At 44.2% G+C, this 274,769-nt stretch overlaps 2 protein-coding genes across 7 annotated transcripts; both read left to right on the forward strand.

The window, feature by feature from the left end:
- The first annotated feature begins 25,704 nt into the window (after positions 1–25,704).
- MYT1 (myelin transcription factor 1) lies at positions 25,705–219,859 on the forward strand. 5 transcript variants are annotated; one of them, XM_060684370.2, is made up of 23 exons: positions 25,705–26,369; positions 90,665–90,765; positions 113,919–113,973; positions 117,439–117,469; positions 127,232–127,294; positions 129,624–129,877; positions 132,945–133,772; positions 139,193–139,327; positions 146,028–146,118; positions 148,637–148,750; positions 154,179–154,393; positions 155,185–155,393; positions 158,019–158,288; positions 165,785–165,939; positions 174,579–174,641; positions 175,028–175,096; positions 184,881–184,943; positions 190,746–190,829; positions 200,701–200,922; positions 205,333–205,424; positions 208,853–208,956; positions 211,889–212,032; positions 219,544–219,859. In XM_060684370.2, the coding sequence occupies exons 3-23, from the start codon at positions 113,919–113,921 to the stop codon at positions 219,682–219,684; spliced, it is 3,402 nt and encodes a 1,133-aa protein (XP_060540353.2). In that variant the 5' UTR covers positions 25,705–26,369; positions 90,665–90,765; the 3' UTR covers positions 219,685–219,859. The 5 variants fall into 5 exon arrangements, with proteins under 5 accessions (XP_060540353.2, XP_060540356.2, XP_060540355.2 ...); XM_060684373.2 differs by having other exon boundaries at positions 155,269–155,393; XM_060684372.2 differs by lacking the exon at positions 175,028–175,096.
- A 20,152-nt stretch (positions 219,860–240,011) lies between these two features.
- On the forward strand, positions 240,012–269,192 carry PCMTD2 (protein-L-isoaspartate (D-aspartate) O-methyltransferase domain containing 2). Of its 2 annotated transcripts, none has more exons than XM_087889003.1 (6): positions 240,012–240,180; positions 250,472–250,870; positions 259,192–259,294; positions 260,735–260,906; positions 261,185–261,308; positions 265,893–269,192. In XM_087889003.1, exons 2-6 carry the CDS (start codon positions 250,501–250,503, stop codon positions 266,270–266,272), a joined length of 1,149 nt encoding a protein of 382 aa, XP_087745129.1. In that variant the 5' UTR covers positions 240,012–240,180; positions 250,472–250,500; the 3' UTR covers positions 266,273–269,192. The 2 variants fall into 2 exon arrangements, with proteins under 2 accessions (XP_087745129.1, XP_060540345.2); XM_060684362.2 differs by having other exon boundaries at positions 250,472–250,807.
- Positions 269,193–274,769: the final 5,577 nt, after the last annotated feature.

Raw genomic sequence — 274,769 nt, forward strand, 5'->3', positions numbered from 1 at the left:
TCATTTAATCAAATTTAAATCTTATCTCTAATCTTGAAAATGTACCAATTTAACATTTAAACAAAGTTCTTAATTCGAATAGCACAACATAATACAATTCACAAGTATTTCCCTAAATTCTATCTATTTAACATCTATCTACCATTTATATAAAAGCCAATTTAGAGGAGATATGTGATAAGTGTTACGGCAAAAATAGAATATATAAAATTCTGTTAAAGATGAACAAAAAGTTGAACAAATTTATGACCGGATCAATGCTCTGTTCCGAAAAGATGTATTGTATGTTTATTTGTGTGTTTTAAATTTTTTTAAAAAAAAATTCTAAAAAACAAAACAAAACACAGCGATATCGGACGGGATTTCACCCGGGTGGATGGATGGGTCACCACTATCAGTCTGAACCGGCTGAATCCCACCTCTGCTCCCCACCCAGTAACATCACAAACATCCTTTCTGAGTTAGCAAGGCCTGAAATGGAAGTAAACATATCCCACGGCATGTCTTCGGCTGTACCATCCATTTGAAATCTCCTGCAGCATGGAGAAGCATCCTTAAAGGATAGGTGGTAGGTGACCTTGGATGACTGTAGGAGCAGGGAGGAGAAAACGGCTTCTTAGCTGCCCTCTATTAAGGTCCCAGGAGGTGGGAGATAGCAGAAGGACAAAAGTCACAATTGCCGGCAAAATAATGGTTAGAGTCATTTTCCAGGCATGGCGTCGTGTACAAAGTCGCCTCTCGCCTTCAGAAGGAGAAGAGAGAATAATTGCTTCTTGCTTCTACAAAGGACGTCCAGGGGTAGGACAGATGGCGCTTCTCAATACGGTGGCTCAAATATTGACTTTTGGAAAGGAATAGATTGTGTGTGTGTCCCCCACCTCCGGTAGGCACAGTAATAATAACCACAAACAATAACAGCAGAAGAGAAAGAGAAAGAACTGGAGAAAATAACAAAATTGCGAAGGCCTGCAAATAGATATAGAATGACTGTGGCAAAAGAAAGCCGAGGGGCTGCCCCAAAGAAGAAGGGGTCAAGCTATTCTCCAGAGCAGGGGTCTCCAACCTTAGCAACTTTAAGCCTGGAGGACTTCAACTCGCAGAATTCCCAGGAGCAACGGATGGAAACTAATCAAGGAGAGAAGCAACCTAGAAATAAGGGGGAGTTTCCTGATAGTTAGAACAATTCATCAGTGGTGTTAAGGATATTGTTGTTGTGTTACCAACCAGCAGAGTGTAGAGCACAGAGAAACATTGCTGAGAACAATGAATAAGAGATATGCAAACTGGTTTATCAAAAGCTTACTTTATAGTAGAAAAACAGTCTCATAGTCTTTAAACAAATTCCAAGTCTTTGCCAGTTAAATCAGTCCAGTAGTTACAGATATCTTCTTACCAAACAAACATTAATTGGTTAGAATAACAAACTCACTCTGGTTCACAAACCACAATGGTAGCAGATCCATCAAACGATGATAGCATATCATAGCAACTCCTCACACAATGGTAGCATATCATCAAACTGAATACGTTACAGTACCTTACTTAAATACATTCACAACCTGTGATTATCTAATTACAGCATGACTCAGCATTACAATGAATCAGCAGAAAAACTTTAAAGTCACACAATACATATTCACATTAAAGTCACAGAACACATATATTGCCTGGACAACTTGTTAGGCTCAAACCATATCCTAACAAGTGGAACAACTTGCCTCCAGAAGTTGTGGGTGCTCCAACATTGGAGGTTTTTAAGAAGGATAAGGATAAGGATAATTTTATTTCTATACCGCCCCTCTCCCGAGGGACTCGTGGCGGTGTACAGCCAGGTAAAACACAATACAAATATCACAATTTAAATTTAAAAAATTCTTAAAAGTAATACATTTAAGGCCAAAATTAGTTAAAAAACCCAAAAATTTAAGAACTCCGAATTTAAAACTCAATTTATGAAGCTAGCCCTGCCTGTTGGAAGAGCAGGGTCTTAAGAGCACAGCGGAAAACTCGGAGGTCAGAGATCTTGCGTATGTCCGGGGGCAGTTCATTCCAAAGGGCAAGGGCTCCCACAGAGAAGGCTCTCCCCCTGGGTGTCGCCAGCCGACATAATTTGGCCGATGGCACCCTGAGGAGACCCTCTCTGTGGGAGCGAACTGGTCGGTGGGAGGCTATCAGTGGCAGAAGGTGGACTCGTAAGTACCCAGGTCCTGAACCATAGAGCGCTTTAAAGGTGGTAACCAACACCTTGAATTGCACCTGGAAGACCACTGGGAGCCAGTGCAGCTCACGCAGGAGAGGTGTTACATGGGCGCAACGAGTTGGACCCATAATTACCCGCGCGGCCACATTCTGGACCAGTTGGAGCCTCCAAGTGCTCTTCAAGGGGAGCCCCATGTACAGAGCATTACAGTAGTCCAGCCGGGAGGTAACAAGGGCGTGAGTGACTGTGCGCAAGGCGTCCCGGTCCAGAAACTGGCGAATCAGGCGAACCTGATAGAAAGTCCCCCTGGCCACAGCCATCATATGCTCTTCTAAAGACAGCCATGCATCCAGGAGGACACCCAGATTGCGAGCCCTCTCTGTGGGGGTAGAGATTCACCCCCTATGGACAGCGATGGCGTCAGCTGACTATACCGGGATGCCGGTAGCCACAGCCACTCAGTCTTGGAAGGGTTGAGTCTGAGCCTATTTCTCCCCATCCAGACCCATACAGCCTCCAGGCAGCGGGACATCACGTCAAGGGCATCATTGGGGTGGTCTGGAGTGGAGATGTACAGCTGAGTGTCATCAGCGTACTGATGTACCCTCACCCCAAAATCACGGATGATCTCACCCAGCGGCTTCACATACATGTTGAACAGAAGGGGCGAGAGGACCGACCCTTGCGGCACCCCTCAAGCGAGGCGCCTCAAGGTCGACCTCTGCCCCCCTGCCAACACTAACTGCGAGTGGTCGGAGAGGAAGAAGGAGAACCACCGCAACACGGTGACTCCTATTCCTAACCCCCTCAACCGCTGCAGCATGATACCATGGTCGATGGTATCAAAAGCCGCTGAGAGATCTAATAGGACCAGAACAGAGGAAAAACCTCTGTCCCGAGCCCTCCAGAGATCATCCACCAATGCGACCAATGCCGTTTCCGTCTGTCTGAAGCCCGACTGGTAAGGGTCCAGATAGACAGCTTCATCCAGGTACTGGGGGAAGCTGTCATGCCACCACACTCTCAACAACCTTCACCACAAAGCGAAGGTTGGAGACCGGACGGTAATTTGCTAATACAGCCGGGTCCAGGGAAGGCTTCTTGAGAAGGGGCCTCACCACCGCCTCCTTCAAGGTGGCAGAAAAGGTCCCCTCACTCAGAGAAGCATTTATAATCCCCTGGAGCCAGCCTCATGTAACCTCCCGGGAGGCCAGTACCAACCAGGAGGGACACGGGTCCAATAAACATGTGGCAGCACTAAGCCTACCCAGAATCCTGTCCATGTCCTCGGGAGCTACAGGGTCAAACTCTTCCCAGATAATGTTCTCAAGACCTACCCCCGTCTCCTCCCCTGGACTCACCCAGTCGGAGTCCAAGCCTTCCCGAATCCGAGCGACTTTATCATGCAGGAACTGCACAAACTCCTCAGCACGACCCTGCAAGGGGTCTTCCTGAAGAGATTGGACAAGCATTTGTCTGAAACGGTATAGGGTTTCCTGCCTGAGCAGGGGGTTGGACTAGAAGACCTCCAAGGTTCCTTCCAACTCTGTTATTCTGTTATTCAAAGAAAGTCATAGGTGCCTTGGGTGCAATCCCGAAAGAATTGGAGCACCGTCGGCATTGACAAAATCCCCAATAGTCAATTGCAAAAGGCAGCTTTACTCGGAACAGCTGACATTCTATGAGGATATCTTTAACATCATCAAACATCAAACAATAACATCTGTCTAACTCAGGTCCTTTGGAAGGACTCAATAGGTGGATAAAAATATTAACTCTAGTCTGAACATCTGGCTGACTGTGATGATGATGATGATGATGATGATGATGATGATGATGATGATGATGATGATGATATCTGTTTAGTCATGCCCAAGTCTTGGTGATTCTGTGGGCTAAGGTGTCTCCACTTGTTCTGATCTTGCAGTACTTCTTTGAGTTGTTCTATGCTCTGGCTAGTGTCAGCTTTGACGCTGTCCAGCCATCATGTTCTTTGGCGACCTGGTTTCCTTTAACTGCTAACCTCAGGGTGCCATCAGCCAATCAATGTAGGCTGGTGACCCCCAGGGGGAGGGCCTTCTCTGTGGGGGCACCTACCTTCTGGAATCAGTTGCCCCCAGAGATAAGGAGAATCCAAGACCTCAGTGCCTTCCGCCGTGCCCTTAAAACTCACTTTTTCCAGCAAGCCGGGCTGGCTTAAGAAGAAATTTTAAATGTTTTAATGGGTTTGTACTTTTAATTTTGGGCCAAATTTATATATATTTTAATTGTTTTTTAATATTTGTATTTTATGTTTTTTAATTCTGGCTGTACACCGCCCTGAGTCCTCAGGGAGAAGGGCGGTATATAAATTTAAAATAAATAAATAAATAAATAAATAAATAAATAAATAAATAAATAAATAACTCTTCCCAACATAATTGCTAACTGGCTGCAGTGGTGGGTTTCAAAAACTTTTTACTACCGGTTCTGTGGGTGTGGCTTGGTGGGCGTGGCAGGGGAAGGATATTGTAAAATCTCCATTCCCGCCCCACTCCTGGGGGAAGAGCTGGTCTTCCATTATCCAGCGTGAGCAGGCGTGCCAGCCAGCTGATTGGCACATGTGCATGCATGGCAGTAACCAGAAGACTTGCTTGCCAGAAACCAAAAGTACTTTATCCGGTGTGCTCTTCTTCCTGGTTGCAGCCCTGCCGAGCACGCAAAGTGCTCCCTTTTCGGTACTTGGTGGCAAAAAGGTTCGCCGTCACTGCCCTACACCATTTCTGACAGATGGCAGTCCAGTCTCTTCTTGAAAGCCTGGTCGTTAAATGAACTGTTGTAAATCGAGGACTACCTGTACTGTTTGACTGGGAATAATGGTTTGGTTTTACTTGTTTTGTACATTGAGGATAATAACATTTTTTGGGTTAATTTTGCTTCATGAAGGATTGCTTTATTTCTATTGATCTGCATCTGTAGAACTTCTGAGTTTAGACACAGTTCGTTTGGTCGCCCTTCGAAGTTTTACAGATTACAGATTACAGATTAACGGAGTTGGAAGAGACCTTGTAGGTCATCTAGTCCAACCCCCTGCCCAAGCAGGAGACCCTACACCATTTCTGACAAATGGCAGTCCAGTCCCTTCTTGAGAGCTTCCAGTGATGAAGCTCCCACAACTTCTGAAGGCAAGCTGATGACTGCTCTCATGGTCAGAAAATTTCTCCTTATTGCTACGTTGAATCTCGCCTTGTTCAGTTTCCATCCATTATTCCTTGTCTGGCTTTCAGGTGCTTTGGAAAATAGGTTGACCCCCTCCTCTCTGTGGCAGCCCCTCCAATATTAGAAGACTGCTATCGTGTCTCCCCTGGTCCTTCTCTTCACTAGACTGGACATGCCCAGTTCCAGCAACCGTTCATCGTATGTTTTAGCCTCCAGTCCCCTAATCATCCTGGTTGCTCTTCTCTGCAATTCTTTCTAGAGTCTCAACATCTTTTTTATAGTGTGGTGACCAAAACCGGATGCAGTACTCTAGGTGTGGTCTTACTAAGGCTTTACAGAGTGGTATTAATACCTCCCTTGATCTTGATTGTATCCCTCTGTTAATGCAATTTAGGATTGCATTGGCTTTTTTGGCTGCCGCCACACACTGTTGGCTCATATTTAACTGGTTATCCACTAAGTCTCCAAGATCCCACTCCCAGTTACTGCTATTAAGCCTGGTTTTACCCAGTCCAGTGGTGGGTTGCCCCTGGTTCGCACCGGTTCTATAGAACCGGTAGTAAAACCGGTGGGAGACCCCGCCCACGCACCCTGACATTATCAAAACGCTTCTGTGTGTGCGCATGAGCAAAGCGAGCGCACGTACACGACCCCGCTGCGAATCGGTAGTAAAGGTAAGTAGAACCCACTATGTGTACTTTCGTTCGTCTTGATTCTTTCCAAAGGTCTTTTAATGTCTGGAAGGGCTGGAAATTACTTTCAGTGTATTTCCTTTCACCTGTTATTGGCTCCGTTTTGCAAGAGGAACTAGGAAATGAAAATCGGGACTTTCCATATGCAAAAGGTGCCTGTTATTTTCTGTTTTGCAAAATGGCTTTGTGAAAATATCTTTCATTTTTTGTTTTAAGGGGAACCTGGTGGCTACAGAGCAGAGCCTTACTTAAGTTTGAGTAATCTTTGAGGGAGATCTTGAAAATCCGGAAAACATCTCATGCAATTCAGTAGGGTGCTAGAGTAGTTCTGCTGGCCCAGAAACCAGGAGACTGTGAGTTCTAGTCCTGCCTTACGCATAAAAACTGGCTGACTTTGGGCCAATCTCCAGGAGACAGTCCCGTCTTAGCCATGAAAGCAAACTACTGGGTGATCTTGAGCCACTCAGTCTGCCTCAGCCCAACCGACTTCTCAGAGTTAAAATAGGAGAAAGAAGGAATATTATGTACCTACATCGTCTTGAGTTATTTCTAAAGAAATAAAGGTGGGACAAAAATCTAATGAACAAATATTTGCTTTGGAATTTCTGTCAAAGGAGTAGGCAACTTGGATGCAGGGGTGGGTTCTAATTTTTTTTACTACCGGTTCTGTGGGCGTGGCTTATTTTGTGGGTGTGGCTTGGAGGTCATGTGACTAGGTGGGCGTGGCTAGCTGGTCAGAGTCATTTCTGGAAGGTCCTCGCACTTATGACCACTCCTCGCACTTACAACCCGACTCATTTGTGTGCTTTTAACACTGATCAGCTGTAGGACGGCCCTTTGAAGCCCTGCTGGCAAGAGTTTAAACAGATTTTTTCCCTGTAGTCATCAGCTGCGACTCAGGAGGCAGCAATAGATTGGGGGTGGGACCAAATAAAAGGTAAGAATAACGTGGGGGGGTGGGGGGGGTGGGAGGGGGAGAACCGGTTCGGTGATGTCATATCGTCACTGCTACCGGCTCGGCCGAACCGGACCGAACCGGGAGGAACCCACCACTGCTTGGATGAGACACTAAAGTATGGCCTAGGCCAGGGGTCTCCAACCTTAGCAAAGCTGGCTGTGGAATTCTGGGAGTTGAAGTCCACAAGTCTTAAAGTTGCCAAGGTTGGAAACTCTTGGCCTAGGGTGTTGTTGCACATAGTTAGTCATAGGCGGTCAGATGGCCTGTGGGAATGAACATCCTGACCTTTATAGCAGCCCAATTCCTCACAGAGTTTGCAGCCTCCTGATCTTTCCTGGAGAGACATCAAATTCCTCCTATCCCCCCACCCCCCCAGGGCTTAGGCCTAGGAAGCCTGGAGAACAAAAGATGCTTCAAATATTAGAAAGAAGGCGTAACAGAACATCATCCATGGTCACACAACTTGAAATGTCACCTGATAAATGACCAGAAAAAAATATATGGAGAACTCCTCAAACTTTCCAAGAAGAAGATCTAGAGGAGAATGAGTTTCTTTTGTAACAAAAAAAAATGTTTTAAAGATATCATTGGGTAGATTTTAGTGCAGCATTATTCTTAATTCTTCCAAGTAAAAATATTGGGGGGTGGGTGGGGGGAGAGGGAGATGATAGATAGATAGATCAATAGATCGATAGATCGATCTCTGGTGATAGAGAGAGTGAGAGAGAGCTCCGATGGATGGATGGATGGATGGATGGATGGATGGATGGATGGATGGATGGAGAGATGTTTTTCAGCAGGTTCTGACCAGTTCTGGAGAACCGGTAGCGAAAATTTTGTGTAGTTCGGAGAACCAGTAAATACCACCTCTGACTGGCCCCGCCCCCATCTATTCTCTGCCTCCCGAGTCCCAGCTGATCGGGAGGAAATGGGGATTTTGCAGTATCCTTCCCATGGAGCAGGGAGAGAATGGAGATTTTGCAGTATCCTTCCCCTGCCACGCCCGCCACACCATGCTCCCACCAAGCCACGCCATGCCCATCAAACCATGCCCACAGAACCAATAGTAAAAAAAAATTGAGTCCCACCACTGGATGGATGAATGGATGGATGGACAGATAGCTTGACCTCTGGGGGGGGAAAGAGACAGAGAGAGAGGGAGAGAGAGCGAGCTCCTGTGGTGGATGGATGGATGGACAGATGGACAGATAGATTGATCTTTGGTGATAGAAAGACTTAGAGAGATCCTGTGGGTGGTGGGTGGGTGGGTGGGTGGATGGATGGATGGATGGATGGATGGATGGATGGATGGATGGACGGACAGACAGACAGACAGACAGTGAGTGAGTGAGTGAGTGAGTGAGTGAGCGAGCTCTGGTGTGTGTGTGTGAGAGAGGGAGGGAGGGAGAGAGGGAGGGAGGGAGGGGTGAGAGAGAGAGAGAGAACTCCTGTGGAGGATGGATGGACGGATGGACGGACAGATAGATTGATCTTTGGTCATAGAGAGAAAGACTGAGAGAGATCCTGTGGGTGGATGGATGGACGGATGGACGAATAGATTGATCTTTGGTCATAGAGAGAAAGACTGAGAGCTATCCTGTGGGTGGATGGATGGACGGATGGACGGATGGATGGATGGATGGATGGATGGATGGATGGATGGATGGACGGATGGACGGACGGACGGACGGATGGATGGATGGATGGATGGACGGACGGACGGACGGACGGATGGATGGATGGATGGATGGACGGATGGATGGACGGATGGACGGACGGACAGATAGATTGATCTTTGGTCATAGAGAGAAAGACTGAGAGCTATCCTGTGGGTGGATGGATGGACGAATGGACGGATGGACGGATGGATGGATGGATGGATGGACAGATGGATGGACAGATGGACGGACGGACGGACGGACGGACAGATAGATTGATCTTTGGTCATAGAGAGAAAGACTGAGAGAGATCCTGTAGGTGGATGGATGGACGGACGGATGGATGGACAGACGAATGGACAGATGGATGGATGGATGGACGGATGGATGGATAGATTGGTCATAGAGAGAAAGACTGAGAGAGATCCTGTGGGTGGATGGATGGACGGACGGATGGATGGATGGATGGATGGATGGACGGACGGACGGACGGACGGATAGATTGATCTTTGGTCATAGAGAGAAAGACTGAGAGAGATCCTGTAGGTGGATGGATGGACGGACGGATGGATGGACAGACGAATGGACAGATGGATGGATGGATGGACGGATGGATGGATAGATTGGTCATAGAGAGAAAGACTGAGAGAGATCCTGTGGGTGGATGGATGGACGGACGGATGGATGGATGGATGGATGGATGGACGGACGGACGGACGGACGGATAGATTGATCTTTGGTCATAGAGAGAAAGACTGAGAGAGATCCTGTAGGTGGATGGATGGATGAATGGATGGATAGATAGATAGTGCTCTGGTGTGGGTGTGGGTGTGAGGGTTTGTGTGTGTGTGTGAGAGAGAATAGTTTGAAGGGCCAAACTTTACTACAAGACCAGTTACAGAAAAGATTAGCCCAAGCCAAGCAAGCAGTTTCTGAAGTTTGCCAGAAAGCCGCCGCTGCCTGCTGCTGATTCCCAAGGCCGGTCCTCCTTTCCGTGTTCCCTTTCATTCAACAAAATCCTATTGTCTCCTGCAATTTGCCTTATGGAGATCCAGGAACTGCCCGGTCCCTGATTGGTGGCTCAGCCGGGCGGCCTTGATTTGCAATGAACAGCTTGAGCGGTTTTTATTGGCTGCCCTGCCCTCCTCTTGCCCGGGGCGGGGGGGGGGGAATTCTCCCTTGCATAAGTTTTTGCTCCGTCTGGAACTTTTTTCTCGCAATGAAGTCTGCTGTGTGACTTGATCTGTTGCACTTGATTTTCGTCATTATTGTACCTCAGGGGCAAAGCAAAGCAAAACACACATACACACCCACACACACAAAAGCAAGCAAGAATGAAGCTGTGTGGAACATTCCTAGGTGCGTTATTTGTTTGTTTGTTTGTTTGTTTGTGGGATTAGTTATGAATAACTCTGTTAACTTGATTGATTTCACTGGGGCTCGTTTGTTGTGCTGTCGGCATCACAGCCGAACCCTGAGAGTATCACAACCAAACACAGAGGAGCATTTGACCACTGGGCCTCTCTGACTTTGTGACTTGGAGTTGTTGGGGGGCGGTTGTGTGGGTGTGTTCTTTCTGTGCTTATGGGTCAAAAACTTGACAATTAGCCAAGGGAACTGAAACAAAGTGAAAAGTCTTATTTGTTTGTTTGGCTGGGGTGGGGGAGGAAGCATTCTGGGAGTGGGTTCCCCCACGTGATTATTTTAAAGGCAACCTAAAAGTCCACTTTGCATGAATGCCTTTTATAGAGGGGAGTATCGTTCTTTGAAAATAATGCTCTCTGCAAAAATAAGGAGGCTATGACTGTATAAAGTTAAAAGCTTGGGAGGAAAACAGTGGGAATGTAAATGCATTTTCACCTGGATGAAATTATATTTGTTTTCATTTATGTTCTGTTTGTAAACATGTAATCAGCAAAATCCTTCCTTCCTTCCTTCCTTCCTTCTTCCCTTTCTTTCTTTTTCACTTTATCAAGATGATCTTCTTTCCTTCCTTATCAAAATCTTCCTTCGTTGCTTCTTCCCTCCTTCCCTTCTTTTCCCCTTCCTTCCTTTCCTCTTTTTCTTTCCTCCCTCCCTCCCACCCTTTCTTTCCTTTCTCCCTCCTTCCCTTCCTCCCTTCCTTTCCCTATCTTTCTTTCTTTCTTTCTTTCTTCCCTCCCTCTCTTTCTTTCCTTTCTTCCTCCCTCCTTCCTTCCCTCCCTCCCTCCTTCCTTCCTTCCTTCTTTTCCCTATCTTTCTTTCTTTCTCTTTCTTCCTTCCTTCCTTCTCTTTTCTTCCTTCCTTCTTTCATCCCTTCCTTCCTTCCTTCCCCCCTTGCTGCGCCACAGCATGAATTTTTCACCCCCCCCCCACTTACAATGATTGTTTTGAACCAGGCCTTATGAAGACAAATGTCGATCGGATGGGAAGAGCTGGCCTATGACATCATAGGGACTAAGTAGCGATAGAAAAAAATAATTCGAAGTCAGAAGTTGCCAGTTTTGAAGCCGGAAAAGGGGGGCGGGGGGGGGAATCGGGACTGATCAGACTTTAAACAAAAGATCGACTTCCAACTGTAAATTTCTTGCAGACAAAGAACTTTTTTATTCCTCAGGGATGATTGTATAAATCTGGGAGAGAAGGGGGTTATTAAATGGGCTTTCCCCCCCCCTCTTCCCTTTGCCTCTTGTTGTTCCATCTGCTGGGAGGCTGAGTTGAGCAAAGTGTCTACTAGACCTTCAGCTGTTCGATATACAATATTAATGCAGGGCTATTTTTTTTCCACACACATCCCCTTTCTTAATTGCCGTCTGAGGCATTAAGGCAGATCTCTCCATCTGCACAGTGAGGGGATGGGGGTCCTTTCTCCCCCCCCCACTTACAAAGAAATAAGGAAAATCTTCCCTCTCTCTTCATCTAGTCCCTTTCTATTCCCTTCCCCCACCGCCCTTGTCTATTCTTCCAGCTGGCAAGCAGAGAAGTTGTACCCAATTTCAAATGCATTAAGTTTGAGGGCTATAAATGACAAAAGAGTTTTGAAGAAGTAGCAAAACAACTTCGCAGTGGTATGTCTGGCTTGGCAGAAAACCTTTGTTCGTTTAATTACAGTGATCTTCGAGAAGTGGAAAACATTTATTTCATTTTTTCCCCCCTTTAAAGAGCCTTCTAGTCCTAAATTATTCTTTCAATACAGATGAGAGGATAAACTGCAAGGAATAATTTCTTCCAAAGGTTCACCTTTTGTCTTTTTTTTTTCCCACTTTGCTTATATCCACTTTCCTTGAATTTAAGGATATGTTTATACTTGTCTATATCTAGGCACATACAGTATGTATGTCTCCTGGGTGCCTTTCTATGGGCATAGTGCTAAATTTAAACTCAGCTCATCAGAACTTATCCCACAGTTGAAACTGAAATATAATGAAATTCGGAAAATAAAAAACGAAGGGAGGGAGGGAGGGAAGGAAGGAGGGAAGGAGGGAAAGAGAAAGAAAGAGAAAGAGAAAGAAAGAGAGAGAAAGAGAAAGAGAAAGAAAGAGAAAGAGAAGGAGGGGGAGGAAGAAGAGAAAGAAAGAAAGAAAGAAAGAAAGAAAGAAAGAAAGAAAGAAAGAAAGAAAGAAAGAAAGAAAGAAAGAAAGAAAGAAGAGAGACGGAAGGAAGGAAGGAAGGAAGGAAGGAAGAAAGGAAGGAAGGAAGGAAGGAAGGAAGGAAAAAAGAAGGGTTAGCAGCAATTTTTCATACTGAACATTTTCTGAAGTTTATTATATACAGTAGCTTTTTTAAATTCCTGGAAGACATATATTAAGTATTTTAAAAGAAAATTCAGTTCTAATATCTCCTTTCACTTGTTTGAAATCAGCTGGCTGTTTTCTGCAAGCTTGGTTCAGGGGGTCCAAGGAGCTGTCCACCTCTTAGTGCTGAATCGATCGGTCTTAAGGGAAGAATATTTACATTTTGTGTGTAGAGATTCACCATGGAGATTAAGTAACATCCTCGGGATCACAACTCACTGGGCATCTCCAGACTAACGTAAAAGAAATTTGGGTGCCACATTCCTGAAGTTTAATTACTGTATTCATTGAGACTTTCTTGGTTGCAGTCATGATGTCATGGAAAGGCAAATGGTGCTGGGGTTGGACACATTTCATAACATTGTACGTACTACATCTTCTTCTTCTTTTTTCAGTGATTGCTACAGAGTCAATTAATATGTTAATTGTCATCAAGTATCAGTTTTTACTTTGGTCTTTATCATTTCTAGCTTCAGAAGTTTAAAGTTCATATAGAATGGAATGGAATGGAATGGAATGGAATGGAATGGAATGGAATGGAATAGAATAGAATAGAATGGAATGGAATGGAATGGAATGGAATGGAATGGAATGGAATAGAATAGAATAGAATAGAATAGAATAGAATAGAATAGAATAGAATAGAATAGAATAGAATAGAATAGAATAGGTCTAAGTGCTATTGCTAATACCTTTGCTAGAGACAAGTGGAAGAAGGTTTGAAAAGTTCAACAAAGTACCAATAGGATATAGTAAAAACTATTCCAGTTACAATCTTTGCAGCATCCCCATCATCGTGTGATCAAAATTCAGACGCTTGGCAACTGGTTCATACTTATGACTGTTGCAGCGGCCCTGGGTCACGCGATCCTCTTTTTGCGACCTTCTGACCAGCAAAGTCAAATGGGGAAGGCAGATTCACTTAAAAGCCGGGTTACTCACTTATCAACGGCAGTGATTGACTTAAACAACTGTGGTAAGAAATGTCGTAAAATGGGGCAAAACAAATTTCTCACTTAACAACATAAGTTTTGAGCTCACTTCTGGTCGTAAGTCGAGAATGACTTGTCTTTAACTTCCACTGGACTGGGACAATGTTGAATTTTATTATTATTTTTTTTAAAGAAAACTTTGAAAACTCTGCAAAGATGCGTTCTTTGAACCAGGCCTTGCCAAAATCTAAAGCAGAGGTTTTGCAACCAGACATCCCGGAACCAAAAAAAATAACAAACAGCAGCTATATGTGCGTTGTTGCGTTCTTGCACCATTAGCTCATGAAAGCTATCTGACAATTGCATCATCCTCTCGGTATTCATATCGAGAAACGATTTTAGGATAATAGTAAAAAACAAAAACAAAAACACCCTTTATCACTACAGCTCGCTGGAGAAGAGCAATAAACCTTGAAATTAGTTGCATCGTCGAGATAGGGCCGGTTGTGAACCTCTTAATATAATGGCGTAAACACACTTCCCTTGACGAGGGAACCCTGCCATTGTCCGAGGAGCTGGGCTGTAGGAAAAGCATAATAAAAACCGATGCCGCGCTTTAGATTCCAGCTCAAAGAAACAACGAGTGCGCTTTTTTTTTCCCAAAGTCCCTGGGTGTTTTGTCCTCGAACGCATTTCAATTAGCATAAACATGTGTGCCTCCGAACCTACAGGCCTGCGTGGCCACTCTGTGTGTGTGTGCGTGCGTGCGTGCACACACTCACAGAATTTTGCTTCCCCCCCACACTTTCCCCCCCCCAAGTTGGAGCATTACCGCTCTGAATTCAATAGCAGCTGAGTGGGGGGGGGACCCTCTCCCCATTGTTCCTCGGATAAAGTTGATCCTGCTTCCTCCCCTCCTTCCGATGCTATCTGGAACACGGAACAATGCGGGGCCGTTAAACGGGTGCAGCCTGCTGCCTGATGATAAGGCTTTAATAGAATTTCTGAATGCCGGAGGTTTAGGATGTAAAATATCCCTGTCTTTGCAGCGTGGGGAAAGGAGATAGAAATTTATTTATTTATTTATTTATTTGCTTACTTGCTTACTTGCTTATTTGCTTACTTACTTGTTTATTTGTTTATTTATTTATTTATTTGCTTATTTGCTTACTTACTTGTTTATTTGTTTGTTTGTTTGTTTATTTGCTTATTTGCTTGTTACTTACTTGTTTATTTATTTGTTTGTTTGTTTGTTTATTTATTTGCTTACTTGCTTACTTACTTGTTTATTTATTTGTTTGTTTATTTATTTATTTATCTGCTTACTTGCTTACTTACTTGTTTATTTATTTATTTAATTATTTATTTGCTTATTTGCTTACTTACTTACTTACTTACTTACTTACTTACTTACTTATTTATTTATTTATTTATTTATTTATTTATTTATTTGTTTGTTTATTTATTTATTTATTTATTTGGAGGACTCTCGGCTGAACACGTCCTTTGATGTGAACGGCTGAGTTTGTAAGGAAAGGAAGGTTGTCTGGGCTGTGGGAAGACTTTGCAGAGTTTCCTGCTACGCTGGAAGATCTAGACCCGTGATGGCGAACCTATGGCATGTGTGCCACAGCTGGCATGCAGAGCCATATCTGTGGGCACGTGACAGTTGCCCTAACTCAGCTCCAGCATGCATGCACGTGCCGGCCAGCTCGTTTTCGGCCTTCCAGGGCCACCGGAAATCAGGAAATGGGTTGTTTCCAGCCTCTGGGGTGGGTTGGGGAATTTTCGCCCTCCCCAGGCTCCAAGAAAGCCTCTGGAGCCTGGGAAGGGTGAAAAATGGGCCTACTGGGCCCATCCTGCCATTGCATGGCAAAAGCAAGCATAGGGGGAGCATGGACGATCGTGCACATATGCACAGAGGGGTGGGGCGCATTGAATTATATGTGTGGGCACGTGCACACTCAACCCCCCCCCCCGTGCTCCCCTCACTTTTGGTACACAATGGCACGAGGGCCTGGTGGCTCAGCAGACTGATAGCATAGTAATTAACACCAGCTGTCTGCAATTACTGTAAGTTCGAATCTCCCCAGGCTCAAGGTTGACTCAGCCTTCCATCCCTTTTAAGGTAGGTAAATTGAGGACCCAGTTTGTGGGGGCAATAAGCTGACTTTGTATAAATATACAAAAGTATGAAGGCTATTGCTTAACGCATTGTAAGCCGCCCTGAGTCTCCGGAGAAGGGCGGCATATAAAATCAAATTAAAAAAAAAAAAAGGGTTAGCCTTCACTGATCTAGACTTTCAGAGGAAGGCTGCGAAAGGTTTTTTTAAAAAAATGACACCTCCTGGCTTGAAAAAAAGAACCAAAGTGCTGGCTCTCCCCATCCTCGTGAAAGAAAAGAGAGGGGAAGCCCCCCCCCCCAAAAAAGAGGAAGACATCTGGCCTTCCTGGTTTCAATGGGCTAATTGTCCGTGGCCATCGGCAGCTAAGGAGGAAGCAGAGGATAACGTCACCTGCAAAAGGACTGTGTCTAATAACCCACATGTAATTCTGATTCACAGATTAAACAGAGTTGGAAGGGACCTTGTAGGTCATCTAGTCCAACCCCCCGCTCAAGCAGGAGACCCTACATCATTTCTGACAAAAGGCAGTCCAATCTCTTCTTGAAAACCTCCAGGGATGAAGCTCCCACTTCTGAAGACAACTTCTGTTCCATTGGTTGATGGTTCTCACAGTCAGAAAATTTCTCCTTTATTTCCAGGTTGAATCTCTCCTTGTTCAGTTTCCATCCATTATTCCTTGTCTGGCCTTCGGGTGCTTTGGAAAATAGCTTGACCCCCTCCTGTCTGTGGCAGCCCGTCAAATATTGGAACACTGCTTTTAATCAGGATAGAACTGGAAGGGACCTTGGAGGTCTTCTAGTCCAGCCCCCTACTCAAGCAGGACACCATATACTATTTCAGACAAATGACTGTCCAGAGTCTTCTTAAAAACTTCCAATGGAGCACCCATAACTTCTCGTGGCAAGCTGTTCCACTGGATCATTGTCCTCACTGTTAGGAAATTTCTCCTTAATTCCAGGTTGCTTCTCTCCTTGGTTAGTTTCCATCCGTTGTTTCTTGTCCTGACTTCTGGTGCTTTTTTTTTTTTTTTAATTTGATTTATATGCCGCCCTTCTCCAGAGACTCAGGGCGGCTTACAATGCGTTACGCAATAGCCTTCATACTTTTGTATATTTATACAAAGTCAGTTTATTGCCCCCACAAACTGGGTCCTCATTTCACCTACCTTAGAAAGGATGGAAGGCTGAGTCAACCTTGAGCCTTGGAGAGATTCAAACCAGCAGAAATTGCAGGCAGCTGTGTTAATAACAGGCTTTGGAGAATAGGTGGGCCCCCTCCTCTTTGTGGCAGCCCCTCAAATCCTGGAAGGCTTCTATTATGTCTCCCCTGGTTCTTCTCTTCACTAGACTAGCCATGTCCAGTTCCTGTAACCGATCTTCATATGTTTTAGTCTCCAGTCCCCTAATCATCCTGGTTACTTTCCTCTGCACTTTGTCTAGAGTTTCTTACTATCTCTAGTTAACTTGGTGAATGGTTGAAGCCAAACTGAAATTTTGAAACTCGTATGAACAATTGTGTCCAAGTAAGGAAGAGAGCTAGTTTGGTCAAACAGTTTCTAGCACAAGGCTAGAAAGCGGGAGACCGTGAGTTCTAGTACTGTCTTAGGTATGAAAGGTGGCTGGGTGACTTTGGGCCAATCACCAGGAGACAGTGAGTTCTAGTACTGTTTTAGGCATGAAAGATGACTGGGTGACTTTGGGCCAATCATCAGGAGACAGTGAGTTCTAGTACTGTCTTAGGCATGAAAGGTGACTGGGTGACTTTGGGCCAATCACCAGGAGACAGTGAGCTCTAGTACTGTCTTAGGCATGAAAGATGACTGGGTGACTTTGGGCCAATCACCAGGAGATAGTGAGTTCTAGTGCTGTTTTAGGCATGAAAGATGACTGGGTGACTTTGGGCCAATCACCAGGAGACAGCGAGTTCTAGTACTGTCTTAGGCATGAAAGATGACTGGGTGACTTTGGGCCAATCACCAGGAGACAGTGAGTTCTAGTACTGTTTTAGGCATGAAAGATGACTGGGTGACTTTGGGCCAATCACCAGGAGACAGTGAGTTCTAGTACTGTCGTAGGCATGAAAGGTGGCTGGGTGACTTTGGGCCAATGACATGGAGACTGTGAATTCTAGTCCCAACTTGGCATGAAAGTCGACTGGATGACTTTGGCCCAATCACCAGGAAATGGTGAGTTCTAGTTCCTACTTTAACCATGAAAACCTTCTGGTGATTTTAGGCCAATTCTCAGGAGAGTGAATGAATGAATGAATGAATGGAGAAAGAAAGAAATAAAAAATAAAAGAAAGAAAGAAAGAAGGAAGGAAGGAAGGAAGGAAGGAAGGAAGGAAGGAAGGAAGGAAAGAAAGAAAGAAAGAAAGAAAGAAGGAAGGAAGGAAGGAAGGAAGGAAGGAAGGAAGGAAGGAAGGAAGGAAAGAAAGAAAGAAAGAAAGAAAGAAAGAAAGAAAGAAAGAAAGAAAGAAAGAAAGAAAGAAAGAATAGAAATTAAACAAGCAAGCAAGCAAGCAAATGTGGGCCATGCAAGCTTTTATGACTCCAGCTGGGGAAAACAGAAAAATAAATTTCTAGATCGGCTAGCTGATTCGTACTTTTGCAGAACAAAGCATATTCTGCATGGCTTCTAAAAGTTAAACCCTTCTGCATTTCCCACAACACATCAAATTGCAGACCTATTTATGACACTCTGGGAACCATCTGGAGGCTAGGTAGCTCTTTGTGGATTAATTGGGTCAGTGGTTTGATTTCATCTAAGGCACAAACCGTATTCCAGCGTCTTCGTTGACTAGATTTGGTTGAATCACTATGAAAAAGGTTGCTTGGAATCGGAATGGGACAACTTGCCACGGCCAATTCTTTGCGGGACAACTCGCTGCAGGGCAAATGAACTGTTACGATTTCATTATTCAAAATAAATAAACCATTATTTTAATTATGGTCATTCACGTTTCATTCTGTCTCTCCTTTTGCATCCTTTCCTTGATTATTCTATTCCACCCTTTCTTTGATATTAGGGTAACTCCTGTCCTGCAGTGAATTATCCCATGGCAAGTTGGCCATGGCGTAGACCAGGTTGGGATATGTCTTTGGGACTTTGCACAGTTCATGGAGATAGTTTAGATTAACAGAGTTGGAAGGGAATTTGTAGGTCATCTAGTCCAACCTTCCGTCCATGCAGGAGACCCTACACCATTTCTGACAAATGGCAGTCCAGTCTCTTCTTGAAAGCTTCCAGGGATGAAGCTCCTACAACTTCTGAAGGCAATTTCTGTTACATTGGTTGATTGTTCTCACTGTCAGAAAGTTTCTTCTTATTTCTAGGTTGAATCTCTCCTTGGTCAGTTTCCATCCATTGTGCCTTGTCTGTCTTTCAGGTGCTTTGGAAAATAGCTTGACCCCTTCTTCTCAGTGGCAGCCCCTCAAGTATTGGAAGACTGCTATCATGTCTCCCCTGGTCCTTCTCTTCACTAGACTAGCCATGCCCAGTTCCTGCAACCGTTCATCGTATGTTTTAGCCTCCAGTCCCCTCATCCTCCTGGTTGCTCTTCTCTGCACTTTTTCTAGAGTCTCAACGTCTTTTTTATAGTGTGGTGACCAAAACTGGATGCAGTACTCTAGGTGTGGCCTTACTAAGGCTTTCTAGAGTGGCATCCCAAAGCTAGAAGTGATTATAGGTAGTCCTCAATTTACAAACTATTTGTTTAGTGACCATTCAACATTACAACGGCAATGAAAAAAGTGACTGGCAATCACATTTCACACTTAAAACTGTTGCAGCATCCTCATAGCCACGTGATCCAAATTCGGATGCTTGACCACTGACTCACATTTATGACGGTTGCAGTTTCCTGGGATCATGTGATCCTCTTTTGTGACCCTCTAACAGGCAAAGTCAATGGGGATTCACTTAACAACCATGTTACAAGTAGTTCCCCAACTTACAGGGGTTCATTTAGTGACTGTTTTGAAGTTACAACCACATTGAAAAAAAAGTGACTTATGACCATTTTTCACACTTATGACCATTGAAGCAGCATCCCAGGGTCATGTGATCAAAAAACCCCACACATTTGGCAACTGGCATGTATTTATGATGATTGCAGTGTCCCAGGGTCATCTGATCACCTTTTGCGACCTTCTGACAAGCAAAGTCAATGGGGAAGCCAGGTTCACTTAATAACCAAGTTAGTAACTCAACAATTGCAGTGATTCACTTAACAACTGTAGCAAGAAAGGTGATAAAATGGGGTACAACTCACTTAAGAAAGTTTGCATAAAGTTTGCATGCACAACTCACTTTGCAACGGAAATTCTGGACTCAATTGTGGTCATAAATCAAGGGCCACCTGTATAGATTAGCTCTATTATCTGTGGTTCAATTCCAAGACAGAAATAGATCCATTGAGTGACCATCAAGACGGTCACACATTTCCTGTCTATGGAGGTTCTCCATCATCCGGGCCATGGTTGTCCCAAAGGTGTTTTTTTCAAGAGGCAACTGGACTTTCTGGTTTTTCTTTGAAGACATTTTGCTTCTCATCCAAAAAGCTTCTTCAGCTCTGACCGTATGGTGGGGAATGGGAAGGATCCACTGAATTGGAAATCTTGATGTGTGGTAATGATGAGCATATTATTGCTAAAGTCGATCAAACATTATTGAATTTAAATCTGGAAAAGGAACAAGCGCTGTATGATTCAGTGGGCAAGGAACTTTGGATATCATGTAATGCTTGAACAATGGAAGGATATGTGGAAGAACAGGTTAAAATTGACATTAAATTATAACTTAAAATGAAGTCCTAGAGAACTTTTTTGTTTTTTCATTCTCTGTGACTTTCTCTGTTTTATGATCCCATCAATTCCTGCTTAATGGCAAATGGTTTTCTTGCAAATCTCCCAATGCACTATTGTTGCTACTTTGTCATGCTGTTGCTTGTAGTCAGTCTCTGCTGATTAGGTGATCCACTGTCTCTTCAGCTTCTTTGCAGAGACGGCATTTGCTGTCTGTCACATTATTGTTGTTGTTGTTGTTGTTGTTGTTATTCTTTTATTCATTAAATATGAAACTCAGTCAACTGAACATTTAAAAATGTATCACAAATATTATTGACTGGCACTGATGGTTGATACAGTTGCTGCCAGCATCCTAGGTATCGACCAAGTATCTTCTTAAAATGTATGATGTTCTGAATAGCGCAGTTTTTTGCTGTTCCGCTGGTGTTATTGCAGGAAGCTGTAATTTCTTGATGTATTTTGTAAAATTCTTGGACATGGTACCAAGTGCCCCAATGACAATCGGTATCACTGTCACATGCAATTCATCCATAATTGCATAGTTTCGATGGCCAGGTCGCAATATTTCGTGTTTTTTTTTCTAGTTCTTTTTCTTTGACTCTGGCGTCTCCCGGTACAGCGATATCAATAAATTGTACACTTCGGTTTTCGACAACTGTGATATCTGGCGTGTTGTGTTCTAAATGACGATCTGTCTGTATTGGAAACTCCCACAAGTTCTTCACCTTCTCATTTTCAACAACTTTTTCCACTTTATGGTCCCATGACTTTTCAGAAACAGGTAAGTCGTATTTTTAACATAATGACCAGTGGATTCATTTAGCAACTCGGTCATGTCTAGCTTTGTAATCAATTTTTGTAATCAACCTGGTTATCTACGGGACCGCCTGCTACCACCAATAGCCTCCCACCGGCCAGTACGCTCCCATAGAGAGGGGCTTCTCCGGGTGCCGTCGGCCAAGCAATGTCGACTGGCGGCCCCTAGTGGGAGAGTCTTCTCTGTGGGGGCACCTACGATCTGGAACGAGCTTCCCCCCCGGAGATACGGAGGATCCTGGATCTGCGCACCTTCCGTCGTGCACTTAAGACTTTCCTATTCCATCAAGCTGCCTGGCCTAAATCTTCTCCCCTTTTTAAACATAAATTTTTAAATGCAAATTTTAATTTGTTTTAAATTTTGGGGTATTTTAAATTCAGCCAAATTATTTAATTCGTTTTTAATTCATTTTAAATTTTTGTATTTATGTGTTTTATCTCATGGCCTGTTCACCGCCCTGAGTCCTTCGGGAGAAGGGCGGTATAGAAATTTAATAAAATAAATAAATAAATAAATAAATTTGCGCAATTTTGCTGCACTCACATATTAAGTGTGCAACAGTTTCCACTTTGCCATTGCAAAATCAGCAGTTTGGATTGTCGGTGGATTTTTGTATCTTTGCTTTCATGGCATTAGTTTGTAGTGCTTGTTCTTGAGCAGCCCGGTATTAAACCTCCCGTTTCTTTCTTGATGGTTCCCGTCTTAAGCCATGCCCAGGTCAAGTTGTTATCACATTTTCCTTCAATGTTTTTGTTGTTGTTATTATTATTATTTACTAAATTTGTATGCCACCCATCTCTCCATCACACAACTCTAGGTGGCTTACAATAAGATGAAAAGCAGATGCTAATGCACCCAGGATCAGTAGAAATTATTATCCATAGCACCAATATTCTGTTATCATGTGTTGGGAGCCTAGTCTTTAGAATTCTGGAATTTATAATTCCAGTATAGGTAGTCCTCGACTTACAACAGTTCATTTAGTGACCGTTCAAAGTTACAACAGCACTGAAAAAAGTTACAACCTTTGCAGCATCCCCATGATCATGGGATCAAAATTCAGATGCTTGGCAACTGACCCATATTTATGACCATTGCTGTGTCCTAAGGTCATGTAATCTCCTATTATGACCTTCTGACAAGGAAGAGTCAATGGGGAAGCCAGATTCACTTAACAACAGGGTTACTAACTTATCAACTGCAGTGATTCACTTAACAACGGTGGCAAGAAAGGTTGTAAAATGGGGCAAAACTCACTTAACAAATGTCTCACTTAACAACAGAAATTTTGGGCTCCATTGCGGTCATAAGTCGAGGACTACCTGTATCAAGGGTGAGAAAAATTACATCAGCCAGGTGATAAAATTGCTTCTGAGATATTTGGTTAATAGACTCGCCATCAACAGCTGGACTATCTTAACTGTGGGGTCCTTGGTGCTCTCTGAGCTTGGTTGTTTCCTTGCAGACATTTCATTGCCCAAGTAGGTAACATCACCCAAGAGCAGGTAATGTGCTAGAAGCAAATGGGGTCTGTAATGATGATGTTACCTAGTTGGGCAATGAAATGTTTGCAAGCAAACAACCAAGCTCAGAGAGCACCAAGGACCCCATAGTGCAGTGATGGCTAACCTTTTTGCCATCGCGTGCCAAAAGCGGGGTGAGAGCGGGGGAATCGTGCACGTGCGTGCCCACACTCATAATTCGATGCCCACCCGTGCCCCGCCCTCCCGCGCGCATGTTGCCCCCGCTTTTGGCATGCGATGGCACAGTGAGGACATTTTTCATTCTCCCCAGGCTCCAGAGGCTTTCTAGGAGCCTGGGGAGGGCAAAAACAGCCTTCCTCAACACCCCCTGAAGGGCCTCCGAAGGCCAGAAACAGCCCATTTCCCAACTTCCGGTGGGCCTGGAATCAGCTGGCCGGCAGGCGCATGTGTGCTGGAGCTGAGCTAGGGCAACGCTCATGTGCCCTCAGATATGGCTCCGCGTGCCACCGGTGGCACCCGTGCCATAGGTTCGCCATCACAGCCATAGTGCAATCCTGAGCTACAAATATTCTCTTCTATCAGTATCTTAGCTTTAATTGTAAGCTCAGCCTCCATCTGGAAAGCATCAAGCTGAAACAGGATTTCCTTTTTTTATATATTTTTTATTTTTTTAATTTTATTAACATACATAAATCATAATATATAATATATAACAATATGCACAATACAAACAATCAACGGGATCATTTGGGAACCTCGGGATCATTCCTGCTTCCAAAATCTTAAAAGCTTCTTCTGGTGGTGGCATCCCCTGGAAACCGTTCCTAATATATGTCGTTTCTGGAGGAAGGAGGATGCCACCACCTGAAACAGGATTTCCTCTTGTCTGGTCTCTCCTGAAATATTTAGGATGTTGAAGCTTGGAATGTATAGATCAAACCTCCTTGTCTATAAAGAGCCAGTGTGGTTGAGACATCAAGTTGGAAACTAGGGGACAGTGAGTTCTAGTGTCACTTTAGACATGAAAGCTGGCTGGGTGACTTTGGGCCAATCACCAGGAGACAGTGAGTTCTAGTCCCTCCCTAGGCATGAAAGCCAGCTGGGTGACTTTGAGCCAATCGCCAGGAGATAGTGAGTTCTAGTCCCGCCTGAAAACTGACTGGATAACTTTGAGTCAATCGCTAGGACAGTGTTGGCGAACCTTTTCGGCACCAAGTGCCAAAACGGGAGCACGCACGTGGGGGAGCACCGGAGACCAGAAAAGCAGCTCCCCGGCGTGCATGCGTGTGCCGGGAAGCTGAGCTTCCGGTTTCAGGCATGCGCATGTGTGCCGGTCACATGGTCTTCTGGTTTCTGGTGCGCATGTGCGCACATGAAGACCAGCTGACATGCGGGCCAGAACCCAGAAGAGCAATGGGCGACGGCTGGCGTGCTCAGAGAGTTGCCATTTCCTGCACATATACCATTCAGTTCACCATCATGGGACTAGGACAAGGGTCTGCAACCTTAAATACTCAGTGCCATTTGGACCCGTTTCCCACAGAAAAGAAAACACCGGGAGCCACTAAACCCTTCTTGTGCCTGACTATTTCCTAAGTGGCCACAAAACTAGCATATGTAGTTGAATTAAACATTCTGTTTTCTTCTGAATTGGATTTATCCATGGCTGGATTTATTGATTTATCCAAGCTCAATAAATCACATGCCGGTGGGTGTCGAACATTGGTGGTTGTGACGCATATTTTGAGCGACAGGGAGCCGCAGCAGAGGGGTGAAAGAGCCACATGCGGCTCCAGAGCCGCAGGTTGCTGACCCCTGGACTAGGAGATGGTGAGTTCTAGTCCTGCCTTAGGCAAGAAAACCAACTGGGTAACTTTGGGCCAGTCCCTCCCTCTCAGTCCAATCCAATTCGCAAAGTGATTGTTGTGGGGGGAAATAAGAGCCTTGGTAGTACAGAGGTCTAAAGCACCCTGTTATTAACGCAGCTGCCTGCAATTACTGCAGGTTCGAATCTCACCAGGCTCAAGGTTGACTCAGCCTTCCATCCTTTCTAAGGTAGGTTAAATGAGGACCCGGTTTGTGGGGGCAATAAGCTGACTTTGTATAAATATACAAAAGGATGAAGGCTATTGCTTAACGCATTGTAAGCCGCCCTGAGTCTCCGGAGAAGACATATAATCAATTTAAAAAAAAAAAAAAAAAAGAGCATATCAGACATGTGAATAATAAAATAATAAAGGCGGGGACATCGATAAATAAAAGAAATAAATAACATGCAGTGCCTTTGGGGGGTAAATTCACTTCTGAAGCCGGAAAGGTAGGTCTGCATTCATCTTCAGAAAATAGAAAAGGTTTTTTCTTAAAAGGAGGAGGAGGAGGAGGAGCTAACGGTAGTCAACTTCCATAACTGTGAAGTTGGAGAAAGTTTGCCAAAGATGCTGGAACTAACTTTTTTTTTTTTTTTTTTTTTTTTTGCAAATCGCGGCGAGCATCCTGGAAAAATAAAGAAATATAAATGAATAAATAAAAACCACGCGGGGGTCGTGTGGATGCGCCCAAGGGCTCCTCGGCTCTTTCCATATTCAAAATCGGCTCCGCCGTTCTGCTTCCTTTTTTTCTTTTTTTCTTCTCCGTAATGGCTCTAGGTCATAAAGACGGGGGGGGGGGCTACTTTGGCTGCTGGCGAGGCTACGCAAGGGCATCTGTCACTCCCTGCTTGTTGCTATTAGAAATTATGGGACTGTACCATAAGCAGGAAACGCGGAGGGGGGGGGAGAGAGGAAAGTGGGGGAGTCGGAAAGAGAGAGAGAGAAAAAAAATTAAGCCGGCCGTTCCAACCTTCCTTAATTCGTTTTATTTTTCCTTCTTTTTTTCTCTCTCTTTTGCATTAAAAAACAAACAAACTGGATATTAATGTCTCGAAGTGGATCGTGGCAAGCACGGGAGGCATTTCCTCCCCCCCTTCTCTTGAACTGGGAAGGAGAGCTAGTCCAGAGCTCCCGTTTTAAGGCACCCCCCTTAAAAAAAAAAAACAAATAAATAAGTCCGCACCTCCGTGTGTGTGTGTGTGTGTGTGTCCGTGTGTCCTACCCTCCCTTCCTTCCCTACTGTAGATTTATTTCACCTCCGAGAGTAAACAGATATATTGCCAGCCTAAAAGGTTGCTGGGTAGAGTACTGTATTTACAAAGGGAAGGGTGGGGGGGAAAGAGCGCCCCTCCACCTCCTTCTCCTCCTCCTCCTCTCTCTCTCTCTCTCTCTCTCTCTCTCTCCCTCCCCCCCCTTCCATCCCATTAATGCGACCGATCATTAAGTGAGACTGCCTTTAGCAGGCTTTAAAGAGTTCGCCCAGGAACGACTAAGAGGCGAAGACGGGGGAAAGCTTCCATCAATCTCTTATTTTTCGGGGGGTGAAGAAACAGGGCCCGTGTTTTTTTTTTTTTAGCAAGTCCTCCTCGGCTTAGTTCCTCCCCCCCCACCCCCAACATACACACAACACACACACACACACACAACACACACACACACACACAGAGGCTTTGCAGCCTCCGGTACCTTCCAACTCTCCCCGAGTCGCCTTTTCTCTCGCTCCCTCTCTCTCCCCCCTCTCCCCTTCCCCGCTCCCCACCGACCCCCCAACTCTGCCGTTCGCTCCGATACATTTCATGACTGCCTTCTGTGATGTCATTTTGCAAAAAGGAGAGACAATAGGACTGGCGGCCAAGGTAAGTCCAGGGGTGTTTGTGCGTGTACGTTGTTTGGGTTGGGTTGGGTTGGGTTGGGTTGAGGTTGAGGTTGAGGTTGGGTTGATTAAAGCCGCTTACACAGTATTTGTTTGCTGGCTGGCTGGCTTGTTGCGGTGGGGGGGTGGGGGGGACAAAAGAGGAGGCAGGGAACTCGGGAGCGATGGGCTGTTGTGCTGCTGCTGCTGTTAGGTTGTTGGTTGGTTGGTTGTTGTTGTTGTTGTTGTTGTGTTTCCGGGTGGGAAAAAGAACCGAGAACTCAGTAAGGATCACAAGAGGCGTGGAGCGAAGCCAGAAAGATGGGGAAAAGGGGGGGGGATGGATGGAGGACCTATAGATCTGTCGGTCTGTTTGTCTGTTTGTCTCTCTCTGTCTGTCTTTCTCCACCACCACCACCCCTCGGAAGAGGTTGTGTGGAGCAATCCCTGTGAAAGACCCCCCACTCACCCACCCATCCAGAGAATCTTTGTTGATCAAAGAGGTAGATGTTCTCCTTGGTTATTTGATATTTCTGCGTTTGGGAGTCTCTGGCACACTACGGATTGGATTAAGTAGAAATAAAGCCCATTGGGGACGGGGCGGGGGGGGGGAGAAAGTGTAGGAAGTGAAAATGCAGGACTCTTCTTTTTTTTCACTCAGTTCCCCCCACCCACCCACCCAGCTGGAAAACTTTCCCAGCGTTCTTCAAGAAAGCTGTACGGATGGACACGTTGGGAACTTGTGGGTGCTCCATCACTGGAGGTCTATAGAGATTCTCCATCACTGGAAGGGTTGTTTTTTTTAAGAGCCTGGCCTGCCATTTGTCTGAAAGGGGACAGGGTCTCCTGCTTGAGGGGGTGGGGGTTGGATTAGAAGACCTCCAAGGCCCCTTTCCAACTCTGTTATTTTATTCTATTCTATTCCAAGCAAAGTCTCTAGAGTTGACCATCCAACCTGAATTTTTTTTTTACCCAGGAAAATTTTCTTTTATCCGTTGGGTTCCTCTTGACGCTGTCCAGGGTCCTGAAAAGGTCCGGCGTCCGCTCTTGCTTTCCCGGCAGGCGTTTGAAAGACGGGTGGAGGGAAGGGAAGGGGTGGGAGTTCGTCTTGAAGCTGAATATTTTGCACCAGCCCCCACCACCACACACACAACACACACACACACACACACACATTCCCCCATGGAAAGGCAACGCAACCTCTTTCTCTTCGCTTCAATAGGGAAGCTTGCTGTTGTCCTACACTTTGGAATGAAAAGGAGTAGGGTCGAGAAACTCAAGTTTTTAAAGGGGCAAAGCCACCGTATAACCTGAAACGTTCCAAAATAATAATAATAATAATAATAATAATAATAATAATAATAATAATAATAATAATAACAACAACAACAACAATGAGGAGGCACGTCTTTGTCGGTTTTACTGATTCCTGGGGTTTTTAATCAGATAATTTAGGCTGCCTGCTCCTGCACGCTCAGCATTAGGAACAAAAAAGAGAGAGAGAGAAATCCTGGACTTTTGATAAATGTGCCGGAAGTCAGCTTTCTGCAATCTGGAGACTTTCCAATATGTTGGACTACAAAGACCATCACCAGCCATGGGCTGATGGGAGTTGTAGTCTGGCATAGCTGAGCACCCTCGGGTCAGGAAAGCCTACGATGAGGTTTATTGTTCTAATCTCATAAACTACCAATTTATCCTTCGGTTCTCTTTCTCTCTCTCTCTCTCTCTCTCTCTCTCTCTGTTTCTCCGCTGCTAACGATCCCTTTAACTTAAATATAACTCTCTCCGAATGCCATAATGAAGAGCTCGGTTGCACAATGTAACTTGATGTTTTATTTATGGAAATGCCAATAGGCAGAAATCATCCTCAAATTATTCGGCTAAAATTAGCAAGGGAGGCCTTTGTCTGTAGGGCAAACTGGGCACCACCGTTTGCCTGGTGAACCTTTATTGTCGAATCGGATACGAGGCAGGGATTGTTATGTTTAATCTCAATTCCTGGGTTTTTTTAAAAAAAATAATAATAATATATAAATAGAAGCTGGACCATTTGAGGCCTGGCTTAAAGTTTTCATGGCGACTATCACTATCACCCAACAGGGAAAAAGGGGCCTTTATAGGGCTGGGTGAATTGTGAACGCAACTCTCTCTTAGTTTTGTGTTTTGTTGCTGGTTGGCGTGCGTTTGTTGTGATCTGGGCAGAAACACTCCGGCTGAAGTTTTTTCCTGCTCTCCAATAATTGCATCCATCCTGGCTCGCATTGGCTCATCTGCTCTTATTATCAGCTCCTTCCATATGTCCACTTTAATTAAAGGCAGACAAAAGAAGAAGAGAAGTGGGGGGAAGGGGGTTATTATGGGAATTAAAGTTGAACAGTTGCTTTGATTGCAACAGGGGTGTTGCAACCGAGTAGTGGAGAAAGAGGGCGGGGTGGGTTTTTTTAATATGTATTTTATTTTATTGCTGGGGTGCCTGCCTGCATTTGATTTCAATGTTTGGCGACGTATCTATGACGGAAAAGGTAGACTATTAAAACCCAGAGGACAAGTCAAGTTATCAGACAGTTCAGAATTGCCCACTGTGCTTCTCGTCGCTGCAAGGCAAACAAAGAGGCAGAAAAACCATCGAATACAGATCTCATCTACATGGCAAAGTTTCCTAGCTTTTTTGTTGTTGTTGTTTTTAAGAAAAGAAACATCCAATAACAAAAGCGAGCGTTCTTTAAACCTCCTCCAGTTTTGAGTAGCATCTTTAAGACTGTTGGTTTACTTTAGTTGACTTTATTGTCATTGCACCTCATGCAACGAAGTTAAATGCCATCTTCGGCATACATCATACATAAGAAAAACTATAAAAATAAAACAAAAAGACACGTCCTTCGCATTCTGTACAATTGAATTGAAAACCCCTGATCCTGCATTAATATTATACTTATTAGCAGTGTGCGTATAGATCTATAGCTTGGATGCATGCACAGAAAATGGGGGAGCGGGGGTGGATCTGAAATCTAGTCCAGTTAGAGAAGGAACACTCAGATTCTCAAAAAAAACTGGCTTCTTCGCCTCGCCCCCAAAAAAGAAACCTTCTGAAAGTTGACTGATCGCTTGCAACTCTATATTTAGGCAAGTAAAAATAGAACGCCATGTGTATAAATAGAATATACTACAAGGAGCCATGATTTTGGGAGAATTGGGTCTTTATAGTTCTACTCTTCTTTTTTTTTTTTTAACCTGGCTTTTAATCAGCCCTGAACAGAAGCACATGCTTTGGAAACTTAAGGGAAAACTGTGCACACAGAGTTTATGGCTCCATTCAATGGGTTTTTTAAAAAATACCCAGCTGTATCTGCCACGGTTTATTTCATGGAATGCTCATCGCTGACCCCTGTGACTCAATTGGCCAACATTTTATGACCTTGGACTGAGTCCTAGAAATGGATCCTGCAGGGCCTGTGTGCTCAATGATTCCTACTGAGTTATGTAGGGCAGAAAAGGAAGAAAACATGACTTCTCTGTCTAGACTGTCTATCTATCGATCATCTATCTATATCTATATCTATCTATTATATATCATCTATCTATCTATTATATATCATCTATCTATCTATTATATATCATCTATCTATCTATTATATATTATCTATCTATCTATCAATCATCTATCTATATCTATCTATTATATATCATCTATCTATCTATTATATATCATCTATCTATCTATTATATATTATCTATCTATCGATCATCTATCTATATCTATCTATTATATATCATCTATCTATCTATCTATTATATATCATCTATCTATCTATTATATATTATCTATCTATCTATCATCTATCTATATCTATCTATTATATATCATCTATCTATCTATCTATCTATCTATCTATCTATCTATCTATCTATCTATAAGAGTCTGGACAGCCATTTGTATAGAATAGCAATAGCACTTAGACTTATATACCACTTCATAGAGCTTTAAAGCCCTCTCAAAGCGGTTTGCAGAGTCAGCATATTGCCCCAACAATCTGGGTCCTCATTTTATTGACCTTGGAAGGATGGAAGGCTGAATCAGCTTTGACCAGTCAGAATCAAACTCCTGGCAATGAGCAGTGTTAGCCTGCAATACTGCATTATAACCACTGTGGTAGATAGGTAGGTAGGCAGGCAGGCAGGCAGGCAGGTAGATAGGTAGGTAGGTAGGTAGGTAGAGGTAGGTAGCTAGCTAGCTAGCTAGCTAAGTAGGTAGAGATAGATAGATAGATGGTAGGTAGGTAGGTAGGTAGGTAGGTAGGTAGGTAGGTAGGTAGAGAGGCAGGCAGGCAGGCAGACAGACAGATAGATATAGATAAATATATAGGTAAGTAGGTAGGTAGGTAGATAGATGATAGGTAGGTAGGTAGGTAGACAGACAGACTGACAGACTAGATAAGTGGATGGGTGGGTGGATAGATAACAGACAGACTAGGTAGGTAGGTTGATAGATGATAGATAGATGATAGATAGACAGACAGACAGACAGACAGACAGACAGACAGACAGACAGACCCACTGACTAGATAAGTGGTTGGATGGATAAACTAGGTAGGTAGGCAGGCAGGCAGGCAGGCCGAGAAAGCAATCTTGGGATGATGTTCTTCATATGTTCTTCCACCTAAAAATGCAAGAGCTGGTAAAAGAAAATAAAGGTAGTCCTTGGCTTATGATCACGACTGAGCCTAAAGCTTCTGTTATTAAGTGAACTTTGCCAAACACTGCAGTTAAGTTAGTAACATGGTTGTTAAGGGAATCTGCCTTCCCCATTGACTGCGCTTGCCAAGAAGGCCGCAAAAGGGGATCACATGACCCCAGGACGCTGCAACCATCATAAAATACGAACCAGTTGCCAGGCGTTTGAATTTTGATCACCTGACCACAGGGGATGCCGCCAAGGTTGTTAAGTGTGAAAGAGGGTCCTAGCTACGTCACTTTTTTTCAGTGCCCTCATAACTTCGAACGGTCACTAAATGAATTGTTGTAAGTTGAGGGTCACCCGTACGGATCGTTCACCCCCTTTCCTCCTCTGTTAGAAACCTGCTTTCTAGGTTCAGAAAGGGAAATATTGTTTTCCTTTTTATCTTCAAGGGGCTGTTCCAGTTGGGGAGAATTTTGGAGCCAGTCTGCTCTGTGCCCAAAGCAAATTCTGTAGATAAGGAAGCGCCGAGGAAAGTTGATGTCTTTCTGATGATTAAATTTGATGTTATTAATACACAACTGTGCAGGAGAGACGAGAATTCAACCCACGTGACCAGCCCAGATATAAGCCAATTTCATCCCTAATGGGGGGGAAGAAGAAAAAAAATCCTTTATGCTGAAAGTTATTATTAATGAACGCAAGTACGAAAGCTCTTTAAAAACAACAACAACAAGCTAGGCCACCATAAATCCATGAAGGCAAATTCATTTTCATTTTCCAGGGACGATCTTTGGAGCTCAGAGTTGAAAAGGGGAACAGCGTTGTTGTTGTTGTTGAGTTTTATTTACAGGTCTCTGAAAAAAAAATAAACCAAAAAAGATTAGCCGTTGCAACGGAGAACTTGAGAACGGCAAACGAGACGTTTAATTATTAGAAAGGGTTTCTCCTTTTTCTCTCCCTCCCTCACCGTCTCCTGCACGAAAAACAAATGTCTTTCCCCCCCCTTTTTTTTTTTTGCTACATACGCTATTTATATGCTTAGTAATGAATATATCCTGATGTAACCTCATTCGCTCAGAGCAATGCGAGTCACGTTGTCGGCAGGGTGTGATCCACAAAGATCTATTCCAGCAGGCGGGGCAGGGGAGGGGATCTTTTGAGCTTGCGAAAGGGAAGAAAAGGAGGGGTGCATCTGTGAAGTAAGCCCCTTAATCCAGTAATCAAGAGGAAAGGCACTGATCAGGGTACCCGGCATGCAGCCTTATTATTTATGAATAATCAGGTGACAGGCAGTGGTGGGTTCCTCCCGGTTCGGTCCGGTTCGGCCGAGCTGGTAGCGGTGACGATATGATGTCACCAAACCGGTTCTCTCCCCCCCCGCCCTCCCACCCCCCCACGTTATTCTTACCTTTTATTTGGTCCCACCCCCAATCTATTGCTGCCTCCTGAGTCCCAGCTGATGACTAGAGGGGAAAAAAACTGTTTAAACTCTTGCCGCGGGGCTTCAAAGGGCCGCCCTACAGCTGATCAGTGTTAAAAGCAAACAAATGAGTCGGGTCGTAAGTGCGAGGAGTGGTCGTAAGTGCAAGGACCTTCCAGAAATGACTCTGGCCAGCTAGCCACGCCCACCTAGTCACATGACCTTCAAGCCACACCCACAAAATAAGCCACGCCCACAGAACCGGTAGTAAAACAATTTAGAACCCACCCCTGGTGACAGGTGATCGAGAGAAGGATGAGATCAGACTCAATGCAAAGGTTTCCCACTTAGTCAGATCGTGGAGGAAGCTAAAAAGGACAGACTGTAAAAGTCGTCTAAACGTAATTTCCGGGCTTCTTAGACGATCGTCTCCCCTCTTCGTAAAGAGGGGAACGTTGACTAGGGGTGGGTTTCACTTACCCGTGAGCCACGTCTGCGCACTCCCGAACCGGTAGCAACCCACAACTGGCGTTGACGTTTCCTTCAGCAAAGCGAAAAGTTTGGTCTAGTGGTTAAGATACTGGCCTAGAAACCAAGAGATAAAACTCAGTTTTATTTCTGCCTTAGGCATCAAAGCCGACTGAGTGACTTTGAGCCAATCACCAGGAGACTGCTTATTCCAGTCCCGCCTTAGGTGTGAAAACTGGTTGGGCGACTCTGCACCAATCACCAGGAGGTGGTACGTTTTTGTCCCGCCTTAGACAAGAAAGACAGCTGGGTGACTTTGGGCCAATCACTAGGAGACGGTGAGTACTAGTCCCGCCTTAGGCCAGAAAGACAGCTGGGTGACTTTGGGCCAATCACTAGGAGACGGTGAGTTCTAGTCCCGCCTTAGGCCAGAAAGACAGCTGCGTGACTTTGGGCCAATCACTAGGAGACAGTGAGTTCTAGTCCCGCCTTAGACAAGAAAGACAGTTGGGTGACTTTGGGCCAATCACTAGGAGACTGTGAGTTCTAGTCCCGCCTTAGAGAAGAAAGACAGTTGAGTGACTTTGGGCCAATCACTAGGAGACGGTGAGTTCTAGTCCCTCCTTAGGCAAGAAAGACATCTTGGTCACTTTGGGCCAATCACTAGGAGACAGTGAGTTCTAGTCCCGCCTTAGGCCAGAAAGACAGCTGGGTGACTTTTGGCCAACCACTAGGAGAGTTCTAGTCCTGCCTTAGGGATGAAAGCCAGTTGGCTGACTTTGGGACAATCACCAGGAGGCGGTGAGTTCTAATCCTGTCTTTGGGGTGAAAGTCAGATGGGTAACTTTGGGCCAATCACCAGGAGACTGTTTATTCCAGTCCCGCCTTAGGTGTGAAAACTGGTTGGGTGACCGTGGGCCAATCACCAGGTGGTGACTAGGCTAAAACCGGCTAAATTGGGAAATTTATGAAAACAGCTGTCTTTTGTATGCTATACCGATAGTCACTGACTTATAACCATTCATTTAGTGACCGTTCAAAGTTACTATGGCACTGAAAAAATGCGAACCGGTAGTAAAAAAAATGCTTTAAAAAGTATTTAAAGTAAAAAAAAGGTTCCGACAATCGCACGGCACAGCTGTGATGGTCGAAACCTTTTTTTACTTTTTTAAAGCATTTTTTTTACTACCTATTTGCCCGAACCGGTAGTAAAAAAAAATGCTTTAAAAAAATAAAAAAAAAATTGGCCATGCCCACCCAATCACATGACCCTCCCCCCCCACCAAGCCACGCCCACCAAGCCACACCCACAGAACTGGTAGCAAGAAAATTTAGATTTCATCACTGTGGCAACCTGCAGGCATTTTCAACAACTGCAGCATCCCTGGGTCATGTGATTGTCGTATGTGATCCTCCCAGCCAGTTTTGACAAGTCATTGGGCGAAGCTAGGTTCGCTTAATGACCACGATTCACTTAATGATGGCAATGATTTGCTTAACAACCACAGCAAAAAAAAATTGTAAAATTGGGTGCAACTCACTTAACCACTGCCTTGCTTCATGAAAGACGTTACGCTCCCAACTGTGGTGTCATAAGTTGAGGAATACCCTTATGCTAAACATGTACTAACAAACTGTGAAACTTGGCTTGAGGGTGACTTATGTCTGAACGGCAAGAAAGGGACCATCTTGTGACATGTTCAGACAAATCTACGCACACACCTATCACAAATTTTGGCTGAAGAAGCCAAGCAGGGGTCTCCAAACTTGGCAACTTTAAGACTTGTGGACTTCAACTTCCAGAATTCCTCAGCCAGCTGTGGAATTCTGGGAGTTGAAGTCCACAAGTCTTAAAAGTTGCCAGGTTTGGAGATGCTTAATCCATACAACCTCCCATCTAGCCACATAGGGTACAGGAGGCTAAAACATATGAAGAACGGTTGCAGGAACTGGGCATGTCTAGTTTGATGAAAAGAAGGACTAGGGGAGACATGATAGCAGTTGATCCAATATCTCAGGGGCTGCCACAAAGAAGAGGGAGTCAAGCTATTCTCCAAAGCACCTAAAGGCAGGACAAGAAGCAATGGGTGGAAACTCATCAAGGAGAGAAGCAATTTAGAACTAGGGAGAAATTTCCTGACAGTCAGAACAATTAATCAGTGGAACAACTTGCCTCCAGAAGTTGTGAATGTTTCAACACTGGACGTTTTTAAGAAGATGTTGGATAAAATTCAGACGCTTGGCAACTGACTCATATTTACGACAGTTGCAGTGTCCAGGGTCATGATTAAGTTAGTGGTACTAACACTTAACCACTGAGGCAAGAAAGGCTGTAAAAGGGGGCAAAACTCACTTAACAACTGCCTTGCTCAACTGTGGTTGTAAGTGGAAGACTACCTGTATTTAGGGGGCGGACAGTAGCAATTGTCCTTAGATAACATGCTGCTGAGGCTTCAGCTGTACACAGAACTGATTAACAAGCCGAACAGATGAGACAGGAAATGTAAAAAAAAAGGAAAAAAAAGTTTCTTTTTGACAAATTGTAGCAGCAAGTCAAAGATTCAGGCTGTGACATGTTTTGTCATTTCCCCCTCCCCGCTTCCGCCATTTGATCCCTGTAAACTGAGATGGCAGTAATTGAACTTGGGAGTTTATGCATGTGAAGCAGATTCTCTTATCGCCACGATGTGGCCCTGAAACTGAAGCAGACGAGGGGGAGGGAATCTGATCGCATTTTACTTTCGGCCGGGGAGGGGTGGTGGTGGGGAGAAGGATGCTTGGCTTGGCAGGCAGGGCGTAGTAGAGGATTCTTGCAAACTCTTCCATTTTTACCTTCCTTTTCCCAATATTAAATCGGACTATTATGAAGCCAGAATAGATCCTACTTCAGTGATGGCTAACCTTTTTGTTGTAGTGCGCTTAAAGCGCGTGCATGCCGGCACCCATAATGCAATGCGCGCACGACCTCCCATACTCCCCCTGCACATGCAAACCGGAGCCCCCCCGCTCCCTCCCCCCATGCATGTATCAGGGGTGGGTTCTAACCGGCTTTACTACCGGTTCTCTTTGTGCGCGCGCTTTGCACGCGATCACCTCGCTTCGCTCGCATGCGTGCCAAACTTGCGCTTTGCGCAAGCGCGTTGTGAATCTGCCCAGCTGAGGTGCGACAATCCGCTCTGCCGCACCTTTCAGCTGGGCGAAAAAAGAAATATAAGGTCGGAATAACGCGGGTATGGGCGGGAGGGCTTAGCTCCCAAAGAAAGAGAACCAGTTCGGTGATGTAATAGCGTCACCGTACCGGCTCGGCCGAACCGGGCCAAACTGGGAGCAACCCGCCACTGGCATATATGCACGATCCCCTCCACCCAGTTTTGGGCCTAGTAGGCCTCCCTGCAGCCTCCTGGAACCAAAAACGGGCCGCTCCCCCCACACCCCGAGCGCATGTGCGCATGCCCCACGCCCCCCCATGCATGCGGGCATGACCTCCGCATGTGCCACAACTCCTGCACATCTAGAAAATCAGCTGTCCGGCAGGAGGCACATGCGCACATGCGCAACAGATCTAAGCTAGGCCACGGCTTGCGTGCCCGCAGAGAGGGCTCTGCTTGCCACCTGTGGCACACGTGCCATAGGTTCCCCATCACAGTCCTAGTCAGTGGTGAAATCCAAATTTTTTTACTACTGGTTCTGTCGGCGTGGCTTGGTGGGCATGGCAGGGGAAGGATACTGCAAAATCCCCATTCCCACCCCACTCCAGGGGAAGAATATTGCAAAATCTCCATTCCTACCCACTCTGGGGCTAGCCAGAGGTGGTATTTCCCGGTTCTCTGAACTGCTCAAAATTTCCGCTACCGGTTCTCCAGAACCTATCAGAACCTGCTGGATTTCACATCTGGTCCTACTCCTTGTGAGCACTCCTCAGGACTGTGACGGAAGCCCTTCTTCTCTTTCAGCACCACCTTTTCTTTGCCTTCTTCTCCTTCTCAATTATACGTTTGCAACACTACCACCTCCTCTTCCTCCTCCGTCACCATCATCCCTTTTTTCTTCTCCTTCTCAATTACTAGTTTGCATACCACCTTCTTCCTTCCTTCCTTCCTTCCTTCCTTCCTTCCTTCCTTCCTTCCTTCCTTCCTTCCTTCCTTCTTCTTCTTCTCCTCCTCCTCTTCTTCTTTCTCCTCCTTCTTCCAGAAAGAGCCTTGTTGTAGACCAGGGGTTTCAAGCTTGAGGCCCTGGAGGCCGGATCAGGCCTGCAGGAGGCTTAGATCTGGCCTCCTGCAGCCCTCTGCTAGCAAAAAGGGAGTTCGGGAGGGCCGTCATGGCTGAAAACGGAGCCTCGATGACTGACATCAAGCTGGCCATGCCCACCCTGGCTAGGCCTCCCCACCCATCCAGGGGTGGGTTCTAAATTTTTTTACTACTGGGCGTGGCTTATTTTGTGGGTGTGGCTTGGAGGTCATGTGACTAGGTGGGCGTGGCTAGCTGGTCAGAGTCATTTCTGGAAGGTCCTTGCACTTACGACCAGTCCTCGCACTTACGACCCGACTCATTTGTTTGCTTTTACCACTGATCAGCTGTAGGGCGGCCCTTTGAAGCCCAGCGGCAAGAGTTTAAACAGTTTTTTTCCCTCTAGTCATCAGCTGGGACTCCGGAGGCAGCAACAGATTGAGGGTGGGACCAAATAAAAGGTAAGAATAACGTGGGAGGGTGGGGAGGTGGGTGGGCGGGGGGGAGAACCAGTTCGGTGACGTCATATTGTCACCACTACCGGCTCAGCCGAACCGGACCGAACCGGGAGGAACCCACCACTGCAGCCATCCAAGATCAAACCCAACCCTGATGCGGCCCTCAATGAAATTGAGTTTGACACCCCTGTTGTAGACCATGCCCTTTGCATGACAAATGTCCCACCTCATATTCTGATCATCTATTGATAAAAGGTTTCAAGAAATCTTAGAAATTTGGAAAGGACCGTCAAGTTACACAAGTCTAACCCCATGCTTTGGCGCAAAACCTAAAGCCTCCTAGACAAAGCAGGGGGTTGGACTAGAAGACCTCCAAGGTCCCTTCCAATTCTGTTATTCTAAAACAACTGAAATTCTAAAAATGGCCTCCTTTTAAAACTATCCAATGAAAAAAAAACATTCCATTGTCAAGCTCCTTTTCCTATTGTGATGTTCTCTTGCCCCTTCAAGCATTTGCTGGAGATTGGCCTTCCTGTAATTTAAATCCATTACTCTGTGTCCAAACCTCCTACTCTTCCCAAAACCAAAACCCAAATCTCTCTACGTTCTTGTTCGTTCCCTTCCTTCTCTGAGCATGGTCCAGTTTATTCGAACTCTTCATAAAGAGTTATTTATGAATATCTATGCATAGTGTGGGGATCAGAAGGAGAGCTGGGAAGATATCTCCAGACCCTTCCTATTCTGGACATAAACTGTTTCAAGTCCTTCCCTCGAGAAGGTGCTATAGGGCAAGTGTCATGGCCCCGTCGGAGCTTGGGTCAGCAGAGGAGGATAAACCAGAGCTGGGGCCGGCAGAGGTTGAGGGGGCGGCCTCATGGGCTTTGGAGGATTTCAGAAAGGAGCTGGATGAGTTATCCCCGGGTCCCTCAGGCTTGGGACGGCTTGCCAGCAGGGAAGAATGAGGGCAGGACGACCGGGGAAGAGAGGGAGAGGACAAGCAGTGGAGATGAAGAGTGATGAAGCTCAGGCAACAAGCAAGGACTGCCCCCTCCTGATCCCCGAGCATGGAGAGTGGAGAGGAGGCAGGAACAGTGCAGTCCGACCTGATGACTTGGGAGGAGAGCACCCCATCCTTCTTCACAAGCTACATCTGGAGATTGAGACTTAAGGAGATGCTGTGGGGAGAGGCGCTTGTTGGGAACAAACATTGAATTTGTGGAGTTTCCACAAACATTGAATTTGTGGAGTTGCCAATGTCTGGAGTTTGCTGGATTTGTTGCCTAGTTCGTTCATTGCCTTGTCCCTTTGCCTCGCTGGATTTCTTGCCTGGAAGCCGTTGTGCTAACAGCATTTTGCTGGACTACTCGCAGCCACAGGCTGCTGGAGGTGTGTGTGTGTGAGCGTTTTGCTCTAGGACTTGCCACAAACGTGGGAGCATTTGGGGGAAAGTTGGAGCAATAAAGGGGAGTTTGACCACATCACACATTTTTTGCCAAAACAACTACACACAGGGATAGTATTTTCCCCCATGCCATCACTCAACCGAACACCTAATTCTCACAGTTCTCTCTAATGTCTATCTACATTAACCCATGTAGGGTGGCTGCAGTATTATTATTTATCCTTATTATCTTATCCACTGGTGAAATCTAAAATTTGTTACTACCGGTTCTGTGGGCGTGGCTTTGGGGGGTAATGTGACTGGGTGGGCATGGCCTTTTTTTTTTTTTTTAACTTTTAAAACCATTTTTTCTCCAACCTCTTTGGCGAAAGAAAAATGCTTTCAAAAGGCTCTGTAAAAAAATGCTTTCAAAAGGCTTTGACGATCCCAGCTGAGTTGCCTGATCAGCAGAGGCTTTTTTTTCTTTTAAATGCCTCTGCCGATCAGGCAACTCAGCTTGGATCGTCAGAGGCATTTAAAAGAAAAAAAGCCTCTGCCAATCAGGCAACTCAGCTGGGATCTTTGATGATCCCAACTGAGCCATGCGATCATCAGAGGCTTTTTTTTTAAAGCATTTTTTCAGCCGAAGAGGTTGTAGAAAAAATGCTTTTAAAATTTTTTAAAAAAACCCTCTGATGATCGCGTGGCTCAGCTGGGCATGGGGGCAGGCAGGGATTTTTGCTATCGGTTCTCTGAACCACCCACCTCCATCGCTACCGGATTGGGCGACCCGGACCGAACCGGGGGCATTTCACCCCTGATTTTATCCCTGTCCCCCTTTTATTGCTTTATTAATATTTTCTCCGTTGCTTTGCAGTGAGAGTTTCTGCACCGGAGACAAATTCCTGCGTGTCTAATCACACTTGGCCAAATAAAGCATTCAATTCAATTCAATTATTCAATAAATTGTGGTGCGCAGCAAATACATGTATTCCACATGAATCAGATACAGATAATCCTCGAGGTACAACCACAATTGAGACCAGCATTCCTGTTGATGAGCAAAGCGGTTGTTATGTCACATCTGATTTTAACAACTATTTTCGCCGCAGTGGTTAAACATCTTTTAAGTGAATAGTGGTTGTTAAACAAACCCAAGCAAATGCTTGCCAAAAGCTGGCGGGAAGGTCCCGAATGGCGATGAAGTGAACCCGGGATAGAATAGAATAGAATAGAATAGAATAGAATAGAATAGAATAGAATAGAATAGAATAGAATAGAATAGAATAGAATAGAATAGAATAGAATTCTTTATTGGCCAAGTGTGGTTGGACACACAATAGGATAGGATAGGATGGGATGGGATGGAATGGAATGGAATAGAATAGAATAGAATAGAATAGAAAGAGATTAGAATAGAATAGAATAGAATAGAATAGAATAGAATAGAATAGAATAGAATGGAATGGAATGGAATGGAATGGAATGGAATGGAATGGAATGGAATGGAATAGAATAGAATAGAATAGAATAGAATAGAATAGAATAGAATAGAATAGAATAGAATAGAATAGAATAGAATAGAATAGAATAGAAAGAGATTGGAATAGAAAGAGATTAGAATAGAATAGAATGGAATGGAATGGAATGGAATAGAATAGAATAGAATAGAATAGAATAGAATAGAATAGAATAGAATAGAATAGAATAGAATAGAATAGAATAGAATAGAATAGAAAGAGATTAGAATAGAATAGAATAGAATGGAATGGAATGGAATGGAATGGAATGGAATAGAATAGAATAGAATAGAATAGAATAGAATAGAATAGAATAGAATAGAATAGAATAGAATAGAATAGAGAGTGGAATGGAATGGAATGGAATGGAATGGAATGGAATAGAATAGAATAGAATAGAATAGAATAGAATAGAATAGAATAGAATAGAAATAGAAAAGAGAATAGAATAGAATAGAAATAGAAAAAAGAATAGAATAGAATAGAATAGAAATAGAAATAGAAATAGAAATAGAAAAGAGAATAGAATAGAATAGAAATAGAAAAAAGAATAGAATAGAATAGAATAGAATAGAAATAGAAATAGAAATAGAAATAGAAAATAGAATAGAATAGAATAGAATAGAATAGAATAGAATAGAATAGAATAGAGAGTGGAATGGAATGGAATGGAATGGAATGGAATAGAATAGAATAGAATAGAATAGAATAGAATAGAATAAAATAGAATAGAATAGAATAGAATAGAATAGAAATAGAAAAGAGAATAGAATAGAATAGAAATAGAAAAAAGAATAGAATAGAATAGAATAGAATAGAAATAGAAATAGAAATAGAAATAGAAAATAGAATAGAATAGAATAGAATAGAATAGAATAGAATAGAATAGAGAGTGGAATGGAATGGAATGGAATGGAATGGAATAGAATAGAATAGAATAGAATAGAATAGAATAGAATAGAATAGAATAGAATAGAAATAGAAAAGAGAATAGAATAGAATAGAAATAGAAAAAAGAATAGAATAGAATAGAATAGAATAGAAATAGAAATAGAAATAGAAAATAGAAAATAGAATAGAATAGAATAGAATAGAATAGAATAGAATAGAATAGAATAGAATAGAATAGAATAGAATAGAATAGAATAGAATAGAGAGTGGAATGGAATGGAATGGAATGGAATGGAATGGAATAGAATAGAATAGAATAGAATAGAATAGAATAGAATAGAATAGAATAGAATAGAATAGAATAGAATAGAATAGAAATAGAAAAGAGAATAGAATAGAATAGAAATAGAAAAAAGAATAGAATAGAATAGAATAGAAATAGAAATAGAAATAGAAAAGAGAATAGAATAGAATAGAAATAGAAAAAAGAATAGAATAGAATAGAATAGAATAGAAATAGAAATAGAAATAGAAATAGAAAATAGAATAGAATAGAATAGAATAGAATAGAATAGAATAGAATAGAATAGAATAGAATAGAATAGAATAGAGAGTGGAATGGAATGGAATGGAATGGAATGGAATAGAATAGAATAGAATAGAATAGAATAGAATAGAATAGAATAGAATAGAAATAGAAAAGAGAATAGAATAGAATAGAAATAGAAAAAAGAATAGAATAGAATAGAATAGAAATAGAAATAGAAATAGAAATAGAAAATAGAATAGAATAGAATAGAATAGAATAGAATAGAATAGAATAGAATAGAATAGAATAGAATAGAATAGAATAGAATAGAATAGTTGGAGGGGACCTTGGAGGGTGCTGTGATAGTTCAATTTTAAGGCATTTTATTCAGTACAGGTAGTCCTCGAGCGACAACAGTTCACTTAGTGACCGTTCGAAGTTACAACAGCACTGAAAAAAGCGACTTAGGACCATTTTCAGACTTATGGCCATGGCAGCATCCCCGTGGTCACGTGATTTAGATTCGGATGCTTGGCAACTGACTCACATTTATGACGGTTGCAGTGTCCCGGGGTCATGTGATCAACGTTTGTGACCTTCTGACAAGCAAAGCCAATAAGGAGACCAGATTCACTTGAACAATTGTGGCAAGAAAAGTTGTAAAATGAGACAAACTCACTTAACGTTTCACTTAGCAACGTAGATTTTGGGCTCAACTGTGGTTGTAACTCGAGGATTACCTGTAATTACCATTGTAACTTCAAACAGTTTTTTTTTTTTAATTTGATTTATATGCCGCCTTTCTTCGGAGACTCAGGGCAGCTTACAATGCGTTAAGCAATAGCCTTCATCCTTTTGTATATTTATACAAAGTCAGCTTATTGCCCCCACAAACTGAGTCCTCAATTTACCTACCTTAGAAAGGATGGAAGGCTGAGTCAACCTTGAGCCTGGCGAGATTCGATCTTACTTTAATTGCAGACAGCTGGAGTTAAATTACAGAGCTCTGTCTGTTGAGCTATCCAGGCTCCATTTGCTAAACAAATAGTCGTAAGTCGAGGGGTACCTGTGCATATATTGAACATCAACCAAATCCATGTACTTAACATGAATCAGACGCATGTACTTCAGTCTGACTCATACAGAACAGGATGGACCAACAGGTTGTCCTTGACTTAAGACCATAACTGAGCCCCAAATTTCTGTTGCTAAGCGGGACAGTTGTTAAGTGAGTTTTGCCCCATTTTACAACCTTTCTTGCCACAGTTGCTAAGTGAATCAATGCAGTTGTTAAGTTAGTAGCCCAGTTAAGAGAATCAGGCTGCCCCACTGACTTTGCTTGTTAAGTCACAGAAGGGAATGGAGGGATGGATGGATAGATGAGCGAGCGAGTGAGCAAGCAAGCAAGCAAGCAAGGTTGGGATAATGTCCTTCATATGTTCTTCCACCTACAAATGCAAGAGCTGGTAAAAGAAATAAAAGTGGTCTTCGGCTTAAGACCACAACCAAGCCTAAAATTTCTCTCATTAAGTGAACCCAAAGGTGCTTTTTCAAGAGGCAACTGGACTTTCTTGTTTTTCTTTGAGGACGTTTCACTTGTCATCCAAGAAGCTTCTTCAGCTCTGACTGGATGGTGGGGAATGGAAGGATTTATACTCCTTGCAGACAGCTGGTCATTTGCATCCTTTTAGAGAGCCGTTGAGACCACTTGGAGGTGTATCTGTGTCTTCAGGGTCACCTGAGTGGTGCAAATGGGTGTGGAGCCTTCTTGGAACTGTTGAAAGGACTTGGTTGTAGACTGGAGATAGATGATGTCGTATCCCTCCCCCTCTATGTTCAATTTTGACATAGATGGCCTCTTTGACCTCTCTTTCAAACCAGCGGCCCTCTCTGTCCAAAATGTGGACTTTGCTGTCTTCAAAAGAGTGGCCTTTGTCTTTTAAATGCAGATGGACTGGTGAATCTTGTCCTGTTCGGTTTGTTCTCCTATGTTGTGCCATGCACTTGTGAAGTGGTTGTTTTGTTTCCCCAATGTACAGATCTGCACATGACTCCCTGCATTGTACTGCATATACCACGTTGCTCACTTTAGAAAAACCAGAAAGTCCAGTTGCCTCTTGAAAAAGCACCCTTTGGGACAATCATGACCTGGATGACTGAGAATCTCCATAGACATTATTAAGTGAAGTTTGCCATATTTTACGACCTTTCTTGCTACAGTTGTTAAGCGAAACACCGCAGTTGTTAAGTTAGTAACACGGTTGTTAAGTGAATCTGCCTTCCCCCTTGACTTTGCTTGTCAGAAGTTCGCAAAACGTGATCGCATGACCGCGGGACACTGCAACCGTCATAATAATAATAATAATAATAATAATAATAATAATAATAATAATAATAATAATAATAATAATAATAATTTTATTTCTATACCGCCCTTCTCCCGAAGGACTCAGGGCGGTGTACAGCCTATTTAAAAACACAAGACAAAACAACGATTAAAATTTAAAATGATTAAATAGATTTGGCTCAATTAAAACCCCAGAAATTTAAAATACCCCAATTTAAAATTGTTATGTTGATAGCCCGGCCTGGCGGAACAACAGGGTCTTCAGTGCGCAGCGAAATACCCGGAGGTCGGAGATCTTACGTATTTCCGGGGGCAGTTCATTCCACAGGGCTGGGGCTCCCACAGAGAAGGCCCTCCCCCTGGGTGTCGCCAGCCGACATAACTTGGCCGATGGCACCCTGAGGAGACCCTCTCTGTGGGAGCAGACTGGCCGGTGGGAGGCTATTGGTGGCAGAAGACGGTCTCGAAGGTACCCGGGTCCTATGCCATGTCATAAATATGAGTCAGTTGCCAAGAGTCTGAATTGTGGTCGTGTGACCATGGGGACGCTGCAACGGTGGTGGTCATGTCACTTTTTTTCAGTGCCATTGTAACTTTGACTGCTCACTAAACGAACTGTTGTAAATTGAGGACTACCTGTATTTACTCAATTGAATTGATAAGAAAGGCTGTAGAAAGACATTAGCAATCAAAACAGGCAGCAAATAGACAAATAATATGAAAGTTTGCCCTGTAGGGACCCTTTAACCAGTTTCTGAGATAATATCTTTTCTTCAACTGTTATGATACCAATCACAGCTGTCTTGCTTAGTGTTTGTTTTTGTCACAAGCTAGCCGGTAGAAAACAGTGTAAAAAAAAAGAAATAAATCTATAAGCAAATCCATAATTTATCTGCCTTCATTACTCCGATCATTCAGTGTATCCACATGGACCCATCAGAGGTAATAACCTTATGAAAAAACAAGATTGCTAGATAAAAAAGCAATCATAAGACAATGCATTTAAAATATATGAGTGCATATTTGAAAAACATATTGCCACAATAAAGTCTTATTTATCCCTGGCTCCTAAGTTTAGACATCATCTTTCATTGTCTCTCCAGAAATATTGAAGTTCAACTTGGCTATCATGTAATACGAATGTTATTATGGTTGGGGGCTGAGATAGCAGCTTATGCTGATGTATAGCTCAGTCAAATTAGATTTTTATTTGGTAGAAAGGGTGAATGGAGAAATAATGAGTTAGAGACCAAATTAAACATGTTGTGTGAACAGGCCAAAGTCAGGTGCTGTTACAATGCTGGCTAATAAATCTGCTTTTATATATATATATATATTTAATTAAAATCATCATAATATAAAATGCAAATGGTAGGAAAATAGGAAAGGGAAAGAAAGGAAAAAGAAAAGTGCGGGGTGGGGAAGCATCTACTTCCAACTTTTTTCAGGACAGTAAAAAATGCAGAATAAAATCAATTTTTACTTTATCAATTTAACAAATAAGGGCCATTTCTATACAAACTACAATAGTGGCCAAAATTGTGGAAACCTTTTGGGAAAAGTGTATTTTTGAGTTTTGACAGCTAATAACACAACTTTTTTTAAAATCATATTCCAGTGCTAGAATGGCCTAGGAATAGCCCAGACCTTAACACAATTGAAAATCTATGGAGCCGACTAAAGAAACTTATTAGTCAGAAGCGATCCAGCAATAAAACCCAGTTAATAGAAGCCATCATTCAATCTTGATTTCACATGATAACAGCTGCAAAACTCAAAGACTTGGTTCACTCCATGGGAAGACGTTGCAAGGCCGTAATTCATGCTAAAGGTTACCCAACTAAATATTAACTGACGTGATAATTTTTGTATATCTTGTTTTTTCTACGTGTTTCACTTTTCTTCTTTATACTGTAACTGCTATTCTAATAGCAAATCCTTCATAAAAGCATTATTCCAGCCATTTGCAATCGAGAATAAAAACACCAGGAAAACGGGCCCGCATTTATGAATTAATGAAGTGTTTTTCAACCTTGGAAGCTTGAAAATGTGTGGACTTCAACTCCCAGAATTCCCCAGACAGCATGGCTGCCTAGGGAATTCTGGGAGCTGAGGTCTGCACATCTCAAAAGTTTCCAAGGTTGAAAAACGCTGAGTTAGTGAACACCATAGAGGCATGTGTGATAGGCAAACTTTACTCAATAAAAACTCTGACCAGAGTTAAGCAGGGGAAAAGAAAATCAATAATAAAGAATATATATATAGCTCAAGTTTGAAATGATGGGTTCTTGGTGTTCTCAGTGCCTGGTTTTTTTTTGTTTGTTTGTTTGTGGTTTTTTTTAATTTGATTTATATGCCGCCCTTCTCCGGAGACTCAGGGCGGCTTACAATGCGCTAAGCAATAGCCTTCATTCTTTTGTATATTTATACAAAGTCAGCTTATTGCCCCCACAAACTGGGTCCTCAATTCACCTACCTTAGAAAGGATGGAAGGCTGAGTCAACCTTGAGCCTTGGCGAGATTCGAACCTGCAGTAATTGCAGGCAGCTGGTCTTAATAACCAGCTTAATAACAGGGTGCCTTAGACCACTGTACTACCAAGGCTCTTGTTTGATATCCTGCAGATGTTTCACTGCCACTCTAGAGAACCTCATTAATACAAATGAAACATCTGCAAGAAAACAACCAAGCACAGAGAACACCAAAACCTCCAAAAAGAAATCAAGCAGAGACTTATGATAATTTCATTTAAAATAACATTAAGGTGGGCTTCAATAATTTTTGTAGTATTTTTAAATTTCCTCTGGGGTACCGTTCTCTGGTGTGACTCCTAGAATCTAGAAAGAGTGCAGAGAAGAGCAACAAAGATGATTAGGCAACTAGAGCCCAAAATATTTGAAGAACGATTGCAGGAACTGGGTATGTCTAGTTTAATGAAAAGAAGGACTAGGGGTGACATGATAGCAGTCTTCCAATATTTGAGGGGCTGCCACAAAGAGGGGGGGGGGTCAGCCTATTCTCCAAAGCACCTGAAGCAGTGGTGAAATCTAATTTTTTTTTACTACCGGTTCAGTGGGCATGGCTTGGTGGGCATGGCAGGGGAAGGATACTGCAAAATCTCCATTCCCATCCCACTCCAGGGGAAGGATACTGTAAAATCCCCATTCCCTCCCCACTCCTGGGGCCAGCCTGAGGTGGTATTTGCCAGTTCTCCGAACTGCTCAAAATTTCCGCTACCGGTTCTCCCAAACCTGCTGGATTTCACCCCTGACCTGAAGGCAGGATAAGAAACAACAAATTAAGGAGAAATTTTCTGAGTGAGAACAATTAATCTATGGAATGACTTGCCTTCAGAAGTTGTGGATGCTTCATCACTGGAGGTTTTTAAGAAGAGATTGAACAGACATTTGTTTGCAATGGTATAGGGTCTCCTGCTTGAGGAGGGGGTTGGACTAGAAGAAGGGACTCCAAGGTCCCTTCCAATTCCACTATTCACATATTACTTTAGCTTTCGGGGATCAGGCGCTCACGGAGGAGCGTCTGTGACGCGCGCGGAGCCAACCGGAAGTCCTGCTTTCCATGTGATGTTTCATTCTTGATTTTCTTTTGTTTAATTTATGGGTGACTTTAAAAACCACCGATTTTGCGTGTTGGAGCCCTGGGCCTATCAATGCTTTGAGGGGGGGGGAATCATTCCGGCATCTTTCCATCTAAAAGCATCCTAAGACAGTTTGCAATCTGTCAGCAGTTCAGGATGGTGGGACAGTTAGCCCAGATGTTGCAGGAAAGGTGAGATGTTAGAGCTTGCCAATATTCCTGCTACTGCTGCATAAAATTTCAGTACACGCTGGAAGTCTTGCTTTATAAGGGTTTATTTCCTTGCGATTGTGTAACACTAAAATATTTGCAAATACAGGTAGTATTTGCTACTTACAACCATCTGTTTAGTGACGGTTCGAAGTTATAATAGCACTGAAAGTGACTTATCGTTTTTCACACGTATGACCATTGCAGCATCCCCATTGTCACGTGATAAAAATTCAGGGATCTTGGCAACTTGTATTTATGATGGTTGCAGTGTCCCAGGGCATATGATCATTTTCTGCAAGCTTCGGACAAGCAAAGGCAATGGGGGAGCCAGATTTACTTAACAACCGTGCAGTGACTCACTTAATAACTGTGGCAAGAAAGCTCATAAAATGAAGCAAAATTTACTTAACAACTGTCTCGCTTAGCTACAGAAATTTTGGGCTCACTTGTGGTTGTAACTTGAGGACTTGGGAACGATTCCGAGAGGTGGATTTAAAAAAAAAAAAAAAAAGCCCTCCTTTTGAAGGTTGGCCTCCATTCCTACAAAGCTGGCCTGGAAAGATTTCATTTCATTTCATTTCATTTATTAAATTTTTATACCGACCCTCTCCCGAAGGACTCGGGGCGGTGAACAGCCAGGATTAAAAAACATACAACATAAACATTAAAATACTTTAAAACATAATTAGATCTATTTTGGCTTCCCCCAATTTAAAACCCCTTACCCATAAAATTAACCAATTAAAAAATTTTAAGCCAGCCCGGTTTGCTGAAATAAAAAAGTCTTCAGAGCCCGGCGAAAGGTACGGAGGTCCAGGATCAGTCGTATCCCTGGGGGTAGCTCATTCCAGAGGACGGCTGCCCCCACAGAGAAGGCTCTTCTCCGGAGGGTCGCCAGCCGACATTGCCTGACCGACGGCACCCTGAGGAGACCCTCTCTGTGGGAGCGTATTGGCTGGTGGGAGGTTATCGGTGGCAGAAGGTGGTCTCGTAAATAACCGGGCCCTAAGCCATGGAGCGCTTTGAAGATGAGAACCAATACCTTGAAGCGCACCCGGAAGACCACCTGAAGCCATTGCAGCTCACGCAGGAGAGGTGTTACGTGGGAGCGCCATTTGGGAAGGGATGTGGAATCCAGCTGGCAAGAGCCTGATTGCAGAAGGCATGGCATCTCAAACTGTGGATGATGGGTGTTGTGGTCCGACATCTGGGGATATCAGGTTTTGAAGGGCAGCTGCTAGACAGCAACCGCATATCCACTTCCAGCCCCATCAAGCGCAGAAAAGTGCGAATCCCACTTCGAAAATCCAGAATGAGTGGGATTAAAACCTAATCTAGTCTTATTGAGAATGAGTTTTGTGACTTTGGTCTCACGTCCATTATCTTATTAACGGTGCATATTTCGTTAATTATTATTATCATACAGAATTTTACATTTACACTCATTTCTACGAATTATCCAATTATACCACCTATTCCATGCTATATAATCTTTTAAGTCACTTTTTCTTTTTATGGATTGCCGTTTGTATTAATATATGTATCTTGTATATATATGGTACAACATTTTGCTTTTTATATGTTTAATAAAGTTTTGTTTTTAAAATAAAAAAAAGAGAGAGAGAGAATGAATTTTGTGTAGTGATTAAGGCATCAGGCTCGAAACCTGGAGACTGTGAGTTCTAGTCCTGCCTCAGGTATAAAAGCCAGCGGGATGAGAGTTTTGAGTTTTAGTCTCATTTTAGGCATGAAAACTGGCTGGGTGGTTTTGGGCCAATCACTCTTTTTCAGCCCAACAATGCACCTCACAAGGTTGTTCTTGTGGGAAAAAATACAAGGAGGAGGAAATATTAGTTATGTTAGTTATTTATAACAAAAATAATAAAGGTGGGTTTTTTTAAAAAAAAAAAATAAGTAATTTTTCCCGAGTGGAGAAATACATGGCCAGCTACCATTTGGACTATTTACAAGAGGGAAAAATTTTTTTTGCTGGACTAGCAAAAGCGTTGCCTTCATTCCTCTCTGCCATTCAGATACATTGCTTTTACCCATGGAGGTTCCACACCACCTTCGTAGTTCAATCTCCTAGAGACACGCTTGGGGTTTTTTTGCTCTCGGATTTTCTGCAAGGTTTCAACGATGCCCAGGAATGGATCTGTTTTTAAACCTCCCTCCACCCCACTCCGTTGTTGCTGGCGTTGCATTTGCGCTGCAGTTGTAAAACTCCTTCGCGAGTTGCTGATTGCCAAGCCCCGATGCAGCGCCAGCCAAACGGGCAGATCAGGACACGGGGGAAGGAGGAGCATCGCATTCACACGTGCACGCCGGGAGGAGCTTTGTTCCATCCCACGTCTTGGCTCAGCTGAGCCGGCTGTGTCCTGGATTCAGCATCACCGCAGCTGCCATTTTACTTCCGACATTTTGAAAGCTTTATTATTATTATTATTATTATTATTATTATTATTATTATTATTATTATTATTATTATTATTATTATTATTATTATTATTATTATTAAAGCATCTGTGTTGTGGCGTTACACACGTACACATCTGGTTGGAGAGGAAGGGGTTAAAAACTAAACCATCATTTTATACAACCGACAGCGTTGCCTGCAGCAAGATTTGCTTTGTTTGTTTGCTTGTTTATGTTTATTTGGATTTATTTATTTACTTACTTACTTTTATTTATTTATTTATTTATTTATTTAAAAAATTGCACTAATTAAGCTGGTGGCTAGGAAGTGAGAGAGCCAAAAAACTGAGAATCTTGCAAGATTCAACTTTCCCCTTGTGTAGATTAAGAATAGAATAGAATAGAATAGAATAGAATAGAATAGAATAGAATAGAATAGAATAGAATAGAATAGAATAGAATAGAATAGGTCTAAGTGCTATTGCTAATACCTTTGCTACAGACAAGTGAAAGAAGAATAGGATTCTTTATTGGCCAAGTATGATTGGACACACAAGAAATTTGTCTTTGGTGCATATGCTCTCGGTGTACATAAAAAGACAACATACATTCGTCAAGAATCATAAGGTACAACACTTAATGATAGTCATAGGGTACAAATAAGCAATCAGGAAACAATATCAATATAAATCGTAAGGATACCAGCAACAAAATTACAGTCAAAAATTAAATTCCGAAATGCCCTGTTCCAGTATGATTTTGCTTTCACATTTCTTCCAGGACTCTTAAAAGTGTACAAAACAGATGCTGTTTATTTATTTTTTTTATCCAAAGCAAAATATTCCTTTTTTCCTATAGATTCATATCAATTAGAGGGAGATCTGGCGGAGTTTTGGTGAGTTTTTGACCTGAATCCGGAGGCCTTACAACCTTTCATTTAGTGACCGTTCAAAGTTATAACAGCACTGAAAAAAGTGACGGATTATCATTTTTCACACTTACGACCACTGCAAAATCTTTCATAGTCATGGGATCGAATCTCAGATGCTTGGCAACTGGTTCATGGACTGTTGGCATGTTCTGGGGTCATGTGATCCCCCTTTTTTAATCTTCTGACAAAGAAAGTCAACGGGGAAGCTGGATTCACTTAACAACCGTGTTACTATCTGAACAGCTGCAGTGATTCACTTAACAACTGTGGCAAAAAAAAGGTCATAAAATAGGCAAAACTCACTTAACAACTGTCTCAGCAACAGAAATTTGGGGCTCAGTTGTCATAAATGGAGGACTACATATTTTTGGTTTTGGCTTGGATGAAGGGAGAAAGGGAATGCTGATCAGATTTGCAGATTTAAAATTGGATTGGATAGTTTGCACCCTAGAATGCAGGAATAAAATTGCAAAGTAATCTCCACAGGTTGGAGAAATGGATAGATGCAGATAATTCATTTTTTTTTAACTTGGGAAACCAGCCAAAATGCATAGAGATAAGATGGTAACATCTGTCTTGGCAAAAGTATGTGCGAAAAGAGTCTTGAAATAGAAGTTGTGCAAATCAAACGTGTGGCTGCAAATTAAAAAATAAATAAACATGTAATTTTAGGTTGTATCAACAGTAGAGTTTCCAAAAGACAGGCAGTAACAGTTCTGGTTTATTTTGTGTTTTGTACAGCTTGGTATTGGTAAAAGGTCACAGGAAAAAAAGACAATACAACACAGGCTTTTTATGAAAAATAAATACATTATAGGGATTGAAATAAACCCAGTCTTAAGGAAATAAAAAAGGAATATACGCTAGTGCTAATCGGGGGCATTCTGGCAGTGGGATTTGTGTAGGAAAATCAAGATGACGATTTTCATCATTTTGATGAACAGGGCAAAACTAACTTACTTCCTTCCTTCCTTCCTTCCTTCCTTCCTTCCTTCCTTCCTTCCTTCCTTCCTTCCTTCTTTCCGTCCTTCCTTCCTTCCTTCCATCTCTTTTTTCTTCCTACTTCTTTTCTTCTTTCCTTCCTTCCATTCATTCTTTAATTCTTCCTTCCTTTTTCTTTCTTTCTTTCTTTCTTTCTTCTTGGTTCCTTCCTTCCTTTTCTTCCTCCTTCACTTTTTTCTTCCTCCTTCCTTTCTTCTCTCCTTCCTTCCATTCATTCTTTAATTCATGTTCCCTTCCTTCCTTTTTTTCTTGGTTCCTTCCTTCCTTCTTTTTTCTTCCTTTTTTCTATCTCTTTTTTCTTCCTCCCTCCTTCTTTTTTTCTTTCCTTCCATTCATTCTTTAATTCTTCCTTCCTTTCTTCCTTCCTTTCTTTCCATGTAAAAATGAGGATGGGTTTCAAGCATGCATTCGACAAAATTTCCCTGGAGGTTGAGCAACGGGTTGTAAGTCAAGGACTACCGGCCACACCTCTGCTCTGTGCGCTGCATTAGCTTCTATCAATAGCTTCTGGCTGCAGGTTGTCACCTACTGTCTCAAGTCCTTTATGGCATGGGGCCTGGCTATCTGAGGGACCATCTGCTCTAGTTTACAACAGTTGGCTTGCTCCGGGTGCCATCCATTAACAGAAAATAATAGGGTTGGAATGGAAATAAACAACATTTCTGTTGTGGTCCGCCAGCAGCCTGCGGAGCTGGCAGTGGAGTCAGACAGCGATGCGGCTGAGGAAGAACATGGGCCAGTCCTGGAGTCTGGGGAAGGCCCGGATGAGGGCTCTGCATCAGAAGCAGAGATGGGGCCAGGGCCATCGGGGAGTGAGGTGCGGACTCCGGAGCCTCCAGAGGCTGATAGGAGTGAGGCAGAGGAACAGGAGGAGCCTGTTCCTAGTGGACGCGTGAGAAGAGCTGCCAGAAGGCAAGAGCAGCTCAAGCAAAGAGGACAACTCGGGAGTAGGGCCAAGAGATGATTGGCCCCTCCCATAAGGCTTAAAACAGACCAGGAACGGTGTTTGGGCTTCGCCGGAATACAACATTGGTAGCTTCGTCGTCTTATTCGTCTTTGTCTACGTCTTGTGTTTATTTTTGCATCCGTGACTTCTGAACGTTTGCCAAGAAAGGCCTTTGGCACTATCACTTCCCTTGATGCTATCTTTTCTATTGATGCAACCAAGGGTTGCATTGGCTTTTTTTGGCTGCCGCCACACACTGCTGGCTCATGCTTAAATGGTTGTCCACTAGGATTCTTAGAGCCTTCTCACAGTTACTGCTGTTGAGCCTTCTTTTCCATATCTGTGCATTTGGTTTTTCTTGCTTAAGTGTAAACCTACGTTCAATCGTTTGCTCTTCAAAACCTATATATCTCTACCCAAAAAATAACAACAACACTTTGACCCAATTTGGAGTAATTTCTTTGGGAAGCACGATATATTGGAAGCACTGTTTCAGTATTAGAGGGGCTGCCACAAAGAAGAAGGGGTCAACCTATTTTCCAAAGCACCAGAAGAATAGAATGGAATGGAATGGAATGGAATGGAATGGAATAGAATAGAATAGAATAGAATAGAATAGAATAGAATAGAATAGAATAGAATAGAATAGAATAGAATAGAATAGAATAGAATAGAATAGAATAGAATAGAATATTCATCAACTGGAATAGGACATGGTAACAAGGTCAGCCAATGAATAGGCATAGCAACTAAGTCAGCCAATTGGGAGCTGAAACAGACGGAAGCCAGGGGGTGTCTTAGTCTGCAGCTTCTGAGTCTGAGAATTGAAAATAAAACTAGTCTCTCTGGTGTTCCCTCTCTCTCTCTCTCTGTCTCTGTCTCTGTCTCTCTGTCTCTCTCTCTCTCTCTCTCTCTCTGTGTGTGTGTGTGTGTGTGTGTGTGTGAACTTGTCTGCTGATCTGAACTAAAATGAAACTGATCTCTCCTGAAAGAACCACTGTTGGTATTGTAAATTTACTTTATGTGTTATTATGAATATAAAGAAGTTAATGAATCCAGCTGATTCAGTTATCTGGGTGTGCTTCTGGATTTGATTTTTGCAACAAATTCTGAGAATAGAATAGAATAGAATAGAATAGAATAGAATAGAATAGAATAGAATAGAATAGAATAGAATAAGAGTTAGAAGGGACCTTGGAGGTCTTCTAGTCCAACCCCCTGTTCAGGCAGGAAACAAGAAGCAATGGGTGGAAACTGAACAAAGAGAGAAGCAACCTAGAACTAAGGAGAAATTTCCTGACAGTTATAACAATCAACCAGTGGAACAACTTGCTTTCAGAAGTTATGGGTTCTTTCTCTTGGAATTTTCCCTTCCTGGCCCAAGCTCATGTTTTCTTCCTGTATATTTTCCTGAAGACCATTTCTGACCTTCTCTAGATGATCCCCTAACAAGACCATGTGTGTCGGGGGCTAATCTAACTCCCTCGTGAACAATTAACCCAGTTTCCTTGTTTGCATAACAGGCTAACATTCTCCTCTTCTTGCCCTACTTAAGTACCTTACGCAAACATGACTGTGCTGAATTATTGACTGCAAGCCCCACAGATTAATTTTGTACTTTATAAATAGTTCTGCAGAGTATTCACATAATATTAGTACAGTGGAACTGAAATAGACAGGATCCCCCCCACACACACACACAAAATTTTCTATATTTCGGTCCAGCCTAGATTCAGGAGCGAGAATTTGTGTAAAAAATGGAGAATTATGCGTGATCCTAAGTCGAGGACTACCTGTACAGATAATCTTTGATTTACCATCATAATTGGGAGCAGAGTTTCTGATGCTAAGCAAGATGACAGTTGAGTGAGTTTTGTCTGATTTTGCAACCTTTTTATGCCACAGTTGTTAATGGCATAACTGCAGTTGTTAAGTGAATCACCAGGTCGTAAAGCAAATCCACCTGCCACCCTTTATTTATTTATTTATTTATTTATTTATTTATTTATTTATTTATTTATTTATTTATTTATTTATTTATTTATTTATTTATTTATTTATTTATTTATTGGTTCGATTTATATGCCGCCCTTTTCCGGAGACTCAGGGCGGCTTACAATGCGTCAAGCAATAGCCTTCATACTTTTGTATATACCTGCTTAGTAGGGCTTTCGGGGGGCTCCTAAACGGTGTTCTTTTTTATACGAAGTCAGCTTATTGCCCCCACAAACCGGGTCCTCATTTTACCTACCTCGAAAGGATGGAAGGCTGAGTCAACCTTGAGCCTGGTGAGATTTGAACTCGCAGTAATTACAGGCAACTGGTGTTACTTAACAGTGCATTAGCCTGCTGCACCACCAAAGCTCTTGCTTATCGGAAGCCATTTGGGCAGGTTAGAAATGGAGATCAGAACAGTGCATCTGTTGTAAAAACATGCCAGTTGTCCAAATTTTGATCATGTGACTACAAGGATGCTGAAATAGTTGTTAGTGTGAGGGACAGATGTAACCAGTATTTCTCAACCTTGGAAGCTTGAAGATGGGTGGACTTCAACTCCCAGAATCCCCCAGCCATTGTAACTTCAAACGGTCACTAAATGAATGGTTGCAAGTCAAGAATTACCTGTCCTCTTGTAAATTCAGTCGCTAAACCAGTATTTCTCAACCTTGGAAGCTTGAAGATGGGTGGACTTCAACTCCCAGAATCCCCCAGCCATTGTAACTTCAAACGGTCACTAAATGAATGGTTGTAAGTCAAGAATTACCTGTCCTCTTGTAAATTCAGTCGCTAAACCAGTATTTCTCAACCTTGGAAGCTTGAAGATGGGTGGACTTCAACTCCCAGAATCCCCCAGCCAGCAGCGCTGGCTGGGGGATTCTGGGAGTTGAAGTCCACCCATCTTCAAGCTTCCAAGGTTGAGAAACACTGTGCTAAACGAATGGTTGTAAGTTGAGGACTGCATGAACTTCATAACTTCAAACAGTCACCAAACAAAGTGTTGTAACTTGAGGACTCCCCGCAGAGCCTTTTGCAGAATGGAACAGCACCACGGAGTCTGTGCAGCTTTTCAGTCCCTATTTTACCTTCAAATAATATGACGACAAGATCTCTCCTTGACCAAAATTCCTGGGAGCTCTGAAGAATGAATAAAAAAAAATAAATACAAAGCTTTTACTCTTGACTCAGTTGTTTCTGGCAGGTTTTTATAAATGTTCCATTTGGGGAAATTCAGCAGAGGCTTTCACCTGTTCAGGCTATTACTGGCAGCTGATGGATATCTTTTTTAAAGAGAATAATGAAACCACGGTCTTCCTTTTTTTTTTTTTTTCCCTAACCCAGAGGGGGAAAAATAATCATTTTCACCTGAATTAAAGTAACTTTGATCTTTGTGTTTGACTGAACTTTCTTCTCCTGGCTTCAGAGAGAATAGATTAATAAACACTTTCAAATGGAAAAAAAAATTGCATCGGGATAGAAAGAGGTTTCATTTCATCTCTTTAAGCAGCTCACTTTGTTGCTAACCTCGCTGTCTACCTGCTTTTCCACTTTTGCTCTCTCTACCTTTTTTAGGCTGTCGATCTTTTTTTTTTTTCCTTCTTCTTCTTCTTTTCCTTTTATTAAAAACCAGCTCATCCATTTGACCATTTCGTGCGAAGTTCTCCTTTTTTCTTTTTTTTTTTTTTTCTTTCCCCTTTGTTGCTATTCATCCCGAAATGGGCAGATGATCAAAACAACATCATCAACAACAGCAAAAAAAATCGCGATGTTATTTTTAATCAGGCTGAATGAAAGAGCAAATCAGAAAGAGGAGGGTTGTTGTTTTTTTTTTTAATCTCCCTCTCCCCTCCCAGCAAAACTGCGTCGTACATCTGTCGTGTTTGGGATTAACGGAAGACTTTGAAAGAGCTGAAGACTTGCTCAACAGACTATCAAGCACAAGTGACCTCATTTCTGTTCTTACAATATTCTCGTTAATAAAAGCAGAAGGGCTCCAGACATCTGTTAACTCGGTTTGTAGGTACATTGCACGTAATTTGCCGACAGGCAATATTACACTGCACCTAATTTGCCGACAGGATATACAGATAACAGATTAACAAAATTCGAAGGGATCTTGTAGGTCATCTAGTCCAACCCCCCGCCCAAGCAGGAGACCCTACACCATTTCTGACCGATGGCAATTCAATCCCATCTTGAAAGCCTCCAGTGATGAAGCTCCCGCAACTTCCGAAGGCAACTTCTGTTCCATGGGTTGATTGATACAGGTAGTCCTCAACTTACGAAGAGTTCATTTAGCAACCGTTCGAAGTTACAATGGCACTGGAAAAAAGTGACTTGCGACCATTTTTCACAGTTATGACCTTTGCAATGCTCCCGTGCTCATGCGATCAAAAGTTAAGATGCTTGGCAACTGATTCATATTTATGATCATGGCTGTGTCCCAAGGTCATGTGATCATGTGATCCCCTTTTTTGCGACCTTCTGACAAGCAAAGTCAACGGGGAGACCAGATTCACTTAAGAACCGGGTTACTAACTTATCAACTGCAGTGATTCACTTAACAACTGAGGCAAGAAAAGTCGTAAAATGCGGCAAAACTCACTTAACAAATGTCTCACTGAACAAACAAAAATGTTGGGCTCAATTGCGGTCGTAAGTCAAGGACTACCTGCAGGAAAACACTGCAGAGAGAGGCTCTCCAAATAATTGAAGGATGTTTTTGAGCTAAATGAATGAGTCCCATGTTTCCACTGCTGTAGGTCTCCAGCTTTCTTTGAGGGGTGCTACTTGACTGAGATAAGAAAGGCCATCTCTGTTGAGGCCCCATAGAATAGAATCAAAGAGCTGGAAGGGATGTTGTCAGACAGTGAGGAGGTTGGGGAGGAACATGGGCCAGTCCTGGAGTCTGCATCAGAGGCAGAGAGGGGGCCAGATCCGTATGTCAGTTATCAGTTGTCTTTGGAGGCAGACATCAGTGAGGCAGACAAACAGCTGGAGCCTGTTCCCAATGTGTGCATGTGCAGAGTTGCCAGACGAAGGGAACAGCTAAAGAACAAGGGTCGACTTGGGAGTAAGGCCACAGGTGGACGATGAATGGCCCCTCCCAGAGGGAATAAAAGAGGAGCGAAAAGGGGAGTGGAGTTTGCAGGAGACAATTACTTGACTTAATCGGTCCGTGACTCTCCGAGACTCCTTGCCAAGTTTTGAAGATATCGGCCTGGCAGCTCTCCAACCCAGATAAGGTCTGTGACCTTGAAAGACTTTGCTGGATGTGAATGAGAAGAATTCACAGTAACTTCATAAAAAGGGTTTTTTGTCAGGACAAGGAATCTGCTTCATGCTCTTGGGAAGCCTAGGTCAGAACATTTATATCATCCTGGACAAATGGTTGTCCAGTCTTTTCTGGAGAACTTCTAGGGATGGAGCACCTACAACCCCAGGAGGCAAACTCTTCCATTGGTTGATTGGTCTTACAGATTGTCCTTGGTTCCAAGTTAGCTTTTGCTCTGACCAGCTTCCACCCATTTCTTTTGGTCCTGCTCTTGGGAGCTTTGCGGAATAAATCAATGCCCTCTTCCCTGTAACAGCCCCTCAAGTACTGGAAGACAGATATCATCTCACACTCCTAGTCCTTCTCTTTGTGACGCTTGGCCTGGTTCATTTCACCATTCATTGTATGGTTTCACCTCCAGGCCCCTGATCATCTTTTGTTGCTCTTCTCTGCACTCTTTCTGGAGTCTTTTTTGCATGGTGGTGATCACAGTTGGACATCAGCAGGATCTTGGAGTCCTAGTGGACAACCATTTAGATATGAGGCAGCCGTGTGCAGCAGCTGCCAAAAAAGCCAACACAGTTCTGGGCTGCATAAACAGAGGGATAGAATCAAGATCAAGTGAAGTGTTAATACCGCTTTATAAGGCCTTGGTAAGGCTACACTTGGAATATTGCATCCAGTTTTGGTTGCCACGATGTAAAAAAGATGTGGAGACTCTGGAAAGAGTGCAGAGAAGAGCAACAAAGAGGATTAGGGGACTGGAGGCTAAAACATATGAAGAACGGTTTCAGGAACCAGGTATGTCTAGTTTGATGATGAGAAGGAGTAGGAGAGACATGATAGCGGTCTTCCAATATCTCAGGAGTTGCCACAAAGAAGAGGGAGTCAAACTACTCTCCAAAGCACCTGAGGGTAGAACAAGAAGCAATGGGTGGAAACTAATCAAGGAGAAAAGCAACTTAGAACTAAGGAGAAATTTCCTGACAGTGAGAACAATAAAGCAGTGGAACAACTTGCCTCCAGAAGTTGTGGTTTCTTCCACACTGGATGTTTTTAAGAAGAGATTGGGCAACCATTTGTCTGAAATGGTATAGGGATCTCCTGCTTTAGCAGGGGGTTGGACTAGAAGACCTCCAAAGTCCCTTCCAACTCTGTTATTCTGCCCTCCTGGTTGTCTGAAGTCAAGTTTGACCGTACGTTTTTGGGTTGGGGAAATGCCAGACAGATATTGTTGGCCGCGCAGATATGTGGGGTCGTGGCTGTGCGTGCAGATAATTTTGCCCCTCGTTGGCGACGCAGTGAACGTGAGTCACCCACAGGGCATAATTGAAGGCTTAGACCCTAGATGTCGACAAGCCAAAACAGCCCAGAAAAAGAACTGCAAAAAGACCTTGATTTGTATGGTTGCATTGTGGAGTTAATAGCCTGGGGTGGGGGACCCTGTGCACGGCATGGAGGGTCTCCCCCCCCCTCAAATAAGGAGCCCCAATGCGCAGAGCATTCTTTGAAGAGGCCATTTTCATTATTAACAGGGCTACCTCCATTGAAGAGAAAGGTTGTTGCTGAACACATTCCTCGCGTCTTGTTTAGGCATGCTGGGTAAAATATGAACAAATGGTGTGAAGGAAGAACACAGATGGTGTCAGAACACTGGCAGGATCCCAAATGCATTCAGTGTTTTTCCTCTTTTCTTTCTTTCTTTCTTTCTTTCTTTCTTTCTTTCTTTCTTTCTTTCTTTCTTTCTTCCTTTCTTTCTTCCTTCCTTCCTTTCTTTTTCTTTCTTTCTTTTCTTTCCTTTCTTTCTTCCTTTGCTTCTTTTTCTTTCTTTTTCTCTTTCTTTTCTTCCTTCCTTCCTTCTCTCCTTTCCTTCTTTCCTTCCTTCTTTCTTTCTATCTTTCCTTCCTTCCTCCTTCCTTCCTCCTTCCTTTGCTTCTTTCTCTTTTTTCCTTCCTTCCTTCTCCTTCCTTCCTTTTTTCTTTCCTTTCTTTTTCTCTTTTTTCTTTCTCTTTTCCTTCCTTCCTTTCTTCCTTTGCTTCTTTTTCTCTCTTTCTTTCTTTCCTTCCTTCCTTCCTTCTCTCCTTCTCTCTTCTTTCCTTCCTTCCTTCTTTCTATCTTTCTTTCCTTCCTTCCTTTGCTTTTTTCTCTTTCTTTCTTTCCTTCCTTCTCCTTTCTTCCTTTTTTTCTTTCCTTTCTTTTTCTTTTTTCTTTCTCTCTCTCTCTTTTCCTTCCTTCCTTCCTTCTTTCTTTTCTTTCTTTTCTTTTCTTTTCTTTTCTTTTTTCTTTTCTTCCTTCCACTGGAATAGAATTACGGAAAAATGCCTCCAGCATCCTCTGATCAGATCTTAGATCTCCAGGGATGGTGGGGGAGGGGGGAGAGAATTTCGCCAAGACCATGTAGCCAAAAAAGAGAGAGAGAGAGAGAGAGAATAAAATAAAATGTCCAGATCGAGTTGGGTAGTGCACGATTAAAAAATTGAGGTTCTGAACCGAGCGGTGCCTGAGCTTTTCTTGTTCTGTTTGCTCATTCTGGTAAAGGCCACTGTTGGGTGTATTTATAAAGTGTCAAGGTGAACGGATTGGCAGCGTGTAAATGGAGATATGGCGCACACCACTTTGAAGTGACAATTGTTGTACACCTTTCAACAAGGCTCATTATGTCCAATGGCGCTTTTACAGCAGAGAGAGAGAGGGATAGAAAGAGAAAAGCAAAAAACACCAAACTTTTTTTAGGAAGAATTTAATTGCTGGTGATTCCATGAACAAATTCATAGAATTAAGTTCGGAACACGGCAGAGGTGGGTTTCAGCAGGTTCTGACCAGTTCTGGAGAACCGGTAGCGGAAACTTTGAGTAGTTCGGAGAACCGGTCGTAAAAATTCTGACTGGCCCCGCCCCCATCTATTCTCTGCCTCCCGAGTCCCAGCTGATCGGGAGGAAATGGGGATTTTGCAGTAACCTTCCCCTGGAGTGGGGAGGGAATGGAGATTTTACAATATCCTTCCCCTGCCACACCCACCAAGCCATGCCCACAGAACCAGTAGTAAAAAATGTTGAATCCCACCACTGGAACACGGTTATTAAGTGAATCTACCGGTAGCTTGTGACCCCGGGACACTGTCATAAATATGTTTTAGTCTCCAGACCTTTGATCATCTTAGTTGCTCTTCTTTGCACTTTTTCCAAAGTCCCATCATCTTTTTTGTAATGTGGTGACCAAATACTGGATGCAGTATTCCAGGTGCGGCCTTACTAAGGCGGTACTAAACTTCCATGTGATTTTGATGGAACAGAAGTTGCCTTCGGAAGTTGTGGCAGCTTCATCCCTGGAGGCTTTCAAGAAGGAGACTGGACTGTCATCTGTCAGAAATGGTGTAGGGTCTCCTGCTTGGGCTGGGGGTTGGACTAGATGACCTCCAAGGTCCCTTCCAACTCTGTTTTATCTGTTAATATCTAAACTACAGATTTCAACCAATCAGAATAGAGCTGGAAGAGACCTTGGAGGTCTTCTCGTCCAGCTCGCTCAAGCAGGAGACCTTCTACCATTCCAATCTCCTCTTTAAAAAGGTTGAGTAGTGAGAAGTTGTGGGAGTACCCACAACTTCTAAGGACAAGCCATTCCACTCGTTAATTGTTCTCACTGTTAGGAAATTTCTCCTTAGTTCTAGCTTGCTTCTCTCCTCCTCCTCCTCCTCCTCCTCCTCCTCTCGGAAGCAGCGGGAGAACCTGCCCTGTAGCCCTTCCGCTAAGAAACGTGTCCAGTTGCAGATTTCATCAAATGCCTCTTGAAGAAAAGCTTCGGCGCTAAGAATAGAGGAGAGTAAATTGTCATCTCCTGCAGCCAGAATCTCATTACATAAGATGCACTGACGTAAAGAGAAAGTCAAGTATTTTAAGCAGGCAGGGACTTCTGACGCTGCCGAACAATGCACCTCCGGCGAATATTATTACGGGGGACAGGAAATATCTCCGGCTTAATCTGTAGGTGACTCAGAAGGAGGCCTTTGATTTGACAAGCAGAAGGAACAGCAGTGACATTTCTTAAAAGCCAGATTTTTGAGGCTGAATTGTTGCAAAGGCTTTTACTCCGCTCCTGCCTGAAGCATGCTTAAGTTTCCTTATCAAACTCTTTCCGGGTTTTACTTTATTGTCTTTTATTTCCCGCGTAGCGCATAGTTGTACGGGTAGTCCTCGACTTGCGACCACATTTGAGGCGAACATTTCTGTTGCTAAGCGAGGCAGCTGTTGAGTTTCACCCCCTTTTATTTATGCAGTTTAATATATTTCTTTGATTTCTAGAGCTGCCCATCTCAGCAAATCACTTTGGGCCGCTCACCATTCAGAAACACATATTACAGTTAAAATCTTTATTAAAAAAAACATTTTAAAACAATAAAAACAGGAAAAGCCATTAAAATACTAAAAAAAAACCAATTGGAGTACATACAAAGCAAGAGATCGGGCCTATTAAAAATGAGCTTTATGACCCTTTTTGCCACAGTTGTTAAGCGAATCGTTGCAGTTGTTAAATGAGTAACAGAGCAGTCGTTAAGTGAATCTGGCTTCCCCATTGACTTGGCTTGTCAGAAGGTCGCAAAAGGGACACTGCAACCGTCATAAATACGAGCCAGTTGCCTGAATTGTAATCACATGGCCATGAGGATGCTACGACGGTTGGAAGTGTGAAAAATAGTCATGTGACCTTTTTTCAGTGCCATTGTAACTTTGAACAGTCACTAAATGAACGGTTGTAAGTCGGGGACTACTTGTAGTCAAAGAACGGTTGTAAGTCGGGGACTACTTGTAGTCAAAGAGATTACACCTTAATTAACTCCCTAAAATAAGGCTGGGAAATTCCTCTTGAAAGCTTCAAGATTTTCTTTTTACTTATTTATTTTTTAAGAAAATTGATACGGCCGCCCAACTCACTCAATCTCGGTGACTCTGTGTAGCTTACAGATATTCATTTGTTCATTCTGTGTGAAAACTATGTACAGGTTGTCCTCGGTTTACGACCAGTCACTTTGAAGTTATGATGGGCTTGAAAAAAGTGACTTACGACCGACCTGTCCTCAATGTTTTTTTTTGTTTTTTTTTTAATTTGATTTACATGCCGCCCTTCTCCGGAGACTCAGGGCGGCTTACAATGCGTTAAGCAACAGCCTTCATACTTTTGTATATTTATACAAAGTCAGCTTATTGCCCCCCACAAACTGGGTCCTCAATTTACCTACCTTAGAAAGGATGGAAGGCTGAGTCAACCTTGAGCCTGGCGAGATTCGAACCTGCAGTAATTGCAGGCAGCTGGTCTTAATAACCAGCTTAATAACAGGGTGCCTTAGACCACTGTACTACCAAGGCTCTTACGACCGCCACATCGCTCCTTACAGTCACATGAGGTGTTTGTCAATGAGCTGGTATTTATGACCAGTGGCTGCATCCATCCCCATGACCACATTTTTGACTTTATTGCCATGTTCTGGCAAAAAATGCCCTTTAGGTAAGCTGGATTCAGACTTACGACCATGTGATTTGCTTGATGACAACCATAGTAATTGGCTTAAAGACCATCATAAAAATGGTCATGAAATCAAGTCTGGTAATGAGGTGACTTGACTTACGGTTAGAAACTGACAATTAAAAACATGGATATAGGTAGTCCTCGACTTACGTCCTCGGTTTTTTTTTTTTTTGTTGTTTTGTTTTTTAATTTGATTTCTATGCCGCCCTTCTCTGGAGACTCAGGGCGGCCTACAATGCGTTAAGCAATAGCCTTCATTCTTTTGTATATTTATACAAAGTCAGCTTATTGCCCCCACAAACTGGGTCCTCATTTCACCTACCTTAGAAAGGATGGAAGGCTGAGTCAACCTTGAGCCTTGGAGAGAGTCGAAACTGCAGTAATTGCAGGCAGCTGGTCTTAATAACCAGCTTAATAACAGGGTGCCTTAGGCCACTGTACTACCAAGGCTCTGGTTGAGCCCAAAATTTCTGTTGCTAAGCAAAATAGTTATTAATTGAGTTTTGCCCCACTTTACGACCTTCCTCGCCATGGTTGTTAAGTGCATCTGGCTTCCCTATTGATTTTGCTTGTCAGAAGTTTGCAAAAGGGGCTCATATGATCCCGGGACACTACAATCGTCATAAATATGAGTCAGTTGTCAGGCGTCTGAATTTTGATCACATGACGTTGGAGATCCTGCACCTGTCTTACGTTTGAAAAATAATCATAACTCACTTTTTTCAGTGCTTCTGTAACTTCGAACGGTCACTAAGTGAATTGTTGTAAGTCGAGGACCACCTATATAATTGTGGTCATTAATTCAAGGACTAGCTATAGTTTGCGGCTCCTTGATCCCACCCAAGAAATGATGGGGAGGCCTTGACACTAATTTCCTTGAACATTGACAGACTTGAACATTGGGTGCTATCCAACAAAATGAAATTCAGTGGTGAAAAAAGGAAGGTTCTACATTTAGGCAAGAAAAACCCAATGCCCAGGTATAGTATAGGTCCATAATGGCGAACCTATGGCATGCGTGCCACAGGTGGCATGCGTAGCCATATCGGTGAGCACATGAGTTCAGCTCCGGCTCAGCTCCAGTGGGACCAGAAGTTGGCAAACAGTCCATTTTCGGCCTCCGGAGGGCCCCTGGGGGTGGGTGGGGAAGGCCATTTTCGCCCTCCCCAGACTCCTAGAAAGGCTCTGGAAAACAGGCCTACCATGGCATCACATGCCAGGAGCAGGGGGGGGTTGCGTGCGCATGCGTGAGGGCAGGGCGCATAGAATTGTGGGTGTGGGGATGCACGCACGCGTGCGACCCCACCCCTGCTCCTGGCACGTGATGGCAAAAAGGTTAGCCATCACTGGTATAGGTGGTACCTGGTTCAATAGTAGTAACTATGAGAGGGATCTGGGAGTCCTAGTGGACAACCACTTAAATATGAGCTAGCCGTGTGCAGCAGCTGCCAAAAAAGCCAACCCAGTTCTAGGCTGCATCAACAGAGGGATAGAATCAAGATCACGTGAAGTGCTAATACCACTTTATAAGGCCTTGGTAAGGCCACACTTGGAATCCTGCACCCAGTTTTGGTCGCCACGATGTAAAAAAGATGTGGAGACTCTAGAAAGAGTGCAGAGAGGAGCAACAAAGAGGATTAGGGGACTAGAACGTATGAAGAACTAAAGACTAAAAAAGACTAAAACGTATGAAGAACGGCTGCAGGAACTGGGTATGTCTAGTTTAATGAAAAGAAGGACTAGGGGTGACAAGATAGCAGTCTTCCAATATCTCAAGGGGCTGCCACAAAGAAGAGGGAGTCAAGCTATTCTCCAAAGCACCTGAAGGCAGGACAAGAATCGATGGATGGAAATTAATCAAGGAGAGAAGCAACTTAGAACTAAGAAGAAATTTCCTGACAGTTAAAACAATTACTCAATGAAACGACTTGCCTCCAGAAATTGCGAATGCTCCAAGCACTGGAAATTTTAAAGAAGAGATTGGACAACCATTTGTCTGAAATGGTATAGGGCCGTGATGGCAAACCTATGGCACACATGCCACAGGTGGCACGCGGAGCCATATCTGTAGACACACGAGCGTTGCCCTAGCTCAGCTCCAGCATGCATGTGCGAGCCGGTCAGCTGATTTTCGGGCCTTCCAGGTCCACCGGAAGTCGGGAAATGGGCCGTTTCCAGCCTCCTCTTTGGAGGGTGAGGAAGGCTGTTTTCGCCCTCCCCAGGCTCCAAGAAAGCCTCTAGAGCACGGGGAGAGTGAAAAACGGGCCTACCGGTAACCTTTTTGCCGTCGCGTGCCAAAAGCGGGGAGGCATTGAATTATTGGGAGCACGACCCCCCCCCCACTCCCGCCGTTTTTGGCACACAACAGCAAAATGGTTAGCCATCACTAGTATAGGGTTTCCTGCTTGAGCAGGGGGTTGGACTAGAAGACCTCCAAGGTTCCCTCCAAAGGGAAGGTGGCAGGTGGTTCTATTCCTGCCACCTGGACTTAGTTGTTGTTTGTGCAACAAGTTACCAGTGGTCTTCCTTCCTGCCTCTTGGTTGTTGATGTCTCACCTTCCTTCTCTTCCTCACCTATCCTTCTCACAATCTGTCACACCAAGGTAAGCCGCCGGCCTGGCCTTACCAGGTGGGAGCATTTCAGATTAAGATATTAAGGTCAGGAAGTTAAATATAGGAGGAAACGGCCCTATCAGTAGCTTGTTTCTAAGTGGTTTGAAGTTTTCCCATTCATCGTACAACAGTTGCTAAGGGGGATGTGGGGGGGAGGCCTTTCTATAAAAATCTATAAAAAGGCAAAGTTTTGTTTCACACACACACTGCAGGTTTGCTACTATAACGTAAGTGAGAGATTGGAAGAGGCGGGGAAAATACAGTATTCGGAACGAAACGTAGGCAGTCCAGAGACAGAGGCAATTCGGTTCCCAGCTTAGTCATAAGTGGCAGTTCAAGGTGAATAGGATAGGGATAGAATCAGAGGTGGGTTTCAGCAGGTTCTGACCAGTTCTGGAGAACCGGTAGCAGAAATTTTGAGTAGTTCAGAGAACCGGTAGTAAAAATTCTGACTGGGCACCACCCCCAACTATTCTCTGCCTTCCGAGTCCCAGCTGATCGGGAGGAAATGGGGATTTTGCAGTAACCTTCCCCTGGAATGAGGTGGGAATGGAGATTTTATAGTATCTTTCCCCTGCCATGCCCACCAAGCCACACCCACAGAACCGGTAGTAAAAAAAATTTGAAACCCTGCAAATTTAACAGACTACTCAAAGAAAATGTGAGCTGGACCTGTAATATTGAACCGCAAGTATTTTACTGATTTTTTTTAAAAAAAAAATTACTTAAGAGAGAGGAGGAAAAGAAAGAGGAAAAAAAAAAGAAGCCTTTTAAAATGGCGTTGGCTGGAGGAGAGGCTGAAAGGGAAAGTCTTTCCGTTTTCTATTATTACAATGTAGCGGAATAAATACCACTGGCTACATTTGTAGACAAAACTTTGCTCCTGTGTCTTTTTCTCTTTTTTTTTTCCCTTGGAGACCTGATATTGTTGTTGATTGGAAAGAAGTCCCCCTTTTTTTTTTTCTTGCTTTTTTTTTAACAAAGCCAGCCTGGGCGGAAACATGGCACTGAGACTCATAAAGTCAGATAAACAAGAAGGGGGGGGGATCCCCCCACCAACAACTTAAAGGAACAAGTCTTAATTCTTCAGTCTCAGAAACCTGATTTTAATATAATAGAATTTTTTATAGAGGAGATTGAAAGAAGGGAGGAGATTGTGAATCAGCAATTTGAAAAATTTAAGCAGGAAATTAAAGAATTGGTGAAATCTAAGTTTGATTTTTTGGAGAAAAAACTCTCAAAAGTGGTTAATGGTTTTACAGGATTTATGATACAGTTGGACACAAATACTAATGTACTAGAGTCTAAAATGGAAGAAATTCAAGATAAATTGGACAATAGAATTCAAAAAATTGAAAATGATTTGACAAACACTCAGGATAATAGCTTAGAAGAAAAACCTAAAATGGATGCTGATCAAAAGTATGGTAATGCAGAAAATCTGCAACAGAAGATTGAAAAAGAGATTTTAATGGTACAATATAATTTCACAGAATATGCGATAAGATTAAGAGGTTTGCAGGAAAATAATAGAGATGATTTAAGGAAAATATCTTCTGAATTTCTAGCTGGGATTCTAAAGGTTCAACCTGACGAAGTGTTTTGTAGGATCGACAGAGTTTATCGAATCAACTCCTGGATTGCTAAGCAAAGGCAATTGCCTAGAGATGTGGTGATTTATTTTACAGATAAGGAAATTAGGAATAATATCGTTCAAAATTCCTTCAATTCTAATTTGCAATTGTATGGAAGAAAGATTTGGATTTACAAGGAACTCCCACCTAAGATATTGATGGAAAGGAAGAAATGTGGTTTTCTGGTGAATGAGTTAAAAAAGAGAAATATCTCCTACAGGTGGGACGCCCCAGTTGGTATTATATTTAGATACCAAGGAGAAAGATATCAGCTAAATACTGTTGAAAGAGCGGAAGAATTTTATCAAAATAGGTTGAAAATGAACTTAACATCTCCAGGTATAATACAGGATAAGCAGAAGGAGCTGGAAATAAAGGTAAAATATCGAATTACAGAGACTGTACCAGATGAATTGCCTTTGGATTTATTGGATACCCCAGCTGGACTATCTACAAATTTGAGAGAAGAGGCATCTAATCTTAATGTGATGACTTATCAAGGCAAGGATAAACATGGAAACCAATTAGGGGATATACAAGGGATAAAAAAGAAATATGAGATACAAAAGCAAAACCAACAAGACCAATCTACAAAGCAGAATAAAAACCGACCAGATGATACACATTTTGTAGAAAGGGAACCAGGATGGAAACCAAACCCACAAAAAGAAAAGAAAAAAAGAAATAGGTGGCATAAAAACAGAAATTTCTAAATCAGGCAACAGTGAAGCCAGTGATTTTAAAATATGAACGATTATGTGTAAACACAGAAGAGGCGACGTATTGGTTAATATCATCCTGAGGTTTGTGGCAGATCTCTGCATGGCCGTAATCTGGGGACGTGAAACGAGCCTTAAACTGATGGATTTGAATTATCCATTTTGGAATTTCTTTTTGTGTTGATAAACATATTATATTATCTTGAATCACAAGGCAAGAGAATTATGCTGGGGCATGCAGAAGATCGGGTTGTTACCCACTACGATGATGGGAATTAATAATCCTGATGAAACCCACAATTATTACTATATGGAATATAATTATAATGTCACTCGGGTGGTTGTTTTTACTTTTATACATATAAGAAGATATTTACTACTGATGGGGGCAGATATGATTGAAGATCCTGAATAAACTGTTGCACCAGTAAGCTATGTTACCCGATTATGGATGTTGGTTCTACCAATCCAGTGGAAAGACCTCAAAGAAGATACTATATGGATTATAAATTTAAAGTCATTGTCTTTTCTTTTTTTTTATTTAGATATAATGGAAAATATAGACATATATTTTTAAGTAGTGTGGGCAGTGAATCAAAGATGTTAAGAAATGTTGTGTATGGCAATTTTGCATGATAGTGGATGAATAAGCTAGTTAGTAGATTGATTAGTCTAAGAAAAGGGATTTTTAAGTGTTATATTTAGGGGAGTGGAGGAAATGGATAGAGTGGAATAAATGTTAAACTAGATTTCATGGGGAAGGCCGCTTTGGAATGTTATAGTAATATATATAGAAGATTAAATGTTAAAGTAGGACTTATCGTATAGTTTTAAAGTGGAGAAGTTATTCTATAATGTCATAGTATAATGTCTTTTTTTTTTCCTTTCTTTTCTCTTTTTTGATATGTATGGATAAAGGGGGATGTTATAATATTAATAATATTTTTAGTAAGTAAAGGTCAATATCTAGAGGAGGGAGTAAGTAATCTGTTATGAATTAGGTTTTTTTTTGTTATGAAGAAGTCACAGGGGGGGATGGGTGGGGAGGGGGGGTTAGGGAGGGGGAGGGAGAGGGGAAAAAAAGGGGGAAAAATTTGTATTTGAAAACTTTTTCAATAAAGATAAGTGGCAGTTCAAGGTGAATAGGATAGGGATAGAATCAGAGGTGGGTTTCAGCAGGTTCTGACCAGTTCTGGAGAACCGGTAGCAGAAATTTTGAGTAGTTCAGAGAACCGGTAGTAAAAATTCTGACTGGGCACCACCCCCAACTATTCTCTGCCTTCCGAGTCCCAGCTGATCGGGAGGAAATGGGGATTTTGCAGTAACCTTCCCCTGGAATGAGGTGGGAATGGAGATTTTATAGTATCTTTCCCCTGCCATGCCCACCAAGCCACACCCACAGAACCGGTAGTAAAAAAAATTTGAAACCCACCACTGGATGGAATGGAATGGAATGGAATGGAGTGGAGTGGAGTGGAGTGGAGTGGAGTGGAGTGGAGGGGAAGAGAAGAGAAGAGAAGAGAAGAGAAGAGAAGAGAAGAGAAGAGAAGAGAAGAGAAGAGAAGAGAAGAGAAGAGAAGAGAAGAGAAGAGAATTAAGAATGGAATGGAATGGAATGGAATAGAATAGAATAGAATAGAATAGAATAGAATAGAATAGAATAGAATAGAATAGAATAGAATAGAATAGAATAGAATAGAATAGAATAGAATAGAATAGAATCACAGAGTTGGAAGGGACCTTGGAGGTCTTCTAGTCCAACCCCCTGCTCAGGCAGGAAACCCTATACCAGTGATGGTGAACCTTTACGGCACCGAATTGATTAATTGTTCTAACTGTCAGGACATTTCTCCTTAATTCCAGGTTGCTTCTTTCTTTGATTAGTTTCCAACCATTGTTTCTTGTCCTGCCCTCTGGTGTTTTGGAGAATAACTTGACCCCCTCTTCTGCTCACGGCATTGCACAATCTCCTAAAGGACATTGCATCACCCAGCAAACTTCAACCAAACCTGGGAGCTCAGACAAACATGGCCCCATAGGAGTCTGGCAAGAGCCAATAGAATACATGTTCTTGCACAGGAACAGGAAGCTCAAGTGCAAAGCCTAAGAGAAGGTATATATAAAAAAAAACACCTCACTTTCGACTCCATGTGGTCAGCTGCACCAGAGAACCACGTGCTTGGTGGTTCTGCTTCATCATTAAACCATCTTCCCAATCAGCCTCCATCTTTCCAGGGTCTTCCTCCTAGCTTGGAACTGAACCCGGATGCATATTTCTCCCAACACTGCCTTTGCTTGTTAAACCCGGAGCCTTTTTTGCAGTCACATTTTTCGAATGTCAGGTGCAATATTGGCCCTTTCGGAGACTTTTATTATATTGAAGTAGGGAAGGAAGGAATGAAAAAAGGAAGATGTCTCGTTTCTTCTCTTCTTTCGTGGCATTTTCTGCCTTCAATAGCCCAGCAGATGCAACGCGTGCCTTTATTTTTATTTTTATTTTTTTTAATCTCTTCCCCCCCCCCTCCCCAGCGGCTCAGAAGCTGAGGAAAATGATATAGATGTAACTTCCGGCATTTTAGACTTTCTTTTCCATTTATATGCAAATGCCAACCTTTCACCCAGGCTGTCTCCAAGAAGTATTTCCTTAAAAATGCAAATGGCACGTTTCAGCCCTGACTGCCTCTCTGCAAGCGGCTCGGGGAGTCGGTATTATTACTATGATCACATCATTTAACCTTGCCGGTGCTGGGAGAAAAATAAATAAATAACTCGCTCAAATTGCACCAGACTCTGTAATTTACTTTTGCATCTGAAATCTAGAGGTGATGAGGCAGAAAGCAAAAACAACGCTCAGGAGAGAGAAGTGGTACACAATTTGGAAAAATCCGCCTGGAGAATAAGGAAACAAACCTTGACAGGATGTCTGCACAGGTAGTCCTCGACTTACGACCATTCGTTTAACGACCGAGGTTCCAATGGCACTGGAAAAAGTGACTTACGACGTCCTCCCAGTTGCAACCCCTGCAGCATCTGCAGCGTAAACTGGACCTTTTTCCTTTTAACCACAGTTGTTAAGCGAACCAGCGTGGTTGTTAAGTGGATCACACATTCATTAAGTGAATTTGGCTCTCCCCCCCCCCCTTGGCTTGCTTTGTCAGAAGCCGGCTGGGAACGCCGCAAATCTCAATCATGTGACCTCAGGATGCGGTAGCAGTTGAAAAAGACGTACCGGTTGCCAAGCAGGGTGGATAAAAATCAATGATTTTTTTAAAAAAAATCAAAAAAATCAGATTTTTTTGATTTAAATCGGATTTTTTTGATTTAAATCGGATTTTTTTGATTTTTATCAAATTTATTTTAATAAAAAACTTTTGGGGTAAAAATCTATCGTAAGATAGTTTTCTATTTAAGATACATAAATAATTTAGTTCATTCAGCATGAAATGGAGCTTAGTTATGTAGCATGAAGCTGTATATTCTGCAACGCTGGGACTATCGGTGAGTCAACAGTGGGTCAAAGGAGTAGCAGAGATGACAGTCGCTCTTTAAAAATTATGATTTAAATCGAGTTGATTTAAATCAAGCCTTTTTACTAGTGATTTAAATCATGATTTAAATTGTGATTTAAATCAACTCGATTTAAATCAAATCCACCCTGTTGCCAAGTCACCGAATATTGATCGCACCACCGTGGGGATGCTGTGACAGTCATAAGTGCGAGGGTTGGGATTTCAAACGGTCGTTAAATGAATGGTTGTATTCTTAAGGATGACCTGTAAACATCTACTCTCCTATGAAGCTAGGAAACCAGATTCACTGAAACACCTTGTTGTTAAAAGTCTGTAGAGATTCTCAGTCATCCAAGTTGTCCCAAAGGTGTTTTTTTTCAAGAGGCAACTGGACTTTCTTGTTTTTTCTTTGAGGACATTTCGCTTCTCATCCAAGAAGCTTCTTCAGCTCTGACTGAATGGTGGGGAATGGGTTTATACTCCTTGCGGACAGCTGGTCATTTGCATCCTTTTAGAGGGTCGTTGAAGCACTTGGAGGTTTATCTGTGTCCTCAGGGTTATCTGAGTGGTGATTCTGATTCCTATAGTCTGCAATTCCCTCCCCACCCTCTGGAAATCTATTCCTGCACCCACTGCATTCCAAGGATGTCCATCCCCAATTGTATAGCTAAAAATCTCTACAGAGAATCTCTACAGAGATTCTCAGTCATCCAGGTTGTCCCAAAGGTGCTTTTTTTCAAGAGGCAACTGGACTTTCTTGTTTTTTCTTTGAAGACGTTTCGCTTCTCATCCAAGAAGCTTCTTCAGCTCTGACTGGATGGAGGGGAAAGGAAGGATTGATACTCCTTGCAGACAGCTGGTCATCTGCGTCCTTAGGGTCACCTGAGTGCTAACGGTTCTTGTAGTCTGCACAGATAAACCTCCAAGTGTTTCAACGACCCTCTAAAACATGGGTCCTCAAACTACGGCCCGTGGGCCGTATGCGGCCCACCAATCCGCTAATCCGGCCCGCACAGGACCACAAAGCTGCCTGCCCACATCGCCCCGCCAACCCTTCAGCCGAGCGCAGGACTTACCTTCACGAGCCCTGCAAGCTGGAATTGAAAGGCAAGGCCAACAATTTTTGCCTGCAGAATGCTGCTGGAGGTGGGGAAGGTGAAAAATGGGGCACACAGATGCCCCAGGACGTCCCCCAGGAGGTCAATATTATTATTATTATTATTATTATTATTATTATTATTATTATTATTATTATTATTATTATTATTATTATTATTATTATTTAATCTTTAGTGAGATTCACAGCCTTTGAGGCTGGTTAATAGCTCAGCAGCTCGAGTCCTAACCAAGGACCTAGGAACATCGTCGGAGGATGTTTGGCCTGTTTTTTGCCAGAAAATGGGCCAGTTTTGCCTGTTTTTGGCTTGCAGAATGCTGCTGGAGGTGGGGAAGGTGAAAAATGGGGTGCACAGGCACCCCAGGAGGCAAAGAAATGGGCGAAAAAGGCCCATTTTTGGCCAGAAAATGGGTCATTTTTGCCTGTTTTTGGCCTGCAGAATGCTGCTGTACATGGGGGAGGTGAAAATGGGGTGCACAGATGCCCCAGGAGGCCAGAAAATGGGTGAAAACTGCCTGTTTTTCACCTCCCTCAGACGATAGATAAAGAGAGAGAGAGAGAGAGAGAGGGAGGGAGCGAGGGAGGGAGGGAGGGAGGGAGAGAGAGAGAGAGAGAGAGAGGGAGGGAGAGAGAGAGATTTCTCAAGCTCCTTGGAGCTGAGAAGAATTGCTGCAAAACTGAGTTTTTTGAAGTGGACCCCTAGACTCCTAAACAACTGAAAAAATGAACTCGTAAAAAGAAAAGTCAACCAAAAGAGCAACATGCAAACAAAAGCAAATAAAACACCCCCAGGGGCAAAACAAATGAAAGTTTAATTTGTGTGCATTGTTTGTTTAATGGACTGTTAAATTGGCCACACCCACCGAGTCACATGACCTAGCCATGCCCACCCAGTCACATGATGATCTAGCCACACCCACCCAGCCGGTCTGGTCCTCCCCCCCACAACTGTCTGAGGGACCGTGAATTGGCCCCCTCTTTAAAAAGTTTGAGGACCCCTGCTCTAAAAGGATGCAAATGACCAGCTGTCTGCAAGGAATATAAATCCTTCCATTCCTCACCATCCAGTCAGAGCCGAAGAAGCTTCTTGGATGAGAAGCGAAACGTCTTCAGAAGAAAAAAAAAATACCAGAAAGTCCAGTTTCCTCCTGAAAAAAAAAACACCTTTGGGACTTTGTTGCTAACGTTAACAACTGCAGGACTTCCGTTAATAACAGTGGCAAGAAAGGTCATAAAATGGGGTAAAACTCACCTAACGACGGTCTCGCTTAGCAATGGAACTTCGGGGCTCCCTTGCGGTCGTAAGTCGAGGACCACCTCTACTGCCTTAAGGAAGGGGAAGAAAACCCCAATAAATACAATTTCTCTCCTATATAACAGCTGCATAAAGAAGATTCCTACTTCGGCAAGTGGTGTTTGTTTTTTTAATCCCGCAGTTTGTACCACACAAATAATTGATGGTGACTTGCTGTTTATGGCTTGGGGGGTAAATTCTTGCCTGGAGCAACTGGAAATCTTATCCAGGGTTACAAACCAGTCAAGCTTTCTCAGAGACTCTGCCGGGTTTTTAAAGCAGGAAGGTCTCTTTGGAAAATGGATCCGTTCTTAAGCCTCGAAGGAAACCATCCGCGAACCCAGGCAGGGTGCCTTCCTCAGGGCTGAACGATTTCCCCAAAGGCCATCCGTGCCTGCAGAGATGCAGAAGGCAACTGTATGTAGGTAGTCCTCTATTTACAACGATCCGAATTTCCATGGCTTGGCAAGACGGTAGCTTTAGCGAGGTCTGTCCAATTTTACGAGCTTTTATGCTATGGCTGCGAAGGAAATCACTATAGCCGTTAAGTGAATCCAGCTCCACCACCACCCCCGTTGACTTCGTTTGTCAGTCGTTAAGTGAATCCAGCTTCCCCCATTGACTTAGTTTATCAGTCGTTAAGTGAATCTTGCTTTCCCCCATTGACTTCATTTCTCAGTTGTTAAGTGAATCCAGTTTTCCTGTATTGACTTCATTTGTCAATCATTAAGTGAATCCAGATTTCCCATTGACTTCATTTGTCAGTCGTTAAGTGAATTGTCAGTCATTAAGTGAATCCAATGAATTGTCAGTCATTAAGTGAATCCAACACCCCATTGACTTCGTTTCTCAGTCATTAAGTGAATCCAGCTTTCTCGTATTGACTTCATTTCTCAGTCGTTAAGTGAATTGTCAGTCATTAAGTGAACCCAATGTATTGTCAGTCGTTAAGTGAATCCAACACCCCATTGACTTCGTTTGTCAGTCGTTAAGTGAATCTTGCTTTCCCCCATTGACTTCATTTGTCAGTCGTTAAGTGAATCCAGGTTCCCCACTGACTTCGTTTGTCAGTCGTTAAGTGAATCAGTTTCCCCATTGATGTCATTTGTCAGTCGTTAAGTGAATCCAGCTTCTTCCATTGATTAGTGACCAACAAAGGTCATTGATTAACATGACCCTGGTTGCCAAGTGCCCAAATTTTGATCAGGTGACATGGGGATGCTGCCATGGTCATAAGTGCAAGGACCAGTCATAACTCATTTTTCCCAGTGCCATTGTAACTTTGAACGGTCGCTAAATGAATGGTGGTAAGTCAAGAGCTAGCGATAGGATTGCAAGCAGAAGGAGAAGAAGCCGATTGATTGATTGATTGATTGATTGATTGATTGATTTACAGGTAGTCCTCCACTTATGACCATAGTTGAGCGCGGTATTCCTATCGTAAGTCTTTGTGGTTGGAAGTCAAGATGGAGCCAATTTTATAACAATTTTTATGGCGGTTGTTAAGTGAATGTAACTTCCCCAATGAGTATTTTTTTTATAGAAATCAGCAAAAAAAGTCACAAATGACAATTACATGACCGCAGGTTCTTTTCCAGCAGTGAGTCTTTCTGACTGTCTTCTATGAAAGAAGCTCTTGTTTGTTTCTCTGTATTAAATCTCTATTAAATCCATAGCTCCACCTCCACCTCATTCTTCCCTTCTATCTATCTATCTATCTATCTATCTATCTATCTATCTATCTATCTATCCATCCATCTATCTATCTATCTATCTATCTATCTATCTATCTATCTATCTATCTATCTATCTATCTATCTCTATCTATCTATCTATCTATCTATCTATCTATCTATCTATCTATCATCTATCTATCTATCTATTTATCTATCATCTATCTATCCATCTATTTATCTATCAACTATCTATCATCTATCATCTATCTATCTATCATCTATCATCTATCATCTATCATCTATCATCTATTTATCTATTTATCTATCTATCATCTATCTATCATCTATCTATCATCTATCTATCTATCTATCTATTATCTATCTATCATCTATCATCTATCTATTTATTTATCTATCATCTATCTATCATCTATCATCTATCATTTATCTATCATCTATCTATCTATGGTTCTATCATCTATCTATCATCTATCTATTTATCTGTCTATCATCTACCTATCATCTATCATCTATCTATTATCTATCATCTATCTATCATCTATCTATCATCTATCTATTTATCTATCTATCTATCTATTTTTCTATTTATTTATCTATTTATCTATCTATCTATCTATCTATCATCTATCTATCTATCTATCTATCTATCTATCTCTCCCTCCCTCTCCCTCCTTCTTTCCCTCCCTCCCCCTCCCTCTCTCTCCTTCCCTCCCTCAAACAAAAATTGTTCGTATGACATTTTTTTCAGTGCTGTTGAAACTTCAAACGGTCACTCGACGAACTGTTGTAAGTCGAGGACTACCTGTATGATATATTCCCTTAAGCCAAGCCGTGAGTGATGCCTTAAAAAGACGGCAGCTCTCGGAGAGACTGCTGGTTCCTTTCGAACCTCATGCAGAATGTTAAACTGTTTGTTGCACCGCTAATGACTAATCATTAAAGCCTATTAATTGGGGTTTAACAGCTGTGTAATGGAGAGACACAACGCTTGCGCGCTGTCAGGAGATATGATGGAAGATCTGGTGGGGGGGGGGGGAGGATGGAGAAGAAGAGAAAAACCAGAATCGAATCAAATAGAATAGAATAGAATAGAATAGAATAGAATAGAATAGAATAGAATAGAATAGAATAGAATAGAATAGAATAGAATAGAATAGAATAGAATAGAATAGAGGAGTGGAGTTGGATAGGATAGGATAGGATAGGATAGGATAGGCTAGGATAGGATAGGATAGGATAGGATAGGATAGGATAGGATAGGATAGGATAGGATAGGATAGAATTCTTGATTGGCCAAGGGTGATTGGACACACAAGGAATTTGTCTTGGTGCATATGCTCTCATTGTACATAAAAGACAAGATACGTTCATCAAGAATCATAAGGTACAACACTTAATGATAGTCATGGGGTACAAATAAGCAATCAGGAAACAAAATCGTAAGGATACAAGCAACAAAATTACAGTCATACAGTCATAAGTGGGAGGAGATGGGTGATGGGAACAATGAGAAGATAAGATTAATAGTAGTGCAGACTTAGTGAATAGTTTGACAGTGTTGAGGGAATTATTTATTCAGCAGAGTGATGGCGTTGGGGGAAAAACTGTCCTTGTGTCTAGTTGTTCTGGTGTGCAGTGCTCTATAGCGTCGTTTTGAGGGTAGGAGTGGAAACAGTTTATGTCCAGGATGTGAAGGGTCTGTAAATATTTTCACAGCCCTCTTTTTGACTCGTGCAGTATGCAGGTCCATAAATTCTTGGGAAGTTGCTTCTGGGGTCCCTTTGCTAAAAACCGCTTGGTCTCAGCTTTCTTTGCAAAAGAGCCTATTGAGGAGAATATTTGTAGCTCAGGGTTGAACTGGAGGGTCCTTGGTGCTCTCTGAGCTTGGTTGTTTTCTTGCAGACATTTCATTACCCAACTAGGTAACATCATCAGTGCTAGAAGGGAGTGGGTTTGCTTTCTATTTATATACTAATGGCTTGCCCTGTCAGTGTTGGTGGGGATTTTCTTGGTGGTTCCTTGATTTGGCTGTTGTTTACCGGTTGATTGTCTGAATTGGTGATTCTTTGGGGAATTGCTTGTATATAAACAGAAAGCAAACCCCACTCCCTACTGGCACTGATGATATTACTTAGTTGGGTAATGAAACGTCTGCAAGAAAACCGCCTCAGAGAACATCAAGGACCCTAGAAAAGGTTTATCTGGCTTGTGTTGAACCTCACACTATGCCTCTACAGGTGGATCTCAGGGATGAAATGCTCCCGGTTCGGATCGGATCGCCCGATCCGGTAGCGATGGTGGCGGATGGTTCGGAGAACCGGTAGCAAAAATCCCTGCGCCCCCCCCCCCACCATGCTCAGCTGAGCCGCACGATCATCAGAGGCTTTTTTTTTTTTACTTTTAAAAGCATTTTTTCTACAACCTCTTCTGACGAAAAAATGCTTTTAAAAGTAAAAAAAAAAAAAGCCTCTTGATGATCGTGCGGCTCAGCTGGGATCATCAGAGGCTTTTCAAAGCATTTTTTTCTGCAACCTCTTGGCCGAAGAGGTGGTAAAAAAAAATGCTTTGAAAAGTCTCTGACGATCCCAGCTGAGTTGCCTGATCAGCAGAGAGGCTTTTCAAAGCATTTTTTAAAAAACCTCTCTGATGATCCCAGCTGAGTTGCCTGATCGGCAGAGGCTTTTCAAAGCATTAGAAAAAATGCTTTGAAAAGTTTTTTTTTTAAAAAAAGTTGGCCACGCCCACCCAGTCACATTACACCCCTCCACCAAGCCACGCCCACAGAACCGGTAGTAACACATTTTACATTTCACCCCTGGTGGATCTCCCTCCTTTTTATTTCCATAACTACTACCTTGAGTAGTAGGCTGGCATGAGTGATGCTGCCCATCCAACCCAAGCTCAGTCCTTGGAGCACCATGGCTCCATTAAATTCTCCCACTGGACAGATGATCTTTTAACATTCTCCAACGGAGAGAAAGGATTGATATAAACAGAGAGCAAACCCCACTCCACTGCTAGCCCTGATGATGTTATATAGTTGAGTAATGAAATGTCTGCAGGAAAACCACCAAGGTCAGAGAGCACCAAGGAGCCTACATTTCAGAGACCTTTATACATCTTAGATAAACTCTGGGACCTCAGCTACCACCGATGCGTCATTTTGCAGAACTTCTCTTTCAAACGATCATTCCACCTAAATTTCAGTCCATTCAGCTCCAAAGATTCCTTAAGAAACAAACAAACAAACAGTAACAGAGTTGGAAGGGACCTTGGAGGTCATCTAGTCCAGCCCCCTGCTCACCCAGTAGACGTATGCTAGGGATTCGAACCGCTGAACTGCCGACCTTTCTGATCAACAAGCTCAGTGTCTTAGCCACTGAGCCATCTAGCCAGGCAGAAGAACCTGCGGTCATATAATTGTCATTTGTGACTTTTTTTGCTGATTTCTATAAAAAAAAAATACTCGTTGGGGAAATTGCATTCACTTAACAACCGCCATAAAAATTGTTATAAAATTGGCTCCAACTTGACTTCCAACCACAAAGACTTACGTGGTCATAAGTGGAAGACTACTTGTCAATCCATCCATCCATCTGTCCGTCTGTCCATCCATCAACAATGTTTTTCTCCTTCTGCTTGCAATCCTACCTTTAGTCCTTGACTTACAACCATTCATTTAGCAACCATTCAAAGTTACAATGGCACTTGAAAAAGTGAGTTGTGACTGGTCCTCACACTTATGACCATCACAGCATCCCCATGTCACCTGATCAAAATTTGAGCACTTGGCAACGAGAGAGAGAGAGGGAGAGAGGGAGGGAGAGGGAGAGGGAGACAGAGAGAGAGAGGAAGAGGGAGAGAGAGAGAGGGAGAGAAACAGAGAGAGACAGAGAGACAGAGAGAGACAGAGAGAAAATGAGAGAGAGGGAGGGAGACAGAGGGGGGAGGGAGAGAGGGAGGGAGGAAGGGAGAGGGAGAGAGACAGAGAGGGAGGGAGAGAGGGAGGGAGGGAGGGAGAGGAAGAGAGACAGAGAGAGGGGAGAGAGGGGGAGAGAGACAGAGAGAAAGAGAGGGAGACAGAGGGAGAGAGGGAGGGAGAGAGAGGGAGAGAGAGAGAAAGACAGAGCAAGAGAGGGAGGGAGGGAGACAGAGAGGGAGGGAGGGAGACAGAGAGAAACAGAGGGAGACAGAGGGAGAGAGGGAGGGAGAGAGAGGGAGAGAGAGAGAAAGACAGGGAGAGGGAGGGAGACAGAAGGGAGGGAGGGAGACAGAGAGAGAGAGGGAGAGAGGGGGAGGGAGAGAGACAGAGAGAAAGGGAGGGAGAGGGAGAGGGAGAGACAGGGGAGGAAGGGGGAGGGAGGGAGAGAGACAGAGAGAGAGGAGAAAGGGGGGAGAGAGAGGGAGAGGGAGAGGGAGAGAGAAAGGGAGGGGGAGGGAGAGAGACAGACAGAGACAGAGGGGGGAGAAAGGGGGAGAGAGAGGGAGAGAGACAGAGAGAGAAAGGGAGGGGGAGGGAGAGAGACAGAGACAGGGGAGAGGGAGGGAGAGGGAGGGAGGGAGAGAGAGAGGGGGGGAGGGAGAGAGAGAGAGAGACAGAGACAGAGAGGGGGGAGGGAAGGAGAGAAGGGGGAGAAAGGGAGAGAGAAAAGAGTATGCAGACTCTCTCATGAAAAGATAATGGAGAATCTGCCACCGATCCCCTGTGACACTGGCGATATTCAGCAAGGCTGAGAGGCACTTTGTATTAAAAGACAAAAAGATAGTTCAGGGAAGGCAGGTGGGCCATCTTGCACCTGTTCAGCAATGCCTTAACCTAAATTCATTTATTTTATTTTATTTTTTCTCCTGGAATCTGCAGCTGCCCAGCAACCATCCAAGGATAAGTGGCCTTTGCTTCAAGGAGCTGCTGGCAGGTGTTATCGGTTCAGAGTCCAAAGCATCTTTTCTTTTTTCTTTTTTTTTGCTTTGAAACCAAAAACATCCCAGAGTCCTTTCACCGATAAATCACTGCAAAAAAAAAAAAAAAAAAAGCCAACCGGCTACAAATTCTCCTGCGCCATCCAAATGAAAACTGGTGTAGAAAAAAGAGAGTCATTTAAATATTTCTAGCCAGAGATGTTATTTGCTGCCTACAAATGCATTGGTAATTAGCTGCCAAAAAAGCCAACACAGTCCTAGGCTGCATTAATAGAGGGATAAAATCACGTGAAGTGTTAGTGCCGCTTTATAATGCGTGGGTTATTGCATCCAGTTTTGGTCGCCACGATATAAAGAAGATGTGGAGACTCTGGAAAGAGTGCAGAGACGAGCAACAAAAATGATTAGGGGATTGGAGGCTAAAATATACAAAGAACAGTTGCAGGAACTGGGTATGTCTAGTTTAATGAAGAGAAGGACTAGGGGAGACATGATAGCAGTCTTCCAATATCTGAGGGGCTGCCCCAAAGAAGAGGGAGTCCAGCTATTCTCCAAAGCACCTTGAAAGCAGGACAAGAAGCAATGGATGGAAACTAATCACGGAGAGAAGCAACCTAGAACTAAGGATAAATTTCCTGACAGTGAGAACAATTAACCAGTGGAACTACTTGCCTCCAGAAGTTGTGGGTGCTCTAACACTGGGAGTTTTTAAGAAAAGACTGGACAGCCATTTGTCTGTAATGGTATTTATTTTATTTTATTCATGTAATTTATATGCCGCCCTTCTCCCGAAGGACTCAGGGCGGCTTACAAGAACGAACAAAAAAATTACATAAACATTAAAATCAATTTAAAATTAATTAAAATTGTTTAAAATCACCCCTATGGATTCAGCCCATTGGGTGAAAAAGCCACGTCTTCAATTCGCGGCGGAAGGAGAGGAGGTCAGGGGCTGTCCTGAGGCTGGAGGGCAGCCCATTCCAGAGGGTCGGCGCTCCTACAGAGAACGCTCTCCCCCTGGGGGCCGCCACCCGACATTGTCTGGCTGACGGCACCCTGAGGAGGCCCGCTCTGTGTGAGCGCACAGGTATAGGGCTGTGATGGCAAACCTACTGTATGGCATGCTTGCCACAGGTGGCATGCAGCACCCTCTCTGTGGGCACGTGAGCCATCGCCCCCGTTCAGCTCCGCCATGCATGCACACGCGCCTCCTGCCAGCCAGCTGGTCAATCGGGTTTCTGCCGCGCATGCGCGGGGGGTGAGGGCGTGGGCCATGTGGGCATCCGCGGGGGTGGGGTGTGCACATTTGGGCACTCGGTCCGGAAAAGGTTGGCGATCACTGGTATAGGGTCTCCTGCCTGAGCAGGGGGTTGGACTAGAAGCCCTCCAAGGTCCCTTCCCACTCTGTTATTCTGTCATTCTGCCCTGTTGCTTAGGAAGAAGAGAACATAGAATCGTAGAGCAGGAAGCAGGGGTGAAATCCAGCAGGTTCTGACAGATTCTGGAGAACCAGTAGCAGAAATTTTGAGCAGTTTGGAGAACCGGTAGTGGAAATTTTGAGTAGATCAGAGAACGGGCAAATACGACCTCTGGCTGGCCCCAGAGTGGAGGGGGGATGGGGATTTTGCAGTATCTTTTCCCTGCCACACCTACCAAGCCACACCCACCAAGCCACGCCCACAGACCAGTATTTAAAAAAATGGATTTCATCACTGGCTGGAAGGGACCTCAGAGGTCTTCTAGTCCAACCTCCCTTCTCAAGGCATGAGACCTACCATTTCGGTCAAATGGGTGGGAAAAATATGTTTTCCTGTAAAATTTCCTAATTTCTTGATTTCCGCCTAGTTTTTCAATGGCTGCAGGCCGCACAAAATAGACTTAGGAATCAATGATTCTAAGGCAAGCTAAGGTAGGAATCTGTCGAGCTGATATTTCTTGATTTTTTTCTTCTAGAATTTTTAGAAGGAGTTTCAGTGGCTTTTTACTTGTTTGTTAGGTCAACCTTTTCTTTACTTTTGTGTGTGTGTGTCTTTCAACAGGAGATCATGACACTGATTTTCTGCAGACTGTCTGCTTCTTGATATCTGGGTGAAAACTCATTTATGAAAACTCATTTATTCCCAGAGATCTGCGAGTCACTGAAGTAAGGGATAATCAATGGGGGAAAAAGGGCATATATTAATGCATTGAATTACAGTAGCATACCTTCTAAATTGGGGAAATAGCTTTGCAAATGCTGCAAATTATTATATATTCATAGAAATCTGTCTCGCTATGCAGGCGGCTGTCGGATGCAAAGGTACTTTTTTAAAAAAATAATAAGTAAAACCACGATGTAAACAGAACAAACAGAAATCTACAATTTGCGAAGTGTCTTCGGTATTAATGGAGTTGTAAAACAGGTATTCTTCCAAGTTTTGACTGTAATTGAGCCTGGTATTACAGTTGTAAATCAGTGAGGTTGTTAATTGGTCACTTCAGGAATTTACTACCTGTCTCCCCCACCCCACAGTTGTTAAGCAAAGATAGAGGTCGTTAAGCAAATCTATTTTATGGAATTGGTGTATTTTTATGAAAATCAGAGGTAAACATCAGAAACTGGCAAAAAAAAAACCACCTTAGAAAATTGGGGTTATGTGACTTCTGGATTATAAATAACCATAAAGGTGAGCTGGTTATACCCAAAATATAATCATTTGATATATGTGCAGCCATGGAAAGTTCAGAATTAGGTTTTGAAGGTAACTTTGGGTGGGGTGGGGGGGTGTCTGTCATAATTACAAACAGTCACTAAGTGACTTGTCGTTAAGCAAGGACTACCGATAATAGAGTCCACATGAAGAAAAAAAAATTGAAAGGAATAGCAGCAAGTCTCCTCAATCAGCACTAGACAACTGATTTCACCATTTTGATTTCCCATAATTCCCTATTGTCATACTACACCTGGGGCATGCTAGGAAATTAGGGTGTCATATGTCTCTGAGGTAAATCAGCTTAGCAAGCATGTTGTGTACCACGTATGGCCTTCATCATCTTCTTCCTACATTGGGCTAGGATAGATTATTGTTGTCGTTGATTCAATAGCAGAATTTAGACAATGTGCTGAACTGCAACCAGGCCTATAGTGTAGATCAGTGGTCTCCAAACATGGCAACTTTAAGACTTGTGGACTTCAACTCCCAGAATTCTAGAATCCACAAGTCTTAAAACTGGCTGGGGAATTCTGGGAGTTGAAGCCCACAAGTCTTAAAACTGGCTGGGGAATTCTGGGAGTTGAAATCCACAAGTCTTAAAACTGGCTGAGGAATTCTGGGAGTTGAAATCCACAAGTCTTAAAACTGGCTGGGGAATTCTGGGAGTTGAAATCCACAAGTCTTAAAACTGGCTGGGGAATTCTGGGAGTTGAAATCCACAAGTCTTAAAACTGGCTGAGGAATTCTGGGAGTTGAAGCCCACAAGTCTTAAAACTGGCTGGGGAATTCTGGGAGTTGAAATCCACAAGTCTTAAAACTGGCTGAGGAATTCTGGGAGTTGAAATCCACAAGTCTTAAAACTGGCTGAGGAATTCTGGGAGTTGAAATCCACAAGTCTTAAAACTGGCTGGGGAATTCTGGGAGTTGAAATCCACAAGTCTTAAAACTGGCTGAGGAATTCTGGGAGTTGAAGTCCACAAGTCTTAAAACTGGCTGAGGAATTCTGGGAGTTGAAGTCCACAAGTCTTAAAACTGGCTGAGGAATTCTGGGAGTTGAAGTCCACAAGTCTTAAAACTGGCTGGGGAATTCTGGGAGTTGAAGTCCACAAGTCTTAAAACTGGCTGAGGAATTCTGGGAGTTGAAGTCCACAAGTCTTAAAACTGGCTGGGGAATTCTGGGAGTTGAAATCCACAAGTCTTAAAACTGGCTGAGGAATTCTGGGAGTTGAAATCCACAAGTCTTAAAACTGGCTGAGGAATTCTGGGAGTTGAAATCCACAAGTCTTAAAACTAGCTGGGGAATTCTGGGAGTTGAAATCCACAAGTCTTAAAACTGGCTGGGGAATTCTGGGAGTTGAAATCCACAAGTCTTAAAACTGGCTGAGGAATTCTGGGAGTTGAAGTCCACAAGTCTTAAAACTGGCTGGGGAATTCTGGGAGTTGAAGTCCACAAGTCTTAAAACTGGCTGAGGAATTCTGGGAGTTGAAGTCCACAAGTCTTAAAACTGGCTGGGGAATTCTGGGAGTTGAAATCCACAAGTCTTAAAACTGGCTGAGGAATTCTGGGAGTTGAAGCCCACAAGTCTTAAAACTGGCTGGGGAATTCCGGGAGTTGAAGTCCACAAGTCTTAAAACTGGCTGGGGAATTCCGGGATTTGAAGTCCACAAGTCGTAAAACTGGCTGGGGAATTCCGGGAGTTGAAGCCCACAAGTCTTAAAACTGGCTGGGGAATTCTGGGAGTTGAAGTCTACAGGTCTTAAAAACTGGCTGAGGAATTCTGGGATTTGAAGTCCACAAGTCGTAAAACTGGCTGGGGAATTCTGGGAGTTGAAGTCCACAGATCTTAAAACTGGCTGGGGAATTCTGGGAGTTGAAGCCCACAAGTCTTAAAACTGGCTGGGGAATTCTGGGAGTTGAAGTCTACAGGTCTTAAAAACTGGCTGAGGAATTCTGGGATTTGAAGTCCACAAGTCGTAAAACTGGCTGGGGAATTCTGGGAGTTGAAGTCCACAGGTCTTAAAACTGGCTGGGGAATTCCGGGAGTTGAAGCCCACAAGTCTTAAAACTGGCTGGGGAATTCTGGGAGTTGAAGTCTACAGGTCTTAAAAACTGGCTGGGGAATTCTGGGAATTGAAGTCCACCAGTCTTATATTTGCCAAATTTGGAGACTCCTGATGTAGATTATAGGCCAGTGTTCTTCAAAATTTTAAAATGGGCAGACTTCAAATCCCAGAATTCCCTCAGCAGCATGGAATTCTGGGAGTTGAAGCGCTGACATCTTAAGACTGCCAAGTTGAAATGTAGGATACGAAGTACAATAGGTGTCTGAGCAACATGGAACAACGAGCAGCAAATATTCCTCGTCTGCTGGCAAACGACAAAAGTTTGTTTTGCCGGGAACCTTCCCTGAGTCGCTTTTGGTTTGTTGTTGCTTTTACAAGTCATTTTGCTTAATGCCTTTTTTCTTTTTTTGTCTTTCCACCTAGAAAAGCCTCGAGGCTCAAATTGGCTGCAATTTGCAGTTTCTTCATCCCACTGGGCCATTATTGCTAACGAATGCAGCAAATCGGGTGTGAATCAGCCCATTATGGTTTCTACAACAAACTATGGTTAAATGAACCAAGGCATAATATGATCTGTGAACAAGGCCCATCAAACCTGGCTCTTTTCCGTTCCCTCTCCCCAGCAGCTAACCTGGGAAGAGGACTAGGGAGTTTTGAGGTTTCCGGCAGAGACCCTGCAGATACTTTCTTACTTACTTACTTTATTTGATTTATATACCTCCATTCCCACCCCACTCCAGGGGAAGGATACTGTAAAATCTCCATTCCCACCCCACTCCAGGGGAAGGATACTGCAAAATCCCCATTTCCTCCCAATCAGCTGGGACTCGGGAGGCAGAGAATAGATGGGGGCGGGGCCAGTCAGAAGTTTTACTACCGGTTCTCCGAACTACTCAAAATTTCCGCTACCGGTTCTCCAGAACTGGTCAGAACCTGCTGCAACCCACCTCTGGTTGTCTGTCAAGCACCCAAATTTGAACTTTGAGGATGGTGCGATGGTCGTAACTGCGAGGACCACTTCCAAATCACTTTTTTTCCAAGTCTTGCTTTAACTTGAAAACAAACGGTTGTTAAGTCAAAGGCTAACGTGAAATACATGCGATAAGGAAAAGGTATTTTATTTTAGGTTAGAGAATACATGTTTAAGATTAGATATAGAAACAGGGATGTCAAGCTAGGTCAAAAAAGTCAAGATGGTAGCAAACCCCCACCCCTCATTTTACATATGTCCTGTAATAAAGTGGGGGGGGCAGGACTTTGATGGTCACATGGTCACAACAATCATCTGGACTTCCCGCAGGTGCCCTTCCTTGAACAAAAAATCCAGCAAGTCGATGCGTTCGGAAATATGCAGACAAGCCGAAAGTTTACAAATGGTTTTTTTTAAGCTGACAAGGCAGTTTTCTTTCAAGGGTACCCACGGCCCCACGATGGTCCATGAATCAGCATTTTGTTGAAACTGAATATGTCTCTTTAGAATCCACCGTTTTGTTAGCTTATAAACAATTCAATATCTGGAGTTTTTCTTCTTGTTTTTTTTTTTTAATGGATCATTTTTATTTTATTACATAAAATACAAAGGAGATAAGAAAATAGGAAATTAAGGGCGGGAAAGGGAGTGGGGGAAAAGGGGGGAGTGAGAGATACAAGGGGAAAGAGAAAAAGAAAGAAAGGGGGGGCATAATATCTGGAGTTGCTAAGACAGCCCCTTCGATACAGGGAGCCCTCGACGTAACGACAGCTCGTTTAGTGACCGTTCCAAGTTACAATGGCATTGGACTAAGTGACTCAGGAGCATTTTTCACGCTTAGGACAGTAGTGGTTTTCACTTACCTTTGCTACTGGTTCGGAACTGTGAGTGTGTGCATGCGCACGCTAGCTTTGCTCGCGCACGGAGCTTCTGCACAGAGCGTCCGTGATGACGTCTGGGCAGGTGGGCGGAGTCTCCCGCCGCCACCGCCGCTACCAATTCGTCTGAACCGGAGCGAACCGGTAGAAACCCACCACTGATTTAGGACCATGGCAGCATTCGTGTGGTCACGTGATTAACATTTGGATGCTTAACAACCGACTCATATTTATGACGGTTGCAGCTTCATGTGATCCCCTTTTGTGATCGTCTGACAAGCAAGGTACAGGGTATATTAAAAAATTCCCTGGCTCCTTACTGATTGTATGCCTGGGGTCCGTGGTAATCTCTGAATTTGGTTGTTTTCCTGAAGACGTTTCATTGCCCATCTAGATAACATCATCAGTGCAAACCCCATTCCCTTCTAAAACAGATGATGTTTATTTATTTATTTATCGTATTTATATGCCGCCCTTCTCCCATAGGACCCGGGGCGGCTCACAAGATAAAACAACACGACAATAAAATGATATTAAAATGATCCAATTTAAAATCCCCAAGCAATTAAAACTCCTGGCAGATCAGGGAATTTGCTGAAAAAGCCATGTCTTCAGGTCGCCGCGGAAAGTGCGGAGGTCGGGGGCCGACCGGAGCCCAGTGGGTAACTCATTCCAGAGGGTCGGTGCAACCACAGAAAATGCCCTCATCCTGGGCGCCACCAGCCAACATTGTCTGGCCGATGGCACCCAGAGGAGGGCAATCCTCTGTGAGCGCACTGGGCGGTGGGAGGCTGGTAGGAGGTGGTCCTGCAAATACCCCGGGCCCATGCCATGAAGGGCTTTATAGGTAAGCACCAGCACCTTGAAGCGGATCCGAAGGACCACCGGCAACCAGTGCAGCTCGCGCAGGAGTGGTGTTACACGGGAGTAACGGGAAGCTCCCCTAACAACCCGCGCGGCCGCATTCTGGACCAGCTAGAGCCTCCAGGTGCACCCCAAGGGCAGCCCTATGTAGAGGGCATTGCAGTAATCCAACCGAGAGATAATGAGAGCATGAGTGACTGTACGGAGGGCATCCCTGTCTAGGAAAGGGTGCAACTGGCGGACCAGGTGAACCTGTGCAAAGGCCCCCCCTTGTCACGGCCGTCAAATGGTCCACCAAGGACAGCCGTGAGTCGAGGAGGACGCCAAGATTGCGAACCCTTTCAGAGGGAGTAAGTAACTCCCCTCCCATCCGAAGTGATGGGGACACTAGATCATGAGAAGCCGGCATCCACAGCCACTCAGTCTTGGACTGATGATACCTCACCCCGAAACTGCGAATAATCTTACCCAGTGGCTTCATGTAGATGTTAAAGAGCAGGGGGGAGAGAACCGACCCCTGCGGCACCCCACAAGTGAGGGGCCTCGGGGAGGATCTCTGACGCCCCACCCAAACAAACTGTGTACGGCCCGAGAGGAAGGAGGAGAACCACTGTAGAACAGTGCCTCCCACCCCCAACCCCCCCGAGTCATCACAGTAGGATACCATGGTCGATGGTATCGAAGGCTGCTGAGAGCTCAAGTAGTACCAGGATGTTACCTAGTTGGGTAATAAAATGTCTGCAAGAAAACAACCAACCTCAGAGAGCACCAAGGACCCCCACAATCCTCCTCCTCCTCCCTCTTTTCTAGTACTGGTGATGTTACCTAGTTGGGTAATAAAATGTCTGCAAGAAAACAACCAACCTCAGGATGTCAGCATTCTGATGCTGCCATAAAAAGGAGGAGACGAGGCTTGACTTTTCAGCTACTTATTTTCTCTGTAGATAATATCCCCTAGGAGATGGGATGGGAGGGGGCACATTCCTGTGGGTTGAGGTCAGAAGCTGGGGAGACTGACTTGGAAGATGGCCAATGAGAAGATGAGAATTGGGGAACGGAAAGGGAAAGGTTTGGGGGTCAGAGGCTTAGTATCGGCTACGACGAAGTCGGGGCCAGATCTGTCGTACTCAATAAATGGAATATTTCAGCAAAGATTAATTGTTTGGGAGGGCAATTTATTTGAGATGACATCGAAACCTGACACAGAGAGCACCAAGGACCCCCACAATCCTCCTCCTCCTCCCTCTTTTCTAGTACTGATGATGTTACCTAGTTGGGTAATAAAAAGTCTGTAAGAAAACAACCAAGCTCAGAGAGTACAAATGAACCCCACACTCCTCCTCCTCCTCTCCCTCCCCCTCTACTCCACCCTGCCTTCTAGCATGGATGATGTTATCTAGTTGGGTAGTCAAATGTCTGTAACTCAAAGAGGACCAAGGACCTCATTGTTCAACCCTGAGCTACAAATATCCCTTTCTGATGGCCTGCACTTTCTCTTCTCTTCCTTAGAAAATGAATTCCGAGGCAAACTGCTGAGTCAAAGGTGGACCCGTGGGGAGAAAATCAACAGTTGTGAGTCGGCCCCAAACCTCCACAAGAGACACATCAAGGTGAGAAAGCCCTTCCCCAAATCCCAAGTTGTGGAAACGAGGCCACGGTGCATTTCCTTGTCTTTGGGATGGTAGGCCCATGTTTGTTTGTTTTTTTATTAAAAAGTTTTATAAGAAATACAAACATTTTCTCCCCCCCCTCACCCTTTCCCCCTCCCCCCTTCCCCCCACCCCCCTCCCTAGACTTCCCAGAACAGGCACAGGGTATAGCATTCACAAACATAAAGCTAATATATGCTAACAAATTATTGCATTCATATTCTCCCTAAGTCTTTAACTCCTTATAACTCAAGAACTATAAACATAAACTACTTAAAAATATTTCATTCATAAGCTATATGAATCTTCTTGTTCGGATACTTTTTTTGCATATAGTCAATCCATCTTCTCCATTCTGATATGTATCTTTCATTTGAATGATCGTTAAGGTATGATGAAATTTTCGCCATTTCTGCCAAATGCACAACTTTTAGTGTCCATTCCTCAATGGTGGGTGGATCTTCCTTCTTCCAGTACTGTGCCACCAGTAACCTGGCAGCTGTTATTAAATTCAAAACCAACTTAGTCTCTATTACAGTACAATCCGTGACTATTCCCAACAAAAAAAAAACTGTGGTGTAAATTTAATTTTTTTCCTTAAAATTTTTTTGAATAATCCACCATATTTTTATCCAAAAAGCCTTAATTTTTTTACATGTCCACCATATATGAAAATACGTAGCATCTTCACACTCACATTGCCAACACTTGGGTTGTAAATTTGGATACATGCAGGTTAGGCCCATGTTTTGATGGGTTAACTTGAAGATCTCGTGCCCTTCAGCTAACTTCCACAGTTGATGGAGGGACTCCATAAGGCCTGTGGCTAAGAGAGACTTGTGGGGTCCTGGGGGGGGGGTCTCTGAGCGTGGCGATTTTCTTGTAGACGTTTCATGACCCAGCTAGGTAACATCATCAGGGCTAGAAGAGAGTAGGGTTTGTGCTCTGTTTATATACAAATGGCTTGCCCCGTCGGTGTTGGTGGGAGTGTTTTTGGTGGGTTCCTTGATTAGGCTATGGTTTATGGTTGGTTTGTCTGAGTTGGTAGTTCCTTGATTGTCCCACCAACACTGACAGGCCACTTGTATATAAACAGAGAGCAAAGCCCACTCTCTCCCAGCACTGATGATGTTACCTAGTTGGGCAATGAAATATCTGCAAGAAAACAACCAGCACCAAGCACCCCACAGTCGTACTCCTCCTCCTCCTCCTCCTCTTCAACCCCCCCCTCCCTGTTAGTACTGTTGATGTTACCAAGTTTGGCAATGAAATGTTTGAAAGAAGACAACCAAGTATCTGTCAGGTTTCGATGCTATCTCAAAATAAATGAATTTCCAAACTGCCGATCTTTAAGGAAATTTTCTCTTTATTCGGGCACAGCAATCTGATCCTGGCTCTTTCGCGGTCAGTACTGACCTTTGCCCCCCCCCAATCCCTCCCTTTCCGATCCCCAATTCTCTGCTTCTCATTGGCTATCTTCCAAGTCACTTCCCTGATCCCTTCTTTGTAAGATCACAGGAATGTCTCCCCCCTCTCCCATCTCCGAGGAGACAGAATCTTCAAAAGGATTTAGCAGGCAAAAGTTCAGGCTTCTCCTCTCTTTATTATATGTCAGTGCTGGGATGCTGACATCAAGTTCAGAGAGCACCAAGGATCCCCCCTCCCCCTCCTTTCCACATTCCCTTCTAGCACGGATGATATAACCTATTGGGGAAACGAAACGTTTGCAAGAAAACAACCAAGCTCAGAGAGCACCAAGGACCCCCACAGTCCAACCCTGAGCTTATAAATATTCTCTTCTAAGGTAAACTTTCTGTGCTTCTGCCTTCCAAATCTGTTGAGATTACAAGTCCCAGAATTACCTACTCTGCCCCTCCCGGCATGCCCGCCTCCCCCCAGTCTATGAGCCAGCTGTGTGCAGCAGCTGCCAAAAAAGCCAACCCAGTTCTAGGCTGCATCAACAGAGGGATAGAATCAAGATCACGTGAAGTGTTAATACCACTTTACAATGCCTTGGTAAGGCCACACTTGGAATATTGCATTCAGTTTTGGTTGCCATGATGTAAAAAAGACGTTGAGACTCTGGAAAGAGTGCAGAGGAGAGCAACGAAGATGATGAGGGGACTGGAGGCTAAAACATATGAAGAACGGTTGCATGAACTGGGTATGTCTAGTTTAATGAAAAGAAGGACTGAGGGGGGACATGATAGCAGTCTTCCAATATCTCAGGGGCTGCCCCAAAGAAGAGGGAGTCAAGCTATTCTCCAAAGCACCTGAGGGCAGGACAAGAAGCAATGGGTGGAAACTAATCAAGGAGAGAAGCAACCTAGAACAAAGGAGAAATTTCCTGACAGTTAGAACAATGAATCAGTGGAACAACTTGCCTCCAGAAGTTGTGAATGCTCCAACACTGGAAGCTATTAAGAAGAAGTTGGATAACCACTTGTCTGAAGTGGTGTAGGGTTTCCTGCCTAAGCAGGGGGTTGGACTAGAAGACCTCCAAGGTCCCTTCCAACTCTGTTATTTTATTCTATTCTAGACCAGCATACCGTGTTCCCTTTTTACCGTTGGCATCCATTCCGCTCATACTTTTAAAAGCGAATACTTTCAGTTCCCGCGAGAGGGAATGCCTAATGCTCTGCTGAACTCGGGATGGCTCGAACTGCAGGATTCAACTTTGCCAGTCCTTCCCCAAGCTTCCCCATTTTTAATTGATTCGTGCAACTTGAATTTTTACACAACTTCTCTTTGCAACGAGGGGGTGACCCGTTCAACATTTCCCCTGTTGGTGCTATTTTTATTTATTTTATTTTTATTTATTTTATCTATTCATCAAACACATATAAGATAACAGATATAAGTATAAACGTAATTTGAATACATGAAAAGAGTAAGAATAAAAAAGGAATATTAGGACAGGGACGGTAGGCACGCTGGTGCTCTTATGCACGCCCCTTACAGACCTCTTAGGAATGGGGTGAGGTCAACAGTAGACAGTTTAAGGTTAAAGTTTTGGGGGTTTGGGGAAAAAACCACAGAGTCAGGTAGTGCATTCCAGGCATTGACCCCTCTGTTACTGAAGTCGTATTTTCTGCAATCGAGTTTGGAGCGGTTTACCTTGAGTTTGCATCTATTGTGTGCTCGTGTATTGTTGTGGTTGTGTATTATTAACAAGCTCTTTCCTGGTTCAAAAGGAAAAAGTTTTCTCTTTTAGATGAAAGTGATTAAAATAGAAACGGAGGCAATGCGAGGTCCATGAGCCAAGAGAGAATTATCTCGCCTGTTTATAATCGGTCAGCCTGGAGGCTGCTATTGTTTTTAATGAGCTGCTTTTCCATACCTTTAATAGCCTCTTGAAGTATTATGAGCCAGCAATAATGGCTAATCAGTGCTTGTTTCCTTGCCATTAAAAAAAAAAAAAAGTTTTCCTCAGCACCAACCTCATTTTGAAGCCAAAATCACAAGGCGGCTTAGGCTGCCATTGTAAAGATTTGGTGTGAGGATTCCTCATGTTTTAGACAAAAGGAGACTTCTCCAGCAGTACGCTCAGCTCTTTTACGTTTTTTGGCACCACGTTTGCTGCGCTTTTACTTCATGGCTCTTTAAAAAATAAAGCGATTTAAAAAGGGGGTACATAAGTGTTACAGTGAACAAAGTCATCCTTTGGATGGTTGGATTTGGTTATATATATATATATATAATAAGGCCTCCAACTTTTTTCCGGGCAGTATATATTTGCCCGGAAAAAAGTTGGAGGCCTGCCTGCCTGCCTCCCCTCCTTCCTTCCTTCCTATTTTTCTTTCCTCTCCTCTCCTCTTCCCTTCCCTCACATCTCTTCTCCTTCCTTCCTTCCTTCCTTCCTTCCTTCCTTCCTTCCTTCCTTCCTTCCCTCCCTCCCCCTTTCCTCCTTCCTTCCTTCCCCCTCCCCTCTTTTTCCCCTCCCCTTTCCCTTTCTCCTGCCTTCCTTCCTATTCTTCTTTCCTCTCCTCTCCTCTCCTCTTTCCTTCCCTCATATCTCTTCTCCTTCCTTCCTTCCCTCCCCCTTCCTTCCCCCTCCTTTCCCCTCCCCTCTTCTCCTTTCTCCTTCCTTCCTTCCTATTCTCCTCTCCTCTTCCCTTCCCTCACATCTCTTCTCCTTCCTTCCTTCCTTCCTTCCTTCCTTCCTTCCCTCCCTCCCTCCCTCCCTCCCTCCCTCCCCCTTTCCTCCTTCCTTCCTTCCCCCTCCCCTCTTTTTCCCCTCCCCTTTCCCTTTCTCCTGCCTTCCTTCCTATTCTTCTTTCCTCTCCTCTCCTCTCCTCTTTCCTTCCCTCATATCTCTTCTCCTTCCTTCCTTCCCTCCCCCTTCCTTCCCCCTCCTTTCCCCTCCCCTCTTCTCCTTTCTCCTTCCTTCCTTCCTATTCTCCTCTCCTCTTCCCTTCCCTCACATCTCTTCTCCTTCCTTCCTTCCTTCCCTTCCCCTTCCTTCCTCCCCCCTCCTTTCCCCTCCCCTCTTCTCCTTTCTCCCTCCTTCCTTCCTATTCTCCTCTCCTCTTTCCTTCCCTCACATCTCTTCTCCTTCCTTCCTTCCCTTCCACTTCCTTCCTTCCCCCTCCTTTCCCCTCCCCACTTCTCCTTTCTCCTTCCTTCCTTCCTATTCTCCTCTCCTCTCCTCTTCCCTTCCCTCCCATCTCTTCTCCCTCCTTCCTTCCTTCCTTCCTTCCCCCTCCCCTCCCCTCTCCTTTCACCTCCCTTCTTCCTTCCTTTCCTTCTCTTTCTCTTTACATCCCTATCTGCCTTTTTCTTAGCTCTCTCTTGTATTTCTTTTTGCATTTCTAATATAAAATATATTTATAATAAATTTTACTAAAATTCTTGGGAAAATAACACAAAAGTCTGCAGCAGCAATTTCAGAATGTGTTACAGAAGCCAATTTTATGGTCAGTTTACAAGGGTCCCTGTGTTATTATTTAAAAAAAAAAACTTCCGGGTAAGGAGAGCTGGTTGGATCAGAATAAATAACAAAAATAGAAAGTATTTCTATTTCCAGGAACGAGGCTGCTTGCCATTTAATAAATAAGAAAGCATTTCACCTGTTTTCCAAGAAAATTTTATTTGGAGCAAAGAGAGATTCTGCCTGAAACCTGATTTAATTTCCAGTTTAAGCATTCCTGCTTGGAAAGCCATTACTTAGCGACCCGAGGAAGTGACTTTTCGCTTCCAATTCCTTTCCTATTAAAAAAAATAAATAAACGAGAACAAAAAGGCCACTGCATACCAGCAAAGCCACAAACTCTGGATTGCAAACAAACAAACAAACAAACCCTAAATTAAAACTATCCCTTTTTAAGAGAGAGGCACGTGGGAAGAAGTTGCTAAAAGACCAGGTGAAAAAAAATTTGAGGGGCTCTTTGCAGGCGCTCGGTGAATGAGCCTTCATTCTTGCAAACCCTCAATGGAACTCTTTTTAACGGGAAGGAAGAAGTTTGCCAAAAGAAAAGTGGAGGTTTGTTGTTTGCAGACAGGAAGGCCTTAAAAAAGAGAGAGAGAGAGAGAGATCCAGCTGCAACTTTCTGAAAAGGAAGGGAAAGAAACAGCGGAACTGTCAAAAGTTCAGGCTAAATTCTCTTGCCAGGCGAGAATTGGGGGCTTTTGTGCAGAGATCGGTCCACCCTTAACGGGGTCGACGCAAACACGGTGGCCTGTGTCCCCCCCATGAACAAGGCATTGACTTGTAATGGGTGAAACAAAGTTAGTGGGAGACAGCTGGACCAGTTGGCATCCCAGGTCCTTCTGCCAGAGGCTCAGCCAACTGAAAAGGAATTTTTTCTCCTGGCTTTAAGTCCTGAAAGAGCCATCCTGTTCTTGCAAGGATTCTCAGAGGATGTTTTATTTATTCTTTTATTTATTATTAAACCTATCATTAAGGCCAGTGCAATCCTAAATGGCATTAACAGAGGGATTGAATCAAGATCACGTGAGGTATTAGTACCGCTCTATAAAGCCTTAGTAAGGCCACACCTAGAATACGGCATCCAGTTTTTGGTCACCACACTATAAAAAAATGATGTTGAGACTCTGGAAAGAGTGCAGAAAAGAAGAGCAACAAAGATGATGAGGCTAAAACATATGAAGAACGGTTGCAGGAATTGGGTATGCGGCACAGTGGCTAAGACGCTGAGCTTGTCGATCGAAAGGTCAGCAGTTCAGTGGTTCGAATCCCTAGTGCCGCGTAACAGGGTGAGCTCCCGTTACTTGTCCCAGCTTCTGCCAACCTAGCAGTTTGAAAGCATGTAAAAAAATGCAAGTAGAACAATAGGGACCACCTTTGGTGGGAAGGTAACAGTGTTCTGTGCAGAGGTGGGTTTCAGCCGGTTCTGACCAGTTCTGGAGAACTGGTAACAGAAATTTTGAGTAGTTTGGAGAACCGGTAGTGGAAATTTTGAGTAGTTTGGAGAACCGCTAAATACCACCTCTGCCCCCATCTATTCTCTGCCTCCCAAGTCCCAGCTGATCGGGAGGAAATGGGGATTTTGCAGTAACTTTCCCCTGAATTGGGGTGGGAATGGAGATTTTACAGTATCCTTCCCCTGCCACGTCTACCAAGCCATGCCATGCCCACCAAGCCACACCCACAGAACCGGTAGTAAAAAAATTTGAAACCCACCACTGGTTCCATGTTCCTTTGGCGTTTAGTCATGCCAGCCACATGACCACGGAGACATCTTCGGACAGCGCTGGCTCTTCGGCTTTGAAACAAAGATGAGCACCTCCCCCTAGAGTCGGGAACGAATAGCACATATGTGCGAGGGGAACCTTTACCTTTATCTTTAGTCTAGTGAAAAGAAGGACTAGGGGAGACATGACAGCAAAGGGGCTGTCACAAAGAAGAATCAACTTGTTTCCCAAAGTACCGAAAAAAGAAGATGAGAAGCAATGGATGGAAACTAACCAAGGAGAGATGCAACCTAGAACAAAGGAGAAACTTCGTAACAGTGAGAACTGGGGAGGAACAGGCTCCGACTCAACCACTCCAAGACTGAGTGGCTGTGGCTGCCGGCGTCCCGATATAGTCAGCTGGTGCCATCGCTGACTATTGGGGGCGAGACATTGGCCCCCACGGAGAGGGCGCGTAACTTGGGTGTCCTCCTGGATGCACGGCTGTCTTTAGAAGAGCATATGACGGCCGTGGCCACTGGGGGCCTTTTATCAGGTTCGCCTGATACGCCAGTTGCGCCCCTTTCTGGATCGGAACTCCTTATGCACGGTCACTCATGCCCTCGTCACTTCCTGCCTGGACTACTGCAACACTCTCTACATGGGGCTCCCCTTGAGGAGCACTCGGAGGTTCCAGCTGGTGCAGAATGCGGTCGCACAGGTACTTATGGGGGCGACATGGCGCTCCCACGTGACACCTCTCCTGCATGAGCTGCATTGGCTTCCAGTGGTCTTCCGGGTGCGCTTCAAGGTATTGGTTCTCATCTTCAAAGCGCTCCATGGCTTAGGGCCCGGTTATTTACGAGACCACCTTCTGCCACCGATAACCTCCCACCGGCCAATACGCTCCCACAGAGAGGGCCTCCTCAGGGTGCCGTCGGTCAGACAATGTCGGCTGGCGACCCCCCGGGGAAGAGCCTTCTCTGTGGGGGCACCCGCCCTCTGGAATGAGCTACCCCCAGGAATACGACTGATCCCCGACCTCCGTACCTTCTGCCGGGCCCTGAAGACTTTTTTATTTCAGCAAGCCGGGCTGGGTTAAAAATCTTTTAATTGGGGAATGTTATGGGTAAGGGGTTTTAAATTGGGGAAGCCAAAGATAAATTTAATTTCGTTTTAAAGTATTTTAATATTTCTATTGTGTGTTTTTAATTTTGGCTGTTCACCGCCCCGAGTCCTTTGGGAGAGGGGGCGATATAAAAATTAAATAATTAAATAAATAAATAAATAAATAAATAAATAAATAAATAAATAAATAAATAAATAAATAAATAAATAAATAAACAAACAAACAAATAAACAAACAAACAAACTATTAACCAGTGGAACAGCTTGCCTCCAGAAGTCGTGGGTGCTCCATCACTGGATGTTTTTAAGAAAAGACTGGGCAACTATTTATCTGAAATAGTATATAGGGTGTCCTGCTCTATTATTCTATGATTCATTCATGTACCGCTCTGGATTCCTGGATTAAGTCATTTGCTAACAGTAGAGTTGATAGTAGACTAACTCCCATCAGCTGGGTTTCGAGTGTTTGAGGTCAGTCAAGTTGCAGAGTGACACACCAACAAGTTCACAAAAAGACCTTTTGGCTGTTTTGCCAACACTCGTGCCCAGATCAGTTACCAACTGAGCAACTGCACTGAGGCATCATATGGTTTACTTATTTAGCTTTGATGTTGGTTAGAGGCAGACGTGTGTGAGGGGCCTCGGTGTAGGATGCACACCCAACGCGTCCAGTGACGAAGTTTACTGCTCAATATATTGTATGACTCAGGGAAATGAGTTAATTTGGTAGTCAGGCTTTTAACAGATTAACAGAGTTAAATAAACCGTTCAGTTTATTTATTTGTTTGTTTGTTTGTTTTAAATCAGAGGTGGGTTTCAGCAGGTTCTGACCAGTTCTGGAGAACCGTTAGCGGAAATTTTGAGTAGTTCGGAGAACCAGTAGTAAAAATTCTGATTTATTTATTTATTTATTTATTTATTTATTTATTTATTTATTTATTTATTTATTTATTTATTTATTTATTTATTTATTTATTTATTTATTTATTTATTTATTTATTTATTTATTTATTTATTGGTTCGATTTATATGCCGCCCTTCTCCGGAGACTGAGGGCGGCTTACAATGTGTTAAGCAATAGCCTTCATACTTTTTTGTATATACCTGCTTAGTAGGGCTTTCAGCCCCCCCCCTAAGCGGTGTTCTTTTTTATACAAAGTCAGCTTATTGCCCCCACAATCCGGGTCCTCATTTTACCTACCTCGAAAGGATGGAAGGCTGAGTCAAACCTTGAGCCTGGTGAGATTTGAACTCGCAGTAATTGCAGGCAGCTGGTGATACTTAACAGCACTTTAGTCTGCTGCTCCACCAAGGCTCATTGGCCCCGCCCCCATCTATTCTCTGCCTCCCAAGTCCCAACTGATTGGGAGGAAATGGGGATTTTGCATTATCCTTCCCCTGGAGTGGGGTGGGAATGGAGATTTTACAGTATCCTTCCCCTGGAGTGGGGAGGGAATGGAGATTTTATAGTATCCTTCCCCAGGAGTGGGGAGGGAATGGAGATTTTACAGTATCCTTCCCCTGCCACGCCCACCACACCACGCCCACCAAGCCACACCCACAGAACCGGTAGTAAAAAATTTTGAAACCCACCACTGTTTTAAACATCATTTGCTGCCCATCTCGTTTCAACCCTGAGCTACAAATATTCTCTTTTATTGAAGCAATTTTAGAAATCCATAGTAATCTAGTCTGGTTCAGATTCCCTGCAGATGGCAGGAGGCTAGCCTTGAGTAACTGACCCCCCCACACACACACACAACCAGGTCATGGTTATCCCAAAGGTGCTTTTTTCAAGAGGAAACTGGAGTTTGGGGTTTTTCTTTGAAGACATTTCGCTTCTCACCCAAGAAGCTTCTTTAGTCCACTTGCATTTAAAAGACAAAGGCCACTCTTTTGAAGACAGCAAAGTGCACATTCTGGACAGAGAGGGTCGCTGGTTTGAAAGAGGGGTCAAAGAGGCCATCTGTGTCCAAATTGAACAGCCCTCCCTCAACAGAGGGAGAGGGATACAACATCGTCTATCTCCTGTCTACACCACGGTCCTTTCAGCTCCACACCCATTTGCACAACTCAGGTGACCCTGAGGACACAGACAAACATCCAAGTGGCCTCAACGACTCTCTAAAAAGGATGCAAATGACCAGCTGTCTGCAAGGAGTATCAATCCTTCCGTTCCCCACCATCCAGTCAGAGCTGAAGAAGCTTCTTGGATGAGAAGAGAAACATCTCTTCTCATCCAAGAAAAAGCAAGAAAGTCCAGTCGCCTCCAGAAAAAGCACCTTTGGGACAACCATGACCTGGATGACTGAGAATCTCTACAGACCTTTAACTATACAATTTGGGATGGACACCCTTTGAATCAGGGGTGGGTTCTAACATTTTTTTACTACCGGTTCTGTGGGCGTGGCTTATTTTGTGGGTGTGGCTTGATGGTCATGTGACAATTCTTTAGTATTTAGCAGAGGTACTGGTCTACCAGGCTTTTAATTGCTTGGAGAGCTGTACCAGTCTACCCATTTGTTTTTGCAGGCACCGGTCTACTCATTTGTTTTTGGAGGCACCGGTCTATTCATTTGTTTTTGGAGGCACCGGTCTATTCATTTGTTTTTGGAGGCACCGGTCTACTCATTTGTTTTTGAAGGCATCAGTCTACTCATTTGTTTTTGGAGGCACTGGTCTACCCATTTGTTTTTGGAGGCATTGGTCTACTCATTTGTTTTTAGAGGCACCGGTCTACTCATTTGTTTTTGAAGGCATCAGTCTACTCATTTGTTTTTGGAGGCATTGGTCTACTCATTTGTTTTTGGAGGCATTGGTCTACTCATTTGTTTTTGGAGGCATTGGTCTACTCATTTGTTTTTGGAGGCATTGGTCTACTCATTTGTTTTTGGAGGCACTGGTCTACCCATTTGTTTTTGGAGGCATTGGTCTACTCATTTGTTTTTAGAGGCACCGGTCTACTCATTTGTTTTTGAAGGCATCAGTCTACTCATTTGTTTTTGGAGGCATTGGTCTACTCATTTGTTTTTGGAGGCATTGGTCTACTCATTTGTTTTTGGAGGCATTGGTCTACTCATTTGTTTTTGGAGGCATTGGTCTACTCATTTGTTTTTGGAGGCACCGGTCTACCCATTTGTTTTTGGAGGCATTGGTCTACTCATTTGTTTTTAGAGGCACCGGTCTACTCATTTGTTTTTGAAGGCATCAGTCTACTCATTTGTTTTTGGAGGCATTGGTCTACTCATTTGTTTTTGGAGGCACTGGTCTACCCATTTGTTTTTGGAGGCATTGGTCTACTCATTTGTTTTTGGAGGCACCGGTCTACCCATTTGTTTTTGGAGGCACTGGTCTACCCATTTGTTTTTGGAGGCATTGGTCTACTCATTTGTTTTTGGAGGCACCGGTCTACCCATTTGTTTTTGGAGGCATTGGTCTACTCATTTGTTTTTAGAGGCACCGGTCTACTCATTTGTTTTTGAAGGCATCAGTCTACTCATTTGTTTTTGGAGGCACTGGTCTACCACCACACTGCTTTTTAACACTGATCAGCTGTAGGGCGGCCCTTTGAAGCCAAGAATTTAAACAGTTTTTTTCCTTCTAGCCGATCAGCTGGGACTCAGGAGGCAGCAATAGATTGGGGGTGGGGCCAAATAAAAGATATGAATAACGCCCGGGGGGGAGGGCCCAACTCCCGAACAAAGAGAACCGTTCGGTGACGTCATATCGTCACCGCTACTGGCTCGGCGGAACCGGGAGGAACTCACCACTGCTTTGAATGGTGTGGGAGTAGGGATGGATTTCCAGAGAAAAAAATTGCAGACTACAGGAACCAGGGTCTACTCAGGTGACCCTGAGGACAGAGATAAAGCTCCAAGTGGCCTCAAAGACCCTCTAAAAGGCTGCAAATGACCAGCTGTCTGCAAGGAATATAAACCTTTCCATTCCCCACCATCCTGTCAGAGCTGAAGAAGCTTCTTGGATGAGAAGTGCCTCGCGCAGTATCATTCTCTCCATAGATACCTGAACAAGATATATGGCAGCCACTGACCACAATCAAATCCCACCAACATCCAAAAACAACTAGAAACTCACACAATGCCACAATCACCATCTCCATAGGATCCCTTCTCCCCTCTCTGTCCCTGGCCAGTTTTTCCAACTCCTTCCTTCCCATCAAGGCGAGCACTTTGGATGGTTTCGCAGTTAAATGTTTTATTTGCACCGTTTGTTTATGCAAATGAAAACTGACAACGAAGCCTTGTTAGGCTGTTTATTACGCAGCAGTAAATTTTAATTTGAGGCCTTGAGAGGACTGGAGAGTGGTTTCTAATGGATGCGCTCCCAAGATTTGAAGCAGGGACGCAACCGTTGTTGTCCCATTGGGGGGTGACTTTGGCAAAGAAACTGGGAGGATCAAATGAGGTGGGGTGAGTTAAGTAAGCCAACTGCTAGTTAATTCAGCTGTGAACAAAACTCACCAAGGGAGGAATGTCAGGAGAATTTAAATCAAGCAGCTGGAAGGGCCCTAAAGAGAAGAGGAGAGGGGGGAAAAAAATACAACAGAGAGGAAAAAAGGCAGAAGAGATGTATGAAACCACAGCTGGGAGCCACAGGAACAAATGTGCGAGCTACAGAGCCATGTGCGGGGAGCGTGCCTTGACACGGAACACATTCTGTGTGGGCTGTTGTTTTGGTGGCTTATAAAATGCAGTTCCAAAATAGTGGGAAGGGAAGGGAAGGGAAGGGAAGGGAAGGAAAGGAAGGAAGGAAGGAAGGGGAGAAGGGAGGGGGAAGGAAGGAAGGAAGGAAGGAAGGAAGGAAGGAAGGAAGGAAGGAAGGAAGGAAGGGGAGAGGGGAAAGGAGAAGGGAGAAGGGAGGGGGAAGGAAGAAGGAAGGAAGGAAGGAAGGAAGGAAGGAAGGAAGGAAGGAAGGAAGGAAGGAAGGGGAGAGGGGAAAGGAGAAGGGAGAAGGGAGAAGGGAGAAGGGAGAAGGGAGGGGGAAGGAAGGAAGGGGAGAGGGGAAAGGAGAACGGAGAAAGGAAAAGGGAGGGGGAAGATAAGAAGGAAGGAAGGAAGGGGAGAGGGGAAAGGAGAAGGGAGAAGGGAGAAGGGAGGGGGGAAGGAAGAAGGAAGGAAGGAAGGAAGGAAGGGGAGAGGGGAAAGGAGAAGGAAGGAAGGAAGGAAGGAAGGAAGGAAGGAAGGAAGGAAGGAAGGAAGGAAGGAAGGAAGGAAGGAAGGAAGGAAGGAAGGATCAGTGAAAAAAGAAAGTCCAGTAGTATCTTTAGATTGCTAACTTCTCTAGATGAATATTAACATTTATCTTCCTTCCTTCCTTCCTTCCTTCTTTCCTTCCTTCCTTCCTTCCTTCCTTTTCTTGCTTATTTTCTTCTTCACTCTCTCCTTCCTTCTTTCTTCCCTTCCTTCCTTACTCCTCTCTTCCTTACTTTTCTTGTTTGCTTATTTTCTTTTTCGCTCTCTCTCCTTCCTCCTTCCCTCCTGTTTTCCTCCTTCCCTTTCCCTTTCCCTTTCCCTTTCCCTTTCCTTTCTCCTTTTCCTTTTCCTTTTCCTTTATCTGCCTGATCAAATTGCCAAAGCATGCATGAAAGGCAGCCGAATGTTTGCCAATTTCCATGGAAAAACTGACAAAACAAAGGAAAACGGTGCTAGATTTCATTTCAAAGGGGGCGGGGGGGGAGGGAAGAGGGGAAGGAGTCCCACGCCCAGCCACCCGGCAATCAAAAATATTAATTCTATTGTGAGGCGTGCATCGGAAGGCATTAACTCTGGCGAACGCCAGGAATGGCATATTTGAAAGGCTCGTAAACGTAATGAAGTCCCTTTGACACCTGCTCCTCTCCACACTTTAAATGGAAGCCATTGGTCCAGAGGGAATCGAGGCTTTAAAAATAGAAATTATAGTAATTGTCTTCTTGCGTTATTGGAGAGGTTGTAATAAACGTGAAGGCTCGGAAAGGGTGGTTTTGGCCGGGCCGGGCCTGACAGGATGCATAAATTACGGATGTGTTTTTATTTCCTTCGGCTTTCCCCCCCCATCAGCAAATTCACAAAAGGGTGCATCGTGGTGGATTCGTGCAAGATTACCATACGAGAGAGAGAGAGAGAGAGAGAGCGAGAGAGGATAATATGCATGGAAATTTCATCCCAGCCACTCGATTGGCGGAGCTGGCCTCAAGGCACTTTGTCACCCTTTAGCATTTTAAATCAAACAATGGAGGGTGATGTATGGCATCTATCAAGCTCTGTGGGTGATGTGCTCCGCAGGAAAATGTTGCCTGTCACCCTGGCTGCAGGGAGGGAAAAGACATTTTGCAAACACCCAGAACACCGATCGCCCCTCAGTAGAAAAATAATAAACCATGGTTCTCCACATGGGGCTCCCCTTGAGGAGCACCCGGAGGCTCCAACTGGTGCAGAGTGCGGCCGCGCAGGTACTTATGGGGGCGACATGGCGCTCCCATGTGATGCCTCTCCTGCGCGAGCTGCATTGGCTTCCAGTGGTCTTCCAGGTGCGCTTCAAGGTGTTGGTTACCACCTTTAAAGCGCTCCATGGCATAGGACCTGGGTATTTGCGGGACCGCCTTCTGCGGCCGATAGCCTCCCACCGGCCAGTACGCTCCCACAGAGAGGGACTCCTCAGGGTGCCGTCAGCCAGGCAATGTTGGCTGGCGACCCCCAGGGGGAGGGCCTTCTCTGTGGCAGCTCCTGCCCTCTGGAACGATTTGCCCCCAGAGATACGAAGGATATCGGATCTCCGGGCCTTTCGCTGTGCCCTAAAAACTTTTCTTTTCCATCAAGCAGGGCTGGCGTGAAAACCCTCCCCCCCTTTTTTAGTCTTTTTTAGGTTTTTAAATGGGTCTTAGTTTTGAATGTTTTAAATTTTGGGCCAAAATCATGTAATTCTTTTAAAAAATTTAAATTTTGTATTGGTATGTGTTTTAGTTCTGGCTGTGCACTGCCCTGAGGCTAGAAAGTGGGAGACCCTGAGTTCTAGTTCCACTTTAGGTATGAAAGCTAGCTGGGTGACTTTGGGCCAATCCCTAGAAGACTGTGAGTTCTAGTCCCACCTTAGGTATCAAAGCTAGCTGGGTGACTTTGGGCCAGTCACTAGGAGACTGTGAGTTCTAGTCTCACTTTAGGTATGGAAGCTAGCTGGGTGACTGGGCCAATCACTAGAAGACTGTGAGTTCTAGTCTCGCCTTAGGCATGAAAGCTAGCTGGGTGACTTTGAGCCAATTATCAGGAGACTGTGAGTTCTAGTCCCGCTTTAGGCATGGAAGCTAGCTGGGTAACTGGGCCAATCACTAGGAGTGTGAGTTCTAGTCCCACTTTAGGTATGAAAGCTAGCTGGGTGACTTTCAGCCAATCCCTAGAAGACTGTGAATTCTAGTCCTGCTTTAGGCTATCTGGGTGACGGCCAATCACTAGGAGTGTGAGTTCTAGTCCCACTTTAGTGTGAGTTCTAGACCCACCTTAGCTGGGTGACTTTGGGCCAATCCCTAGAAGACTGTGAGTTCTAGTCCCGCTTTAGTGTGAGTTCTAGACCCACCTTAGCTGGGTGACTTTGGGCCAATCCCTAGAAGACTGTGAGTTCTAGTCCCGCTTTAGGCATGGAAGCTAGCTGGGTGACTGGGCCAATCACTAGGAGTGTGAGTTCTAGTCCCTCCTTAGGTATGCAAGCCAGCTTGACAACTTTGGGCCAGTCCTTCCCTCTTGGCCCAACACACCTCACAGGGTTGTTGTGAGGAAAACAAGAAAATTGCTGGATATGTTCACTACCTTCAATTATTTTTTTAAAAAATAATAAAGGCAGGACATATTTCAATAAATAATAATAAGAGGAGATCGTTGTATTTCAAATGGGATCTGTTCAGGGCAATGATTGCGAGGTTGGGACTCTGTTTGAATTAATCCCTCTCAAAGCATTTGCCTGTTTAGCAGCTGCATAGCACTGCTAGCTCATACTTAACTGGCGATCAACCAGTGTTTATAATACATATGGTTATTCTATGGAAGAGCATCTCCCTCTAAGGATCATATAGCCTGATCACCTTTTGTAATTCTGGGAACACTTTACCTTTCCAGCAACCACTCCATAAGATTCAGGGGTCTTCTCCTTGCTACTTTTTTCCTGTTTCGAACTGTGTGCTTGATTGTTTCTGTGCAGACGTTTCATTACCCAACTAGGTAACATCATCAGGGTTAGAAGGCAGAAGGGTTTGCTCTCTGTTTATAGATAAAAAGAGCCTTGGTGGAGCAGCGGACTAAACTGCTGTTAAAGTAGCACTTAGCTGCCAGCTCCCTGCAATGACTGCAAGTTCAAATCTCACCAGGCTCAAGGTTGACTCAGCCTTCCATCCTTCTGAGGTAGGTAAAAATGAGGACCCGGATTGTGGGGGCAATAAACTGACTTTGTATAAAAAAGAACACCACTTGGGGGGGGGGCAAAAGCCCTACTAAGCAGGTATATACAAAAGTATGAAGGCTATTGCTTAACGCATTGTAAGCCGCCCTGAGTCTCCGGAGAAGGGCGGCATATAAATCGAACCAATAAATAAATAATAAATAAATAAATAAATGAGTGGCTTGCCCTGTCAGTGTTGGTGGGAGGATTCTTGATGGTTCCTTGGTTAGCCATGGTAGCGCAGTGGTTAGAATCCAGTATTGCAGGCTAACTCTGCCGACTGCCAAGAGTTTGAATCTCACCGGCTCAAGGTCAACTCAGCCTTCCCTCCTTCCGAGGTCAGTAAAATGAGGACCCAGATTGTTGGGGGGGGGCAACATGCTGACTCTGTAAACCGCTTAGAGAAGACTGTAAAGCACTGTGAAGCGGAATATAAGTCTAAGTGATATTGCTATTAGGCTGTTGCTTACTGTTTGATTGTTTGTCTGAATTGGTAATTTCTCGATTGGGGTCTTGTTTACTGTTTGATGGTTGATCTAGTATTAATCTTGAGGTAAATCTTTGTTTACCTCAGTGTGGATTGCTGGTGAGGAGGTGTTTTGAATTGGCTACCCAATGTATACCATCTGTCCCTATCTTTGTGTTTTACTTCTCTGATTATTTTAATGCTAACACTTTATTTAAAGTATTAGCCAAACCTACCATCTTTGTGTCATCTGCAGACTCGATAACAACCCCCTCAACTCCTAGTCACTGATACAGTATTTTCCTCCAAGTCAAGGAATATTGGGAATAATAATCCTTCCGCCAACTGTGAATCCACCTAACAATAATATTATCTCTAGCCCATATTTCTATGTATCTTAACTTCAGTAGTCAAGACTTAATTCTGCTTTGTAAGGCCTTGGTAAGGCCACACTTGGAATATTGCACCCAGTTTTGGTCGCCACGATATTAAAAAAAAAAAAAGATGTTGGGACTCTGGAAAGAGTGCAGAGAAGAGCAACAAAGATGATTAGGGGACTGGAGGCTAAAACATATGAAGAACGGTTGCAGGAATTGGGGATGTCTAGTTTAATGAAAAGAAGGACTAGGGGAGACATGATAGCAGTCTCACAATAACAACCGCAACAGCACTTAGACTTATATACGGCCGCTTCACAGTACTTTACAGCCCTCTCTAAGCAGGGTCTTTCTGTCTCCTACCCTTGGCCGCACCTCCTTCTCCCCCAGGGTTCCTCCTCGGGCGATTCTCCTCTGACTTTTCTCCTCGGCTGACACACCCCCACCCATTCACCCTGGGCAATGGGCAGGTGTGGGTTTCACTTACCTTTGCTACCGATTTGCTCGCGCGCGTGCCACTTCTGCGCATGCACAGAAGATCATATTTGATGACGTCTGGGTGGGTGGGCGGAGCCTCCCGCCGCCGCTATTACCGGTTCGCCTGAACCGGGGCGAACCGGTAACAACCCACCACTGGCAATGGGCCACGGCACCTTCGTCCCACACGCTTTGGCACGGCCAATTCGCAGAAGGAAGGTTTGTTTTGGGTTTTTCGCTGCCTGGGACAGTTAGCCGCCAATCAATCAGCAGCCCAATGGGTTGGGTTTAGGAAAGCCAAATGCTTGTTAGGAGAAGCGGAAAACCCAGGATGAACCCTCCTCCTGCAAATCAGCCACGCTGAAGCGCGTGGGACAGAGGGACCATGGCCCATTGCCCAGGGCGAATGAATGGGGCAGTGGTGGGTTCCTCCCGGTTTGGCCCAGTTCTCCCGAGCCGGTAGCGGTGACGATATGATGTCACCAAACCGGTTCTGTCCCCCCCGCCCCCCAGTGCCCCCCCACCCCCCACGTTATTCTTACCTTTTATTTGGCCCCACCCCCAATCTATTGCTGCCTCCTGAGTCCCAGCTGATGGCTAGAGGGAAAAAAACTGTTTAAACTCTTGCCGTGGGGCTTCCAAGGGCCGCCCTACAGCTGACCAGTCTTAAAAGAAAACAAATGAGTAGACCAGTGCCTGCAAAAATACATGAGTAGATCAGTGCCTGCAAAAATAAATGGGTAGATCAGTGCCTGCAAAAATAAATGGGTAGACCAGTGCCTGCAAAAATACATGAGTAGATCAGTACCTGCAAAAATACATGAGTAGATCAGTGCCTGCAAAAATAAATGGGTAGACCAGTGCCTGCAAAAATACATGAGTAGATCAGTACCTGCAAAAATACATGAGTAGATCAGTGCCTGCAAAAATACATGAGTAGATCAGTACCTGCAAAAATACATGAGTAGACCAGTGCCTGCAAAAATACATGAGTAGATCAGTACCTGCAAAAATACATGAGTAGATCAGTGCCTGCAAAAATAAATGGGTAGACCAGTGCCTGCAAAAATACCTGAGTAGATCAGTGCCTGCAAAAATAAATGGGTAGACCGGTACAGCTCTGCAAGCAGTTAAAAGCCTGGTAGACCAGTACCTCTGCTAAATCCTAAATAATTGTCACATGACCATCAAGCCACGCCCACAAAATAAGCCATGCCCACAGAACCAGTAGTAAAAAACTTTAGAACCCACCCCTGGAATGAGGGTGTGTTAGCCGAGGAGAAATGTCAGAGGAGAATCACCCAAAGCGGAACGCTGGGGGAGAAGGAGGTGCAGCCAAGGATAGGAGACGAAAAGTCCCATTCTGCGGTTTGCAGAGCCATCATATCGCCCCCAACAATCTGGGTTGTCATTTTACCGACCTCGGAAGGGTTGCCAAGAAGGGGTCAAATTATTCTCCAAAGCACCAGAGGGCAGGACAAGAAATGATGTTTGGAAACTAATCAAAGAGAGAAGCAACCTGGAATTAAGGAGAAACTTCAGTAAGAGTGGGGACAATTAACCAGTAAAACAGCTTTCCTCCAGAAGTTGTAGTGGCTTCATTGCTGGAGGTTTTTAAGAGATTGGACAACCATTTGTCTGAAATGTTATAGGGTTTCCTGCTTGAGCACGGGGTTGGACTAGAAGACCTCCAAGGTCCTTTCCGACCCTATTATCCTTTGTTCTATTGTTTAAGCTGTGGATCAAATGTATTCCCTCTGTATTATATGTGAATATTCCTGCAGACATGTATGTGGGCATTCCATTAAAGAGGATTTTAAAAATCTACAATAAATCAGGAATACCTGACTTTAGAACTGTTTAAATAGCCCCACAAGGAACAAAAGTATATCCTTAAAACTTCCAAGCTTTGCCAACTTTTTAGAAGACATTTAACATTCAAATTTGCTTTTTGACTGGCAAAAACCCCTTACATTGCCATTGTCGTAAGAATATCCCAATAAAAGAAACAGGAGACCGCAACACAAATAATAATTCTTACTTTAAGGTTTATTAAAGGTTTATTTCATAAGCAATTTGGGACATGAGCAGCCATCATAACGCAACTTAGAGTAACAACCCATTGCAATGAGGTCCACTGACATAGCTGAGTCCAGCAAGCAAGGAGTAGCTATGGCCGGTGGTCCTGAATTCATCCCAAGATATTCTATTTATACTTTTCTGCACGCATTTCACAACTGACTTCCTTGCTCTTTCTTACTGACAGACAGTCTCCACAAATACCTACGTTCATCTCAAACCTCTATCCATCGACTACTTTCAGTTCCCTATTTCTCGTGGTTTCGTCCAAATCAGAGGTGGGTTTCAGCAGGTTCTGACCAGTTCTGGAGAACCGGTAGCGGAAATTTTGAGTAGTTCGGAGAACCGGTAGTAAAAATTCTGACTGGCCACGCCCCCATCTATTCTCTGCCTCCCAAATCCCAACTGATCGGGAGGAAATGGGGATTTTGCAGTAACCTTCCCCTGGAGTGGGGTGGGAATGGAGATTTTACAGTATCCTTCCCCTGCCAAGCCCACCAAGCCATGCCACGCCCACAAAACCGGTAGTAAAAAAATTTGAAACCCTCCACTGGTCCAAATATATTTATAAAGCTAACATACTTTGCAAAATCATGTTTCCCAATTAGCAACGGCTCAGGAGGATTACAAATAGTTCTGATACATTTTGAAATCATCCTATCTAAAACTTTGGTTCATGTCTTTTTATTCTGGGGCCTGCTATCATCCAAAGGCCTTATTGAATCTGATAGATCAATAGTTTATATTTTTTGTTTTCCGCACCATTTTTTTAAAAAAGAAAAGAAAAGAATGGTTTCCTTAGGTTCCTTGGAATCTTTTTTGATTATTTTCCTTTTGGAAGCATGACAAGGTGAACTCTAATAAGCTATCAAATTGTGAAAGACAAAGCAAGATGACACAGCTGCTATCAAGTACAAGCAGATATCAAATGTTGACATCCAATATCAAAATTAACCATGAAGTGTTGAAATTAGATCCCGGGGAGGAGGAGGTAGATATAAGTCAAATGTTTGATAAGCATTCTGCAAATATCTACATATTTGAGGAATAAATTCATTCCACCTATTGCTGACATCCATATATTGAAAGGAGGTAGGGTTGCTACAGGTAGTCCTTGACTTACAATAGCTCATTTAGTGACCATTCGAAGATACAACATCACTGAAAGAATGACTTATGACCATTTTTCACCCTTATGACCGTTGCAACATCCTCCTGGTCACGTGACCCGAGATTTGGAAGCTTGGCCACTGGTTCATATTTATGACGGTTGCAGTGTCCCGGGGTCACGTGATCCCCTTTTGTGACCTTCTGACAAGCAAAGTCAATGGGGAAGCCAGATTCGCTTAACGGCCAGCTTATTAACTTAACTGCAGTGATTCACTTAACAGCAAGAAAAGTTGTAAAATGGGGCAAAACGTACTTAAGAAATGTCTCCCTAAGCAACATAAATTTCGGGCTCGATTACAGTCGTAAATCGAGGACTACCTGTTCTGCCCCAGCTACGGACCCCAAAGAACGCAGCACACACAAAGTCTGTACAAACCTTAGTTTACTAAATTAAATCAGTCTTTTTCAAATAAAGGCTGTTAATTAACTTTCTTAACAGCCTACAAGAATCCAAAGAATAAATCATCGTAATCTTACTAGGGTTGGCAGAAAGTCCAGAAGCAATTTGCAGGAAGCTGATAAGAGAACTAAGATCAAGACACGAAGGACAGTGAACGAAGTTGTTCCCTGCAAATTGCCTCAGTCGTCATCCTTCCTTAAATAGGCTAAGGGAGTGGCCAATTAGCCCCAAGCCTTACTCTTGAGGAGACCTCCTCCTGAGGAACCACTCCCGCCTTTTGGCAGCTCTGCGCGCCCGTGCATTGAGAAGAGGCTCCTCCTCTTCTTCCTCTTCACTTATAGGAGCTTCTGGAGGTTCTCAAGGCCCTGGCTGAATCCCTGCCTCTGGCACCGCATCTTCTCCAGCCTCCTCATTGTCTGACTCAAGTGCCAGCTGCACAGGCTGCTGGCGCAGCACCACACCAGCCTCCTCGCTGTCGGAATCAGCTACTAGCTGCACAGGCCGCTGACGGGCCACAACACTACCTGTATAAGCTGTCCTTGCATTGGGAAGTAAATCAACCTTTCAATTCTGTGATGAATCTGTCTAAATTTCAACTAGGAAAATTTTGTTACAATCCCAAGGAAGGCTCCCATCATTTCAAACTGAGATGCCAGGTTCTATAAACAGGTAGTCCTCGATTTACGACCGCCCTGGAGCCCTGCATTTCTGTTGCTAAGTGAGACATTTTTAAGTGAATTTTCCCTCATTTTACGACTTCTCTTGCCAGAGTTGTTAAGTGAATCTGGCTTCCCCAGTGACTTTGCTTGTCAGAAGGTTACAAAAAGGGATCAGATGACCCTGGGACACTGCAACCGACAGAAATACGAACCTGTTGCCGGGCTTCCAAATCGTGGGTCACGTGACCATGAGGATGTTGCAATGGCCATAAGTGTGAAAAATGGTCATAAGTCACTTTTTCAGTGATGTTGTAACTTCGAATGGTTGTTGACAAGCATCTGAATTTTGACGACGTGACCACAGGGATGCTGCAAGGGTCGTAAGTGTGAAAAATGGTCAAAAATCACTTTTTTCAGTGTCGTTGTAACTTTCTTTTCTTGCCTTCTGGTGTTTTGGAAAATAAATTGACCCCCTCCCTTCTTTGTGGCAGCCCTCAAATACTGGATTACTGCTGTCATGTCACCCCTAGTCCTTCTTTTCTCTAGACTGGCCATACCCAATTCCTTCAACCGTTCTCTGTACCTTTTTGTCTCCAGGCCCTTAATCATTTTAGTTGCTCTTCTTGGCACTTTTTCCAAAGTTTCTTGGGCTGGCTGGGGAATTCTGGGAGTTGAAGTCCACAGGTCTTAAGGTGTCCAAAGTTGGACACCCTTTGCTTAGAGCCTTTCCCAGGGGTGGGCTGCTGGGGGTTCGCAGGGGTTCGGGAGAACCTTTAGCCAAGATTCAGTGCAGTTCGGAGAACCCCCAAATCCCACTCCTGGGTGGCTCTGCCCACCCCTCCCCTCCCAGGAGTCCCCACGTGGCCAATTTTGGATGCAGGTAAGTGCACCACGTGTGGAGGCTCAGGGAGGGTGAAAAATGGGACTACTGGAAGTTCAGGAAGGCCAGAAATGGGCCCGTTTCCGGCCTCCAGAGGGCCTCCAGAGCCTGGGGAGGCCGTTTTCGCCCTCCTGGAGGCTCAAGGAAAGCCTCCAGAGCCTGGGGAGGGCAAAAAGCCATCCTGTCCCCGTCCCCCCCCCGTCCCCCGCCGTGGTGCAGGAGGCCAACTAGGCCACACACACCATTGCCACGCCCACCCAGCAACCGGGCAGAGAACTCCTTGCTAAAAAATTTTAAGCCCACCCCTGGCCTTTCCCACTTTCTTTAGGCCATCCCAATTTTAGAGAAACAACCTTAACTTTGACTGTGAAATGCTTTTTTATTGAACACAATGTTAAATTCTATTGTTGTTGGATTCCAGATGAGTTTAGAGAATGATGATAAACGAGCACGAACACGGTCCAAGGCAATTAGAGGTAAGCGTTTTGTTCCACTCTCCATGGGGAAACACGGGTGCAGATGGTTCAGACACGTTGGTCTGAATGGAATCCTGCCTGAGGATGAGACCTTGTGTGTTTTTGTGTGTCGTTTGCGCACAGCCATTTCCCCTTCCCAATTATTCCCGACAGACTGCTTTGGCCAATGACTCAAATGGCCATTCAACCCAGGCACCAACTTTCCAGTCGGTTTTCTAATTCCTCCCTTGCTCCTTTTCCTTCTTTAAAAACCAGGCATACACGCCTGATTTGCTACACAACGACAGACTGCTTTTATCACAGCCTGAGACTTTAAAGTTTTGCATTTGGCTGGGAAGGGAAGTGCTGGGCATGGAAGAATGCAAGGCTGATGGGTGTAGGGAATGGAGGAAAAATAAGCGGTTAACTCTGAGTTGGATGTCTATTTATTTTCAGGCTTTGAAAGGAAGGAAGGGAGGATGGGAGGGAGGGAGGGAGGGAGGAAGGAAGGAAGGAAGGAAGGAGGGAGGGAGGGAGGGTGGGAGATGAAAAGGAAGAAGCAAGGAAATGGAAAGAAGGAAAGAAGGAAGAAAGAAAAGGAGGGAGGGAAGGAAGAAGAAAGGAAGGAAAGAAGGGGGAGGGGGACATGAAAAGGAAGGAACAAGGAAATGGGAAGAAGGAAAGAAGGAAGAAAGAAAAGGAGGGAGGGAGGGAGGGAGGGAGGAAGGAAGGGGGAGGGGGAGATGAAAAGAAAGCAAGGAAATGGGAAGAAGGAAAGAAGGAAGAAAGAAAAGGAGGGAGGAAGGAAGGAAAGAAGGGAGGGAGATGAAAGGAAGGAACAAGGAAATGGGAGGAAGGAAAGAAGGAAGAAAGAAAAGGAGGAAGGAAGGAGAAAAGGATGAGAAAAGAAAGGAAGGAGATGGGAACAAGGAAGGGAAGAAGGGAGATAGAGGTAGATAGATAGATAGATAGATAGATAGATAGATAGATAGATAGATAGATAGATGATAGATAGATAGATAGATAGATAGATAGATAGATAGATAGATAGATGATAGATAGATAGATAGATAGATAGATAGATAGATAGATAGATAGATAGATAGATAGATAGGAAGGAAGGAAGGAGTGATAAGTAGAGATGGGAGGAAAGATAGATAGATAGATAGATAGATAGATAGATAGATAGATAGATAGATGGATAGATAGATAGATAGATAGATAGATGATAGATAGATAGGAAGGAAGGAAGTTTAGTTTAGTTTAGTTTATTTGATTTGTATACCGCCCTACTCCCGAAGGACTCAGGGCGGTGAACAGCCAACAATAAAATACATAAATACACAAAATTTAAAAACCCGATAAAATCAAATTAAATTATTTGGCCCAGACAAATTAAAATACCCCAATAATTTAAAAACAGATTAAAATTTACATATTTAAAAAGGGAAGAAATTAGGCCAAGCCCGCTTGATGGAATAAAAAGGTCTTCACAGCACGGCGGAAGGAGTGCAGATCTGGGATCCTCCGTATCTCTGGGGGGAGCTCATTCCAGATGGTAGGTGCCCCCACAGAGAAGGCTCTCCCCCTAGGGGCCGCCAGTCGACACTGTTTGGCTGATGGCACCCGGAGGAGTCCCTCTCTATGAGAGCGTACTGGCCGGTGGGAGGCTATTGGTGGTAGTAGGCGGTCCCGTAAATAACCAGGCCCTAAGCCATGGAAGGAAGGAAGGAAGGAAGGAAGGAAGGAAGGAAGGAAGGAAGGAAGGAAGGAAGGAAGGAGGGAGGGAGGGAGGGAGGGAGGGAGGGAGGGAAGGAAGGAAGGAAGGAAGGAAGGAAGGATAGATAGATATAGAGATAGATAGATAGATAGATAGATAGATAGATAGATAGATAGATAGATAGATAGATAGATAGATAGATGATAGAGATAGATAAATAGATAGATAGATGATAGATAGATAGATAGATAGATAGATAGATAGATAGATAGATAGACAGACAGACAGACAGACAGACAGACAGACAGACAGACAGATAGATGATGGACCGACAGATAGATATAGATTCATCATTGCAGAATTGCAATGACGGGTTCAAAACACCATTATCAAGGCCTTTTCTATCCCATTTGGAATCAATTCTCTAATTCAAACCGATCGGCCAAGAGAGCCTGACAATATTTCAGTTTGCTGTCCCAGAAGCTGCAGCAAATTAACCCCAAATCAGTGGTAGCTACATTGGGTCATTCATCTAAACAAGCAGATGAATCCCGGTTGCCACAGGAGGGCATTCCCTTTGTTGAGCCAATGACAATGCTCCTAAATCATAAAGCCAGGGACTGCATTTTCCAGAAATGTTAATTGGACTGAGTTATTAAACGGGGGGAAGAAAGAGGAACAGAGTGTTCAGACTATAAGATTTGCAAAAAATGTTGCTTCACTACAGGGAGTCCTCAACCATAGTGAAGCCCGAAATCTATGTTGCTAAGTGAGACATCTGCCCCCATTTTACGACTTTTCTTGCCCCCCGTTGTTAAGTGAGTCACTGCATTTGTTAAGTTAGCAACCCAGTTGTTAAGCCAATCTGTCTTCCCCATTGACTTTGCTTGTTGGAAGGTCAGCAAAGGGGATCCCATGACCCCAGGACATTGCAACCCGTCATAAATATGAACCGGTTGCCCAGCGTCCGAATTTTGATCACGTGACCACGGGAATGCCACAACGGTCATAAGTGTGAAAAATGGTCGTAAAGTCACTTTTCCCAGTCCCGTGGTAAACTTTGAACGAATGCTAAATGAACTGTTGTAAGTCAAGGACTACAGCAGTGATGGCTAACCTTTTTGCCATCGCATGCCAAAAGTGGGGGGAGCGGGGGTGGGTCGCACACATGCATGCCCACGCCCATAATTCTATGTGCCCCACCCCCACGCATGCACGCACGGTCCTCCTGCGCTCCCCCTGCTTTTGGCACGCAATGGCATGGTGGGCCCGGTAGGCCTGTTTTTTGCTCTCCTCAGGCTCCAGAGCCTCTCTAGGAGCCTGGGGAGGGCAAAAACAGCCTTCCCCAACCCCCATGGAGGCCTTTCGGAGGCAGGAAACAATCTGTTTCCCTACTTCCGGGTGGCCCAGAAGGCCCGAAAATCAGCTGGCCAGCACACACGTGTGCTGCAGCTGAGCTTGCGTGCACACCAATATGGCTCCATGTGCCACCTGTGGCATGCATGCCATAGGTTCGCCATCATGGACCCACAGTATATAGATTGAATTTATGGAATGAGATTTGAGCTTCGACCAATGCTGGACCATACTAAGCATGATCAAAGGATTCAAATTAGTATGTAGATCAGTTGTGGTTGCTATTTGGTGGGGGCAGTAGGTTATGTTTGCAATTTGCACCGAGTGACTTTTTTTTTTTCCCCAAAACTGCCTTAATCTTCTTTCTCTTTGACCTTGTTTTCTTCTGTTCTTCCTTCTTGCTCCTGCAGTACCAACAGAACTCATTGGGCAGGAGTTGAGGTAAGGAACCATATCTTGGATCTGATCTCTAATAGATCTGCTTGCTGTTTCGCCCCCGTGACGGACGTGACAGTTCTTGTCGTGTTTCTTAAGCGAATCGCTGCCGTTGTTAAATGAATCACAGTGTCAGGGTTCCTTGGGGGTGTTCCTTGGAACCCTGACGCATGGGGACATTAAGTGAATTGGGCTTCACCCATTGACTCTGTGGTCAGAAGCCAGCTGGGGAGGACACAAACGGCAATCACGCTGTTGTGACCTAGGCTTCCTGAGTCATTAAAACACACAAGTAGTCCCAAAAACCTCTTTTATTGCAAGAGCTGTGAATTACGTTCATTCACAGCTGAGTCCCAATTAGTTGCAAAAAGTCCTTCGGGAGAAGTCCTTCAGGATAATCCCCAACCTTTATCTCCCTTGACACTCTGCCAAAGACCTACTTGGCAAAGCCACACAGAGTCCAGAATCAAACAGAGATGCTGACTGGGAACAGAATTAACAACGTTGCTTTCCTGCAAAGGGCCCACATGCCTTTGCTCCTCTTTTAAGCCTTATGGGAGGAGCCAATCATCTCCAGGCCTTACTCCTGAGTTGTCCCTTTTGCTTTAGCTGCTCTTGCCTTCTGGCAGCTCTGTGCATGCGTGTACTAGGAACAGGCTCCTCCTGCTTCTCTGATGTCCGACTCTGGAGGCTCCGGAGTCCGCGCATAACTCCCAGATGGCCCTGGCTCCATCTCTGCCTCCGACGCAGAGCCCTCGTCCGAGCCTTCCCCAGACTCCAGGACTGGCCCATGTTCCTCCCCAGCCTCCTCACTATCCGACTCCGCTGCAAGCTCTGCAGACTGCTGGCAGACCACAACACACAACACACAACACACAACACGCAACCCCAGGATGCTGCAAATACTAAATACATGCTGGTTGTCAAGGTTGCCTGAATTTTGATCATGGGACTGTGGGAAAGCTGCAACGGTGGCCAGTGTGAGAACGGTTAAGTCAGGTTTTTTTCAGTGCCGTTGTAACTTTGAACGGTCACTAAACGAATAGTTGTATGTCGAGGATGACCTGCAGAGTCTGGACACATCTGGAAGGTGCCACGTTTCTGAAGGCTACTGTACTGTCCACAGCTTTCTTAGCTCGGGTTGTGGCTTGAGGTCCTTCACCGTCCCTTTGAAGGACCTTCTGTGAATAACAGAATTTGAAAGGGACCTTGGAGGTCTTCTAGTCCAACCCCCTGCTCAAGCAGAAGACCGTGTACCATTTCAGACAAATGGCTGTCCAGTCTCTTTTTAAAACCTTCCAGTGATGGAGCACCCAGAATTCTGAACAAGCCGTTCCACTGATTAATTATCTTCACTGTTAGGAAATTTCTCCTTCGTTCTAGGTTGCTTCTCTCCTTGATCCATTTCCATCCATTGTTTCTTGTCCTGCCCTCAGGGGCTGTGGAGAATAAGATGACTCCCTCTTCTTGGTGGTGGCCCCTCAAATACTGAAATACTGCTAACATGTCACCCCTAGTTCTTCTTTTCTCTGGACTGGCCATACCCAATTCTTGCAACCGTTCTTCATATGTTTTAGTCTCCAAGCCTTTAATCATCTTAGTTGATCTTCTTTTCAACTAAGGGAGGGTTTGGCTAATCTAGAGAAAAGAGTCACAGAAATATCTGAAAAATTTGGCTTTGAAGCAGTGGTGGGTTTCAAATTTTTTTACTACCGGTTCTGTGGGTGTGGCTTGATGGGTGTGGCATGGCTTGATAGGCGTGGCTTGGTGCACGTGGCAGGGGAAGGATACTGTATTTATTTATTATTATTTATTAGTTCAATTTATATGCTGCCCTTCTCCGGAGACTCAGGGTGGCTTACAATGCTTTAAGCAATAGCCTTCATACTTTTTGTATATACCTGCTTAGTAGGGCTTTTTGCCCCCCCCCCCAAGCGGTGTTCTATTTTATACAAAGTCAGCTGATTGCCCCCACAATCCGGGTCCTCATTTTACCTACCTCGGAAAGATGGAAGGCTGAGTCAACCTTGAGCCTGGTGAGATTCGAACTCGCAGTAATTGCAGGCAGCTGGCAGCTAAGTGCTACTTTAACAGCAGTTTAGTCCGCTGTGCCACCAAGGCTCTTTAAAATCTGTAAAAGGCTCTGTAAAATCTCCATTCCCACCCCACTCCAGGGGAAGGTTACTACAAAATCCCCATTTCCTCCCGATCAGCTAGGACTTGGGAGGCAGAGAATAGATGAGGGCGGGGCCAGTCAGAATTTTTAGTAGCGGTTCTCCGAACTACTCAAAATTTCCGCTACCGGTTCTCCAGAACTGGTCAGAACTTGCTAAAACCCACCTCTGGCTTGAAGCTTAAACATCTCAAAAACCAAGATCATGGTCGTCGGCAAACAACCCATGAATTTACCACGGATAACTTCGGAAGGAATACCGCTGGAAAAAATTGAAAGGATCACGTACCTCGGTTCTAATTTACACGAAAGCTGGGACATGACCACCGAAGTAAAAGCAACGATAGAGAAAGTTCAAACAGCATTCTTCAAAATGAAAAAGCTCCTCTGCAGTCACGACATCAGCCTAAGACTGAAAATCAGACTTGTCAGATGCTACATCTGCTCTACGGAGTGGAGAGTTGGTCTCTGACGGAAAGCCACTGGAAGAGACCAGAAGCATTTGAAATGTGTGGATTTACAGGCGGCTGTTACGTATAATTTGGGTTGACAAAATCAGAAATGAGGAGGCGATAAGCCACCTGGGAAAGCCAAGGGAAATCATCAAAGCCATTAAAAAGCGAAAGTTAGAGTATTTTGGACGTGTGATGCGACACCTGGAAAAATACGCCATACCTCCAAGGAAAGATTGAAGGCAAACGAGGTCCAGGCAGAAGAAGAACATCATGGCTTCAAAATCTAAGGGATTTTGGTTTGGAGAAAACTCAGCCGCACTTTTTCGTGCGGCTGTTGATAAAAATAGGATCACCAATGTCCGATGACGGATATGGGAGGAGGAGGAGGAGGAGGAGGAGGAGGAGGAGGAGGAGGAGGAGGAGGAGGAGGATCAGAGGTGACATGATAGCAGTATTCCATTGTTTCTTGTCCTGCCTTCTGATGCTTTGGAGAATAGGTTGATACACCCCCCCCGCTCTCTTCTTTGTGGCAACCACTCAAAAAAGAGGGGCTCCTTCCATTCCAAATTATCCTCACCCCCACCCCCTCTCAAGAGAGACCAAAATCTTTGCAAAGTCGGGCAGACTTTCAAAGTGGCACCTGGCAACGGAGGTGACTCCATCTGCTCGGCTGCCTCCAAGATCCGACCCACTCTCCTCCACACCCCGCTGTGTTTACAAGTGTAGCCACCGCCAATTTCTCAGCAGCCTTGGAACGCAGCCCCCCCACTGCCGCCACCCCCCTTCTTGTCCATGGTTAATGTCTTTCTCCCGTCGCCTCCTCTGCCTTTGTCACGGGCACAGCCTGGGCTTCAATTAGTCGATTAATTGTCCAGTTAATCAGGCAGTTAGGGGACAGCTGCAGCGAGGGCTGTGCGTAATCAGGCTGCCCCTGAAATATGTCATTGGCATCAATTGCCACCTCTGCTGATGTGTTCGACAATAAAAGGCAGGCCGGGACGGGCGCCTGGTGCTCGGTAATCTGCATAACAGCCTGTTTCCCCCAAAATAGAAACACCGTAGGAAGTTGGACTGGGTAGCTTCCAATTGCTCTTTTGACACCTGGGGTTTTCTAATGAGGAACCTCTCTTATTCGACCCACGGGATTTGCATATGCCCCATGGAATCCTGAAAAGTTGGTGTGTTTTCAGGAATACTTGGTGGATTATTCTTAAGGAATTAAGGAGAAGCATCCTAACCAGTGGTGGGTTCCTCCCGGTTCGGTCCGGTTCGGCCGAGCCGGTAGCGGTGATGTTATGACGTCACCAAACCGGTTCTCCCCCCCGCCCTCCCACATTATTCTTACCTTTTATTTGGTCCCATCCCCAATCTATTGCTGCCTCCTGAGTCCCAGCTGATGACTAGAGGGAAAAAAACTGCTTAAACTCTTGCCAGCAGGGCTTCAAAGGGCCGCCCTACAGCTGATCAGTGTTAAAAGCAAACAAATGAGTCGGGTCGTAAGTGCGAGGACTGGTTGTAAGTACGACAACCTTCCAGAAATGACTCTGACCAGCTAGCCATGCCCACCTAGTCACATGACCTCCAAGCCACACCCACAAAATAAGCCACGCCCACGGAACCGGTAGTAAAAAAAAATAGAACCCACCCCTGATCCTAACAGTGAGGACAATCAACCAGTGCAGGGGTCTGCAACCTTAAACACTCAAAGAGCCATTTGGATCCGTTTCCCACAGAAAAGAAAACACCGGGAGCCACAAAACCTTTCCCGTGCCTGACTATTTCTTGAGCAGCCACAAAACTAGCCTATGTAGTTGAATGAAACATTCTGTTTTCTTCCTAAATTTTTCTTTTCTTGGATTTATCCATGGTTGGCCTACCGGGGGTTGAAAAGCTCAATAAATCGCGTGCCGACAGGTGTCGCACATTGGAGGCTGTGACGCATATTTTGAGCGACAGGGAGCCGCAGCAGAGGGGTGAAAGAGCCACACGCGGCTCCAGAGCCTCAGGTTGCTGACCTCTGAACCAGTGGAACAGTTTGCCTTCAGAAGTTGTGGGTGCTTCATCAATTGGATAGCCATAGGTCTGAAAAGGGAGAGGGTTTTCTGTTTGAGCAGAGGTTTAGGACTTTTCACCTCTCTCTCTAATGCTAGGATACCCACCCGAAACAAAAACTCCTTTGGATGAAGCCAGGTTACTATCTGCACCCCCATCCCCGCTCTTCGTTTCCACCCCTCCCCTTCTTTCGCCTTGATTGATCGATTGATTGACATTGATTGATTGATTGAAATCTGTAATTTAGATATTACAGGGAGTTCTTGATTTACAACCAGAGGTGGGTTTCAGCAGGTTCTGACCAGTTCTGGAGAACCGGTAGCGGAAATTTTGAGTAGTTCGGAGAACCGCTAAATACCACCTCTGGCTGGCCCCGCCCCCATCTATTCTCTGCCTCCTGAGTCCCAGCTGATCGGGAGGAAATGGGGATTTTGCAGTAAGTTTCCCCTGGAGTAGGGTGGGAATGGAGATTTTACAGTATCCTTCCCCTGGAGTGGGGTGGGAATGGAGATTTTATAGTATCCTTCCCTTGGCATGCCCACCAAGCCACGCCCACCAAGCCATGCCACGCCCACCAAACCCACAGAACCGGTAGTACAAAATTTTGAAATCCACCACTGCTTACAGCCATTCGTTTAGTGGAAGGGTGGGAGGGAGGGAGGGAGGGAGGGAGGAAGGAAGGAGAAGAAACAAAGAAAGAGGAAGGAAGGAAGGAGTGAAGGAAGGAAAGAGGGAGGGAGGGAGGAAGGAAGGAAGGAAGGAGAAGAAACAAAGAAAGAGGAAGGAAGGAAGGAGTGAAGGAAGGAAAGAGGGAGGAAGGGAGGGAAGGAAGGAAGGAAGGAAGGGAGAAGAAACAAAGAAAGAGGAAAGGAGGAAGGAGTGAAGGAAGGAAAGAGGGAGGGAGGGAGGGAGGAAAGGAAGGAAGGAAGGAGAAGAAACAAAGAAAGAGGAAGGAAGGAAGGAAGGAGTGAAGGAAGGAACAAGGGAGGGAGGGAGAGAAGGAAGGAAGGAAGGAGAAGAAACAAAGAAAGAGGAAGGAAGGAAGGAAGGAAGGAAGGAAGGAAGGAAGGAAGGAAGGAAGGAAGGAAGGAAGCATCCTCATGATCACGTGACCAAAATTAGGATGCATGGCAACTGGCATCTATGGCTGATGGTTGCTGTGTCGCGAGGTCACTTGATCCCATTTTGTGACCAGCAAAGTCAATGGGGAAACCAGATTCACTTAACAACCGTGTCACTAATTTAATAACTGCAGTCATTCACTTCATAACTGTGTCAAGAAAGGTCGTAAAATGGGGTACAACTCACTTAACAACTGTCTCACTTAGCAACATACATTTGGGGCTCAATTGTGATCATAAATCAAGGACCACCGGTACCAAATTCTGAGCGGTTGGATGTTGAGGTTTCATTTGGGATCCATTCACTCATGGCCTATTCTGGAAAACAGGTAGTCCTCAACTTACAACCATAATTAGGACCATGGCTCCCCAATGCTTCCATTGCCAAGCAAGGCGGTTGTTAAGTGAGTCATCCCTGATTTTATCAACTTTTTTCTCATGGTTATTAAGCGACTCACTGCAGTTGTTAAGAGAATCATGTGGTCATTAAATGAATCTAGTTTCCCCCATTGACTTTGCTTGTGGGAAGACGGCAGGGAAGTCAAAAATACAGGTAGTTCTCGACTTATGACCACAACTGAGCCCAAAGTTTATATTGCTAAGGGAGACATTTGTTACAACTTTTCTTGACACCGTTGTTAAGTGAATCACTGCACTTGTTAAGTTAGTAACACGGTTGTTAAGTGAATTGGCTCCCCATTGACTTGGTTCGTCAGAAGGTCACAAAAGGGGAATCACATGATGCCAGGTTATTTATTGCACCCGTCATAAATGTGAGTCAGTTGTCAAGCATCCGAACGAAAATCCTGTGACCATGGGGGATGCTGAAACGGTCATAAGTATGAAAAACGGTCATAAGTCACTTTTTTCAGTGCCATTGTAACTTCGACCGGTCACTAAGTGAGCTGTCGTAAGTCAAGGACTACCTGTACACATTGGTTGCCAAGCGCCCCAAGTTTGATCACGTGACCCTGGGGAAATGCTGCAACGGTCGTAAGTGTGAGGACCGGCTGTATAGATAGTCCTCAATTTACAGCTAGAATTGAGATCAGAATTTCAGCCGCAGGTTTTGCAGTTATAATTCAAGTCGGACCCCGTTTATGACCGTTTTTACAGCTGTCGTTATGCAAATTAAAGCTTTCCCAGGCTTGACAAAAAAGGTTGCAAATCCTAATCGCAGGAAGCTGCAGCCAGTCCTAAATGCCAACCAGATGCCTGTTCTGTCCCCGTCCCACACACGCACCCCCACAGACAGCCCGGAGTTAATAAACCACATGACAAAGTCTTTGAAGATAAAGCTGGCAGCAACCCAGTGGCTAGCTGCCAATTCAGACTTTACTCACACAAAACAAAGATTAGACTGCAAGCATTCCGATAAAGCAGGCAAAGTTTCAACAATACAAGGATTAGTCCAAATGCAGTCTGACAAGGCAGGCAGAAGTCCAGTAACGCAGAGATCATGGATTATTTCTAGTTTTTGCTCATCACAAACTGAACCAGGTACCATACCCACATTTATACCCTGTGGGGTGTGGTCCAGTGACTCAGCTAATTTCTGGCACACCTTCCCCTCAGCTGCGCACGCTTCTCCCTGCGCTGCTGTCGAGGATCCAGCCAGCACTTATCTCCTTCGTCGCTGTCCACCTGTGGCTGCAGGGACATGCTTGGCTCTGGGCCTATCTCTTGGCCTTCGGTGTCCTCCAGAGGCAATGCCAGAGAGGAGCGTCCTGGAGAGGGAGGCCTTGCCAACTCTCAGAGTCTGCATCTGTTGATAGCTCAGGCTCAGGCAACGGAGCCACAACAATGCCAAGGGCTGAAATTGTGATTACATGATTGCGGGGATAGTACAACCAGAGGTGGGTTTCAGCAGGTTCTGACCAGTTCTGGAGATCCGGTAGCGGAAATTTTGAGTAGTTCAGAGAACCGGTAGTAAAAATTCTGACTGGCCCAGCCCCCATCCATTCTCTGCCTCCCGAGTCCCAGCTGATTGGGAGGAAATGGGGATTTTGCAGTAACCTTCCCTTGGAGTAGGGTGGGAATGGAGATTTTGCAATATCCTTTCCCCTGGAGTGGGGTGGGAATGGAGGTTTTACAGTATCCTTCCCCTGGAGTGGGGTGGGAATGGAGATTTTACAGTATCCTTCCCCTGGAGTGGGGTGGGAATGGAGATTTTACAGTATCCTTCCCCTGGATTGGGGAGGGAATGGAGGTTTTACAGTATCCTTCCCCTGGATTGGGGAGGTAATGGAGATTTTACAGTATCCTTCCCCTGGATTGGGGAGGGAATGGAGGTTTTACAGTATCCTTCCCCTGGATTGGGGAGGGAATGGAGGTTTTACAGTATCCTTCCCCTGGATTGGGGAGGGAATGGAGGTTTTACAGTATCCTTCCCCTGGAGTGGGTTGGGAATGGAGATTTTACAGTATCCTTCCCCTGCAATGCCCACCAAGCCATGCCACGCCCACAGAACCGGTAGTAAAAAAATTTGAAACCCACCACTGTGTACAACGGTCATAACTGCGAGTTTCCCAAGTGCCATCGTCACTTCAAACAGATGGTGAACCAATGGTCATAAATCGAGTGACGATCTCAAAACTACGTTCACGGAAATCCATTCCGGAAAACCAGAAGTTAAGCGAAGAATGCCATTTATTCAATCATTGTCTGAAAGACGTAGGAAGGAGCAGAAACTCCATGGGATTGAGTGATATGACGTGTGTGTGTCTGTGTGTCTGTGTGTGTTTGTGTGTGTGTTTGTGTGTTTATGTGTCTGTGTGTGAATGAGGGAGAGAAAAACTATAACACATAAATAAAATGAAATTCCCTGGCCGTTAAGAGCCTAAGTGTGGGAATTGCTTGCTTTTAAAAGGCCTGCTCTTACATATGCAAATCTTTAATTAAACACACTCATAAAACTATAATGAGCCCTTCATTTAATTAAATGGGGTGACTCATTTCATTAATTTTTAGCAAATCACAAATCACGCCGCCTTCCCTCCTTTGAATTCAAAAGCAGCCGAGGAAATGTCGAAAGGGAATCCATTCTCTTCTCTTCCCTGAGATGCTTCTAGGTGTCACTTTGCTCTCAGAGGCACCCGGTGCCTTCAGGTGCTCTCCATCAATCATGTACAGGTAGTCCTCGAGTTACGACCAACAGCTGAGCCTCAAAGTTCTGTCGCTAAGCAAGACAGCGGTTGAGTTTTGCCCCGTTTAACCACCTTTCTTGCCACGGTTGTTAAACGAATCACTGCTTTAGTTAAGTTCGGAACCCGGTTGTTAAGTGAATCTGGCTTCCCCATTGACTTTGCTTGTCAGACGGTCACAAAAGGGGATCACGTGACCTTCCCGGGACGGCTGCCATCATGCCATCATAAATACAAGTCAGTTGCCAAGCGTCTGAATTTTGATCATGGGGATGCCGCAACAGTGTGAAAACGGATTATAAATCACTTTTTTTCAGTGCTTTTGTGTTGTAAGTCATGCCAATTGCCAAGCAATCTGTATAGAGCCGAGGTGGCGCAGTGGTTAGAATGCAGTATTGCAGGCTAACTCTGCCCAATGCCAGAAGTTCGATCCTGACCGGTTCAAAGTTGACTCAGCCTTCCATTTTTCCGAGGTCAGTAAAATGAGGACCCAGATTGTTTGGGGGCAAGAAGCTGACTCTGTAAACCGCTTAGAGAGGGCTGTAAAACACTGTGAAGCGGTATATAAGTCTAAATACTATCGCTATTGTTATCCCAGTTGTGATCACACGTCCATGAGGATCCTGGAAAGATTGTTAAGTGTGAAAAACACTCATAATTCACTTTGTCCAGTGCCGTTGTCACTAAAATCTTGTAAGTCGAGGACTACCTGAGGTTGAGTTGATTTGGTGTCTCCCTCTTCCCACTTCCCCTCCCCTCCGTCTTGGAAATTATACCCGCTTTTATTTCCTTTATTTCTTGTGTGTGTCACCCTCTTCACACAGCTGTCCCACTCCAGGATGCAACGGATCAGGACACATTCGAGGAAAGTACGCGAGACACAGGAGGTGAGTTTTCATGTCCGTTTGGCATCTCTAATTCCATCGCCATCCCAGTCACCTTCACTGAATTCAGATGTCTTAGCAAGGAGGCCCCAGGAGGGCCTGGTGGCTCAGCAGACTAAAAGCATTGTGATTAAGACCAGCTGCCTGCAATTACTGCAGGTTCGAATCTCGCCAGGCTCAAGGTTGACTCAGCCTTCCATCCTTTCTAAGGTAGGTAAAATGAGGACCCAGTTTGTGGGGGCAATAAGCTGACTTTGTATAAATATACAAAAGTATGAAGGCTATTGCTTAACGCATTGTAAGCCACCCTGAGTCTCCGGAGAAGGGCGGCATATAAATCAAATTTTAAAAAAGCAAAAAAAAAAACACTAAACTATCTTCCAAATTGGTGGCCAATTTTCCTGGGGAAATATTCTTCCTGTTGAGGAGCACTTAGAGCACCAATATTCTGGCCAACACAAGCTTATTATCAGCCAGTGGTTAAGGGGCTGGTCTAAAAACCAGGAGACTGTGAGTTCTAGTCCCACCTTAGGCATGAAAGCCAGCTGGATGACTTTGGGCCAATCATCAGGTGACTGTGAGTTCCAGTTTCACCTTAGGCATGAAAGCCAACTGGGTGATTTTGAGGCAATCACTAGGAGACTGTGAGTTCTAGTTCCACTTTAGGCATGAAAGCCAACTGGATGATTTTGAGCCAATCACCAGGAGACTGTGAGTTCCAGTTTCACTTTAGGCATGAAAGCCAGATGGGTGACTTTGGGCCCATCACCAGGTGACTGTGAGTTCCAGTCCCACTGGATGATTTTGAGCCATTCATTAGGAGACTGTGAGTTCTAGTTCCACCTTATGCATAAAAGTCAGCTTTGGGCCAATCACTAGGCGACAGTGAGCTGTAGTACCTCCTTATAACTCATCATGATCAGCAGAGAAAGGGGCCTCTTTGAATATCTGTTTTCTTACAGAAGAACAGAGCGCCTTTGATTGATGCTTCTAGTTTCTTGGAAGTAATAGGCAAGAATCTGCATTCTCATAAGAATCGATTCAAGGTGGCCAGAGATGAGAATGGCCCAGAAAGTTGAACTATAATAACCTGAAAACTCTTTATAATGTGGAAAATGCACACCTTGGATATTCAGTTGGTCATTAACCAGATCATGCTGAGAATATTATGGGATGATATGGACTCTTACGTGCTATTTATATACAGTAGTTATAATTCTGAGCTTCCATCAAATTAATAGCACTAGGAAATGGACATACGGTTCTGTAGACGCCTCTTTCTACCACAGTGTGTTGAGATGTTTCTCTTATGCTTCTCTCTCTCTCTCTTTCTCTCTGTTTCTGTTTCTCTCTGTTTCTCTTCTCTCTTTGTGTTTCTGTTTCTCTCTTTCTCTTTCCCTCTTTCTCTTTTTCTTTCTCTTTCTGTCTCTTTCTCTTCCTCTCTTTCTATTTCTGTTTCTCTCTCTTGCTCTCTCTTTCTCTTTCTTTCTCTTCTCTTGCTCTTCCTTCTGTTTCTGTTTCTCTCTCTCTCTTCTCTCTTTCTCTTTCTTTCTCTCTTTCTCTTCCTCTCTTCCTCTTTCTCTCTCTTTCTCTTCCTCTCTTTTTGTTTTTGTTTCTCTCTCTCTTCCTCTCTTCCTCTTCTTTCTCTTCTCTTGCTCTTGCTCCTCCTCTGTTTCTGTTTCTCTCTCTCTTTCTCTCTCCACCTCTCTCTTTCTCTTCCTCTTCCTCTTTCTATTTTTCTTTCTCTCTCTTTCTCTTCCTCTCTCTCTGTTTGTTTCTCTCTTTTTCTTTCTCTTTTTCTCTTTCTCTTCCTGTTTCTCTCTCTCCCTCTTCCTCTCTCTTTCTATTTCTGTTTTTCTTTCTCTCTCTTTCTCTTCCTTCTCTTTCTGTTTCTGTTTCTCTTTCTCTCTCTTTCTCTTCCCCTCTCTTTCTGTTTCTATTTTTCTTTCTCTCTCTTTCTCTTCCTTCTTTGTTTCTCTTTCTCTCTCTCTTTCTCTTCCCCTCTCTTTCTGTTTCTGCTTCTCTCTCTCTTTCTCTTCCTCTCTCTCTGTTTCTGTTTCTCTCTTTCTCTTTTTCTTTGTCTCTTTGTCTCTTTCTCTTCCTCTGTTTCTCTCTCTCCCTCTTCCTCTCTCTTTCTCTTTCTTTCTCTCTCTCTTTCTCTTCCTCTCTTTGTTTCTGTTTCTCTGTTTCTGTTTCTCTCTCTCTCTCTTTCTCTTCCTTCTCTTTCTGTTTCTATTTTTCTCTCTTTCTCTTTCTCTCTTCTTTCTCTTTCTCTTCTTCTTCTTCCTCTCTCTCTCTCCCTCTTCCTCTTTTCTCTCGGTTTTCCTCCTAGTTTACAAAGCTGCCCTCTGGCGAAGAAGAGGAAACTCCAGCACGTAGAAGCAGAACACCTGGCGCCCAAGAGGAAGTCGCATCCCTTGAAGCTCACCCTTGACGAGGGCTACAATGTGGACAGTGATGGGAGCGAAGAGGCCGAAGCCAAGCAGGACTCTGTGACGGACGATTCAGAAGGCACCCTGGAAGAGGAAGACGAGGGAGAAGCCCTGGCCCAAAAGGAGGCGTCCAGCAGCCCTCCCTCGGAAGAAGGTGCGGGGGTTGCTTCTGATCATGTCGACACTGTACAGGTAGTCCTCGACTTAACGACCAGAATTTCCATCGCAAAACCAAGATGGTTCTTAAGTGAGTCCGGGGAGCAGAATTTCCGTTGCTAAGTGAGGCCGTTGTTAAGGGACTTGTGCCTCGTTTGATGACCTTTTTGGCCACCGTTGTTAAACGAATCGCTGCCCTTGTTAAGTGAATCGCCTGGTTGTTAAGCAAACCTAATTTCCCCCGGTTGACTTTGCTCGTCAGAAGCTGGTTAGAAAAGCCGCAAATGGAGATCACATGACTCCAGGAGAATGCAACTGTCCTATGAACATGCCCGTTGCCAAGTGTATCTGAATTTTGATCACGTGACCGTGGGGAAATGCTGCGATGATCATAAGTATGAGGACTAGTCATAAGTCAGTTTTTCAGTGCCATCGTAACTTCAAAGCAGTGGTGGGTTTCTCCCGGTTCGGTCTGGTTCTCCCGAGCCGGTAGCGGTGACGATATGATGTCACCGAACCGGTTCTGCCTCCCTCCCCCCGTGCCCCCCCACCCCCCGGGTTATTCTTACCTTTTATTTGGCCCCACCCCCAATCTATTGCTGCCTCCTGAGTCCCAGCTGATGGCTAGAGGGAAAAAAACTGTTTAAACTCTTGCCGCGGGGCTTCAAAGGGCCGCCCTACAGCTGATCAGTGTTAAAAGCAAACAAATGAGTAGACCGGTGCCTGCAAAAATACATGAGTAGGTCAGTGCCTGCAAAAATACATGAGTAGGTCAGTGCCTGCAAAAATACATGAGTAGAACAGAGCCTGCAAAAATACATGGGTAGACCAGTGCCTGCAAAAATAAATGAGTAGACTGGTGCCTGCAAAAATACAAGAGTAGGTCAGTGCCTGCAAAAATACAAGAGTAGATCAGTGCCTGCAAAAAATAAATGTGTAGATCGGTACAGCTCTGCAAGCAGTTAAAAGCCTGGTAGAGCAGTACCTCTGCTAAATCCTAAAGAATTGTCACATGACCATCAAGCCACGCTTACAAAATAAGCCACACCCACAGAACCGGTAGCTGCCTAGGGCCAGCTGCAATGGCTCCTCTAAATCAGGGGTCTCCAACCTTGGCAACTTTAAGCTTGGAGGACTTCAACTCCCAGAATTCCCCAGCCTGGGAGTTGAAGTCCTCCAAGCTTAAAGTTGCCAAGGTTGGAGACCCCTGCTCTAATAATATGTCCATAAGTTCTTCATTCATCAATTTATACTGATTTTAATTGAAATGTTTTAAATTATGGGCCAAACTTTATTTAATTATTTTAAAATTATTTTTATTTATTTATTTATTATTTCAATTTGTATACCGCCCTACTCCCGAAGGACTTTTGTGTACAAATGTTTTATTTTTGGCTGTTCACCGCCCTGAGTCCGAAAGGAGAAGGGCGGTATAGAAATTTAAATAATTAATTAATTAATTAATTAATTCAGAAAATTAAGAATGGAGCTACATTTTGAGAAGTCCTTGGTGTTCTTGGAGCTGGGTTGTTTTCTTGGGGACGTTTCATGACCCAACTACGTAACAACATCAGTGATAGTAAGGCATGGGGTTTGCTCTCAATTTATACAGGTAGTCCTCGACTTACGACCACAATTGAGCCCAAAATTGATGTGGCTAAGTGAGAAATTTGTTAAGTGAGTTTGGCCCCGTTTTATGAGTTTTCTCGCCACGTTTATTAAATGAATCGCTGCCGTTCTTAAATTAGCACCAAGGTTGTTAAGTGAACCTGGCTTCCCACACTGACTTTGCTTGTCGGAAGGTCACAAAAAGGGGATCACATGATCTTGGGACGCTGCGCAACCGTCATAAATGTGAGTCGGCTGTCAAGCATCCGAATGTAAATCACGTGCGCCTGGGGATGCTGCAACGGTCGTAAGTGTGAAAAGCGGTCCCAAGTCACTTTTTTTCCCCTTGTGCCCTTATAACTTTGAACGGTCACTAAATGGACTGTTGTTAAGTCCAGGATTCCCTGTATTCTAGCAGATTGCGCCATCGGTGTTGTTGGGAGAGGTCTTGGAGGTTCTTCAGTTGGGCTCCTAGACCACTCCCACCGGTGCTAATAGGGCAAGCCACTAGAATATAAAATGAGAGCAAGCCCTATTCCCTTCTAGCACTGATGATGTTACCTAGTTGGGTCATGAAACGTCTGCAAAACCACCAATCTCAGAGAGCACCAAAGATCCCACTGTCCTCCTCCTCCTCCACCTCCTCTCTCCACTTCACGAGCACCCCTCCCTTCAAGCCCTGATGATGTTACCTAGTTGGGTCATGAAATGTCCGCAAGAAAACCACCAATCTCAGAGAACACCAAAGATCCCACTGTCCTCCTCCTCCTCCTCTTCCTCTTCCTCTTCCTCCTCTTCCTCCTCCTCCCTCCACTCCACAAACAACCCTCCCTTCAAGCACTGATGATGTTACCTAATTGGGTCATGAAATGTCTGTAAGAAAATCAACAATCTCAGAGAGCACCAAAGACCCCACTGTCCTCCTCTTCCTCTTCCTCTTCCTCTTCCTCCTCCTCCTCCTCCTCTTCCTCCTCCTCCTCCTCCTCCTCTTCCTCCTCCTCCTCCTCCTCCCTCCACTCCACAAACAACCCTCCCTTCAAGCACTGATGATATTAGCTAGTTGGGTCATGAAATGTTTGTAAGAAAATCAACAATCTCAGAGAGCACCAAAGACCCCACTGTCCTCCTCCTCCTCCTCCTCCTCCTCCTCCTCCTCCTCCTCCTCCTCCTCCTCCTCCTCCTCCCTCCACTCCACAAACACCCATCCCTTCAAGCACTGATGATGTTACCTAATTGGGTCATGAAATGTCAACAAGAAAACCCCCAAGCTCAGTGTGCACCAAGGACGCCCCAGTGTCTCCCTGTACTTGCTATCCCGCTTGCCGTGCAAAAGCCTCACACACACCACACAACGGACACAAAAGTAGGGACACGCTTACCCTCCCCCACCCCCGCCCCCCGCCAACCCCGGTTGTACCTACAACCATTTTCAAGCAATCATTCTTTTTTCAACCCAGGCCAAAGAACAGAAGGAACTCTCGTCTCTAAACGGCCCGTGTCGGAAAGCGAAGGCGAGGTCTCGAGCAGCGGGGGAAACACCATGCACTTGCTCTGTGAAGGAGCAACAGAAGAAGAAGAAGAGGAGGAGGAGGAGGAGGAAGAAGAAGAAGAAGAAGAGGAAGAGGAAGAAGAGGAAGAAGCCGTTGAGGAGCAGTGCGAAAAGGAGATCATCATCCATACAGAAGATGCAGAAGAAGTGATCGAGGTCACCAGCGAGAGGAGCAGTGACTTGTGCCTGGAACATCGGGAGGATGAGGCGAGCTGTGAGGACTCGTGCAAACTCCAAAAAGAGGAGGAGGAAGAAGAGGAGGAGGAGGAAGAAGAAGAAGAAGAGGAGGAGGAGGAGGAAGAAGAAGAGGAGGAGGAGGAGGAAGAAGAAGATGAATACGAAGAGGAGGAAGAAGAGGAAGAGGAAGCGATGGCTGATGTCGTCTGTCAAGAAGCGCCTCACACGTCTCAGGGTAGCCCCCAAACTCACTGTGAACGACAAGCGGTCGACCCCAAGCCGGAATATTCTGTCATTGTGGAGGTGAGGTCCGACGATGAAAAGGATGACGACACCCACTCTCAGAAGTCCACCGTGACCGACGAATCCGAGATGTATGACATGATGACGCGGGGGAACCTGGGCCTGTTGGAGCAGGCCATCGCCCTGAAAGCGGAACAGGTCAAGGTGGTGAGGGAGCCCGGGCAGCAGGCGACGGGAGAGCACGCGAAACACTTCCAAGCGGAGGAGAAGCAGAACAAGACCTTGGACTCCATCAGGAAGAACTATTACAGCAAAGGTAAGAAGAGAGACGGCTCCGCGCGTCAAAAGACACTGAGCTTTCCTTCCGGCTGGAAAGCTGACAGCCTGGGTTTGAGACCCGAGCACGCGAGATGGGATGAGCTCCCGTTCTTGCCTCAGCAACTTTTGGCGAATCGATGCAGTTGTTAAGTGAATCATGCAGTCGCTAAGGGAATCCGGCTTCCCCTATTGACTTTGCTTGTTGGAAACCTCCTCGGAAGGTTCCAAATGGCGGTCGTGAGGCCCCGGGGACACTGCAACGGTCATAAATCAATGTCGGCAAAGCAGCAGCCATAGCAAGCCACTAGTTCACTTAACAACTGTGGGGTTTTCTTAATGAAAACCTCTCTACATGGGGCTCCCCTTGAGGAGCACCCGGAGGCTCCAACTGGCGCAGAGTGCGGCTGCGCGGGTGGTAATGGGAGCGACATGGTGTTCCCATGTAACACCTCTCCTGCGCGAGCTGCACTGGCTCCCGGTGGTCTTCCGGGTGCGCTTCAAGGTTTTGGTTACCACCTTTAAAGCGCTCCATGGCTTAGGACCTGGGTATTTGCGGGACCGCCTACTACCACCAATAGCCTCCCACCAGCCGGTACGCTCCCATAGAGAGGGGCTCCTCCGGGTGCCGTCAGCCAAACAATGCCGACTGGCGGCCCCCAGGGGGAGGGCCTTCTCTGTGGGGGCACCTACTATCTGGAACAAGCTCCCCCCAGAGATACGGAGGATCCCGGATCTGCGCACCTTCCGCCGCGCCTTAAAAACCTTATTATTTCACCAGGCGGGCCTGGCCTAATTTTCTCTCTCTTTCATAAAAGATTGTCAATTTTTAAATATCTTTTAGTATCTTATATATTCAATTTTAAAATTGGTTTTAAACAGTTTGGGGTTTTAAATTTGTCGGAGCCAAAACTATTTAATTTGATTTTATTCTACTTTTAAATTTTGTATGGATGTGTTTTTATTGTCTGGCTGTGCACCGCCCTGAGTCCTTCGGGAGTAGGGCGGTATAGAAATCGAAATAATAATAATAATAATAATAATAATAATAATAATAATGATGATGATGATGATGATGATGATGATGATGATGATGATGATGATGACAACTGTGGTGCTCAGTTAACAGTGGCAGCTGCTTTATTATTTATTTATTTATTTATTTATTTATTTATTTATTTATTTATTTATTTATTTATTTATTTGCATCCAGCCTTTAATATGTTTACAAATAGCTCAAAGGCGGCGACCGTATCCAACACACATCTTCCTCCTCTTATTTTCCACACAACAACAACCCTGTGAGGTGGGTCAGGCTGAGAGAGAATGACTGGCCCAAAGACACCCAGCTGGCTTTCCTGCCAAAAGTGGGACTAGAACTCACACGGTGTAGATATAACAAAAAAGTGGTAAAACATGGTAAATGACATGACCTGCCCGTCTTACAGCCATTACAATTTACGACTGTGATGGGCAGACTCCGTTATGGTTGTAAATTGAGGATTACCTGTAGCCTGGTAAAAGTTTAGTATATACCTTTTCAGACACTGCCAATTAACCCTATTTCCTGATAATGAGAAGAATAAACCAGCGGAACAGCTTGCCACCAGAAGTTGTGGGTGCTCCATCACTGGAGGTTTTTAAGAAGAGACTGGACAGTCACTTGTCTGGAATGGTATAGGGCTGTGATGGCGAACGTATGGCACGCATGCCAGAGGTGGCACGCAGAGCCCTCTTTGTGGGCATGCACGCCATCACCAGCTGCTCTTCTGGTTTCCAGGCGCCAGAGCACCAGAAAACGGCCTGAAAATGGCCAAAAATGACCAAAAAACAGGCTGTTTTTTGGGCCGTTTCAGGGCCGTTTCATACCATTTTCACACCATTTTTTGGCGGTTTTTCAGGCCATTTTTCAGGCCGTTTTCAGGCGGTTTTCAGGGTCGTTTCGGCTGTTTTTCAGGCTGTTTTCTAGCCATTTTCAGGCCATTTTTGGGCTGCTTTCAAGGCCGTTTCAGGTTGTTCTTTTTTTTTTTTTTTAATTTGATTTATATGCTGCCCTTCTCCGGAGACTCAGGGAGGCTTACAATGTGCTCAGCAATAGCCTTCATCCTTTTGTATATTTATACAAAGTCAGCTTATTGCCCCCCACAATCTGGGTCCTCAATTTACCTACCTTAGAAAGGATGGAAGGCTGAGTCAACCTTGAGCCTGGCGAGATTCGAACCTGCAGTAATTGCAGGCAGCTGGTCTTAATAACCAGCTTAATAACAGGGTGCCTTAGACCACTGTACTACCAAGGTTCTTAGACCGTTTTCTGGCCATTTTCAAGCTGAAGGCCTGAAAAACGGCCCGAAAAACAGCCAAAAACAGCCAAAAAAAAGGCATTCGCGTGCCAACCAACCGATCTTCGGATTTCCAGTACTCTGGCGTCCACACGCGCACACATTCACGCGCATCCACGCATGTTCTGGTTTGGGCACTCGGTGCCGAAAAGATTCCCCATCACTGGTAGAGGGTCTCCTGCTTCAGTAGTGGGTTGGACTAGAAGACCTCCAAGGTCCCTTCCAACTTATGTAGTGTGAGCCGCCCTGAGTCTTTGGAGAGGGGCGGCATATAAATTGAATTAAATTGAAATTGAAATTGAACTCTTCTGTTATTCTGATAAGGAGCAAGTCTCCAGAGTCTACCTTATAATACCTTTGATTCCCAGGGCTGTATTTTGTTCTGATCCCTGCCAGAGACTTGGAGACCGGAGTTAAGTAGACATTTGAGTTAATAAACCGAGGCAACTTTGGCACTTTGATGCCCGTAGGGTTCCAATTCAATCGCCTAAAGTCTTCCTGCCCACAGAAGACGAGAGCTTGTAGGGCTGCGGAAAAGCTTTGAAAGGACGTTTCACTTTGACGCTGCCGGCAGCCGAGCTTCAAAGCTGCCTTTGAGAAGTTAAGGAAAGTAAATCAAAGAACGCTCTTAAAGGAAAGGGGAAGCGGCTGGGTGGTGTTTCATTTGGCACAACTTCTCGGGGAATCTCCGACACGTTCAGGAACCAGGAAAGGCTTCCCTGCAAAGGACAGAGGCCTTTTCTTGAGTACAGGAAGAAGCGGAGGAAGCCGCAGAAGTGATGAAAAGCGTCCCAGGAAGGCGATTTTTTAAAATCATCGCTGCCATCTTGATGAGGCAAATAATGGGACTTCCCCACCATCGTGGGTCTTGGTGAGCCAAAACGTTGTTCCCTTGGGGAGGCTAGTTAACAGAGTTGGAAGGGACCTTGTAGGTTATCTAGTCCAACCCCCCGCCCAAGCAGGAATCTCTACAGCAGAATGTAGATCTGATCTGCATAGGAATTCTATCTATCTATCTATCTATCTATCTATCTATCTATTATCTATCTATCATCTATCTATCTATCTATCTATCTTATCTATATCTATTATCTCTCTATTATCTATCGATCAATCAATCAATCGATCGATCGATCTATTATCTATCTATCTATCTATTTATATTATCTATATCTATTATCTATTTATCTATCTATTATCTATCTATCTATCTATCTATCTATTATCTATCTATCTATCATCTATCTATCTATCTATATTATCTATATCTATTATCTATCTATTATCGATCGATCGATTGATCAATCGATCGATCAATCTATTATCTATCTATTATCTATCTATCTATCTATCTATCTATCTATCTATCTATCTATTATCTATCGATCGATCAATCTATCGATCTATCAATCTATTATCTATCTAGCTATCTAGCTATCCATCCATCCAGAAGAGGTGTTCTGCCCCAGCTAGGGACCCCAAAGAACACAGCACACACAAAGTCTGTAGAAAACTTAAATTTACTAAAATAACTCAGTCTTTTCCAAACAAAGGCTGTTAATAAACTTTCTTAACAACCTACAAGAAACCAAAGATAAAGTAATCACAATCTTACTAAGGTTGGCAGAAAGCCCAGAAGCAATTTGCAGAGAATCCAGACGCGAAGGAGAATGAACTAAAGTTGTTCCCTACAAAATTGCTTCAATCAGCGTTCCTCCTTAAATAGGCTAAGGGAGTGGCCAATTAGCCCCAGGCCTTACTCTCGAGGAGACCTCCTCCTGAGGAACCACTCCTGCCTTTTGGCAGCTCTCTGTGCCCATGCATCGAGAAGAGGCTCCTCCTCTTCTTCCTCTTCACTTATGGGAGCTTCTGGAGGTTCTGAAGGCCCTGACTGAATCCCCACCTCTGGCACCACATCGTCTCCAGCCTCCTCATTGTCTGACTCGAGTGTCAGCTGCACAGGGTGCTGGCGCAGCACCACACCAACCTCCTCGCTGTCAGAATCAGCTACAATCCGCACAGGCCGCTGACGGGCCACAACAAGAGGGCTTCACATAATTTAACAATGGGTTCGCCCAGAATCGAAAATGTGAGCATGCGTGCGCTCATGCTCGCTTCATTTGCGCGCACACCCCTTGCGCACAGCAAGCTGTGTCAAAAACACAACAATTGTATAGGACGGGATAGCCTCGCTCAAGCACGTGCCTTGCACACCTGTGCGCTGTATCAAAAATGGTGATTGTATAGGACAGGATAGCTTCGTTCGCTCACACTGTGTCGAAAACACTGTGATTGTATAAGACGGGATAGCGCCAGGGCGGGTGGGTGGGCCCAGCCGCTGGCCATAACTACAGGTTCACACGAACTGGTCCGAACCGGCTGAATCCCAACCCTCTATCTATCTATCTGTCTGTCTGTCCATCCGTCCATCCATCCATTTATATCCCACCTTTATTATTTTTACAAATAACTCAAGGCAGATGAACATATCCAACACACCTTCCTTCTCCTATTTCCCCCGCAACAACCACCCTGTGAGGTGGGCTAGGATGAGAGAGAATGAGTGGTCCACAGTCAGCCAGATGGCTTTCACAGCTAAGGTGGGTCTAGAACTCCACCATCTCCTGGTGATTTTTTTTCCCAAAATCATCCAATTAGGTTTCATCCCTAAAACCAGATTAGAATTCACAATCTTCTGGTGATTGATCCAAAGTCACCAAACCAGCTTTCACACCTAAGGCAGGACTAGAACTCACCATTGCCTGGTGATTGGCCCAAAGTCACCCACCCAACTTTCATGCCTAAGACAGGACTAGAACTCACGGTCTCCCACTTTCTAGCTCAGTACCTTTACCATTAGACCAAATTCTCTCTCTCTCTCTCTCTCTCTCTCTCTCTCTCTCTCTCTCTCTCTCTCTCTCTCTCTCTCTCTCTCCCTCCCTCCCTCCCTCCCTCCTTCCCTCCCTCCTTTTTTTCAGGGGAAAAAATGATTGTAGATGACTGGACAGGTTTCTTGGAGCAACTTTACCCATCTAAATCTTATCGTAAAGTCCTTTATGCACCCTCTTCCTTCATTTTCTAGATTCTTCAAGACCCGAGAAGCGTGAAATCAAATGTCCCACTCCAGGCTGTGATGGCACCGGTCACGTCACAGGACTCTATCCTCACCATCGCAGCTTATCCGGTTGCCCGCACAAAGACAGGATTCCTCCGGAGAGTAAGTGCGTCTTAAAATCCACTACATGGCGGTAACTGTTAGTGGAATTCTTATGAAACAGCTGTTTGCAGATAAATCCTCAAAGTGCAACCATTCATTTAGTGCAGGGGTCTCCAACCTTGGCAACTTTAAGACTTGTGGACTTCAACTCCCAGAATCCCTCAGCCAGCAGGGAGTTGAAGTCCACAAGTCTTAAAGTTGCCAAGGTTGGAAACCCCTGATCGAGTAGCCAAGGATTTGTTTGTTTTTTGCCACGGTCGTTAAGCAAATCACTGCAGTTCTTAAGTGAATCACATGGTCCTTAAATGGATCTGCTTCCCCTATAGACTCGGCTTCTTGGAAGCTGGTTGGGAAGGCCACCAAAAGGAAATCACATGACCCCGGGACACTGAAAATGTTATAAGAGCCTTGGTAGTACAGGGGTTTAAGGCACCCTGTTATTAAGTTGGTTATTAAGACCAGCTGCCTGCAATTACTGCAGGGTTCGAATCTTACCAGGCTCAAGGTTGACTCAGCCTTCCATCCTTTCTAAGGTAGGTAAATTGAGGACCCAGTTGTGGGGGCAATAAGCTGACTTTGTATAAATATACAAAAAAGGATGAAGGCTATTGCTGAGCACATTGTAAGCCGCCCTGAGTCTTCGGAGAAGGGCGGCATATAAATCAAATTTAAAAAAATAAAAAAAAAAATAAGCACAGGTGGTCCTCGACGTACAACCACAATTGAGCAACCAGAAGTGATGTTGCTCGGTGAGAAATTTGTTAAGTCAGTTTGGCTCCATTTTACAACTTTGCTTGCCACGTTTGTTAAGTGAATCGCCGCAGTGGTTAAGTGAGCAACACGGTTGTTAAGTGAATCTGGCTTTCCCTGTCGACTTTGCCGGTCAGAAGGTCGCAAAAGGGGATCACGTGACCCCCGGGATATTGCAACTGTCATAAACATGAATCCATTCTCAAGCATCTGAATGTAAATCATGCTGCAAACGGTCGTAAGTGTGAAAAATGGTCATAAGTCACTTTTTTCAGTGATGTTGTAACTTGGAATGGTCACTAAATGAACTGTTGTAAGTCGAGGAACACCTGTACATGCCGATTTGAGAAGTGCTTCAGTTCTGGTCATGTGACCGTGGGGATGCCACAATGGTTGTAAGTGCGAGGACCAGTTGTAAATCATTTTTTTCAGTGTAAATTGAGGAGCCCTTGTAATTTTATTTATTTTCTTTCAAGTTGATCCTCAGAGAAGACTGTGAGATTAAAGTATATACAGGTAGCCCTTGATTTACGACCACAACTGAGCTCAAAATTTTTCTTGCTAAGCAAGACAATTGAATTTTGCCCCGTTTTATGTCCTTTCTTGCTACGGTTGTTAAGTGAATCGCTGCGGCTCTTAAATTAATAGCCCGGTTGTTAAGTGAATCTGGCTTCCCCATTGACTTTGCTTGTCAGGTCACCAAAGGTGATCACATGACCCTGGGACACTGCAACCGTCATGAATATGAGTCAGTTAGTTGCCAAGCGCCTGAATTTGGATCATGTGGGGATCAGGGGTGGGATTCAACCAGTTCAGACCAGTTCGGGCGAACCGGATGTTAATTTTAATCTGGTTTGCCGAACCGGTAGTTGCAAGGACTGGGTGACCCCGCCCACCCTACCGCGTCCCTCCCAGGAGTTTCCATGCGGCCCATTTTGGATGCCAGGTAACTGCAGGCCCTGCACAGAGGCTCTGGGAGAGTGAAAAACGGGCCTACTGGAAGTACCAAAAGTCCGGAAACGGGCCTGTTTTTGGCTTCCGGAGAGCCTCCGGAGCCCAGGGGAGGCCGTTTTCAGCCTCCTGGAGGCTCAAGGAAAACCTCCGGAGTCTTGGGAGGACAAAAATGCCCCCCCTCCCCACCATGGTGCAGGAAACCAACTAGGTCCATGATGGCGAACCTATGGCACGCGTGGCACATGTAACCATATCTTTGGGCACGCGAGCTCAACTCTGTCCCACCGGAAGTAGGCAAATGGGCCATTTCCGGCCTCCGGAGGGAGGGGAAGTCTGTTTTTGCCCTCCCCAAGCTCCTAGAAAGGCTCTGGAGGCTGGGGAGAGCGAAAAACGGGCCTTCCCGTCCCACCGGAAGTTGGCAAACGGGCCATTTCCAGCCTCTGGAGGGCCTCTGGGGGGGTGGGGAAGGCTGTTTTCACTCTCCCCAAGCTCCTAGAAAGGGTCTGGAGCCTGGGGAGAGTGAAAAAACGGGCCCACCGTGTCATCGCGTGCCAGGAGCAAGGAGGGGGGAATGGGGGGAGAGCGGGGAAGTCACACTCACTTGCGCGGGAGCGGGGCGCATAGACTTATGGATGTGGGCACGCGTGCGCGCGACTCCCCCCCACTCCTGGCACGCGATGGCAAAAAGGTTAGCCATCACTGGATTAGGCCATGCCCCAATGGCCATGCGCACCCAGCAACTGGGCAGAGAACCGGTTGCTAAAATCTTTCAATCCCTGGTGGGGATGCTTCGAAGGTCGTAAGTGTGAAAAATAAGCTAGTTTTTTTTCAGTGCCACTGTAACGTTGAATGGTCACTAAATGAACGGTTATAAATTGAGGACTATCTGTGCTAGATGGATAGAATGTGAGTCTAGGCCTACTTTTAGAAAAATTGCGGATTTTCCTCATGAAAGGATGAATGGAGAATAGCAGAGGCTGATTACTGAGCCTGGATGAAGAATCCTCTAGCAAAAATGTCGGGGGTATCCTTAATTTATATATTTTATCGATTATTGAAATTTATTTCAGCCGCCCAACCCCAATAGGCTCTTGCCTTGGGATAAATCAGCAACTTCATCTGTACTGACGCCTATAAAATGCAAGACAAGAAGAAGGGTGGGGGGGAGGGAAAGCGATATTTTTCTCCATCTCAACCTATTTGGAGAGAAAGCTGAATAGGCCAGTGCTGGGAGATTTTAAATTTTAATAAGACAAGGTGGTACGGAAGAGTTTCATTTACCTTTTTCCCCCCAAAGGGGAAATATTTGCTATTTCTGAGTCTAAAATCATTTCTTTTATCATTCTCTCTCAAGAAAGAAGGTGTGAGCTTATGAAAAAAAAAAATAACAATAACAAAACAGTCTGTCTTATCAGTTCATTTCAAAGGCTGCAGAGCCACAAAAGAGAGAGAGAAAGAGAGAAAGAGAACATTGGTTGTTTATTTCCTCACGGGTAAATGAAAAACAAAAATAAGTGCAAGTGCTGTTCTTTTGAAAGATCTTTTTCTTTATTTTCAAGGTTATCTTCACAAAAGGCAGTGAGATTAAAATATGTATGTTTGTATTAAAGAATCAGAAATTTGAGATAAATATATGGAATCTATCTATCTATCTATCTATCTATCTATCTATCATCTATCTATCTATCTATCTATCTATCTATCTATCTATCTATCTATCTATCTGTAGCTAGCTAGCTATCTAATATACCTATCATTATCTATCTATCTATCTATCTATCTATCTATCTATCTATCTATCTATCTATCTATCTATCTCATCTATATCTATCTCATCTATATCTATCTATCTAATATACCTATCATTAGCTAGCTAGCTAGCTAGCTAGCTATCTCTCCTCCCTTCTCTCTCTAACTAATTTTATGCTGCAAACAATTATAAGGGATCTGTCTGTCTGTCTGGCTAGCTAGCTAGCGCTATCTATCTATCTATCTCTCTATCTCTCTATCTCTCTATCTCTCTATATCTAGTTAGCCAGCTAGCTATCTAATATACCTATCATTCTATCTATCTATCTATCTATCTATCTATCTATCTATCTATCTATCTATCTATCTATCTATCTATCTATCTATATCATCTATATCTATCTATCATCTCATCCTCTCTACCATCTTCTCATATCTATCATTTCTCCCTCTATCATCTATCATCCATCCATCATTTATATCTATCATTTATCATCCATCTGCCATCTATCTATCTATCTATCTATCTATCTATCTATCTATCTATCTATCTATCTCTATCATCTCATCCTCTCTCTCTCTCTCTATCATCTCTCATATCTCTCATTTCTCCCTCTATCATCAATCATTTATCTAATATCTATCAATGTATCTATCAATCTATCTAACTATCTATCATCTCATCCTCTCTCTCTATCATCTTCTCATATCTATCATTTCTCCCTCTATCATCTATCATCCATCCATCTATCATTTATCATCTATCATTTATCATCCATCTGCCATCTATCTACCTATCTATCTATCTATCATCTATCTATCTATCTATCTCTATCATCTCATCCTCTCTCTCTCTCTATCATCTCTCATATCTCTCATTTCTCCCTCTATCATCAGTCATTTATCTAATATCTATCAATGTATCCTATCTATAGATAGATAGATAGATAGATCTATCTATCTATCTATCTATCTATCTATCTATCTATCTATCTATCTATCTATCTATCTATCTATCATCTATCTATCTATTTATTTATCTATCTATTTTTTATAAATAACAGGTTTAGGTTTTAGGTTTTATTTGATTTGTATACCGCCCTACTCCCGAAGGACTCAGGGCGGTGAACAGCCAACAATAAAATACATAAATACACAAAATTTAAAAACCCGATAAAATCAAATTAAACTTTTTGGCCCAGACAAATTAAAATACCCCAATAATTTAAAAACAGATTAAAATTTACATATTTTAAAAAGGGAAGAGATCAGGCCAAGCCCGCTTGATGGAATAAAAAGGTCTTCACAGCACGGCGGAAGGAACGCAGATCCGGGATCCTCCGTATCTCCGGGGGGAGCTCATTCCAGATGGTAGGTGCCCCCACAGAGAAGGCTCTCCCCCTAGGGGCCGCCAGTCGACACTGTTTGGCTGATGGCACCCGGAGGAGTCCCTCTCTATGAGAGTGTACTGGCCGGTGGGAGGCTATTGGTGGTAGTAGGCGGTCCCGTAAATAACAGAGTTGGAAGGGATCTTGTAGGTCATCTAGTCCAACCCCCCGCCCAAGCAGGAGACCCTACACCATTTCTGACAGATGGCAGTGCAGTCTCTTCTTCAAAGCCTCCAGTGATGAAGCTCCTACAATATCTGAAGGCAACTTCTGTTCCATTGGTTGATTGTTCTCACTGTCAGAAAATTTCTCCTTACTTCTAAGTTGGATCTCTCCTTGATCAGTTTCCATCCATTATTTTTTGCCTGGCCTTCAGGTGCTTTGGGAAACACATTGCTTTGATCCAATAAGAAGCCCACTGAAAAATTAATCTAGGAGTTGCAGGTTCAAAGGCTATATATATCCTTAACAACTATGTATAGGTAGTCCTTCACTTATGACCAGTCACTTAGCGACGGTTCGAAGTCACATTGAACTCCACGAAAGGTACTTATAATCCAGTGCCAAAGTTTCAATGGATGCACATCAGGTTCAAAGAATTGGCTTTCCATATATCTATCTCAAACCTCTGATTCTTTAAAACCAACATACATATTTTTAACCTCGCTGCCTTGGGTGAAGATAACCTTGAAAGTAAAGAAAAAAGAACAGCACACTTGCACTTATTTTGGTTTTTCATTTACCCGTGAGGAAATAAATAACTAATGTTCCTTTCTCTCAGGGTTTTTTTTGGGCGGGGGTCTCTTGCTTCCAGAAGTTGAGGGTGCTCCATCACTGGAGGTTTTTAAAAAGAGATTGGAGAACCATTTGTCTGAAATGGTATAGGACAGGGGTGTCAAACTCGATTTCATTGAGGGCTGCATCAGGGTTGTATTTGACCTCGGGGAGCCAGGGTGGGCATGGCCAGCTTGGTGTCACTCTTGTCCAGCAAGGGGGGGGGGCGCCTGTGGTGGCCTGAGCACTCTGCCAGCAAAAACAGGTTCCCGAACTCCATTTTCAGTCGGGACGGCCTCCTGCAGCCCTCTGCCAGGGAAAACGGAGTTCGGAGGGACGCATGCGTCCCCCCCGAGCTCCATTTTCCCTGGCAGAGGGCTGCAGGCCGTCACGGCTGAAAGTGGAGTCTGGGAGGGCTTTGCATGGTCCTCCCGAGTTCCGTTTTCCCTGGCAGATGGCTGCAGGAGGTCGTCCTAGCCAAAAACGGAGTCTGGGAGGGCTGCAAATGGCCCTCTCGAGCTCCGTTTTCCCTGGCAGAGGGCTGCGGGAAGCCGTCGTGGCCAAAAACGGAGTCTGGGAGGGCCGCAAATGGTCCTCCCGAGCTATGTTTTCTCTGGCAGAGGGCTGCAGGCCGTCACGGCTGAAAGTGGAGTCTGGGAGGGCTTTGCATGGTCCTCCTGAGTTCCGTTTTCCCTGGTAGATGGCTGCAGGAGGTCGTCCTAGCCAAAAACGGAGTCTGGGAGGGCTGCAAATGGCCCTCTCAAGCTCCGTTTTCCCTGGCAGAGGGCTGCAGGAGGCCATCACGGCCGAAAATGGAGTCTGGGCGGGCCTTGCATGGTCCTCCTGAGCTACGTTTTCACTGGCAGAGGCACCACGGGCCAGTCGTTCGCTGTTTCCAGGGCGGCCCCACGGGCCAGATTCGGCCCCCGCCCCTTCAGTTTGACACCCCTGGTATAGGGTTTCCTGCTGGAGCAGGGGTTGGACTAGAAGAACTCCAAAGTCCCTTCCAACTCTGTTATTCTGTTACTTCTTTTGTTATTACTATGATTCTCACCTTTGTCATCATTTTCTTCTTCATTCTCAAGTCCTGGCCATGCACGAGAATGTATTAAAATGTCCAACACCTGGATGCACCGGACAGGGCCATGTAAATAGCAACCGCAATACTCACCGAAGGTATGTGATTTTTTTTCTGCCATATCCGAGGTATTTGAAATAATGGACCAGGCAGCTGTATGTTTAACAAACACGATTAGCTGATTGGGACAGCAGTCGAACTGGGGGAAGGAAAATTCAGAAAAGGACTGGAAACACAGAGTGGCATCAGAAATTGTCTTGCATTTTTCTCTTGTCTATCTTGCATTAATTTGCACACACACACGCAAAATTACAGGTGGTCCTTGACTTACGATCACCATTGAGCCCAAAACCTCTGTCGCGAAGTGAAACATTTGTTAAGCGAGTTCGTCCTACTTTAGGACCTCTCTTGTCACGGTTGTTAACTAAATCACAGCACTTGTTAAATTAGCAAGACGGTCGTTAAGTGAATCTGGCTTCCCCATCGACTCTTGCTTGTCAGGAGGTGTTCTGCCCCAGCTACGGACCCCAAAGGACGCAGCACACACAAAGTCTGTAGAAACCTTAGTTTACTAAATTAAATCAGTCTTTTTCAAACAAAGGCTGTTAATTAACTTTATTAACAGCCTACAAGAATCCAAAGAATAAATAATCGTAATCTTACTATGGTTGGCAGAAAGCCCAGAAGCAATTTGCAGAGAACTAAGATCAAGACGCGAAGGAGAGTGAATGAAGTTGTTCCCTGCAAATTGCCTCAGTCGTCGTCCTTTGTTAAATAGACTTTGGGGTGGAGTTCCATCAGTACACTTATGACACCCAGTTGTACATCTCCACCCCAGGCCACCCCAACGATGCCCTTGAAGTGATGTCCCGGTGCCTGGAGGCTGTGCGGGCCTGGATGGGGAGAAACTGGCTCCGACTCAATCCTTCCAAGACCGAGTGGCTGTGGCTTCCAGCGTCCCGATATAGCCAGCTGGTGCCATCGCTGGTTATTGGGGGCGAATCACTGGCCCCCACGGAGAGGGCTCGCAACTTGGGCGTCCTCCTGGATGCATGGCTGTCTTTAGAAGAGCATATGATGGCCGTGGCCAGGGGGGCTTTTTATCAGGTCCGCCTGATACGCCAGTTGCATCCCTTTCTGGATCGGGACTCCCTATGCACAGTCACTCAGGCACTCGTCACTTCCCGCCTGGACTACTGCAATGCTCTCTACATGGGGCTCCCCTTGGGGTGCACCCGGAGGCTCCAGTTGGTCCAGAATGCGGCCACGCGGGGGATTATGGGAGCGACGGGGCGCTCCCATATGACACCTCTCCTGCGCGAGCTGCACTGGCTCCCGGTGGTCTTCTGGGTGTGCTTCAAGGTGTTGGTGACCACCTTTAAAGCGCTCCATGGCTTAGGGCCGGGGTATCTACGAGACCGCCTTCTGCCGCCAATAGCCTCCCACGAGCCAGTATGCTCGCACAAAGACCGCCAGACAATGTCGGCTGGTGATCCCCAGGGGGAGAGCCTTCTCTGTGGCAGCACCCGCCCTCTGGAACGACCTACCCCCTGAGATACGCACGATACCAGACCTCTGGACTTTTCGTTGGGCCCTGAAAACTCATTTATTTCATCTAGCCGGGCTGGCTTGATCCCATCCGTTCAGTTTTAATTTGAATTCGGTTTTAATTGGGTTGTTTTAAATTGTGGGCCGAAATTATTTAATTACCTTTTAAACTGTTTTTAAAATTTTGTATACTCTGTTTTATCTCAGCTGTTCACCGCCCTGAGTCCTGCTGGAGAAGGGCGGTATAAAAATCAAAATAAATAAAATAAATAAATAATAAATAAATAAGGACTATCTAATAGTCCTATAGTACAGATAATCCTTGACTTATGATCACAGTTTAGCCCCAAATTTCTGTTGCGAGACATTTGTTAGTTGAATTTTATCCCATTTTACAAGCCATTTTTCTTGCCACAGCTGTTAAGCAAATCACTGCAGCTATTAAATTAGTAACATGGTTAAGTGACTCTGGCTTCCCCCTGGACTTTGCTTGTCAGAAGGTTACAAAACGGGATCCCGTGACTCCGGGACACTGCAACCGTCATAAGTACGAGTCAGTTGCCAAGCATCTGAATTTTGACCTCGGGGATACCTCAATAGTCGTACATGTGAAAAATGGTCATAAGTCACTTTTTTCACTGATGTTGTACGATATTTAGTGTTCACTAAATGAACTGTTATATGTTGAGGACTACCTCTACTGCATTTTTAGAAGCAGGGATTATGTCACCACTAAGAAAGTATCTGAGAAATTGTCAAAACAAAAACAAAAAGTCAAAATTGTCCTTTCTTTGCGGTGACTAAATTTTCCGTCTAATTTCTGTGTCAAGCATTCTATGCTGGTTTTATTCTTAACTAGAATTATTTTTTTCCCCAATGTATCTTGCAGGATTTACAATATTGTTGACATCCTTGTGTAAACCTCTTTTCTTCATAAAATATTTTGAAATCTCCAGGGCGCTGGCACACCTTCTTATAACCGTTCTATTTTATTTCATTTAATCCCTGCATTCCTCTTCCCTGTTCTTTTTTTTTTTTTCCTGCTTCTTCCTTGCTTTCTTCCGATAGCTTATCTGGCTGTCCCATTGCAGCTGCTGAAAAATTAGCCAAAACTCACGAGAAGCAACAGCCTGCATCCAGCGACCCTTCGAAAAATCACTCAAATTCAGATCGGATCCTCAGGTAATCCAGCCAAATGAAGCATAACCACTGTTTCTCCTTTTGCTCTCAAAAAACCAGTTGCAGCTTAAGGCAGGGGTCTCCAACCTTGGCAACTTTAAGCCTGGCGGACTTCAACTCCCAGAATTCCCCAGCCAATTGAAGTTGAAGTCCACCAGGCTTAAAGTTGCCAAGGTTGGAGACCCCAGGCTTAGGACATGTCTGTCCAATCTTGGCCACTTTAAGACCTGTGGACTTCAACTCCCAGAATTCTGTGCACAGCTGGCTGGGGAATTCTGGGAGTTGAAGTCCACCAGGCTTAAAGTTGCCAAGGTTGGAGACCCCTGGCTTAGGGCATGTCTTGGCCACTTTAAGACCTGTGGACTTCAACTCCCAGAATTCTGTGCACAGCTGGCTAGGGAATTCTGGGAGTTGAAGTCCACCAGGCTTAAAGTTGCTAAGGTTGGCTGGGGAATTCTGGGAGTTGAAGTCCACAGGTCTTAAAATGGCCAAGGTTGGCTACAACTGGTTAAGGGAAATGGCAGGACCCATCTTTCCCACTAATCCATCTGTGACTGTCAAATATTTTTCTTTGAACGATAAAAAAAAATGTGTAATATTCCCAATCAGGGCACGCTGGAGCAGGAATGTCTTCTGTAGCATCCATTAATTCTAAATTGACAGGCAAAAAGGGTTTTTAACAGAGTCCCAAGCCACGTCTTACTGTGTACACAGCAGTGCAGATGGCTCCAAAATCACATTGATTATGTTGACATTATGAAGATGGAAAGGACAGAGAGCCCCCATCCCATTTTTCATTTTGTGTGGCGTGTTAACATTTCTCCATGCCTCTCGGTTTCACAGCTGGGTGGAATGGACGTGGGCGCTAATTAATTAGCCGATGAGTTAATAAACTTGCTCTCTGCGCTTCAAATGATGGGCTGATTAGAGACTTCATTCATGTGCCACCTATTGTAGCTGCTAAAGGGCTGGATTGCAAAGGAGGTACAAGGTTTTAATGCCAGAAATCCCTTTACTTAGAACCATAGTACCATTGATTAAGATCTCTGCATCTCAGGCTAAACCATATGATTAACAATTAAGGGAACTAGGTAGCTCTAGTCTGACAAAGAGAAGGACTATGAGTGACACAATAGAAGTCTTTATTTATTTATTTATTTATTTATTATTCATATTTCTACGCCGCCCACTCTCCGAGGACTCTGGGCGGCTTACACCAAAGACAGTATACTAAATAGCATATTGCCCCCAACAATCTGGGTCCTCATTTTACCCACCTTGGAAGGATGGAAGGCTGAGTCAACCTTGAGCCGGTGAGATTTGATCTGCTGATCTGCTGAACTAGGAGTCAGCTGAAGTAGCTGCAGTACAGCACTCTAACCACTGCGCCACCTCGGCTCTTGTCTTCTAGTACTTGAGGGGCTGTCACAGAGAAGAGGGGGTCAACCTATTCTCCAAAGCACCTGAGCGTAGGACAAAAAGCAATGGGTGGAAATTAATCAAGGAGAGAAGCAACCTAGAACTAAGGAGAAATTTCCTAACAGTGAGAACAATTAATCAGTGGAACGGTTTCCTTCCAGAAGTTGTGAATGTTCCCGCACTTCAGGCTTTTAAGAAGAGACTGGACAGAATGGTATAGGGTCACCTGTTTGAGCAGTGGGTTGGGCTAGAAGACCTCCAAGGTCCCTTCCAACCATATTATTCTGTTATCTTCTGTTATCCGAATATATTAAAGCTGGAATAATAAGTGGAATAAGTGGAAACTTCAAACTTTGTCACTCCTTCAGATCAAAAGCACAGAGCCAGAAATAAATCAGAACAAATCAAATCAAACTTTCCCAAGACAGACAAAGTCATGAGGTCTAATAATGCCTGAACTGTTTGTGAACGAGTATAAACTCTTTCATCCTGTTGAATTAAGTCTGTAGCAGAGATGAGCTTCAGCCGGTTCGGACCAGTTGTTAAAATTCTGCCTGGTTCGGTGAACCGGCTAATCCCACCACTGGCTGGCCCCGCCCCGCCCATTTTTTGCCCATTTCCGGCTGTTTTTTTCAGTCGTTTTCAGGCTGTTTTTCGGGCCATTTTTTGGCCATTTTCAGCCCATTTTTCAGGCCCTTTTGGATGTTCAGTTAGTAGTAAATAAATAAAGAGGGAAATTGAGTCAAAGGCCTCAATAAAGTACAATTACCCTCTCTATTTATTTACTACTACTGAACTTCTAAAATGGCCTAGAAAACGGCCCAAAAAAACGGCCTGAAAAATGGCTCAAAACTGCCTAAAAAATGCCCCGGAAAATGCCCCATAAATCAGCCTGAAAATGACCAAAAATCGGCCAAAAAGGGCTGAAAAACAGGCCGAAAAATATTTCAAATCTTCAATTACCTCTCTTGAAGCTGTACAACAATCTGGATTTGAAAGGGAAGGAGGAATTCGTAGCTTGTGTGGGCATACATTTCAGACCTCTCAATACCTCACATCAATTGTACTTCTTCTTGCCTTCCCCCAAATCTTTTAAACATTTGCTGGCAAACAGAAATGAGCCTTCACCCCAGAGCATATTCTCCCTTCTGAATTTGGATTATTACACAACCATATGACATAGTATAAAATTGCACTACTAAGCACAGTAACACCTGGACTATAGCAAAACTTTGTGGGGGAAAATTATAAATTCCCATACCCCATATATAGATTATGTTTTTCATCAGGTTCACCTGATCCGCCAGTTGCGTCCCTTTCTAGATCGGGACTCCTTACGCACGGTCACTCATGCCCTCGTCACTTCCCGCCAGGACTACTGTAATGCTTTCTACATGGGGCTCCCCTTGAGGGGCACCTGGAGGCTCCAACTGGTGCAGAGTGCGGCCGCGTGGGTGGTTATGGGAGCGATGTGGCGTTCCCATGTAACACCTCTCCTGCGCGAGCTGCACTGGCTCCCGGTGGTCTTCTGGGTGTGCTTCAAGGTTCTGGTTACCACCTTTAAAGCGCTCCATGGCTTAGGACCTGGTTATTTACGGGACCGCCTGCTGCCACCAGTAGCCTCTCACCTGCCAGTACGCTCTCATAGAGAGGGGCTCCTCTAGGTGCCGTTGGCCAAACAGTGTCGACTGGCGGCCCCCAGGGGGAGAGCCTTCTCTGTGGGGGCACCTACTATTTGGAATGAGCTCCCCCCGGAGATACGGAGGATCCCGGATCTACGCACCTTCCGCTGCGCCCTCAAGACTTTCTTATTTCAACAGGCCGGCCTGGCCTAACTTCTCCTTTTTAACTTTTTAAATTGTAAATTTTAAATCTGTCTTAAGTATTGGGGGTGTTTTAATTTGTTCCGGGCCAAATTTATTTAATGTGGTTTTATATTGTTCTTTTAAATTTTGTAATCTATGTGTTTTATTTTTTGGCTGTTCACCGCCCTGAATCCTTCAGGAGTAGGGCGGTATATAAATTTAATAAAATAAAATAAAATAAAATAAATGTTGATTTAAAGCCAAGATACGAAAACAAGGAAAACAAGAAAACTTCATCAAAAACTTGAATTGCCATCATGTTGTCTTCCTAAAGCCCTCTGCTTCCTTCTATGCTCCAATTACAATTTCTGTACTAATAAACTTTACATCCAGTTTTAGGACCAATTCTAAGAAAATAAGCTTGAAAGTAGTATAGGATTTTACTATCACTCTCTTAAGACATTATACTTTTTCTGATATGAAAACTCATAACACTTAGAATCATTGTTTCCTAAAAGCATATTTCTAATATTTCTTCCATTTTGCTATATACACTCTCCCTTTCTACTTTTACACTACGTATTTATAAATGGGTTCTACTCTAAAGAAAAAAAGAATTTCAACACGAACACTATCTACAGCCTAAATTCCTAATTTGCTCAGAAAATAATTCCAAATGATTCTTTCTTCATATTCTATTCTACAATCATAATAAAATACTGGGATTGGATTGGATTGGATCCTTCCTGTGTTTGTCTTTAATAGGTGAATATGAGGGGCCCTTGGTGGTCTCTGAGTCTGACTGTTTTCTTACAGACGCTTCATTACCAAACTAGATAACATCATCAATGCTAAAAGGAATGAGGTTTGCTCTCTGTTTATATACTGTATTTTTCGGAGTTTAAGACGCTCCGGACTATAAGACACACTTATCTTTTTTGGGAGGAAAACAAGAAGAAAAAAAAATCTGCCTCTGCCTCCCAGCAATTTGCCTCATTGCAGCAAACAGCCTGCTTTAGTTTCATTTTCATTTTCAGAACAGCCTGATTAGCACAAGAAAAAAAAAATCTGCCTGCCAGCAATTTGCCTCATTGCAGCAAACAGCCTGCTTTAATTTCATTTTCATTTTCAGAACAGCCTGATTAGCACAAGAAAAAAAAAATCTGCCTGCCAGCAATTTGCCTCATTGCAGCAAACAGCCTGCTTTAATTTCATTTTCATTTTCAGAACAGCCTGATTAGCACAAGAAAAAAAAAATCTGCCTCCCAGCAATTTGCCTCATTGCAGCAAACACCCTGCTTTAGTTTCATTTTCATTTTCAGAACAGCCTGATTAGCACAAGAAAAAAAAAATCTGCCTGCCAGCAATTTGCCTCATTGCAGCAAACAGCAGAGGCCCGCATGGCAGTAGGCAATGGCAATCCCTGCAGCCTGAAACAGCTGAGGGTCGGGTGGCCGATCCAACCGACAATCAACTGCTTGTGCTAATCAGGCTGTGCTGAAGCTGAAACGGGCTGTTTGCTGCTTGCTGCAAGGAGGTAAATTGCTGGGAGGCAGAGGCCAAAGGGTGGGGGCCAGCGGGTGGGCGGGGCTACATTCATGTATAAGACGCATCCAAATTTTCACCATCTTTGGCGGGGGGGAAATGTGTCTTATACTCCGAAAAATATGGTATAATGTCCTTTTAACACCGATGATTTTACCTAGTTTGGTAATGAAACGTCTGCAAAAAAAAAAAAAAACCAGCCAAGCTCAGAGAGCAGCACGAAGGAACCCACGGTCCTCTTCCTCCTCCCCCTCCTCCTTTTCCTCCTCCTCTTCTCCGCAAATCTCACTCCCTTCTAGCTCTGATGATATTACGTAGTTGGATAATGAAGCATCTGCAAGAAAACCACCAAGCTCAGAGAGCACCAAGGACCCCATACTCATTCTCCTCCTCCTCCTCCTCCTCCTCCTCCTCCTCCTCCTCCTCTTCCTCTACTCCCTTCTAGCACTGATGATGTTACCAAGCTGGGTAATGAAACATCTTCAAAAAAGAACCAAGCTCAGAGAGCACCAAGGACCCCCCATTTCAACCCTGAGCTACAAATATTCACATCGGAAAGAGGACTCGTGTATTTCCTTTTAGCCAAGTTGTTTCTCGCGTGTGCGCCCAGAATCACAAACAATCTTACAAAAATGACCTCCTTCCCTTTCTCTTCCCTTCAGGCCTATGTGTTTTGTGAAGCAACTCGAGGTGCCTCAGTATGGAAGTTACAGGCCCAACATGGTTCCTTCCACGCCAAGGGCCAACTTGGCCAAGGAGCTGGAGAAGTACTCCAAAGTCACCTTCGATTATGCAAGTTTCGACGCTCAGGTTTTTGGCAAACGCATGCTTGCCCCAAAGATTCAGTCTAGCGAAACCTCACCTAAAGCCTTTAAATGTAAGTTGGGTCTGGATATGGACGGTCATTGGGGGAATGAATTTATGGGGGAAGGGGTTATTTATTTATGGTCCAGTCAATTAAACCAATATAGACCAGCGGATTTTCTTGTCTAAGGCGGGACTAGAAATAACAGTTGTCCTGGTGATTGGCCCAAAGTCACCCAGTTGGCTTTCTTGTCTAAGGCAGGACTAGAATTCACAATCCTATGATGATTGGCCCAAAGTCACCCAATCGGCTTTCTTGTCTAAAGTGGGATTAGAACTCGCAATCCCCTGGTGATTGGCCCAAAGTCACCCAGCTGACTTTCTTGTCTAAAGCGGGATTAGAACTCGCAATCCCCTGGTGATTGACCCAAAGTCACCCAATCATCTTTCTTGTCTAAGGTGGGACTAGAACTCACAATCCCCTGAAGATTGGCCCAAAGTCACCTAGCTGACTTTCTTGTCTAAGGCAGGACTAGAACTCACAGTTCCCTGGTGATTGGTCCAAAGTCACCCAATCATCTTTCTTGTCTAAGGCAGGACTAGAACTCACAATCCCCTGGTGATTGGCCCAAAGTCACCCAGCCGACTTTCTTGCCTAAGGCGGGACTAGAACTCACGGTCTCCCACTTTCTATCCTGGCGCCTTAGCCATTAAACCAAACCGGCTTCCTGTGGTTGGAAAAATAGAGGAAGGCGCTTTTAACACGCTGTGTGGAATTCCTGCAGGAAAGACGAGGGAGCGAGAAATGAATATAAATGGCTGAACCCCAACCCCATCCATGCCTCTCTTGCTCCCTTTTTGCAGGCAAACCTTTTCCAAAGGTTTCCACTTCCCCCAGCCACAGCCCTTCCAGCAGTTACGTGAAGAACGCTTCGTCTTCGTCCACAGGCTTCGACTACTCCCACGACGCCGAAGCCGCCCACATGGCCGCCACGGCCATTTTGAACCTCTCCACCCGCTGTTGGGAAATGCCTGAAAACCTCAGCACCAAGCAGCAAGATCTCTCCAGCAAGGTGAGCAGACAAAAGTGGGAGCGGCCCCATGGAGCAATGGCAGGTAGTCCTCGACTTACAACAGTTCATTTAGTGCAGTGTTTCTCAACCTTGGCCGCTGGACGATGTGTGGACTTCAACTCCCAGAATTCCCCAGCCAGTTCTGCTGGCTGGGGAATTCTGGGAGTTGAAGTCCACACATCGTCCAGCGGCCAAGGTTGAGAAACACTGATTTAGTGGCCGTTTGAAGTTATAACTGAAAAAAAGGGGGGGGGATCTACGACAATTTTCTGCACAACCATTACAGCGATCGAAAGTCAGATGATTTTTGACTCGTATTTATGATGGTTGCACTGTCCCGGGGTCATCCGATCCCCTTTTGCAACCTTCTGACGAGCAAAGTTGGCAACAATTGGAGGAAATTATATTTGAAATGATGGGGAAAGCAATAATATTGAGACCAGAAACTATATTACTGTTGATAATTAAGGAAATAGAACCAACAAAATATGAGAAAGAATTGATTAGAATTATGATTATAATGGGTAGAATTATAATAGCCAGATATTGGAAATTAGATGTAAATTTTAGAATAGAAGAATGGTATTGTGAAATGTGGAAATTAGCTTTAAATGATAAAATGACATGTGATATTAAAATTAGAAATGGTGACTATAAAGAAGATATTTTCTGGAAAATTTGGAAACCATTCGTGGACTATGCGCTGGGAAAATTGGATGCTTCGGTACCTGTACCCCGAGAACGTGGATTTTGGCGATCATGAGGATATATCCGAAGAACCAAATCTTCCTTTCTTATGTATAGCACAGGGTGAAATATTGTATATGTTGTTTGTAATGTTAGTAATTTAAAATATAAAATGTTAAAAATAAAAAAATAAATAAAAAAAGCAAAGTCAATGAGGAAGCCAGATTCACTTAACCACCATGTCCCTAACTTAACGACGACAGTGACCCACTTAATAACTGTGGCAAAAAAGGTTGCAAAATGAGGCAAAATTCGCTTAACAAATGTCCCATTTAGCGAAAGAAATTCTGGGCTCGATTGTGGTCGTACGTCGAGGACTACCTGTACTTATGTATTTGTTTCTTTGTTTATTTAATTTGTATGCCGCCATGTGGCATACATGGGGCATCATGTGACTGAGTGGGCATGGGCATGAGTGACGTCAAGTCGGTCACGCCTACTCAGTCACATGTTCCCTCCCACCTTGCCACGCCCACCAAACCAGTAGCGAAAATTTTTGAAACCCACCACTGCATGGCAGGATGTGCCATGTACTTGGCCTTGTTTCTTCCTTTCTCTCCCCACCATGTTGTGCATTACCTAGTTTGGTAATGAAAGATCTGCAAGAAAACAACCAAACTCAGAGAGTATTAAGGGCTCCACAGATACTCCAATGTAAGACAGTTAAGTCCACCCCAGCAGGATGGTGTCAAGGAAACAGGTAGTTGGAGTTGCAGATTTGAAAGAAGCAATTATAAATTTATAGGAGCCTGGATAGCTCTGCAGACAAGGCACTGCAATTTAACACCAGCTGCCTGCAATTAAAGTAAGTTTGAATCTTGCCAAGGCTCAAGGTTGACTCAGCCTTCCATCCTTTCTAAGGTAGATAAATTGAGGACCCAGTTTATGGGGGCAATAAGCTGACTTTGTATAAAATATACAAAAGTATGAAGGCTATTGCTTAACGCACTGTAAGCCGCCCTGAGTCTCCGGAGAAGGGTGGCATATAAATCAAATTTAAAATAAATAAATAAATAAATTGTTCTTGCAGTTTCCACATTTCAGTCCATGGGCATCGAAGTGGATTAAAACGGGACTCTGGATTTAGAATCATTCATTGTTTCCAAAAAGCATATTTCTAATATCTCTCTCATTTTGCTATATACATTCTCCCTTTATACTTTACACTACATGATTATAAATGGGTTCTACTCCAGAAAGAAAGAAAAAAAGAATTTGAACACAAACAGTATCTACAGCCTCAATTCCTAATTGGCTCAGAAAATAATTCCAAATGATACTTTCTTCATATTCTATTCTACGATCATAATAAAATACTGGGATTGGATTGGATTGGATCATTCCTTCCTATGTTTGTCTTTAATAGATGAATATGAGGGGCCCTTGGTGCTCTCTGAGTTTGACTGTTTTCTTACAGACGCTTCGTTACCAAACTAAATAACATCATCAATGCTAAAAGGAATGAGGTTTGCTCTCTATTTATATATAAGGTCCTTTTAGCACCGATGAGGTTACCTAGTTTGATAATGAAACATCTACAAGAAAACCGCCAAGCTCAGAGAGCACCAAGGAACCCACAGTTCTCCTCCTCCTCCTCCCCTTCTTCCTTTTCCTCTTCCTCTTCTCCACAAATCTCATTCCCTTCTAGCACTGATGAGGTTAGCTAGTTGGGTAATGAACCATCGGCAGGAAAACCACCAAGCTCAGAGAGCATCAAAGATCCCTCATCTCAACCCTGAGCTACAAATATTCTCCTTTTATTGGAAAGATGACTCATGTATTTCCTTTTAGCCAAGTTGTTTCTCACATCCTCACTCAGAATCACAGACGTCTTACCAAAAGTGTTATAAATTTGTTCTTGCGGTTTCCACATTTCAGCCCATGGACATCGAAGTGGATGAAAACGGGACTCTGGACTTAAGCATGAACAAGCACCGCAAACGTGACGGCGCTTTCCCCAGCAGCAGCAGCTGCAGCAGTAGCCCCAGCATCAAATACCCCGACGTGTCCCAACGCCAAAACTGCACCAGTGCCACGAGCAGCACCATGACCTCACCCCAGTCCAGCCACACCTCTCGCCAGGATGAGTGGGACGGGCCCATCGACTACACCAAACCAAATCGGCAACGAGAAGAGGAACTGGAGGAGGTAAAGTTGCAAGGCTACTCTGACGTTGCTTCGTTTCTTAGGGTGGGCAGAAGATTTGGCACCGAACCCTGAGTGTCATGGGCTGCGGGGATGTGAGACAGGGGTAGGAAGTGGAAAAAGCATCTCAAAAGGGAAAAGGGACCTTCCCTAGTTTCTTGGACCGTAAAGGTGAGGGGTGGAGGAGGGGGAATATACTTTCAGACTACCAAGGTTGATGCCAGCCCTTTGGCATAGGATCCAATCTGGGTCGGTCACCAGGACCAGAGATTTTGTCTTCCGAGCTTTTGGACTCGTGCTGGAGCCCCCACCTTCAGGGAACTTCTCTCTACTCTGTTTCTCCGAAAATAAGACCCAACTAGAAAATAAGCCCTAGCATGATTTTTCAGGATGCTCGTAATATAAGCCCTACCTCAAAAATAAGCCCCAGTTAAGATCGTCAGCCAGACGGACACATTTATTTATTTATTTATTTATTTATTTATTTATTTATTTATTTATTTATTTATTTATTTATTTATTTATTTATTTATTTATTTATTTATTTATTTATTTATTTATTTATTTATTTTCTATACTGCCCTACTCCCGAAGGACTCAGGGCGGTGAACAGCCACAGGATAAAACACATAAATACAAAAGTTTATAAATAGAATAAAAACGAATTAAATAATTTGGCTGAACAATTTAAAATACCCTATAATTTAAAAACAAATTATAATTTACATTTTAAAAGGGGAGAAGATTTAGGCCAGGCCAGCTTGATGAAATAAAAAAGTCTTAAGCACGTGACGGAAGGTGCGCAGATCCGGGATCCTCCGTATCTCCGGGGGGAGCTCGTTCCACGATTTAGAATCGTGTTTCCCCAAAAATAAGACCTAACCAGAAAATAATCCCTAATGCATCTTTTGGAGCAAAAAATTATATAAGACCTGGTCTTATTTTCGGGGAAACATGGGTAGCTAGAGAGAAGTTCCCTGAAGATGGGCTCCAACATGAGTCTGAAAGCTCGGAAGACAAAATCTCTGTTCCTGGTGACCGACCCATATTGGAACCTACAACATTATCCTGGGACACGTAGATTCGCCTTCATTCGTCAGCCCTTTGAGTTGGTCCAGACAAGAAGCACCATCCATGATTACAGGTAACTCTCAAAAATGAGTCTGTTCGTGGTGGCGCAATGGTTAGAATGCAGTACTGCAGGCTAACTCGCTGCTCACTCCAGGAGTTCGATTCTGAGCTGCTCAAGGTTAACTCAGCCTTCCATCCTTCCAAGGTGGGTAAAATGAGGATCCAGATGGTTGGGGGCAATAGGCTGACTCTGTAAAACCATTTAGAGAGGGCTGTAAAAGCTCTGTGAAGCGGTATATAAGTCTACTTTACTTTTACTTTTATTATATTTATATACCGCCCTTCTCCCGAAGGACTCAGGGCGGTGAACAGCCATGGTAAAAACAGTATACAAGACAAAAAATTTAAAAACTTATTAAAATAATTCAATCACAGGCCAAATTTAAAACACCCAGCTAAAATCGTTATTTAAAACCCCTATCAAACCCAATTAAAATCCTTTATCCCGTCAGACCGGCTTCCTGGAATAATAGGGTCTTCAGAGCACGACGGAAGGCGCGGAGGTCGGGGATCCTTCGTATGTCTGGGGGCAATTCATTCCATAGGGCCGGGGCCCCCACATAGAAGGCTCTCCCCCTGGGGGTCGCCAGCCTACATTGTTTGGCCGACGGCACCCTGAGGAGGCCCTCTCTATGAGAGCGTACTGGTCGGTGGGAGGCAATCGGTGGCAGAATGCAGTCCTGTAGATAACCAGGTCCTAAGCCATGGAGCGCTTTAAAGGTGGTAACCAACACCTTGAAATACACCCAGAAGACCACCGGGAGCCAGTGCAGCTCACGCAAGAGGGGTGTTACATGGGAACGATGAGTCGCCCCCATTATTACTCGCGCGGCTGCATTCTGGACCAGTTGGAGCCTCCGGGTGCTCCTCAAGGGGAGCCCCATATAGAGAGCATTGCAATAGTCCAGACGGGAAGTGACGAGGGCGTGAGTGACTGTTCACACGGCGTCCCAATCCAGAAATGGATGCAAATCTAAGTGCTATTGCTATTGCAATTCCTTGTAATCAGATGGCACAGATTATGTAAACACAGAATTAAAGTTGAGAACAGATGCATTTAATTAATTATACCCCGCCTGTATTATTTTTACCGATAACTCAAGGCAGCGAACATGTCTAACACTCCTTCTTCCTGCTATTTTCCCCGTAACAACAACCCTGTGAGGTGGCTTAGGCTGAGATAGGTAACTAAACTAATGGTTGTCCCAAAGGTGCTTTTTTCAAGAGGCATCTGGACTTTCTGGTTTTTCATTGTGAAGACATTTCGCTTCTCATCCAAGAAGCTTCTTCCGTCCAGAGCTGAAGAAGCTTCTTTGGAGGAGAAGCGAAACGTCTTCAAAGAAAAACCAGAAAGTCCGGTTGCCTCTTGAAAAAAGCACCTTTGGGACAGCCGTGACCTGGATGACGGAGAATCTCCATAGACATTAAATGAATGGTTGTAAGTCAAGGACTATCTGTACACAGGAAAGCCAGGTGTTGACTCAGTTCCAGATTATGTAATGGACATCTCAGAGTACTTTGCTATCTTCTGGAATATTTTTCTTCCCGGATTTGCTTGGGATTTCCTTGCAAATTCTCATCCTGCTTAACTTTCTCAAGATTAGCCAAGTACTATCTGCTCGGATTTATACTAATTATGCCAGTACCGCAACCCACTGGTGGGTTTCAAAATTTTTTACTACCGTTTCTGTAAGTATGGCTTGGTGGGCATGGCTTGGTGGGCATGGCAGGGGAAGGATACTGTAAAATCTCCATTCCCACCAGTGGTGGGTTCCTCCCGGTTTGGTCCAGTTCGGCCGAGCCGGTAGCGGTGACGATATGACATCACCGAACCGGTTCTCCCCACCACCACCACCCCAACCCCCCACGTTATTCTTACCTTTTATTTGGTCCCACCCCCAATCTATTGCTGCCTCCTGAGTCCCAGCTGATGACTAGAGGGAAAAAAACTGTTTAAACTCTTGCCGCAGGGCTTCAAAGGGCCGCCCTACAGCTGATCAGTGTTAAAAGCAAACAAATGAGTCGGGTCGTAAGTGCGAGGACTGGTCGTAAGTGCGAGGACCTTCCAGAAATGACTCTGGCCAGCTAGCCACGCCCACCTAGTCACATGACCTCCAAGCCATGCCCACAAAATAAGCCACGCCCACAGAACCGGTAGTAAAAAAATTTAGAATCCACCCCTGATTCCCACCCCTCTCCAGGGGAAGGATACTGTAAAATCTCCATTCCCTCCCCACTCCAGGGGAAGATTACTGCAAAATCCCCATTTCCTCCCGATCAGCTGGGACTCGGGAGGCAGAGAATAGATGGGACCGGGGCCTGTCAGCGGTGGTATTTACTGGTTCTCCGAACAACTCAAAATTGCCATTACCGGTTCTCCAGAACTGGTCAGAACCTGCTGAAACCCACCTGTGCCGCAACCCAAGGACACAACATACAAGCTAATATATATTATAAGTATTTGACATTTGCGTCATGTTCACTTGTATTCCTGAAAATGCAAGCAGTTTTTTTCAGAGAATAAGGCTTTTCTGTCCATTGGAAGAAAAGGTCATTTAACATTGATAAGCAATAATGTACAGCAATTCAGAGGAGACCTTTAAGCATTGCACTCAAGATAGAAACCTTTCTTTAATATCATAAAATCACTGAATGTGCTTTTGCAATTGCCGATCAATACCATGCTTAGCTTTAATTGTACACTCCAACGTACAACGTTACATTTATTAACGTTTCAGAAATTATATTTAACACCGATATACACTTTTGTCTTTGAAGGTTTAAATCATCTTAGCGCCCACAATTTCTAATTTATATTGCATAAGTAACGCTGTACTCAACTGATACGTGCATTTCATAATGTAGTTTTTGCATCTTCTGATAAAATACTTTGGGGTGGGGGAGGAAAAATCATTTGTTCTGTATATTTCTGTATTAAATGAATTGTAGTTACCAGGTGTTTAAGCACTTACATTCAGTGGTGGGATTCAAATAATTTAACAACCGGTTCTCTGTCCTAATGACCACTGGGTAGGCGTGGCTCGGTGGTCATGTGACCGTGTGGGCATGGTCAACTTAACATCACTCACGTTGTAATGACTTAGCTGTTACAATGTAATAAGGGTTAAGCGGAGAGGCAATAAAGATTAGGCTAGAAATAACACCAGAATGTTTCCTTCCTGCCTTCCTTACAGGATTAGCCCTGTAAAGTGGAAAAAAACAAAATAAGATTTCTTCCAACAACCAGTTCTCTGCTTAGAAAGTTAACAACCGGTTCTCCCAAATAGGTGCGAACTGGCTGAATCCCACCACTGGTTATGTTGAAAGATATTAAGTCCAGGCAAAGGAAAGAAGTCTGATATGATCTTAACAGACAGACCAGGCAGGAACTCAATCTGATAAAGTAATTCTACTTTACTGTAAAGCTACATTAGTAGAATCTTGCAAGTCTGAAAATATAATTAATTTAAAAAATTAATTAATTTACACAACCAAGTATCTCCCATAAGATCCTAGACCCGTGATGGTGAACCTATGGCACATGTGCCACAGGTGGCACACATAACCATATCGTTGGGCACGGGAGCTCAGCTCTGTTCCACCGGAAGTCAGCAAATGGGCCATTTCCGGCCTCTGGAGGGCCTCTGGGTGGGTGGGGAAGTCCGTTTTCGCCCTCCCTAAGCTCCTAGAAAGGCTCTGGAGGCGGGGAGAGCAAAAAACAGGCCTTCCGGTCCCACCAGAAGTTGGCAAACGAGCCATTTCCGGCCTCTGGAGGGCCTCCCGGGAGGTTGGGAAGGCTGTTTTCACCCTCCTCAAGCTCCTAGAAAGGGTCTGGAACCTGGGGAGAGAGAAAAACAGGCCCACCATGCCATCGCATGCCAGGAGCAAGGGGGGGAATGGGGGAGAGCGGGGGAGTCACACTCGCATGCGCGGGGATGGGGCGCATAGAATTATGGATGTGAGCATGCTTGCGCGCGACTCCCCCCACTCCTGGCACGCGATGGCAAAAAGGCTAGCCATTACTGTCCTAGATAGAGCAGCCAATGAAAATGACAAGATTGAAGTAGGACAGACACACATCAGGAACCAGACCACCCATATCATTGACCCTCCTCACTGAGACCCCTCATTCAACTCAAATTTGACAAGAATCCAAATCTTCATGGACTTCTAGAAGATTTAAAATTAGGGCCCCGTGGAATCACAGGTGGCGCATTCTCCAAGGTCGCATCAGATAAAGCATTAAAGGGAAAAGACCTGGAATGTACCCAATAGCATTTGTTAGAAAGAAATGAATTTTTTAAAATTTATTTGTTTTTTATTCCACCTTTATAACTAACCGAAGATGGCGGACACACTTAATACTCCTTCCTCCTCCTATTTTCCCCAAAACAATAACTCTGTGAGGTGGGTTGGGCTGAGGGAGGGGGGACTGGCCCAAAGTCACCCAGCTGGCTTTCATGCCCAAGGCAGGACTAGAATTCACAGTCTCCTGATGATAGACCCAAAGTCACCCAGTTGGCTTTCATGCCTAAGGCAAGACTAGAACTCACTGTGATTAGCCCATAGTTACCCCAGCTGGCTTACATGCCTAAGGCAGGGCTAGAACTCACACTCTCCTGGTTCCTAGGCCAACCCCTTAACCATTAGACCAGATTGGCTCTTACCAAACCGCTCTTGATTTCTTGCTACTGTAGACAAACCCAAATCTTCTAGAAGATTAAAATTAGGGCCCCCTGGAATCATAGGTGGTGCATCTCCAAGGTCCTATCAGATAAAACATTGAAGGGAAGGCATCGAGAATGTACCCAGTAACTTTTGTTAGACAGAAAAGATATTTTATATACAGTATATATTTATTAACTTTGCTCCCTTCTTCTGTACTTCAGTAACTTTATCCTTCAATGAGTATAACTTTATCTACTGTCGTCTGGTACTCAGGGTAAACCTCCTCACTGCCTTTATAAGCCAGGATCTACTCTGCTGACTTTTCTCTTTTGCTTTCATGTTTTAAGTCCATCATGTGAAATTCTCTACACTTTGATCGAAAGTGCTGTGGCTTTTTCAAGAGGCAACTGGACATTCTGGTTTTTCTTTGAAGACGTTTCGCTTCTCATCCAAGAAAGCTTCTTCAGCTCAAGTGGTAGTTTTGTTTCCCCAATGTACAGATCTGGATATGGCTCAGTGCACTGTACTGCATATACCCCGTTGCTCAGTTTGTGTCCGGGTGTTTTATCCTCGGGGTAGACAAGCTTCTGCCTTAGTGTATTCTTGGCTTTGAAGTGTGCACGTACGTCTCTCTCAACAGACATCTTCCGTCTCCAGTTTACAACACAGTCCTTTCAACAGTTCCAAGAAGGCTCCACACCAGCGGTGGGATTCAAATAATTTAACAACCGGTTCTCTGCCCTAATGACCGGCTGGGTGGGCGTGGCCATGGTGGGCGTGGCCAGAGGGTATGACAGGCAGCACTCCGCCTCCTGCATCCCCCTGGGAGCAAAAATGGGCCACGGGAGGGCACGTCCCCCCATGCCCCGTTTTGGGCCTAGTAGGCATCCCTGCAGCCTCCTGGAAGCAAAAATGGGCCATGAGGGGGGCGCACTGCACCCTCCCGCTCCCCATTTTGGGCCTAGTAGTAGGATTAAAAAAAAATTACTACCAGTTCTGTGGGCATGGCTTGGTGGGCATGGCTTGGTGGGCGTGGCAGGGGAAGGATACTGTAAAATCTCCATTCCCTCCCCACCCCAGGGGAAGGTTACTGCAAAATCCCCATTTCCTCCCGATGGGCGGGGCCAGTCAGAGGCAGTATTTACCGGTTCTCCGAACTACTCAAAATTTCCGCTACCGGTTCTCCAGAACTGGTCAGAACCTGCTGAAACCCACCTCTCTAGTAGGCCTCCCTGCACTTACCTGGGAGCCAAAATGGGGCGCATGGGGACTCCTGAAAGGGGTTGGTGGGGGGCAGCCAGCAATTTAACAACTGGTTTTCCAGAACCGGCCCGAACCAGCTGAATCCCACTACTGCTCCACCCACACCCATTTGCACTATTCAGGTGACCCTGAGGACACAGATAAACCTCCAAGTGGCCTCAACGACTCTCTAAAAGGATGCAAATGACCAGCTGTCTGCAAGGAGTATCAATCCTTCCATTCATCATCGTTCAGTCAGAGCCAAAGAAGCTTCTTGGATGAGAAGCGAAATGTCTTTAAAAAAAACTCAGGAAGCCCAGTTGTCTCTTGAAAAAAAGCACCTTTGGGACAACCAAGACCTGGATGACTGAGAATCTCCATAGATATAGTGCTGTGGCTGGTTTTGCAAAGTTGCCTCTACTCCCTCCAGAATATTTTCTGGGTTTGCTTTTTTGCAGTCGGAGCCCGCCGCCCGTTCATTCGCCTCCTCGGAAGCCGACGAACAAGAAGTCCCAGAGGAAAACTTTGAAGAAAGAAAATATCCGGGGGAAATCACCTTAACCAACTTCAAGCTGAAGTTCCTTTCCAAGGAAATCAAGAAAGAGTTACTCACGTGAGTCTGTCCGCTTGGCTAAGCAGTCATGCCATTAACGATCCGAGAGGGGACAAACTCCCTTTATCATTTTTGTTTTACTTTATTTCCAAACTTAAAATGCAAAAGAGAGAGAGAGAGAGAGAGAGAGAGAGAGAGAGAGAGAGACAAAAGACAAAAAAGGGAACAAAAATGTAAAAAGAAGAAAAGACAAAGGAGAAAAGACCAAAAGACAACAAAACAAAACCAGAAAAAATGTGCCTAAAAACAGAATAACAAAAATACAGGTAGTCCTCGACTTACATCCACAACTGAACCCAAAATTTCTGTTGCTAAGCGAGAGGCTTGTCAAGGGAGTTTTGCCCCCTTTTATGACCCTTCCTGCCACAGTTGTTAAATGAATCGCTGCAGTTGTTAACCTGGTTATTAAGTGAATCTGGCTTCCCCATTGACTTTGCTTGTCAGAAGGTCGCAAAAGGGGATCACGTGACCCTGGGATGCTTCAACCGTCATAAATATGAATCAGTTGCCAAGCGTCTGAATTTTGAACATGTCACCCTGGAGAGGTGGCAGCGGTCGTGAGAAAATGGTTATAATGGTTACTTTTTTTCGTGCCGTTGTAACTCGAAACGTTCACTAAACAAACTGTTGTAAGTCAAGGACTATCTGTACGCATAATTGTATGTCTCTGATTAAATACAGATAAAATATATTTCAACAGGAATAGTTCCCCCAGCCATGCAAAACAGGTCCACAATATATGAACTTCTAGATCTCTATTTATTGAATTACTATACACGGCATTAAATATTTCAAATATGAAAATCTATAATCAGTCAACCTTTCTGACCTACCATCTCTCTGCTGTAGTATAAAGCAGTTAACGGGTGATCCAGCAGTGAAATGCACTTATCTTCACTACTGGTTTGGAAATGTGAGCACACGCGCCCTTTCTGCGCACACGCAGTGGATCAAAACTGGGACATAATGATGTCCCAGCGGGTGGGCGGAGCCTCCTGCCGCTGGCCCTACCGGCTCGTGCAAACCGGATAGATCCGGCATGATTTCACCACTGGGGTGATCCCAAAACAAAGCTAGATTTCAACAGTAACTGTTCTATTATCGATCTGTTATTGTATTCAACGAACAGAAGGTCCAGAAACAACTTCTAATCTACCATAAACCTACTGCAATAGACACCCCCCCACCCCATCCCATCTCTCTCTAGCTTGCTTTCATTTGGATTCCTGTATTTATCAGGGGGTGGACTCCATCCAAGAGATCCTTCCCACCATTGCCTTCTGTGATGCAATTCTATGAAAGAAGAGATAACTTTGCTGGATGAATGTGGGCGGGAGTCTTTAAGACATTGAAAGTTCAAACGTCATGTTAAAAAGCATGATTTCACAGAAAGAGTAGTGGAAATTTGGAGCCAGCTTCCAGGGGAGGTGGTGGGTCAGTCATTAATAACTGAGTTTAAACATGCTTGGGATTGTAGGAAGTTAGCTCCCACCCCTTTCCTAGAAGAATGAAATACTTTGGGAAATATTAAAAAGGCAGAATATTATGTTTCCCTGGATGAGAAATGGAGAAGCATGTTTTAAAGACAAAGCAGCTCCCACCTTCCTGCCCCCACCCTTTTGTTAATGGGCCAGAGGCAGAAACTCAATCTTTGTCAATGGACCTTCATCTGCAACACAATAGCAACATAAACTAACACAATGGGACCCATCTAGGACAGAAACTCACCACATGGCACCTGGGAAGATTACATCAGCCAGCAAGGCTAGCTAAGACCCCCACCCCCTGGGAGTCTGACAACCAATCAGGATACTTTTTCGGGGGCCCAGGAAGTTCAAAGCTAGAGAGGGCATAAAACCTGAGGACTCGCTTCGCTGCATCTTGCCCTTTTCTGTTCAGGAACTCAAGCCATGTGATCCTGTCCACCATTAAACCATCTTTCCAAGCAGTCTCCATGTTTCCAGTGTCTTTTTCCCCACTTGGAGCTGAACCCAGAAGGATGTTTCTTCCTACAGGATAAACACATGTCCATCATCCGGCAACAATTATAAAATAAAAATAAATAAATAAAACAAATTTAAAAATAATAAATAATTCCATCAAACATGACGAGCACTGATGATGTTACCTAGTTAGGGTAATGAAATGTCTACAAGAAAACAACCCAGTAAAGAGAGCATCAAGGATCCCCTCCTCCTCCTCCTCCTCCTCCTCCTCCTCCTCCTCCTCCTCCTCCTCCTCCTCCTCCTCCTCTCTACAAACCCCACTCCCTTCTAGCACTGATGATGTTGCCTAGTTGGGTAATGAAATGTCTGCCTGCAAGAAAACAACCAAGCTCAAGAGAGAAGCAAGGACTTCAAAGTTTTGTCCTCCTCCTCTTTCTCCTCCTCCTCCTCCTCTCCACAATCCCCACTCTTTTCTAGCATTGATGATATTGCCTAGTTGGGTAATGAAACATCTTGCATTTGCAAGAAAAAAACCCATTCTCAGAAAGCACCAAGGACTCCCCTGATATTAAAAAGAAAACAAAACAAACAAAAAATCCCTCGAAGGACCGATTCCATTAATCGCTAATCCCTTTTTTCTGCCATCTATGTTTCTGCATTAAAAATCCCACCCAAGATTCATTCATATTTCACACAGGAAGGATTTTTATTTAACCCAAAAGCTGTTGATATGAAGAGCCACTCCATATGGTCTCCTTGAAGCTTTGCCACGATTTAAGGATGTTGGGGGGGGGGGGAATGGTGAATCCAAACCACCCCAATCTTAACGTCTGGTTGAAGCGGAGATAAATGCATTTTATTTACATTTGTGCCGGAATGCTTTGGGGATGCTATGGGAGCAGAAAACAACTTTTTCTGCTTAAACAGATTGCTTCGCTTCCTTGTTTGCACACTCTCACAACATCCCCTGAAAGCTACCGTTTCCGAAATGTCCCACACCCTCTTTGTAACATCCTTGGCGAGTGGCATTTCTCCTTGCCCTGCGATGGTAGAAGGTTTGAGGGGGTGGGAAAAATTGTGAGACAGAAGGACGAACCAGCATCTGTGGTTGTCAGATCCCCAAGGGTGGCTGAGTCTTATAAATTCATATTGAGAGGTGTGATTTTTTTTTTCCAAATGGAAAAGGGGAGGGGTGTGCAAGGGATGTGATGTGCCTATTGAAATAAATGTACTACAAGTGGCAAGGTAAAAATCATCAGCAGGTTCCTTTGTTTTAACTCCTAACAACGTTGAAAATATTTATATAAGAGCTTATATTTACAGGAACACTTTTATCGGCAATGTTTCCCTGTGCTTGTATATTCTCTTAAAAACCATTTTTTTTTCCCTTTGAAATCTACTTGACTCACCTGGCCTCTCAACTTCGAATATTCTAGGGAACTCTTAGTGGATTTGGCTGCTTAGCTATAATAGTAAAAGAGTTGGCACGATTCTCACTTTTCAAATTAAAAAACTGACCAGCCTGAGAGAAACTATGGTACAAAAGACTCAAGATGTTCAAATCTCTTTTTGGAACGTTTACTTGGTTTAAAGGAGATTTCCAGTTGCTTAACCAGTGATCTCATAGCCGAGCTAAAAAAAAGATGGCAGGTTAACGGAATCCAGTAGTTGAGTTCGTATAACCTTGTCTATGATGAATGAATAAACTATGGCTTAGTGTGAAGGCATGGTTCATGCAACATGGTAAAACATAGAATCATAGAACTGGAAGGGACTTTGGAGGCCTTCTAATGCAACCTCCTGGCCAAGGCAGGAATCCTTATACCAGTGGTGGGATTCACCGGTTATAACAACCGGTTCGCTTTGTGTGCCCTCTGGAGGCCGGAAATGGGCCCGTTTCCGCACTTCCAGTTCTGGTAGGCCTGTTTTTCGCCCTCCCCAGGCTCCGGAGACTTTCCTGGAGCTTCCAGGAGGGCGAAAATGGCCTCCTCCGGGCACCGGAGGCCAGAAAACATGCCCAGTTCCAGACTTCCAGTAGGCCCGTTTTTCGCCCTCTCACCTCCGCGCGCTACCTGGCATCCAAAATCAGCCGTGTGGAGACTCCTGGGAGGGGAGGGGGGGTGGGCGGGGTCAGCCAGTCCGGTTCGGCGAACCGGATTAAAGTTAACATCCGGTCCAAACTGGCTGAATCCCACCCCTGCCTTATACCATCCCAGACAATCTTTTCTTGAAGACCTCTAGTGATGAAGCATTCACAACTTCTGAAGGCAACTTCTGTTCCACTGATTAATTGTTCTTGTGGTCAGGAAATTCCTCCTTACTTCTAGATTGGTCCTCTCCTGGATTAGTTTCCATCCATTGCTTCTTCTCTTGCCTTCAGGTGTTTGGGTGAATAAGTCAACCCCCTCTTCCTTGTGACAGCCCTGAGGAAGATAACAACCATGTCACCCCTAAGCCTTCTCTCCATTAGGCTAAACATACCTAGTTGCCTTCATTGCATGGTTTAGCCACCAGATCCCTTATCATCTTTGTTGGTCTTGCCACCTCCAGATGTATGAGCTAAAACAGGGGTGTCAAACTCAATTTTCTTGAGGGCTGCATCAGGGTTGTGTTTGACCTCGGGAAGGGGGAGCATATGGGCGTGGCCAGCTCGATATCACTCGAGTCATGGTCGCCTGTGGCAGCCTGAGCACTCTGCCAGAAAAAACAGGCTCCCGAGCTCCGTTTTCGGCTGCAACGGCCTCCTGCAACCCTCTGCCAGCGAAAACATGGCTTAGGGCCAGGGTACTTACGGGACCGCCTTCTGCCACCAATAGCCTCCCACCGGCCAGTTCGCTCCCACAGAGAGGGCCTCCTCAGGGTGCCGTCGGCCAGACAATGCCGGCTGGCGACCCCCAGGAGGAGAGCCTTCTCTGTGGTGGCACCTACCCTTTGGAACAATCTACCCCCAGAGATACGAGTGATCTCCGACCTCCGGACTTTTCATCGGGCCCTAAAAACTCATCTCTTTCAGTTAGCCGGTCTCTCTTGATTTTATGATTTTATGGTTGGTTTTAAATTTTGATATGGATTTTAAATTGACAAATTTTAAACTATGGGCCAAATTTAATTATTTTAAATTTATTTTTAATTGTACTTTATGTCTAAATGTTTTATTTTGGCTGTTCACCGCCCTGAGTCCGAAAGGAGAAGGGCGGTATAGAAATTTGAATAATAAATAATAAATAAATAAATAAAACAGAGCTCGGAAGAGCTTCACGTGGCCCTCCCAAGCTCTGTTTTTATTGGCAGAGGCACCACAGGCCAGTCCTTTGTTGTTTCCAGGGCGGCCCCGCGGGCCAGATTTAAGCACCCCGCGGGCCAGATCCGGTCCCCGGGCCTTGAGTTTGACACCCCTGAGCTAGAAGAAAGCACTGATGATGTTACCTAGTTGGGTAATGAAACATCTGCACGAAAACAGCCAAGCTCAGAGAGCACCAAGGATCCCATAGATAGAAGAAGTGATTTTTTTTTTCCCATCTGAGAACAGGCGGCTGCTAACCACTCAGTAACTACTTAATATGATAAATCCAGCTTGATGCCTCTCTGTAACCAAGCCGTCATGGCATAACAAGGCAATGGGACTTCATTTTCCAAAGGGGCCATATGAGAAAGTGAGACTATTATGGAAGACCAAACCAATAGGGCTGTAAAAATACATAGACGTGCAAACTTGCACGTACATTAATTGGGGGGAAAAAAAACCCCAGCAGTTGCCTTTCAAATACAAGTAGTCCTCGACTTCAGTTCATTTAGTGACCATTCAAAGTTACCACAATACTGGGAAAAAAAATGACATAACCATTTTACGACCTTTGCAGCGTCCCCGTGCTCAAGCGATCAAAATTCAGATTTTGGTTCATACTTAATGACTGTTGTGTCCCAAAACCACGTCATAAACATCTGCAACCTTTGAACAAGCATAATCATTGGGGAAGCAAGATTCACTTAACAACCGTGTTTACTAGCCTATCAACTGCAGTGATTTACTTAACAGCTGTGGCAAGAAACTTCATAAAATGTGGGAAACGCACTTAACAAATGTCTCACGTAACAAGAGAAATCTTGGGCTCAATTGTGGTCGTAAGTCGAGGACTATCTGTAAAAGCAGTGCAGTTGTATTGCACGCATAGCATACAATATTTACATTTGATTTCTAATTTCCAATGGACCTCACACAGGCCAGATAGGGACAGCCAAAAGACTGCATCTGGTCATAAAATGTTCAGGTCTAATCTATGGCATATTCTCATTTTATCCATAGAATGGGCAATGAACAGTTTCTACATAATCTTACCACCATTTTCTCTGGCACATTATAGAAAATCAAGGTATTGAATTGGTTATCTTTTGAGGAAGGAGGGTTGTCTTTAAACAGCAACCAACTGATCATTTCTCCCCTTAAGGCAGGAGTGTCAAACTCAAGGTCGGGGGCCAGATCCGGCTCGCAGGGTGCTTAGATCTCGCCCGCGGGGCCGCCATGGAAATGGGGAAGGACCAGCCTGCGGTGCCTCTGCCAGTGAAAACGGAGCTCGGGACAGCCATGCGTTGCCCTGCCCCCAACTGGCAGAGGGTTGTAGGAGGCCGTCCCAGCTGAAAACTGAGTTCGGGAGGGCCGCGCCTTGCCCACCCGCCCCCCCAGCTCCATTTTTACTGACAGAGGGTTGCAGGAGGCCGTCCCAACCGAAAACGGAGCTCGGGAGGGCCGCGTGTTGCCCTCCCGAGCTCCGTTTTTATTGGCAGAGGGATGCAGGAGGCCGCCCCAACTGAAAACGGAGCCTGCGAGGGGCGTGCGTTGCCCTCCCGACCTCTGTTTATGCTGGCAGAGGGTTGCAGGAGGCCATCGCAGCCGAAAACGGAGCTCGGGAGCCTGTTTTCGCTGGGAGAACGCTCGGGCCACCACAGGGTGGGTTGCTTTTGGTTCCCCCCAGATAGGGCAAACTGGTAGTGGCAGGAGGCTCCGCCTACTTGCCCGGATGTTTCTGCGCATGTGCAGAAGCTTCTGCACATACGCAGAAGCATTGCGCGCACGTGCCCATGAGCAAACCGGTAGCGACGGGATTTGAATCCCACTACTGCACCACAGGCGCCCCCCTGACATGAGTGACATCATGCTGGCCACGTTCATCCCGGCCCCATGAGGTCAAATATAACCCTGATGCAGCCCTCAATAAAATCTTGCTTGACAGCCCTGGTTTATAAGGATTTCATCTGATCAGTAGGTCTTGTGACGTAGAGATCATGTCAGTTGAGGGTCCCAATTTCCCAGTTGGGGAAATGTACAATTTGTTACTACCAGTTCTGTGGGTGTGGCTTGGTGGGGGGGGGGGGTAATGTGACTACATGGGCGTGGCCAACCATTTTTTTTTTTTTTAACTTTTAAAAGCATTTTTTCTACAACCTCTTCGGCCGAAGAGGTTGTAAAAAAATGCTTTTAAAAGCCTCTGACGATCCCAGCTGAGTTGCCTGATCGCCAGAGGCTTTTTTTTTCCTTTTAAAAGCATTTTTTTCTATAACCTCTTCGGCTGAAAAGGTTGCAAAAAAAATGCTTTTGAAAGGCTCTGACAGATCAGGCAACTCAGCTGGGATCGTCAGAGCCTTTTAAAAGCATTTTTTTTCGGCTGAAGAGGTTGTAGAAAAAAATGCTTTTAAAAGTAAATAAAAAGCCTCTGATGATCGCGCGGCTCAGCTGGGCATGGGGGAGGCAGGGATTTTTGTTACCGGTTCTCCGAACCACCCGCCACCATCGCTACCCGATCAGGCGATCCAGTCCGAACCGGGAGCATTTCACCCCTGGGTCAGAGTCTTGTGATGGGCCAGGTGTGAGTCCCCCGTGAGTCTTGTGATGGGGAGTATAGATCAGTCTTTAGTAGGGTTGCCAGGTCTGCTTCCAAAAAATAGCGGACAAGCGGAAGGGGGGGGGGTGTTAAGTAGTAAAAAAAAAAAAAAATTACAATTAAATTATATATTTTCTTACAAACATTTTAACACGCCATTTTAGGTCAGTCGACACAAGCTAGAATACATTTTAAAAACGTGAACTGTGCATAATTTTATAATATATTTTTATTTTAATCTCATCATTAATTTTTTCGGAGAATCGAGTTCCGTGGATATTCGATCTTTGTCTCATTCTAACTTACGAAAAAAAAAGACAAAACGCGATTCTCCTATCCTTATTCTCTTAGACTGTACAGCTTTAGATTACGTACCATTTCATCATAAAGCTTTTGAATAAAAAAAAAATGTCCACTATTTTGTGAAAAAAAATAGTGAACATAATGTGAAAAAAGCGGATTGTCCGCTCAAATAGTGGACACCTGGCAACCCTAGTTTTAGGAGGTGAAGTGCTGGGTTGGGGGACGCAGTGGCTTAATAAGAATATGAAATTGCTCCTCACTAGATGCCAAAAGTATTTCTAGAATGCTGCTCAGCACCCCAAAGAAGGTGATTGGACACCTAAAAACCCCTAAAACTCTTTGATAATTCCCCCTTTCCTCGAATTTCTATGACAAACAGAGAGAAAGAAATTATCTTCTCCTTTTTTTTCTATTTTTAGATTATTATTTTTTTCACATATGCACAAATCTTACTGGTTTCTTTATATTTTTTGGCCACTCACGTTTTCTTTTCCCCATAATTATTTTCGTTCAGTTGCCCTACCCCAGGCTGTGATGGCAGCGGACACATCACGGGAAATTATGCTTCTCACCGCAGGTTAGTTCACCTTACCTACCCTTTACTCTTTTCGGATTGTGACCGTCTCTTTAAAAAAAAAAAAAATCTTTTCTATTTTTTTTTTATATATATATATATATATATAAATGATAAGTGTGGATTCTTTGGTTCTATTCCAGGGATGGGCAACTATAGCAATTTTATGACCGGTGGACTTCAACTCCCAGAATTCCTGAGCCAGCCATTCATTCATTCATTCATTCATGGCTGGCTCAGGAATTCTGGGAGTTGAAGTCCACTGGTGATACAGTTGTTCTAATTGCTGGGCCTTCTTCTATTCCCACTTCCCCTTGCTTTGATCTTCCCAACTTTTTTTTTTTTTTTTTTTTTTAGCTTACCCAAATATTCCATCTCTTCTTTTTCAGCCTTTCTGGTTGTCCTCTTGCTGACAAGAGTCTCAGAAACCTCATGGCTGCCCACTCTGCTGACCTCAAGTATGTTTGCGCTCAACTCTGTTTCTTTTTTCCCCCTATTCCTCTCGCTTCTTATTCTTTGGCTTGCAATTTCCCTTTAAAGTCGAAATCTGCCTGGGAGCTGACTCTCGAGACCGATTCACAACCTGTGCGGGTAGTCCTCGACTTACAACCATTCGTTGAGCGACCAAAGTTACCACAGCACTGGGAAAAAAAGGGGGCGATGACCGTTTTTTCCACACTTACGACCGTCGTAGCATTTCCCCCCCCCCCCAACGATCATGTGATCAAAATTCGGACGCTTGGCAACTGGCTCACAATTTAGGACAGTTGCAGTCCTAAATTGCGGGGTCATGTGATCCCGCAATTTAGGGGTCATGTGATCCTGGGGTCATATGATCCCGTTTGTGATCCCCTTCTGATAAGCAAAATCAATGGGGGAAGAAAGATTTTACTTAACAATCGGGTTATTACTCACTTATCAACCGCAGTGATTCGCTTAGCGACTGTGGCAAGAAAGGTCGTAAAAATGGGGCAACGCTCACTTAACAGCTGCCTCGCTTAGCAATGGAAATTTTGCACTCCATTGTGGTCGTAAGTCAAAGACTATCTGTATTGGATTGGGAAGGGACAAAGGCGTTGGATGACCGTAGGAAAACGTGGCCTGAAATTTTTATACATTCACACTGATTTATATATATATATTTGAATCGCAGGCAGATTTTGATTTAAGATCCTTGACTTATGCAACCCTATTTCCCCCCCCCCCAAAAAAAATTCTTAATGATTTTCTAGTTAAATAATGCAATATCAGCAGTCCTTCTTCTGCCTAATAGCACTGGTTTCGTTAGCAGAGTTGATAATTTATGGACCACAAACTATCATCATCATTTTTTAATGACCCCATAATCTCTTGCGGAGTGGAGTCTGGGCAACTGAATGGAGCAAAGTTGAGTGTTTACTGGCCGGATGCCCTTCCTGTCACCAATGCGGAATTACATTCATCAGATATATTCTCATCGTGCCCAGAGAGAGAAATATGTGCCTCTACCTAGGATCGAACTCACAGCCTCCTGATTGTGAGGTGAGAGCTCCACCTCTAGACCACCGCACAACTCTTATGGACCACAAGCTATGAAGACAGCAAAATGCCTGGCCTACAACAGAAAAAAATGTCCAGAGTTTTTCAAACAACAGTCTAGTTTCTCACCCTGTGAGATTCGACAATTTTCATCAGTTCTTTCTCCCCACAATGGCATCATTTTTCTCCTTCAATTAAAAGTCAATTAATTAAGCCTTCTCTATGCATTACTGCATTCAGAGTTACTACAGGTACTCCTCAGCTTGGGACTAAAATTGAACCTGGAATTATGGTCGTAAGTCAGAGCGGTCATTAAGCCGGTCACTGTATGTCTGCAACTGATTTTATAATCCTTTTTGCACTGGTTCTTAAGTAAATACCACAACCATTAAAGGAAAGTCACCGTCATTAAGAGAATACCTGGTTGTTAAGCGAGCCCATTATAACCTGTTGAGGGTTTTTTTTGATAGAAACCAGAAGTAAACACCAGTTTCCGGCAAAAAATGTCACAAATCACGATCCTGTGACCGTGGGATCCAAACGGCCATAACACCGGGGCAGTTGCCAAGTGCCCAAACTGCAATCATGTGACCCTGAGTGAGCAACCATTGGAAACTAGGTTGTAAGTAGCTCTGAGGAGGTCTGTTGTAACTTCGGTCCAGTCGTTAAGTGACCAGTCGTAACTCGAGGACTACTTGTATTCAGTAGGATCAGAATAACGGCAAGATGTACACAAGTCAGAGCAGTCATTAAGCGGGTCACTTAACTGTAAATTACTGCAAATCACTCAACTGATTTTCAGTCCCCGTTTAGTGACCGTTTGTTTAGTGACCATTCGAAGTTACAACAGCACTGAAAAATGTGACTTATGACCATTTTTCACAGTTACAACCGTTGCAGAATTCCCCACGGTCACCTGATTTACATTCAGAGGCTTGGCAACTGACTCATATTTATGACGGGTCACATAATTCCCCTTTTGTGACCTTCTGACAAGCAAGAATCAACGGGGAGGCCAGATTCACTTAACAACCATGTGACTAACTTCACAACTGCAAGCAATTCGCTTAACAACAGTGGCAAGAAAAGTCGTTTAAAAAAGGGGCAAAACTCACTTAAAAATGTCTCGCTTAGCAACCTAAATGTTGGGCTCAACTGTGGTCGTAAGTCGAGGACTACCTGCATTTTTAGATGGAATTATATTTTTGCAGAAAGAGAACTGTATGGGAATTAGAGAAAAAAAAAATACAATTTGTTCATTTTTGAAGCACGAATGTAACCAGACTCACTCATCCTGCAACAAGCATTTGGTGATTCTTCTACCAGTTTGTTTTCTACATTCAATCAATGGTTGCTTCACATAATCAATCTTTTTTTTTTAATAAAAAAATTCTTTTTCTCAATGGCGGTCAGCTGATAGATAATATCCATTTTTACAATCAAGGAACTACCAACAGACAAAAAATTCCAGAGCATTTTAACTGCCTAATCAAGGAATCACACGTTTCTGGGCTTTTTGTTTCTTGCTGACAGACAGCAGACTCTGTGTCTCCCAAAGGGCAGCACAGAGTCTGCTGTCTGTCAGCAAGAAACAAAAAGCCCAGAAAAAGCAAATTCCACTCTTCTTCTAGCACTGATGAATTTACCTAGTTGGGTAATTGGACTTCTTTCCTTGTTGGTTTGAAACATTTTGTTGCTTATCCAAGAAGCTTCTTCAGTCCACAGGTAATCCTCGATTTACAACCATTCCTTGGGTCAGAAATTTTGGGCTCAATTGTTGGAAGTTACAACGGCACTGAAAAAGGTGAGTTACCACCGTTTTTCACCCTTACAACCACCGCAGCATCTCTATGGTCACAGGATCATATGAAACAGTATAGGGCCTCCTGCTTGAGCAGGGGGTTGGACTAGAAGACCTCCAAGGTCCCTTCCAGCTCTATTCTGATTGATTGATTGATCAAAATTGGGATGCTTGGCACAACTGGCTCATATTTATGACAGTCGCAGTGTCCCAGGGTCATTTGCGACCTTCTGACAAGCAAAAGTCAATGGGGAAAGCCAGATTCACTTAACAACCGTGTGACTAATTTAACAACTGCAGTGATTCGCTTAACAGCGGTGGCAAGAAAGGTTGAAAAATGGGGCAAAGCTCACTTAACGATTGCCTCGCTTAGCAACATAACTTTTAGGCTCCATTGTGGTCGTAAGTTGAGGACTACCTGTATTATCCAGCTACTTGCATACACTTCAAACCAACAAGAAAAGAAGTCCAGCTGGCATCATTCAACTTCCAGATATCTCTTATCTCCTCATCAGCTAGTTGTGTCATGAAACATCTGCAAGAAAACAACCAAGCTCAGAGAGCATGAAGGACATCACAAATTGAAAGTTGTGCATAGATGGGACTTTTGACCAACTTGCCTTGTGTTCTACCCCAGCTGCGGACCCAAAGAACGCAGCACACACAAAGTCTGTACAAACCTTAGTTTACTAAATAAACCAGTTTTTTACAACAAGGGCTGTTAATTAACTCCATTAACAGCCGCCAAGAATTCAAAGAATAATACTGAAAGCTTACTGCGGTTGGCAGAATGCCCAGAAGCAATTTGCAGGGAGCTGATAAGATAAGACAAGACATGAAGATATGCGAACTAAAGTTGTTCCCTGCAAATTGCTTCAGTTGGCGTTCCTCCTTAAATAGGCTAAGGGAGTGACCAATTATCCCCAAGCTTTACTCTTGAGGAGACCTCCTCCTGAGGAGCCACTCCTGCCTTTTGGCAATTCTGCGCACCCGTGCATTCTTCCCCTTCTTCCTCTTCGTCTTCTTCACTTAAGAGAGCTTCTGGAGGTTCTGAAGGCCCTGGCTGAATCCCTGTCTCTGGCACCACATCTTCTCCAGCCTCCTCATTGTCCGACTCGAGTGCCAGCTGCACAGGCTGCTGGCGCAGCACCACACCAGTCTCCTCACTGTCGGAATCAGCTACTAGCTGCACAGGCCGCATACGGGCCACAACACCTTGTGTCATACATCACAAACATTTTCCCAAGATCTACTCATTCCTGCACCAAAGATTAGTTAGTCAAGCTGAGAGATATAAAAAAATTGCATATCCTTCAAATTGGCCTAATCAAGATCTTCCTTCAGGGGGAGAATGGAATACATCAACTTATAAACAGTTCATTTAGTAACGGTCGGAAGTTATAATGCCACTGGGGAAAAAGTGACTTTCGACCGTTTTTCACACTTAACAACCATCGGGTCATACAGGCTCCACAAATACAGATACAGATGAACAAAGTTGGAAGGGACCTTGTAGGTCATCTAGTCCAACCCCCCGCCCAAGCAGACCCTACACCTGTGATGGCGAACCTATGGCATGTGTGCCATAGGTGGCACGCGGAGCCATATCAGTGGGCACGCGAGTGTTGCCCTATCTCAGCGCCGGCCAGCTGATTTTCGGGCCTTCCGCGCCCACTGTAAGTTGGGAAACAGGCTATTTCTGGCCTCCGGAGGGCCTCCAGGGGGCTGGGGAAGGCTGTTTTCGCCCTCCCCAGTTCCTAGAAAGGCTCTGGAGCCTGGGGAGGGCGAAAAACGGGCCTTCCAGTCCCACCGGAAGTCGGCAAATGGGCCATTTCCAGCCTCCGGGGAGATGGGGAAGGCAGTTTTTGCTCTCCCGAGGCTCCAAGAAAGCATCTGGAGCCTGGGGAGGTGAAAAACGGGCCTACTGGGCCCACTGTGCTATCGTGTGCCAAAAGCGGGGGGAGTGCAGGGATGTCGCACATGCATGCGTGGGGGGCAGGGCGCACTGAATTATGGGTGTGGGCACGACCCCCCTGCGCTCCCCCCGCTTTTGGCACACGACGGCAAAAAGGTTAGCCATCACTGCCCTACATCATTTTTGACAGATGGCAGTCCAGTCTCTTCTCGAAAGCTTCCAGTGAACCGTTGCAACATCCCCATGGTCACATGATTGAAATTCAGACGCTTGGCAACTGGCTCGTATTTATGACGGTTGCAATGTCCCGGGGTCACATGATCTCCTTTTGCGACCTTCCAACCAGCTAAGTCAACGGGGAAGCCAGATTGACTTAGCAGCCGTGTTTCCGCCTTAACAACTGCAGTGATTCGCTTAACAAAAGTGGCAAGGAAGGTCGTAAAATGGGGCAAAACTCACTTAACACATGGCTCAGAAATTTTGGGCTCAGTTGTGGTTGTAAATCGAGGATTACCTATATCTTGATCCGGAAGCTGCCGGGTGTCTTAATAAGGTGCTAATTACACTCGCAAAGTTGTGAATTATTGTTATAAGGAGTTCCAAGAGAATTGTTTTTCAAGATTTGCAATGCCAAAGGAGGTGGAATTTAGTTCTTGCACTAATGGAGAACATCAAGTTGTTGTGCGGAAAATATAATTATCTTCAGGACGCCTGTCCGTTTTAATCTTACACCATGTTCTTTGATTCTGAATGAGCTTTTGCAACACTTGTGAAGTGGTAACTATTTTTATTACACTTCCAGAGAATATATTTCCACATTGTTAGCACAATGCATTATCCTTTGCATCCATGTGCAATTGTTTTAAAAAATGGGAGTCTACAGGTACCATATTTTTTGGAGTATAAGACGTACCTTTTTCCCCCTTAGAAGGGAGTGAAAACTTGGGTGCATCTTATACACCGAATGTATCCCTGCCCACCCACTGGCCCCCACCCTTTGGCCTCTGCCTCCCAGCAATTTATCTCCTTGCAGCAAACAGCAAGAAGAAACAGCCCATTTCAGCTTCAGCACAGCCTAATTAGCACAAGTTGATTGTCCGTTGGATCGACCTCCCGACCCTCAGCTGTTTCAGGCTGCAGGGATTGCCATTGCCTATTGCTGTACAGGCCTCTGCTGCTTGCTGCAAGGAGGTAAATTGCTGGGAGCAGATTTTTTTTTTCTTGTGCTAATCAAGCTATGCTGAAAACGAAAATGAAAGTAAAGCAGGCCGTTTGCTGTTTGCTGCAACAAGGCAAAATTGCTGGGAGGCAGAGGCAGATTTCTTTTTCTTGTTTTCCTCACCAAAAAAAGTAGGTGCGTCTTATAGTCCGGAGCGTCTTATACTCCGAAAAATACGGTTGTCCTTGACTTACAACAGCTTGTTTAGTGACCATTCAAAGTTACAATGGCCCTGAAAAAAGTGACTTATGACCATTTTTCATACTCATGAGCATTTGCAGCATGCCAATGGTTCAAAATCCAGATGTTTGGCAACTGGTTTGTATTTATGACGTTTGCAGTGTCCCGGGGTCAAATGATCCCCCATTTTGCAACCTTCTGACAATCAAAGTCAATGGGGAAGCCAGATTCACTTAACAACCGTTAATAACTGCAAGGATTCACTTAACAACTGTGGGAAGAAAGGTCGTAAAATGAGGCATAATTCACTTAACAAATGTCTCAGAGATTTTGGGGTCAATTGTGGTCATATGTCGAGGACTACCTCTATTAATCTATTTAGAAGGAATAAAAATTCCTCCTCCCCCCTGCCAGAAAAAGGAAATTATCTCCAGCCCATTCATGTCTTTCAAAGCATAGATTTATCTGCATTTTTCTGATAGTTGGCAATTTAAAAAAAAAATTATAACATAATGGGAAATTGAGGCAGATAGTTGATTATCGATAGTCCTCAATTTACAACCGCAATTGTGAGCAGGATTTCTGTGGTTATGCAAGCCGTGTCCAAATTTATATGACTTGTTTGCCATGTTTGTTAAACGAAATACTGCAGTTGATGAATGAATCACATGGTCATTAAGCAAATCTGGTTTCCACCATTGACTTTGCTTGTGTATATATATATATATATATATACATATATACGCATATTCTTTCTAGCCAGGTTTTACCTACGTAAGCTAAGATGTTCTACAGCCCTGGTTCTGTGAAATCTCATTCACAAGTTTCTGGGCTTTTTATTTCTAGCTGACAAGCAGCAACTTTGTGTTGCTCTCTGGGAGACTCAGATAGCTATTTCTGCCTTGTAAGGCATCATCAGTGAGCCACACCCTCTTCTCAGGTATCCTCCCTGTAAAGGTACAATGTATCTTTTTCTTTTTCGTAGGCTTTTATGTGCATATTCTTTCTAGCCAGGTTTTACCTATGTAAGCTAAGATGTTCTACAGCCCTGGTTCTGTAAAATCTCATTCACAAGTTTCTGGGCTTTTTATTTCTAGCTGACAAGCAGCAACTCTGTGTTGCTCTCTGGGAGACTCAGATAGCTATTTCTGCCTTGTAAGGCGTCATCAGTGAGCCACACCCTCTTCTCAGGTATCCTCCCTGTAAAGGTATATATATATATAAAATATATAAAATATATATAAAATATCACATATAATGGATAAGCCTATCTGCAGATAAACTGACCCTCCAAATTTCAAGCAAAATATCATGAAAAGTGCACCACTGATCCTCAAAAATTTAACCATAGCAACAGCAAAACTGCAAACTATTGCATCATTTATAAAACTGCACAATTTTAAGGTTGTGACCGGCTTTTAAAAATCAGAATTCTGGTTCGCAGATAAGCCAAACCCAATTTTTGACAGCTAAAATTCTCGATTTATTCACAAGTAAAAAAAAAAAAAAAGAAAAAGAAACTTTTGGAGCTCTGAAATCCTCAAAAGTCTTCATGACCGACATGACACCATTCCTTTGTTCTACTTAAAAGCCCCTGTGTGTTATCCATGAAGAATGATTTATTTTGTTTATTTTTATTAATTATTAAATTTATTCTGCGGCCCATTTTGCTACAAAGTGACTCTGGGTGGCTTATAACATCCTAACAATTTCAGAACCAGGAGCTTTTCCCAGTACGGGTAGTCCTCGATGTACGACCACAACTGAGTGCAAAATGTATGTTGCTAAGTGAGAAATTGGTTAAGTGAGTTTTGCCCCATTTTCTTGCCACCTTTGTTAAGTGAATTTAAACAGTTGTTAAATTAGTATCACGGTTGTTAAGTAAATTTGGTTTGCCCCTTGACTTGGCTTGTCAGAAGGTCGCAAAAGGGGATCACATGACCCCTGGATCACTGCAGCCGTCATAAATTGAGACAGTTGTCAAGCATCTGAATATAAAGCACGAGACTGAATGTAAATCACATGAGCATGGGGATGCTGCAATGGCCATAACTGTGAAAAATGGTCATAAGTCACTTTTTTCAGTGCCGTTATAACTTCGAACAACCACTAAGCAAATTATTGTAAATTGAGGACTGCCTGTACTCATGCCCATTGTTGTACAGATAGTCCTCGACTTACGTTGGGTTACTTAGTGACCATTTGAAGTTATGATGGGCCTCCCCTACTTCTAGGGCTCACTTCTGGAGTTCCAACAGCCCTCCCCACCAAGGTCACATGACTGCATGTGTGTTGCTTGGCAACCAGCCTGCATTTACGGCCATTTGTAGCATTTCATGGTCACATGACTACATTTTACAACGTTTTTGTTAAAAATCAACATTTCCAATTATCTGCCAAAACAGCCCATGGCAAACAACCACCACCACAAAAAAGATCGTAAATTCAGGTTGGCCACAAGGGTGACCCGCTTTATGACTGAACTAACAACTGTGATGTGCAACCTCATTGCAGTTGTAAGTCGAGGACTACCTGTAGGTTATGATAAAGGAGAGTTCAAGTAGTAAAATTCCACTCAATAGTAGAATTTATAACCGCAGGAATTGGTGGGCTCTCTTTTTTGGATGTCTTCAAGCACAAACCGGTCCACCAATGATTGGAAATAATAAAGAAGTGGTCCTTGTTTAGTGACTACTGGGACTGGCAACGCAGTCATTAAGCAAAGCGGTCGCTCAATGAAACTACAGCTGCGCTTCTGATCTGCCTTCAGCTTTCCTTTGCTTTACAGATCTGCAAAGGTGGTAAGAGTGAGGATTGGTCATAAAGTGATTGGTGTAACTGAATGGTTCCTGTACAAGGCAGTCGCTAAATGAGGACTACCTATTTGAATTCCTGAAGAGAGCAGGGTTGAATTTATTAGTTTGGCCCCTCTCTTTCAAAACTAAGTGTCTCTGAATTGTTTGAATCTTCGTTCCAGCACAGATTTTTGTTCCCATCTTCATCCGGCTTCCGATCTCCATTCAATAGTAATAAATTTGATAGGTCCATGCATCCCCTCGGTTTAATAGTTTGCTTTCACTTTTCTGTGTTCCGAGAATCCGAGAAGACAATATGTCTTCAGTGACAAATGACAGCAATAAGAGAGAGAGAGAGAGAGAAAACACAATCCTCAAACTCCTTGGATGAAAAGAATTGACTCTGAAGTAATGGACTAGGTATGCCTTACTCTGATGTGTAAACTGTAAGGAAGCAAATTAACAATCGTGTTTACATCGATCTGCATTTTCCTTCATTGAAATTTACCTATCTACAGTAAAAAAAAGAAAAAAGTTTCCTATCTCACTCCCGAGATGATGATAATTATTTCTTCTCCTTCTTCTTCTTCTCCCTCTTTTTCTCCTTCTCTTTCTTCCCTCCTTTCCCCTTCCTTCCTTCTTTCCTCCCTCCCTGCTTGCCTTCCCTTCTCTATTCCTTCTCTCCCTCCCCCTTCCTCCTCCCTCTCCTCCTCCTCTTCTTTTTCTTCTCTCCCTCTTCCTTCCTTTCTTCCTTCTCTATCCCTCCCCTCTCCTTCCTTCCTCCTTCCGTCACCTCCTCTTTCCTCCCTCTCAGGTGCCCAACTCCCGGCTGTGATGGGTCCGGTCATATAACAGGAAATTACGCATCACATAGGAGGTAAGTTGAAAATGTGTATACAGAAATGAGACAGGTGGCAGAAAGAGAAGAGGAGAATTAGTATATTTGGGGAACTGATGAGCCCAGGCCTCTTTTGAAGGAAGCCAAAAACGTCAAAGACGATAGCTACAACCACACCATTCATTGTCTAAGTTATGGTCATGGCCGCCATCTTGATTGTTTCCTCCATCCTATCCCACTTATTTATGCATTCATTTAAAACTGATTTATTTAGCCACCCATCTCACTATTCCAGTGGTGGGATTCAAGTAATTTAACAACCGGTTCTCTGCCCTAATGATTTCTTCCAACAACCAGTTTTCCAAAAAGCTCAGAAAGTTAACAACCGGTTCTCCCGAAGTGGTGCGAACTGGCTGAATCCCACCACTGCACTATCCTGACTCTGGGCAGCTAACAAGATTTTTTAAAGTACATACAGTATCCCTCTGTTAATGCAGCCCAAAACTGTGTTGGCTTTTGGGGCAGCTGCAGCACACTGCTGGCTCATATTTAAATGATCCTAGATCCCTCTCACGGTTACTACTATTGAGCCAGGTACTTATAGCTGTTCCCCACTCATTTGCATAATCATGAACAGTAGAATCCTCGGTGCTCCTTGGCCTCTATCTTCTTGCTCGCACTGATGATGTTACCCAGTTGGGTAATGAAATGCCTGCAAGAAAACAATCAAGCTCAGAGAGCAAAAAGGATCTCACAGTTCAACCCCGAACTACAAATATTCTCCTTTATTGGCATGAAGAGTATAAAACAGCTCAGGAGCCTGGTGGTGCAGTGGACTAAACTACTGTTAAAGTAGTATTTAACTGCCAGCTGCCTGCAATTACTGCAAGTTTAAATCTCACCAGGCTCAAGGTTGACTCAGCCTTCCATCCTTCTGAGGTAGGTAAAATGAGGACCCGATTTGTGGGTCCTTTGTATAAAAGCTGACTTTGTATAAAAAAAAACACCACTTGGGGGGGCCAAAAGCCCTACTAAGCAGGTATATACAAAAGTATGAAGGCTATTGCTTAAAAGCATTGTAAGCCGCCCTGAGTCTCCGGAGAAGGATGGCACATAAATTGAACTAATAAAATAATAATAAATAGCTGTTAGAGAGAACTAGTCAAATTCAAATAAAAACAAAAAAAGTGATTCTAAGGAACTTTCTAATGCAATAAAAATAATAATAATCTCCCCCCTTCCCTCTGCAATTTTCCAACTTCCTATCTTGGGTCTAGAGGACTGGACAGGATGTGACTAAAATACATACCGTGTTTCCCCGAAAATAAGACCCTGTCTTATATTTTTTTGGAACCCCGAAATAAGTGTTTGGCCTTATTTTCGGGGAGGTCTTGTTATTTTGGGGCATGTGGAGGAAGATGGGGCTCCTCTTGCTGTCTTACCTGATTTCCAGCTCTGCATTTAAATATTTTCAGGGAGGGCTTATTATAGCGCATGCACTCAAAAGCCCGATTGGGCTTATTATCAGGGGATGTCTTATTTTCGGGGAAACAGGGTATTACATATGCATTCCTTGAAAAAAAAAATCAGTTTCAATTCTGAAGTCATTTCTAGTTTCTCTTTCAATTCAATTCAGAATAGAGGTGGAAGGGACCTTGGAGGTCTTCTAGTCCAGCCCCCTCCTCAGGCAGAAGACCCTACCATTTCAGATAAGTGGCTATCCAGTCTCTTCTTAATGAACTTCAGTGATGAAGCTGCCACAACTTCTGAAGGCAAAGTGCTCAACTGGTTAATTGTCTTCACTGTTAGGAAGTTTCTCCTTAGTTCCAGGTTCCTTCTCTCCTTGATTAGTTTCCATCCATTGTTTCTTGTCCTGCCTGCTGGTGCTTTGGAAAATAAATTAACACACACACCCCTCTTCTTTGTGGCAGCCCCTCAAATACTGGAAGTCTGCTATCATGTGCCTCCTAGTCTTTCTTTTTTCTAGACTAGCCAAACCCAATTCCTGCAACCGTTCTTCATATATGTTTTAGTCTCCAGGCCTTTAATCAAAGAAGGACTAGGGGAGACATGATAGCAGGGTTCCAATATCTCAGAGGCTGCCACAAAGAAGAGGGAGTCAAGCTCTTCTCCAAAGCACCTGAAGGTAGGAGAAGAAGCAATGGGTGGAAACTAATCTAGATCCGTTCCAGTCGGGCTTCAGGCCTGGGTACAGCACGGAAACGGCATTGGTCGCGTTGGTTGATGATCTCTGGAGGGCTCGGGACAGGGGTTGTTCCTCTGTCCTGGTCCTGTTAGACCTCTCAGCGGCTTTTGATACCATCGACCATGGTATCATGCTGCACCGGCTGGAAGGGTTGGGGGTGGGAGGCACCGTTTTACGGTGGTTCTCCTCCTTTCTCTCTGACCGGTCGCAGTCTGTGTTGACAGGGGGGCAGAGATCGACCCCGAGGCCCCTTATATGTGGGGTGCCGCAGGGATCGGTTCTCTCGCCCCTTCTGTTCAACATTTATGTAAAGCCGCTGGGCGAGATCATCCGTGGTTTCGGGGTGAAGTACCATCTGTACGCTGATGACACCCAGCTGTACATCTCCACCCCGGACCACCCCAACGATGCCCTTGAAGTGATGTCCCAGTGCCTGGAGGCCGTGCGGATCTGGATGGGGAGAAACGGGCTCAGGCTCAACCCATCCAAGACCGAGTGGCTGTGGTTTCCGACGTCCCGATATAGTCAGCTGGCACCATCGCTGGCTATTGGGGGCGAATCATTGGCCCCCACGGAAAGGGCTCGTAACTTGGGCGTCCTCCTGGACTCACGGCTGTCTTTAGAAGAGCACTTGACGGCCGTGACCGGGAGGATTTTTCATCAGGTTCGCCTGATTCGCCAGTTGCGTCCCTTTCTAGATCGGGACTCGTTACGCACAGTCACTCATGCCCTCGTCACCTCTCGTCTGGACTATTGTAATGCTCTCTACATGGGGCTCCCCTTGAGGTGCACCCGGAGGCTCCAACTGGCGCAGAGTGCGGCCGCGCGGGTGGTTATGGGAGCAACATGGAGCTCCCATGTAACACCTCTCCTGCGCGAGCTGCACTGGCTCCCGGTGGTCTTCCGGGTGCGCTTCAAGGTTCTGGTTACCACCTTTAAAGCGCTCCATGGCTTGGGACCTGGTTACTTACGGGACCGCCTACTACCATCAACAGCCTCCCACCGACCAGTACGCTCCCACAGAGAGGGGCTCCTCCAGGTGCCGTCGGCCAAACAATGTCGGCTGTCGGCCCCTAGGGGGAGAGCCTTCTCTGTGGGGGCACCGACGATCTGGAATGAGCTCCCCCCAGAGATACGGAGGATTCCGGATCTGCGCACCTTCCGCCGCGAGTTGAAGACGCTTTTGTTTCATCAAGCTGGCCTCGCCTAAATCTCCTCCTTTCTAAAGTGTAAATTCTAAATTTTAATGGATTTTAAAATATGGGTATTTTAAATTGGGTATTAATTCAGCCAAATTTATTTAATTCATTTTATTCGATTTTAAATTTTGTATATCTATGTGTTTTATTTCATGGCTGTGCACCGCCCTGAGTCCTTCGGGAGTAGGGCGGTATAGAAATTCAATAAATAAATAAATAAATAAATAAATAATCAAGGAGAGAAGCAACCTAGAACTAAGGAGAAATTTCCTGACAGTTAGAACAATTAATCAGTGGAACAACTTCCCTCCAGAAGTTGTGGATGCTCCAACACTGGAGGTTTTTAAGAAGACGTTGGATAACCATTTGTCTGAAGTGGTGTAGGGTTTCCTGCCTAAGCAGGGGGTTGGTCTAGAAGACCTCCAAGGACCCTTCCAACTCTATTCTATTCTAAATCATCTTAGTTGCTCTTCTCTGCGTTTTTTCCCCAAGTCTCAACATCTTTTTTTTTTTCTTGGCGCAATAGACAAATAGCAATGTATTCGGAAAAGTTAGCAAAATACGAATCCGCCTTTCATCTCTTGAATCTGATTTTTTTTAAAAGCTAAACTTCCCAGAATCAGATTAGAGGTATTTACCTTCCCTGCCGCTGCATAAAGATGAAAGGGTCAGATTTTAGCTGACTGCAAAATTCCTGTTAATAACACCACCGTATTTATGACTCCTATTATCTTTTTTCAAACATTAATGAAGACCTCGGCTGTCTCTCCCATTTGAACAACTCCATTAACATCTGCCATCTGCTAGCAAATACCTTCCTAGCCAGACACTATTAATTGCAAAAGCTGCTCCCCTCAAAGCAAACGGCTGTCTTTTTTTTCTTTTTTCCATTTTCTTTTTAATTTTCACCACCGCTTGCCTCCCTTCTGAGGTGTGGAAACGGAAATTATCAGATCAAAGCACATGTGGGAATATCAAAGGGGAAGAATGGTTCCTTTTCTGTGTGAGGATGAAAATGAGATGTTCATTTTCCGGGGAAAATGAAAAATTAATACTTTCCTGGGAGCAAGGAGGGTGTAAGGAAGATTTCCCCAAGTTGGGGCCCAGCTGATAAATTATTTAGATCAGAGGCCTTCAAACTTGGCAGCTTTAAGACTTGTGGACTTCAGCTCCCAGAATTCTCCAGCCAGCTATGCTATGCTGGCTGGAGAATTCTGAAGTCTACAAGTCTTAAAGCTGCCAAGTTTGAGGACTCCTGATTTAGACAGTAGAAATTCCTCTTTCTTTAGTGACATCCATTGTAGCCAGAGTTAGTTAGCTATTTATAGGTAGTCCTCAACTTACGACCACAATTGAGCCCAAAATTTATGTTGCTAAGTGAGAAATTTTTTAATTTGTTGTCCCATTTTGCAACCTTTCTTGCCACAGATGTTAAGTGAGTCACTGTTAAGTTAGTAACACGGTTGTTAAGTGAATCTGGCTTTCCCCATTGACTTTCCTTGCCAGAAGGTTACAAAAGATGATCACAGGATCCCGGGATACTGGGACTGTCATAAATATGAGTCAGTTGATCACATGACCATGGGGATCATGCCACAATGGTCATTAGTGTGAAAAATAGTCAATTTTTTCAGCGTCGATGTAAGTTCAAAGAGTCCCTAAATGAGCTGTTGTAAGTTAAGGACTATCTTTATTTACTTATATCCTGCCTTTATTATTTTTTGTTAAAAATAACTCCCAGTTATTTGTATTTGTTAAAAATACAGTTATTTGTTAAAAATAACTCACATCCCGCAGACATATTTAATACACATTACTCCTCCTGTTCTCCCCACAAAAACCTAGCTGGCTTTCATGCCTAAAGCTGGACTAGAATTCACAGTCTCCTGGTGATTGTTGCAAAATCATTCAAACAGCTTTCATATCTAAAGTGGGACTAGAATTCACCATCTCCTGGTGATTAGCCCAAAGTCTCCCAGCCGGCTATCATGCCCAAGGCAGTACTAGAACTCACAATGTCCTGGTAATTGTCCCAAAATCACACAAATGGCTTCATAAGTACTAGAATTCACAATTTCCTGGTGATTGTCGCAAAGTCACACAAATGGCTTTCATGCTAAGGCAGGACTAGAACTCACAATCTCCTGGTGATTGTCCCAAAGTCACACAGTGGCTTTCATGTTAAGGCAGGACTAGAACTCACAATCTCCTGGTGATTGTCCCAAAGTCACCCAGTTTGAACTAGTCATAAGTGCAAGGACCAGTTTGAAGTCACTTTAGTGCTGTTGTGACTTGGAACAGTCGCCAAACAGATGGTTATAAGCCAAGGACTACCTGTTAAGGCGACTAGCATCAGGGCGGGAAAGAATTTGCCAAATGCATTGTGATATCCTTGGTTGTTGTTTTTTTCTTCTGTTTAAAAAAAAAATGCTATAGTTTATCAGGTTGCCCTCGTGCCAAGAAAAGTGGAATGAAAATCCCACCCACGAAGGATGACAAGGAGGATCCTGAACTGATGAAGTAAGTGATGGGGGAAATGTCTGAACCGTTCACAAAAGTTATTTTATTGCATCAACAACCAAGGTGGAAAAGCAACTTCATTCGTTTTATGTGACACTGTACATCGTTTCCTTTTATTGAAAACATGACTGGAGTTATGTAGCAAGCTGTCAGCATTGCATAAAAGTTAAATCCAGGGTGTACGTGGATTAAACGAATTCCCAGGAAAACTCATATCATTGCTGGCTCATATTAAGGCACAGGTGGGGAATTAGGGCCCTTTTATGACTTGTGGACTTCAATTCCCAGAATTCCTGAGCCAGCCACGCTGTGGACTTCAACTCCCAGAATTCCTAAGCCAGCATGCATGGCTCAGGAATTCTGGGAGTTGAAGTCCACAAGTCATAAAAGGGCCCTAGTTCCCCACCGCTGAGTTACAGCTGACTCATGCATGATGCAATCTATGTTATGATTGGTTGCTGTGGGTGTAAAGGGGGAGTTTCCCTTTTTTTCCCGCCTTTTTCCTTCTGTGTGTTCTGTATAGTTGAAGTTGGAGTCCATAAGTCATAAATGAGAATAAATCCCTTTTTAAATAGAAAGGGATGTTACCACACTTGGTTTGAGCAAGCACACACCTAGAACTCCCTTAGTGTCGTTGCCTGTTGCTCTGATACATTTTGAAATGTTTAATTGAATCAAACTGGTTGCTAGTTCTATACTACACTTTTATGTCTGCGTATTTTGGTGTAGAAACTTCTGGAATTGAAATAGAATTAACATAACCCACACAAATTATGTTGGTGACACTGTTATAACCATTTCCACAATATCATCCTGCATCAATTAAATTTGTAATTCCAGTGTATTGAATTGACAAATCATCATCAATCACAATTATAGAAGTTGTCCTTGACTTACGACCACAATTGACCTCAGCATTTATGTTGCTAAGCGAGACAGTTGCTAAGTGAGACGGTTGTTAAGCGAGTTTTGTGCCATTTTATGATCTTTTTGCCACAGTTAGTAACACGGTTATTAAGTGAATCCGGCTTCCCTTATTGACATTGCTTGTCAGAAGATCGCAAAAGGGGATCACGTGATCCCAGAATCCTGCAACGGTCATAAATATGAACCGGTTGCCAAGTGACTGAATTTTAATCACATGACCACGGGGATGCTGCAATGGTCATAAGTGTGAAAAATGGTCATAAATCATTTTCTTCGGTCCTGTTGTAACTTCGAAGGGTCACGAAGGAAATGGTTGTAAATTGAGAATTATCTGTACGATGGATTTGCATTTTGTGTTCCCAGATCAAAAGCTATTTCAGACCAATAATGAGAAATCAGCCCATTTATAAGCGTGTTCTCTTCCCGATTCCTCCTCTAGCCTTGCTTTTGTTGTTAATCTAGAACAGTGATGGCTAACCATTTTCTTATTGTGTGCCGAAAGTGCGCACACACCGGCACCATAATGCAATGCGCCCCCCTGTGCATGTGCACATGACTCCCCCATGCTCCCTCTGCCCCTCATGCATACGCACATAACCCCCCCACCTCCCATTTTGGGCCTAGTAGGCCTCCCTGCAGCCTCCTGGGTCCAAAAATGGGCTGGGGGGGTGCGTCACACACCCCCACGCCCCATTTTGGGCCTAGTAGGCCTCCCTGCAGGCTCATGGGCTCAAAAACGGGCCGTGGGGGCGAGCACTGCACGCCCCCATGCCCCGTTTTGGGCCTAGTAGGCCACCCTGCAGCCTCATGGGCCCAAAAATGGGCCGTGCGGAGGTGCCGCCACCCCCGTGCTCTCCCCCGCGCATGTGAGCGCTTCTCCCGCGTGCACCCTGCCCCCCACCCCCCACGCATCCCAAAAATCAGCTGGTCGGCAGGAGGCGCCCGCACATGCGCGGTAGAGCTGAGCTGGGCGATGGCTCACGTGCCTGCAGAAAAGGTTCCACCTGCCAGCTGTAGCATGGGTGCCATAGGTTCGCCATCATGGATCTAGAATTTCCTTCTACCACTTTAAGACCTATGCATTTAAAAAAGCATAGCAGGGTTGCAAAAATTATACACCCTTAAGCCTCCATGGAAAACGAGGTTCCTGTAAGTGGTCCAAAGGTCTTTGCAGGAATCAGCTGACATTTGAAGCCATCTGCTCCATCTCCTTAGAGCCAGGAAGCAGAATGTTTTTATCCAATGAGCCATGTCACAATTAGCTGGGTAAGGAGTGTTTATTAAAAGCTGTCAATTTAAAATCCACAAAATTTTTCCTGAATGCAGGAAAAAGTTTTGCGTAATGTCATTGAGCTGGCCATTTGGTCTAGTAAGGCATAAGACTAGAAACCGGGAGACTGTGAATTCCAGCCCCACCAAGACATGAAAGCCGAACTTTGGGTCAATTACCAGGAGATTGTGTTCTACTCCTGCCTTAGGCATGAATGTTGGCTGGTAACTTTGGGTCAATCACCAGGACATGGTGAGTTCTAGTTCCTCCTTAGTCATGAAAGCAGGTTGGATGACCTTGGGCCAATCACTAGGAGACACTGAGTTCTAGTCCTGCTTTAGGCATGAAAAGCAGCTGAGTGACTTTGGGCCAGTCCCTCTCTCAACTCAACTAACCTCACAGGGTTGTTGTGGGGAAAATAGGAGGAGGACGGGGTACTAAGCATGATTGCTGCCTTTAGTTATTTATAAACAATAAAGGCAGGATGAAAAAAAAATCAAATAATCCAAGAAGAGGAGTAGATCAATTAATTTGTCTCCTCACAAGCGTGTTAGGTTTCTGGCCAGCTGAGGTGTGGCAATCCACTCTGCCACGGCTATTAGCTGGGCTAAAAAACAAGAAACAAAGGTAGGAATAAAGCGGGAGTGGGTGGTTGGGCCCAGCTCCCAGTCACAGAGAACCAGTTCGGTGACGTCACATCGTCACCGCTACCAGCTCAGCCGAACCGGGCCAAACCAGGAGCAACCCACCTCTGATGTACAGGGGTGGGATTCAGCCGGTTCAGACCGGTTTGGGCATACCGGATGTTAATTTTAATCTGGTTCGCCAAACCGGTAGTTGCAAGGACTGGCTGATCCCGCCCGCCCCACTCCTCCCAGGAGTCTCTACACAGCCTGTTTTGGAGGTGACGTAAGTGTAGGGCCCGGGCGGAGGCTCTGGGAGGGCGAAAAACGGGCCTACCGGAAGTTCCAGAAGTCCAGAAACAGGCCCATTCCTGGCCTCGGGAGAGCCTCCGGAGCCCAGGGGAGGCCAATTTCGCCCTTCTGGAGGCTCAAGGAAAGCCTCTGGATTCTGGGCAGGGCAAAAAACGGGCCTACTGGAAGTACCGGAAGTCCGAAAACAGGCCTGTTTCCGGCCTCCAGAGGGCCCCCAGAGCCCGGGGGAAGCGGTTTTCACCCTCCCGGGGGCTCGAGGAAAGCCTCCAGAGTCTGGGGAGGGTGAAAACGCCCTTGGTGCAGGAGGCAGAGTAGGCCACACCCACCATGGCCACGCCCACCCAGCAACCGGGCAGAGAACCGGTTGCTAAAATGTCTGAATCTCAGCCCTGGATGCGTAGATTCGCCTTTAATCGTGAATTGAGAGAGTGTCATTTTCAACAGGATCGCTTGAAAATGAAGTGTTATCAGTGATACGGTCCTCCCCAGAGGTTGTTCTCTTCGGAGGTTGCCGGGGCCAAGTGACTCAAAATGTCATGGATAATAAAATGCAAACGATGCAAATGTCACGCAAGTTAATATGCGCAGGCTTATATGAAAGCACATCGCCTGTTTTGGACCTTTAAGTCTGAGAGCTACAACCATTAACCCATTTCAGGGGTTAACATCATACAATTGAGCCCCACAACAACTATCCCGCGGCGTCCTAACACCTTAAGCCACAACAAAATCCAGTGAACACTTAGCACGCTTAACATATTGCAGAAATATAACTACTAGACCTTCTGCTGATTAGATTCAACATGTTGTGTGAACCCAGCCTGTATCTGATCACAACAAAGCAAGCTAATCTAATACAGGTAGTCCTCGATTTACAACAGTTCATTTATGACCCTTCAAGGTTACAACGCCACTAAAAGTGTGGCTTACGACCACTTGAACGTGTGATCAAAATTCACACGTTTGGCAACTGGTTCATATTTATGACGGTCAGTGTCCCGGGGTCACATGATCCCCTTTTGTGACCTTCTGACAAGCAATGTCAATGGAGAAGCCAGATTCACATAACAACTGGGTTACTAACTTATCAACTGCAGTGATTCACTTAAAAACCGGGGCAAGAAAGGTTGTAAAATGAGGCAAAACTCGCTTAACAAAATGTCTCGCTTAACAACATACATTTTGGGCTCAATTGTGGTCATAAATCAAGGACTACCTATAAAGGCTCAATTTTCAGCCTAGGCATGTTTGCATGTGGATGTTTTTCATGATGCAAACATTGCATTGCATCAGACTAATATATGGATTTTGTGTAAGTGTTTTTGGGCTTGAAAAACCAGAGTCTGTTGCATATTTCTGAAAACCACCTTGATAATATATTATATATAATTATATATCATATAAATTATATATCATATAATATATTACAGGAAGTCCTTGACTTACGACCACAATTGAGCCCAACATTTTAAGCAATTCAGTTGTTAAGTGAGCAATGTCCCATTTTTACCATAGTTGTTAAGCGAATCACTTCAGTCATTAAGTGAATCACAGTCATTAAGTGAATCCGGCTTCCCCCATTGACTTTGCTTGTCTGAAGCCAGCTGGGAAGGTGACAAATGATGATTACCGTGACTCCCGGGAAAAAGCAACCGTCATAAATCCATGCCAGTTGCCAAACAACTGAATTTTGATCACATGACCCTGGGGATGCTACAACGGTCGTAAGTGTGAAAACTGGTCATCAAAGGTCACTAAACAAATGGTTGTAGTAGGTCAAGGACTACCTGTAAGTCAGGGCAGTTGAGATCACACCATGTCACTCTCCATCTCCGTTTCTTCGCTCTTCCTGCCTGTTTTCCCTGCATCAGGATAGAAGAGAGAGAGAGAGAGAGAGAGAGGAAGGAAGGAAGGAAGGAAGGAAGGAAGGAAGGAAGGAAGGAAGGAAGGAAGGAAGGAAGGAAGGAAGGAAGGAAGGAAGGAAAAGAAACAAAGAAAGAGGAAGGAAGGAAGGAAAGGAAGGAGGAAGGAAGGAAGGGAGAGGAAGAAAGAAAGGAAAGAAAGAAAGAGGAAGGAAGGAAGAAAAGAAAGGAAAAAAAGAGGAAGGAAGGAAAGAAAGAAAAAAGAAAGAAAGGAAAAAGGAAGGAAGGAAAGGAAAGAAAGAAGAAGGAAAGGAAGGAAGGAAGAAAGAAAAGAAAAAAGAAAAGAAAAAAAGAAAAGAAAAGAAAAGAAAAATTACATTCCCCAGAATTCCTGCAGGGAGAGGGCTTAAAAATTAGGTCACTGTCTAGGAAATTGTCCATGCTGCCATGGTTCAACCACAAGAGTCAATTAATTACCTCCGAGCCATCATCAAAATTGTCACACATGGCATTTACCTGAGATTTGGAATGGGTTCACCGTCCTTCATTATTTCAAGCCCTGCTGTAACACACCCAGAATCCTGCAGCTTTTGTAGGAGTCTTTCTTAAACTAGAAATACCAGCCCCAGGTGCTCGGTTTCTCTCTTTCCCCATGTTAACAAACTCTTCTGGCTCAAATTTATGGCACTTAGTAGTGGTTGTTAACACAAACTGCTATGGTCCCCAATAGCATCTGAGCTGGATCACAAGGAAAGGGAGGGAGGGTTTAGACAACTCTTGTGAGGATCACAATCCTAATTAGTTCCCTGCTGCACATCATTCCACATCTCTATTTGAAAAACAATTTGACATCAGCTATATTTCTTTTCCTAAATGATAGGTTGTCCTTGACTTATAACCATTTGTTTAGTGATTGTTCAGTTACACCGGTACTGAAAAAAGTGACTTATGACCAGTTTTCACACTTACAACTGTTACAGCATCCTCATGATCATGTGATCAAAATCCTGCCACTCGGCAGCTGTCTCATACAGTGGTGAAATCCAATTTTTTTTACTACCGGTTCTGTTGGCATGGCTTGGTGGGTGTGGTGTGGCTTGGTGGGCGTGGCAGGGGATGGATACTGCAAAATCCCCATTCCCTCCCCACTCCTGGGGGAAAGATATTGCAAAATCTCCATTCCCTCCCCACTCCTGGGAGAAGGATATTGCAAAATCCCCATTCCCTCCCCACTCTTGGGAGAAGGATATTGCAAAATCTCCATTCCCTCCCCACTCCTGGGGGAAGGATATTGCAAAATCCCCATTCCCTCCCCACTCCTGGGAGAAGGATATTGCAAAATCTCCATTCCCTCCCCACTCCTGGGGGAAAGATATTGCAAAATCCCCATTCCCTCCCCACTCCTGGGAGAAGGATATTGCAAACTCTCCATTCCCTCCCCACTCCTGGGGAAAGGATATTGCAAAATCTCCATTCCCACCCCACTTCTGGGGAAAGGATATTGCAAAATCTCCATTCCCACCCCACTCCTGGGGGAAAGATATTGCAAAATCTCCATTCCCTCCCCACTCCTGGGGCCAGCCAGAGGTGGCATTTGCCAGTTCTCTGAACTGCTCAAAATTTCCGCTACCAGTTCTCCAGAACCTGTCAGAACCTGCTGGATTTCACCCCTGGTCTCATATCTATGTCGGTCGCAGTGTCCCACACTCGCGTGATCCCCTTTTGCAATCTTCCGACGAGCAAAGTCGACGGGGAAGCCAGATTCACTGAAACAACCGTGTTACTAATTTAACAACAGAAGCGATCCACTTAACCACGGTGGCAAGAAAGGTCGTAAAATGGGGCAAAAGCTCACTTAACAATTTTCTCGCTTTAGCAACAAAAATGTTGGGCTCGATTTTGATCATATGCCGAGGACTGCCAGTATTTAATGGAACATCTACTTGCTATCTGTTCCATGATAAAACATTTTGAAACTCTCTGCCAAACCCTCATACAGACTCCCTCAGTGGTTCTTGGCGCCGATGACATGCTGGATTATTTTTTTATAATAAAAATGCAATGGAAGTTAAATTAGCGACGTAAAATATGTAATGGTTGTGCTGTGAATGCCAATTCAAATTGTCGCCTTCGCCTTCCCGCCTCTGCTTCCTTCTTTCTCTAGAGGTCGCTTGCTTACAATCGCATAAACAGCGAGGGTGTTATAAATGTAGTCAGCATCCCACTAGCAGGGATATTATAGGTGAATTGTGCCACATTTGCATGTGATTTAAAACAGAACCAGGGTTTCCAAATTATTTCAGAGGGGGGAGGAAATAGCCACGATGGGCTTCTCAATCGTCAACTCCTCCGTTTTCATTTTTTCTAACGGAATAGAATAAAAAATGCTGATGGAGATAACAATGAAACATAGGATTAATGAAATTCAAACAAAGCCGAGGTATATTTTTTGACAATTGCCTTTGAGATTCCTGATGGTTTCTCCGCGTAAAGGGGTAGCTCAAGTTTTATTCCCTCGGATGTATTTTATTTCTTAAACTTAAACTTCCCGCCCTATCTCGCCTTGGGGTTACTCTAGGCGGTTAGCTTAGGACAATAAAAAAGGGAGAAATGAAAAAAAGGCTGAACGTTAACAGTAGCAAAGTAGTGGAACAATAGAATAAACCATGAGCAAGAAAACAATGAGAATAGAGTGATGTGAGAATGGAAGATGGACGGGGATGGAAGCAGGGAGTGAGGGGGAAGGTGAGATCTGATGTCAATTTAATTGCCACCTCCAGTGTGTTAGTGCCCCCAAAAAACATTATCTTTTCTGAGGTCCTTGGTACTCTCTGAGCTTGGTTTTCTTTCATTACAAATCTAGGTAACATCATCAGTGCTAGAAAGCAATGGGGGAGGGGGAGGAGGAGGGAGGGAGGGAGGGAGGGAGGAAGGAAAGGAAGGAAGGAAGGAAGGAAGGAAGGAAGGAAGGAAGGAAGGAAGGAAGGAAGGAAGGAACTGTGGGGTCCTTGGTGCTCTCTAACTTGAATGTTTTCTTGCAGAGGCTTCATTACTCAAATAGATAACATCATCAGGACTAGAAGGGAGTGAGATTGTGGAGAGGAGGAGGAGAAAGACGAGGAGGAGGAGGAGGACTGTGGGGTCCTTGGTGCTCTCTGAGTTTGGTGGGGTTTTTTGCAGATGTTTATTACCAAACTAGGTAACATTATCAGTGCACTGATAATATTAACTAGTTGGGCAGTGAAACTTCTGCAAGAAAACAATCAAGCTCAGAGAGCACTAAGGCCCTCACAGTTCAACCCTCAGCTACAAATATTCTCTTCTATACAATCCCCTTTTTAAACGGCACCATCCTGTAGCGAACATTGATGTATGCTTTTGAATGACATCTATTATATTGATAATAATAACTGGTCCTTGGGATCCATTCAATAGGTAGCTACAGGTAGCCCTTGACTTACGACCGGTTGCTTACCGATCGTTTGAAGTTATGTCAGACCTCCCCATTTATGGAAACTTATGACCCAGTTTCGAAGTTCCAACGTGGGTCACATGATCACATTTGGGCCGCTTGGCAATCAGCCCACATGTGTTGCATCCCTCGTGGTCACGCAACCATGATTTTTCAGCAGTTACTTCCAAAAGCAACCCATTGGTTAAAATGGGCTAATTTAATGATCACCGTGTTCAGATAATGACTGTGACGTTTGTTTCTTGTGCTTTAAAAGATGTGGACTTCAACTTCCAGAATCCTCCAGCCAGAATTTGGAGGGTTGCAGTCCACACCAGAAGTCCATACCTCTTAAAGTTCACAAGCTTGAGAAATTCTGTTCTAGAAGGTCACACCACAAACCAATATATTCCTAAAACTGGCCTTACCTGTCCATTTCTGGCAACCAGTTGGTCCTCGACTTAAAAACAGTTCACTTAATGACCATTCAAGTCACAATAGCATCGAAAGACGTGACCTAGTTAGGGCCGTTTTTCACACATAGGACAGTTTGCAGCATCCCCATGGCCATGGGATCAAAATTCAGACGCTTGGCCGCTGACTCATATTTATGACGGTTGCAGTGTCCTGGGGTCACGTGATCCCCTTTTGTGACCTTCTGATGAGTAAAGTCATGGTGGGGGCGGGAAGCAGATTCAATGAACAACCGTGTTGCTACCTTAACAACTGCAGTGATGCACTTAATGACGGTGGCAAGAAAGGTCGTAAAACGGGAGCAAGTTCACTGAACAAATGTTTCGCTTCACCACAGAAATGTTGGCCTCAATTATGGTCGTTAAGTCGAGGACGCTTACACAAGAGGGGATCGCGTGAACCCCAGGACACTGCAGCCCATCACACATATGAATCAGTTGCCTCTAATTCTACCACATCTGAGGGAACCTGCTAGGGGTGGGCTTCAAAAAATTTAGCAAAGGGTTGCCCAGTTGCTGGGTGGGCGTGGCCTAGTCGCCTCCTGCATCACAGCATTTTTGCCCTCCCCGGGTTCTGGAGGCTTTCTTTGAGCCTCCGGGAGGGTGAAAACGGCCTCCCCAGGCTCCGGAGGCCCTCTGGAGGCCGGAAATGGGCCCATTTCCTGAACTTCCAGTAGGCCCGTTTTTTGCCCTCTCTGAGCCTCTGTGCGCGCCCTGCATTTACCTGCATCCAAAATGGGCCGCATGGGGACTCCTGGGAGAGGGTGGGGAGGGCCAGCCAGGAGTGGGATTTGGGGGTTCTCCGAACTTCACAGAATCTTAGCTAGAGGTTCTCCCGAACCCCTGCGAATCCCCAGCAGCCCACCCCTGGAACCAGCCATGAAGATGGAAAGGTGAGGGGTTCCAATTCTGAGTTTCTTTCCATCCTTAATGACTCCTTTGTCATTCTCCAGGTGCCCTGTTCCTGGCTGTGTTGGACTCGGACACATCAGTGGCAAATACGCCTCCCATCGCAGTGCCTCAGGTTGTCCCCTTGCAGCCCGGAGGCAGAAGGAAGGCTCTCTCAACGGCTCCACCTTTTCATGGAAGTCGCTCAAGAACGAGGGTCCGACCTGCCCAACTCCGGGCTGTGATGGTTCAGGTCACGCCAATGGAAGCTTCCTCACTCATAGAAGGTAAATTTCAAGCATCCAGCACAGGGGTGGGTTCTAAATTTTTTTACTACCAGTTCTGTGGGCGTGGCTTATTTTGTGGGTGTGGCTTGGAGGCCATGTGACTAGGTGGGTGTGGCTAGCTGGTCAGAGTCATTTCTGGAAGGTCCTCGCACTTATGACCAGTCCTCGCACTTACGACCCGACTCGTTTGTTTGCTTTTAACACTGATCAGCTGTAGGACGGCCCTTTGAAGCCCCGCGGCAAGAGTTTAAACAGTTTTTTTCCCTCTAGTCATCAGCTGGGACTCAGGAGGCAGCAATAGATTGGGATGGGACCAAATGAAAGTTAAGAATAATGTGGGGGGTGTGGTGGGAGGGCAGGGGGGGGAGAATCGGTTCGGTGACGTCATATCGTCACCGCTACCGACTCGGCCGAACCGGACTTAACCAGGAGGAACCCACCACTGATCCAGCATGACTCTTTTCTCTGTAAAGGTTAAAAATCCCATTTTTTGTGGGTGGGTACCAATTTTTAAGACAGCTTACGACCACAATTGAGCCCATAATTTCCATGACTAAACAACACAGTGTTTTTGACCTAGCTCCCAAATACAACAAACCCTCTGTAGTTAAACAAATGTTGCCTTTATTATGAGCGCCAGCAGCTCTGGCAAAAAGTCTCTCTCTCTCTCTCACCGCAGGCTAACAAGTCCATCCGTCAGGGAGATGAATAGTTGTCTGCCACACCTATTCATCTCTGCCCTCTGCCTTTTGTCCCCAGAGCTAGGGTGGGACTTCGCTAGCAGCAGTGGCTCTTCCGTCCCAAGGACTGGCCCATAGATTTCCACTGCTCTCCTCTCCTCTGCCTTCTGCGCATCAGCGCGTCAGGCACTGGACCCAGCTGTTCCTCCTCTTCCTCATCAGCCACCTCCAGACCTGGGGGCTGCTGACTCTCCATCTGGGGGCTGACGGATGGCCCAGACTCCGCCTCTGTCTCTCTATCTCCGACTGCTCCATTCCCTCTTCCCCCCTCGGAGCTCTCAGGTTGCCTTGATGCTGGCCCTGACTTCTACGCCGCCTCCTCATCTGATTTGGCTGCCGGAAGGGCTGGCGGTCAACAGGCCACAACAGACAGTTCTTAAGCCCCATTTTATGAGCTTTCTTGACACAGTTGTTAAGTGAATTAAGTGAATTAACAACTGTGGCAAGAAAGCTGCTACAGATGTTAAGCTAGTCGTACGGTTGTTAAGTAAATCTGGCTTCCCCATTGACTTTGCTGGTCAGACGTTCACAATAGATGATCACATGACCCTGGGACACTGCAACCGTCATAAATACGAGTCAGTTGCCAAGAGTCTGAATTTTGGTCATGTGACCATGGGGACGCTGAAACAGTGGTGGTCATGTCACTTTTTTTCAGTGCCATTGTAACTTTGACCGGTCACTAAACGAACTGTTGTAAGTGGTTGTTTTAAGTCAAGGGCTATATCTTTACAATGCAGGTAGTCCTCGATTTACGACCACAACCGAGCCTAAAATTTCTGTTGTTAAGTGAAACATTTGTTAAGTGAGTTTTGCCCCATTTTACGACCTTTGTTTTGCTACAGTTGTTAAGTGAATCACTGCAGTTGATAAGTTAGGAACATGGTTGTTAAATGAATCTGGCTTCCCCAATTGACTTTGCTTGTCAGAAGGACAGAAAAGGGGAATCATGTGACCCTGGGACACTGCGACCGTCATAAATATGAACCAACTGCCAAGCATCTGAATTTTGATCACAAGTTTATGGCGATGCTGCAGAGGTCGTAACTGTGAAAAATGGTCATAAGTCACATTTTTCAGTGCCGTTGTAACTTTGAGCAGTCACTAAATGAACTGCTGTAAGTCGAGGACTATCTGTATAGAAAGTTCCAGAATCCAAGTTTAGGAGGTAGCAAATATTCATTTCCATTAAAAAACTTCATTTTATTGTGTCTTTTTTATGGGCCAATCTGCAACCGAGTTCCTCTAATATATAAATTCTTTCCCAAACGCAAAGCTGTTCAAGTCATAATGAATTTCTAATGGATGTATAAAAAATACTGCTTATAAACCCGAGGGAGAAGATGAGAAACAAATTTACATCCAACATAAAATATATGTTTTCGTTTTCTAATTTTCCTCCCCTGACAAAGGAGAAAAAATAATAAAAAGCAGAAATTAGAGAAATCAATCTTTCTTCTCTCCAAGAAGGCAAATATATTTTGTTGGAAAATGCGTGTAGTTTCAAGCATACTTTCTTTGAAGTTTTCTTCAAGAGCAGAGAAGAGCAACAAAGATGATTAGGAGACTGGAGGCTAAAACATATGAAAAATGGTTGCAGGAATTGGGTATGTCCAATTTAATGAAAAGGAGAATTTGGAGTTACGTGATAGCAGTCTTCCAGTATTGGAGGGGCTGCCACAAAGAAGAGGGGGAGGGTCAATTTATTTTCCAAAGCACCTGAAGGCAAGACAAGAAACAATGGATGGAAACTAATCAAGGAGAGAAGCAACCTGGAATTAAGGAGAAACCTCCTAACAGTGAGGACAATTAACCAGTGGAACAGCTTGCCTCTAGTCTAGAAGTTGTAGGCCAGTGATGGCTAACCTTTTTACCATCGCGTGCCAGGAAGGGGGAGGTTCATGCGTGCATGTGCCCACACCCATAATTCTATGCACCCCACCCCGCGCATGCACATGCGACCCCCCCTCCCCCGCTCCTGGCACATGATGGGCCAGTAGGCCCATTTTTCTTTCTCACCTGGCTTCAGATCCTCTCTATGCATCTGGGGAGGGCGAAAACAGTCTTCCCAGGCCCTCCGGAGGCCCGAAACGACCCGTTTCCCAACTTCCGGTTGGACAGGAAGTGACGTTTTTTGTTGTCCCCAGCCTCCAGAGACTCCTAGAGAGGCTGAGCTGGCATGTCAGGCGACATGGCTCCACCTGCCATCTGTGGCACGCGTGCCATAGGTTTGCCATCACGGTTGTGGCGATCCATCACTAGAGGTTTTTAAGAAGAGACGGGACAGCCACCTGTTTGAAATGGTATAGGGCAGTGATGGCTAACCTTTTTGCCATCATGTGCCAGGAGCAGGGGTGGGGTCGCACACATGCATGCATGCTTTAATTCATTCTCTGGCTGATTTACAATGTAAGCATTATTTGCATATTGCCCCCAACAATCTCAGTTCCCCATTTTACCGACCTCGGAAGGATGGAAGGCTGAGTCAACCTGGGGCCAAACTCACTTCAGAACAGAAATTTTGGGCTCATTTGTGGTCGTAAGTCGAGGAGTATCTGTACTTACAATGCTTGCAATGTCCCAAGGTCACATGACTGCCTTTTTTGCAACCTTCCCAGCCGACTTCTGACAAGCAAAGTCAATGGGGGAAGCCCGATTTGATTAATGGCTGCATGATTCATTTAACAACTGGAGTGATTTTCTTAAGAACTGTGGGGAAAAGGTCATAAACTCACTTAATGACTGCCTTGCTCAGCCACAGAAACTTCCGGTTGCAGGTCAATGACTATCCGTTATAGTAAAAGCATCTCCCTAACTAATTTCTACTTGCCTTCAGCAATTAGCAATATTCTGGGATTTCAAACTGACTCCTGTTCCATTCCTAATACTTACTTCCTGAATCAATCTACCCAATCAATGATCATGTAATGAATTCACTGAGCTATGCCAGATTTAATATTAATGAACGTTAATAACAAAAGTCTTCTGGGTTATTGTAAGGAATTAGATTTAACTGCCTACATTAATGTGGCTTTTATATTTCTAATTGCCATTTTCATATCTTCTGTTTTATTTGTTGTGTGCTGCCCGGAAGGGAGGGGGGAGGGAGGGAGGAAGGAAGGAGCGAAAAAGGAAGGAAAGGAGTGGAAAAGGAAGGAAAGGAGGAGTGGGGAGGGCAGAAGAATAGAATAGAATAGAATAGAATAGAATAGAATAGAATAGAATAGAATAGAATAGAATAGAATAGAATAGAATAGAATAGAATAGAATAGAATTCTTTATTGGCCAAGTGTGATTGGACACACAAGGAATTTGTCTTTGGTGCATACGCTCTCGGTGTAGATAAAAGAAAAGATACATTTGTCAAGAATTATAAGGTACAACACTTAATGATAGTCATAGGGAAACAGTCAATATAAATCTTAAGGAAGGAAAGAAGGAAGGAAGTAGAAAATGGAGGCAAGGAGCAAGGGAAGGAGAAGGAGGGACTGAGGGAAAGTGGGAGAGAGGAAGAAATGAAGGGAGGGAGGGAGGGGAAAAGGAAGGAAAGGAGCAAGGGAGGAGTAGGTTAGGACAAGTTTTTGCAACATATATGTCGATTCAACTTGAAGTATTGTCTGGTTTCAGCTCCTTATGTAAGTTCTAATTTTTTTTTTCATTTTTCTTTCAGCTTATCAGGGTGTCCAAGAGCTACTTTTGCTGGAAAGAAAGGGAAAATCTCAGGGGATGATATTCTCAACACTAAATTCAAGACCAGCGATGGTAAAATAATCTGATTTATTATTTGGCTAGTTTTGTAATTTGGGGGTAAAGCAATTTAACATTGGAGCGCTTGGTGCTCTTTCTGAGCTTGGTTATTTTCTTGCAGACGTTTCATTACCCAACTAGGTAATATCATCATCAGTCCATGTAACTTTGTTTTATATATGTTGTATCTGTCCGCCGAATTAATATTATTCTCTGATCAGGATGACCCATGCAAGTTGAATTGAAACTACCTAATTTGCTTAAAAAGTGCACTACAATTTCGGCAAGATATTGTTTGCATTTTGGATGTCAGAAATATATTTCTGACCAGAAATATCAGTAGTTCTCAACTTGCTACCATTTTTGAGCTGTTATTATTGAGTGTAATCTTATAATTATTAATTTTATCATTTATAATTACGGCTGTACATTTTTTATTTTTTATTTTAATTTGATTTATATGCCGCCCTTGTCCGAAGACTCAGGGCGGCTTACAATGTGCTCAGCAATAGCCTTCATCCTTTTGTATATTTATACAAAGTCAGCTTATTGCCCCCACAAACTGGGTCCTCATTTCACCTACCTTAGAAAGGATAGAAAGCTGAGTCAACCTTGAGCCTGGCGAGATTCGAACCTGCAGTAATTGCAGGCAGCTGGTCTTAATAAGCTTAATAACAGGGTGCCTTAAACCCCTGTACTACCAAGGCTCTTGGCAGTCATTAAATGGGTCGCCCTATAAACGCGCCAGATTTTACAGCCTTTTTGCAATGGTCGTTAAATGAACAAGATGGTCACTAAATGAAGCCATTATATCTAAAGAGTGGGGTTTTGCCAGAAAACCAGAACACCGAAACCTGGCACACACAAAAAAAAAACCCATCCAAAATTCTGGTCATATGATGGCAGGATGCCACAAAGATGCAAAATGCATTTGTAAATGCAAAATGGTTGCCAAGCACCAAAATGCAAGGAGGGGGTGGAGCCATCAGAACTTTGAAGACTGGTTGCCAGTAACTTTTGGAGACGCCATCTTTACTTCCAATGGTTGCTAGGCAACCATGCATTAAGCAAGGATTACCTGTAACCTACAGGTAATTCTGTACTGTCAGCATTCATTTAGTGACCGTTTGAGGTGTCAACGGCACTGAAAAAAATGATTTACGACCGGTGTTCACACTTACGACGGTTGCACCATCTGCATGGTCACGTGATCAACATTCGGACACTCGGCAACTGGCATGTATTTTTGACAGTTGCACTGCCCCTGGGTCACGTGATCAGCATTTTTGACCTTCCCAGCCATCTTCAACTGGCAAGCAGAGTCAACGGGGGAAGCCAGATTCGCTTAGCGAATAGACTTAACCAATGCAGTGACTCAACTGTGGCAAAAACGATAACATGAGGCAAAACTCACTTAGCAACGCAAATGTTGAGCTCAATTGTGGTCGTACATCAAGGGCTACCCGTATTGGTTGGGGCTGATGAATTTAATTTGTTGCCTTTTATGGTTCATCATAATTTCCCAATTACAAACTGGGAAATGTTATTTGATATTTCACGAGAAGAGTCCTCCACTCCTCTGCTCGCAACAGAATACCTTTTTTTTTTTTTTTTGAATTTGTATACCACCCTTCTCCCTGAGGACTCAGGGTGGTGAACAGCCAAATAGTTAAAATATATAAATAGATTTGGCCCCATTAATTAAAACGATAAACAAAACAATTAAAAACACTTAAAAAGAATTAGGCCAGCCTGGCTTGCTGGAAAAAGTGGGTTTTAAGGGCACGGCGGAAGGCACTGAGGTCTTGGATTCTCCTTATCTCTGGGGGCAGCTGATTCCAGAGGGTGGGAGCCCCCACAGAGAAGGCCCTCCCCCTGGGGGTCACCTGCCTGCATTGTTTGGCTGATGATACCCCGAGGAGGCCCTCTCTGTGGGAGCGCACGGGTCGATGGGAGGTCGTCGGTGGCAGCAGGCTTGAAATTTTAGGCTTGGACAACCTAGAACTGCGCCGCCTACGGTCCCACCTAAGCGTAGTAGACAAAATTATCCGCTACAACGTACTACCTGTCAATAACTACTTCAGCTTCAACTACAATAATACACGAGCACACAATAGATACAAACTCAATGTAAATCGCTCCAAACTCGATTGTAAAAAATACGACTTCAGCAACAGAATGGTCAATGCTTGGAACGCACCACCTGACTCTGTTGTTACATCCTCAAACCCCCATAACTTTAACCTTAAACTGTCTACTGTTGACCTCACCCCACTCCTAAGAGGTCTGTAAAGGGAGCGTTGTTGTGACCCAGGCCCACGTAGTTAATATTAAATGCAAAACAGTTCCAAAAAACAAACAGATTTTATTAAAACAGCTGAGAATTAACTCATTCTCAGCTTATTCCAAATTAAATGAAAGCAAAGCTCACAAAACACCATTCTTCAGTTTATCTCTGACTTTGGGATAATTAGGCAAACTGCCAAAGGCTTTTCTTGGCAACAGTTCAGGAATAGAAGATGCTGACAAGTAAGAAATACATCCAAACACGAAGCAAATCTTTCAACGCTTGTTTTCCGGCAAAGAGGCCAAGAGCCGTTGCTGGTCTTTTAAGCCTTATGGGAGGGGCCAATCATCTCTTGGCCTTACTCCTGAGTCGTCCTTTTTGCTTGAGCTGCTCTTACCTTCTGGCAGCTCTTCTCATACGTACACTAGGAACAGGCTCCTCCTGTTCCTCTGCCTCTCTACTATCAGCCTCTGGAGGCTCCGGAGTCTGCACATCACCCCCCGATGGCCCTGGCCCCATCTCTGCCTCTAACGCAGAATCCTCATCCGGGCCTTCCCCAGCCTCCAGGACTGGCCCATGTTCTTCCTCAGCCTCATTGCTGTCTGACTCAGCTGCCAGCTCCGCAGGCTGTCGGCGGACCACAACAGGCGTGCATAAGCGCACCAGCGTGCCTTCCGTCCCTGTCCTACTGTCCCCATTTATTCGTCCCCATTTCCTGTATTAATATCCATGTTTATACTTATTCCTGTTATCTCGTACATGTTTGACAAACTAAATAAATAAAATAAAATAAATAAAATTGGGAAATGTTATTTGAATATTTGAATACATATTAGGTTTATGGTTTAGGTTTATTTGATTTGTATACTGCCCTACTCCCGAAGGACTCAGGGCGGTGAACAGCCAACAATAAAATACATAAATACAAAAAATTTAAAAACCAGATAAAATCAAATTAAATCATTTTGGCCCAGACAGATTAAAACACCTCAATAATTTAAAAACAGATTAAAATTTACATATTTAAAAAGGGAAGAAATTAGGCCAAGCCTGCCTGATGGAATAAAAAGGTCTGGATTTGAAAAAAACCCTCCGAACATGTTATTGTTATTACCGGGATGATTCCATTTTCCTTCCCTCCTCTTGTGTCTTCAAGTTCTAGAAAACGACGAAGAAATCAAACAGTTAAACAAAGAAATCAGTGAGCTGAATGAATCCAACACTGAGATGGAGGCAGCAATGGTGAAGCTGCAGTCGCAGGTACGTTTGCGTGTTGTCGTCGTGATGGACCATCAAAACACAGGCCGATGGAGAGAAGAAAAAAGTAGTTGAAAGGAAGTTTAAACTCTAGAGCACTGTTTTCCCAACCTTAGCAACGTTAAAATGGGTGGACTTCAACTCCCAGAATTCACCATGCTGGGGAATTCTGGGAGTTGAAGTCCCTATACTATAAATTGCTCTATGGCTGCGGCATAGATTCTCAGTCATCCAGTTCATGGTTGTCCCAAAGGTACTTTTTTCAAAAGACAAATGGACTTTGTTTTTCGTTGAAGACATTTTCGTTTCTCATCCAAGAAGCTTCTTCAGTTCTGACTGAATGTTGGAGAATGGAAGGATTTATATTCATTGCAGTCATCTGTTCGTTAGTACTCTCTCTGAGAGTCTTTGAGGCCACTTGGAGGTTTATCTGTGCCCTCAGGGTCACCTGAGTAGTGCAAATGAGTCTGAAAGAGGGGTCAAAGAGGCCATCTACATTAAGACTAAACAGTCCTATCTCAATAATTTTAATTAGCAATTTTATGATGTTTGTGTGTCTATATTTTTCTTGACTGTACACCATCTTGAGTCCTACGGGAGAAAGGCGGTATAGAAATATAATAAATAAATAAATAAATAAATAAATAAATAAATAAATAAATAAATAAATAAATAAATAAACAAACTGAGGGGGAGGGATACAACACCATCCATCCCCAGTCTACAACATGGTCCTTTCAACAGTTCCAAGAAAATTCCACACCTGTTTGACAAGCGAAACGTCTTCAGAGAAAAACAAAGTCCAGCTGTCTTTTTTTTTTAAAAAAAAGCCCCTTTGGGGTACTGAGAATCTCCACAGACATTCATCTCTGGGGTTGTGGGAAAAGATATCCATCTGGTTCAGTTCCAAGCCAGGAGAAAGACACTGGAAACATGGAGGCTGATTGGAAAGATGGTTTAATGATGAAGCAGAACCACATGTGATTCTGGGCAGCTGACAAAATGGAGTTGAGAGTGGGTGGGTTTTTATACCTTCTTTGGGCTTTGTATTTGAGCTTCCTGTTCCTGTGTCAGAACATGTCCTTTAATATTCTATTGGCTATTATCAGACTCCCATGGGGCCATGAAGGGGTCATGTTTGTCTGAGCTAAGTTTGGTTGAAGTTTGGGCTGCTGTGTGATGATGCAATGAAGGCTTGTGTTCTGAAAGGGTGTTGGGCAATTCCTATTGTGGCTTAATGTCTTTGTCCTGGTTTGGATCTTGGGTGAGGGTATTTGCTTATAAATAGAGCTATCTAGATACTTGTCTTCTTTCAATAAGCTCTTTATCTCTTAAGTGCTGACATTGCTGTGGGCTATTAAGGAAAGTGGAGGTTGCTTTCTGCCTCCCAAAAAAACAACAACCATGTTTCTCCATTTCTCATTTAGGGAAATATAATATTCTGCCTTTTTAATATTCCTCAAGATATTTCATTCTTCTAGGAGAGGGGGTGCTGACTTTATACAGGGTAAATTGTTCCAGAACTATCACTGAGATTTCAAAAGCTACAGTAGTGGCCAAAATTGTGGAAACCTTTTGGGAAAAGTGTATTTTCTAAAACTAGCTAATAACACCACTTTTTTTTTTTTTGGAGTAGTATCATAAAATGATATATCAATGGAAAGATAATTTAATCAAGAATGTAATGCAATAACTTTCATGAAGGATTTGCTATTAGAATGACAGTTACAGTATAAAGAAGAAAAGTGAAACACGTAAAAAAAAGGAGATATACAAAAATGATAACCCTATAACATCCACATGAAGCTCAATGCCATGGTTTATTCCAAAAGGACCTAGATGTTTAAGGAATGCAAGGAAGATGGTTATAAAAGGCAGACTGAGTTCAACCAGTTCTTCCCAGCTTGAAAGTCAAACTAAGGCAGTGTTATTGCAATTTCATTGGCCTATAATGGGCAGGTACTCATTTAAAGCCACATATAAATAAACTCTTTAGTTTTATTTCCTAGGAGAATTGAACTATGTAGTGGATAAAAAGAGTACCTGGAAAGATCCTGGAAAAGATAATTAAAAAAAAAAAAAAACCAAAATTGTTGTGGATTTAATAAGAGGGCCCTTCAGTGATCATCCAGCTGGACCCGCATTTACCTACCTACATTAAAATCTGTAAATAAAGTTATAACTACTAGCCAGCACGGGTTTGTTAAAAAACAGATGATGCCAAACCAATCTTATTTCTTTGTTTGATAAAGTCATTTAATCAGTAAACTGGAGAAATGCTGTGGACATAGTATACAGTAGAGTCCAAAATTGTGGAAACATTTTGGGCAAAGTGTACAGCATTTTCTAAAACTAGCTAATAACACCACTTTTTTTTTCAGTAGTACCATAAAATTATATATCAATGGAAAGATAATTTAATCAAGAATGTAATGCACTAACTTTTATGAAGGATTTGCTATTAGAACAGCAGTTACAATATAAAGAAGAAAAGTGAAAGACGTAGAAAAAACGAGATATACAAAAATTATCACCATGTCAGTTCATACTTCGTTGGGTAACCTTTAGCATGAATTACGGCCTTACAACGTCTTCCTGGAGTGAACCAAGCCTTTGAGTTCTGCAGCTCTTATCATGTGAAACCAAGATCGAATGATTGCTTCTATTAACTGGGTTTTATTGCTGGGTCGCTTCTGACTAACAAGCTTCTTTAGTTGGCGCCACAGATTTTCAATTGGGTTCAGGTCTGGGCTATTCCCAGGCCATTCCAGCAGTGGAATCGGATTATCTTGAAACTCAAAAAAAAAAAAAAAAAGTGGTGTTATTAGCCATCAAACCTCAAAAATACTTTTCCCAAAAGGTTTCCACAATTTTGGCCACTACTGTACAATAACTGTCCACGTCCCCTGTAACCGTTCTCCTTTTGATCCGGCAGATCTCCAGCATGGAGAAGAACCTCAAGAACATCGAAGAGGAGAACAAGATGATAGAGGAGCAGAACGAAGCCCTCTTCCTTGAGCTCTCAGGGCTGAGCCAGACCCTTATCCAAAGTCTTGCCAATATCCGCCTTCCACACATGGTAAGGAGAGGACCTCAGATCTGCTGGTCCTTCATATCCCGGTTTCTGTAAGCCATTATCGTACGGGGTGGTGATGGTGGTTTGTTGCCTTTCCTTCAGAAGTGGAAGAGAAGGTGCTACTGAATCGTTGGTTCATTCCTTTTTTTTAGCCTAGTACCGTGATGGCGAACCAGTGGAGGGATTCAGCCAGTTCGCACCACTTCGGGAGAACCGGTTGTTAACTTTCTGAGCAGTTTGGTGAACTGGTTGTTGGAAGAAATCATTAGGGCAGAGAACTGGTTGTTAAATTATTTGAATCCCACCACTGTGGCGAACCTATGGCACGGGTGCCAGAGGTGGCATGCAGAGCCCTCTCCGTGGGCACATGCACCATCGCCAGCTTTTCCGGTTTCTGGTGCGCACTTATGTGCCGGCCAGCTGGTTTTCGCAGGCACCAGAGCACCAGAAAACGGCCTGACAACTGCCCCAAAAAAACACCCCAAAATGGCCAAAAAACAGGCCATTTTTCGGGCTGTTTTCAGGCCATTTTTGGCCTGAAAAATGGCCTAAAACGGCCCAAAAAACGCCCTGAAAATGGCCAAAAACATGGCGTGTGCGCGCCGGCCAGCTGGTCTTCAGGTTTCTGGCGCTCCGGCGTGTGTGCAGGAATGCACATGCACACACGTTCCAGTTTGGGCACTCGGTGCCGAAAAGGTTCGCCATCACAGGCCTAGTAGAACAGTCGGTGTGGAAAAAGAACATCATTTTGGCAGGGGTTTGCTCTCCAAGCTTGTTTCATTTTCTATTTTCTATTTATTTATTTATTTCGTCAAGCATGTATTAGATAACAGATATAAATATAAACATGATTATGAATACAGGAAATGGATACGAATAAATGGGGACATTAGGACAGGAACAGTAGGCACGCTGGTGCATTTATGCACGCCCCTTACAGACCTCTTAGGAATGGGGTGAGGTCAACAGTAGATAGTTTAAGGTTAAAGTTTTGTAGGTTTGGGGAAGAAACCACAGAGTCAGGTAGTGCATTCCAGGCATTGACCACTCTGTTGCTGAAGTCGTATTTTCTGCAATCGAGTTTGAAACGGTTTACCTTAAGTTTGTATCTATTGTGTGCTCGTGTATTGTTGTGGTTGAAACTGAAGTAGTCATTGACAGGTAGGACATTGTGGCAGATAATTTAATGTACTATGCTTAGGTCAGACCGAAGGCAGCGTAGTTCTAAATTGTCTAAGCCCAAAATTTCAAGTCTGGTGGCATAAGGAATTCTATTGCGGGTAGAGGAGTGGAGGACTCTTCTCATGAAATATCTCTGGACTCTCTCAATTGTATTAATGTCCGATATGCAGTGCAGATTCCAAACAGAAGAGCTGTATTTGAGAATTGGTCTAGCAAATGTTTTGTATTCTCTAGTTAGTAGTACAATATTACCAGAGAAGAAGATACGGAAGATTAGGTTAATAACTTTTAATGCCTTTTTTGGCAATGCTGTTACAGTGAGCTCTGGAGCTTAGATCGTTTGAGATGAGTACTCTAAGGTCCAGAGTGAAGGTCGTCTATGAGGTCGGATCCGCCCAGCTTGTATTTTGAGTTTTGAGGTTTTTTTGCCAATGTATAAGACGGAGCATTTGTTGGTTGAGATTTGGAGTTGCCAATCTGACAGATTGTCAAGGTCTTTTTGTAGGGTAGAAGCATTGTCAATGGTGTTGAATAGTTTTACATTATCAGCGAAGAAAACGCTGTTGCTTATAATATGATCGCAAAGGACATTTATGTAAAGTATAAAGAGTGTGGGTCCTAAAATACTTCCTTGGGGGACACTGCTGTTAACAGATGCAGGATTTTATAGGGTGTTCCCTATTTTGACTACTTATTGCCTGTTTGATAGGAACGCAGCTATCCACTTATGTAGGGATCTGGAAATGCCATAAGATTTTAGTTTTAGAAGTAGTTTGTCGTGTACCACTGAATCAAAGGCTTTACAGAAGTCTATATAAATTGCGTCTATTGCTATACCCTGGTCGAGTTGTGATGTCCATATGTTTTTCCAGTGTAAGAGTTGCAGATTGCAGGACAATTTTTTTCTGAAGCCAAACTGCTTTTTAGAGAATAGGTTGTTTGTCTCTTAAGTAGAGGGTAATGGATTGGTTTATGATTGATTCCATGACTTTACATGTGATGCAACATAATGAGATTGGTCTGTAAAAAAAATTGTTTTTTCGTTTCTGAACATTCTGAACATCGTTACTAGACTAGGTAACATCATCAGCAGGATTTTCTGGTCCTGGTCCTCTTTAGCTTATCAATGTCTTATGTGCCAGTGTGGTCAGTTGATGGTGCGATTGGTTGTTCGTTGGAAGATATATTTAAATTCTCAGCAGCTGATTGGTTCTTTTGTTCATTGGTCGAGGAGGAGAGGAGAGGAAAGGAAGAAAAAGGAAAGGAAAGGAAAGGAAAGGAAAGGAAAGGAAAGGAAAGGAAAGGAAAGGAAAGGAAAGGAAAGGAAAAAAATAGAAGGAAAGGAAAAGGAAAGGAAAGGAAAGGAAAGGAAAGGAAAGGAAAGGAAAGGAAAGGAAAGGAAAGGAAAGGAAAGGAAAGGAAAGGAGAAATTGGTCTAGCCTGGGTGTAAAACTGATTAGAATGGTTTATAAAACCATCCAGTTGTGACATAAATTAAACCGGACAGTTTCTGGTTATCTCCATATGGCTGGTAGCCCAGCTTGTAGCCAGATTTAATGGGAAAGAAGCTTAGTTGCAATGCTATGCAGAAGGTTAGGGAAGAGGGAGGTCAGCTATGCTGGAGGCTCTAACTTTCCCATCAAGAAAATGAGCGATAGCAAATCCAGCCCAATCCTCCTTTAATGAGGCCTCTCCTATGGTCTCGATATATCAGTGTTTCTCAACCTTGGCAACTTTTAAGACCCGTGGACTTCAACTCCCAGAATTCCCCAGCCAGCACCATCTTCTTTTCATGTTTTTGGATTGTCACTCATTAGATCTCAGTCAGAACCCAACTTAAAAGAAAACGATAAAAGCTAAAAATCTTCATTTTTGACCTCAATTTCTGTCATCTGAGCAATCCTGGCCATAAAGAGAGTACATTAGTTTTAACTTAATGGGGGGCAAAGCAGTATCCAGCTGCCAAATTACTGCTGTGGATTTTTTTTTTTCTTCCTAAGCTTCGTTGAACTAGAACAACTGAAAAGGAGTATTAATTGCCTACTCTATTTTCCGGAAATTAATTCTATCCTGTGGCAGGCAATTATTCGTGAGGCAGAATTGATGTCTTACGTGACACCAGAGACGGACAAAAAAGGAAATGAAGAGTCCTTGGTGCTCTCTGAGCTTGTTTGTTTTCTTGCAGACGTTTCATTACTCAACTAGGTAACATCATCAGTGCTAGAAGAGAGGGGTGTTTGTGGAGAGGAGGAGGCGGAGAACGGCTATGGGGTCCTGAATGAAACATCTGTATGCAAATAACCAAGCTCAGAAAGCACCAAAGCTCCTATAGTCGGCATTGTCCCCCTCCTCCTTCTCCTCCTCCTCCTCCTCCTCCTCCTCCACCTCCTTGTCCAACTCCTCCCATTCTCTTTGTCCTTCTCCTTATCTCTGCAATCCCCATCCCCTTCTAGCACTGATGATGTTACCTAGTTGGGTAATGAAATGTCTGCATGTGTGTTCTGCCCCAGCTCCGGATTTCCGAGGATATTGACACACACCAACGGTCCTTATCAATTTTATTAAGTAGCAAGAATAAAACAAAGTCCGGCAAAGGTTGGCAACCAGCCCAGAAAACAAAATACGATAAGACTTTTCCAAAAATGTTCTGATGATAATTACAAGTTGTTTCCAGCAAGAAACTTACTAACTGCGTGTGACTTAAATAGGCTAAGGGAGTGGCCAATTATCCTCAAGCCTTACTCTCGAGGAGACCTCCTCCTCCTGAGTAGCCACTCCTGCCTTTTGGCAGCCCTGCGTGCTCGAGCATTGAGGAGAGGCTCCTCCACTTCGCTCTCTCCACTTGAAGGAGCCTCTGGAGGTTCTGAAGGCCCTGGCTGAGTCTCTGCCTCTGGCACCACATCCCCTTCGGCCTCCTCGCTGTCCGACGCGAGCACCGGCTGTGCCGGCTGCTGACACAACACCACATCAGCCTCCTTGTCGTCGGGATCAGCCACGATCCGCGCAGGCCGCTGGCAGGCCACAACAATGTGAATAACCAAACTCAGAGAGCACCAAGAACCCTACAATTCTCCTCCTCTTCCTCCTCCTCTCATTCTGTTTCCCTTTCTCCTTCTCCTTATCTCTACAAACCCTGCCCCCTTCCAGCACTGATGATGTTACCTAGATTGGTAATGAGACATCTGCGTGCAAATAACCAAGCTCAGAGAGCACCAAGGACCTCACAGGCGGAAATTTTACAGAGGGAAAAGTTGACAGGGGTGGGGATGGGTGGAATTAGAAAACCTCCAAAATCGTTTCCAACTCTTATCATTCTATTTTAGAAGCTTCAAAGGGGATTGTTGAAAAATTTGGCATGGCCCCCCGAAGCGCTAACTGTTTAGTTCTCTTGTTAATGTTTAATTCCTCACCAGGAGCCAATCGCTACATGCAATCTAATGCATGATTTCCATTTTCTGAGGATCTTCAGGTGTCGTTTTTCTATCGGCTGGACGTTCATTATCCTTTAACGAATGCCCTGTTTGTCTTATATCCTAAGCTCCTTCGGGCATTTTTATGCCAGTTCATAAATCTTCTGCAGAGATGCCTTCTTTTAACAGCACTGCGTGCACAATTATTCCTGACAAAATGCCATCCCTTCCACCTCAGCCAGCATACGGGATCTGTGTCCCTACACTCTGGACTGTGATTAACGGTTAGGGAACCTCATTAGCCATTATTTACGGTGCGCTTAACGAGGGTAGCAGACCTCCTGCTGCTCGTATCTATTTCATATTCGTTCGGTGGGTGATTCATTTCTCCCAGGTTCAAAGACACAACATTGTGTGCAACTGGTTCGGGACCAGGATGTGGGCAGCTATGATGTTCGGGGTGAACATTTCTTATTTGGCTTTGCTCTCAATGGCTCTTAAATTCTCCTAGGCAGATCTGTAAGCTGTAAGAACTCCATTCAAGAAGTGGGTTGTAACCATTTATCGGAGTCCATAGAGATTCTCAGTCATTCAGGTCATAGTTGTCCCAAAGGTGCTTTTTCGGGAAACAACTGGATTTTCTGATTTTTTTTTTCTTTTGAGGACGTTTCGCTTCTCAGCCAAGAAGCTTCTTCAGCTCTGACAGGATGGTGGAGAATGGAAAGGTTTATATTCCTTGCAGACAGCTGGTCATTTGCAGCCTTTTAGAGGGTCGTTGAGGCCACTTGGAGGTTTATCTCTGTCCTCAGGGTCACCTGAGTAGACCCTGGTTCCTGTAGTCTGCAATTTTTTTTCTCTGGAAAATCCATTCCTACTCCCACACCATTCAAAGGGTGTTGATCCCAAATTGTATAGCTAAAAGTCTGTAGAGATTCTCAGTCATCCACGTTGTCCCAAAGGTGCTTTTTTTCAAGAGGCAACTGGACTTCCTTGTTTTCTCTTTCGAAGACGTTTCGCTTCTCATTCAAGAAGCTTCTTCAGCTCTGACTGGATGGTGGAGAATGGAAGGATTTATATTCCTTCTCAGCTTAACGCATTGTAAGGCGATGCTTACATCTCTGGAGTCTCCGAAAAAGGGCGGCATATAAATCAAAATTTAAAAAAAAAAAAAAAAACCCCAGAAAGTCCAGTTGCCTCCTGAAAAAGCATCCTTGAGACAACCATTTATGAGGGTTTTGAGTTGGGTTTCTGTAATGTAGAAAAGTCCCCGGTTTGAAACCAAGCAGGAACAGCCAAAGGTTAACACAGAATAATAGCATTGGAAGGGACCTCAGAGGACTTCTAGTCCAACCTCCAGTCCCTAATCATCTTTGCGGATTAGGGGACTGGAGGCTAAAACAGATAAAGAACCGTTGCTGGAATTGGGTATGTCTAGTTTAATGAAAAGAAGGCCTAGGAGCAGAGGTGGGTTTCAGCAGGTTCTGACCAGTTCTGGAGAACCGGTAGAGGAAATTTTGAGTAGTTCGGAGAACCAGTAGTAAAAATTCTGACTGGCCCCGCCCCCATCTATTCTCTGCCTCCCGAGTCCCAGCTGATCCGGAGGAAATGGGGATTTTGCAGTAACCTTCCCCTGGAGTGGGGTGGGAATGGAGATTTTACAGTATTCTTCCCCTGCCATGCCCACCAAGCCACGCCCACCAAGCCACGCCACGCCCACCAAGACACGCCCACTAAGACACGCCACGCCCACCAAGCCACCCCCACAGAACCGGTAGTAAAAAAATTTGAAACCCACCAGTGCCTAGGGCTGACATGATAGCAATGTTTAATCTTGCTTGAACCTGACTGATCACATTGGGGGGGGGGATCAGCAATGGGAGGTAGTTAAGGGAGAGAAAAGTTAAATTTAGGGATTTTGGTATGTGATGTTCAGTTCTGGCTATCCATTACTGCAATACTTCTCAACAAAAAGGAGCCAAGGGTCCTTTCTACTTAGAGGTTTAAGTGGTGGCAAATTGGACAAGATCATGAAGAAATTGGGCGGCCATCTGTCTGGAACAGCAATAACACTAGACTAGTACTTAGATTTTATATACCGCTTCACAGTGCTTTACAGCCCTCTCTAAGCGGTTTACAGCGTCAGCCTATTGCCCCCCAACAATCTGTGTCCTCATTTTACCGACTTCGGAAGGATGGAAGGATGAGTCAACTTTGAGCCGGTCAGGATCAAACTCCTGGCAGTGAGCAGAGTTAGCCTGCAATACTGCATTCTAACCAGCAGTGGCTTTCACATTATGTTACTACCAGTTTGCCATGCGCATGCATGCTCGCTTCATAAGCAAGCACGCCTGCCTTTCACACATGCGCTTTGCTCGTGCGCCACTTTCCGTGCATGTGCCCGGCCTCAAAAACGTGCCTAAATAGAATGGCATAGAGCCAGGGCGGGTGGACAGGCCCACCCACGATTTCTGCTACCGGTTTGGGTGAACTGGTCCGAATCGGATGAATACCACCTCTGATTCTAACCACTGCGCACCACGCCTGCTGTTGGTACGGAATGATATGGGGCAGGGGAGGGTTCTACTTACCTTTACTACCGGTTCGCATCGTGCCTGCATGCGCAGATCACTTCTGATGACATCCGGGTCAGTGGGCGGAGCCTCCCGCCGGTTTTATTACCGGTTCTATAGAACCGGTCCGAACCGGAGGCAACCCACCACTGGTATGGGATCTCCTGCTTGAGCGGGCGATTGGAGTAGAAGACCTCCAAGTTTCCCTTCCAACGCTGTTATTCTCTTATTCTTTCTGAATTTAGAACGCCTTTGTGAGTCTTCATGATTATGACTTCCCTGCTTCCCAGTTAGGATTTACGGTGATGGTAATCATGCTTCTTTCTGTTTGTCTGTTTGTTTTGGAATCCAGGAGCCAATCAGTGAGCAGAACTTTGATGCCTACGTGAACACGCTTACCGACATGTATACCAATCAAGAATGCTACCAGAATCCTGAAAACAAGGATCTGCTGGAAAGCATCAAACAGGCCATTAAAGGGATTCAGGTCTAATAGGTAGGACAAGGAAAAGAAAGAAAGAGAGTGTGAGAGAGAGAAAGAAAGAAAGAAGACGTTAGGATATCGGGAAGACTTTAGAAGACCTTCACTCAGGTTTATTTGTTGAATGAATGAATCAAAGGACCAAAACTTAACCAAGAGGCCATTCACAAAAGAAGAAATGAACTCATGTGTTGTTGTTTTTTCCTCATTTTGTTTTGTTTTGTTGACTTGACCGCATCACTTTGGCAAACAGCAGGAACTCTGTTTTATGTTTGGCGGTAGATTCAAAGCTGGGTGTGGAAGTAGGTAGAGATGTTGGATCTTCGCCTGCTGCTAAGTTCCTACCCTTCATAACGGGAATTATTCCAAGATTTAGATCATTCAAGGAACATTCTCTACGTCCATCCCAGGAGGTTCCACCAATCATTGCAAGTTTGGTCACGTCTCAAGATAGCCCGTCAATTCTACGTCATCTGTTGTTCAGGAGAAGCTGGAAATGCGGTCCCTCCATCGGAATTTGGCTTTGGGTTTTGTTTTTTTTCAACAGGCAACTGGACTTTCTGGTTTTTCTTTGAAGACGTTTCGCTTCTCATCTAAAGAAGCTTCTTCACCTCTGAACAAGTCCAATTGCCTCTTGAAAAAGCACTTTTGGGAACAACCATGACCTGGATGACTGAGAATCTCCATAGACACTGGGCTAGGATTCTGACTCAACTAAGGAGTCCAAAGCCGCTGGACACGAGAACTCCTCAAAGTATTACAGAGTCACGTTATTTTTTATTTTCCAAAAAAAAAGAAAAAAAGCAGCTCCGGATCTCCAGCGGAAAACGCAACAGGAAACGGAAAAAAAAACAAAAACAGAAACAAAGCAAAGGTTCTCAGGGAAGTTTTTTGGAGTTTGCAACTACAGTATTCCTTTGTCTGTCTGTCTTTTTTTTTTTTTTAAAGAGATTAACGAACAGACCAATCTGGGGACGTTTTATAGGGGAGTGTGTTATCATGGTCCAATGGCCCACCAAGTTTTGGAAAGTTGTTTTTTGCAGACCGTTGTGGTTCTGTTCATCGTCTTGGTCATCATCCTTCAGTAGCACTGCAGACATCAATGCCAGAGACATCTTTGTCAGGCGTGACTAGGAACAAATGGGTTAGGCTACTAGTTACTCTTCCCTCTGGACTTTGGGCTGAAACATTCATGGCAATGCTTATTGGTTCTCAGCTTTGGTTTCTACATATTTTTTTCCCCCTGTGTTTCACAAAAACAAGGGGACTGTCCTTCAAGAAATGTTGGGTAAAACTCTTCCAAAGAACCACTTCGATTTGGTTTTGGGGTTCAACCCTCCAGGATACGTACCGTATTTTTCGGAGTATAAAACGCACCTTTTATCCCCCTAAAAGGGGGTGAAAATTTAGGTGCGTCTTATACACCGAATGTAGCCCCGCCCACTCACTGGCCCCCACCCTTTGGCCTCTGCCTCCCAGCAATTTACCTCCTTGCAAGCAAACAGCAAGAAAAAAACAGCTCCTTTCAGTTTCAGCACAGCCTAATTAGCACAAGTTGATTGGATCAGCCTCCCGACTCTCAGCTGATTTGCTCTCAGCTGTTTTGCGCAGGGCTCTGCTGCTTGCTGCAAAGAGGTAAATTGCTGGAGCAGATTTTTTTCCCCCTTGTGCTCATCAAGCTATGCTGAAAACGAAAATGAAATAAAGCAGGCTGTTTGCTGTTTGCTGCAAGGAGGCAGAATTGCTCAAAGGCAGAGGCAGAGGGAGATTTTTTTTTCTTCTTTTCCTCACCAAAAAAGGTAGGTGCATCTTGTACTCCCGGTGCGTCTTATACTCCGAAAAATACGGTAAGTCCACTGTGCACTTAAAGAATTCCAAGGAAGTAAATGTTCTCTTGCGAAGCAAATTGATTCAGCACCCCCTAAATTCAAGGAGATACGGTTAGATTGTTTTCAGAGGGAGATGAGAAGGCGGGGGAGGGGAGAGATGCAAATAGGACACACACAGACTATGGTTTGTCCACCCCTTATCAAGGGAACGAATCCTTAGTTTGAACCCAGCCATGCTAGCGAGAAGGATCTGGATGGGGCACGGAAACAAGCAAAAACTATGGTATTTATGTAGTTACCCTGTTTCCCTCCAAATAAGTCATCCCCTGATAATAAGCCCAATCGGGCTTTTGAGCACATGGCAATAAGGCCAAGTGCTTATTTCAGGGTTCAAAAAAAAATATAAGACAGGGTCTTATTTTTGGGGAAACTCGGTACTTCCCAAACACATCTGAATTATATTAAAGTAACCGAAATATCTTTGCAATTCCCAAGGCCTGTCACAACTTTTGAACACCCCTTAATGTTTGGAAATCGAAAGTTGAAAAATTTGACACGCCTTACCTACATGTACTCAGTGGTGGGATTCAAATAATTTAACAACCGGTTCTCTGCCCTAATGACTGGCTGGGTGAGTGTGGCCAGGGGTGCGACAGGCAGCATTCAGCCTCCTGCATCCACTTGGAAGCAAAAATGGGGGGAGTGCCCCGTTTTGGGCCTAGTAGGCCTCCCAGCAGCCTCCTGGGAGCAAAAACGGGCTGCGCCGGGGGGGGCGCCATACCCCCATGCCCTGTTTTGGGCCTAGTAGGCCTCCCTGCACTTACCTGGAAGAAAAAATGGGGTGGGGAATCCTGGAAGGGGAGGGGTGGGGAGGGGCGGAGCCAGCCAGCAATTTAACTATCGGTTCGCCCAAACCAGCCTGAACCTGCTGAATCCCACCACTGCAAGTACTGTAATCAGTGGTGGGCTGCTGCCGGTTCGGACCGGTTCTAGCGAACTGGTAGTTCCGACCATCAGCTGGCTCCGCCCACCCGCTCCCACCCTATCCTGTCCTATATTTCCTTATTTCTGGCTCAGCTGATTCGCGCGGCACAGCTGATTCGCGCGCCTCTGACCAGGGCTGCCTTAGAAGGTAAGCAGCTGAGCTTCAAATTGCTGTATTTTGAATGCTGCGCGCAAGCGCGTTAGGCGCGCTCACAGAACCCAGACGTTAAATCGGTTGCAGCCCACCACTGACTGTCGTCCTCGACCTACAACCACAAATGAGCCCCAAATTTCCTTTGCTAAAGCAAGGCACTTGTTAAGTGAGTTTTGCCCCTTTGACGAGTTTTTTTGCCACCGTTATCAAGCTAAGCGCTGCAGTTGTTAAACGAATCATTGCGGTTGTTAAGCGAATCTGGCTTCCCCAATGGATGCTGCTTGTCAGACGCCGGCTGGGAAGGTTTACAAATGATGTTCACACCACACCAGGACAACGCAACCGTCATAAATGCACACCGGTTGGCAAGTTCCCGAATTTTGATTGTGTGTCTGTACTGGTCGTAAGTGTGAAAACCGGTCAGAAGTCTTCTTTTTTTCCCAGTGCCGTTGTAACTTTGAATGGTCACTAAACGAATGGTTGTAAGTCGAGGACTGTCTATAATTGGCTGGAGGGCAATCATTACCATTTGGAGGTCCTAAAGCAGAGATCTTCAAACTTGGCAGCTTTAAGACTTGTGGACTTCAACTCCCAGAATTCTCCAGCCAGCATAGCTGGCTGGAGAATTCTGGGAATTGAAGTCCACAAGTCTTAAAGCTGCCAAGTTTGAAGACCTCTGTCCTAAAGCATGAAATAACAGCTGTGCAGAAGGCCAGAAGAAGGCAGGGGAATCTTCTCTTGTCTCCTGAGATAGAGGCTTCTCACACTTGATGAATTGTGGGTCTCAGCAAATCCAAAGCCAGACAAAATTCTTGCTTTTGGGTTAGCTATAATTCGGAGAATAAGTTATTAGCTACTTTGTAAGATTTTTTTCACTGCGCTTAAATCTCCCTTTTTCCTTGGCGATCGTGTGGTTTTAAAAGCTAATTCTCCCCTCACTTCCAAGCTTCTAAGTTGCAGTCCTCAATTCACTTCCAGGTAGTCCTCAAATTACCTAGACAACGGAACCCCAAATTTGTGTTGCTAAGGAAGGCAGTGGTTGAGGCGAGTTTTGCCCCATTTTGCCACCTTTCTTGCCACCGTTGTTAAGCGAATCACGGCAGGTGTTCAGTTAGTAACACGGTTGTAAAAGTGAATCTGGCTTCCCCATTGACTTTGCTTGCCATAAGCTCACAAAAGGACTCCAGGACACTGCAACCGTCATAAATAGGAGCCAGTTGCCAGTTGTCCGAATTTTGATCATGTTGATGTTGCAGTAGTAATTGTGAAAAACGGGCAAAAGTCAACTTTTCTCAGTACTGTTGTAACTTTGAATGGTCACTAAACAAACGATTGTAAGTCATGGACTTACATGTAATTCAACCCCTCACTTCCAACATGAACACTTCCAAATTGAAAAAAGGAAGGTTCTACATTTAGGCAAGAAAAGCAAAATGCACAAGTACAGTATAGGTGGTAGCTCACTCAATAGTAGTAACTGTGAGCGGGATGTTGGAGTCGTAGTGGACAGCCATTTAGATATGAGCCAGCCGTGTGCTGCAGCTGCCAAAAAAGCCAACACAGTTCTAGGCTGCATCAACAGAGGGATAGAATCAAGATCACGGGAAGTGTTAATACCACTTTATAATGCCTTGGTAAGGCCACACTTGGAATATTGCATCCAGTTTTGGTCGTCACGATGTAAAAAAGATGTGGAGACTCTAGAAAGAGTGCAGAGAAGAGCAACGAAGATGATTAGGGGACTGGAGGCTAAAATATGAAGAACGGGTGCAGGAACTGGGTATATCTAGTTTAATGAAAAGAAGGACTAGGGGAGACATTATAGCAGTCTTCCAATATCTCAGGGGCTGCCAGAAAGAAGAGGGAGTCAAGCAGGGGTGAAATGCTCCCAGTTCGGACCGGATCACCCGATCCGGTAGCGATGGCGGCGGGTGGTTCAGAGAACTGGTAGCAAAAATCCCTGCCCCCCCCCATGCCCAGCTGAGCCACGCGATCATCAGAGGCTTTTTTTTTTAACTGTTAAAAGCATTTTTTCTATAACCTCTTCGGCCGAAAAAATGCTTTTAAAAGTTTTTTTAAAAAAGTCCTCTGATGATCTTGCAGCTCAGCTGGGATCGTCAGAGGCTTTTAAAAGCATTTTTTTCTGCAACCTCTTCAGCTGAAGAGGTTGTAGGGAAAAAATGCTTTTAAAAGCCTCTGACGATCCCAGCTGAGTTGCCTGATCGTCAGAGGCTTTTAAAAGCATTTTTTTCTGCAACATCTTAAGGTTGTAGATAAAATGCTTTTAAAAGTTAAAAAAAAAAAATTGGCCATGCCTACCCAGTCACATTACACACACACACACACACACACACACACACACACACACACACCAAGCCGCGCCCACAGAACCTGTAGTAACAAATTTTACATTTCACCACTGGAGTCAAGCTATTCTCCAAAGCTCCTGAAGGCAGGACAAGAAGCAACGGATGGAAACTAATCAAGGAGAGAAGCAACTTAGAACTAAGGAGAAATTTCCTGACAGTTAGAACAATTAACCAGTGGAACAACTTACCACCAGAAGTTCCGAATGCTCCAACACTGGAAGTTTTTAAGAAGACGTTGGATAACCATTTGTCTGAAGTGGTGTAGGGTTTCCTGCCTAAGCAGGGGGCTGGATTAGAAGACCTCCAAAGTTCCTTCCAACTCTGTTATTCTGTTTTCTATTTTTCCTCAACTCACAGACAGGACCTTCAGCATCTTTGAAATCAGGGAAGTCCCTTCCAAAATCACAACCACATACAGGATTGTGCTTAATTCTGATCTCTAGGCTATGTAGGAAGGTCTTGGAAAGGTAATTGCCAGAACCCCCCCCCCCCGCAACAAAATCCTGCCTTTTTTTTAGGGGATGACAAAACATCTACTTTCTGTGGGGAAAAGGATCCCCACAGAAAGTTCCTCAGGGTTGTTGGTGCGTGCAGGTTTCATTGGGTGGGAGTTTTTTTTGCAGATATGGTCCTTCACACCTCATCAGAAGGCTGCTCCAGACATTTAACATTACCCAACTAGGGAACATCATCAGTGCTAGAAAGGAGCGAAGAGTGCAGAGAGGAGGAGGAGGGAGAAGGAGGAAGAAGAGAAGGACTATGGGGTTCTTGGTAGTCTCTTGAGTTTAGTTGTTTTCTTGCAGACATTTTATGACCCAACTAGGTAACATCATCCGTGCTAGAAAGGAATGGAGCTTGCAGAAGAGGAAGAGGCTGTGAGGTCTTTGGTGCTCTCTGAGCTTGGTAGTTTTCTTGCAGACGTTTAATTACCAAACTAGGTAACGACATCATCAGTACGTGAGGCGCACTGTGCAAAATAGTTTCCCTTCCCCTTGGACTCTGATGATCCGATCTTTGTTCTCACAGAGGCCCAGAGGAAGAAATGCATCCATAATGCATAAATCATAATTTAGATGACCAGGTGAGGTCTCTGTTCACGTTGCAAATCTGACTGAACCGGGAGTCCCTTCAAGCTTCAGTGTGAGAATGCCTTAAGAGCCGTAGTCCTCAACCCGCTTAAGCTATAAACTAAAATATTTTGATGCCAAGGAGAAGGTATCCTTGTGAAGATGGAGACAGAAAGCGAACAACGCACAAACACACAGATGGGTGACTTTACCAAAGGCCAAACGGTTGTAGCAGACTCCTGAAGTCGCTCCCATCTGAGGTAAAACTGAAGGCAGGTTTCGCTAAATAGGATAATTAACATTTAGCCTTGGCTTATACAACCTGTAGCAAGTGCGAAAAGCAAATAAAGTAAGGGAAATGCGATCGAGACGAAGTATTAATATAGTATTCAGTGTGTAAATAAAGTCTAATGGGATGGTAACTGCAGCTCCTTTAGTACTTAAAAATAGAGATATTGCACTTCCTTAAAAAAAAAATTGAAGGATCTTTTTTTGGGGGAAAAAGTAGTTAGCTGAATAATACTGTAAATTATTTAAGAGTGCACTCAGTGCCCATACTCGGAGGGGTGGACAGCCCTGAGGTTCATTCATTGCGTTTTGTTCATACACACAAGCTACATACAAGTAGTCCTCGACTTACGACCGCAATTGAGAGCAGAATTTCTCTTATTAAGCAAGGCAGTTGTTAAGTGAGTCTTGCCCAACTTTAAGACTTTTTCTTGCCATGGTTGTTTAGCAAATCACTGCAGTAAATCATGCGGTCATTAAGCGAAGCTGGCCATTCTAAAGGAAGCAAAATTAGGAAGGTCGTAAATCCAGACTGCATGACCCCGGGAGGCTGTACATGCCAGTTGGCAAGCTCTAAAATCTTGATCATGTGACCATGAGAATGCTGTTTAGGTTATAAGTATGAGGACCAGATGTAAGTCACTTGTCAATGCCATTGTAACATTGAATGGTCACTAAACATACGGTTGTAAATCGAGGATTATCTGTACAAGTCCTGGACTTTCAACAGTTCATTTAGTGACCTTCCTAAGTTTTACAACGGCACTGAAAAAAGTGAGCTATCCCCATTTTTCACACTTATGACCATCCCCATGGTGATGTGATTTACACTGCAGTGCTTGACAAATAATTCATATTTTTGACGGTTGACTTCGTAACGGGGTTACCCTGTTTCCCCGAAAATATAACATCCCCTGATAATAAGCCCAATTGGGCTTTTGAGCACATGCGCTAAAATCTGCCCCCGCAGAAAATAAGCCCTCCCCCCGAAAATATTTAACCACATGCACAGCTGGTCCCCGCCATTTCATCTGGTTAGGGTTAGGGAAACAGAGCTGGAAATCAGGTAAGAAAGCAAGAGGAACCCCATCTTGCTCCACTCGCCCCAAAATAATAAGACCTCCCTGAAAATAAGGCCAAGTGCTAATTTCGGGGTTCAAAAAAATATAAGACAGAGTCTTATTTTGGGGGAAACACAGTACTTATTTAACAACTGCAGTGATCCACTTAACAAATGTGGCCAAGAAAAGTCGTAAAACGGGGCAAAATTCACTTCACAAATTTCCTCACTTAGCAACATAAATTTTGGGCTCAGTTGTGGCCGTAAGGCGAGGACTACCTGCAGTTTTCCTACCTATGTGCTACGAGGGTTAGGTGGATTCAGGAGGGATGGTCGAGTGTCCGTGACGTGGTTTCCATTCTCCGCGCCCTTTTTCTCTACTTTTCAAACGGTGTCTGTAGGTTTTGTTAAAGCACTAATCAAACATTAAATCTGATTCCATTGCAAATGGTGCTCTTAAGGCAGACTGCTCGTCTGAGTATTGAATTCACCAATAATTGTGTCTGGGAAAAAAAATGTAGGAAGCTTGTTTCATTCTGCAGAAAAGGTTTGGGGGGAAACCCAGTGTTCCCCCTTCCCCCCCCACAGGAACCTCTGTAAGCATCCTAATTTGGGAGGAGATATATGTAATTTATATTTGCAACACCTTATGTTGAAGGGTATTTTTTGGCTATTTATTGAAATGTTTATTTATTAAATTTATACTTCTTTTAAAAGCTGGACATCACATCAAGAGGAAAAGAGGAAAAAAAAAAGGCAGATAATAATAATAATTCCTGGAAGAAAATACAACTTTTTGATCAATAAAACAATATTCCCTCTACGTAAGAAAAAAAAAATTCTAACTTTTGCGTGTAATTTTGATGCAACCAAGTTATTTTTTATATATTTTTGTTATTTATTCTTTTACCAATGGGGAATTTTTTTAAAGATATTTTATAACTGAAGTGCTTTTTTAAGAAAAAGATTTTTGTTTGGATTTTTCTTTTGCGTGGGGACAAAATGCAGAGAGAGAGAGAGAGAGAGAGAGAGAAAGAAAAAAAATTAACTCCTTTTCGTTGTTTGTTTTGTGTTCTTTTTTTTTTTTTCGTCTCGGCGTTCCTTTTGTTTCAGGCACTGATAATGATAAAAAAAAAAATTTAAAACCCTGTCATTTCTTATTTATTTAATATTTAAATTAAACAAAAAATTGATCTGTGCTCTTGTATATTTATTTTGTCATGTTTGTGTGTTGGTTATGTGATGGCTGAGTAATTGTTTATGTGAAGGAATACTCTTCCTATTTAAATAATAAAGAATCACATTGGGAAAAAAAAAATGAACCGGAGACTGTATGTTCTTCTATGGATTTTATTTTTTAAAAAATGAAACACTGTGTGCCTTGTGTGAAATAATCCCCATTTGTTTTTGAGAGCTAAGGGTGAATGCCATAGGCCTCGATTTATGACCGGTTGTTTAGCAACCATTCAAAATTATAAACTACCTGGAAAAGATGGAGTTATGAATCCAGGTCAGAAGTTCTGATGATCGCACCCTCCCCCTCACTGGTCATGTGACCCAGTGGTGGGCTGCCCCCGGTTCAGACCAGTTCACAAGAACCGGAAGTAAAACCAGCGGGAGGCTCCACCCACCACCCTGGATGTCGTCATTGGCTTTCTGCGCATGCACAGAAGCAAGGAGCGTGCATGAGCGAAACTCGCGTGCGCATGCACGATCCCGTTGCGAACTGGTAGTAAAGGTAAGTAGAACCCACCTCTGATGTGACCGCAATATACATACTTGTCAACGTGGCTGCCATTTCAATGTCCTGTGCGGAGGTGGGCTTCACATACTGTAGCAACTGGTTCGCCCAGTACCGGACATATGAGCGTGTGCGTGCACACTGGCTTTGATCGCGTATGCGCCATCCGTGCAAGCGTGTGGCATCACAAAACACAGCAATTCGCTCCCACGCACTGTCCGCACATGCATGCGACGTCAAACAACACGACAATTTGCTCGTGCGCACCGTCCGCTCGCGGCATCAAAACACAGTGTTATAGGACGGGATTGCGCCTGGGCCCCCACCCACAGGTCACCACTTCCGGTTTACCCAAACCGGTCCAAATCAGCTGAATACCACCTCTGGTCCTGTGGTCACATGACTACTTCTTTAACGACTGTTTTCAGTTTTCGGCAAAATGGCGCCGTAACAAACAATGAGTTTGCTTAGCAACACAGCATTCGTGTTCTGTCCCCGTCTCTCACACGCACACCAGCAGTCGACCAAGAGTTAAAATAAACCAGCAGACAAGAATTTCCTTTGATAACAGAATTGGGCAGCAACCCAATTTTTGGCTGCTTGCCAAAAGTTTTTACTTACAAAGGGAGGTTTATCTCCTCCGACCGAAACATCTAAGTAAGTCCACAAAAGCCAAAGAATAGTCAAGTCCAGTCCAAAAATCAATCCAAGCAGAGCATATAATAAAGTTCTAGAAATGCAGAATGACTTGCTAGCTTTCAGTTTTGTCCGTCACAAAGCCTGAATGGCCACCACACCCCCTTTTATCCCCTGTGGGGTGTGGTCCAGTGACTCAGCTTAATCTCTGGCACACCTCCTTCTCTGCTGCGCCTGCTTGTCTTTCCGACGCTATCGGGGATCCAGCCAAGACTTATCTCCGTCGCTGTCTAACAGCGGCTGCTCGGAAGTGCCTGGCTTCTGGCCTATCTCTTGGCCTTCAGAAGACACCTGAGGCATTGCCAGAGAGGAGGGTCCTGGAAAGGGAGGACTTGCCAACTCCTCTCCTTCACTTTCGGAGTCTTCTCCCTCCGATAAGACGGGCTCGGGGGTCGGAGTCACAACACTTTGTTTAATGACCACAGTGCTCATTTAACAACCACAGGACTTATTTAACAACCAATATATTCATTTATCGAGCATGGTGTTCACTTAAAGACCACTGCAAAAAGGGTCGTAAAATCAGGTCGGTCACATGACTGACCCAATTTAGGATTGTCACAACATACAACTGTGATGGGCAGGCTCCATTATGGTCGTATGTTGAGAACAGCGGTGGGTTTCCAAATTTCTTATCACCGGTTCGCCTCGCACACACACTTTGCACGCATGCCTTCTGTGCATGTTCCTGGCCTTCCACACACGCACTTTGCTCGCTCGCATGCCTAAATTGGACGGCATACAGCCGGAGTGGGTGGCCATCAGCCATCTATGCTACCAGTTTGCCCGAACACGAACCGACTGAATACCACCTTGGGTTGAGAACCACCTGTAGATTAATATGCACATGAAACGGAGTAGTAACAAAATTTGAAAAAATGATAGGGAAAATTTATACAAAACGAACAGCAAGAGTAATCATGAACGACGATACAACAGAACAATTCAGTATAACAAAAGGGGTAAGACAGGGATGCCCACTATCTCCACTTTTGTATATATTAATGTTGGAGATGCTCCTGAAAAATGTTAGATAGGATCAAGAAATAAAAGGTCTAAGAATAAAGAATGAAGAATATAAGGTTCAGGCTTTTGCCGATGACATGGTGTTCATAGTAGAAGAACCGCTAGAATCAGGACCAAAATTAATTAAGAAATTAGAAGGATTTGGAGAGGTAGCGGGACTTAAGATCAATAAAAACAAATCAAAACTGATAAGCAAAAACCTTACTAAGAAACAGGAAAAAGATTTGGAAATCAAGACTCAAATTCAGGTAACCAAGAAAATAAAATATCTAGGGATCTGGTTAACGGCAAGAGGTTCCTCAATCAAAGAGGATAATTATGACAAAATAGTATTACAGATTAAAAAGGACTTGGATAGTTGGAAAAACTTGCAGATATCATAGGTTCGTCATTTTTTGCAATCTATTGCGTCTTTTAGCCTCTTTTAGTACTCTCCAAGACTACTACTTCTTCTTGTGCCACATCCGTCATCGGACGTCAGTGATCATGTTGGCGATCCTATTTTTATCAGCAGCCACATGAAAAAATGCTGCTGAGTTTCATCCAAACCGGTCCCTTACATTTTGAAGCCATGATGTTCTTCTTCTCCCTGGGCCTCATTTGCTTTCAATCTTTCCCTGGAGTGAAGGATGCCATATTTAACAGATTAACAGAGTTGGAAGGGACCTTATAGGTCATCTAGTCCAACCCCCTGCCCAAGCAGGAGACCCTACACCAGTGATGGCTAACCTTTTTGCCATCGCGTGCCAGGAAGGGGGGGTGGGGGAGGTTTGCTCACGCACGTGCCCATACCCATAATTCTATGCGCCCCACCCTGCACATGCATGTGTGACCCCCCCCTCCCCTCCCGCTCCTGGCACCTGATGGCCCGGTAGGCCCGTTTTTCTTTCTCACCTGGCTCCAGATCCTCTCTATGCATCTGGGGAGGACGAAAACAGCCTTCCCCACCCCCTCGGAGGCCCTCTGGAGGCCCAAAATGGCCTGTTTCCCTACTTCTGGTGGGCCCAGAAGGCCCGAAAATTAACTGGCGTGCCCACTGATATGGCTATAGGTTCGTGCCATAGGTTCACCATCATGGCCCTACACTGTTTCTGACAGATGGCAGTCCAGTCTCTTCTTTTCCAGATGTCTCATCACATGTCCAAAATATTCTAACTTTCGCTTTTTAATGGTTTAGAATTTCCCTTGGCTTTCCCAGGCGACTTATCATCTCATTTCTGTCTTTGTCAGCCCAGTTTGTACATAACAGCCACCTGTAAATCCACATTTCAAATGCTTCTAGTCTCTTCAAGTAGCTTTCTGTCAGAGACCAACTCTCCCCTCCGTAGAGCAGGCTAGAAAAGATGTAGCATCTGACAAGCCTGATTTTCAGTCTTAGGCTGATGTCCAAGACTTACATCCAGAAAAACATGCACAACCAGAAGAAATGTTGATTCCCTATTTCAAAAGATGGCAAGCATTCTCTTTGGAATGTTATTTTACACATGAAAAAAAAAAACATTTGTTCCCCTAGTAGCATTCAGCAGACTCCCTATGAATTTTAAATATCTTTATCCTTTCCACGGGCTCCACCTTGTGTCTGCTGAGAGCAATAGCTCGACTAATTTATTTCTTTATTTCAGAAAATGTATATTGCCGCCTACTCTCCCATGACTTAAACTCAGAATAACTTTATTGTCACTTTGAACGTACACTAATCAGCATACATTAAAATGAAATTTTGTTGCGTACAGCTCTCAGAAGGTCTCCACCTCTAAAATACACTAAATAAATATGACAAAATAAATCCAAAATTATGCATATTCCCACATATATTATATGACACAGAGAAACAACACAGTCTAGTTCGGATATATAAATGGACATGGCGACTCAAAACGTATAAAAACCATATATGATCCACGATGGCGCAGTGGTTAGAGTGCAGTACTGCAAGCTACTTCTGCTGGCTGCTGGCTGCCTGCAATTTGGCGGTTCGATTCTCACCAGGCTCAAGGTTGACTCACCCTTCCATCCTTCCGAGGTCAGTAAAATTATGACCCAGATTGTTGGGGACAATAGGCTGACTCTGTAAACACCATAGAGAGGGCTGTAAAGCACTGTGAAGTGGTATGTAACTTTAAGTGCTATTGCTTTGTTGTTAGTTGCGAAGTTGTGTCTGACCCATCGCAACCCCATGGATAATGTTCCTCCAGGCCTTCCTGTCCTTTACCATCCTCTGGAGTCCATTTAAGCTCACGCCAATTGCTTCAGTGACTCCATCCAGCCATCTCCTTCTCTGCCGTCCCCTTCTTTTTTTGCCCTCAATTGTTCCCAGCATCAGGCTCTTCTCCAGGGAGTCCTTCTTTCCCATTAGGTGGCCAAAGGATTGGAGTTTCCTCTTCAGGATCTGGCCTTCTAAAGAGCAATCAGGGTTGATCTCCTCTAGGACTGACCGGTTGGATCTCCTTGCAGTCCAAGGGACTCGCAGGAGTCTTCTCCAGCACCAGAGTTCAAAGGTTCTATTCAGGGCCGGATTTTCCTATAGGCTAACTAGGCTTCAGCCTAGGGCCTCAAGATCAAGAGGGGCCTACATTCAAATTGTTAGCAAAATTAAAATTACACTTTCACTATAGGTGAAAGGGCCTCATAAGTGGAATAGCCTAGGGCCTCTTTTCATCTAAATCCGGCCCTGGTTCTATTGCTATTGCTATATAAAAGAAATAAAAAGAATTAAAAAATAATAAATTAGTAAAACAATAACCCCCTGCCCCCTACGCCAGCGACAATATACATTCATACCAGTCATTTAATGGGCTCCATCCCAGTGGTAGGTTTCAAATTTTTTTACTACTGGTTCTGTGGGCGTGGCTTGGTGGGCGTGGCATGGGTTGGTGGGCGTCGTTTGGTGGGTGTGGCAGGGGAAGGATACTGTAAAATCTCCATTCCCACCCCACTCCAGGGGAAGGATACTGCAAAATCCCCATTTCCTCCCAATCAGCTGGGACTTGGGAGGCAGAGAATAGAAGGGGGCGGGGTCAGTCAGAATTTTTACTACCGGTTCTCTGAACTACTCAAAATTTCCACTACCGGTTCTCCAGAACTGGTCAGAGCCTGCTGAAACCCACCTCTGCTCCATCCCAATCTGGGTTCCCCAGGCCTGATGGCAGAACCACATCTTCAGGGCCTTCCAAAAGAGTATCAGAGTGGGAACGAGTCTAATTTCCGGGGGAGGTGAAATGATGTTCCAGAGGGAAGGAGCCACCACGGAGAAGGCCCTTCGTCTGGGTCCCACCAGATGTATCTTCTTAGGGGACGGGACCTGCAACATTCTTTGTCTCCCCATTCTAGTAATACAGCCTGTGCAGCTGGCACTCGAGTCAGACAATGAGGAGGCTGGAGAAGATGTGGTGCCAGAGGTGGGGATTCAGCCAGGGCCTTCAGAACCTCCAGAAGCTCCCATAAGTGAAGAGGAAGAAGAGGAGGAGCCTCTTCTCGATGCACAGGCGCGCAGAGCTGCCAAAAGGCAGGAGTGGCTCCTCAGGAGGAGGTCTCCTCGAGAGTAAGGCTTGGGGCTAATTGGCCACTCCCTTAGCCTATTTAAGGATGGACGATGACTGAGGCAATTTGCAGGGAACAACTTTGTTCACTCTCCTTCGCGTCTTGATCTTAGTTCTTTTATCATTTCCTGCAAATTGCTTCTGGGCTTTCTGCCAACCATAGTAAGATTACGATTATTTATTCTTTGGATTCTTGTAGGCTGTTAAGAAAGTTAATTAACAGCCTTTGTTTGAAAAAGACTGATTTAATTTAGTAAATTAAGCTTTGTACAGACTGTGTGTGCTACATTCTTTGGGGTCCGTAGCTGGGGCAGAACAGGAAGCCACTTAACAGCTGTGTTACTAACTTAACCAACTGCAGTGATTCACTTAACGATTGTGGCAAGAGAGATCATAAAGTGGGGCAAAACTCACTGAACAAGCGTCTTGCTTAACGACAGAAATTTTGGGCTCAATTGCTGTTGTTAGTCAAGGACCATCTATAATCATTTTCTCTTCAGGACTCTTTGCCTAAGGATTGGAACAGAAATAACCTGTTGGCAGTAAGAGGCATCAGTGAAAATCAAAACCTATTTATCCATGTAGGGATATCTAGGTAGTCCTCAGGTTATGGCCACAATCAAACCCAAAGTTTCCTTTGCTAAGTGTGGGCGACTTAATACAGGTAGTCCTCCACTTACGACCCTAACAGAGCCCAAAATTTCTGTTCTTAACTGAGAATATTTGTTGAGTGGGTTTTGCCTCATTTAATGACCTTTCTTGCCAGAGTTGTTAAATGAATCACTGCAGTTGTTAAATTAATAGCATAGTTGTTAAGTGAATCCGGCTTCCCCATTGACTTTGCTTATCAGAAGGTCGCAAAATGGGATCACAGGACTCCAGGACACTGCAACCGTCATAAATATGAGTCAGTTGCCAAGTGTCTGAATTTCGACCACATGTCCCCAGGGAGGCTGCAGTGGTCATAACTGTGAAAAACGGTCAGAAGAGAAGTCACTTTTTTTTAGTGCTGTTGTAACTTCGAACGGTCACTAAACAAGCTATTGTACATCGAGGGTTACCGCCTTGCATAGCAACAGAACCTCTGCTCCCACCTGTGGTCGTAAGTCGAGGACTACCTGTAGTGAACTCAGGAATAAAAGCCTGAAGCCCTCATGCGTCATACACAGGCTATGCTGGAGGTTATCATAAATATCATTCCAGCCTCTTCAAATCCTCAATAATCCATTGTTTCTAAAACAAACACCTAGAACTGGGAACTTTAAAATTGATCTGTTTATCAGAACAACTGCCAAGGCAATGACGTGTATGGAACTGTTCATTCATCTCTAATTTTTAGAAAAGTGTGTGACGTATTACAGATCTCCAGGGACTGAACAATGATAGGGAGCAGAGGCGTGATAGAACAATAGAGCGTTTAAAATTGCTTTGCCTGAGCAAAACTGCAGGGTGCCATTCAGATCCAAAGGAAGCCTGTACAAGAGTCCGTGACATACGAACATCATAGAGCCCACTCATTAGAATAGAACAGAATAGAATTTTTTATTGGCCAAGTGTGATTGGACACACAAGGAATTTGCCTTGGTGCATATGCTCTCGGTGTACATAAAAGAAGAGATACGTTCCTCAAGAATCATAAGGTACAACACTTAATGATAGTCATAGGATACAAATAAGCAATCAGGAAACAATATCAATATAAATCGTAAGGATACCAGCAACAAGGCTACAGTCATACAGTCATAAGTGGAAGGAGATGGGTGGTGGGAACAATGAGAAGATTAATAGTAGTGCAGATTTAGTAAATAGTTTGACAGTGTTGAAGGAATTATTTGTTTAGCTGAGTGATGGCGTTCGGGAAAAATCTGTTCTTGTGTCTAGTTGTGTGGTGCTCTATAGTGTCGTTTTGAGGGTAGGAGTTGAAACAGTTTATGTCCAGGATGCGAGGGGTCTGTAGATATTTTCACAGCCCTCTTTTTGACTCGTGCAATATACAGGTCCTCCATGGAAGGCAGGTTGGCAGCCATTGTTTTTTTATGCAGTTCTAATGATCCTCTGAAGTCTGTGTCTGTCTTGTTGGGTTGCAGAGCCAAACCAGACAGTTATGGAGGTGCAGATGACAGACTCAATAATTCCTCTGTAGAACTGGATCAGCAACTCCTTGGGCAGTTTTGAGCTTTCTGAGTTGGCGCAGAAAGAACATTCTTTGTTGTGGTTTTTTGATGACGTTTTTGATGTTAGTGGTCCATTTTAGATCTTGCAATCTGTTGGTACTGTGTTGTCTCATATTGTGAGAGGTGGAAGTATGGAAGGGTTTCTTCTAAAGTCTACTGCCATTTCTACGGTTTTGAGTGTTGATCATTATGATCATAAGTCATACCGGTTGTAAAACAGGCCGGTCATGTGATATTATGATGGGGGCGGTTGCAGTGGCAATTTACGGCAGTCGTAAAGTGGCCACTGCGGTAGCTGATGGTTTACAACAGGTGCGGTTTTGCCAAAAACCAACAATAAATGTCAATTGGTAGCAAAACCGTCGTAAAGAAGTTACGTGACTGCGGGGAGCCTCAAATCGCCGTAAATGCAGCCATGTTGCTGAGCCCCATTTGGTCACATGACTAAAGAAGGGGCTCGATTCTCGGAACTTTGGATCCGAGTTATAAGTCCATCGTAATTATGAACAGTCATTAAATGGCCGGTCGTTAACTCGAGGACTGTCTATATCCTAACCACAATCGCAGGGAAGGGGATTCAATCCTGAGAATATTGCCCATGGATTCATCCTCAATTTCTTAGTTAAAAATTGTTCACTGGCAAAGAATTGATTCCACTGGAATCAATCAACTCGGCTCCAGAAGTTCTGGATTCTCCATCATTGGAGGATTTTAAGAAGAGCTTGGAACAATTTGGAGCAGTATATTTTTAAAATATTAAGTATTTTAAATGAAAGGGCTTTGATGCATTGTCAATATTTAAAGCCCTGGTTTTATTGTTCTGACTAAAGTTTGAAGTGTTAATTAATTTACCAAAAGTGATACAAATCTTCCTACTGATAGTTGTTTGGAAGGTACTAGTTTTATAGCTTCATTACCATATTAAGAAGTATGGTGCTTCATTAGCATACTAAAAATATCTCAAACTTTTTCATAGGACATAGTCTATTTTTTCATGAATGTAGTATGCAAAAGAAAAAAGTGTGTCAGTACATAATTCCAATAAGTAATTCTCAGGATCTGACCACGTGCTCTTTGAATTTTTATATGCCACAAAAGTTTTATTTGCCCCATTCATGAGTCCTATATAAACTGGACATAAGAATAATTTTGTATATTATGTATAGATGTACTAAATGCAAATGCTCTAAATTATATCTGTATGAAAGGCAGAGTCTAACATGCTTGAATGGGAGAAACTTTGTATAGAGCAAATTTGGGCTTTTTAAAGTTGACCTAACAATGGGATCAATTTATGTTTTAGGAAATAAATATATATAAATAAAGTATATAAATGGTTGAAAAAAAAAAAGAAGAGCTTGGAAAAAAAAGTACACATATAGACTGGGTGAAACCAGGCTTAATAGTAGTAACTGTGAGAGGGATCTTGAGTCTTAGTGGGCAACCAATTAAATAGGAGCCAACAGTGTGCGGCGGCAGCCAAAAAAGCCAATGCAATCCTAAATTGCATTAACAGAGGGATACAATCAAGATCAAGGGAGGTGCTAATATCACACTATAAAGCCTTAGTAAGACCACACCTAGAGTACTGCATCCAGTTTTGGTCACCATACTGTAAAAAAAGATGTTGAGACTCTAGAAAGAGTGCAGAGAAGAGCAACCAGGATGATTAGGGGACTGGAGACTAAACTAAAACTAAAGACTAAAACTATGAAGAACAGTTGCAGGAAGTTGGCATGGCTGGTCTAGTGAAGAGAAGGACCAGGGGAGACAGGATAGCATCTTCCAATACTTGAGGGGCTGCCACAGAGAGGAAGGGGTCAAGCTATTTTCCAAAGCACCCAAAGGCCAGACAAGGAATAATGAATGGAAACTGTTCGAGGAGAGATTCAACCTGGAAATAAGAAGAAATTTTCTGACAGTGAGAACAATCAACCCATGGAACAGGAGTTGCCTTCGGAAGTTGTGGGAGCTTCATCACTGGAGGCTTTCAAGAAGAGACTGGACTGCCATTGGTCAGAAATGGTGTAGGCAGGGTCTCCTTGGGCCAGGGGTTGGACTAGATGACCCTTTTTGCGGCCTTCTGACAAACAAAGTCAATGAGGAAGCCAGTTTCACTTAACAACCGTGTTACTAATTTAAAAACTGCAGGGATTCACTAAACAAATGTGATGAGAACAGCTGTAAAATGGAGCAAACTCACTTAATAACATAAATTTGGGGCTCAATTCTGGTCATACGTTTAGGGTTGCCAGGTCTGCTTCCAAAAAATAGCGGACAAGCGGGGACGGGGGGGGTTAAGTAGTAAAAAAAAAAAATTACAATTAAATTATATATTTTCTTACAAACATTTTAACACGTATTAAAATAATCACTTTTTTTTTTTTAATTTGATTTATATGCTGCACTTCTCCGAAGACTCAGGGCGGCTTACAATGTGCTCAGCAATAGCCTTCATCCTTTTGTATATTTATACAAAGTCATCTTATTGCCCCCACAACTGGGTCCTCAATTTACCTACCTTAGAAAGGATGGAAGGCTGAGTCAACCTTGAGCCTTGGCGAGATTCGAACCTGCAGTAATTGCAGGCAGCTAGTCTTAATAACCAGCTTAATAACAGGGTGCCTTAAACCCCTGTACTACCAAGGCTCTTTACTTTAAATTTACTTTACTTAAAATTCAAAACATCAAATATATTATAATAATATGTAAAATATTAAATTACATTTTAATTTCATCATAAAGCTTTTGAATAAAAAAAATGTCCACTATTTTGTGAAAAAAAATAGCGAACATAATGTGAAAAAAGCGGACTGTCCGCTCAAATAGTGGATACCTGGCAACCCATACATGATACGTTGGGGACTACATGGATTAATAACAGATTAACAGGGTTGGAAGGGACCTTGTAGGTCATCTAGTCCAACCCCAACCCCCCCCAAGGAGGAGACCCTACACCATTTCTGACAGATGGCAGTCCAGTCTCTTCTTGAAAGCCTCCAGTGATGAAGCTCCCACAACTTCTGAAGGCAACTCCTGTTCCATTGGTGGATTGTTCTCACTGTCAGAAAATTTCTCCTTTATTTCCAGGTTGAATCTCTCCTTGATCAGTTTCCATCCATTGTTCCTTGTGTGCTTTGGAAAATAGCTTGACCCCTTCCTCTCTGGGGCAGCCCCTCAAATATTGGAAGACTGAGAGTAATTTATTAATCAATCAATCCTAGCCTCCTTTCCGCTTGGCATCCAGACGCCTCCCCCTCCTTCTCTGCCAAACCCCTGCTCGCACAGACACCCCCGCGTAAGACAACGGTGGATCCTTCTATTCGGCCCCCTTCCCTTTCGGCCCACATGGTACGTTCCCTCGCTGCCTGCCTGCCTCCCTCCCTCTCTGCCTCGTCCGGCGTGTGACGTCAGAGGCGCTCTGGCGGCGGCGCCTGCGCAGTGGCGCTGCCCTGAGGGGGGGCTGTTTGGCCAGCTGGGCTTCTGTTTACAGCCGTGGGACGCGGCTTGTGGCTGGGCGGGCGGGGTGAGAGTTTGGCGGCTCGGAGGGCCGGCGGAGGCGGCTGGCGCTGGAGGAACAGGTAGAGCTGCGCCGGCTGTTCTTCCTCGGGGCTCCCTCCGTCCTCGAGTGACGGCAGGCCGGGGGAGGGAGCCCCCCCTCGCTCGTGCCAGGCCCCGCCCCTTTCTGCCCCCCTAGCAACAGCCTCCCCCGCCCCTTTCTGCCCCCCTAGCAACAGCCTCCCCCCCCCTCCCGCCCCAGCTTCTGCGGGGTGAGCCCTCTCTCCCCTTTTCCTCCGGGAGGGGAGAGGGTGGAACAGCTCTGGCGCCCCCCTGCACAGAGGTTGGACCACAGGACCCATCATCCTTGGCCAGGGTCGGTGGGGCATGATAGGAAAGGAGTTGCACTCCAGAGGGGTGCTGGGCCCAAGGCCAGGAACCAAAAGAGCCTCTCGTCTGCTGGTGATTCCCATGGTGCCCTGCATGCCATGCTGGCTGTGCACCATGGGTGGGAGGATTCCCTGCTAGGGATTCCCTTAGTACCCAGTTTGCCATCCTGGCTGTGCATCATAGGAGGTGGGATTCCCTGCTAGGCATTGACTTTAGTGCCCCAGACTCCCGTATTGGCTGTGCATTATGGGCAGGAGAGTCCCTGCTAGGGATTCCTTCCTATGGTTCCCAACCTCCCATTCTGGCTGTGCATCATAGGAGGTGGGATTCCCTGCTAGGCATTCCCTTAGTGCCCCAGACTCCCATACTGGCTGTGCATTATGGGCAGGAGAGTCCTTGCTAGGGATTCCTTCCTATGATTCCCAACCTCCCATCCTGGCTGTGTGTCATAGGAGGTGGGATTCCCTGCTAGGCATTCCCTTTAGTGCCCTAGACTCCTATACCAGCTGTGCATTATGGGGAGGAGATACCCTGCTAAAGATTCCCACAATGCCCAGCTTCCCATTCTGGCTGTGCATCATGGGAGGGGTGGATTCCCCACTCAGGATTCCCACAGTGCCCAGCTTGCCATACTGGCTGTGCATCGTAGGGGAGTAGTCGCCCCCCCATATCTGGAAATCTCCCCTCATCCTGGTGAACCCTTCAAAAGGCGCTTGAAAAGATTACTCTGGAAATAATGCCCTGCTGGGTTTTTTTGTGAGTTGCCCTGCAGCCTTTTCGGTATAAATTTTGACTGCTGGTTAGGATTGTTTTTCTGTGTGTCACATCTTCATCTAAGCAAGCTTCTTTTATTAGGTTAATAAATGGCTGGCAGTGAATGGGACTTTGGCGTTTCTTCTTAACAGATGTTTCTCAACCTGAGAGGCTCTCCAGATGTGGGAGATTTGGCTACCAGCATCCCCCCCAACCAGCCTTTGCTGAGAAGTCTGGGAGTTGTTCCACATATTTGGAGATCCGGAAAGGCTGGCTGGTTCACAACCATTTTGGTAGTGTAGAGCGGGGGTCTCCAACCTTGGCAACTTTAAGCCTGGCGGACTTCAACTCCCAGAATTCCCCAGCCAGCTTTGCTGGCTGGGGAATTCTGGGAGTTGAAGTCCGCCAGGCTTAAAGTTGCCAAGGTTGGAGACCCCTGGTGTAGATTTAACATCAAGCATACGCACCAAAATTACTGTCCCATTTCTCTCTCTTGAAGTAAGCCTTTGCCTTAGTTTCTTTCAAGTTTGTCTTAGTTTCAAGGAAAGATTGGACTGCCATTTGTCAGAAATGGTGTAGGGTCTCCTGCTTCGGCGGAGGGAGGGAGGGGTTGGACTAGATGACCTATAAGGTCCCTTCCAACTGTGTTAATCTGTTAATCTTTCCTGGCGATGTGTTGTTTGCTTATGGAGAAAAGATTGGCAACTTTCTTCTGCCCTATATTCAAAATACCGAACCCCCCCCCCTCCAAAGTTTTCCCCTTATCTCGCATACTGGAGATAGGTAAATATTTATCCTGGTTTTCAATCCTCAAAAGTCCTTGTCACGGTGAAAGTGGCTGTTAATACAGTCTTGCAACTTTTGCAACTTTTGCCTTGTGGTGATGCTTCCCTGCCGTTTCTAAAAAGTACCCCCACAATTTTACCGGGCATTTGAAGATGATGCGTTTTCTCACGATGCCTAATCACATGCATTCCTGTATAAAGTAGTCCTCGATTTAACGACCACCACTGAGCCTAAAATTTCTGTGGCTAAACGACACAGTTGTTCACTGAATTTTGCCTTGTTTGAAGGTTTCCGCTGCTAAGGGAATGACTGCAGTGGTTAAAGTTAGCAACACAGGTTGTTAAGGGAATCTGGCTTCTTCGTCGACGTTGCTTGTCAGAAGGTCACAAAAAGGAATCACACGATCCCGGGACAATGCAACCATCATTAAATATGAATCGGTTGCCAAGCATCTGAATCTTGATCATGTGATCGTGGGGATGTTGCGGTGGTATTTGTAAGTGAAAAATAGTCATTTTTTTTTTCAGTAGTGGTGTATCTTTGAATGTAAGTTTAAGAAAATCCTGTATGCCCACAAACCTTGTTCAGAATGGCTAGGCAGTATCTTTTGAGTGTTTGCGCTTGGACTTTCCTTCTGAAAGTACCTTTGATTTCTCTGAAACGGGGCTGTTCGCTTTGAAAAAAAGCCAAGCGTTTCCTTTCAGAGCGAAAATCGCTTCCGTTGTTTCAAGTTGCGTCCTGCGAATATAGGCGAAGTTCTGCCCCGCAACTTCATTGCTGTAAATAGAAGGAACATCTGGGCTGCCAATCCAAGGAGTAAAGTTTTGGCACTCTTGTCGATCTGCATGGAGCAAATGCCAGGCATTGTGATGGTCATATACAGCAGAAAAAGAAAACACAACAGATAATATATATATTTGGAAATCGGGCTGTCTGTTCTAGGCCCGGGCTGCAACATGAGTGTGTTGTTGTCAGAAGAAAGCTATTCATTATCCTCCACACCCTCCTTCCCCCTGGGATACACAGCCCTTCAGCGATAGGGCAACGTAGGCAGGAGTCCTTGTTTTCACTAAGTGTGCCCTGAGTTGGCTGCAAACCAATTATCTCTTGTTGTGGCTGAACAAAGCATGCAGAAGCATGCTAATAGCCCCTGTAACAAGAGAACCAGCCAGGCCAGGGAGCACGTGTCCTTTCGCATGGGGGAATCTTTGTGACTTTGAATAGGTTGCTCAGGGAAGAACGGACGGTAAATTAAAAATGAAGCCACTCGACTATTCCGAATATATGTGCTGACAGTAAGCATTAAAGCTGTAGGGAGCACCGGCAGTTGAAAGCTAGAAAGAGGGGCATTGCTACTTAAATCCCATTTAGGACTCTTCATTTTGATCCGTGTTTTGCAGGATCCATAAGAGACTGAGTGCAAATACTGGGAACCCCCATTCCTCGAGCTATAAATATTCTCCTTTATTGATATCGGTTCTTTGTTTGATTTTCTTTTTTATTTTCACCTCTAGAAACTGGTTGTTTGATAACAAAGGGGGGGGGTTGTTTGGAGTGGATGACCCATAAAGTCCTTTCCAATTGTGTTATTCTAATAAGAGAGTAGAGATAGATGGAAGGGAAGGGAAAGGTGACATGTGCTTCAGAATCTTTTCAATTCGCCATCACACGCAAGTCTTTGTGGGGAAAGGTAGACTTGAAGGTATATTACAATAGACAATCATTCATGAGGAAAGGAAAAAAGCAATATCAGTTTGGTCCAGTGGTTAAGCCACCAAGCTTGAAAGCGAGAGTGAGTTCTAGTCCCGCTTTAGGCATAAAATCAGCTGGGTGACTTCAAGCCAATCACCAGGAGTCAGTGAGTTCTAGTCCCGCCTTAGGCATGAAATCAGCTGGCTGACTTTGAGCCAATTACCAAGAGACAATGAGTTCTACACCCGCCTTAGCTATGAAAGTCGGCTGGCTGACTTTGAGCCAATCACCAGGAGACAGTGAGTTCTAGTCCCGCCTTAGGCATGAAATCAGCTGGGTGACTTTGACCCAATTATCAGGAGACGGTGAGTTCTATACCCGCCTTACCTATGAAAGACGGCTGGCTGACTTCAAGCCAATCACCAGGAGACAGTGAGTTCTAGTCCCACCTTAGCCATGAAAGTCAGCTGGGTGTCTTTGAACCAAAGACTCTTTCTCAGCCCAAGGCACCTCACAGGATTGATGTTCTGGAGAAAATAGGAGGAGGAAGGAGTCTTGGGTATGTTCACTGCTTTGAGTTGCTTATAAAAATAAAGATGGAATGAAGATGGATGGATGGATGGATGGATGATAGGTAAGTAGATGATAGATAGATAGATAGATAGATAGATAGATAGATAGATAGATAGATAGATAGATAGATAGATGATATAGATAATAGGTAGGTAGGTAGATGAGATGGATGGATGATAGGTAGGTAGGTAGATAGAAGATAGATAAGATGAATGGATGGATGGATGGATGGACGGATGGACGGATAGATAGATAGATAGATGATAGATAGATAGATAGATAGATAGATAGATGGATGGATGGATGGATGGATGGATGGATGGATGGATGGATGGATGGATAGATAGCCTTTTTGCCTATCTGGCCAGTGTTCCAGGGCATCCAGCTGGCATCAGTGGCAAAAACAATATTTAAACCAGAGAGGCTGCTGAATTGATCCATCAAGGGAGCCTCCCAGCCCTATCTATACAGTCAGATGATAAAATCAACAAATCAAAGACCGGATTGAGAAGCATGGCATTCTCTGGCCCATTCCTAAAGATATTCCGAGGTATTTTTCTGGGCCTGAATGTTGAATTTAGCTATTATCAGAAGCGTATAGGTGATGATCTGCTTATGCGATTATCTCTAGGGCAGGTATAGCTCCTGGGGAAGGTTCTGTCAGAGCCACAAATCCCTCACAGTCTCCTCATTTCAAGCCATGATTATCCCTTATCAAGCCGCTCTGCATCTGTTCATGCCCAGACAGGGAGGTCAGTTCCCAAAAATGCAGGTTTACCTCACGGATAGAGACAAGGTATACTGTTTTGTTACAAACCAAGCCTGCTCCGTACCTTTTAAATCTGCCAACAAGTACAGGTACTTCAACTGATGACTAGTTCTTTAGCAACTGCAGGTAGTCCTCGACTTACAACGGTTCATTTAGTGGCCGTCTGAAGTTTACAACGGCACCGAAAAAAGTGACTTATGACCGTTTTTCACACTTACGACTGTTGCAGCATCCCCGATGGTCTTGTGCTTTATATTCAGATGCTTGGCAACTGACTCACATTTATGATGGCTACAGTGTCCTTGGGGGCGGGGGGGGTCACGTGATCCCTTTTTGCAACCTCCTGTCAAGCAAAGTCAATGGGGAAGCCAGATTCACTTAACAACCGTGTCACTCATTTAAGAACTACAGTGTCTCCCTTGATAAATGTGACGAGAAAAGTCATAATATAGGGCAAAACTCACTCTCGGGGTGGATAAAAATCAATGATTTTTTTTAAAAAATCAAAAAAATCAGATTTTTTTAATTTAAATCGGATTTTTTTTATTTAAATCGGATTTTTTTTATTTTTATCGAATTTATTTTAATAAAAAACTTTTGGGGTAAAAATCTATCGTAAGATAGTTTTCTATTTAAGATACATAAATAATTTAGTTTATTCAGCATGAAATGGAGCTTAGTTATGTAGCATGAGGCTGTATATTCTGCAACACTGGGACTATCAGTGAGTCAACAGTGGGTCAAAGGAGTAGCAGAGATGACAGTTGCTCTTTAAAAATTATGATTTAAATCGAGTTGATTTAAATCAAGCCTTTTTACTAGTGATTTAAATCATGATTTAAATTGTGATTTAAATCAACTTGATTTAAATCAAATCCACCTGCTCACTCTTAAGAAATTTCTCACTTAACAACATAAATTTTGGGCTCGGGATCGTAAGTTGAGGACTGCCTTTATTCAAAGTTACAGCAAAGTTACCTCGGGGCTGGCTTGCGGCCTCGATTCAAAGTTCAGACAGTCATCCCTCCATCAAACGTCACATGCTTGGCAACATGGACCATGTTGGGCCATTTGTAGTGTCCTGCAGACACGTGACTCTCTTTTACGACGGTTTTGCTGAAAACTGGCACTTTCAGAGCAAATCTTTGTTCACTTAACAACCAAGGCTTAACTTAATGACACTGGATTCGCTTAATGACTTGGGTCATTCGCTTAACTACCCCTGTGAAAAGGTCATAACATCAGGTCAGCCATGTGACATGCAGTCATGCTTTATGACCATCGTGACTTACAACCGTCATGCAAGGTTCTATGACGGTCGTAGGTCAAGGACCACCTATAGTTCAGGTTCAATTCCATCTGTAGAAACTCTCTTGGTGACTTTGGGTGGGGGGGGTTAAATCAAGTTTTATTGTTTCCCCCCCAATACACAACCACATATTTTATGAAACAGAGTATTGACCATATATCATATATCATATCATATCATATCATATCATATACAACTTATCATATCCAAATATATTTTACTTAGTTACAATTTCTGCCAAAGTGTTCTTTTCCCATATTTTAAATCAAATCTTAATATTTCTATTCTTATTTCTATAAACAGTATCTTCTTTCGCCCTCAGATTCTATTTTCTCTGTTGGTGACTTCGGACCAATCATACACTTTCAGCTTATCCTACCTTATAAGATTGTTGTTATGATAAGAAACAGTTAATTCTGTTTGGCCTCCTGCAGAAAGTTTGGTGTATAAATCTAACAAAGAGGTATCTTGGCGCATACTTTTTTTTTTTTTTTGGTAGTTGTTGTTTTGCAGATTATCCAAAGTCCACCTAAATACAGTACCAAGTGTTCAATAAGAACTCTGCTGAAGTGGTAATTTCCCATTTAGATTTTGCAGTGTGTTTTATTTTATTGATACAGTTTTGATATATACAAGTGGGTTATTGGTTTTCCTAAACACATGCCAAAGTAAAACATGTTAAACAGGGAACTAAAAACCAGGTTGTCTGCTTCTACAAGTCTTACTAGAAGAGCAAAATACTGTAATTAAAATTCCCCTGCTCTCTTTCCTATATGTATTATTAACAGTCTATCTAAATGCCACTTGGTATTACAAAGTGCTCGCTCATTAGAACCGGCATGAAAAAAAGAGTATGTAAGATTTTTAATGTGATACTTACAATGACCCCAGTTAAGACAATTATTTAAGAATATTTTGGTTAAGAGGATTTCTGGTTGAAATATTGGATTTGAGGTTGCATGTGTTTTAAGGCAAGGATCCAAGCAACACTGAACACATAGCATATTTGTATAGTAGAATTTTGTACCAATCTTTGACCTCTGTTGCCAAATTCCTATTTTCAGATTGATCAACAGATACGTGCTTTTCCATCATTTTTAATTCTTTGGGTGATCCTGTGTAATTTTAAGTGTAATTATGCATTCAATTATAAAGTCTCATTGCTACTACAGGTGGTCCTCAACTTATGACCACAACTGAGTCCAAAATGTATGTTGTTAAGTGAGAAATTTGTTAATGGAATTTTTCCCCATTTTATGGCACTTTTTTTGACACATTTGTTAAGTGAATCACTGCCGTTGTTAAGTTAGTAAAACCGTTGTTAAGTGAATCTGGCTTCCCCGTTGACTTTGCTTGTCAGAAGGTTGCAAAAGAGGATTGCGTGACCCCAGGATGCTGCAACCGTTATAAATGTGAGTCAGTGAGTCATAGGGATGACACAATACTCATAAGTGTGAAAAAGGGTCATAAGCGGGTGAAATCCAGCAGGTTCTGACAGGTTCTGGAGAACCAGTAGCAGAAATTTTGAGTAGTTTGGAGAACAGGCAAATACCACCTCTGGCTGGCCTCAAAGTGGGGTGGGAATGGAGATTTTGCAGTATGCTTCCCCTGCCATGCCCACCAAGCCAATGCCATCAAGCCGGTAGTAAAACAATTTGAATTTCACCACCGGTCATAAGTTACTTTTTTCAGTGCCGTTGTAACTACAAACGGTCACTAAATGAACTGTTGTAAGTCAAGGACTACCTATATTCAGACATGCCTATTAAGACAACTGGAATTTGGGGGATTTTTGGAATGGTTGGTGTGGGAGGTGTTCATCTCCTCTACAAAGAGGTCCAGGAACAAACTTTATATACTTCAAGACTGTTTCAGGAAAAATACCATTAGTCCTCATTTAGCAACCATAACTGGGACTAACAATGCAGTCATTAAGCAAAGCAGTCGCTAAGTGAAACCCTGACTGCTTTGATCTTACTTCAACTCTTCTTTGCTTTACAGACCCGTGAAGGTCATAAATTGGAGGATTAGTTGTAAAGCATTGATAACACAGATTGTCACACTTCTGTACTCCGTTCCTTCACAAAAGCACACGCTCAAGGGGGGTGTGTGAAATGCCAGGTCAAAGGTCAACTGGAATTCACATTTCTGTATTTCTGTGATTTTTAAGGGGAAATCTCTGGTAAGAAAGAGGGCTATAATTAACAAGGTTTGTGCGTGTGTGTTTAGTATATACAACCAATCCGCAATTGAGCCCAAAATTTCTGCAAGTGATTTCTATCCCATTTTACAACCTTTTCTTGCCACCGTTGTAAAATGAATCACAGCAGTTGTTAAGTTTGTCACACAGTTGTTAGGCGAATCTGGCTTCCCCATTGACTTTGCTTGTCAGAAGGTCGCAAAAGGGGATTGTGTGACCCCGGGACGCTAGAACCGTCATAAATATGAGTCAGTTGGCAAGCTTCTGAATTTTGATCGCGTGACCACAGGGACGCTGAATGGTCGTAAGTGTGAAAAATGGTCACAAGTCTCTTAGCCTCTTTTTTCAATGCTGTTGTAACTTCAAATGATCAATCAATTTTTATTACGATCACAGACCAGCAAATAAAAGCATTTAGAACAACAATAATCATAAAAAAAAAAATAAAAGACTAAAAACTATTGCAATCGGTGGTGGTTTAAGAGTGGATAGTTAAATTTTGCCTAATTTTACATAAACCATAGCAGAATTTGGCCACATTGAGAGAAACTACTTCATACTGATCGGATAACTGATGCTAAACGAACTGTCATAAGTTGAGGAGTCCCTGTATATGCCCGCAGTATCTTCTCAACTCTTCCTCCTGATGGTCGCTAACAATATGCCCCAAAGGTGCTTTTTCAGGAGGCAACTGGACTTTCTTGTTTTTTCTTTTGAAGACATTTCGCTTCTCATCCTAGTCACCATCCAGTCAGAGCTGAAGAAGCTTCTTGGATGAGAAGCGAAACATCGTCAAAAGAAAAAACAAGAAAGTCCAGTTGCCTCCTGAAAAAAGCACCTTTAGGACAACCATTGTGGTGACCTAGGCTTCCTGAGTCATTACAAGACACAATTAGTCCCAAAAAAACCTATTTTATTGTAACAGCTGAGAATTACGTTCATTCCCAGCTGAGTCCCAATTAGTTGCAACAAAAGTCCTTCGGAAGAAGTCCTTCGGGATAATCACCAACCTTTATCTTCTTTGACACCCTGCCAAAGGCCTTACTTGGCAAAGCCCCACGGAGTTCAGAAACAAACAGGAGATGCTGACTGGAAACAGAATTAGCAACGTTGATTTCCTGCAAAAGGCCCAAGTGCCTTTGTTTCTCTTTTAAGCCTTATGGGAGGGGCCAATAATCTCCTGGCCTTACTCCCGAGTCGTCCCTTTTGCTTTAGCTGCTCTTGCCTTCTGGCAGCTCTGCGCATGCGTGCACTAGGAACAGGCTCCTCCTGTTCCTCTGCCTCTCTGCTGTCCGACTCTGGGGGCTCCGGAGTCAGCGCATCACTCCCAGATGGCCCCGGCCCCATCCGGGCCTTCCACAGACTCCAGGACTGGCCCATGTTCCTCCCCAGCCTCCTCACTCTCCGACTCTGCTGCCAGCTCCGTAGGCTGCTGGCGGACTACAACCATGGCCTGGATGACTGAGAATCTCTACAGCAGGGATGTCAAACTCAAGGTCCAGGTGCCGTATCCGGCTCGCGGGGTGCTTAGATCTGACCTGCTGGGCCGCCCTGGAAACAGCAAAGGACCGGCCCACGATGCTTCTGCCAGAAAAAACAGAGCTCGCGAGGGCCTGGACATTGCCCCCCTGAGCTCCGTTTTCGCTGGCAGAGGGTTGCAGGAGGCCGTCGCAGCTAAAAAGAGCTTGGGAGCCTGTTTTCACGGCTCCCATTTTCACGGCCTCAGAGCACTCAGGCCGCCACAGGCGCCCCCAACACGAGTGACGTCAAGCTGGCCACACCCACCCTGGTCCCCGAGGTCAAACACAACCCTGATGCGGCTCTCAATGAAATCGAGTTTGACACCCCTGCTTTACAGACTTCTCACTAATAATACTTTTTTCCGCTTCTTCCATGATCCAGGCTTGATTCTTTTGGAACCGGCGTGGACGATGGGAGGGGCAGTGAGCGCGGGAGAAGACAACGACGAGTTGATCGATAACCTGAAGGAGGCTCAGTACATTCGGTCGGAGCTGGTAGAACAGGCCTTCAGGGCGGTCGACCGGGCTGACTATTACCTGGAGGAATTCAAGGAGAACGCCTACAAAGATTTGGCCTGGAAACATGGGAACATCCATCTCTCTGCCCCCTGCATTTACTCTGAAGTCATGGAAGCCCTGGACCTGCAGCCTGGACTCTCCTTCTTGAACCTAGGAAGCGGTACCGGTTACCTGAGCTCCATGGTCGGGCTCATCTTGGGTGAGTTGTCTTGCGCAGCTAGTCCTCGACTTACGACCGCGGCAGAGCCCAAAGTATCTGTTGGTAAGTGAGGCGTTTGTTAAGCGAGTCTTGCTCCGTTTGATCACCTTCCTCGCCACCGTTGTTAAGTGAATCCCTGCAGTGGTTAAGTTAGTTGTTCTTCTTGTTAGTTGCGAAGTCGTATCCGACCCATCGCAACCCCATGGACAACGTTCCTCCAGGCCTTCCTGTCCTCTACCATCCTCTGGAGTCCATTTAAGCTCACAGCCGACTGCTTCAGTGACTCCATCCAGCCACCTCATTCTCTGTCGTCCCCTTCTTCTTTGGCCCTCCATCGTTCCCAGCATTAGGCTCTTCTCCAGGGAGTCCTTCCTTCTCATTAGGTGGCCAAAGGATTGGAGTTTCATCTTCAGGATCTGGCCTTCTAAAGAGCAGTCAGGGTTGATCTCCTCTAGGACTGACCGGTTGGGTCTCCTTGCAGTCCAAGGGACTCGCAGGAATCTTCTCCAGCACCAGAGTTCAAAGGCCTCCATTCTTTGGTGCTCAGCCTTCCTTATGGTCTAACTTTCACAGCCATCCATTGCAACTGGGAAAACCATCGCCTTGACTATACGCACTTTTAGGTTGTTAGTAACACGGTTGTTAAGCGAATCTGGCTTCCCTATTGATTTGGCTTGTGCGAAGGTCGCAAAAGGGGATCCCGGGACACTGCGACAGTCATAAATATGAGTCAGTTGCCAAACTTCTGAATTTTGATTACTCAAGGCTACTTAACTTACTTGGTCATAAGCATGAAAAACAGTCGTAAGTCACATTTTTCAGTGTCGTCGTAACTTCAAATGGTCACTAAGTGAACTGTTGTAAGTCGAGGACTACCTGTATTCTGCCAAATTTTCCCTGTAAATCCTGCTTCTTGCCTCTTGAAAGCAAAATACTTTTTTCTTCTGAAGGCTAACACAGGTAGTCCTTGACTTACAACAGTTCATTTAGTGACTCCTCGAAATCACAATGGCACTGAAAAAAGTGAAGTATCACTGCTTATCATATTTATAACCATTGCAGCATCCCCGTGGCCATGGGATCAAAATTCGGACGCTTGGCAACTGACTCATAGTTACGACGGTTGCAATGTTCTGGGGTCACGTGATCCCCTTTTGCAACCTTCTGAGAACCAGCCAACAGGGGAGCCAGATTCACTTAACAACTGTGTTACTAACTTAATAACGGCAATGATTCATTTAACAGCCGTGGCAAGAAAGTGGGGCAAAATTCACTGAACAACTTTCACATAGCAACAGAAATTTGGGGCTCAATTGTGGCCATAAGCCGAGAACTGCCGGTAATAGAGTGGGCACCGTTAGGATGCAAGTATTATTGCTTATTTCCACAAAACAGAGTTTTTTCACTCAAGAAGCTTCTCTGCCAAACGAGGAATAGGCTTTTGTGGCCTATCTATAGGGAAGACTGTGGGGGAATTACCATTTTTTATGCATCGGTTCCATATTCCCATGTGCCGCCATCGCATCCTTCCTGCCTAGCTTCAGTTGTCAGTTTAAACAGGGGATTTTTCTAGCATGAACACGAGTCGCTGTGACCTTCCTCCCACTTTGGAACAAAATGAATACTCAGCACTATGTTGGATTAGTATCCTGCGGGCAAACTGTTAGCACTGCTGTATTTTATAGCTCCCTCAACTCACTGTAAAAGTATTTTACAGTTCTCAAAAGCCCTGGTCTTTTGAGGAGCTGCAGGAAGTTTCTTTTTCCCCAGTTTGAATCGGCTTTAGGTCCTAAAAATAACTATTAGAGAATATTTCCTAGGTGGCTTCGATTGGGGTCCTATGCCCCCTTTCCCATATTCTGTAAAGTGTTTGTTGGTCTATTTCTTGCTTACTTTTTTTGAGTATCTAGGCTTCTGCATCTTCGTTCAGCTGCCTCAGCTGCGTCACACTTCTTAAAATGTTATTCTGCAGTGTTGGGTTCGCATTGACACTGTTAATTCCGAAACCACTCAGACCTGGGAATAAGAAAGAAAAGAAAAAAAGAAAAGAAAAGAAAAGAAAAGAAAAGAAAAGAAAAGAAAAGAAAAGAAAAGAAAAGATAGACTAGAGTAGAGTAGAGTAGAGTAGAGTAGAATAGAATAGAATAGAATAGAATAGAATAGAATAGAATAGAATAGAATAGAATAGAATAGAATAGAATAGAATAGAATAGAATAGAATAGAATAACAGAGTTGGAAGGGACCTTGGAGGTCTTCTAGTCCAAGCCCCTGCTTAGGCAGGAAACCCTACACCGCTCCAATTTCCAGTGTTGGAGCATTCACAACTTCTGGAGGCCAGTTGTTCCACTGGTTAATTGTTCTAACTGTCAGGAAATTTCTCCTTAGTTCTAACTTGCTTCTCTCCTTGATGAGTTTCCACCCGTTGCTTCTTGTCCTGCCCTCAGGTGCTTTGGAGAATAGCTTGACTCCAGTGGTGAAATGTAAAATTTGTTACTACCGGTTCTGTGGGCGTGGCTGAAGAATTCCATTTCCCCACCATCCAGTCAGAGCTGAAGAAGCTTCTTGGATGAGAAGCGAAACACCTTCAAAGAAAAACCAAAAAAGTCCAGTTGCCCTTGCAGGAAAAAGCACCTTTGGGACAAGCATGACCTGGATGACTTGAGAATCTCCAAGTCATCACCTTTATTTCTTTATTAAAGAAATAAACTGGTCTAAAAGGGCAAATAGCAGGCATCCCTGTCCAGGATGATGGGAGTGTTCTTAGCGGTTCCTTAATTGGGCTGTTGTTTACTGTTAGCTTGCTTGTCTGCCTGAAAACAACCAAACTCGGAGAGCACCAAGGACCCCACAGTTCAACTCTGAGCTACAAATATTCTCTTCTGTGAATATAAATCAGGGGTCTCCAAACTCGGCCCCTTTAAGACTTGTGGGCTGCAACTCCCAGAATTCCTCACCCAGCCATGCCTGGTTTTTTTTCTCCTAGCCCCTAGAGCGGAGAGATTGCAGAGGAAGGGATTACAAGAGAGTAAACAGGCTACAGCAGAGAGGTTGCAGAGGAAGGGATTACAAGAGAGCAATCAGGCTATAGTGGATCGACATATCAAAAAGGAATGCATTAGTTCCGGGGAATTCTGGGAGTTGAAGTCCACAAGTCTTAAAGGGGCCAAGTTTGGAAACCCCTGATGTATGTAAATGTATAGTATATGCATGTAATGCTTTTGATGGCTTTAAGTTCCTTCCATAGGCTAGGCTAAAATGAATTTCTCCGTCTTGCAGAAATACATCATTTTCTTCGCTTATTGCGGAAATCAGGGAATGGCAGCCATTGTGTTAGCCAGGTGCCTGGATGTCTCATTTAATTTCCCTGAAACCTCTTAGCAGATGTTCGTTCTGTAGATCCAAGATGTTATCCTAGTAGATTCTGAAACGTTAATGACTTGGATTTTGGGTTGTTAAGATTGAGTCCCCTAACTCGATGCCTTCCGCGGAGAAAACCTGCAGCCGTTGCTTGTCTGAATCATTAATTGTTGTTTTGCCCTTCTTTGTATGTCAGCACAGCCCAGCAAAACAGGTCTGGGTGACCTGTGGATCCTCCCTGCGCGCAAACATCTGCAGAGGTTATTACGAAAGTACTAAAGGCACATTCAAAACCTAAGAATGTTGTCTGTGCTGCACGAAAAGAGCCAACCAGTTTCAGTCTCTCTATTCAGGTTAAGCAAAGTGAGAAAAAAAACTAAAGAAAAGCTAACGGTTAAAAGCCACTTTCTACTACTCCTTGTGTATAACAATCCCATCAGTAAACGGTGCTTTAAAGAAGAGTTTCTAGAATCTAGAGGAATGTTTAGGATCTTTATAAATATTCTACGAAACTGAAGATAAGGTGAATACTGGGTAGTCCTCAATTTATGCCTCTAGAAAGAGTGCAGAGAAGAGCAACAAAGATGATTAGGGGACTGGAGCAGGGGTGGGTTCTACTTACCTTTACTACCAGTTCGTAGCGGGGCCATGGGCACACACACGCGCTCTTCACATGCGCAGAAGCATTTTGATGACGTCGGGGTCGGTGGGCGGAGCCTCCCGCCAGTTTTACTACCGGTTCTATAGAACCGGTGCGAACCGGGGGCAACCCACCACTGGACTGGAAGCTAAAACATATGAAGAACGGTTGCAGGAACTGGGTATGTCTAGTTTGATGAAGGACTAGTGGTGACATGATAGCAGTCTTCCAGTATCTCAGGGGCTGCCACAAAGAAGAGGGAGTCAAACTATTCTCCAAAGCACCTGAGGGTAGAACAAGAAGCAATGGGAGGAAACTCATCAAGGAGAGAAGCAATTTAGAACTAAGGAGAAATTTCCTGACAGTCAGAACAGTTAATCAGTGGAATAGCTTACCTTCAGAAGCTGGGGACGCTCCAACATTGGAGATTTTTAAGAAGAGATTGGACAACCATTTGTCTGAAATAGTATAGAGTTTCCTGCCTAAGCAGGGGGTTGGACTAGAAGACCTCCAAGGTCCCTTTCAACTCTGTTATTCTATTCTATTCTATTTCTGTATTTCTGTATTTCTGTTCTGTTCTGTTCTGTTCCCATTCCATTTTCTATTCTATTCTATTCTATTCTATTCTATTCTATTCTATTCTATTCTATTCTATTCTATTCTATTCTATTCTATTCTATTCTATTCTATTCTATTCTATTCTAACCACGTTTGAGCCCAAAATTTCTGTTGCTAAGCAAAACATTTGTTAAATTAATTTTGCCTCATTTTACCTCATGTCTTATTACAGGTGTTAGGTGAATCACTGAAATTGTTATGTTGGTAACCCAGTTGTTAAATGAACCTGGCTTCCCCATTGACTTTGCTTGTCAGAAGGTCGCAAAAGGAGATCCCATGACCCGTGACATTGCAACTGTCATAAATATGAGTCAGTTGCCAAGCATCCAAATTTTGATCATCTGACCATGGTCATAAGTGTGAAAAATGGTCATCAGTCACTTTTTTCAGTGCTATAAACTCAGATGCTATCAATAGGAGATTTTTAAAAATCAAAATTAAGAGGAAGTTTAAAAACAAATGTACCAGAATTTACTGATTTCAGAAATGTTTTTAAAGAAATGTTTAGTGTTTTAAAATGAATTTTTAAAAAGTGTGTTTTTTTCCCTTTAAGGTTAAAGGATCTGAAAGAATATAATATTAATATATTATTTGTTAATATAAATGGTGATTGTTTATAAGTGCAAACAAATATTTATTATTTCCACAGCAAGAAAGAAAAAGCAAAGATGGTTAAATTGATTATTCAAAGAAGAGAATATATTATGCTTAAATATATTATTATGCTGGTCGGTCCTCTCGCCCCTCCTGTTCAACATTTATGTGAAGCCGCTGGGTGAGATCATCCGTGGTTTTGGGGTGAAGTGCCATCAGTACGCTGATGATACTCAGCTGTACATCTCCACCCCAGACCACCCCAACGATGCCCTTGATGTGATGTCTCACTGCCTGGAGGCCGTGCGGGTCTGGATGGGGAGGAACAGGCTCAGACTCAAGCCCTCCAAGACCGAGTGGCTGTGGCTTCCGGCGCCCTGATATAGTCAGCAGGTGCCATCGCTGACTATTGGGGGTGAATCTTTGCCCCCCACAGAGAGGGCTCACAATCTGGGTGTCTTCCTGGACGTGCGGCTGTCTTTAGAAGAGCATATGACGGCTGTGGCCAGGGGGGCCTTTTATCAGGTTCGCCTGATTCTCCAGTTGCGTCCCTTTCTGGACCGGGACGCCTTGCGCACAGTCACTCACGCCCTTGTTACCTCCCGGCTGGACTATTGTAATGCTCTCTACATGGGGCTCCCCTTGAAGAGCACTCGGAGGCTCCAACTGGTCCAGAATGCGGCCGCGCGGGTGGTTATGGGCACAACCCATTGTGCCCATGTGACACCCCTCCTGCGCGAGCTGCACTGGCTCCCAGTGGTCTTCCGGGTGCGATTCAAGGTGTTGGTTACCACCTTTAAAGCGCTCCATGGCATAGGACCCGGATACCTCCGAGACCGTCTTCTGCCACCAATAGCCTCCCACCGATCAGTTCGCTCCCACAGAGAGGGTCTCCTCAGGGTGCCATCGGCCAAGTTATGTCGGCTGGCGACACCCAGGGGGAGGGCCTTCTCTGTGGGAACCCCAGCCCTGTGGAACGAACTGCCCCCGGAAATTTGTAAGATCTCCGACCTCCGGGTGTTTCGCTGCGCACTGAAGACCCTGTTGTTCCGCCAGGCCGGACTATCAACACAATAGTTTTAAATTGGGGTATTTAAATTTTTGGGGGTTTTAAATCTGAGCCAATTTATTTAATTATTTTAAATTTTATATTGCTGTTTTGTCTGTGTTTTTAAATAGGCCGTACACCGCCCTGAGTCCTTCGGGAGAAGGGCGGTATAGAAATAAAGTTATTATTATTATTATTATTAAATGAAACTTAATTTTGGTTTTCCTGATTAGATAGATCTGCTGCTAAAGAAATGGCTGGTTCTATATTAATGTGTAAAAGTAAAAAGTTGAGGCTGTAATATTGTTATCTTCTACTGTGCTAAAAACAGTTGGAAGTCAACGCCTTTTTTTCCTCTTTTACCTCCCATTTTCTCTTCTCTTCCCCTCGTTTCCCATTATTTCTATTTTCTTTTGTATTTTACATTTTGATAAACTAATAAAATGTGAAACTATAAAAAAAATAAGAAGAAAAATATCAAAATCATATTTTCTGCGTCTGCCTTTATTCCCTCTCTCTCTGTGTCGTCATCTTCCATTTCCTCATTGCTTGATTGGCTTTTCCAGTGAAATACAAAGAATTTTCCCGTGTCCTTGTTAGTTATTCCATATAGGTAGTCCTTAACTTGTGACCATTGTGTCTCTTAACAACCGTGTGATTCACTTAGCCCCTGCAGGTTGTAAAATCGGAGGCACCTCACTTAACAGCCACCTTGCTTTGCAGTGGACATTTTGATCGTAAGTCGAGGACTACCTGTACTATCCCAGAGATGTTTTTCCAAAAGGCAACTGGACTTCCTTGCTTTCTTTTCCTTTGAAAACGTTTCTCTTCTCATCCAAGAAGCTTCTTTTTGGACCGTGAACTTGTCTTCTGGGGTGTTGGCTATTCCTGCCAGTTTAGTATCATATGCAAATTTGATGAGTTCCCCTTCTATTCCCTCATCTAAGTCATTTATAAAGATATTGGAGAGTAACTGGGCCTAAGACGGAGCCTTGTGGTACCCCACTGCTTACTTCTCTCCATGTGGATGTAGAAACATTAAGGACTACTTGTTGAGTACAGTTTGTCAGCCAGTTACAAATGTTGTCTATTGCATATTTTTCTAGCTTACCAAGAAAGTAGATTGTGGTCTACTTTGTCTAATGCCTTACTGAAATCTAAATACAGTAGTGGCCAGAATTGTGGAAACCTTTTGGGAAAAGTGTATTTTTGAGGTTTGATGGCTAATAACACCACTTTTTTGGGGGGGGGGAGTTTCAAGATAATCCTATTCCACTGCTGGAATGGCCTGGGAATAGCCCTAATTGAAAATCTGTGGAGCCGACTGAAGAAACTTATTAGTCAGAAGCGACCCAGCAATAAAACCCAGTTAATAGAAGCCATCATTCAATCTTGGTTTCACATGATAAGAGCTGCAGAACTCAAAAACTTGGTTCACTCCATGGGAAGACGGTGTAAGGCCGTAATTCATGCTAAAGGTTACCCAACTAAGTATTAACTGACATGGTGATAATTTTTGTATATCTCATTTTTTCTACGTGTTTCACTTTTCTTCTTTATACTGTAACTGCTGTTCTAATAGCAAATCCTTCATAAAAATTAGTGCATTACATTCTTAATTAAATTATCTTTCCATTGATATATAATTTTATGGTACTAATGCAAAAAAAAGTGGTGTTATTAGCTAGTTTTAGAAAATGCTGTACACTTTGCCCAAAATTTTTCCACAATTTTATGTCCACAGCATTTCTCCAGTTTACTGATTAAGTGACTTTATCAAACAAAGAAATAAGATTGGTTTGGCATCATCTGTTTTTTAACAAATCCATGCTGGCTACTAGTTATAACTTTATTTGGGTCTAGTTGTTCACAGATCTGGGTTGTTTTTTTTTTAATTATCTTTTCCAGGATCTTCCCAGGTACTGTTTTTATCCATTACATAGTTCAATTCTCCTAGGAAATAAAACTAAAGAATTTATTTATACATGGCTTTAAATGAGTACCTGCCCATTATAGGCCAGTGAAATTGCAATAACACTGCCTTATTTTGACTTTCAAGCCGGGAGGAAGTGGTTGAATCAGTCTGCCTTTTATAACTCTCTTCTTTGCATTCCTTAAACATCTAGGTCCTTTTGGAATAAACCATGGCGTTGAGCTTCATGCGGATGTTATAGAATATGCAAAGCAGAAACTGGACTTCTTCATCAGAACAAGTGACAGCTTTGACAAGTAAGATGAGAGGGTCGCTTAGGTTGCATTAAAGCAGATTTTCAGAAAAAGTCCTACCCTTCAGATTCCTCGTTCTAGAAGGAAGGGAACCCAAGGCAGGCATACGTAATCCTCATTCAGCAGCCACTTGTTCAGCAACCCAACTAAGCCAAAAAAACTCACTCTTTCGGTTCTGAAAGAGCTGGCTTTGTTCTCAGGGTTGTGTTTATAGTGGATCCCTGTAATATGTTTATTTATTTATTTATTTATTTTGCTGTTATGGCTGTTTTTGTGTGGGCGGTTATTGTATGTGGGATGACCAGGTCTTATTTTCTTTTGGATCTCAAAATAAGCACTAGGGCTTATTTTCCATGTATGGGAGGCCCACTTCTTCTGCTTGCATGCGGCGGGACAGGAGGCTGTGCGGTGTGCCAGTGCCACCATTGTGAGCGGGGGAGTAGAACTGCCCCATGCACCTGCACTGGCTTACACCAGGGCCCCCGCAGCTAGGCTACCCATGCCCTGACACCTGCCTCGTCTCGCAGCAGTGACTCTAGCAGCCACGTCCAGCAGGACCCTGCATGACCGCCGGCTCATTTCTTCTGCTTGCTCGCGGCCACAATAGAACAGGAGGCCGAGCAATGCACTGCTGCCACGAGGTGAGGCAGATGTCATGGGTGGCCAGGCTGCGGGGACCCTGAGGTAAGCTGGCGCAGGATGCATTGGGCACCACCCCACCTCAACTCATGGCTGTGGCACTGTGAGCAACCAGACAGACTGGGCACAGGCTCTTAAGTAGGGCTTATTTTGGGGGGTAGGGCTTATATTAGGTGCATGCGTAAAAACATGCTAGGGCTTATTTTGGGGATAGGCCTTATTTTCAGGGAAACGGTATAAACTGGCCAAGGTCTTTGGAGGGGGCCAGTTATAACAGATCTGGAGATAATAGCACCATAAAGAGAGGTAAATGATAGATGAGCACTGCAGATTATGGGTAGTCCTGTGTCTTTCAGTGCCAGTCCCTTTGCTTTTTCCCAGTTGGGAAGGGTTAGTAACCAGGATATTGTGAGTTCTAGTCCTTCCTTTAGGCATGGAAACCAGCTGGGTGACTTTGGGCCAATCACCAGGAGACAGTGAGTTCTAGTCCCAGATTAGGCATGTAAGCTGGCTGGGTGACTTTGGGCCAATCACCAGGAGATTGCAAGTTCTAGTTCCACCTTAGTTTGAAAGCCAGCTGGGTGACGGTGGGCCAGTCCCACTCTCTCAGCCCACCCATCCTTACAGGGTTGTTGTTGTTGCGGGGACTGGGAGGAGAAGAAAGGAGTATTTATTAGGATACGTTCGCCATCTTGAGTTATTTGTAAAAGGTGAGAGGTTAAAAAAAAAATCTAAACTAAAATAAACTGAATTCTCATGGCATGTTGAAAGTGTCAGTCACAACCCACCTTCCTTCCTTCCGAGGTTTGAGTTTTGCGAGCCGTCCTTTGTCTCTGGGAACTGCTTAGAAATCTCTCCAGAATGCTCTCAATACGACCGCGTCTACTGTGGAGCCGGCGTCCAGAAGGAACACGAAGATTACATGAAGAACTTGCTGAAAGTTGGGGGGATTCTTGTCATGCCCCTGGAGGAGAAGGTTTGCTGGTGGGATGGGCGCCTTCTGTTGTCTCCGATAAATTTTGAGTTCAGTCAATTCCATAAAGAGCGGGCTTGATATCCAAGAAACAAATGAAAGGGCACCACTGAGATTACACTGATCTGAGATAGCTGGGGGATGGAGACAGGAGTGGGATTGAAAAATTTTAGCAACCGGTTCTCTGCCCGGTGTGTGCGTGCATGTGGGGGGACGGGGTTGTGTTTGGTGATTTCTGCTGCAGTACACGTTTCACCTTCTGCTTTTGTCATTCCATGCAGCTGACGAAGATTACCCGAACAGGCCCTTCCGCCTGGGAGACCAAGAAGATCTTGGCTGTTTCCTTTGCTCCTCTAATCCAACCCAACCATTTAGATTCAGGGAAGTCAAGACTGGTTCATTTGCGTAAGTCGGCCACATCTACCCGTCTCTGTTTATGTGTTGAGTCGCTCCATTTTGAAGATTGGGTCTAGTGCTTGAGCCTAGAAACCAGGAGACTGTGAATTCTAGTCCCGCCTTAAGCATGAGAAGTAGCTGGGGGACTTTGGATCAATCACCAGGAGACTGTGAGTTCTAGTTCCATTTTAGGCATGAAAGGCAGCTGTGGGACTTCGGGTGAATACCAGGAGACTGTAAGTTCTAGTCCTGCCTTAAGCATGAAAGCCAATTTGGTGACCTTGAACCAATCACCGGGAGACTGAGAGTTCTAGTCTGGATTTAGGCATGAAAGGCAGTTGGGTGACTTTAGGTGAATACCAGGAGACTGTAAGTTCTATTCCCGCCTTAAGCATGAAAAGTAGCTGGGGGACTTTGGATCAATCACTGGGAGACTGTGAATTCTAGTCCCGCCTTAGGCATGAAAGGCAGTTGGGTGACTTTGGGTGAATACCAGGAGACTGTAAATTCTATTCCCGCCTTAAGCATGAAAAGTAGCTGGGGGACTTTGGATCAATCACCGGGAGACTGTGAGTTCTAGTCCCGCCTTAGGCATGAAAGACAGCTGGATAACTTTGGCTCCCTTTCCATCAGCCTAACCCACCTCACCTTGTGGGGTTAAATAAGAGGAGGGAGGAGTATTAAGAATGTTTGTTGCCTTGAGTTATTTATAAAAAATAATAAAGGCAGGTTATAAACAAGCACATCAATAAATATACAGTGTACCTACCACTTATTCCATTGCTATAATGAGCTGGATTGTTTGTCTCAGGGGTCTCTAACCTTGGCAACTTTAAGACCTGTGGACTTCAACTCCCAGAATTCCTCAGCCAGCTATATAACATTCAATTTCCATCAAACTGTGTGTGATCTGGGTACAATTATTTTTAAACAATTATAATCCACATATTAGTTGTATTCATCACCATAATAATAATAATAATAATAATAATAATAATAATAATAATAATAATAATAATAAATAATAATAATAATATAATATAATATAATAATATAATATAATATAATATAACAATAATACTTAACATCTTCTTTAACAACTCTCCACATTAATATTTCCTCTTTTTATTTCTCCTCCTTTCTAACTTCTTTTTCTATTGTCTAGCTATTGATAAAATACATCCCAAATAAAAAAATATTCAGTTTCTTCTTTATCCTTAATAGTGAGTGTTAGCCTATCCATTTCTGCGCATTCTGATATTTTCTTAATTACATTCCCCTCGGATGGAATCTCATCATTTTTCCATTGTGCAAATACAATTCTAGCTGCGGTCAATATATACAAGGCCAGATATATAATCTTTTTCTCATATTTTTCCGGTAGAATGCCCAACAATAATACCTCTGGTTTCAAGTCTATAAGTTCCTTTGTCATTTTTTCCAACCAAGTATGTATTTTCGTCCAGTATTTTTTAGCTTTTGGGCGTGACACACAAGGGAGGTGGGGAAAAGGGGTACCGTAAATTTTACAGCCCCTTTTCTCCACACCCTCGCCCTTAGGAATCCTCACCTCTGTTCTGGGATCATTAGCAAGGGGAAAATCAACTTTTGCTCATCCGAAAAGAAGAGATTGCAAGAGAGTTAAGTAAGCACACGATGGGGAATATGGAAAGGAATGCCTTCGTTGGCTATTTGCTTAATATGCTGTGGGGCCAATTGGGATGCAAAAGGAAGCCTTTAATCTGAAACATGATGAAACTTCAGAATTCCTCAGCCAGCTATATAACATTCAATTTCCATCAAACTGTGTGTGATCTGGGTACAGTTATTTTTAAACAATTATAATCCACATATTAGTTGTATTCATCACCATAATTATAATATAATATAATATAATATAATATAATATAATATAATATAATATAATAATATAATATAATAAACTTTTTGTTTTTTCTGTGAAGGCGTTTCACTTCTCATCCAAAAAGCTGCTTCAGCTCTGAAATTCCCCACCATCCCAGTCAGAGCTGAAGAAGCTTCTTGGATAAGAAGCGAAACGTCTTCAAAGAAAAACCAGAAAGTCCAGTTGCCTCTTGAAAAAAAGAAAAAAAGCACCTTTGGGACAACAGTGACCTGGATGACTGACTATGACTCCATAGATACTCCACTAGTCCTTGTCAACTCTTTCAAGGCTCGTTCAGCCTTGCTATGCAAAGACATTTCCATGGTCATGTGGCCAGCATGACATCGCAGAGCGCTGTGACCTTCCCACCGAAGCGGCACCTATTTACAATAGTGGTCAAAATTGTGGAAACCTTTTGGGAAAAGTGTATTTTCTAAAACTAGCTAATAACACCACTTTTTCTTTTCTTTTTTGAGTAGTACCATAAAGTTATATATCAGTTGAAAGATAATTTAATCAAGGATGTAATGCAATAACTTTCATGAAGGATTTGCTATTAGAATAGCAGTTACAGTATAAAGAAGGGAAGTGAAAGACGTAGAAAAAACGAGATATACAAAAATTATCACGTCAGTTAATACTTAGTTGGGTAACCTTTAGCATGAATGACGGCCTTACAACGTCTTCCCATGGACTGAACCAAGTCTTTTAGTTCTGCAGCTGTTAAAATGTGAAACCAAGATTGAATGATGGCTTCTATTAACTGGGTTTTATTGCTGGGTCGCTTCTGACTAACAAGTTTCTTTAATAGATTTTTAATTGGGTTAAAGGTCTGGGCTACTCCCAGGCCATTCCAGCAGTGGAATAGGATTATCTTGAAACTCCCCCCCCCAAAAAAAGTGGTGTTATTAGCCATTAAACCTCAAAAATACACTTTTCCCAAAAGGTTTCCACAATTTTGGCCACTGTTATATCTGTTTAGGACTGGGCCAATTTCAGACAGCAGGAAGTCAGGGAAGAGGGTCAGATTACATGACAGCCATTATTACAGTAACTCCTTGATGATGCTGGTTGCTCAGGGGATCTCATTATGTCCTTCCTTGCTTTGGAAGATGTCCTAGAGACCAATCAGCTCTCTGTTCTTGCCAGACATAGCATCCAAGTGGCCTCCAGGACCTTGATCAGATTGCTATCTTTTTTTTGTTTTGATTGTTTTAATTTCTGTAGAGTCCTTGCTGCTCTCTGAGCCAGACATCTCAATCTGTCTATTGACAAAATCTGTCCATTCCAAAAGGCCACTTTGCTTGGATCTGGGCACAAAGAGGTAGTAATAAAGGAGAATATTTGTAGCTCAGGGTTGACACAAAGGGTTCTTAGCGCTCTCTGGGCTTGCTTGTTTTCTCGCAGACATTGCATGACCCAACTAGATAACATCATCAGTGCTAGAAGGGAGTGGGGGTTTGCTCTCTGCATATATACAAGGGGCTTGCCTTATCAGTGTTGGTGGGAATGTTCTTGGTAGTTCCTTGATTACGTTTGGTACAAATCACTTGTATATAAAAAGAGAGCATCCCCACTTCCTTCTAGAGCAGGTAATGTTACAGTCAGAACAATTAATCAGCGGAACGTCTTGCCTTCAGAAGTTTTGGGTGCTCCATCACTGGAGGTTTTTAAGAGGAGATTGGACAGCCATTTGTCCGGAATTTATTTTTATTATTTATTATGAAATGTATTGCTTACCAATGTCGTATCCAATGTTTCTGGTTATAGGAATGGTAGAGGAACTCCTTCTTGAGCAGGGGTTGGACTAGAAGACCTCCAAGGTCTCTTCCAACTCCGTTGTTCTGTTAGTTTCCTAATGACATGTCTGCAAGAACACCACCAAGCTCAGAGAGCACCAAGCACCGAACATTTCAACCCTGAGCTACAGAGATTCTCTGTAGGGGACTGGAGGCTAAAACAGACGATGAACGGTTGCAGGAACTGGGCCTGGCTAGTCTAGTGAAGAGAAGGACCAGGGGAGACAGGATAACAGTCTTCCAATATTTGAGGGGCTGCCACAGAGAGGAGGGGGTCAACCTATTTTCCAAGGCACCTGAAGGCCAGACAAGTAATAATGGATGGAAACTGATCAAGGAGAGATTCAATCTAGAAATAAGGAGAAATTTTCTGACAGTGAGAACAGTCAACTAATGGAACAGAAGTTGTCTTCGGAAGTTGTGCGAGCTTCATCACTGGAGGCTTTCAAGAAGAGACTGGAGTGCCATTTGTCAGAAAATGGCACTCCAGGGTGCATTTAGTCCGCAGGGCGGGGGGTTGGACTAGATGACCTATAAGGTCCCTTCCAACTCTGTTAATCTATCAGTTTAGTTTCTCCTATCCCAGTGGTTCCCAACCTTTTTTTGGCCATGCCCCACCTAAGCATCTCTAAAATCCTTATGGCCCAGCCCCCCGTGACATATAATTCTTACTTTACTCAAAAAGTGAACTCTACTCACGCGGAGGAAGCCTTAAAGGCCATTAATTTGGTTTAAACAAGGTTCAAATTGCCCCCATTAAAAATCAAATTGCCCCCCTCCATGGGGTGTGGGCCCCTAACCCTAACCACTGTTCTAACCCGAGCCAGGTATAATTTCTGGCTCCAAGGCGGATTCCCTCACCTGTTCCCTTCTCCTCTTTCCCGTTTCCAGCCCCGGTGTCGGTTCGCAGCCTACAGGACCTGGCTCGCATCGCCATCCGCGGCACCATTAAAAAGCTGATCCATCAAGAAACAGCCAGCAAAAACGGAAACGGCCTCCGAAACCCCCCGAGGTTTAAACGGCGGCGCATCCGGCACCGCCGGATGGAAACCATCGTCTTCTTGGACAAAGAGGTCTTTGCGAGCCGGATCTCCAACCCTTTGGAGGATAATAATTGTGAGGAATTGGAAGAAGATTGCAGGGAAGAGGTGGAGAAACCTATGCCGGAACTGAAGCCCGAACCGGCTACAAACACCTTGAGAGAAAAAATACTTGGCCTGCCTCTCCCCGATCCTTTGAAATATTACCTGCTTTATTATAGAGAGAAATAGGAGCCTTGGGAAGCCGATCGTCAGGGAGGGAGGCAGACAATAAAACACTCAGCAGGGCTGACAAACACAAGGCCACTTGCTTGCCTTTTCACACAAACCACCCGAGTGTGGTGAGAGCTAAACTGGGGGTACACGGCTGCCAGGAATTTAAAAATAATGGGATAGCCTCTTTTTTTTCCACCACCCCCAGATCCTTTCCCTTGATTTGTGCGCTCTGGTTTTGTCCTAAGCAGGACTTCCTTGGTGGGGAAGAGAGTGCGGCAAGCCGATCCCGTATATCTGACGGAAGTGAGGGGTTTCGTGCCGATTTAAAAAAAAAAAACCCTGAAAGGAAAATCACACATTTGCTGAAATATTTGTGAATATCTCCACTGTTTGTTTGCTTGTTTGTTTGTTTGTTCGTTCGTTCGTTCCTCTCTCTCTTCCAGGAAGCAGTTTCGGGAATTAGTTTGACGGGACCCAAATGCCTCGGGGGAAAAAAAAAACCCAGAAAATCGTTGCGTTGAATTGGACCCGCTCAGTCCTGGCACCTACAACAACAACCCACTGGAAAAATAAAATAAATATAAATAAATCTTTTATCGGCGAGTGGGGCTCGGAGGCTGGCCTCAGCTGAACCCACTAGGGCTGCCTTCCCATCAGATGTTTAAGCAGAGCTTTTGCAAGAAGGGGAACGATTCCCCAGACGACGACGATCTGGAAAAAAAAAAAAACCCAGAAGAGATTCTCCTGTATGATTAAAAAAAAGGAGAGAGAGAGAAAAAAGGCCGCTTGCGGCTTAAGCAAGGACGGTCAAATCACGACTTCTTAACGCTGCAGAAGTCTTGACTTTTTTCATAGGCTCGCCTGAAGATTGGCTGGGATTTATCATTCCCCACACGGATTTCAGGTGATGAAGAAGGAGACGAAAACAAGAGAAGGAAAACAGTTCCTTCAAACCAACCGAAGGTCTTTTTTCCGAAGGTCTCTTATCAATCAAGTATGTCACGGAGAGAAAATCGGGCACCTTGTTTGAATTCAGGTAGTTAGTTATCCAAACAGGAAGCCTCTGGAGAAAACAGCGAGTGGGTGGGTGGGCTCTTGTGTCTTTACCCCACCACTCCACCCCACCACCCCAAGGTCTTCTGCTTTAGCAGAAAGGCTAAAAACTCATGTTAGGCTCCCTTTCCCCCTCTCTTTTTTTTTTTATAGCGGCTACTTTGAAAACATGGCACAAGGTTTCTTAAATGTCCTGTAACACACAAATCCTCCTTCTGGAAAGTAGATTGGTTTTGGGGTTCGGATTTAGAGCGAGCAGAAGCAGGAACTCTCATTAAAATTTTAGGGATTTTTTTTCTCTCCCCCCCCCCTTTCAGCTGAAATATTGGACAGAAAAACCCAATATTTCCCAAGGGGGACCCGAAGATAGTTTTCAGTTTGCTTTAGATTTCCTGTGGAACGTTTTAACTTCATTTAACTTCTCAATGTTCGCGGTTTGGCTGCTTTTAAGTTAGAAAACAGTGAACCAGAGGTTGATATTATTATTATTTTTTAAATTTTAAGCTGAAATGCAGGCCAAAAAAAAAAAAAACCACCCCATTTTTAGCTCTGGCAAAGCAACTCTCCTCGTTCTGAACTAAAGCGACGATGTCCTGCGGACTTACCGGGAGCCGAATAAACCTGTGCTTTGTGATTATTCCCATCAGGGGAGAGACCCCGGCCCCTTAGTCTAGTAGGCACTGCATGTGAAATGTTGCGTTCCATGTTGTGTCATCTGAAGCTTTGTGTCAACCATAGCAAACTATCATTTTGTAGAGCTCTGTTCTCGGTAATGCAGTTAACTGTGCTGAATTCCTTCGGTATCTTTCATTTTGCTCTGAACGATGCTGTTAATTGTTCAATGCTCCGTATTGCTTTTCTTCGACAGAGTCGGTCTGTTGGGCCTTTTGGGCTGTCCTCATTTTGGGTGAGCGGCCCATCAAGTTTGACCTCATAGGTGTCTTCTTCCCTGTGGTCAGGCTCAAGTTTTAATTGTCCAGAAAGCAAGTTTTATCAAAGAACCTATGAAATTCTTCTCTGCGACTTGGGTTTAATCTTCACGTAAGATTAAATTTAAATTTAATCTTAATTTAATGTTCAGTAAACGTTCTTCTTTTGGTGTTAATAAATTCTGACCCCAAAGAGGCATTCTTTTCATCAACTTTACTTCTTTCCACTTGTTCTTGGGTTGTTTCTTTTTCTTAAGAACGATCAGAGTTTTATGGTGTAAAGCTTTTTCTTCATCATCTCCTTTGTTAAAAACAATCTAAGAATTCTTTTTTTCTTTTTTCCAGCACTTAGAAAAAACAAAACAAAAAAAACCAAGGATCTTATGGAGCCTTTTCTCTTGTTTGGGGTGAAAGATAGCAAGATTTGCAAGCCGTTGTGATTTGTTCAGTTGTCGTTTTATCAATATACGAAGGTAGAAAAAAATGTGTATTTGAGTGACAGCATAACTGTGAAATAACATAAGCTTTAACATTGTAAACAGAAGAGGAATTGTCAGTGTGGTATTCCTACACACCAGCATACACACACACTCACAGGTTAATCCGGTCAGTGTGTTTTAGCAAACTAACGTGGCCTGTGACATCTGTTCTTGCAAAATATATATATATCGCAGTTCCCTCCAATGTTTATTGTTTTCCAGTTTCACATAAGCATTCTTTTTTCTTTTTTTTTTTTTTTGGGTAGCTTTGGATAGAATCGCCATGTTGTACCCTTACAATAAAAAGGTTTTGCTTTCCTAAGGTAGTTGAAGATGTAAATAGCTTAGAGATTAAGATTGGGAAAGGAAAGTTAACTTCTGGAGCATGGAGACCATTGGAAAGAAAGTGGTTTCAAAAATACAGATTTTTATCAAAATACCTGTCTGTGTCAAATAAAAATGGTTCCACCTTAAGCGAGCGGTAGTGTCGGTGCTTTGTCCTGGGGATACGTTCTCCTCCTGCAAGTTCCTTCCATTGTTCTCACAGTCACTTTCAGAACGGACCTTCAGAGTCAGTTGGGGGATGGCCTGGTTATGGTGAGAAAGTTTAGAAAGAGCTCCCAACTGAAAGAGCTCCAACTGTTTTTGGAACACCACACATGTTTATTTAATATATGCTGCTCAAAAAAATAAAGGGGATGCAAGCAGAAGACATCCGAGATCTGAATGAATGAAATAGCCTTATTAAATACTTTGTTCGTTACATACAGTAGTTTTGTGTTCCCTTTAGTTTTTTGAGCAGTGTATAAACTACTGTATGTAAAGAACAAAGTATTTAATAAGGGCTATTTCATTCATTCAGATCTCGGATGTCTTCTGCTTGTGTTCCCTTTATTTTTTTGAGCAGTGTATATTCCAAGAGCAAATCAACAAATGTTAAATCTGTTCTATCTGTCCATCCATCTATCCATCCATCCATCATTACCATCCATTCATTATCAACCGATCTACCTACTTACCAGTGGTGGGTTTCAAAATTTTTTACTACTGGTTCTGTGGGCGTGGCTTGGTGGGCGTGGCATGGGATGGGATGGATACTGTAAAATCTCCATTCCGTCCCCACTCCAGGGGAAGGTTACTGCAAAATCCCCATTTCCTCCCGATCAGCTGGGACTTGGGAGGCAGAGAATAGATGGCGGCGGGGCCAGTCAGAATTTTTACTACCAGTTCTCTGAACTACTCAAAATTTCTGATACCAGTTCTCCAGAACTGGTCAGAACCTGCTGAAACCCACCTCTGCTACCTACCTATTGTATCCAGGGGTGGGCTTCAAAAATTTTAGCAAGGAGTTGCTCTGCCCGGTTGCTGGATAGGCATGGTCTAGTTGGCCTCCTGCACCATGGGGGGGGGGTGTTCGTCCTCCCCCGCCTCTGGAGGCTTTTTTTGAGCCTCCGGGAGGGTGAAAGCAGCCTCCCCAACCTCCGGAGGCTGGCCTTCCCAAACTTCTGGTAGGCCCGTTCTTTGCACTCCCCGAGCCTCCGTGCACACTCTGTACTTCCCTGCATCCAAAATGGGCCGCATGGGGACTCCGGGGAGGGGAGGGGAGGGATGGGAGTGGGATTTGGGGGTTCTCCGAACTGCATAGAATCTTAGCTAGAGGTTCTCCCGAACCCCAAGCACCCCACCCCTGATCGTATCTTTTTATATAATTCTGGCTATCTTTGTCTAAAACACTTCCTTTATACGACACTGTAATCTCTTAATTTGGGGCAGAGTCACGGCGACTGAACGGAGCTGAGCATTTACTAGCCGGATGCCCTTCCTGACACCATGTGGAGTTTGCAACAGATATTTTTTTCTTTGTGCTCTGGGAACCATCTGCTGCTACCTAGGATTGAACTCTCCATCTTCTGAGTGGGAGGCCAGCAACTTCACTACTTGTCCACCACGCCACTCTAGTCTATCTCTTTGTCTGTCTGTCTCTTTATCTATCTACCTACCTACCTACCTACCTATCATCTATTTTTCTATCTATGTACCTACCTACCCTCCAGAAATTGTGGGTGCTCCATTCCCTAGAGATTTTTAAGAAGAGACTGGACTGTCACTTGTCTGAAATGGACTAGGGTCTCCTGCTTGAGCAAGGGGTTGGACTAGAAGACCTCCAAGGTCCCTTCCAACTTTGTTGTTCGGTTATCTGTAGACCACAGAAGCCGGAAACGAAACTGTGATAAAAGCATCCATCCATTCCTTTAAACCATAGGAATTAAAAAAGCGATAGATTAAAAATGTCGTCTCTGCCCTTGAGACGTTTAAACATGGGTCACTTAAAAGGAAAGCAGTGATCTCATCATGAAGGACATTAAACTTTCTAATCACTGGAGTTATGATTCGGATCACCACCATATACAGAGTGAAATTAAGGGTGACATTTAAGGCTATGTCCCTTGAGCAACTGGAGAAAACAAGCAGCTTCCAGAAATAATTGTCTGATTACACAAAGGCACTGTCAGTGATCCAGGATAATAGCGGTGGGGACGTAACAAAGAATATTCTACCCATATAGGGGTCAGGCAAGGATGCAAATTAGACCCTCTGCTGTTTAACCTTTTCTCAAACTTGGCAACTGGTGTGTAGACTTCAACTCCCTGAATTCCCCAGCCAGCATGCTGGCTGGAGAATTCTGGGAGTTGAAGTCCGCAAATCTTAAAATTGCTGCTCTTGAGAAAACACTGATCCACTGATCCTGCTTGAACAGGGGGTTGGACTAAAAGACCTCCAAAGTCCCTTCCAACTCTATTCTCTAACTGGAAACTGGGAAAGTTTTCTCGATCACAATATGTTTCTTCTCATTTATTTTAACAGAACTGCATTTCAGAAAGCCAGAAGGAACATTATTTATTTGAAAGAATGAAATACCCAAAGCTTTGTAAAATGCTTTCTGTCTCCTCCTCTTTGGGGTTTTCTCACCTTGAAAACTTATACGGAAGCAGTTTCTCAAAAGGCACCATTCATTCAAGAGACAACTGTACCTACATCAGCTGCACACACAAACACCTATAAACAGAGGAAGAGTGTTACCAAAAACTCACTGTTACTTCGTGTATAGCAAATTCCCTAAAAGTTTCCAATGGGCAAATCCTAAATAAGGTGCCAGGTTCAGAACTGGTTTTGTGGCTAGATGTGGTTAAGGTAAGGGTTCCCCTCGCACATATGTGCTAGTCGTTCCCGACTCTAGGGGGCGGTGCTCATCTCTGTTTCAAAGCCGAAGAGGCAGCGCTGTCTGAAGACGTCTCCGTGATCATGTGGCCAGCATGACTCAACACCAAAGGTGCACGAAACACTGTTACCTTCCCACCAAAGGTGGTCCCTATTTTTCTATTTGCATTTTTTACCTGCTTTCGAACTGCTTTCAAACTGGGACAAGTCACGAGAGCTCACCCATTACGCGGCACTAGGGATTCGAACCGCTGAACTGCCGATCTTTCGATCGACAAGCTCGGCCTCTTAGCCACTGAGTCACCGTGTCCCTATCCAGATGTGGTTTAGGGATGAAGTTTTAAGATGTGGCTTCTGCACTACATCTTCTGATCTCTTGGGATAGAGAAATGTAGACTTGTTTAGAAGAAAATTATATTTGGACTTAACCACCACACCTGGAACGGGTACTTTGATCACAAAGCGATAACGTTCATTTAATAAGTTACACCCAATCTTGCAACCTGTTTTTTTCCACTGAAAATAAATAAATAAATAGTCCCTGCAGTCGTTAAATGAAACACGCAATCGTAAAGGGAATCCCCGCATTGACTTTGCTTGTTGGACGTTCCCCTGGGAAGGTCGCAAATAAGAGTTCTATGACCACCAGGACTGCAGTTGCAAAAACCATTGGTTAAGTCAGTTTTTTCAATACTGTCATAACTGAACAATCATTGAGGAAACAGTCATAACTGGACTAATATACCGAAGAGCATGTAACCAACCGCCACAGAATTGCTAAAACGCCTAGAACCCCCCAGGAATGAGCTGGGGGGTTTCTCTTGAAATCGTAGCCGATCAAGAGACAATAAACTGCCCCTCCGTTCTCCCTACCTGAGTCCACCATTCAAGAGCAAATCAGCAGAAATAACTTATTTTTGCCACTAGATGATGCTCTCGTCCTGGCTTTGTCGGAAACACAGCTGCTAAAACACCAGCCAAGTTTCTCCAGGAATACAAAACAAACAGCATGAAGGTAGTCCTTGACTTATAACTATTTGTTTAGCGACCGAAGTTACAATGGCACTGAAAAAAGTGACTTATAGGATTCAAATAATTTAACAACCGGTTCTCTGCCCTAATGACTTCCTGGGTGGGTGTGGCCAGGGGTATGTGACAGGCAGCATCATCCTGGGAGCAAAAATGGGTCACAGGGAACCGTTTTTAGGAGGCCTCCCTGAAGCAACCTGGGAGTGAAAATGGGCCACTTGGGGTGGGGGGCGCTGCTCCCCTTGTGCCCCATTTTGGGGGCACTTACCTGAGCCAAAATGGGGCACGTGGGCACTCCTGGAAGGGGCGGGGTAGGGAGGGGTGGAGACAGCCAGCAATTTAACTACCGGTTCTCCCGAACCAGCCCGAACTGGCTGAATCCCACCATTGGACTTATGACAATAATTCCCAACCTTTATGGCTGGGCGGCCCGGTGAGCAATGGGGGAGAGAGGGCAACTGGCCAGCCGGTTGCACAAGGCGAGCTGCACAAGTGCACACATCGGCCCATTGCTCACACAAGTTAAATTGCACATGCTGTCCAGACATTCACATGGCCCAGTTTCGAACAGGCAATGGCCCGATAGTAGGCCGCAACCCAGGGATTGGGGACCTCAGACATACGACCACTTTTCACTCTACTGTTGGAGCACTCCACGGTCATGTGATCAAAATCCAGACGCTTGGCAACTGCCATGTATTTATGACGGTTGCAGTGTCGCATATCAGGGACGCGGTGGTTCAGTGGCTAAGACGCTGAGCTTGTCGATCGAAAGGTCAGCAGTTCAGTGGTTTGAATCCCTAGTGTCGCAGAATGGGGTGAGCTTCCGTTACTTGTCCCAGCTTCTGCCAACCTAGCAGGTCAAAAGCAGGTCAAAAATGCAAGTAGAAAAATAGGGACCACCTTTGGTGGGAAGGTAACAGCGTTCTGTGCTCCTTTGGCATTTAGTCATACCGGCCACATGACCACGGAGACGTCTTCGGACAGTGCTGGCTCTTCGGCTTTGAAACAGAGATGAGCACCGCCCCCTAGAGTCAGGAACGACTAGCACATGTGACTTACGACCTTTACCTTACAGCGTCCCTGGGTCACATGATCCCAATTTGTAACCTTCCCAACAGCTTCTGACAAAATCAATGGGGGGAAGCCAGATTTGCTTAACGAATATATGATTCACTTCACAACTGCAATGATTTGCTTAACTGGCAAAAATAGTCATAAAATGGGGCAAAACCAGGGGTGAAATCCAGCAGGTTCTAACAGGTTCTGGAGAACCGGTAGCGGAAATTTTGAGTAGTTCGGAGAACCGGCAAATACCACCTCTGGCTGGTCCCAGAGTGGGGTGGGAATGGAGATTTTGCAATATCCTTCCCCTGTCATGCCCACCAAGCCACGCCCACAGAACCATTAATAAAAAAAATTGAATTTCACCACTGGGCAAAACCGAACCGAATCCCTGCCTTGCTTAGCAACAAAAAATTTGGGCTAACTTAGTACAGGTAGCACAGGTAGTCCCCCGACTTACGACCTCAAAGGAGCCCAACCTTTTTGTTGCTAAGTGAGACATTTGCCCAAGTGAGTTTTTGCCCTGTTTTACGACGTTCCTTACCATCATTGCAAAGTGAATCACGGTCTTAAGTGTGAAAAACGATCGTCAGTCTCTTTTTTTTCAGCGCCGTGGCCACTAAGTGAACTGTTGTAAGTCGAGGACTTGCCTGTAATTGAAATTTTCCTGCAAAGCCCAGCTTGGGGGGGGGGGGGGGGGGCTGGCCAACATTACAGACCAACATACGCACACAAAGA

This window comes from Pantherophis guttatus, chromosome 3 (assembly GCF_059756535.1).
Source record: "Pantherophis guttatus breed Tessera chromosome 3, ASM5975653v1, whole genome shotgun sequence".
In the NCBI taxonomy this organism is placed as follows: domain Eukaryota; kingdom Metazoa; phylum Chordata; class Lepidosauria; order Squamata; family Colubridae; genus Pantherophis; species Pantherophis guttatus.

Coding starts and splice junctions, on each gene's coding strand:
- PCMTD2 (XM_087889003.1), top strand. CDS start 250,501: ATGGGAGGGGCAGTGAGCGCGGGAGAAGACAACGACGAGTTGATCGAT. Junction 260,907..261,184: donor TCATGCCCCTGGAGGAGAAG/GTTTGCTGGTGG, acceptor CATTCCATGCAG/CTGACGAAGATTACCCGAAC. Junction 261,309..265,892: donor GTCAAGACTGGTTCATTTGC/GTAAGTCGGCCA, acceptor TCCCGTTTCCAG/CCCCGGTGTCGGTTCGCAGC.
- MYT1 (XM_060684370.2), top strand. CDS start 113,919: ATGAGTTTAGAGAATGATGATAAACGAGCACGAACACGGTCCAAGGCA. Junction 154,394..155,184: donor CTCACCTAAAGCCTTTAAAT/GTAAGTTGGGTC, acceptor CCCTTTTTGCAG/GCAAACCTTTTCCAAAGGTT. Junction 212,033..219,543: donor ATATCCGCCTTCCACACATG/GTAAGGAGAGGA, acceptor TTTGGAATCCAG/GAGCCAATCAGTGAGCAGAA.